The sequence below is a fragment of the Chelmon rostratus genome, chromosome 2, assembly GCF_017976325.1.
Source record: "Chelmon rostratus isolate fCheRos1 chromosome 2, fCheRos1.pri, whole genome shotgun sequence".
Lineage (NCBI taxonomy): Eukaryota > Metazoa > Chordata > Actinopteri > Chaetodontiformes > Chaetodontidae > Chelmon > Chelmon rostratus.
In genome coordinates, this window is record NC_055659.1 from 12,660,766 (window position 1) to 12,926,529 (window position 265,764).

Here is a 265,764-nt window from a genome sequence, read left to right on the forward strand (position 1 = left end):
AACCCAGTGCTCTCCAACTCAGTCGGGTTGTTAATGGGCTTGTGTCTCTCAAGAAACGTCATGTGCTTGACACCATTTTCTGAAGAGCACTACCCACACAACCGACAAAAAGCATAACGCCACATCAGATGTATGCCTGTTCACGGCGGAAGAGAGAACCAAAAAGAGAGAAATGAACTGTTCAGTGCCACGAATGTGAAAGCTGCTCGTTTGAGATTCAGCCACAGTCGTCGCCGTGGGAACAGTGTGAAATCTACCATCACAAGTGATTCACATGTGTTTGCTTTCATGAAAGGTTACAGCACCACCTCAGAGCGAGATGCAAGGGTTGGAGCGTACCGTATTATTTACTCAATGTGACACACATGTAGAGATGTGACGAGACAAAAATGGCCGTGTCTTTGAAGTCTCACAGAGCTTCAGTCTGATGGTTACTAATAGCTCCAATCAGTTTAAGTGGAAACAACATTTCAACTTTTCCCCACCTTGAGTGTCCAAGCAGCGTTGTCGCAAAGACAACCAGATCCCTTTCTGTTTTCCTCAGAGCCCAGAAACTACCAACAGCACAGGACACACTGCGTTTGTTCCAAACTTCCAAGAAGAAACGATCAACACCGCTTGGGCAATAAGAGAGAAGAACGATGCATGTTCACTGAAGAGATAAAGTGAAAGCATCATAATTTTCTGTGGAAAAATAACAGAGTTTGAGTATTGCTTTGTGCAGACAACTACAGCGGGCAGAAATTGTTTAGCACGTGTTGAGGAAAGCAAACTGGGTTTGGTACTATGTTGTTTTATGATTTTACAAAATGAAAGACACAACAAAGACAATGATAACATTTTCTGTCTGTGGATTTTCAAATGAGCAAGTAGATTGATTCAGTCAGTTTGTGTCCTAAACGGGGGCCTTCATTTTCCCAGGAGATCGTACCCTGGCAGACAGCATTACATAGTGACAGGAAGGCTTATAGGGAACCAATCTAAACACATTATTACATCATATGTTAAAGCAAAAAACTTGTCCATTGCCAGTTTAAGAATAAGATCATAAATAAAATGATAGTTCATGTTAAACCAATTTTTCTGTCTATATAGGAAACAATTCTACTCCTAAATTTTCAAATCTAGAAAAATTACACGAAGAACATTTTAGCATTATGATTAACTATAACTGCTTAGTTCAATACTCATTACTTCAAGATTAGTGATGTTTCCATTGCAACAGTGCTAAAGCTTCCAGTGCGCTCTGTCAGCACTGCTTGTTGGATGGACAAATATCTTCAGAAACCCCCTCCCTGACACCTTTCCGACGTCAGAATTGAAGGCGCTGTGTCCAGCCATCGACCGCTGCCGACCATTTGTTACATCGCTATTTGTTGCACCTTTTGTTTGTAAGACCCATTGCAGCACAATGAACGCTTTCCAAGGGGGAGGCTGTCTCAGAATATGCGCTGCTGTCTTCACATTTACAGTTACCTCACTAAGACAATCGGCTTTTCACTTCGCCTTTCAGCATCACCATTCAGGAAAACTATAAACACTTTTGATCTCTGACGTGATTGGGCAACACGTGTTACGACCTAGTTCTGTTCGTGCGTAGGCCGACCCCATACAACCGTGCTGTCGCCTCTATGAGGCTGCACTACCGTGCTAACACGCTCACAGTGACAGCGCAAACATGCTGATGTTTAGTAGGTATACATTTTCATCATGTTCACTCTCCTAGTTTAGTGTGTTGGCATGCTAATATTTGCTAATTAGCATTAAACACAAAGCACCCTACATCTGATGATGATGAGAATGGCATTTGTTTTGCAGGTATTTGTTCATAAACCAAATTAAATCTTGACCTTGTACTTCAATAAATAAATCCTCCATGGTGCAACGATTCATTGCTCAAGAGTGCAACATCCAACCAAGGATGCATCATATGTCAACACACCCCTTCTCTCTCTCCCTCTCTCTGTCTCGCTCTCTCTCCCCCTAATGCTGCTTATGCAAAGAGGAAGAAATCTGATGTCATGCCTGCCTGCCCTCGGCTGTCAAGCCCTCTGACACACACAAACACACACACATACACAGACAAACGTTATTTACAGTATAATTACTTCCATGACAGTTCAGATGCAAGGCCATCACTCAGTATTATCAAACTATTGAGGCGTGTAACAGTCCATATATAATACAGAAGGAAAAATCTGAGTGCTATTACAGATCCACGCACACCAGCGACGACATGAAATTATTTCTGCAGTCGTATCAGAAAAAAAATGTCTGATCTCATAAAACGACTTTCAATAACACAAACACACCCTTGGAAGCAAGAGCAGATTTTTTTCCTCATCATATCCATTACCGTTCAAATTAAGGCTAGTGTGCAGTATTTGGCAGGAAATAGCAGGCTAGGGATATTTGTGTGGCTTTCTAAAGGCTACAGTTCCGATGCAAATCCAGCGTAGATGACTGAGTGATTGCACAGACTCTCTCCCATCCTGCTGCTCTCTCTCTCCCATTCCAACCTGAGCCACCGGAGCAGAACATGCACTTGTCTTTGCTTCATGCCTCAATTTTAACGTCGCCGAGGGGCGTGCTGAGAAAAATCAGATGCAATTAGGCGGATGTTTGAGAGGCAGTTGGATATTAACATGGGTTTCACCTCTCGACATGGTGTTGAATGGCAGGCGCGCATCTCCTGCAGTCACTTTGTGCTTGCAGACAGATGTTCTTTAAGGCCCCCCTGCCCCATCATGAAACTGTGGGCTGAAAGCATTAATTGTGCACATGTATGATGGAGATAATGTGGCTTGAAAAGAAGTCTGAGTAAAGCTTTTGTCCTGCTGTTTCTTGCTTTGGGGGAAGCTTGATCATAACACCATGGAAGGCAGAGAACTGCAAATTCATGAGCTGCATGTCCAACCTGGTCTCCTACAAATTATGTTTATAAACTGCTAAATTATTTTCCCCAAATACATTTTGAAGGAGGCATAATTGCTGCCTCAATTGTGTTCACAGGCAACGTTTTTCCAGTCAAGGAGGTGCTAGGTCATTGTAGCATTCAAGCCCCCTGAGGATGAATTGTAACGCCATACAAATAATGCTGTCCTGCTGGTCGGGGCGTCAGATCAGACACTATTTTTCTGTGTTTGTTCTATAGCGCATGGATAAAAACGTATTTCCTCCTTTAATCTGAAGGGACGTTTTGTTGAGAACATCATGCTTTAGGTCATGCATGCAAAAGTAATTTAGGAAGCATTAAGTTTCTCTTAAAATTTATTCATTTTTGAAAATTGGTGAATGAATAAATTAACAAATGCTACACCCCAGTCAACCAAGAGACTATCAGTAGTAAATAATAAACTTAAATCCTTAAAACCTTAACTTTATTTACAAGAATTGCATCTGATCTTTAAATTATGGGACTGTTTGTTTGTTATTGCAGACATGGTTGACAGCAATAATGTGTGCCAAGTATTGCAATCAAGAGAAAAATTGGATTAAAGTTGTTTATAGTTATATAACTCATCACGCCTGAGACCACACTGTGTATCTGATCGCAACAGATTTATGACTCATTTATGTCAGCTCAACAGTTAATTATTTCTTTTGGACTTACTTGGAGTTACTTGGTTAAAATATTTTCTGCTCCTTCATTGCTTGTGCTACTTCAACATAACCTCGCCGAGCCTCAGCGGAGCACTGCGGTTACTGGTAGCAGTGCAACTGCGAAGAACACAAGACTGACATAAAGAAAAACCCTGAATAGGACATGCTTCGAAGAAAAATGGCAGAGACAGATTACAGATTAAGCGTGCCACATCCAGCTCTCTAACTCTCCTCTCTGTCTCCTTTCTCATGGTAAATGCTTCCCTTTTCTCCGTTTGGAGAAAGTAGTGGGAAACAGTGAGTCAGGCTGGAGTGCTGAGAGCTGGACTGGACTGTTAATGCTGCCTGATGAATTAAGAGTCGGTTCTGCTGGTTTACCATTTGAATGACTGGGAGGCTTGGGAAGGTAGCGGGCTCTGCGCACAAAGAGATGCTTCACAGCCCGAATGCACTTTGCTTCACATCTACATGTCTAAATATTTGCTTCTAGGGACACAGCATGTTCTGTGTAAGTGGAAAGACATTACACTGTACAGCAACACATGCTGTTGTTGTTACATGTCTAATTTGGATTTTCAAGTGGCTTAATCAGCATAGTTGTAATTTCTTTTTATTTGTAATTATGTGGGCAAACTTGCATTTTTGTCTACTTCCTGCAATATTTTAAAAGTCCCAAACCAGACAAATGCTAACAAATTTTACTGATTAATTCACATATGCAAAATAACACACTGCTATGGCACCAGGTCAAAAAGAACGAAACATTTAAGTCATCAGCTTCATTATAAATGCACTTATGCCTATGAGACGTTCCCCTGAGGATGTTTCCTCAATCAGCATTTGCTTCCAAGCTATTGCCTAATTATGTATGCATGTATCCGAGCCCAGCTGCAAGGCGAGAGTCTGCCTGGTTCAGGAGGTGCAGCTGTCCATCATGTTTCTGCTGCTTCCACAGTGTTTCCACCATTTTCTCTGCACATGACACGAGTGGTGGTGCTTCACAGGGAGGAGTCCCAAAGTGATTAGCTTTTAGCTGGCAGGTTGCTGGTTTCTGGTCTGCTTGTTGTGCACAGTGCATCAGGTCAATCAGGGCAAAGCCTGTGTGAAATTGAACAGGTTGCAGGCGGAAACCTCTGGCCTTTTTGACCTTGGCACGCCTCAAGTCAGGAACTTTCTGGACACCAGATTTGGGTCTGACGGCTGTTCATATACCTAATAACTTGGTGGGATTTATGGGTCTGTCATGATTGATGTGAGTGAGTACATGAAGTTTCGACTGACTTGTGGAGCTCACTAAAGAGTCAGTCTGTGCTCATAGAACTAGGGGTACAATGTGTAACCACTTATTCTTCTTTCTGGTGACATTTTTACAGAGTGATTCTGATTGTGGGTTGTAAGTAGAAAGACGGTTGAGTGATGGGAGAATGAACAACTCGAAGCAGGTGAGCACTTTATTCCCACTAGGTGCTTTTACAAGCCTTGTCATCAGTGGGCGAGCCCAACCAAGTCCTGATTACAAAGAGAGTACTTTACTGCAGCCTTACGGGAAACCCACTGAGGACGCTATTTATAGGGGACAAACGTTCAAGACATATTTCAGAGTAAGTTTTCAAATCAAAAAAGGCAGTTTGGGATTGTGATTACTGTGACGCATCTCCGGATTAACCACAGAGGCCATATGCACTCAACAGTGTATCTGTGTGCTTTCTGAGTACAAAGTCTTCCACAGTCTTTTACACCTCTAACAGGAAAACTGCAGCACCATTACTGTGGCCAAAGACTACAGTCTGCAGGTTATATCAAATGTCCAGATACTTTCTGTGTACACTGGCAAACAAACCAGCTGATAACTGAGACTCTACATACGGATCCACTGTTCCAACTTATTTTATTTTAGTATCAAGTGATTTACTGTCTGTTTTCTTTGCGTTGCGTTTTAAGATACACAACATCAGGTTATAGGATCACAAGTACTGCTACTAACTTATCAGACACAAGGTTTTTTAACATTAGGACTGTTCAAAACTGAACGAAAAAGTAGATATGTTTACTATAATTAACCACAATAAAGTTTAATGATCCCTCCCTGAAGCTTAAGACATTATAAGAAATGTTTAAGACACAAATCACAGAAACAAAAGACGTTAAAGATCTGCGTGATCCAAATAGCTTGGCACTGGATGCATCTGCTAATGGCACAATTAATCATACAGGCCACCGCATGTGTCACATACTAGATCAACACATTCTTTTCATTTCCACATGGCATGAAATTCCCCTCTCCCACCGACCTCGCTTCCTTTTCTGTGCAGGAATATCTCCAGGCAGCCTTGCAAGACAATGGCGCACAATTACCCCGAGCAAAAGGCACTGTGGCACTGACAAATGTAGTTTTTACTGAGCAGGAGACATTATGTTCTCACATCAGAGTTAAATACCTCCTATTTATCTCAGCCAAGGCGAGGGGGAGAAAAGAGCAAAGGAGAAAAGGAAGGCAGGGAGAGAAAAGTCAAAGTGATCAAGACAGACACAGAGAGGGGGAAGTAAGCCGTGAGCCGGGGAGACATTGCGAGACGTTCCATGACAACCAAGCTGGAGGATTCTGAACCGTTTCGTCCTACGTTCCTGTTAGGAATATCACACGGTGAGAAGGTGCAGCTGTGTAATGACCTCTACCTTATTTCTCACGCGGAGGGCACAGGCTATTTTGTGAATTGTAGCTGATGTAATTAGACATTTTCATTTCATATGAGTCACAGTCAAGACCAAGGCTGAAAAGTTTCACCTTCTGACTCACTGCAGAAGTTATGTTGTTGCATGCACTTCTTTCTTTCTTTCTTTCTCTTTTTTGTAGCTATTGAGAACAGATAAAATCCCTTTTGATGCATTTTTAGACTTCTGCTAACAGGTAATGTGTTTCAAGGAAGAAGATCAACACGCCAACAAGAAAGTCACCAAATATGCCAATAAAGCAAATTCCAGCAATGTGAACTCAATAAAAATAGCAAAATACACTGAATATTTATATAGTACATATTATATTTGTAATAAAGGAGTTCAGAAAAACTGGACAAATGCAAAATACTGTATATAAATAAGGGGGATACAATATTCATACATAAGTGTCTATACTGCAAGCAAAATAATGAGGGACATAGAAATAATTACAAATCCCAAAGGCTTTGTTGCAATCTATGACCCTCACCCCCTCTGCCATGGGTATATTAACACCCACAAACACTGATTTGTGCTCATGCAAGCTCTTTTGCATGCTCAAAAAAGACACAATAAAGGGAAGAAAAGTATTTGCAGTTACTGAATTTGACATTTGCATTTTTGGAATGATTGACCAAACATTGATAAGGCCTTCATCGTAATTATTTTTCTTTTGTTTCTACATATGCAGTATTTTATTTGTAGAAATGCAGAGTCAGCATTTGCTTCGTCAGTGAGAAATAAACAGAGACATCATTTTTCTTGTAATAGAAAGCAATGCATTTTCCAAGCGAAGCTGGTTGCCTGAAGTAAACACAACTATGTGTCACGTGGGTCTCAAGGTCCTGAGAAATGTGAAACAGATAGAAGAAAGTTGAGTTTTTTACGCATTTTATGAAGAATCTTGGGTTTGAAGAAATAGGCTTTTTTATGACACTGTATGTGTACAATTGCTGTTCACTGATTTGTCTTTGTTTCATAATTGCTACAAACAAAATTCAGTCATACAAGAATTAAAAATCAACATGTTTTCCATATTCTCTCCCATCTTCATGTGCCCCAGTTTCCGACCAGGAATCCTCCTGCCGTTGCCCTTGACCAAAGCGCTGGCTTTTAGACAGGATTTAGACCCGAGGCGCTGGACTGTGGCAGCCTACTGTTCTGAAAGGGTGAGGATGGGTCAAATGCAGAGGACAAATTTCCCCACAGGGATTAATAAAGTACAGTTTAGGTTAAGCCCTGGAACAACACCTTTTTGTCACAGCTTGTCTTTTTAGCTTGTGGGTTCAGGAAAAAGCAACCTCAATATAGTTTTGAATTGTTGCTGCATGTCTGTGCGTTGGAGTGACGTTACTGCCTGCTCATACCTACTGACTCATGAATCAAGGTGTTTGTGTTGACTGCGGCCATTAGTTTGGAAAGGGGTCATTTTAAGGGTCAGGGTTGTTATTTTTCTCAAACAGCCTCCTTAGGCTCTGCCTTGCTGGCCCGTTGAATTATAGCCTCTTTTTTTTTGCTCAGATTTGGACCACTGCCCGTATTCTAAGACCATTCATTGTAAGAAGAGTGCACATAGATTCTTAATCACAAATGAAAAATGTGCAGACACTGACACGTGCATGTTCACATGCACAAATTCAGGTGAACTTAGTGGCGTCAGAGATCAGCCCCTTCAAATAAAAGGCTAAATGGTGATACGCATGATCATGTTACTGATGAAAATGAAATGAGTGGGATCTGGTGAAACGCTGAAAAGGTGGTAGGTTATTAAACTTCAGCGTGCTGTAAACACATGAACAACCTGAACACCAGCCTGAAATATCGCTACATGGTTCCCTGGCTCACTAGCGTGCTGCATTATATTTATGACGATATTTGATTCCGAGAAAACTAAATGCATCTTCCAAACAGGTGACATCAAATTGAATGTCACACTGTAAGGCGTGACAGGATTCCTGGAGCAACCAATTTCACAGTGTCGCCCGGACTGCCCGTCTCTGTGGTCTATCATTTGTGAAGGTTATTCAAACAAGACAGAGACGCTTCGTAGACATGCCTAGTCTTTGAGCGTTTGGTCACTCTCAAGCTTCCTTTCTCGTCTTCCCTGTACTGGTGGAGCTCAGTTGGGATCGTGCAAGTCTGGCCGCGGTAAATTAGTGAAGGTCATCGCAGGTTCAAGGTCGGTCAGAGCTCAGAGCGTGGTCGTCTGGAGGAGGTGCAGCTCCGTCTCCGCCTCACCCAGCCCCCACTGCAGGAGCAGCCACTGTGATTGCAGGTAATTACCTCTGTAATGTGCGATGTTCCGGGGCGTCTGCTGTGTTTGTGTGTCTTCGTCCCCTGGCTTATTTCTCACCAACATTCTCAGTACTTGCCCCTGTTGCTCTTTTTTTCTATTTCATTGTTAAACTATATATTTATATTATTTTCCAATCAGTTAAATACTTACCATTATTGTCTTTTGGCTGCAATCTCAATACAATCATCGCACAGACTTCTGCCACTGTGAAAGTTTGGAAATAACTAATCACAAGCAGATAACTGAAATTTCCTCTATTCAAATGTAATTTTTCCTGCAGCACGATCTTATCTCGCCTTGGGTTAATTTTGTGTTGTTGTTTTTGCTATTTTCCATTTTGTTTATCCATTTTCTTTGTTACTTCTTTGCAAATACAGCTGTATTTCAAGCAGCAGCTATATTGGCTACTGCATAAAAAAAGCCCACAGGTATATACTGAACATACAGAACATACAGACCAAGAAAAACTGACATTTGGACAATGTCAAGTCTTTTACACAATGATCATCTTCAGTACAGGAGCGGGTCTTTTATAGTCTCTGTGTCACTGTGTCACAGTTTGAAAGGCTCTGAGGGCTCTCTGTGAGCTGAGGCATAACGCAAGAGGAGCTGAGGGCGATGGGTATTCGAAGAGAAAGCTCTCATAGTATTCAGTCTTTAGCATTTAGTGCATTTCATAGTGCAGTGGGTACCGGGGGGCTGGAGGAATTAATCCATGGCCCCTTTCATAAAGTTAGTGAATGCCCTGAGTGGCGCTAGGAGAAAAGCACAAGGCCCAGCAGCGTTGAGAACTGATGATCCATGATGCCTTTATGCTATGCTGGTCTGCATCACTATGCTATCTTCTTCTCCCTCTTCATCTGCTGTAGCTGCATCTGCTGAGGGAGAAAACTTGACTGCACTTCATGAATACAGAGACGCTGTCTTGGTTACTTCTAGAAAGCATCTGCTCAAAGCTCTCATAGCTGAAAGTTCTTTGTCTTCCTTCCTGTCTGGCGTCCAGCTCAGTAAAGCACGGCGGTGTGATTGGGAAAGTGTGAAAACAATATTAGAAGACAAATTCAATCATATAAGTGGTTAAGAAAACGGAAAAGATGAGATATCGGAACAAATAGTTACCAAACGTATTGTGAAAATAAATTGGTGTGTTAACAAGGCGACTGGATTCACAAACTTGAGGTCATCATAGGTGCTACACAGTAATTCATCTAGTACACAAACACACTGAGACTGTGAAATCACTCCATCATTCACTACTAGACAGTAAATAGCTGAAGTAGTCAGCAGCAAATTCAGATTTCGGACACTTACTAACATTAATCATCATTTTGCATCATTGCTGCCAGCTGTACAGAAACACAACAGCAATATTTGCATCTAGAACAGAACACTGCAATGAAGGATTGTTAGCAGGGACACATTCATTAATCAGGATTTGGAAAAATTTAAATATTGTGCACTTTGCAGGTAACAAGGAGTGACACAGGAGTGAAAATAAAAAGAGTAAGCTAACATCCTAACAGTAGATTAACAGTTACTAATGTTGCATAATCAACACATCATCTTCAGACAGCCAGTATAATGGCTCGCTGTGTTAGACCACAAGAAAACGAATGCCTGATGTACACAAGAGGATTTTCAAATCTTAACTGATTTCAAAATGTGGGAGATCGCTGACATAACGACAGATTTAACTCGATTTAATATTCGAACACAGCAGCCGACTTGCCGTTCATGCTTAACAGTTTCAGAGTGCTGATTCCAGAGACTGAGGATCTCACATAAACTCACATGATCAAACGTGATAGCAGAGAATGGCAGGGGCTATCGGGCTCATTCCAACAGAGCAGCCCCCAGCTCAGGCATGGATCTCAGTCCATGACCCAGACCAAACGTGGCCCTCAGCGCTGTCCTCTGTGATGCGCTGTAATGTGCTGTGAGATAAGTAAGCCACACGACAGCTATATGGCCACTGCCCCTCTCTAAACTGAAAGTGCGGGAAGAAATCCATCACGGTGTCAGCTGGTTGTGACTGCGTGTGCAGTGTTTTGCACCAGAAAACAAAAAACAAGAAAAAAAAAAACTTTGATGAAGTCATGAGAAGATGGAATCAGCATGGCTTATACATTATGCAGCGCAGCAGGAGTCTAGTTGGTGATGCATCCCACTCAGCTTCCTGACATTGCTGTTCCTTTCACCCTACAGGATTTAAACCTTTAATATCAAACATGTTTGATATAGATCAGATCATTTGGGCAGATAATCTGTTGTTAATCAATAATCAGTTGTTGGGAGGGCCCAACCAGACCCAAAATCTGGGATGCTGTGCAGCCAAAACAGCTACTGTAAAACTAATACACACTAATAATGCTCCCCCACTTTAACTCTTGTCCCCCATAGCTTTTCCGATTTCTCTGTATTTCCTTCTGGCTTGCCATGTCTAGTTGCTTTATCTTTTTCTGTTTCTTTTTCTTTCTCTCTCTGGATCTCTTGAGCTTGAGCATGTGTACTTGGTAGCTCGGTGTGCTGCCCTAAACAGAAACACCTCCTCTGAATTTCTCCATTTTTAGACCCACTGACCCATCGTTGCTGGATTCAGAAAATCCACCAAGGCCAACAACCTTTTCCAAGCTGAAAGGCTACAGTTACAGGATGCAACGCAGTCCACTTGCAGTTATAACCTCCATCACAAAATGCACAAACACAAAATACTTCCTCTTACCGTTCATGCCCATGTGGATCATTTAGATGATATTTGATAACAGTTCTTCGTGCCGTGTTAGGCTCTGTGTAACTAAAGTCTATACCAGTCAACAGTGCTTCACTCAAGAAGGATGCACTTATTTTCTAATCCACAGAACACGATTTGAGTTTGAAGGAATTGTTAGCTGACATAAGCCATTTCCTTCATTTCAAAGGGTTTCTAAAGGCTGCAAAGCCCCCAGATCCTCAAATGACCTAAATGTGGCAATGTGGGAAAATGTCATAGCAGTTGTTCAAATCGTGGTTCTGTAATTTTTGTCATCATGTCAGACAACCTTACAAAGTATGGATAAAATACATTTTGGATGCTGATGCTGGCAACAGTCTTACCAATGTGGGACTCATTAGATACAATACTCGCTTCATGCAAATGTGCAAGAGCAAAGGCAGTTTTCTTCAAAAAATAATTTGATCTAGCTGGAGGACGAATCATTTAAAAGCCTGTTATGTTCAAACAGCACATCAGTAAACCCCAGTCTATTTTTCTCAATAACTTTGCCCCCATGGGGTAAAAACTACTGGATAATTGTTACATTTTTCCATTATCACAAAGTAATATCAAAATTGACAATTACATTTTTCTATTATGCAATGCATAGACATAATCATGAAATCATCAAACATGGCCTCCCAATGCCTGAGGCACAGCTAGTGAGATAGCAGCACTGTTCATTTTAATGATCTCATGCTGCACTTAACTAATTTGTTTGCAGGCTGCTGTATTTTCCAGGCTCATGGGACCTTTGCTGTGGGCCAGTGTGCAGAATCTACAATAGTTGGGAGTTAATATACAGTGTGATATGGAGTGGATTTGTCACATATTGTAAAGTACATATCTCCAGTTGAAAACCTGACCTTTGCTGGTTAGACATTATCCCAGACATGATGATGACATGTTGTGAGTCACCAAAGACTCTCACTGGTCTCTGAGCAGACAATCTCTTTAAATCAGCGCAGCCTGGATCTAAATTAAATTAAATTAAAAGTTTCTTTTGGAGTGACATACGGGTCATATGTGTAATCATGCAACAAGTGGCTAATCAGTTCTGACTCAACAGCAGACCGCGCTCTCTTCACTGGTAATTATGGGAGGAGAGGTGTTGGTGAGGCACAAAAATATGAGCCACGTCTGACAGATTTTGAAATGACATTTAAAACAGAAATCATGTCGCGGCCTCAGAGGTCTATTCTTAGTCCACTTCATTAGCGCTGTGCCTGTCATACACATCCCTACTACAAGTCATAGCCAGAATGCCAACATGTCACCTCAGCCCTGAGTAGTAAGTCATGTCAGACAAAAACATCTGACTTGGTGATAGAGGTACTACAGACCATACTGATCTGATCTAAATAGCGAAGAAACAAATGCTTTCACATCCAATAGGTTAACAGATTTGCACCAAAAAAAGTAATGAATTTATACACTTAACTCGCTCATTTAATCCACAGAGAGTCTGCACCAATACTTAATTCAGGATGAGCTTGTAAAGTTCTAAAGACATGGAGAGAGGAGGTGAAGGTGAACGCAGCCTCGGTGGGTTAGTTCATGTGGACAAAATGAGGAAGACAAGAAGAAGATCAAGGGGTGTGTGGCAGGGCCAATGTGTCAGGCAGCTTTCCCTCTGAAAACTGTTAATTGATATTGATATAGTATATTAAAGAGAATCTAAGTTCCATATAATTCTCATGCCTGTATTACAATTTTGCCTGAATGTTAGGTTGATGAGAGTTGTTGACCAGCCCCCATTCCAAAGTCCTCATTAAACTGGGTCCCTCCAGAAAGGCCAGAAATACATTGCCCTCAACTCACACCGATTCCCGTACCAGCTCTTGACTCGCTCATCCAGACCCTGAGACACAAACAACATGGGTCATTTAGGTCATATAGGTCATTATTATCCAGGATATGGCCAAACCATACTCCCTACTCCATCCACTTTGCTGCTGTACTTGGCTTACACGTGAGACGGTTCAGCATGTTTGATGAAGTTTGATGCACTTGGAGGATTTTTGCACTTTTTGGGTTACGTCCACATGGTTGAATGCACGTATTGTAAATGACTTTGCATAAAAAGTGTCAGCGAAATAAATGTAATGAATATTTGTGAATCAACTACGTGTCCGCCTGTACTGTACTGACCTGCACTTCTACATGAAATCTGCTGGAACTGATTCAGTCTCCAGTGGACCAGAGGATCCAGACTAGCCTGACTGCCTCTGACTCATGAAGAGAGAGAGAGGGAGAATGGAGAATATGACCTCAAGTCTCCCCTCCATCCATCCCTCACCATTCATCCATCCGTTCTTAATGGGATACTCTAACCTGGCTGTTTAACACACATTAGCATCAGAGCTCCCCTCAGCTGGAAATCTGGCTTTGGAAACTTTTGGCTCGTTGGCCATTATCATATATGTTGGTATGTTATTTTGTTGATTTGAAACAGATATAAAATGTGTGGTAGTGATATTAATTCATTAATATTTGTATACTGCATGTACATATGTAATGCATGGTCTTACTCAATCATTTTCTAGCCTTATATTCACATCCTTCACAACAGGATTTATACAGATGCAATAAAATTAGTAACGGCTGTATTTTATTTACATAGGCCTTTGACAGGGCTGTAATATTGTTTATGCTGGCTTGAGACTCGTATTTAATTTGTTCAAGTGGCTAAAACATCCTATTTATGTTACAAGAAGGTCAGAATGAATTGTTGGGTCAACAAAGCATGTGAATATATATATATATTCCTTTTCTATAGCTGCTGTATTACTGGAGGGTCTATATGACACATTACAGCCTGTGTGTACAACTGTTTAGAAATATACAACCACCTTTCTCAGTGTAGCAATAACTGACAATAACCCAACCATCAATGAATAAAGAGCTGATGCAACAAGTGTGACAGTTCTTCAAATGAGAATCCTAAACTGCGAGGCCCGGTCCATGTGCAACCATGCCCCTGACTCCCCTCCACTGAACATATGCATGAAGAGGGTCAGCCGAGTGCCGAGCGGTGCCTCTCTGGATGTGGAGCTCTGCCCTGCTGCAGCCACAGCAAAACCAGCGCCTTCTTCTTTGCTGCAGCTGCTGATTTGCCTCTTCAAATTTATTCCATTGTCGCACAGAATATGACTTTTTTTATTTGACTTTTGTTTGTTATGTTTGGACATCAAAATGCATGCAAGTACAATGACTTGAAATAAGTAAAACTGTACGTTTTATAAAAATACTAAAAAAGGTGCATAAAGAAAAAACACTGTTGTTACAGTGTGGAATAGAAATGTAATTTGTTACTTCACCTTGTTGTAGTTCTGCTCATGCATGCATCACAGCTCTATCTGGTTAAGGAACAGAACAGATAATAATAAGACATACAGCTCCCAAGGACAAGCAACAGCTCCAAGAAGATGAATAAGACTGCTGTTGTGTTTCATAACTTCTAACACTGGGTGTTCTATGTCTTTGTGCTGTTTTGTACAGAATCTAAAAGTTACATTTCTATGGTTAAAAAAGTGTCATGCTTGCCATGTTGCATAACAGTGAAGCGCTAGAAACCATTTAACATTCCCATAAAAAACACTACAGCTCCGTGCAAGCAATGAGGTAAGACAAGTTCCCATGTTTGTTTATCTATTAATGATGAATATACATTCACTGAGGGCAAAGTGAAATGAAGTGCTGCTTGACACTGAGTTCATTAATCTGTAACAAGAAACAGTGGGAGAGTGGTTATTGAGAACACAGCTCCCCGCTGTTAAGCTGTTCTGGTTGGCAGGCGTAATGATGTTAGTTTTACATTAACTTGATAATATTCTGTCCCAAAGGCACCAGAAAATATGCTTCCATCAGGGAAGACTGTGATGACATGAATTCTGAAGTGCTGTTGACGCTCATTCACAGTAGATTTTCTTCTGCTTCTTCTTCATCTTCTTCTGCCTTCTTCGAAATTTTGTTTTATTGGCATTTTGCCACTCAGATGCAGACTGACTTTACTGGTATGAGGAATTACAAACAACAACTAACAACAACAAGCTATTTTTTTCCCTACTGTTAGCTTGTTAACATTTTTAAACATTCAAATGACAAAAATATGTCATGATTCCCTTTTCTGTTTCGTCAACAGTTTATCTTAATTACACACAAAACATATGTACATAGTAAGCTACTAAGCAATTGCAGCAGTAAAAGTGGTGGTTAATGCTAAGAAAAGTGATATTTGCTCATGTGAATGAATTTTTTCAAGCTGATTGCAAACCACTGTGTCTTTTAATGTAATTTCACAAGCACGTGAAGCTGCACTTTGAGCTAAAAGCAAACATACAGTGACGAGTCTGACACGTTTAGCAGGTTTACTGTGTTGACCGTCTTAAGGTCCAGACATGCATTCACTAATCCACGTCCACTGACAATACCAAGACTCTTTAAATGTAACTTCTCATCTAGAGCACCAGCATGGATGTCTTCAAACTTATCCAACAGGATGGATAATGGAGGATGTGTTTGGACAGTAACATGAAATGTGATGCAAACTAATCGCTTTTTCCCTAAAAAATGTGTGTATACTTAGAATAACAAGATCCAGCTTCAATGAAAATATGTGTTGTGACTTGTTTTAGATAGCTGCATTTCCTCAGCTGTGAGTCCTATCTTGGTGAAAACAAAACAAGAATAAACTGCAAACTAAAAAGTAAAGAACAATGTCCAGAACCAACCGTAAACCGAAGTATTGCACAAACAATTACCTGATGATGACACACCGGCCAATGCAGTGCCTTCTTATACTTGTAATATATTAGCACAACCTGTGCAGACAGGGAAATACTGCTCATCCTATGAAGGATCTGTTCCACTCAGGACAGAATCTCATGGCAGTCCCATCCAACATTTGTTAACAGTGGATCTTTCATAAGCATTGGTGGTTCAGTGGTAATTCTCACCTGCCATGCGAGAGGCCTGGCTTTGATTCCTGGCCAATGCAATGCTGTCTTAAGCTTTGCCACATATTAGTACAACCAGTGCAGGGAAGTGCTGCTCATCTGATGAAGATGCTCCCATCAATACAGAAACAAAGTTGTACTCTACATGACATGCATTTCCAAAACTCATCACAACCCCATTCCTGATACTGTGTGCACACAACAGAATGTACAACAGTAACAGGGTCCAATTTCAATCAAACTGTCTTCCAACCAACTCCCTTCAACCTGACAGCAACACATTTGGCCAATCAACCATCAACAAGAAGTTAACAATATACTTATTGGTTTGGAACTTGGCAACCAAAACCGAGCATACCAGAATATGCTGCAAATTGTAATTTTGACACAATGATGATGCTGGACTTAAAATTTGACGATCACCACATATTCATGACATTCCCAAAACTCTTCACAACCCCTTTGCCTGAAACGGTGTGCGTAGTTACTGTAACAGGGTCAAATTTCAACCAAAGTTTCCTTTGTCAGAAGTGGGTTTTCAAAAGAAAGCATTGGTGGTTCAGTGGGAGACATGGATTCAATTCCTGGGCAATGCAGTGCCATCTTACACTTCGTTATATATTAGTAGCACAACTTACCCAGACAGGGAAATACTGCTCATGCTATGAAGACATCTGGCAACTCTGAACAGAAAGTAAGTTGTACTCTTCCTGGAACTGTGCCCACAGTTAAAATAACATTAACCTTAATGCAACCATCTTGCAGGCTGTCCCAAAGCTCATATTTCTGCTCCGAGGAGCGAGGAGGGATCTCGGAGCAGCCATGAGCGAGGATACATGAGTTATCCTGCAATGAATGGCTGTAATTCAGACGTGCCTAACAACAATAATACAAGAATATAGGGATCCGTCACGTTTCAATGACATTTATTTCACTGGCAACCTGTTCTGTTAACTAACAGCAGCCTCCGAGCATGTGTGTAACATATTTGATCATATAGACTAGAGCACTCTGTTATTTATGAAACTTCAACATGCTTTTGTGAATCTAACGGTAAGTGCCGGCCCTTTTATGCAGCAGATCCAGCAATGCCACCGTCATCAGAAAGAGACGTCTCTTCATGTGACACTTCAGAGGACAAGACGTCTCGATTCTCTTAAAACATGTTTCATCGTTTATTCTCTCCTTGCGTGGTTTCCTTGCGTCTTTCCATGCATCCTCGGTAGGAGGGACTAAGACAGAAGGAGAAGACGCAAGTGAGGTAACGTACCCAAGAAGTTAACAAAAAAATGTATTTCACTCACTACTTTTACGAAGCATCCTAGACCAGTGGGTTAATAGATGTTTTTTTTTTAACTCTAAAGTCACGCTGATGAAATGAAAATACATTTTCATGAGCTCACACCGCTCTCGTGTTGTCTTGAACTTAGTTCTTACAGTCGTTTTTGTCTACATCGCCTTTCTCAGCTCATGTTTGATTAATTTGACTCTTTGACTTCCGCCACCCATGGGTACAGATCCCAGTGTGTTCAGAGTTGAGCAGAAACCAGCAATTAATCTGTCACTTTCAAAACAAGTCCTTTGAGTATCAAAAGGGCCAGCGGGCTACCACAACGCGCCCGCGATCCACACACTCAAATCCCTCTGCACTTCAGCGAGGTTACCTTCTACAACCCCAGCGTTTAGTAATGTGTGTTATTGTTCCAGAGAGAGACGGGGGCTCCCCTGGTGCCCTCGCCTGAATGGCCTCCTTTGGGCTTTAGCAGGTTGCAGCTCTCCTCTCAGGCTGTATGATTAATGGTTTACCACCATAAATGTAGGTCACCAGTGACAGCGTTATTATAACCAAATGTGAATATATTGTCACTATTTATTTCAGGGAAATGAGTTGTCTGTCTGGGAATATTGAGCATGTGGGTAGTGGACCAATCATGGAATTGTCAGATTAGCACAATGGCTCTTTCAGTAATGGTAAATAATACCATATTTTACAAGAAGGACAAAAACAAAGGGGGGTAGGCACTTTGTCTGTAAGCCATTCATCTCACTATTCGTGTGGCATCACATTCTTTTTAGCGTTGTTCAGTGCCGGCATCCTGAGCTTGGAATTTAAAAATGCTAAATTAATGCACCAATCATCACAAAAACGTTATTTTAATCTCCTTCTCTCACAGTCCATGCAGGTCCTTCCTAACAGGAATAAATGAATCGGCCATCCATTCATCACTTAGCATTTCTTGGTGTCTATTTGACCTGAAAATTTTCAAATCTTTAAGTAATCTGTTTTCTAGTGAATATTTCATTTTATCTCATAACATGTATACAAAAACATTGATCAGTTGCTTTTAATGTAATTCAGCCACTGTGATAGTACATGGTGGGTTTTATTTTATGATACATACTACACATGTAAAAAAGCATGTTTTATTTTACATGTAGCTGAATACCATAGTTAAAATAACAAAATGTTGCTGTAAATATGCATAATGGCATAAAACTAATTACAGTGAATTCTGAATTTTCATTTACACAGTATTTTCTGACAGCTCGGTTTAGAAGAGAAAAAACAAAACCCTTCTGAGGTAAGGCTAGCCTTGTTTCCAGAGTTAAATTATGTTATATTTTATATAACGTTCTTTTCTTTACATGGTTAGTCTGAGGATGTATTTGAAGAAAAAGGGGTGAAATCTTCAAACAAGAAAACGTAAACTTTCGGTATTTACGTATAGCAGCTGGATCAATATGGATTCAAAATAAACACGCTGCGCATACTGCATGCTGCGGTTTGCAGACTGAGGGGTCTCAGCTTTGCTCACCAGACGGATGATTGAAGTCTTCTGTTATATATTGGGTTAGCTAACCAGTGCACGTACCAGGTCATTAAAATGAAAAAAAGCAGTGTACGCAGTGGAAATGGTATTCAATCATGTGCCATTGAGGCTCAAGCATCTGCTAGTTTCCATTCCAGCCAACACTATAGCCGCTGATTTCACTGATTACATTTTAAAACTAAGTCACAGAGCAGGAGGGCTTCCAGTGTGTGCATTTCATAGCATCTTGAAAATAGAATTCCAATGAGTTATTTTTAACTGTAAAAGCTCTGTGACATTTAGGATACATTTTCAATGTCTGAGTTCTGCTCTGTTGCAGGTGTAACAATAAAGAGATGTCATCAGCAAATAGTGTGTGATTTTGTGCACATGTGAGGTTTCTGAAGTTATTTCATCGCACTGTTCAGCAAATAACAATAGAACGAGGCAGATAATTTGTTGGTGTATGCTGAAACAACACACTGACAGGTGGGAATTTGGTAATTAAAAAGCTATAGGTTTGGGAAACATGGACAGCATGTAAAGGAAACACACTGAAACAAATGGAGAAGGCAGGCTTTCTTCTTTCAAGACACAACAGTCTCAAAAATATCTTGTTCAAGTTAAAAGTTAAGAAGTGTTAAATGTACAAATGTATATAAAGTATGCAGAAAAAAGACGCCTGTCAGAATTACTTTATTCTATTTTAAATTACTATATTACTTTTACTTAAAAACTGCAATATTTGTCCCCTGAAGCATAATGACATAGAAGTATAAAGTACCCTAAACTAGAAATACTCAAGTAAATTATGCTTTTGTAAGTACTTGAGTAAATGTGTGAGGACTTTTTCACTGTTCTCTACTTACCTGTTTTCTCAGATGTTCACATGACTCTCATTTGTTTCTATTTTATTTGACTTTCATTCACGTGGTGAGGTTTTTTCTCTTGGCGTTAGTGATTAGTGGCTCTCTGTTCTCACTCATTTTTCATGTTAAACGCATGCTGTTCACTTTCATGTCAAAATAGGTCACAGGTCTTATTCTAAACGACGAGCTATACCCTGCAGTCTCCACTCACACATTTTACCCTCTTTTCAGCAGTATGCCGCTGTATCAACCTTTGTTTTGTACAGTAACCGTGCATCAAGGTTCAGTATCGATATCTTCAATATCTCACACAGCAGCAAAATATTAAACAGCTTCACCCTCAAACCGTCTTGATATTTTCTTTTTCTTGTTAACACAAGGTCAAAATCACATTTGGATAATCTCAAATCCGTCACCCACCTCATTGTTATGATAAACAGTCAACATAAAATATGCTGAGTGCTGTACTGAATAGCACAGGGGCGCCAATTCAGGACGACAGCACCATTGTTGATGTGGAATAAAGCCATAAAAGGTAATAATTGAGTGGTTCCTTCTTTTCTCGCAGCCAAGATCTGGGCTCAAACTGCCGCACAACAAAACACTATAAATCAAACTGTCAATCTGTAGAACAAAGATGAATTTGATTGCACACAGCAAGGATCACTGACTCTGAGTGTGTGACGGGAAGAGAGCAAGTGCATGGAAAGATGGATATGCGTATGTTTGTGTGAGAATGGGAGGGGGTCATGTGATGTGTTTTGATCTGTAGATGTATGTGTGTGACGGTGGGTCCTCTCTGTATGTGTTGGTGTGTTTGTTTGGATGGGGTTGAGCTTGGCGCTCTACGCAGAACAGTCAGGTTCATCCTCCAGCACTCTCATATTTAAACAGCAAAGCACTTAGTCGGAAGCCAAAGCGTGTAATAGCCATTATCCGCTGTATCAGTCTCACGTTTGGCCTCACGTAGGCTTGAAAAGAACACACTCTTAGTGGGTGGTCAAGTTAGCAGTAATACATAAGCAATGTCTGAGTAGACCTTCAAAATAAAGCTTGCAGGGAAACATTTCAGGTGACGGCCACAGTTTGGTTAGGTTTAGGCACCAAAACAGTTTGATTAGGTTTAAGAATGATCATGGTTTGGCTTAAAATAACTACTTCCTTAAAACAAATTCATGCTAACTATTGGTTTCAAATGGGATTCGAACCCAGTTCACCTATGTGAAAGTCCTCCATCATTATCGCCCCCTGCTGGTACTGCACCTTCATACGCATGTACTTTTCAAGCCAAGGCAAGGAAGAACATGACACTGACGTGCGATCCTTTGGTGTATTGACGGGTCTATTAAACTGTTTTGCATGAGGCTGGGCTGTGGATGCAAGCTATTTTCTAAAATTTCATTGTATGTTGTAGCATTAAGATCTCCCTTAGTTGAAATGAAGGGCTTTATAGCATGAACCACAAGAGAAAAACAATCTTAGATCGAAAGTAAACAACAGGATGTGGATAGAGTGTCCACATACTTTTGGCCACATAGTGTATGCGCTTAGTATTTCACGTATAAAGATATCATGTACTCTAAACTATAGAAAAACATAATGATACAATCACACCAGGAGGTTCATTCAGTAGCTTTTCAGGAACTTTCTATCGTATCATGAGAGCTTCTTCAGCAGATAGAGTTTGCCCAGTTGTCGTGGAATTGAAAGCTTCACAACTGCTACTAAATGGACCTTGTGGGTGGGGGGGCTGTTTACTCAGCCGCTGTTCTCAAGGTCAAGAATGAATTTATATACTTTAACTCCTATATATGCAAGAACAGCCCTTCTGACATATTTAAGAACATAGTACAGTATTTAAGTTGCAAAGCTGCACAGTAAGCGAGCATCACTTCATATGACGGAGAGCTGTTGGTTCCAGCAGGAGGAAAAATAACTCTTACTACTTCAATCCTGCCACCCTGTTTGGATTATTGACGTCTCATGTCATCTTTTCAGCATGAAAGTATTTGTTGTGAATTTTTAGTCAATAACTCTGATGCGCTTGATGAGTAAATTCAGTTATATGTTAATTATAGTTCATGGTCTCAAATGGAAAGAAAAGAGAAATTGAACGGAGAGGCAGAAAAACAGACAGAAGAATGGGATATTCCTCAATAAATGCACCAACAATAGTCGCTTCCTCTTTGCGTAGACACAGACACACACAGACAAAGGAAATGCACCATTTCTCAGCCCTTTCTCCAGAAAGTCTTCGAACATCAATGAAACGTGTTGCTTCCGTCTGTCATTTTACAATATTTGTCACAGTGCTTCGGCAAAATGGTATTTTTTGCAAATGCAAAGAAAAAAAGACAAATCTGTTTTGTTTTTTTTCCTTCCTTTTCCCCCCTCCTTCTCAAACGTTACTGTAATGAATTGGCATGAATGACAAGAAGGCAGTGTAGTGAGAAGCCTTTTCCTTGTCTCCATTAGCGGGTCCTGTGTTTCCAGAGAGGCATCAAAGAAAGAGGAGCAGGAGAACGCAGGGGGGGAGGCAGGCTGTAAGCTTCAAGCTGCACACAGAGATAAAGACCAGACATATCTGTGTGTGTGTGTGTGTGTGTGTGTGTGTGTGTGTGTGGGATTAGGCTGACTTTGACTGGCTCTGCTCCATTGTGACAGCAGCTCCTAAGAAGCTGCACACTGCCACATGATGGACAGGGCTTGGAATTGCACAGATAACGTCTCTCTCTCTCTCTCCCTCTTCCCCCCCCCCCCCACCCCCCCTCTCTCTCTCTCTCTCTCTCTGTAGTGTCTGTATGATGTCTCTTAGCCGTGGGACTCCTGAGCTTTGTGTGCCTGGGAAAACATGCAGCATGAGCTCTGAAGGTCATTGGCTCTTATGACATTATATACATTTCATCCTGTATTTGTGGAAGTGCTTGACAAAGACAGTGTGTAAGAGCGAGTGGGCAGGACAGAGATCATGCATTCATTAGCATTGTCTTACTTAGCAATGTGTTTTTGCGAAGATGCTGATCTCCGCTGACATCTTGCATCAAAGACGGCTCTTGGGCACATGTGAAGAAAGTTGTCTGATAAGGTGCCTCGAATGATGTCACTAGAGTCAGCAAACTCCTCAGCTCTGCCTGAGACTCAAGGTTTAAGGCTACATTAGCTGCTATTAGCATAACACTGAGCTGAATCTCCTTAACCGGAATGCTGAGTTGCATTGTGGGTGACATAGTTTGCCAAGATTTGACAATGAAAATAACAGTATTTCTCATATTGCTGCATCAGATTTGCTCCTTTTCTCAAACTGTCCATTGTGAGTCAACAGTGTTATTTAGTACAATGCTAAATTTGTGGAATACTCTGTGGAGTAAAAAATGTGTGAAAGATTATAAGAAATACAAGAAATAGAAGTATACAGACAGAAAAGACTGACAGGGACAAATTAAAGAAAGCTGGAGGGAGAAGAGCGACAGTTTGAGGTGGAAACGAATCAAACAAAAGCTGATGATGCTTCAGACGTCCATAGGTGAAACCAGCCTAAATAAAGCCCCATCTTCTTCTTCTTCTTCTTCTTCTTCTTCTTCTTCTCTCAGCACAACTGCATTAGTACATCACTGTACAACCCGCTTTAGGAGTTTCCTTCTGTGCTTCAGTTGGAGTGACATAAGCTTGTTTCACCGGTCGGAGTTTTTAATGTTTGACTAAAAACCCTCTGCTAAGTCCTGCCACGCCTGACCCTCCCCATTACCTTCATCATTAAATGAAATCAGCAGTGACACAGACTCTAATCATTCTGCAGTGTCACCATGCAGCTGCCAGGAGGAACTGGTGCTTCTTTGCCTTTATTCCACTCAGGAGCACTTATATGTAATAAAAGGGGAGATTTTCTTAACGCAACAGGCTCAAGAGGTTACTATTCAACAAATGTCTTGTTCTTTTGAAGGGTAATCAAAAGTAGTCTTTATTTCTCAAACTGCACCTTGACTCAAATAAACCACCCGTCAGTGATCTGGGATATTCAGTGTCTCAGTCTCCAAACTGAAACCTCAGTTGGGCAAATCAGAAACTCTCCTCCCTCTTCATGGCAAACCTCGCTGCCTGCTTTATTTGCAATGTTTTGCTATAGAGAAAAGGAAACAAAAGGTGCCTGGAAGAAATATTAAAACTGTTTAATGATTTTTCCAAACCGCTGCCACTGCATCCAGCAATAACTCACTTCAACTTGTGCTTTCTTTATTTGATGTAAATGTTGATCCCACATCTCACAAAATTGCACATTTCTTGTTTCATATGTTTGGGATCAAAAAAGAAAAAAATAATACCACTAAATAATCATTTGTAATATAGTGCAGGTTTTCATGCCGTAGCAGCTGATGCTGGTTGAAAATCATTAACTCCCAGTGTCATTTCATCATATATGGCTTTATCAGGGGTGTTTGACATGAGGCGTACCACTGAGCTGCAGACTCTCCGCTTGAAAAGACATTTCAGCCTGCCAGCAACTGCGTGACAGCGAACGAGAGCTGTAGGCAGGCGAGAGCCATCAACACCACCAAATCAAGAAGTCTCTCTGCTCAGATGTGGACATGCTCAGAATACACATTTTAGCCACTGGAGACTTGATAAGCAAACTGTTCTTCGTAATATCTTGTTGCTTTTGTTCAAATGTTTAGACTGATTGAAAAGTAATCTTTGTAGATCTCTGAAGGACACTGAAAGCATTTTTTAGAAATCCTCAGCAGCAAATATATCAACTGAACGAATTAGAGATGTCAATCATCAGCTGGCTCATGGTGGATTTAAGGGTGATGTTCCTTTAAAACAGAATCATGTGTACGTATAAAAACACAACAACAAGATCTGCAAACCCAGTGCAATTCAGGCAATGAATGGTACTGGGTTTGCAGATGAAAATGAAAAATAACATTAAGAAAAACATTTTTTTTGACTAATTTAATGTTTATTTCATTTTTTATGGGATCCATCAGCAGCCAACTGCACCCCAGCTATGTTTTATCTTATCTCACATGTGGACAGGATTTCAAAAACATGAAACAAGCATGGCACTCAACAGATCTGTTTGTATTATGCTTTGTGTATATTCTGTGTATATGTGTGTGTGTGTGTGTGTGTGTGTGAAGGCTGTGTGTGAGCTAAAGCCCAGAAACTGTTAATGGGGCCTGCAGGCTCAGTCCTGGGCATATGTTGTATAGGTGCATGTGTGTCTGTGAGCAATGCAATGCCGTGTGTACTAATAAGTATGCATGTTTGTCACGTGTGTGTGTGTGTGTGTGTGTGTGTGTGTGTGTGTGTGTGTGTGAGGGCAAGGCCTTTGTCTGTGTCCTGTGCACCGCAATATTCTTCATTAGAAACAGATGAGTGAGTCTGTCTATTCCAGGACTGCCCCTGGGTTCAAGTCAATCCACCACCCAGGCACCCACACAAAGACGCACATGCAGTGCAGTGCATGCACACACGCGCTCGCACATACACACACACACACACACACACACACACATTCACATTGTGCACAGTATCTGTCTTACAAGAACTGAGTCAGATGCCCAGTAGAAATTAGCATTTTGGAGCTGTATCTCAGCCAGCATAGCAGATTCATCTTTGTGTATGAATACACACAGAACGTGGAAAAATCATCAGCGTGAACTCCTTTTGCATCCTTTTTTGTTTTTTGATCGTATTTAAGGTATAATTTCAACATCCTCTTTAGATTTGGTCTATTAATTGGTCTTAATGGCAAATTATCTCCAATGAACATATGTTTTTGGCAACAAAATATAAAAGGAAAACACAATTTGTAGACTTTTGCATTTACTTACTCATTTATTTACAATTCAGAATACCACATATACAGATATCCATGTATCACTTATTCGGGAGCTCATGTGATAAAACACCTCAAGTCCCCAATCAGCCAGTTCTCATTCAGACCTTCATTCTGAGGTATAACTGGAGGAATATAAATTGAATTTCAGGATGGATAGACTTGCATGAAGAGCCTCTCTTCTATCTTTAACAGGGATTTGACTGAATATTGCCTACCTCCACATTGCCGGCTGTTTGCTGGGATGGAATTACCCAATATGCTAACACCTCACTATTTCTGCTTACTCAGGCCGGATTAAGCTTTTGGTTTTGTTTGCCCCCCCCCCCCACAACATTGAGAAATTTTTCATCTGCAAAAATTAATTTCCAGCTCATCAGCGTTCAGCACAATATCTTACACCAGGATAAAAGGAAATGAGACTGCATGTGTCTGCAATTCTTCAAAAAAATATATAATCATTTTAATTATTGAAGTCATTTCTTTTAAAAATCACATCGCTGCTGCATATATGAAGAAAAAACTGTGAAAGATAACACCTCTTTACTTTGACAGACAGGAAAACGACACAATCAGTCGACATGCGGCTGTCATTCACAATAGGATTCTTCCACATAAAGACAAGAAGGGAATTTGGCTCCACGTCATTGTTAAATTAGCACCAGTGAAGAGAGAAAGACAGACAGACAGGAAAAGAGACTGTATGGAGAGCGCAGATTACATAAGTCCTTCACCTCACATGCCTGACTATGTGACTGCAAAATGCCCAAGAGACTGAGGGATGGAGGAAGGCAGCGAGAGGAGAGGAGGTGGGGGAAGCGGAGTAAATTGGAGAAAATTAAGTGGAAGAGGGGAGAGAAGAGGGATTTGAGAGAAAGGTGGGGTGGGGGGGGGCGAGTTGGAGAGCGAGTGAGAGAGAGAGAGGGGGAGGCTGATGAGAGCTTTATAAAAAGGAAAGTGAAAATGATGTGGAGGGCGTATGAAGTGGGCCTCTGTCATCCTAGTTAATGCCAGTCGGCTCGCCTCAACGGTGGCGAAAAGACTGCCGCTGAAGAGGGCTCTGATATGCAGCCTGACAAAAGCACTTATCAGATGCAGCACGGCTGGAAAAATGCTGACACGCCGACAAAATGTTGAAATCAAGTCAACTGGAAGGCAGATTGATGACCTTATTCAAATTGTCTGGCTGACGCAACATGTCAGAGAAGATGTTTTGCAATCTTTTTTTTTTGTTTTTACTCCTTTTGGAAATCACTGCGCTCATCCTGCACATTTTAATAAGAAAAGAAACAATTTGACTGATGTGACGAAATACAGTTTCTGATGAAAGAAAAAAGCTTGTTCCTTTTTACGGTCTGAAGTGGTTTCATGCTGGAGATAAATGTGTCATCAAGCTAACATGACTAAGTGCTGAAATTACATGTTAACGCTGTTCTCTGTTTGAAGAGATTTGGTTCGTGCGGCACAGCAGACACGTTACAAATCCAAATCACTGGAGCTGCTGAGGATTAAGTGTTTTGCTCAAGGACACTTCAGAAGGACAGATGCTTTTTTTTTTTTAATTCCTCTGCTTGAAAGGCAAGCTCACTACTGACTAATCCAGTCTACTGGTGGAATGTAACTCAGTACATTTACTCAAGTACTTTACTTAAATACAGATTTGAGGCACCTGTACCTTACATGAGCACTTTCATGTCATGCCACTTAAACTCGTACACTGCACGTCAGAGGCAAATATTATACCTTTAACTCCACTATAATTATTTGTCACCTATAATTACTACTTACTTTACTAAGTACAATTTGACATGCAATTATACAATATGGAGAGGTCATAAAAAATGATGCCTTATTATAGATTTGACTACCTAAATGAATATGAAATTAGAGCTGAAACGATTGATCTGCAACTATTTTGAATGTAATTTTTAATGTGAAAATGTCAAACATTCTCTGATTTTAACGTCTCAGATGTAAGTATTTGAGGTTTGTCCTCATCGAAAATCACAGTAAATTGAAGAGTGTGGAGGTTTGCATTGTTGTTTGGACAAGAAAAGCAATTTGGAAATGTCACTGTGGGCTCTGGTTAATTGTGACTCTCATTTTTGGACGGATTGCAAACCAAACAATTAATCAAGCAGTTGAATCCATAATAAATACAATCAAAGGTTACGTTAAGTATAAAATAGTTTTAAAACTTGCTCCATCTCAACTGATCACAGCAGAAAACTGCTGCTAACACATGCTTGCATGAATAATAACAGACTAATGATATAATTACAGTCAAAGGGGCCATTTTTCTCCATTGAGTACATATTCTCAATGACACTTTTACTTAAGCACCATTTTCAATGCAGGACTCCTGATCTGAACTCCTCCTCCATCGCTGTCTGACTCTGCTGTGTCAGTATTACAGGATCAACCTGACGCGTGTGACACAGTCAGGAGTTAGGAGTCTCAGAAAATGTGCGAAGAATAGCCTAAACTTTATGACAGAATCGGACAGGTTGGAACAGCTTCAGCGAAAGAAGTCAGGAGATGACGGAACTGGCAAGAGAATAGAGAGACGGGAGAGAGCTGGGAGGAAGAACATATGAGGAGGAGTAAAGGACGGGGGAAACGTGGGAACGAGGAGGAACAGGAGGATGGAAGAAATGAGCATCATCTCCACTTTCTGCAGTATATATTATAAACGAAAGAGGAAACTGTCTCGATGAGATGATTAGCGGCCTGGAGTCCACTTCAGTGCTGGCTTTAAGGTTCGCCTTTCTTTTCACCACAAAGAGTTGACAAGTGATGGGTTTGTTTACAGAGGCTGATCAGAGTGTTACAAAGTCAACTCCAAGTGTGAACAGGAGGTTAAATCCCGCATGTGAGGGGAGATTAGCTGCACATCTTCTCCTCTTATTATTTTCAGAGACTCTGATCTATTGGCGGGCACGATTGATGCTGGAGATTATCTGGTCTTGAGTTCACAAAGGATTTACTGAGGGTTATGATGATGCCAAGTCATAAGGGCAGCTTTGATTTGATTTATGAAAAGGCAGATGCCCCACACATTGCCACATACAGTAGAAAGTGATTACTACACTGCCAGACCTCTCTTGAGGAATATTTCAGCAGGTACAGGCCTGACCAGCAGGTGTCACTGTTGGCCCACAAAACTCAGACATGCGTGCATGGTTTTTCAAGTGTTGCTATGGCAAGGAACGACAGAAGAGAAGTGAAGAATTGCTTTTTGTCAGATAGAAAAAAATTTTTGATGTGCACAATAAATGTTTAACATCAAAAAGGGACATAGACACTCAGTTTAGGCTAATAATTTATGGAAATCAGTATCATAAATAATACAAGTGATGTCTGTGAGCAGTGACTTCTATTAGAAGCATCTTAATTTGAAAGATCATCATCCTCAAGCCTCATCCCACACAACAATGCACACTAACTGGCCTGTTTCTTTCCCTACACTCAGTAATGATGGGCTATTATTGGCTCCTGTAAAGATTGACCTTAATGATATTAGGAAGACCTCTGGACTCATTCACACGCACAAATTTGAATACACACATTCTCACGTCAACCGTGCATGCACAGACAGTACAAACAGGAACAGCACACACAGCACTCAACACACAAAGAAATCAGATTACTCACACACAGCTGTGTGGCAGATACAGAAACCTTGCCACGGCTGCACATTCACATCACAGTCTGCCAGTTTAGATCTTTGTTTATGTACAGTTTGGATGATGGTGACGACATTTTACACCGACTTTGTATGAATTATAGAATAGAGATATTGATTAACCCACAAAAAGTCCCAGGTGGCTCATTTATGTCACAGCTACCCCGCCGTGCCTCTCCTCATATGAACTAGCACATTTTTATCCTCGTCCACAGGAGGCGAACTAAGCATTGAGGCTGTTTGTAAACAATAACTGGCTTCCTGTTGTCATGAACGCGTTCACACGGCTTTCTGGCCACAGAGCAGCTCTGCTACCTTCATGGTATTTGTTGAAAGAGGGATTTTTGAAAGGAGGCCCAGGAGTTCAATACCCGCGGATTTTGTGGTCACTTCTCTCATCATCTACTGTTCCTTTCTTCATATTTTTCCGATTCAGGTTACCACATCCTTCTCGTCCTACCCTGTCCTCAAGCCACAGACACACACATCCACACAAACTCCAACCCCTTTCTTTGAACCTTCCTTCCTCTTTTCATCTCATCCTTCTTTTCTCCCTCTCACCCTCCCCTCCCTGCCTTCCTTCCTTCCTTTCTTTTCATCACCTCTTCACCCACAGCTTTTCCTGTAGGGATGGTAGGAACACAGATTCAATGATTTTGTTGCTGCGTCCAGTGTTTTGCATAGCAGTATAAGCATGGAGAACTCATTGTTAGGACTTGAGAAGGAGCAGGTGTAAGACAAAATATCTGGTGAAAGGTGTTTTCTGCTACACCTTGTCATCACCAGACATCTTTCAACTGTGATTTTCACTCATACACCATTTTCCATTTTACACAGTCAATTCAGCGGTCTACACCTGCTGTGTAGCAGCTCATGCTTCACACACACCCCATGCACATAACAGACCCAGAGCCTCTTTCTACAGTTCAAGTATGCAGTTGTCTGCCGGCACCCTCACAGCTGCCACTGTTGTGCTGGTGACGTGTTGTTCTCGCGGCGCAGCCCGCGTGTAAAAAGGCGTAATGACTTGGACGTATTCTCAGGCTGAAGTTGGGCAGAGTGATGTTAAGGGTTTGTTATTGTCGCCAAACTCCAGATTCCAGGAGGGGTCATTTGTCTCACGCCAACAGGTGCGACAAAACAAACAGGAGAGTGAGGATGGAGACGTGCCCACCCAGTCCCTGAGGAGAGGTCCGCCCTGCCTGAGATAAATGAAAGCACCTGCACCCTTGGCCTGATGTGAAATATATCTGTTAAAACAGTGAAACAATAAAACACACAGCATTCAAAAATGGGACGACATGAAGCAGCTGAGAATAATAATAAAAAAAAAAGCTTAGAGGAGTACGTTTTTGTGTGCAACAGGCAAATTAGGACAATGCAAGCAATTAATACACAACAATTAGCGCAAGCAGTTAAAACACGCCACCATAAGATATCAGCAAAACTAATGAACTGAGCATTGAAATTCAAAACCTTTGGAGATGTGTGCAACAGAATCATGGCTCAAATGTTCACTTACTGGCATTTTGGTGCTTTCAGCCTCATCTCACTGTCTTCTTCAGCCAGTGGAAGGTGTCAAGCGTGCAACATCAGTCACATGATAACAGGCGGTTAAAAACAGCAATCACGTGTTGCTCATTTGAAAATTAGCTTACTTACACTTTAAATTAGCGAGAGGGCATTTTCACTGCGTCATCTGTTACCAGGACCAATCAGCTCATGGATATTTTGGCAACATCTATACGTATGTATGTTCAAACAGTGTGTATGTAGTATTTCATATTTCTTTACATGATGTTCAGTGTTTTCAAGTATTCTCCGTTTACATGATGTTTCCAACACTGAGTGTGGAGTCAGCTGCCTGACTGAGAGACATAACGAGTGTCAGAAAATCCAGCAAGCACACTCACATTCCCGAGAGGGGAGAATCTATTGACTTTAGTGTCTGTGACCTTTCCTTTAATGCCACCATTTGGCCAAAGTTTTTATTTTCTATGTCTGTATTTCTTGACCTGTTGCTTGCATACAGAAGAACACTGACTCAGAGTTCAGCTGGAGGACACGCTGCCCTCTCCGACACTATCAGGCTCAACTTTAACTTGCATCTCCAGACGCCTCATCATAAATATACGCTTGTTTAAATATACGCTTGTTGTTTGTATAATACTGGCACTTGTGTTTTCTGACCTCATGAACTTTCCCCCACAGTTGCCTCACTGCCAGCAGGTCACACGCATCAGAACCCCCTTTGGCCGAGTAGCCGTTTCACAACGGGTCGGAGCCCAAGATGAATCCCAGGCTAATTCTCAGAATCAGCACATCAGCAGGGTCATTAGGAGCCTCATCGCCTCGCTGCTGTGAGATGTGCTGAATGCTTGATGTTTCGTTATCTCCGCGCTGCCTTTGAGAGCACACACCGTCCCAACAGAAAATCAGAATTCACATCAGCTCATGCTGAGTTCTTGTTGACCGTATAAGCAACAGCTAACACTGGACACTATTAACCCCAGAAAGATGAGTGTGTTTTTATTGTTTGAGGAGCAAGCTGAGAGTTTGCATTTCTTGAAGTACTTTGTGTGATGTTTGACCTTCATTCAAACATCACACAAAGTGTTGATCTTCATTGATTTTTGTATGTGTGATTTTTTAAACAAGTTGTCACAGGAGCAACAAACATCTGGAAAAGTCGTGGAATGCTCCAAAACACCTGTTTGGATCATTCCACAGGTAAACAGGTTGATTGGTAACAGGTGATAGTATCATGATTGGGTTTTAAAGGAGCATCCTGGAAAGGCTCAGTCGTTCACAAGCGAGGATGGAGCGAGGTTCACCACTTTGTGAATACATGATTGTATAAAGGATGTTACTACATGGGCTCAGGAACACTTCGTAAAACTGTTGTCAGGAGACACAATTAATTTACCACAAAATAAATGCTGTCGTTTACATTAACACTGGGTAATGATGAAACAGCTTCTTTCAGTAAATAAGAGATTGTAAGCAAAACTATTAAAAAAAAAGTACCCACAACTAAATATGACTTTCTAGATCAGGTGTACTAAAACTAGTGGCAACACAAATGTTGCAGCAAGGCCATTTGTATTGGTTCAATTCTGCCACTCTGACACTTAAATGACTATTTTTACTCCTCAGATAGGATGTGTTGATTTTTGCTGTAGGCTACCTCCTTGGACTCTTCCCAAAGGAAATGCATCATGATTCACACCTCGCAAATCCACATTTTTCTAAAGCAGAGACACAGCTGTCGGCATAACCTCCGAGATAAACCAGTCCTCTTTGTGTCCCACACCAGCCCACGTTGGCAGTGCTCAGACACACATTGCTGTGGGCAGACATGCTGTCCTGAGACAGCTGGTGAGCCAGATAGCCGGAGCAGGTGGCCCTTCAGGTGAGGAACAAAGCGAAAAGATTCCTGAAACCCCCAAACTCACTCAACCTGTTCACACCCGGTCAGCGCTGCTGGAGTCCAGCTGTGCGTTTTTGGAAAACAGTTGACACTGCTTGGCGCGATGGATGCTGAATTTCATCATTCAAGCGTGTTCAACCATCTCCCACCCTCACCCTTCACCCATGCAGGCTTTCCATCCAATGTCCCAGCTGTGAATGAAAGTTAAGAGATTTAAACAGATGTTTTGCAATGATGTAGAAGTTAAACGTCCGACTTTACCTCCTACAGCTTTCTCATTCCACTAATGTCCAGATTCCACTGGAGGAGGTTACCCCCCCCCCCCACTGCTCACAGTGTGTGTGTGTGTAATTAACACTACAGTGAATCATACAGTGAATCATGGCACTGGATCACAATGCGCCACCTCCACCAGGTGAAAACCCCTCCCAGTCACAAGGCTGAATTTATGGCTCAAACTGTTCTGTGGTGGATCACATGAACTCCAAAGTCTGCCTTCAGTCCAGATCTGTGGGAGAGAGAGAGAGAGAGAGAGACAGAGAGAGAGAGAGACAGAGACAGAGAGAGAGTGTGTGTGTTTTTCTTTGCAACTCCAGCCTCTGTCCTTCACTCGTTTTCTGACCCGGACTGCAGGCTGGGATTCATGCACAACCCCGGTGAGTCTGAAACTCTCACTCTGATGCTCAAACTTAAAAGATCAACTTTTATTATTTTATCATTATTATTGCAGTGTCTGCGCATCTGCTGAAAGTTTTTTCGTGTGAGATGAAGCCGCGGCTCAACAGGTGGCTCCTGCGCACCGAGAGCCATCGTTCATTCTGATGGATGGTCTTTCAGGACCCAGCAGGACGAACGATAACACGGCTGATCTGTGTCCCCGCTCTTTTGTAATGAGATCAGAGAGGCAGCGGTCATTTGCTGATCATCATGAACAATCAGCTGGATAGTGCCGGATGAACATCCCGCTCCTCCGTGGAGAGGGTGCCGCTCACACGCAGCAAACGCGCGGCGGCTCTCTGTTTAGCTTCATATTCTTTGCGATTTCGGTGAGTAATACGGTTCTTAAATATTTGTGCTGCGGAGGCAGTTCATGTGTAAACACAGAGGCTATAAACAGAGCGAGGAAAATGTTCACAACCGCAGATCTCAGATGCACATAAAGCCAAAGAGTTTTGAGGAAGGCACAACAAACAGGTGTCTGTTAACTGAGTGGCATCAATTAACGGGGCTTATGTGAGGCTCCAAATCTTTTACTTTATTGAAGCACCTTGCTAGAACCGGGCTGGACCGTCTCATGCCTTCAGAGCTGCCGCAGGTCTTCCTGGAGCAGAATGAAGGTGCTGGAAACACTTCCCAGAGACGCTGGTCCATCGTGGCTGCAGGTCTGTCGGCTGCGCACCCCACGATGCCAGTCTCCCGGTCCACCACACTCCACTGCTGCTCTGCCGGGCTCAGGTCTGGTGGCTGCGGAGGCCATCTGAGCACAGTAAACGTATCATTGTCATGCCCAAGAAACCAGTTTGACGTGATTTGAGCTGTACTGTGACACGGCGCGTTGTGCTGCTGGGAGCAGCCGTCAGAGGATGGGCACACTGTGCGCACAGAGGGGTGGACACACGGTCAGCACTAATTCACTAATTCTGACCCGCAGCGGAAATCAAGACTCCTCAGACCAGGAAAAGCTCTTTAGGGGAGGCTGTAGCGGTCTGTGCCTCAGTTTCCTGTCAGCTGACACAGGGGGTCTTTAGCCTGTGGTCTCCTGCTGCTTTCTGCATGCTGCAGCTGTAACGACTGGTTCTATGAGTTACTGTTGCCCAGTGGTGGAATGTAACTAAGTACATATACTCAAATACTGTACTTACTGTAAATACACATTTGTGGTACTTGTACTTTGCTGGCGCTTTATACTTCTACTGCACTACATTTCATACTTTTTACTCCACTACCATTTTTGGTTATGAGCAACTTTACAAATTATGTTTTCTGCAAACAAAACAAACGTAGAGCTCGTCAAATGTATTTTGCTATCAGTTAACCAGCATATACAAATACAGGTGACATGATTTGTCCATTAATTCATTTGCTGATTGACAGGAAATGTAACTGTTTTGATATTTGTTTAAAACATTTCATGTTTTCAGCTTCCTGTTAAGATTTTCTCCCAATTTGCTTTCCTATTTTCAGTCATTTTCCGTTTTGGACTGTTGGTTGGACAAACCAAACATTGTGAGGGTGGACTGAGAGCAGTTCTCACTATTTATCTGAATTTGTACAAACCAAGTAATCAATTGATTAATGCAGAAAATATTCAGCAGATTAATCCACAGTAAAAATAATGCTCAGTTGCGGTCTTATACAAACTAGCTCAAAATGTACACATCAACCAAATGCAACAGCAAAACCCTATTTTACAATAATGCATGAGTAATAATAATATAATATATAACAGCATAACAGTCACAGAGGGCATCTTTATGCATTGAGTACTTTTATTTTTCATACTTTTCCTGATTACATTAAAAAAACTTTCACTTCAATAACATTTTCAATGCAGGACTTTTACTTTCACAGTGTCGTATTAGTACTTTTTGTTAAGTAAATAACCTTAATACTTCTGTTGCCTTTCCATCAGCTAGAACCATTCTGGCGGTTCTCCTGACCTTTGCCATCAACAAAGCAATTTTACCCAGAAAATCCTCACACTCACTGGAAATGCTCTCTTTTATTCTCCGTAAACCTTAGAGATTGTTGCTGTGCGTGAAAATCCAAGTAAGTCAGCAGTTTGTGAAATACTTAAACCTGCCTGCCAACAACAACCACGCCACGTTCAAAGTCACTCAAATCACCTTTCTTCTCCATTCTGACATTTAGTTTGATGTTCAGCAGATTGTCTTGCTCCTGTCAGTGTCTCTAGATGGGGTCTTCTGATACGTTCAGCCTCTCTTTTGTTGAGTTGGCGGGGGACTAACACGAGGGGTGACGAAAGGAAACAAATCTTTAATTTTCCAACATTTCTCAATTTTAAAATCAAAACCACGACGACATTTAAATGTGAGTCAGTCGCTGACGATGCTCTGCTAGAAACCCTCACAGCCCCCGCTGCTGTTGAGCGTTTTTTATCTCCCACTAATCATTAAATCTTTGTGAGCTTGGTACATTTTTTTCTCCCTCCTCCTGAGCGTGTGTGTCATCAGTGAGTAAGCAGACACAGATACACACACACACACACACACACAAAAAGGATAGATCGATTGATAGGCAGGATTTGATTTAACAGTTTCCTTCCTCCCTCTCTCTGTCTTTAATGATTTAGATTTCACATATATTTACATTTAAGTATGGATTTTTGTTCTTTTTAACAAACCTCACGTGTCCAGTTTGAATCATTTTGTTCATTTGGCTATTTAGCTGGTTGGCTTTTGTTTTGATTTATACATGTGCACTAGCGTCACTGATTCCAGCACTTTGAATTCCAGCATCTCTCCAGTTTTTTTTTTTTTTTGTGGAGAGGAGTTAGTCGACATGCGTGGGATGTGATGGTCTTACTGGCCAAGCAACACACAAGATGATTCTCTTTTGCTGAAGGAAAAAAAAAAGTGTCTACGTAATGTTTTACACTTGTGAATCTGAAGCTCTTAAAAAGGCCGGGTGACTTATTCCAATTCACAGATTAACCACGGAACAAGAAGTCTGCACAAGCTATGTACAGAAACGCCCACCTGCCTCCATGGCAACGGTTTATTTCAGTCTACTCTCTTAAAAGTCGATACCCGAAACAGTGGAGATAAGTGCTTTTCCTGCAGAATATTGGATGTTTGAGCATGAGGCGTCTTGCTGTGCTATGCAGACTCGTCTGATCATACATGGTGTAGTAGAGGATTTGACATAGATTCCATCATACAACGCCGGCAGCACGTCAGCGCCTCCTCTCCTCCAATCACACAGTTTGTTGATTGCTGTGTGGCTGATGGCATTTGCCACTTTCCCCTTAAGTGAGTGTTGAGGAAAGCCAGCTGGACAGTGAAAAAGAAAGAGCAAGAGACAGTTTAGCCTATTAATACCATAGATCCAAACCAGGAAAGCAAAAAAGAGTGCAGTGTGGAGCTGTATTTAAGTTTCTTTATATGGGCATTTGTTTCTGAAGCCTCTAGACATTTTTTAAGACTTTGAACAGCAGGTTGTTTCCGATATGGTTGATCCACAGAACAAGTTTACATAATTACTCAGAAGTGGGAATTAACCAATTACAGTCACTTAAGTACTGTGTTTCAGTACAATTTTGTACTTTACTTGAGTATTTGCATTCAATGTTATTTATACTTCTTCCCCCCTAACTCCACTACATTTTATCTTATCTTTATCATAGATAAGACAAGATAAAGCTTTATTGATCCCACATGGACGTGAGGGAAATGTTGTTGTGGCAGACAGCAAGAATAAAAAGGAGATGCATAACAGGAACAAATAGACAATAAAAAAGAATAAGGATAAAATCAACTACATATATGTACATTATGTACAAAAGAAGTCTAAAAATAATATTGCCTTGTGGAGGATGGCACAGTTTCACAATGGAAGATTTTGATTTGAGTTGCAGTAAGATATTGATAATAAATACAGTGTTTTTGTACTAATACTAACTAGTTACTTCTCAGACAAAGATTTTACCTACATACAAATGATAAGTTGACTCAACCCCATCTTGCAGTTCCTTTCCAATAAGTGTCTAGTCGGGGTCCCTCATCACATTTCAGGTGTGAGTTGTGAGCAGCTCCTCCAGTGACACATCACCTGACACTTTCATTAAAAAAAAAGCTTGAGATGCAAATATTAAACATAAAAGTAAAGAAAAAAGCTGATTAATCCCTTAGATTTATGTTGTGACCGACCCCTAGGTTGGGAACCACTGGACTAAACTGCCTAACTGTATGTAAGGTGGTTAAATAGCTGCATCTCGAGCGGCTTCAACAGTAAAATCCTACTTAGACACTGACGCAGCAGAATTTAATAACATATCAGCCACTGGGGACATTTTTCTGCATAATTAGTACTTTTGATACTGTAAGTACATTTTGCTTACAATACTTCTGCACTTTTGCTTAACTAGTATTAAAGGAGTATTTTAAATGTATGTATTGGTACTTTTACTTAATAAAAGATTTGAATATTTCCTCCACTCTTGCTTCCTTGCTAAAAAATCTAGAATCTGAATGTGCAAATATTCTTCATTTCAAAACTTAAATTGCTGGATGCAAGATGTCTCCTGCTTCACTTAAGAATCCAGTCCCAGTGTATAGGTGCACTGGAGGCTTCTACATCATACTTGTGTTAGTGGCATATTGGACGATGATTGGCTTCCAAATGAGTTATTATGCCAGAAACTCACCCTCAGACATGCACGTCTTAAACTTAAACCCGTAGCACAGAGAAACCTTTTCTCCTGCTGCAGATGAATAGGTATGTCTCCCTGTCTTCAACTCTGCACATACATCATTCTGCACTGTGAAGGTCAAACATTCAAGAGAAGTAAGTGAAAAACACTGATGAGTCAACTGCAACTCAACTGAGTGTTTTTCCTTTATGTTTTCCAGGTGTCAACAGTCTGGATTTATATGACAAACGCTGTAACAAAACAACAGTCTAGCGCCTTTTCCAGCATTTAAAGGATTATTTTTTAACATAAAGGCCCAGTGGACGTCATGCGGTCAGCGTTTGATCCAAACTGAGTAAATACACCCTCCTCACCTGTTCCACATGTTTTGGCTGATGCTGAAGGACACACTGGTCCGCAGTTTTCCACCATGTGACTGGGTCTAGAGGTGACCATCTCACCTACCATGATGGAATCTGGTCTGTCTCTTTCCACAGACCCTCCTCACCTCAGCAGCTACATCAATAACAGCAACAACAGCTGGAGCAGCGTTCTAATCGATGGTGACTCGCTGAGGAGCAACAACACCCTGACCCTCCATGACCGCCTCCACAATGCCCTGCTGGGGGTCTCTCTGGGACTCCTTTCCCTCCTCACGGTCATGATGAACCTGCTCGTTCTCTACGCCGTGAAGAAAGAGAAGAGCCTCCACACCGTCGGGAACCTCTACATCGTCAGCCTGTCTGTGGCAGATCTCATCGTGGGGACGACAGTTATGCCGCTGAACCTGGTGTATTTGTTGGAGGACGAATGGAAGCTGGGGCGGGCTGTCTGCCAGTTTTGGCTCATCATGGACTACGTGGCGAGCACAGCCTCGATTTTTAGCCTGTTCATCCTGTGCTTGGATCGGTACCGCTCTGTCAGACAGCCGCTTAAGTACATGAAATATCGAACGCGGGGAAAAGCCAGCGTGATGATTTCCGGAGCCTGGCTGCTGTCGATAATGTGGATTATTCCAATTTTAGGATGGAGGTCTTTCACTCATGTGGACCTCAAACCTGAGGAGGAGAACAAATGTGACACAGATTTCCGCTTTGTCACATGGTTTAAGGTTATCACTGCCGTCTTCAACTTCTATGTACCCTCAATTTTGATGCTGTGGTTTTACACGCACATCTACTTGGCAGTGAGGCAACATCTCAGGGACAGAGAGAGAATCATTCATCCGACTGATTCGTTCGGCGAAAATCAGAATGGACAAAATGTTCAAACACCTGCGAGAAGTGACTCCAAATCACCCAAGAGGGAATGTGAGGTTCCACTGAAACTTTCTAAAAAACAACGCCTGCTGGACCAGAACACTCTAGATCAGGCATATTCCCTCGAGGATGCTGACAAAACTAAAACTGCCTCGTCCAGATCTCATAGAAAAATCGGCGTGAAGTGCCAGCAGACTTCATTTCTCGCCATCACAACGAAACGACTCAGAATGGCACAAAAGGTCAAACGGTGCTCCTTGTCTCCAGAGGAGAAGCAGTCGACCGTTGAGACTTCTCTGAGTCGACCCACGGTGCCGCAGGAGGTCGTGTGCTCAGAGGGGAATAACGAGAACAAACTTCAGGCGTCTTTAAATGAATGTCACCTCACAGTGCCGAACTCAGTGAGCGGCGTCTGTGACATCAGTCAGGTGTCAGACATGCAGAGATACACCTCTGTGCTCTACAACAACTACGACGCCAGTCGCGCTCCACCCTGGACTGAGGAAGGGGTCGAAGATGCCAAATTGGACCCGGCTAATTCAGCGACCCTGAGAAAGACGTGGCAAAGGTTTATTGACCAATCACGCCAGCGTATCCAAAGCCTGAGGATCCACAAAGAGCACAAGGCTGCCAAGCAGCTGGGCTTCATAATCGCGGCGTTCATGTTGTGCTGGATACCGTACTTCATAGTTTTCATGGTCACGGCGTTCTGCAGAGAGTGCGTGCACCATGACCTCCACATGTTTACCATATGGCTAGGTTACATCAACTCCACTCTCAACCCTTTTATATACCCGCTCTGCAACGGGAACTTTAAACGAGTCTTCAAAAACATTCTGAAGATTCGTTTATGACAGGCAAAGAGTTAGAACAAAAGCATTGGCGTCTACATGCTGCTGATATTCACAGATAAGAAGGGAACGACTGTTGCGTCAGTTAAATGTCTGATACACCTTTGCATGGGTGAGCTTTTTAAGTGGAGCTTAAGCTGTAAATGTATTTTGAGTGTAAGTTATTTCTGTTTGCTCTTATTGTTGTGACTTGCTGCCCTCCGGTTCAGACTCATGGCAGCAGTTGAGGATAATGTCTGAACTGAATGTTATTTATTTTGTCTATGATCTGCTAATGATAATAAAGTCTGTATTAGACCAGAGACCTTTAAACTCAAAAGAATTTGATCTCTCGCCTTCAGAAAGAGGAGCATGAATCTAGTGTCTTGGCTCTGGTCCAGAATGGAGAAAAACTACGTCCAACATGTGCGTTTAAAGAAAATCGTTGTAATTCATTTCTTTTTGTGCACTATCAATAGACAGAAGCAGAGAGGTGACAATGAAAACATGAAATGTTTAACGTTTTACAAGCTCTGCCATGCATTTGTGAGTGTTTGTCACTTTGTTTTCTCATCATTAAAACAGGATATGGGACATTAGTTGTGCTCTCTAATGTCATTCCAGGAAAAACACAAATGTTGCCAAGCGTCTGCTGAGCTGTTACCCCTGGGAAGGCTGATCTGGGATCTGTTGCTCTTTCATTTCAGCCATCTTTTTCAGAGTTTTTAAGCTTGCAAGCTTTAAATGACTTCATTGAGTTTTAACACATTAATATAACCATCTTAACAATAATAATCTATAGAAATGTCTGGTCTAGTGTCACTCGCTTGTGCTTTGTCAAGTGTTTGTGGTCGAGTAGAATAGATGAGTGTATCATCAAAGATTCAATATGGAGAAAAACTATTAACAGAACAAATAACTAATTAATTTATATCTACATATAGGTGATGTGTCAGTATAGCATCCACTTAAATCCTTCTGTCAAACGAGAGAAAGATTTTGTTTTTCTTCTAACTAAAACAGCCCTTTCACACTATTTACACTTTTCTGCTCTACAATGTGATGTAGCACCTCTTTTCATGCCATTAGCCAAAGAGCATCAAATATTACTCCACAATCCTGTGGAAAAGCAACCATACGTTTGTGACTCACGTGTTTGTATTCATTAAAAATTTGGAACAAACACACAAAATGCATCCATCAGGCTCTAGAGACAAAGCATTACAGCACAATTATGTCTCCCATCAGAAAAGGTTACGCCAGCCTGAAGTTAAATGGGGTTATAATTTACATTTCACCACTCCCACAATATCCATTCAAATGGTGTGTTCAGATCTTCAAAAACAGTTTGTCATGTTCAATAAATTACATTTTTCTGATGTCAGAGGCCTCTTACTGTATTTCAGTATTTTGAATATGTGACTCATACCGCATAGTGTATGAATGGACGGGGCTGTGATGTGTCAAACTGCCATGACTCCAACGAAATCTAGATGAAGAAACCCATAATGGGTCTTGTGTCCAGTAAACACAGACGGGTTGGTGAGTCACTACTTAGCCAAATCAAACAAATCAGAGGGGGGTGGAAGTGAGCTGGAAGAGGTGATGATGTGAACAGATGAGCATGTGTGTATGATTGCACTCTCATCTCTACTGCACATCTCTGTCAACAAGATGGAGCCGGTGTGAGGCTGGCACACATGAACAAAACAATGATGTTTTAGATGCTGTTTTTAAATTTGTTCACAGATCAAAGCCATCACGCTCTGCCAGCAGATGCAAAAAAAACAAAAAATTGTGTAAATCTCATGGACACTTCTGCAAGAATGGATTTTCACACTTTTCACAATCAGTACTAGCTGTCTGGCCTCACTGAAGTCCGAACACAGAAAGCAAAGGTCTCAGTCTAGCATTTAATTTAATGTTGTTTTCAGCTATGCTCCTTGCTATGTATACTGGAACTCGCCTATCATTTGAGTGATAGTACAAACAGGGTGTGTGTTTGAATATACAATATGATGTACATGAAGCGTATGCTACATACAAGGCTGGATTAACCTGTCTGGGGGTCCCTTGGGATAACATTTGATGTTGAGCCCCTGCTGCAGCCAAGGCTCCATCTGGTTCAGTGCACACATCACACTTCAGATGGCAGCTTCATTGATTTTTTTTTCTTTGTTTTGTATTTTCTGCTCAGAGGTGCAGAAACCTACAGCTCACTACCTGGCTTTAGGTTTTCTTTAGGTTAGTTACTTTGTGTTCATTTGATTAGTTGCATGAATAGGCACAATGTGAACATTAAAATACAATATATATATAATTTTGACGCAGGGCCCCACATGCAAATAGGACTAAATGATTATGTTACAATGCAGGACTCAGCTGATTGTTATATTTCAGTGTTGCAAATTCCAAAACAAATCTGAAAATAATTATATCACCAAAAAACAACTAACATGTAGTAAACCTGGGGCTTTGGGGGATCTTGAAGGTCTGAGGCCCCTGGGGTAGTTTGCCCTGTTGGTACCTTTATACTACTAAATCTACAATCCTGCACTCCATAAATACATTGCAGTCAAGTCAATTTTACAATATGTATGTAGCCCAAAATCTTAAATTTTGGCTCAAAGTACTTTACAATCTCTACAACACACAACAGCGTCTAAATCACAAGTTTAATTGAGTGTGGTCTCTCCACACAAAACAATAAGTGGCACAATACTGTGTTTTCGTAGCTGAAGGAAGACCACCAACAGCAAAACTGCCTAATGCAGGTTGTAACTGTGGAAACAGTAAAAACATTACCAGCACAATGACAGTTGACTCTGATAAATCTAATACTTCTCTGTAGGTCAGAAAGGAAGCTAAGCACTCTGTTAGTTGTACAAATAGAGCATGCACGCACAGATTTGCCAAAACCAACACGAATAGTAATAAAACATGTGGAAACCAGAAATACAGGCTACACGCCCAGTTGAAACAAGACCTATTGTAAAAATAATTTAATTTGGTAAGCATAAAAGTGGTTACGTTTTTAGGCCATCTGTACCTCAATGTCAAGTCCAGCATGTCGTAGCACATTACTTGGTGGAGGAATTAAATATCTTTGGCTTATTCTTCATGTTATGGTGAAGAAACCACAGGCTGGCACTGAAATGTTTTTACACCATACAACCCTGATTACTTTAACTATACTCATCATAGCACGGGCATGCAGAACATAGTGTTCCTAGGGGCTCAAGCTTTTCCGCTGAAATGTGCCCTTGACCAAACAAACAGAATTATAACTCATGCTATTGTTACTGTTATTGTAAGAAAGCTTGCCAAGCTCCAATCCAATGAGAGATAACATCATCACCTCCAGCATCAGCTTTTATTTCTTTCAATGACTGAATCAGGCAGGACCTCTGCACATTATCGCTCTTCATCTTTCTTTCTCTTTAAACAGGATGAAAGTAGTCAGTATTTTGAGGTTAATTTATAGCGATGATTCATAGTTGTTTTTCATGATTGCCTAAAACGGAGGCACAAATTAATAAGACAGTTGTACAGCATGCCAAACTGAGACTGTTTAAGGTGTTTGGCTAAATGGTCAGTGTTAAGAGGGCAGTTTTTATTCGTCCATGGCCCCTCAAAATGTCTCTATGTGTGGCAATGGTCTGTTTCATGGATTTCTGAGGTGTGTCGTGATTGTGGTATACTGCATGTACAGTAGCTTGATCTCACATGACATTTGTACTTATTTGTAAAATAATGAAAAACATGGACGTATAAATCAATCTGAAGGGGTCTCATTTTATTCTAGTGAAGTCTACTGTGATTTGTGTAAGTCTGTCTTGAAGAATGCACCTTGAATTGATCATGCAAAATGAAGAGGAGGTATCCTACTGGCAGTGAAAATGAAGAGGAATTGCAGGACAATGGTAAGTGTGAAACAGAGACTGTCAATCAACTGTTTGATGTGCCAAGGGAAATGTTACATTATTCAAATTATGTCTATTTATTTCATTTATATGGCTTTGAGGGGCCCAACTTCCTTTACTGAATAGAGTAGCATTTTTCAGACTGTATAATTGCTCTGACCAGGGTGAATTACAGCTAAGTAAAACCATTCTGAAAATCTTACCCTTGCACTAACCAAAGTAATTTACCTATAATGATTTCACCCCTTTTGCACCTAAAAACACATCTGTAAAGCTACAGAGAATAACTCATTTTTGTCTGGCAGTTGAGTCAACTTAAATCAAGCATTTTAAAAATTGCATAAGAGGAGCAACACAACACAAGTTTGACCGGAAGGTCACAGTGTCCGCCTTCACAAAGCTCTCTGTCAGGATTTGTTGCCTTGTTTCACTCAACAAGTTAATATGACTCACAGAATGTCACTGCACTTAAAGTGTCCCAGCTGAGTTTAGGTCCAAGAAGGTCACGGCTCACTCATAACCTGAGTGATAAATCAACTCTTAAGTGTTTTATTCCATCATTTCACAGCAACAGTCCATAGTTCCACCTACCACTTGAATGTAATGAAATGCTTTAGTTGTAAGATGCAAAGTTCAATCATTTATGGCACTTCAGTTAAATATTTGCTAGCTTTAGCGAAGAGCCAAATATTCTATGCTATTGAAAGTGGTTACATTAGGATTGTATCACCAATTCCCATCCTGTGACTTAAAAAGCTGTTTAAAAGAATTCCCCAAAAGACCAAAAGTATTTTTTTATCACCATATATATTTGTATTTAAATACTTTTAAGGTAACAAAAGAAAATAATAATAAAAAAAATGCACATCATATTTTCGAGATTTCATGCCCTCCTTTGCCCCTAGTCCTAGTTTCTTTTTGTACCCTCAGCTATATATGGCTTGCCTAATTGTTAAATGAGAAACAAATCAACTGCCTAGAAAAGCCGGAATAAAAGCTGCAGAGGTGTTTGTGCACATCTGAACGTGAACTCAATGCCGTGCGTTCTTTCCCAGCAGTGTAGTTTGGAGACGCTCCCTAACTACTTGCCGCACAGTCCCGTGTCCAGATGGAGCTAATATAGCATTTCCCGGTGACCACCGTAGTGAAAATGAGCTCGTAGCTCTTTTCCTTCATGTCCGGAATTAGGAACATCTTCCTGTTTAAATACTTAAACGTTTCGTTTGTGGGTTCACTTGCATGAACCTGGTACGGTTATAACAAACTATAACGTTACGTCTCGGTGGCTTACACCCTTAACAACCGTTCATATCTGTTCAGTCCGACATGAAAAGAAACGGCGCGTACAAGTTTTTATCAGTTTTCTCCTGCTTCATCGTTTGCGCGTTTTTGTTTGTATTTTGGTTCTTTATATTTTACTCCATGGTACATGCACCATAAGGCACAGAGTTAGACTTCTGTAGCAGCTAAGCTAGCTGGCTGGCTACTTACCCACAGTGCATTGTATTATTGACAAGTCCCGTGATCACATGATCAACTTGACCAGGAAGTAAGGATTTCTGGTAAGTGTAAAAGACTCATCTTGTTGCTTTTTGTTAAACCAACGTATGTCTGGCGCGTTTAACGTCACCTCAGTTTATATGGATTGAAATGCAGTTACGTTGTGTTATTGTGATTTTTGTTCCATGGAAATTGTCGTTTTGTGTCAATAAACGTTAGAGCAGTTTAGACTGTGAAAGCTTCTGCTTCCACTGTGTGGTCTCTGTTATGTTACTGCACAGGATCTGAAAGGTGTGAAAGTCTTTAAAAAATGAGGAATAATAATAATGATGAGGAATTTGAACATACATTAGTGTCCTTAAAAATACTAAAGAAGTGCTTTAAAGTGTGAAGGCTTAGAGGTCTTGGTGCTATTTTTTTTGCTAGTAGGGAATAATCCAAATAGCCCAAGGCTCCTTACATATCTAGTTATATAAACAGCAGAATTGTATCAAAATGTTGACATCGGTTGTGTTAGATGTTGTCAAAGGCATAGCAATTGTATGTTCAGATTGTATCCATTGTAGGATAATCTATATATCACTTTTGTGATTAAGTGATTAGTAATTTATTCTGAAATGTGTCAGATCTGATGACATATGGTTGTGTTAAATCACTACAGGGACCAAAAAGTATGTTTATTTCGTTTGCCAATACTTAGAATCTAAAGTTTTCATTGATGAATTTCTCTCCATGGATCAACAATGTATTGTGTTACATATCTTTTCTTATCAATCTTATGGGATAATATTTTATTGATGATATGAAAAAGCAAGGCACTGCTCATGTTTGTATGTATGAATGACTAAGGCATTTATTTGATTGTCAAAATTAAACTGATTTATATGCGGTCAGTCGATTCCACACAGTGCATAGCCATAGATCACACATTTGCTGCAAAAGGCTTTACAATCTGTACAACACACGACACCCTGTGTGCCTGTGAATATTCTCATTCATCCAGGTCATTGTAAGCGTCAGGGCATTCAATCGTTCGCATCGCAGTTTGTCTTGGAAGACGTTTCGCCTCTCATCCGAGCAGGCTTCATCAATTCATGCGCACCAGACTAGATAGGATAGCTCTAGTCCAATGGAATGGTGTTAGGAGCCTCCCAATGACAAGAATGGGACACTAACGAGGCAGACGACTGTCATTGACACCCAAGGGTTGCACCCTACCCCACCCCGGGGATCGTTTGCCTCACAATAGAGTGATACCATCCTTGGTTTTAGGGGTTGGCCTCACTCAGAAGATAAATACTTGAACCTAACACCATTGCATTGGACTAGAGCTGTCCTATCTAGTCTGGTGCGCATTAACTGATAAAGCCTGCTTGGATGTGAGGCGAAACGTCTTCCAAGACAAACTGACGAGGTCCAGTTGCGAACGATTGAACGCCCGGACACCCTGTATCTTTTTGTAAATGTTCAACACATTTAATTTTTTTGTAACAGACGATTGCATGGTTAGAGATGTTCGCCATATGTAGGCTCACCTTTCAGTATCCAGTGCACTGATTGATCGACTTCTTATTTGTGTTGTGTTGTACTTTACCATTTGACTGATTAGAAAACTGTAAGTTAATTTGCTCATTTCACTGAATACGTGTATACCATTACTGTTAACTATATTAGTTTGTGTATTCAGAGTACTCAGCAGTAGGGTTATGACGGTATGAGATTTTCACGGTACAATAACGTCTCAGACACAGTGTGTTAAGAAGTGTAAAGTTTTCTTTCTGAAATAAATTTTCTATTGCTCACTAAATTGGCAGTGACATTGAATGTGCCATGTGGCTGGAGATCATTCACAGCGAGCTTGTCCCCACATGAATGTGGTTTACATCATTGACATCATTGTCATGGCAACAGCTAGAGAAAGTGTTGTGTGTTGTTGCTGCCGAGTTCACACATAAATGTTAGTGTCACATTAGCTCCTGAAGATACAGAACATTAATATTATTATTAGTAGTAGAAGTAGAAGTGGGATCATTGTAACTGATTGTTATATTGCTACTCAAAAGTGGCAATATAATCAAAACAGAAGGGCTTTTTTGGTTGAACAGATGCTTTATTATAGTTTCACAAAATATTTTCCTGACAGGCATGAAACTTTTTATATGAATTTGAAATATATATATATTTTTATTAACACTAGTACAGTAGAATTCGATACTATAGGTAAGCAAATGCCTATGGTATGATAACCACTGCAACCCTGCTCACAGCAGGTAGTAAATTATTGTAATATTTATTGTGTGTTTATGTTAGCCTGTTAGTTACAGCATGAATGTGAGTGTAACCTTCATACTGTGAGTGTGTCTTAGTCAAGACAGATTACAGAGCCTGCCACTGTTTTGTAACCCACAACTCTTTCATTTCACAGCTTGTAGTACTTGGCTGCGCGGCCAGTTAGTGGAGTTGTGATGGCATCTGACACCAGTGAAGCAGCATCGTCCACTGCAGACCTCAAGCTGCAGTTTGCTCCCTTCAGCAGCGCCCTGGAAGCAGGCTTCTGGCACCAGCTGACTCAGAAGAAGCTTGATGACTACAGATTGGACGAGAGCCCTAAATGTATCAAAGGATATTACTACAATGGTGAGTGGTCAAACAGTATAATTACAACAATGGCTGTTCAGTAGCTGTTTTTTCTCTTTTTTGATAATTCTAGAGAGACAACATGCATATTGTAAAAAATAAAAAAAGGTTGATCCAGATCTGTATATCTTATATAGCAACTTTGAAAAATTCTTATGTATTTGATTCACATTTGTCCTGTAGGTGACCCTCTTGGATTGCCCACTCGCTTGACCTTGGAGTTCAGTGCGTTTGAAGTGTAAGTATGATGTGTATGTTTCCTTCATAAATTATGTCCTAACCGTATGTCAATGGCTGAACTTCCTTTAGAGGTTACCAGCCAGGTCGGTTTAGGGTTGAAGTCATTAATAAAGCAACTTTGTTTACATTTACAAAATGTAGCATGTTGCACACAAAGCAGTACAGTGAGTGCATATGGATTTCAGTCCTACACATTAATGCAAAGGTATGATGTGTTTTGCTGTTAGGGATGGTCCAACACCAGCCCGCTGCTGTCCAGCTATCGGAACACTGTATAACACCAACACACTCGATGCCTTTAAGACCACCGATAAGAAGGCTCTGCTGGAGAAAGAGGCCAGAGAGGTAGAGGACATCCAATGTGAATTTCCTCAGTCGCACACATGTTCACATAACGACACCTAGTGGGGAATTTCTGTGTCAGAAATGCCCACTAAGTTGTGCAATTAAATGCTTTAATAAATGCATTTTTCCATCTTCCGTTGGTTTATAGATATGGGATGCTATACAGTCTGGGGCTGCGTTGAAGGACCCGTCCATCCTCTGCAGATTCATTCTGCTGACCTTCGCGGTGGGTATAAACAGTATCTTATAAATGTGTTGGCTCTACAGCCCTGATTCCAAAGAAGTTGGGATGATGTGTAACATGTAGGGAACGACTTTCAAATCCCTTTCGACCTCCATTCAGCTGAATGCAGTAGAAAGACAAGATATTTGATGTTCAAAACAATAAGCTTGTTTTTTTGTTTTTTTTTTAAATATACACTTACCCTAATTCTTTGATTCCTGCAACATATTCCAAAAAGAAAATTGGGACAGGGGCATGTTTACCACTGTGAATCATCACCTTTTCTTTTAACAACACTCAGCAAGCATTTGGGAACTGAGGACACTAACTGCTGAAGTTTTGAAAGTCAAATTCAATTCAAGTTGCTCTGTAGCCCATGGTCTCTGTTGTATTTTGTCCTTCACAATGCACCACACATTTATAACGGGGAAAGGCAGGCCAGTCTACTACCTAAAGCCATGCTGTCATAACTCACGCACAATGTGGTTTGGCATTGTCTTTCTGAAATAAGCAGAGACATCCCTGAAAACGACGTCTTGATGGCAGCATGTGTTGCTCCAAAACTTGTATATACCTTTCAGCATTAATGGTGTCTTCACGGATGTGCAAGTTGCCCACGGACACTACCACACACCCCCATACTGTTGCAGATGCTGACTTGCCATCTTTTTTTCAGGATTTGAAGAAGTACCATTTCTACTACTGGTTCTGCTTCCCTGCACTATGTTTCCCAGAGGGAATAAAGATTGTCCAACAGCCTTCTGTCATCGACCAAGTTTTCTCAGCAAAACAGGTTTGTTTTTCAGAGATTATTATACAACCACTGGCATGAATATCTTAGCCAGTGCACTTTGACATCATAGGTGCCTCACCTCTTTTCTTTGCCTAAATTAGGAGTTTTAAACTTTTAGTCATAAAACTATTAAAACTGCATAAACTACTGCATGATGTTCAGTGTACATACTTGTGACACGTTTGTGCCACCGCAGGTCTCTAGACACAGATAACACTCAACTTTCACGGTGATTTCCAAGCTTTTTATTTCTCAGTCAACAAAAACAAAACAAATCAAAATCTTCTCCAGCTCGTGGCTTGGCTGGTCTGGAGAGTTTTCATTGTCTTGCTGCCATGTGCAGCTCTTTTCCATCAGAGTCTCAGGGCCACAGGCCCAGCACGCTACTGCTTAAGAGAGAGAGAGAGAAAAGGTAATCAGAAGAGTGAAAACACCTGACAAGCTCTGGCACTCCCTGAGCCATCCCCCCCCCCTCCCTCCCTCCTGCAGCTCAGTCTAAACCACGCCCCTCCTCCACATATCCCCACCGCCTGACTGAGGCCGGAGAGCCATCCGGCCGAGCCTACCCCCCCCCCTCCCCTCGCGGGCGAGAGAGGAAGTCAGCCACCGCCATCTGCATCCCCGGCCTATGGACCACTTCGAACTTAAAAGGCTGTAAAGCCAGATACCACCGCGTGATCCGGGCGTTGGTGTCTTTCATGCGGTGGAGCCACTGGAGCGGAGCATGGTCCGAACAGAGGGTGAAGGCGCGTCCCAGCAGGTAGTAACGAAGTGCACCGACCGCCCACCGGATAGCCAGGCACTCCTTCTCCACAGTACTATATCGTGACTCCCTCTCAGAGAGTTTTCGGCTGATGTAAAGGACTGGGCGGTCGATCCCACGCACCCGCTGGAACAGCACCGCCCCCACACCCCTGTCCGAAGCATCGGTCTGCAGGATGAAAGGGAGAGAAAAATTAGGTGTGTAGAGAAGCGGCTCTCTACAGAGGGCCCGTTTTACTTGCTCAAATGCCACTTGGCACTGCTCCGTCCACTGGACTGGATCTGAGGCACCCTTTCGGGTCAGGTCAGTCAGGGGGCTGGCCAGGTCCGCAAAGCCGGGAATGAACCGCCGGTAGTAGCCTGCCAGCCCCAAGAACTGCCTCACCTCTTTTTTGGACTTGGGCCTTGGGCAGGCTGCAATTACTGCTGTCTTATCTACCTGTGGACGCACCTGCCCGCCGCCCAAGAGGTGCCCCAGATACCGCACCTCCCTCCGTCCAACCACACACTTCCTTGGGTTGGCAGTGAGCCCCGCCTGCCTCAGTGACTCGAGCACAGCGGCCACCTGCCGCACATGCTCTGCCCAGCTGCCACTACAGATGATAACATCATCCAAGTAAGCAGCAGCATATGCAGCATGTGGGCGCAGCACCCGGTCCATGAGGCGCTGGAATGTGGCTGGGGCACCGAACAGCCCGAATGGAAGCGTGACGAATTGGTACAACCCATACGGAGTGGGGAAGGCCGTTTTCTCTCTGGACTCTAAAGACAAGGGAATCTGCCAGTAGCCCTTAGTCAAATCCAGTGTTGTGAAAAAGCGAGCAGTGCCCAGTCGGTCCAGGAGTTCGTCGACCTGGGGCATTGGGTAGGCATCAAACCGTGACACTTCGTTTACCTTGCGATAGTCCACACAGAACCTTACTGTCCCATCCTTCTTGATAACGAGAACAATGGGACTACACCAGGCACTGTTGGACTCTTCTATTACTCCCATCTCCAACATAGCCTGTAATTCCCGCTGAACGACTTTTCTTTTGTGTTCAGGTAGCCGGTAAGGACGTGAACGCACCGTCACACCAGGGCGGGTCTCAATATGGTGCTCTATGAGACTTGTGCGTCCCGGTAGGGGAGAGAACACATCAGCAAACTGCTGTTGCAATAAGGCAATGTCTGCTCTCTGGGATGACAAGAGGTGGTCATCACAAGGGAGCAAGGCTGGATCGGCTGAATTTGGAACCTCAGGCCCCAACTCATCTCTCTCTTGTACCGTCGTCACCAGGGCGACGGACTCCGCCTCTCTCCATGCTTTAAGGAGGTTGAGGTGGTAAATCTGTGTTGCCCCTCCCCTATCAGAACGCACCACCTCATAGTCAACATCCCCAATTCGCCGTGTGACCACAAACGGCCCTTGCCACTTTGCGAGTAACTTTGAGCTGGAAGAAGGGAGTAATACAAGCACTTTATCTCCCGGTGAAAATTGTCTCAGCTTGGCCCCTCTGTTGTACAGGCGCTGTTGACGCTCCTGGGCCTTTAGCAAATTCTCTCGTGATAACTGACCGAGTGTATGGAGTTTTGCTCTCAGGTCTAGGACATACTGAACTTCACTTTTGCTGGGGCTTGGACCTTCCTCCCAGTTTTCCTTAACCAGGTCCAAGACCCCGCGAGGTTTTCTGCCAAACAGTAGCTCAAAGGGGGAAAATCCCGTGGAGGCCTGGGGCACCTCCCGCACTGCAAACAACAGAGGGTCAAGCCATTTATCCCAATTACGACTATCATTGTGAATGAACTTATGGATCATGGACTTAAGAGTTTTATTCAGACGTTCGACAAGTCCATCGGTTTGTGGGTGGTACACACTCGTCCGAATAGACTTGATGCCTAGTAATCTGTACAGTTCCCGCAATGTTCGTGACATAAATGATGTACCCTCTTTGCAGAGATGGTGCGCAATGGCACTGCTTCGGGATATCGTGTTGCATAGTCCATCAGGACTAGCACAAAGCGATATCCCCGTACACTCCGAGAAAAAGGCCCGATGAGGTCCATGCCAACCCGTTCAAATGGGACCTCAAGGCAACGGGCACAAAGGTGCCTTAGGGATGGCCGGATGGTTAACCAACTGGCATTCAGGGCAAGAGGCACACCAACGACGTACGTCACCCCAAATGCCCGGCCAATAGAAACGTGTCATTATCCGGTTAAGTGTTTTGTCATACCCCTTGTGGCCAGCCATGGGATTGTAATGCGCCGCCTGAAAAACTGTTTCCCGATGGCTTTTTGGCACCAACAACTGGGAGTTAACCTCACCTGTCTGAGTGTCACGACTTACTCTGTACAACCTATCCCTAATCAATGAAAAATGTGGATACGCTTGTGCTGCGTCAGGGCGCACCATGTGACCATCAACCCTTATCACTTGGTCGAAGGCAGAGCGCAGAGTGTCATCACGAGACTGTTCCAGTGGAAAGTCTTCCATGGAGTGTAACTCGGGAGCCCGTGGGGCCTCAGTGGGAGGCCTCACCGATTCCCCCTCCCCTCCAGCAGTGTCGGCCAGCCTCGCGTCACCACTGAGCACCGCACACATATGACATGCCCTATCCTGTCGTGAGTGCACCCCTACTAGCTTATGAAAACCCGGCCAATCAGTCCCCAGAATCATGGGGTGAGCAAGGCGGGAACTGACCGCGGCCTTAACAGTACACATTTTGCCCCTGTGTTTAATTTGCACTGGCACAATAGGGTACCTGTGAACATCGCCGTGCACACACCTAATATCCACCCAGGATGCCTCTACCAAAGCCCCGGGACGAACCAGGTTCTGATGGATTATTGACTGCTGACAGCCTGAATCCACCATTGCCTGGTGTACACCCCCCCTGATCCTTACCGGAATGCTGTATGTCCCTCCTGGACCGGGGGAGGGCGTTGGAGAGCCGGCGACCCGGATCACCTGACCAACCTCCATGAGTGGACACTCATTGCGGAAGTGCCCACACCTCCAACACTCCTGCCCTGACGTTTGAGCGGCCCCCCGAGGGTGGGAGACAGCACCTGTAGCGGCTGGGACCTGGGGAGCAGAAGCAGAGGGTGTGTTAATGTGGTGAGCGGAAAGAGAAGGTGCATGGTGAGATGGGGGCTTTTTGCGGGGGGCCGGGGTCGGGCGGGTGGGTGCCAGGGTCCGTTCCTCAGTCACCAGGACCCCTGGATGGACAGCCAGATGATCCTCAGCAAGTATGATGGCTGCTTCGAGGTTCTTGGGGCGGTGACATTTAACCCACTTGGATGTCCTGGCCGGGAGCCCCTCCACAAACTGTTCCATCACGACCTGCTCCAACATGCGTCCCTCCCCCGAGGAATCCCCTGGCTGCAGCCACCGGGATGCTGCGTCCTTTAATTGCTGGGCATATACAAAGGGGCGGTCAGCTGGCCCCAGCTTGAGGTTGCGGAACCGGCGGCGGTGGTCCTCAGGGGAATGGCCCATCCTATCCAGGATAGCCCTCCGCACATCCGGGAAGCTTCCCCTTGTAGAGGCCGGCAGGCTGAGTGCTGCCGTCTGGGCTTCTCCTGTTAGCAGAGGGAGCAGTCGCACAGCCCACTCCGCTGCCGGCCAGCTGCACGCCTCTGCTGTCGCCTCAAACATCTCCAGAAATGTCTGGGGATCATCTTCAGGGCCCATCTTGTGGAGGGAGATGCTGGTGAGGGGGAGGGGCACAGAAGGAGCTGGTGTTGGGCTGGACTGAGCCAGCCGTTTTTCCAACACTTTGGTCTGCCTCTCTGCTTGGGCATGGAGGGCCTCTAGCTGCTGCCTGTTTACGGCCGTCTGCTCTTGGTGCATTGCTGCCAGCTCCCCCAACATCTGCGCCAGGGCGGCCACTGGCTGGATGGGCTGCATTTCGGTCATGTTCCTGATCTGTGTCTAGCCCCACATTGGGCGCCAGTGTGACACGTTTGTGCCACCGCAGGTCTCTAGACACAGATAACACTCAACTTTCACGGTGATTTCCAAGCTTTTTATTTCTCATTTAACAAAAACAAAACTCAAAATCTTCTCCAGCTCGTGGCTTGGCTGGTCTGGAGAGTTTTCATTGTCTTGCTGCCATGTGCAGCTCTTTTCCATCAGAGTCTCAGGGCCACAGGCCCAGCACGCTACTGCTTAAGAGAGAGAGAGAGAAAAGGTAATCAGAAGAGTGAAAACACCTGACAAGCTCTGGCACTGACTCCCTGAGCCATTCCCCCCCTCCCTCCCTCCTGCAGCTCAGTCTAAACCACGCCCCTCCTCCACAATACTGTTCTCCATTGGTTTTCCATGGCATGCGTTGGCCCAGAAATGCGAATATTACTCCTATTTCCTCTTTCCTAACACTGTCCCAAAATTCCTAACCTCGTTCCTAAGAAAATGAAATGGTTGCAGCCCTTGATGCAGCTCCTGACCATATTCTTTAAATCTGCCTGTCCTTCCAATGCTGAGCAGGTTATTGAAAAGTTTTTTTAACTCTCAGGTTTGAAAGAGTGAAAAAGGCCTCATTACGAATGAGCCAGGATGACTGACGAACAGCGTGATGCCAGCTGCTGCAGGCCACAGCAATTTCTCAATCTTCTCCGTTTCCCTTTCTGTTCTCTTTCCACTTCAACTTGAATTATCAGTGTTATTTAACACCTAGTGAGTCCATAACAGTGATTCATGAGCTTTGAGCTTTTATAAATGCTTGTACGACCTCAGCAGATATAAGCAGAGGCAACTGTCTATAAAAGACCTTCCGTATATATTTGAGGCTGATTATAACTTGCAAAACATACAGAAATTACACATAATCTGTCAATTAGAAGTGATTTTAATGACAGTATCTTGTGAATGTTTATGAGTAGTTGCTGAGGTTGTCTGACAAGCAGTACGAATTAATAGACACACTAGACAATTACAGTATATTTCGTCTTTCGTATATCTTTGTAATGAGTGCCATGATACCTTTCTTTTTTGATAGTAAGTCGTATTTACAGTACAATATGTCAGAATTATCCTATCTGAGCAGATGGTGGGCTCACAGGACCACAGCTCTGACTGAAAGAATGAGACTGCGGATACAAGCGGTTGAAGTGAATGTCCTCCATAGGGTGGAGCTCAGATATCTTGGTTGAGCTCAGAGTACAGCCGCTGCTGCCACACTACAGAGGTTTCTATAATTATTGCTGACATCTAATTATTTCTGTCTCAGATCACAGCCCTGCAGGAGGCCTATGATGGTCTGTGTATCAAAAGAGGGACCACTGCAGTTCCTTACTTCCTAATGAAGTACACAGGTGACGCTGTTCAGATGGCTCCATTCGGGGACTGGGATACATTCTTTGCTGATGCTAAGAAGGTACGACTTCAGCTTGTTTTAGTTATTTTTGAATTTTCTCATCTTTTAAAGCAAAACAGAAAAAGATTTTGTGAGATTACTGTGTTAACATTTGTATGTTCAAAGATTCAAGTACCGTAGGATTGTGAGTATTAAAAGTTGCTTTTTGTGCCTCATCCCAACCATCAGATTAAATTTAGCTGTATTGCTCTCCCTCACACACACTCACACTTTAGTAATGTAAACACACCTTGTTTGGTTGGTTTTTCTAGGTCACTGTGGGTGTCTATGATCCGTGCACTCTGTCTCAACATCCGGGCTGGCCTCTCAGAAATCTGCTGGTCCTCATCGCTAACCGATGGTAAGCCCTTCTTCTGTGTGTGTGTGTGTGTGTGTGTGTGTGTGTGTGTGTGTGTGTGTGTGTGTGCGTGCGTGTGCGTGTGTGCGTGTGCGTGTGCGTGCGCTGGGAAAAGATGAGGAAGTTCTTTAGAGAACTTGTTCTATGTCCTCACTGTGCATTGCAAAACACACGTTTGTGGACACACACCATGGCTGTTTTCCATTTTACACTGTTACACTAATTTAGGCACAAAGCCACAAAGTAAAAGACAGGAAATCTGTGCTTAACCGATTTCCTGCCTCCCAAGTGTAAGCAGCAGGTCAGAATTAACAGCGTTGCATGAATAGTTTCGTATCGTTATCAGAAGTCTAAAATTAAAGGTTTTCTGTGACACTCAGACTGGAAAAACTGGGAGAACTGTCTGGCTGTTGCTTGGCCACTGTGTTGTCGTAAGAGTTGAGCCAGGTTGAGATAAACTTGATGAATTGCACTTCTTCCGAGATGGCAGCACTGGTTTGCAGAACATGACTGTTGCTGTTAGGATTACGCGTCTTGTTTACAAAGCTGTACATTTTCTTGATAAACACGGGTTCATTTTGTTCAGCATCATGTTTCTCACAGACTTTCCATCCGTGTGTCGATGTAGTCATCCCTGCCTGGAGACATTTCACTGAGGACTTCATTGCAAGCTGCCACCTCAAGTTTTCCAATATTACCCTAAAATTCCTCAAAAAGAGACGTTTTTCTGCAACATTACAGCACAGACATGTGTGCATGCAGAATATGTGTGAGTCTGTGCTCCTGATTGTTGCAGCGCTTCCAATCCATGCTTGTTATCTTTTGTCAAATAGACCATGCAGTGTCTCACTCTGGGTGAACTACAATGACTGGTTTATTAACTCATGCCAGACCCATCTGTGACACACACACACTCACACACACACTCACACACACCAGCTGCTGTCTGTAAACACACAAACTTGGCATGCAGTGTATTTGCAGCATCTTGAAACTCCTGAATCTTGTTAAGTTTTTAGCTTGCCATGGAGTGCTGTATTTCTTACCATGTGTTTGTGTTTTGAAAAGCAGGAGCAGGCTCTGTTCTGCCAGTCAAAAGTTAAGAATGATAAGAAAGATAATAGAAATGCAGCTCGAAGTGTTTCTTTGCAATAAAGAAAACATGCTCTAAGTGCTTCATGTAGAAAAGACAGAATAAACATAAGACCAGGGATAGAAAATGTATGTAGAATAAAACCTACTTGAGAATAGTAGTAAAAATAAGATGAAAATGAAGACGATGCATAACATAAGAGGGAAAATAAAACCTCTGGTTAATAGTGATTGTTGAAGGAGAGGTCTGGTAGCAGGGCCGTGGGAGGGAGTATTTACACAGGAAATATTTCAGCACCAGTGGAGTTGGTGTTAGTTAGGTTTTTTTATTATTACTCAACATTTAATTCAAGAATCAAGGTCCGAGTATATTCAAATATGTACACAAAGTGACATAAACAGCAGCTGTTCGACATTTTAATCCCACATCTGCACAGCTTGAAGTATCTTTCTTGTTTTTGTGATGCAGTTGTTTCATTAAAACGTCCAGTTCAGCTGAAGTCTGCTGGTAGATGGAAGAAATAAGGACAATGGGTCAACCCGTGTTCTGAGATTGTGGGAAGCAGTTTCGAAAGACTGGTATAATATTATGGCTATGGAGGTAATTATTAGGGCTTCCAAGTGGGTCGTAGGTGGAGAGAGACGGCAGAATGGAATGCGTCTTCCACCAATTAGGGCTTATATGGATGATATGACACTGCTAACTTCAACAGTGCCATGTACAAGGAGGTTGCTAGATAAAGTCAATCAGAATCTCAAGTGGGCTAGTATGAAGATTAAGCCTAGTAAGTCAAGGAGTATTTCAATATACAGAGGGAAAGTAAGTGATAGAAAGTTTGCGATAGATGGTGAGGAAATCCCAACAATTAGGGAGAAATCAGTTAAGAGTCTAGGACGGTGGTACAATGTGGACCTGAATGATGCTGAACAGGTTGTGCAATTTAGAAAGGATGTTGCAGAAGGGCTGGAGAGAATAGATAAATCAGGGCTCCCAGGAAAACTGAGGTTGTGGTGCTTGCAGTTTGGCTTGTATCCTAGGTTAATGTGGCCAATGTCAGTATATGAAGTCCCATTATCTGTAGCAGAGAGAATGGAAAGGCTAGTTAGCTCTTATATTAGAAAATGGTTGGGTGCTCCCAGGTGCTTAAGCAATGTAGCTTTGTATGGGAAAGGAATGCTTCAGCTGCCAGTATCCAGTCTAACAGAGGAGTTTAAATGCACTAAGGTTAGAACAGAACTTTTATTATCTGGGAGTAAGGACATGTTAGTTAGCAATGTGGTTCCGAATCCTTCTGGGGGGAGGAAATGGAACCCAAGGGCAGCAGTGCAGGAGGCAGAGGCAGCTCTTAGGCATGCAGAAATAGTAGGAAATGTTCAATTTGGCCGGGGAGGCTTGGGGCTTGGCCCAGGCAAACCAGTGTGGAATAAAGCAGGTCTAAAGGAGAAAAGAAAGCTTGTAGTGGAACAGGTGCGTAGGCAGGAGGAGTTGTTAAGAGGGGCAAAAGCAGTTGGTCAAGCCAAACAGGGACAATGGTTGAATTGGGAAGGTGTTGAGAAGAGGAAACTTAGTTGGAGGGACCTGTGGAATATGGAGGAAGGCCGTATTAAATTTCTGATAGGGGCGACATACGATGTGTTGCCAACCCCGCAGAACCTAAGTCTCTGGGTACAGGGCGATCAATCGTGCCCACTCTGCTCAGGTACAGCAAGTTTAAAGCACATTTTGTCAGGTTGTAGAATTAGCTTATCACAAGGCCGGTATACATGGCGGCATAATCAGGTGCTGAGAAGCTTAGCCGCAGGCATTGAAGAGAGAAGGAAGCAGGTGAATTCTGGAAGTTTTAGAAAGGAGAGGTTAGATGTGCAGTTTATTCGAGAGGGGGAGAAAAATAGAGCTGCTAAGTCAGGGAGAAAGCAGGTAGGTGGCTGCCTGGTAGGGGCTGATGATTGGCAAATGCAGGTCGACTTGGGAGGAAAGCTAGTTGTGCCCCAGGAAATAGTTTATAGTAATCTGAGGCCGGACATTGTCTTATGGTCCATGAGTAAAAAGACTGTGTATTTTATTGAGTTAACAGTCCCTTGGGAAAATTCAGTGGAGGCAGCTTATGAAAGGAAGAAGACTAAGTATGCAGATTTAAAGACAGAATCTGAGCAGAGGGGATGGAAGACCAGGGTCTGTCCGGTTGAAGTGGGGTGTAGAGGTTTTGTTGCAGGGTCAGCTGTTTCACTGTTGAGGGAGCTGGGAGTGCATGGGCAAAATCTAAGAAAGACAGTGAGGGAGATGTCAGATGAGGCTGCTAGGTCTAGTCAGTGGATATGGATCAGGAGAAATAATAGTAGTTGGGGGGTGAAATAGGGACAGTGGGGGAGGGGGGGGGCAGAGGACATGCATGCCTAACCCGGCAGGAGAAGAGGTTAAAGTCTGAACAAGACACCTCTCCTCTGCTCTGCTTTCCCCGCCCCATCTTCTCGCTCTTCCAATAGGAAGAGAACCAGGAAGAGGAAGTTTAGATAAGGTGGGGGTGTGGCCAGCTAGAGTCTCTCTTTGGGACCATGCGGCCTGTTCAGGTGAGTGTGCGTGGTAAGATACAGAGTTGGCTTGTTTTTTGATCTTTTTGGTTGTTTTCCTGTTTTGTTCGCTTCTTGAAGGAAATGTTAGGGTTTGTTTTCCTGCTCTGTTTGCTTTTTGAAGGAAATGGTAGGGTTTGCTGCTTCTTGAAGGAAATGTTAGAAGAGGCTGTTAAATCTAGTCGGTGGTTTAGGCCTCCACCTGCAGCACCCTCTAAATTTTCCACCCCCTACCCGAACAAGGGTCTGTATCCAATCCCTACTTTCATCTTTTGACTCTACCTCTTTATTTTCTATCCCCTACCCGAACCAGGGTTTGTATTCCCACCCCGCTTTTTCTTGGTGCAGTTGGTGAGAGGCAGGGGTAGATGATGGCAGTGTGGCAATCGGCAGTTACATGTGGCATCTAGGCCTGTGGTAGCATTGTAGCAGCTAACAATAGCTAAAGCGGTGAGAGTATGATAGTATCTTAGCAGTTAGTATTGGTAGCTAGCAATTAACATTAACAGTATAGGGGAATCTAGCTTTATTGTCTTCTTCTGTTCCTCTTAGCAGGTAGCGGTTAGCACGTAACATTAGCTAAATGGTAGCATCGGAACTGTATTGTCTTCTTCTGTTCTTCCTAGCGGTTAGCATTAGCATTAGCAATAGTTAAATGGTAGCATCGGTACTGGCCACTACCTGGAGCATCTCTGGGTCAGTTGAACGTGGCGGTGCTGTTTGGATTGTGTAGGAGCAGTGTGAACTCGCACTAGGGGGGTGACTCTGGGACGCTGGAGTTCACTGCCTAACCTCCTGGAGGTGTAGTGGGACTAAGTAGGCGAAACACTGTTGAAGGGAGGTTTCCACCTGATGACCCCCAGAGACGTGTTAGGAATCACTGCTCTTTGGCAGGTATAGAGGCAGATTAGAGCTCCAAGGTTCTTCACTGAGAATGAATCCTCTTTTTGAGCACAAGTATCTTGTGTTTAAATTAACTATAATACATGATGGACCAACTTGGTTATCTGCAGTGCTTAAAATAGCTTTCTGTTTGCATCAAATTTAGCAGACAGCAGGCTTAAAGATAAACTTTATTCTTGATGTTAAACAAGGCTGCGCTTCAAGAGTTTATTACCTTCCACAACCTGTGTTATCATTTTAGGAAGCTCCTTCTCTTGATGCAACCCAGATTAGGGGATGTTTCCCTGGAACACACAACCAGGAAGTCTTTTTTTCAGCTACTGTTTCGCCATAATGGTATTTTTGTTTTTTACGTTGATGCAAAATCAGTTATACTTCATGAAATGTGTTTTACAGATGTTGTTTATTTTCATTAAGTTTATTCGTAGACTGCAGTCTCGTGGTTTAATGTGCTTTACAGAGTGATGAAACAATTAAAAAGTTCAAACATACACACAGACAGACAACACGCATAAATACACACACCAAGGACGAGGAAAAGCTAAACTAAGCACGTTTGTTTCAAGTTTATTCTCAAGAAAATAGATCCTCAAATGAGCAGGAAGGCTGTTCTGTACTCCAGGAATGTAAACAGTGAAACCAGATTTTAAATGATGAAAAGATGAAGCAGGAAGTGCGAATTGATTCACCACAGACCAGTAACATGGTTTTGATGATAACCGTGATGGATGACTAATCTTAAACGAGCAAGCAACAACTAATCTCTCCAAATTGATCGTAATAACGCCCGAAAAGATATGAAAAGCATTTTCCCGTCACATGATCAGACCGCGTCATCATCCGTGGATGCTAGAATTAAAGCGATCACGGCATTAGGTGCTGAAGGTTTCACTGCTGCTCGGATAGTTTGGAAGGGCTCTTAAGTATACATCAAGTTCACTCATTTTTGGTCTCGCTCAGTCTTTCCTGGCACTTGCTCTGCTGTTTCAAAAACATTTTTATTGCATAATCATTTTTCATTTAAACAAGGAACTCCCACCGAGGCCAGTTTAGCAATCCCGTCCTGAGATACCAGTGGCTTATCAGCAGCAAATACCTTCAGAGAGTTGAGCTTTCACGCTCTGTAGTCAGAGGCAATTTTTATCCAATACAAACCTCATCAATCTTGTGTTTGACTACACTCTCTCTCAGTGTTAAACATAAACTGTTGATACTGGCTTAGATGGGTGAAGATAGAATTGCAACGTTGCCACGATGTCTCGCTTATTCAGTTGTTTCACTGGATTGATTGTATAATCTGACTGTGGTTATTTAGTACCATATATGGGGAGACGTGTTAGCATGTGTTGATTATATTGTTGTGACTGCTCATTTGTGTGTTATTTGAGATTGTAATGTTTTTTTCTTTAATTTCTAGCATGCACTTTATAGCTGCTAATCTGTACTCGGTGCATGATGTGTGTGTTATTTTCTTTGTTTGACTTTTGCATCTGCTTTATTTGTGTGTGTGTCAGGGGCTCTAAGATGGACACGGTGGACGTGCTGTGTTTCAGGGACCGAACGCTGCAGGGAAGCCGCTCCATTCAGCACAGTCTCATCTTCCAGATCAAACTGCCTGAGCTTCCCCTCAACTCAGGTAACCTCCATTCCCACATTGTGGGGCTAAATCTGTTTACATCATTGCAATGTGGGGACTTGTCTTCCTTATGAGGACAAACTGCAAGTCCCCATAACACAAATCATTGATTATAGGTTAGGTTTAGGGTTAGGGTTAGGCAAGTAATGGTTACAGTTATGGTAAGTCTCCAGGAAATTAATGTAAATCTATGTAATGTCCCCAAAAGTGAGCAACTGTGTGCATGCACACTCACATAACAGTATGTAACATGTGTGTGTGTTGGTATGTCGCGCTGTATGTCTTTGTCTGTGCATGCCTTTGTTCTTGTAACTGATATGAACCCTGAGTCTTAGTTTACTTTCCACTGAGAGCCGCACTAATCTCACACAGCTTCTGCATTATTCCGTTATCTGTTGAATAAGGGATGAAAGTAATTTAAATAGTAATAGCAGGTGTTAGAGGGGGGAGCTCTGTGAACTGTGGAGGTTTTTGTTGAGTTCAGATGAGGTGTCTTTGTTTACCTCGGTCTACCTCTTCAGCACATTTTGAGTTTTAATTAACTCACAGGGCGTGTATTCATGCAACAAAAATTGATTTAGCTATTCTGTTTCGTTTTGCTTGGACACATTTGGTATTGTTTGAAAACGGATTAATCATCCAACCTCAGCCCAACGTTTCAGAAACACCAGGCTCCGTTCTCACCACAAAGCAAAGCTGACTAGTGAAGAGTGAACGAGGAGCGCTGAACCACTGTCCATCTTTGCATCAAAATTGTGTGAGGAATAGAGGGATGAGTGGACATGAGAGGGAAAAAAGTAAAAGTAAATCATTTTTAATATTTGTAGTACAGCTCTGCACCAATATGTAGCTGCTCGCTTTTCGCTAACTAAGGCCCGATTCAAACCTGGCATTAACATGCGTCTTGGGGGATCTCACGCACATCATTTCTGTTTCACCTCCCATGCCTAGTGTGCTGAAAAATTAAAAGAAGAAGGTTGCAAAGTTTAGCTGCATCTCTACCATGAATATTACAATATTGTTAAGCGGGAATCTGAAGCAAAATCATGGAGAAATAAACAACATTGGCAATCAAGATTAAAGATTTCCCTGATGTTCTCCTTATACTGCTGTTTATATACCTCTGTCACATGATGCTTGCTTAGTATTTTATGCGTTAACTCTCTAAACACTGGGTTGCACTCTCTGTGTGCTCCTCAAAGAGTAACTGGTTCTGGCCACAACAGTCTAACTGCTACAGTAGCTTATTGCAATTGAACTTATCTGAATGTATATTAATTGATAGAATTGGTTTCTATCAGTCAGGAGTTTGGTGGAATCTCTAATTCATGTGAACAAATTAGCATAAAAAAAAACCAGTCTCCATATTAAATGCAACTGGGAAGATAAAATGAATCGTGAGCAAGTGGCTAATGGTTGGTGATGATTTTGTGTCTTGTGTTTTTTGTCTGTCACAGCACTGAACAGTGTATGTTTGAATAAAATAAAACATGTGTTTTCTCATCTGTCCTGCTGTCAACGCTTTTCATGGGTTCCACAGAGGAAGTAGTCACAATGAAAACTGTTGGCAATGAGGTCTGTGCATAACCCAGAATAACAGGGACGCTGTTCCTGAGAAGGCACAGTGCTGTTGCATTTTCTAAAAGTGCGTTCAGTTCTGTGAAAATCAATTTGCCTCTATTGTATTGGTGTGGAGGCAGAAATTCGAAACATGGGTGTATTAAACTTGAGCAAATAAAGCCAACATCCCTGCACAGCTAGATAACACTAGGGAGAAAGTGTGTTTTTCTAATTTTGGTAAATCATCACTTTAACTGTTTTAACGTTTTGCTGTTTTTCCCACATCTCTCACTTTGTATTATGACATTTTATACTTATTTTACACTGTTAATGTGTTTTCTTTTCCCAGCATGTCCTAAGAGTGTGGGCTGGGAAAAGAACCCTAAGGGGGCCATGGGACCCAGGATGGTCAACCTCAGTGAATGCATGGACCCTAAAAGGTAATAAACAGTACAAGTGTGTTTATGTGTAACTGAGCTGAATCAGTCCCCCATTCAAGCAACATTTTAGCGATTAATGAGTATTCAGATGAAATTAGTAAGATATTTTAGTTTAACAATATTTATTGGAGTAGATAATCTTTATCTTGATTGCTTTATGATAAATGGCTGGTTTGGGTTCTTTCAGAATTTCCATTACACATCCACAAATAAGACAATTACAATTGTTCTCAGCCATACTGCATCCATGCATGCTGTGTCATTTGTTGCTGTAGACAGTCTAAGACTTTGTTTGTTTTATTTGGCACTTATTGAACAAATGAGTCTTCAGTTGTCTCCACTGGCTGTTTGCAGGCTTGCAGAGTCATCTGTGGACCTAAACTTGAAGCTAATGAGATGGAGGCTGGTTCCTTCCCTGGACCTGGACAAGGTGGTCAGCACAAAGTGTCTGCTACTGGGAGCTGGGACTCTGGGCTGCAATGTAGCCAGGACTCTCATGGTAAGGGAGAAAGGATATAGATATGTATATAAATATAAATAAATAGAAAGAAGGACACTGTGCTTTAGGGCTTAGCAAACTGTGTAATATTGCACAAGCACAAGTTAGTGAAAAAGAGTCAGTAACACTGGAGAAATATTCTCTTACAGTGAGCTGTCTCCTCATAACACAGCAGAATTTAAATGGATAACTTAATTCTGACTGACGCATAATAACATAAATCTGTAAAACTGAACGAGCAGTGTCTCGATTTAAGCGAGAGCTCAACTTGTTGGAATAATCTTGGTGCAAAACCTAAAGATAAGATCAAAACTGCACTCCAATATTTACAAATGTAGTTCAGCCAACTTCTGTTATGGACATTTCGAGGAGAGCTAAAGGTGTAAATGACACAGATCAACACCTGCATTACATCTGGAGGTTTAAACCATTAATAAAGCTCTGTGAATTGGTATATCAGTGCAGATTTCAAACAGCTCCGATAGATTGAAGAAGAGGGTTAACACGGTTAAAAAGCATCTTTCAAAAATGATCCCATGTGCGCCGGTCTGTGACATTAAAGAAGAAAATGCCACGTGTTGTACATGTTAAATCGCCATATTATTGTGCATGTGGGTTCAATTGACATTTGCAGAGAGAAATCTATAAGTATTAAGTCAGGATTTCAATGAACTTCTCCTTCTTTGTCATGGGAAATAGAAGCTCAGTTGATTATTATTGACCAGTGAAGCACCACCGACTGTAATCAACAATCATCAATGTTCTACAGACTTTCACAGTGCTGTTCACTGTTCTGCAAAATGTGCAGATGTACAAGAATCACCTTCATTGATAACTGTTATCTGTGCTGAGAATGTGAGCAGCGTCTTTTCATGACAGATGGGACAGGTGGCCTCCAACCAAACTGATCTGCATTCAAACCACTTTCTTAGAATCTGGTCTTCTCCTTGCCATGAAATATGCTTTATATTGTAAATAAATGGAAGAAACACAAATGTATCTCTCATGGTTTTTCTACTGTAATTCTCTCCTGTAACCTCGTCAGGAAATTTAAGTTCTGATAACTTGATGAGCTGCTGATGAGAGACCTGATAAAAAGATTCTGTTTTCTCATTAATTTTTGTTTAGCTTTAGAAAAGCGTAATTCAGGATCCTATGATTTTATCCACAGATTTTGCATGAAGCTTATCGAATAACACTCAGAATAAAATAATGCCTGCTGTCCTCTGAGCTTACTGTTCCCCCAGCATCAAATGAATATACTGTGTTCAGTGACCAGAACCGAAAGGCTGGTACCCTGTAGGTTTTTAACACATTACTACCTGCTAGGTATAAAGTCAAGTATTTATTTTCTTTTTCAAAAATGAATTCAGACTTTCAGCTTCAGATACGTTTTATGTAGCTCTATTTATTTTAATATAGTAACATGCATAACCTAGAATACAGTGAATACAATGTTTTGGACGTTTTGTTTGATCGTATGATACAGAGGAACTTAAACTAAATGACCACACTGCAGAACTGTCGCTCTATAGCTGACTGCAGTTACAATGTTCATTTTAATGCTCGTCTGTTCTTCTTTTTGAGGCCACGTTAGGCGATCTGTTAGTCAGCATAGACATTAAAAAATTCCCTGGTGTAATGTAATTGATAATGTGGCGAGACTTAGTGTTAACAGAGAGTGATATTAATGAAAAACAGCTAGAACGGCTTAAGCTTGTACCGCCTGCACACTAATGCATCCATTATTTCAAAATGAACACTTAGTAATGTTGAAATACACACTGGACACACAACCTTCTGCTCATTGCCGCCGACGCTGCTTGCAAAGTGCTCTTAATGTTCATGTCAGTAAGAAATAGTGGTTAAGTATTTCAAAATAATGTGATTTAGAAATATGAACGATGTTTCTCCTTTGTTCTCCAGGGATGGGGAGTCAGACACATCACATTTGTAGACAATGCAAAGATCTCATACTCCAACCCAGTTCGGCAGCCGCTCTATGAGTTTGAGGACTGTCTTGGAGGAGGGAAGTCCAAAGCGATGGCAGCTGTTGACCGACTCACCAAAATCTTTCCTGGTGTGGTGAGTAGTCAAAGCCAAATAATAATGCTCAGGCTGTGGACCAGGATTTCTCTCTCTCGTGAAGTGAGGATCAAATCATTGCTCGGCTCTCTGGAAATCTGAGGCTGTATCGTCTTGGAAACCTTTGTGCAAAATGTCACCTCTGTGTAGCTGCACTGACATCGCAGCTCTGTGAATTTTGTTTATGCTAGGTGTATAATCGTATTCCCGTTTGATTGGTCGTGTCTGAGATGTGATGGCCAATCCATGCAGGAAATGAAGAGTCTTGTTAGTTGCATATTATGCTGGGGGTCTCATTAGTTTGTTGATTAATGAGTGGGTTCTCTGGGGGGAGATATTTTGCTATATTACTAAATGAAACATTAGCCAAACACTCACAGCAGGGCTCTGTTTTGCTGTGAAAGAGCACACCCATCTTTGATTAAGCCACTTGGAAACATATAGACTGAAATGCATATGCATAATGTGAATCATGCATTCACCTGTTTACAGATACATGCATGTTCAGTTCTGCAAGAGAGCATAAGCAGTTATAACTGGATGATTCCCGTTATTCAGTTACTTTTCCTAGGAGGTAAAGAGTCTGCAGTTTTACAGACCTAGATCTTGTGAATCACGCTGAAGTACCATGAACCTATAATTGTTTCTCAGCTCTCGGATATTACTTTTCAAGTGCACATACATAGTCCTATATCAGAAAAGTAGAGCACAGTCTATGTAATGTTTTTCCCCTCTGGGCTTTGAGGCAGCAGACTCACACACTGTCTGACTGGTAAGCTGTGTTGACATTTGCCTTGAACTCCGTAAATTTGAAGCATCATTTTAAGCTCTTCTTCTTTTCAAATTATTGACCCCACAAAGCTTGCAATCACGGCTCAGTAATAGGTTGTTCCTGAAACGAGATACAATGCACGCAATTATAGTGTCAAAGACAAGAAGACCCGTAATGTCCCCACTAAATGCACACATACACACAGACACACTGTGTGTCCAAACACGTTATATGTTTCCCTCCTATATACCCTTCAGCCATACCTGCCGTCCTATTTTTATCAGTGTGGATGTGTACCTGCTGCTCTCTCGTCCCTGCTTGTTTTCAAACAAACACAGGGGCATCAGGTGCCAGCTTCAAAGATGGAAAGAAATATGAAGACAGAGAGCACAGAAGCGAGAGGAGCTGGTTCATACAAGGTCACAATGTTGAAAAGAACATGAGCAGATTTCGTATTTTTTCTGTGGACAAATACTTACCTGACATTTACTGCATTCAGTGCAGTGCATTGTTTGTAGTATTATCACCAACTTCTTTTTTTCTGTTGAAATTTTGTCAACAGTCAGGTCTGAGGTGAATCAGAGTTGAAAATATCAACACTGGCATTGTTGAGTTGTCATGAAATGCTTTTTCTCTCTCATTTTTTTTTTGTCTTTCCTCGCTGCAAGTTCAAGTTGTTTACAGTTGAAATTGGAATATATTAGCATCTCTGCAGCCTGAAATCACCCCCTGAATGCTTAGCAACACTTGCGTCAAAGTGAAATGTAAATTCAAGACTTGGTGAACAGCTCCTGCTCTTGAAATGTTGAGAGCGAAGGAAGTCGATCCACTGATTCTGTAAAAGTGGCATTTCGGCTTGTTAAGATCTCCCATCTCGACTTTGCCCTTTTCTGTTCTACTCTTGACTATGAAATTACTCCTGACATTTCCAACAAAGCTGCAATCACTAGAGATAGCCACAGTGACACAAGTTAAAATTGGAAGTGGCGATTCTAGGTTTCATACTCTACTATTGATTTATACCAGTGAGCCAAACCCACACTGGCCTCAGGTCAGCTGTGTTGATGACGTGATTACACATTCCACAGAGGGACTGTTTAATGACTGCATCTACTCTGCCCTCACTTATTGGTCTAGACTAGTATGTCAGCCAGCAGCAAGCTTGCCAAAAGACATATTTGGCCCAAGTTTTGTTACGGTTTCAGCTTCTTGCTTCTCACACAGCAGCTGATCAGATCATGAAGTTCAAGAAATTGATTTTCTGCAGCCCATAAAGATTTTTCTGTAAAAAGCCCTATGAGACATAAACAACACCGAAGCACATTTCATTCAACCTTTTATATACTGCTTGAAATATAGTACTTAATGGTTTGATTTAGACTGTGTTGCATGAAGTGAGTCTTGCATATGCCCATGATGCATCTGCAAGGAAGTTAAAGCAGCAGCAGTCAGAGATGCTAAGATAAGACAGTACTTTGTTTATCCGGAGGGAAAATATTGTGCAGCAGTTGCAGGATGAAGGATGATAGAGTGCAAATATACAAAATACAAGTAATAATGAAATGATAATTAGATTATCAGTAAAATGCCATAACCAAATGCATGCAATGCCAGAAAGTATCATGAATGTAATTAGAAACAGTTAACAGGGAGGTGCAAATCCTAATATACACATGTCAAAATATAACAGGTTAACAGTAAGGAGTACAGATATGTAAAGTATGTACATTATCAAATCTGAAGTGCAGGTAAGTGTATGTGGTTCATTTAAAAAGTTCATTGACTGTGTCACTATCTGCAGGCCAGGCAAATGAAGGCTTTTTGAAACTTCCGTCACCTTCAGGCCATGAGGTGTATGGATTTTGTTTGTCGATAGAACTGACATTCCCTGCATACCCAAACTTAAAAATTTGTTCCCCCAAGAACAGCAATATTAAGCTGAAATCCCTCAGTCGAGCTGAAAGTTACATTTTTACTTTGTGTGCTTAATTAAGATTCAGAAATGACATTTCCATGTTGGCGAATACAGTAGACATTGCAAAATTCAAACCAAAATGAAAACATCTTTTTCCATAAAGAAGAAGGGCTGAATGTGAACTGAACTTGCTTTTTACTGCACATGTGGACTCAGCTTAGTTTTTACTCTCTGTCTGTTTTGTCTCTCTCTCCTCCTGCAGAATGCAGAGGGTTACAACATGAGCATCCCCATGCCCGGCCACCCGGTGAACTTCTCTCAGGCCACTCTCTCCCAGGCCCAGAGGGATGTCGAGCAGCTGGAGAAGCTCATTTCAGAACATGATGTGGTCTTTTTACTAATGGATACAAGGGAGAGCCGCTGGCTGCCTACGGTAATAGCAGCCAGCAAGAGGAAGGTAGGAAGGAACAGTGCAGTATGTACGATGAACAGAATAGCCATTATGTCACCAACCAGCAGGGCTGACGTCAGACGTTGAAGGGGGTCATTAAAACTGCGCTTATACCTTCAAAGTAAACAATCAACCAAATTCCATTGATTAACACACAGAGAATTATCACTTAGCTCTGCATGTCTGTGGAGCATTTTAGCCGCTTTTAGCACCTGGTTTGCACGTTTACTGTATGGTAAAAAAAAAAAAAAATGGCAAAGAGGCAAAGTTAGCAACGAGCTGGTGAACAGCGTCAGCATATATAGAGTCTTAATATTCAATTTGCACTCATCAGGTATCCAGAAACATGGTGTCAGATGAATACTTATGATTTTCCATGTTCGCTGGCTGTTTAAGTGGCTCATTTTAAATTTAAACTGCAGTGCTAGCCAGAAGAACTTTATGAGGCACTTCTTCTCCAAAAAAGCTAAAGATACAATTCCAGAACGAAGAGCTCACCATCTTGTTGTGCTTGTCTTCTCTTCCAGGAAATTTAAATTGCTCAATAACATTTTCTATTTCCGTCAAATTTTCTTTCTCTTTTCTTTCTTTGCCGCTCAGAATTATATTTGTTGCAGGGCAACGTTAGATAATTGAGCACTCTTACAAGGCCTCCAGTGGTTGCACTGATGCAGCTCCTGTGTTGCTGTATTAGCAGCAGTGTTTCTTGGCCTGCTTATTAGGTTTTCTTCATGGCTGGCTCAGCTGAGAGGTCGTTTGGCCATTTGTGCTGTGAGGCTGCGTCAGACTTCGCCGCAAATTGGCTTTACAATTTATTTCCATTGCTTCTCTGAAAGCCTAGATGCTTTCAGCATTGTAAAGTGCCTATTAATGTTTTGTGTCATTGCTTTTTGAAATGATTCAACATATTGTGTAAAACAAGCCATTTAGTTATTGGATTTGGTTGAAATGGGCTGTGCTCTGTAAAAACCTTTTATGACCACGATTCCCCATAATTGTTGTCTTTCGCGTTGCAGCTTGTGGTGAATGCCGCTCTGGGCTTTGACACATTTGTCGTGATGCGCCACGGCCTGAAGAAACCCCTGACCAGTCAGAGTGTTTCTACAGGGCTAGACTCCTCTCCCTCCTGTTCCTCTGCTTCGTCCTCGTCCTCCACACCGGCCGGCTCTGCGCCCTCTGTCCCGGGATCCTCTCTGTTCTCCAACATCCCAGGACACAAGCTGGGCTGCTACTTCTGCAACGATGTTGTGGCACCAGGAGATGTGAGGAAGCACACACAGATGACAAGCATACGCTCAACTCATTAAGATTTTGGTATAAACGCAAAGCAGGAACGATTCTTTGAAATGTTGAAAAATTGAAACTAATCAACTTTTTGTATTAATAATTGGTCAAATGACTAATATGTGGAAGGTGTGACCCTACAGAGACTTTAAACCCAACTCTGTAGCTCCCCTCACTGCTGTGGAGCCTTTTTGTTTGGATCTCTGTTTTGGCTTTTTGTCTCTCTCAGCAACATTGTTTGCAGTCACAGCATGCAGCCATTTTCAGCAAATGCTAATTCCGCTGTTCACCACCTGACCAGCAACAAATGGTTTACAGACACAGTTGGCGACTAGCTGGTGATCATAGTGGAGCGTTTCTGGAGACCAAAACAGAGCTCAGAAGAGGGTGAATATTGGACAGTCGCCCAGGAACACAACTCCAAATGAATGCTAATGTTGCCATGTGCTGACACTTCCACTGTATCAACTTTGTAACGTGATAATACGTTAGGATTTTTCTCATGAGCACTGTGGCACTCTGCAGTTTTTTTTTGTAGGTGGGGTTCCCTGACTCTTCACAACCTCTCTGCTTGTGAGAATCACATTTTTCTTGCCAGCCACATTCTGTCTGTACCCTTTCTTTTGAACCTGTGATACTCTTTCTTTCTTTTTTTGGTCTTTTTCTCCCTTGTGACCTTTTGATATGAGTAATTTATGTAAGCAGTTCATCAGCTATTGAAGGCCACAGCTCCGGCTTCTCCTATAAATGCCATATGGCACCAGCACGCTGTCACAGATTGTAGTAATCTCAACATTTGAATTAGAGGCTCAGCCTGCGCTCTCTCCATTCTTAATGGAATATGGAATTGAATTTGCTGAATGAATGAACAGAAAGTTGTAAATAAAGTAATGAGGCTACGAATGGCTTTTGCGTTGTTTTCCCGTGCCTTGTCTGTGCATTGAAGCTAAATGATGCAACAGATTGTCGAACATGTCGTCTGTATCTGCGAGTGATCAGCTGTTATAACAACGTGGAACATGCCAAGCATGGGAAATTAAGCTCTAACGTACTTTTTAAGCAGCTTTTTGTTTTTTTGTTTTACTATAATTGGTGACATTTCATTGGGATATTTCCATCTGTCGGTTTGTTGATCCAGAGTGTTTCATCCAGACATCTATTAGTTGAAGCACCGTGCTCTTTGTGCAAACGTTGATGGCCCAATTTTTGATAATGGTAATGATATAATTAAAAGGCTGCTTAACTGAAAGGACTCCAATACCAGCCATTGTGCTGCAAGCAGTCTACAATCAAGACATCTAGACATTTATCTAGCTAACCCAACCTAAGTCACTTTGGGTGAGATTACCAACATGACCAGAAAAATCAGAAATGGAAATATCTTCTGCCTTCCAGAACAGTGATTGGGGTTAACCTAATTGCCCAAACTCCTCATCTCCTCTCTCCTGCTTATTTCAGAAGAAACTCAGATGTCATTGTTGTGCTTACTGTATACTGCCAGCTGTTTGCTTGATGTTTGCTTTTTTCTGTAAACAGTCAACCAGGGATCGGACTCTGGATCAGCAGTGCACAGTCAGCAGACCGGGCCTGGCCATGATTGCTGGAGCCCTGGCTGTTGAGATGATGGTGTCCATTCTGCAGCACAGTGAAGGGTAAGTGGATACAGTGGGCTTTAAAAAGTTATGTGGGCTAAGTATTATTATTATTATTAGTTTCCAAAAAAGTTGGGACACTGTGTAAAATAAATAGAAACAGAATGTGATGATTTGCAAAACACTGAAGCACCATATTTAATTGAAAATAGCACAAAGACAACATATCAAATTTCATTGTTATTTTTTTAAAAAGACATCCTCATTTAGAATTTGATGCCAACAACAAGTTTCAAAAAACATGGGTCATGTTTGGCACTCTGCTGCATCACCTCCACTTTGAAGAACACTCTGTAAGCATTTGTGAACTGAGGAGACCAACTGTTGTCATTTTGAAAGTGGAGTGTTCCTCCATTCTTGCTTGATGTAAGATTTCAGCTGCTCGACAGTTCAGGGTCTCCTTTGTCATAATGCACCAAACATTTTCAACGGGTGACAAGTTGGGACTGCAGGCAGGTCAGTTTAGCAGCCGACTCTTTTACTGCAGAGCCCTGCTGTCGAAATACGTGCAGAATGTGGTTTGTCATCGTCTTGCTGAATAAACAAAGCCTTCCCTGAAAAAGACGTTGTCTACTTTGCAGCATGTGTTGCTCCAAAACCTATATGGTTCAGCATTAATGGTGCCTTCACAGATGTGCAGGTTATGTGTGCCATGTGCACTAATGCCCCCCCCCAAACCATCACAGACGCTGGCTTTTGAACTGTGCGCTGATAACAAGCTGGGGGGTCCCTCTCCTCTGTAGCCCGGAGGACGCGGCGGCTGTGACTTCCAGTAAGAATTTCCTTGTCCCTTTTGCACAGAGATTTCTTCAGATTCTCTGAATCTTTTAATGACATTATGTTCTGTAGACAAGAAATCCCAATTTTTTTTTGCAATTTTACGCAATTTTTATACCCAATCATGTTACTGCTGTTGCCAGTTAACCTAATTAACTGTGAGGTGTTCCACCAGGTGTTAACTTTTTTTAAAGCATGTTGCTGGCATCAAATTCTAAATGAGGATAGGGGTATGGGGATATGGGGTTTCAATGTTTTTTAAATCATCACATTCTGTTTTTAAATACATTTTGCACTGCATCCCAGAAGCAGGGTTGTAATAATAGTGGCAGTGGTCTGGCCACACATTCATAGTATAGAGTTTTTTTTTGCTTTGACAGGTAAGAAAGGGGAATCATAGATTGTTAAAACAAATGAAAGAAATGCTGTCTTATACTTTACAAAGATCTAAATCTAAGTGTAAAGATACACAGAGACATAATTTATCATGCCCATTTTGCTTGTATGCAAGTGGTGTGCTTTGATTTTTCCCTAATTGAACATCTTCGCTGGAAGTTCCATTTTGAATGTTAATATCACGCAAAATGCACATATTCAATTTTATGCTTTTAAGAAAACATGAAAACAATACTGATCATTTATTGAGCGTCAGCCTGGCTTCTTCTGTGACTGCCAGGAGTGACCTCCTGCTCTGATGCTCTGTGGTTGACAGCAGCAGATCCTCCTGCCTCTGACCTGTTGGCATGCTCCCTCAGAGCCGCTTGAGTTCAGCTGTGCACCATAGCAACCGGGGATATACTCCTCTCAGGATGGTGCCGAAAAAACGCCTGCTCCTTTGTAGAAATATTGGACATTTGTGTTTGACCAGGACCTCCATCAGATGTTACGTCTTTTTCCTCTTGATTTTTTTCCCAACTGATTGCACATTAACATCAGAGTCCAAAAAAGATCACTCAGACACTCTTATACCTACCACCTACCAGCAGGCCTGATCACAGGCATCGCCATGACGTCGTCTCATCAGAGCGTTATGCTGGTGTCTTTGAGGTTGTGACTCTGAAAGTTTAAGTAAGCTTTACTGGCTTACTTTTACTTTCTGATGGAGCTGCACTGCCGCTTAGGTCTTACTGCACTGCAGGTAGTATCCGTAATTTGGTTGTAGCACAGCTCCCTGAATTTACTTAAGCCCAAAAACTTGTGTTCAGTGTAGAAGCTTTGTTGCAATTTCTAATCCTTCTCAAACTTGTATGCTTCAAAAGCTCCAAAACTGCAATTCAGTCAGCTCTCAAGTACTAGCAATCTGTACTAGCTCGATATTTTGAATTCTTACAAATGTTTTTTCATTTGCAAAAACTGATGGGGATGTTGTCGTCCCTATTAAGTGTGTGTTCATGTGCACGGGTGTGCCTTTGTGTTGAAGTAATTGTGTGTGCCTGTTTTGGTGAGTCATACTAAAGTGGCCGCTTGCTGGGCCAGATAAGACAGCCATTTTGTCTCTGAGTGTTTTGAGATGTTATAAGCCGTTACAGAACTGCTCTGCCTTTCCTGGATAAAAAGCTTAGAAAGCAAAGAAGAGAAGGAGAGTTTTCATGTCCTCTCTGTACCTCTATGGTTGTGTAACTCCTTCCTTTACAACAAAATCTCCTTCTCTTGCATCTGCCCTCTCTGTGTCCTTGTTTTTCGCTTTATAGCTGTGTATATTCCCTCCATCTCTTTATCCCCTTTGAGGCCCTTACACTAGCATTCATATGAGCAACCACGGGCTTTAGAAAATGATCAAGTAAGGATTAATGTTGCGACAGTTGACTGACATTTCTTACTTTGCAGAACCACTCTGAGCTCAACGTGAGACTGGGTATTTCTGTTATTGTTACCCATATGAAGTCCCATCTTTTAAACCTGGCTAGCTTTACTTGTAAGCAGGAGCTCTCAGAGCTCGTGGAAAATGTGAAACTTTTAAACGTTGAAACAAATGAGACCTCTCAGTTCTCAGTATAGGCAACCAAATTCATATTATTCATTATTATATATATTGGGTTGTTTGTTTTTCTATTTGGGCTTACATAAGTGTGGTGCTGTAGTATGTTTAATGAGATTTAGTGCATTAAAGTGACATTTTAAAAGGCTACCTTTGCATGGTTCAGAATGTTACCCAAACTCCCCAAAACAAAACCTTTAATGGGGGTAAAAATGGAAGACGCCTCAGGAAGAGCAGCAGAGGAGGGATCTCTCTTCCCCGACAGACAGACATGCAACAGATATGTGTAGAGAACAGACCAAAACAGCAAAATTACAATATGGAAAATCAGGGATGACAAAGTCCGAGATAGATTGTGAACACGTGTGAAGATGCAGGATGACGTCAAACTTCCAATAGCTGCCAAAGAGGCTACCTTTGCATGGTTCAGAATGTTACCCAAGTTGTGGTTACAGTGATCCACAAAAAGGCAAATGGGGAAAAAAGTGTCAAGCCTATAATTTTCTCTTTCTTTCTCTATCCTCAGAGGCTACGCAGTCGCCAGCAGCAGCGATGACAGAATGAATGAACCTCCCACCTCTTTGGGTCTAGTGCCACATCAGGTCAGACACACACACACACATTCAAATTCACTCACATGCATACACATGTTTAACAACCCTGATTGTAAAACCCATGTAGTAATATCCTTTGCAATCATTTTTTTTCAATTCACAAAGTGGTGAACCTCGTTCCACCTGTCCTCAATCAACCTGTTTACCTCTGAAATGTTGCAAAAAAGGGGTTTCTGGAGCCTTCCCAGTCTTTTGTTGCTCCTGTCCCAACTTGTTTGAAAGGTTTTGCCGCATTAAATTCAGAACAAGCAGATATTTACAAAAATCAATTATGTTGATGAAACATTAAATATATTGTCTTTGTACTGTTTGCAATTGAGCATATGTCCAAAAAGGATCAGCAAGTTATCACATTCTGTTTTATTTATGTTTTATGCAGCATCCTCCCAATTAAACTGAACACTATTATCTGTATTATCACCCAGTTATTATTAGTTATGGTCGAGCTGTTGTACTGGATTGCATTAGATTTTTGCAGGTGAACCTAATAAAGTGGCCACTGAGTGTTTGATTGACGTATTGTATTTACTCATTTCACGAAGTAGTCGTCAAAGTCCTTAACAAACAAACACATGAGAACAATGGCCAGTAACTACAACAAATACAATAAATTGCACTGTTTAACTAATAAGGATAAAAAAGTCATTCTAAACAATAAAATGCATGCTACAGCCCAAGTAAATGAATACATAGAGCAAGTAGTTGCTTGTAATTTCATGGAACACAAGAACACAGGTAAAATCTATGTAATCTAGAAGGTTAGCATCTCTGATGGATACGGGTACTGAGGAAAATGCTGCTGCTTGTTGCTTTTTTAAAGAACTGTACATCCTGACACGGTGAAACCCTCAATGACACCTGAAAGGGCGGCAAGTGGTGACAAGGTACATATTACAAGCCCACAAAGTATTCAACCAGATCTTGCTGAAGGAGACTACAGTGTGGTGACATTCATACAATTCATACAATACATGTTGATAAGGTCATTGAACAGCAGTAATCAAGTCTAGATGAAAGGTAATTGCATGGAGTAGCGTCTCAGAATTTGGCACATAATGAATAGATTGTGTCTTTACGTTATGTTCTGCAGCTTCTTTATTATTACCCAGAAAGATCCACCTGTGTAATGTGGAGCTGCTCTGCCATAAATACCTTAGGGTCTACTTAAAATGTTTGTTTGTTGTGATCTGTTGTCTGTGTGACAACACAAATCACTGTCATGCCAGCCTCATGCTGATTGGCTACCGTACATGTTAAGTACCAGTTCGGAGGTTACAAAGTCAGTAACGTGATCCAACTTGGCCTGTCCAACAAAGGGAGTTGTTAAATGGCCTATTATGATGAACTTCACCTTCCAAGCCGAATCAGCACCTGTCTGACAGTATCGACAACAATTTATAAGTAAAAGGATTCACAAAAGTTGTATTAATTTCACGGCTGTTGTTGTGTATTATATTGCAATGCCAGAGGTTTCCATTTTGGTCATTTTAATGATCAGTTGATGCATTTAAAATGAAAGATCAGACGTAGAAATAACACACGGTTCTTAATTAAGACACTTCACGTATCGTAAAAACCATCATAATTACGAAAAGATAAGTCTTTGCATTGTCTGACCAGAAAAATGAATCCCATTCACTGTGAGGAAGAAATTTCAAGACGCAAACTTTGGCTGCAGATATGCACGTCTTTGTATATTATCTGTTGAAATAAATCTTATTCTGTCCTTTATGACTGAGGATGCTCGAAATTAGAAATGAGACGAGGATGTAGCCCTGTGGCTCGCCACAATAGGCCATAACTAGATCTGACACGCAGCTGCTGTTGTGGGAAATGAAATTAATTCAGTGTCATAGATGGAGGTCGAGTTCGGATCAGAATTCGCTGGAAGCATTGGGTCACTCAAGTCTTTAGTGAGGGAAGCTCAGAGTTCAATACATAAACGTAATACATGATCATAATCAGTGAGTTGGCTAGTTCATACTCCCCAAAGAATCGGGCAAGGGAAGGGAACTTCATTGGTGTGTGTCTTGTCTTGATGTATGCCTTTGTGTAGCCATTTTTGAATCACCTGTGCTTCCCCACCATTCTTGTGTGGAACTGTATTTGTGAATGGTTTGTTAGAGTGATGTAGGGCACGGACTGTTCATTATCTAGGAATTATAAAGGAACAAGAACACAAAGGCAACAGTTATGATTATAAAAAGTAGTTGACCTGAAGGGCAGCCCTGGTGAAGACGCAGGTAAATGGTACCAAGGAAAAAACATGTATTAATTTAATATTTTTCCAAGAATGCTTTGCTATATACAAAATCTTTTCAAAGCATAACAAGCATGATTGAAATAATAATTATGTACTTTGGACTGGAGGGTCACCAAATAGTAGAGGACAGCAGCATCCTTCAGCTTACTCACAGACTCAAGTATCTCACCACCTCCATTTGCATCATCATCAGCATTCATCGCCCTGAGAATCTGAATTTTTGCCATTTGCTTGACACCTCTGCAGCTCGTGGCATTTCAACCAAATAATCAAAAAAATGGCATGCAAATGGATTGTCCTGTGTGTGTTAATATGCATGAGGGTATGTGTGTGTGTTTGCGTGCGCGTGTGTGTGTGCGAGCGTGTGCATGTCAGTTTTCATATACATTATGCCTGGCAGGCCTTTTCCTGCAGCAGTCTATCGCTAATACGCCACACTGCAGTGAATGCTTGAGGCTGCAGGCTATCTTTTCTGTGGTGCCACAGTGACAACTTGTGGTGGTTTACAGAAACTACACTTTTGGGTGCTGTAACCCTTATTTTTTTGGTAAATATGTGATCCACTTTCAGCCTTTGACCCTGAAATTTGTTGAGTAGTCTTGACACTTTTCAAACTGCTTCCCCACATCTCTAAAAGCAGTGTTTTCCCTGACCTTCGCTGCAATTAATAGAAATACTCTGTGTTTGTCTTGGTGTAAATGTGTGTGTCGGGACAACATAAGTCTTTTATTGGTCAAAGATAATAGCTGATTAAACAGCATACTTCAAGTCAAGTCAGTTTTATGGATTAGCCCAATATCACAAATCCCTCAAAGGGCTTTACACTCTGCACAGCATACGACACCACATACTGCATCTTTAGACACTTTGGTTCAGATAAAGACAAACTCCCCAAAACAAAACCTTTAATGGGGGTAAAAATGGAAGACGCCTCAGGAAGAGCAGCAGAGGAGGGATCTCTCTTCCCCGACAGACAGACATGCAACAGATATGTGTAGAGAACAGACCAAAACAGCAAAATTACATTATGGAAAATCAGGGATGACAAAGTCCGAGATAGATTGTGAACACGTGTGAAGATGCAGGATGACGTCAAACTTCCAATAGCTGCCAAAGAGGTACTTATACGATATACAGTGCTTTGACTGTGAAAATAAGGGTCTTTATTCCAGTGCTGTAAATTTGCATGTAAACTAAGGCAGCAGTCAGTTGATTTTAAAATCAGATACTCCATAAAGCAGTGACTGATTTATGCCATTGTAAATGTCACTGACAAGCAGTGCTTCTTATTAATTTCCATGCATTATTATATAATGTAAAAAAAAACAACTATTCCCATGGATGACAAGCACAATAGCTGGAAACACTGTTTATTTATCCTCACTACATACATACCTGGACTCTTTTATGCTCTCTATAGAGGCAGATTTATGTAGAGCTGCTAGTCTGTTCCAAGTCCATCACACTTGCCCACGCTCACCCTTTGGTCTGACTGACTCATCGACTCACCCCTACATTTGTCCATTCATCCACTGGACATGCTCACTTGCATTTGTGTCATCACTGTATACTTCTTCTCACTGCAGTTTATCTGTCTATCTCTCCGTCCCATTTTTATCCCACTCTTTGTATGTCCTTGAACATACCATCTTCATAGAAATGATCAGCATACAGATGGAAGGATATGAAAGACAAGAGGGAATGAATGAAATGAGCTGCCGGCTGAGGCTGTTGTGCAGTGTGGTTAAATGGAAATGTTTTGTGAGAGTGCTGCGCCACATTATACATGATCATCAGTCACACAGTGTGAGATGTACAGTACATCTAAACCCAATAGCCCTAGGTTCTTACACAGCCTGGACTGGGCTTGTGCACATTTGGCCCCATAAAGAGTTTTTCAAATTGGGCTGTGTGAAAATGTCATGTTTGCACCCAAGTCTCCCAGCCAAGAACTGAAAGCTTTTAATTTCCACCCGTGTTCACTTGCTGTGCATTATGCAGTAATTGGTCACAAATGTTCAATATATTTGACAGTTTCACCACTGGATAATTATAGTGAGGAAGTCATTTCATGCTCTGGTCTACGTGCGTCACCAGAAAACATAATGGGTTGAGCTTTTATTAAAAAACAGGAGGATGTGGGTACAAGAGAGGAGGTGGGAAGCGATGAAAGGAATATGTTGGTGATGAATGATGTTTCAACATGTGCCCCTAAAGAGTTGTTGGTTTGTTTGTGTGTGTGTGTGTTTAGAAGGGATTCTTTAGACAGTAATCAAGGTAATTAGCCATAATTACATCAGCCATAAATAAAAGTGACGGCTTTCAGCAGGGAGAGATGTGCGGAAAATGTTTCACTGAAAGCGGCTGTGGCCTCTGAGGCACCAGAGGGCGCTCTCAGAACACTTTTATAAACTGTTTCCAAATTTTCAAGCCCCACATTAGACGCTTACTACTTCACTACTGTTTTAAATTTGTTAACAAGCATATAAAGAATACTTTCCTTATCTTCAAACTGAATACTTTTAGTCCAGGAGGCACTCATTTAACATTCAATAAACTCATGTGCTGCTTATTTTTCTCCTGGGTTTACTTGTGTCTTCATCAGCTTGTGTCTCTTTATGTTTAGAGAACTTTGCTGTGTTCACATAATTTAAATTTGCGATGTTTATAAATGATGCAAAGGTGGTTTTGAGTGCTGTTCCGCTATTTTGCTCCTCTGTTTCATGTCACGTTTTTGACACGCTGACTCCTCTTCCACAGATCCGAGGCTTTCTTTCGAGGTTTGACAATGTCCTGCCTGCCAGCCTGGCATTCGACAAATGCACTGCCTGCTCACCCATTGTAAGTAGCAAATAAAAAATTCAAAATATCTCATTTCAGATGCACTTTGCTAACAAGACAGCATTTTGACAGTAAATCCAGTTTGCTAGAAAGACTGAAGCATGGAAACAGATAGGGAGGTTCTGATTTACTTATCAGGTTCTGTTACTATGGAACAACATTGTTTTGAAATACAAATTGCAGCCTTAGCAGAAATAGGGGGATTCCCATCTCTCCCAACTCTACATTGTTCCGTCAGTGGAGCTGTGTTGAAATGTTGTTCCTTGAGGAATACTGAAGACACACACACACACACACGCACATGCACACACAGAAAAGCTGGTAAAACCATATGGTAACAATCAGGCAGCAGTTGCTCATTGATGTCAGTGACTGTCGTATGAGTGGAATTAGCTCCCACCACTGCTGTGTGTGTGTGCGTGTGCGTGTGTGTGTGAGCGTGTGTGTGCGTGTGTACGTGCGCTCATGCAAAGATGGGTTGTCGAAGGGCCCGCATACCCCAAATCAGCCAAGTGGGGTGGGAGAGATTGGCTTTTCACTGCATTGTCATTGGTCCACAGCCAACTGGCCAATCATTGCCCCAGGTGGCCCAGTGGTTTGCCGCGTCCAGCGATGTGATTGGACACATTAATGTAAGACTGGAGCCAGGGGGAGCACAATTTTGAGAGGGAGAAAGTAAAAAAAAGAAAAAGAAAGAAAGAAAAAGCAAGATGTGGGAGGGTGGGGAGGGTAAAGTGAGGAAGTGCAGGACTGAAGAAAGGGTGTTGTGATGAGTGGAGGGCTGGTTCACTCTCTCTTTCTCCCCTGATCTCAATGCAGTCTTTGTGTCTATAAAGAGGTCATAAAGCCCCAGATCTATCACTTTCATGTGAAGACAGAGCGAGAGAGATACACAGAGGGAGAAACCAGAGGCCTGAGGGGGCGGGGGTGCTGGCTAGCTTGTGCTTTGAAACTTTAAAGTTTTCTTCACCTACGCTGCTTCTGAAAAAAAAAAAAACAAGTATTAAGTTCCACCCCATCTTAAGGTGTCATGTTTCTGCCTGTGTGACTGATGAGATTATTCAGTCTGCACGGAGGGTTCACAAGGATTGACAAGGATTGGGTAAAGCCTGTGTAGTCAGGAACAATGAACAACGCGGGTTAGGAAAGACGATCCTATGCTGAGACAGGGAATAAGGTTATGTAGTGAAATTGGTGAATATGTTTTGATTCTGTTAATCCCACCCACACACATTTTCCCTCTGTGTTCTGCACTCTCTTATCTGGCTTTCACTCTTTTTCTTTTCTACCAGCCTGCTCCTATTTCACTTCTCCTTATTTTCCTCTCCTCGGCCTTACCTCCTCTCCCTGCCTGCTCTCCCTCCCCCATTCCTCTCGTCCCTTTGTGTGTCCCTCTGTCCATCTATCAGTCCGTTCACTGTAATGTGTGTGCGTGTGTCTGTCTTTGTGCTGTGTATGCGTGTGTTAGTGAGTGCATGTCTGTCTGTGTGTATTCCTGCCGCAGTCAGCTGTGTGCTGCCAGGTCACTATGGAAACAAAACAATTCAGCCCCTGTCTGGGCTGGAGCAGTTCCTGTAGAGTTGGGGCTTTTCACAGTGTGTGTGTGTGTGTGTGTGTGTGTGTGAGTGTGTGAGTGTGTGTGTGTTTGCGCGTGCATGCATTTCCTAACTCTTTCTGGGGCTGCATGCCAATAAAACTACACGCCAGAGAGTAAATCAGAGCTGACGTGGCTTTGTCTTAAACTGTGCCAGGCACCTCTTACTACAACTACTTGTACTAATACTACCAAATATGCTATCACTATTAATAGCAAAAGCATTTGCAAAGTCTTGAGAAGAGACTGAACCGCTCACCAACAAGGCTCAAGGTGTGTCGTAAGGTTTTCCTTCCCTCTGAGCCTTTGATAGCTGGAGCTGTTTTACTCTGAAAATCGCCCTCATGTCACTGTTTATGAAGATTAAACACCTGATGTCAGTCTGCAGGTACCAGCTTTTATGGATGTAAAAACCCTTTGCCAAAGATTAAAAACCCCTCAAAACATTTGTGATAGAGTTACAGGATTTGTATGACTACACTGAAAACATGACTCAAATGTATGTCTGTTTAACTGGCACAAGTAAAGTGGTATTAGAATAAATACAATGGCCTTCTAATTTTGATTAATTATACATTTTAAAGGTGAAATAATTAGTCATTTGATTGATTAGTTGATGGACACATAGTTGGTAAGCCCTAGTTGCAGCATATGTTTCGCAATTTTGTCAGCTTTTAAGGGTAGCCTCATGATGGGATGCTCATGTCAGGAATGCTTTATGTCAATTTTGTAAATATTTGTCTTTCAGGAATCGCTCAATATTTTAAAGACAACAGATTATTCTGTGCTGTTTTGTGTGTGACAGCCTTAAGGCAGCTGTAATAGTAACCTGTTTAAATGTAAAGGTCTTTACATTTAAACCAGAAATTATTTTCGCATAACGTGCAATTTGTGCAAATGTCACATCTCACTGTAGTATAAATAACACGCAATATTTTCTATCCTACATGCTGTTTTGAAGTATACGGTAAACACGTTTATGTTGTACAGAAACCACCCAGCGTTTACTACACATTCTTTATGAGCTGTACTTCCTGTGAGTTGTGCGGATTGTCTGAAATACCGTAAGGCCTGGCAGTTGCTTAATGAGTCAGTATGGAGTTTGTGCGTTTTCAAGGCAAGTGTCTTACCTGGAGGTTTGACCATACATGTTAACAGAGGAAGTCAGCGCCTCTGACTCACCAGGAACTGTTTACTCATGATACGGTGCACAGGTCACAGCACAGCCAAACCACTGAACAAGAGCCTCTAAGCATTTCATTGGTAGCTGTGCATCAGTCAAAAGACATTTACCAGTGTTATATCAAACCAGTGTTGTAATCAGAAATCCCCCCTTACATCCTAATACTACTACCAGTAATACTACTGTACTTCTGCTAATACTCAAGTAGTTCCAAGACGATCTCAGTTTGTTGACAACTGATATATTTGGGATATAGTTTGATTGTATCATTGCAAACAGTCAGCGATGTTCTCAAATGAAAGCCCCTCTAAGCCACCAGGACCACCCAATGTACAGTATGTTTAATAGGGTTAAGGACACCCACAGCCCACAGTGTGGATGCTACCTAATATCCACAGTATGGATCCGCAAACAACTTCAAAAAGACGCACCGTCAAATAAAGCTAGAGGGTAGAGATTTATGTGGCTTAATGAGGAAGGAAGCTTCAGGACAAGTGCACATGTGTGTATACATACTGTATGTGTCGCACACCATGTAATCCAGATGTTGCTGACTCCGTGTGTTTATAGCTTGGCTTCGCTGGTGCAATCCATCAACAGCATGCAGTCACTACTGGAACCCATCAGCGCCCGATACACAGTGCAAAGATCCTAAAACTGTCAGGTCTTTTCTGTTCTATGTGTGTACACATGTTCATGTCTTTATCGCATATTTCCTACAGTGCTTTTGGCACAGTGGTGAAATTGTCGCACCTGACTTCGAATTAATTAATGTTTTAGATGCTTCTTACCCAGTTAAGACATTTTTTAATGTCATTTTTATTTAATGATTTTCTAAATATGTACAGCATTTTATGCAGGTACAAACTTCTGGTCATAATTCACAACCCTGTCTGATTTTAGTTAACTAATATTTTCTTTTTTCTTTTATTTATTACTGAAACTCTCAAAACTAAAACTGTGCCATAGGACTGGGTATTGCAGAAGTCACTGGTCATGATCCTGTATGCTGATATGGACATAAGTAAATGATGTCCTTCTATTTTGCATGTCTCTAACTGTGTGTCCGTGTGCATCGCATGGAGTGGCTATATTGACGTTATCACAGAATCAGCACAGTTATCATGTTGCTTTCTGTGTCAGAGCAGCCGTATTTCAACAAAGTGGATTTTGGCCGTTGGCGTCTCATGTAACGGATCCCATGGATGGAAGTGGAGAATGAAAGAAATAAAAGAAAAGGAAGGAAGGAATGAAAAGAGAGGTTGAAAAGATGAACGAGAGACACGTCAGTGTGTATTGTGTGCGGTGCGTCTGGCTCCAAGACCAGACGCCAGGTCGGTCTGCAAACACACACACACACACACACACACACACACACACACACATGTGCAGGCATTGATTCACACAGTGTGTTGATGTCTGAGGCTGAGGTAACCCTACACCTGCAGAGGAGGGTCTGTGGGCGTCCATGAAAGGCTTGGCCAAGCCTAGGAAGGTAGTCAAGAGGGCAGAGGATCTGTGTGTGCGTCTGTATGTGTGTGTGTGTTTTGGAAAGAAGGTGTGGGTTTTTGAAGTCAGTACTGGTAGGAGATCAAGGTAAACATTTCAGCATGATAGAGACACGTCATACTCTGAAAACCACGCCCACCAGAGGGAAAAACAAGCAGCGCCACAGTATGCAACCAGGGGCTGCAATGCTAACAAAATACCTGCAGGAAGATAAAAACATTAGATTTCAGCGTGCCAAAGGATTATTTTCGTACCCTATGTCCTCCAGAGGGGAAAAGGTTTATTAACAAACGCAGTACTGTCAGTCTATCTCAGTGTCGACTCTCCTTACCTTGCTTTTCGGAGAAATGATCCCAGTGAATGGTCAGAAGTGAAATGCTTTGATTTTTACTAACTATTTTATTTATTTAGGCCAACTATTTTGGCCTAATCCTCGTATGAGATAATCAGTTAACGCAGCAAAGATGAAAAGCAGACCTTGCATAGCTTTCTTAGCTTTAGCCTCTACAGTCTGTCTGGTCAAATTAGTGCCTGTACCTTATTTCATTATAATCAAGGCACATTCCACAATGACATAAGCTGCATTATGTCAAAATGCTTTAACTTAACTTACAGAAGTACAGTGAGCGTTAAACTGGCATCTGGCTGTTTGACTCACCTGTGACAAAATGCTGCTGCACACGTACTGTAGGTGCAGTTTACATAGGTTGTACCGCTGGAGCACAGCGACAAGGGTGCGTTTTTTTTTCTTATACCATTAAAAGATTGTTATTACTTTCCGTCGCCATCTCATATGTTTTAGATTTAAGTGGACACCACTTCACAAGCCTTGATGCATTAGCATGACTCAGCCCTCCGCTCCTAGTGTACCCAGTGTCAGATTCAGAAAAGAATGAAAGCATGTGATGTTTGGTGAAGAAAAAACAGTTATAGAAATGTCTTGGACAAGATGAAATATTTTACTTTAAAATGCAGTAAAAGGCAAAGAGGTGCATTTATGTGAGGGAACCTTTTCCACGCTGTGGCGTGAATCAAACCTTTGCCTTTTCAACTCCTGAGCAAATTAAAAGTGGTTCAAAGATGGTCATAATATTTCTTTCCAGAACAGGCTGTGGCATTTACTCTTTCAGGTTACTTAAGAAAAAATAGTCAAAATTATTTTTAGCTTCTTGCATCCTACTTTTAAGTCTCGACTGTAGAGCAGGTAGTACACAAAGGACCTCCATAAACACAGCTACTTATCTTTCTCTCTTTTTGTCAATATTGTCAGTTACTCTGTAGGTTTTAAATCATTAAAACATGCTAATTATATGGGTCAACTTTAGCTGTTTACGCACTGAATTCAATTAAAGTAGAAATGGAAAACATTGTCTCCGCAGTATTATACCCTGTATACACTTACAATACAGTGATATAACTGCCTGTAGTGTAAATGCTTCAGTCAGAATGGGATGTGTTTTTACACAAGAAATACAAACTACCTTTCCTGTTACGTCACCTCAAATTGTTTTTTGCTGGTATTGTTTATTTTTTCCAGGTCCTGGACCACTATGAGAGGGAGGGTTTCAACTTCCTGTCCAAGGTTTTTAATTCTTCCCACTCATTCCTGGAGGACCTGACAGGGTTGACACTGTTGCACCAGGAGACACAGGCTGCAGAGGTAAATGGCACTCTCATACACACCTGCACAAACAGGACACACACACAACCTGCTGCACTAAGAGACGCAGCACGGAATGTCAACATGATGTCACACTCAAAGCACACACAGCACAGTTTGATTTCTCAGCCCAGTTTAACGAGAGAAAATCAAATTCATGTTTCTGTATTGCAACTTCATATATTTCATGGTCAGTTGTTTGGTGTTTTGAGCAAAGAGTTTCCTTTTCCCTCAATATGGAGGCCCGAGCCCCCACCCTGGAGCCAGTCTTTGGGGGGAGCTTGCAGACACGTAAAGATGGGATACAAAGCTTGCGTTCGGTGTGCCCACCACTTACAACATCAGAAAAAGGGGTCTGCAAATCAGGCAGCCGCAAGATTGTCAGTGCCCACCACAGCAGCAGTCCCAAGGTACTGCTGGTGAACATCAGTGGTGAAGGAAGTCATCAAGAGATCATTAATCTCTAAAACTCAGATGGTCTGAGCTGCAACGTCTCAACGTGACCAACATTCCCTTTGTGGAGGAGACAGAGGAGTCGGGAAGCCTTGCACATTTCTCTGGCAGAGGTCACTATTAAACATATAAAGCACTGCAGAGGCAAGGCACTAAGATGCTGGAGGTGCTCTGGATATTTTTGAATGTTATGGATTGTCAGTTCCCATTTTTAAAAATGGAGCAAAGGCTGTGCTCCAGTTATCGTAACACACTGCTGTGCCTTCCTGGGAAATCTTTATGCTGGAAATGAGGTTTTTGAGCTGATTGGGGAGCCTCAGATTCAACAGGAGTACTTTAGATTCAGTCCTGGTTGTGGAATATTAGACCAGCTCTTCACTTCTGGAAGGATCCTGAAGGATCACCAAGATGGTACCTTGACACCAATTCTGTTTTTGATTTTTAATGGACAAAATCTTTAGGCACGGCTGAGGATTAGAGAATGTCCACTTTGGTCATCTCAGGATTGCATCTCTGCTTTTTGCAGCTGATGTAGGGATGGTATGAACCCAAGTAGATGAGTCATATTCAGAAAGAGGTGGAGAGAATTGTGGAACCCCTTCACTTTGACTAGCAGCTTGAGGGGCTGCAGGGAGAAAGTTGCAAGCATCTGGGATTTGTTCACAGGTGAGGGTAAGACAAAGTGCAACATGGTGAAGTGGTGCAGCAATGGAGATATGCAAGACATTTGTAGTGAAGAGGGAGCTGAGCCTTAATGTGAAGCTTTGATTTACCTGCCGCTTCAGGGTAGTAACTGAAGAAACACCATTGGGGACAGAGTGAAGACCATTCATAAGGATCTTAGAATCAGTGGTCCTTCACAATTAAAGGAGCCTTTTGAGATAGTTCGGCCTTCTTGACGCATCCCATAGTACGTTAGAGGAATTAGACATCCCACCTGGCCTGGGAATGCCTCAGGAGAAGTCGGATATCAAGTCCGGGGAGAGGGACTTCTGTGCTTAGCCTGCTGGAACCATGACTTGGACCTGAATACAGGGCAGGAAATGGATGGCTAGATAGAGCTTACCATGGTCCCTCAGGAGCAGAGCAAGTTTTATGACCCTGGGAAATCCATACAGAATTCTTCATACAGAAACCTTTTGTAGGAATTTAATTAGTACCGTTTCTCAAGTTCAAGATTTGATAGCATACACTGTTTTAATTCAAAGGCAGTGGTATTTTTGTCCTGTAACCTTCTTGTAATTATTCCGTCGCCATAGCAGCACACAGTTGATGTCTGTGGAACAACGAGCAGCATAAAGTTCCAACAAACATCCAGAATACTTGGTGGTGGAGCAGGGGTGGTTTTCCTCAAGACTCCCCTCTGACATGAGACAGAGGGAGTGGAGGGAGAGACAGAAAACGAGTGGGTGCGGGGTTGGGTCTGGTCCTGCCGAGCTGTGGGAAAATCCCACGTACTTTCTCCCCAACTCCTACTCATAACACACAGATGGAGGAGGGGAGGAGAGGAAAGCGAGGCAGCAAGAGGGATATGAGGGAAAAAAAGGAGGGTGGACAAGAGAAACAGTGGAGGAGAAGAAAGAACGGAGAAAGAAGAGAAAGAGTTGTAAAAGGGAGGGAAAGCAGAAGCTAGTGAGGAAGAAAATAGTTTCTTTTTCCATCTTTCCCCACCTTGTCTCCTACACACTAGCTCCCTCTCTTGAGCTGCCTTCTTTTTCTCTCACTCTTTATTCATCCCCTCTCCGGCTTGCAATCTTTACCTCCTTCCCTATCGTTCTCTCTATCTCTTTCTTCCCTCTCTTCTCTCCCCCCTGTCCCTGATGAAGTGCATTGGAGAGTCTGGCGTGGGTCCCTTTCTCTTCAATCAGAAGATGGAGAGATTGTTTTGATTGCTCAGCCCACTAGCGCCAGAAGTCTTAGCGCCTGTTTCCTGTACACAGATTAGCTATTCTGAAAACTACTGCCACTTGGAGGACGTCCCTTAAAGGTTTTTTTTTTTTTTCTCAATTCCAGGAAGGGACAGAAGTTCTTCTCCCGCTTGTGAAAGCATATTATTACTTATTTCATGCGGGAACCCACTAGAAACAGGCCTGTGGCTCGTTTCGAGTCTACATGCCATATTTTAAGAAGCACTGGCTCGAAATAATGACAATTCTAAATCTAACAATTAGGGGTTTAAAGGGTCCCTCAAAGGTCCTTCCTGAGTCATCACTGCATGATGATTATCACTTCCAGCAGCTTATTAAATGACTCCTTTCTTAAAGAAGGTTTCAGTTTACCTAAGTCGTGTTAAGAGAGCCCTTCATCATCACTGACAATATTTGCCTTTTCCTTGTGTCCTTTGTTTAGAAGTGAAACGTACTCTAGGTCTGTGATTTTTAACCTGTATGTCAGCCAAATTGCTGATTAGGAACACAATAGAACTGGTCACATATAACTGAATGTTTGGCCATTGATTGCAGTGGGCTTAAATTACTTTATTTGCATAAGTTGTTATTTTTGCAATGTTATCTTATTTCCCCAAAAGCACGGTACTGAATTTGTTGCAGACTGTGTGTGTCTGTGTGTGTCTGTGTGTGTCTGTGTGTGTTTTTGTGCGTGCAAGTGCATGTAACCATTCTAAACTATAATCTACGTCACCAGATAGCAGTACTATGTACTTATGGCCTATTTTGGGCGAGTTTGTAACCTGAGAAGTACTTTTTATGCGGTCACCACTGGGTTTTGGGGGAGTTCAAGTTCGGTAAAAGTTTAGACTGACTGAAAGCTGTGTGTGTGTGTGTGTTCTGGTGAGCACATGTGTGCTTTTGTGTGTGTGGGTGTGTGTGAGCGTGCACAAATCAGCGTGAATGGCTTCTTTGTGAGATCAGACCTATTGGGATTTCATTCTCTGGTAGGAGCATGGCAGGGTGGAAAAAGCACTATAAATCTGGCGTCTGGCAAATTAGTCACATGCTTTTGAAAGTTTGTTGAACATTTGTTTGAGTGTGCAACATGCTGTATCTTTAGCCTCATGAGACCATTCATTTTTGTGGCAAGGAAAATCAAACATGACAAACCATTTTTAAATATTTATGACATGATCTGTACAAGTACTACATATTTCCCCCCTTTCACTCTACAATTTGGTATGGCCGGTTTCCCTTGTATGCTGCAGGCCCTGTAACGCTTCCCTCCTCTGTCCCTTCCCAGAGTGTAAGACCTCAGCTTACCTCAAATGAAGTGCTTGTTAGATGGACTAACAGTGTCTGAGGCGTCCTTACCAGCGGCAAAATATTGTGGAACTTTCCGAAACAGACAATCCGACGTCTCCCAAGAAACATGTCCTAAAACAACAAATGTTTACGCTCAAGTGACAGAGCCCTCTAATGGCTGTAATAATTATGGCTCTTGAATGATTTGTAACAGTTTTTGGAGGGAAGAGGCTAATTATATCTTCCTGTCGATAGGGGCAGCAGAATAGAAAATATATGTGTGCCGCTCTAAAGGGCAGTTACAAACAACATGTTTAGCTTGTTTGAAGTCTATTTTGGCCTTTAGGCTGCCACATGTTTCGGCTGATTTCTTTCCTTCCTGCTAAGCATTCAAACGAATGTTAAACCAGGTAACTTCGTCTCTGCGCAGATATGGGTTAGCATGTCAGAAGAGGGCATTGTGTTAGCCGATCAGCCTTCCTGAGTGTAACCTCACTGCAGAGGGCCGGGTCGGACAAATCGACGCACACACAAACACTCGAAGAGCCTGAAAGGAAATGAGTGTCTGCACAGGATGTGGTACCTCTCCTCTGATGCCCACCCAATGTCTTTGGCATGGCTGATTGAGTTATATAATAACTGTATATGTTCATCCACAGAGGCACATACAGGGGTCAGGCTAATCCGTATTATGTAAGAGGACACGGGACTAAATAGATGGATTTTCTCCACACAAAATTTTATCAGCACAATATGAAAGGGCTACAAGTAATAATAATGTTGTTATGTTGTCCAGAACACAGCCCTAGTGGGTCAGTTTAATAAGGTGACTGCAATGGAATCATATAGTAAGTGGGGGAAATGGAAAATCTTTTAGAAATAGTTTTCACATTTTTTAAGGTGGAATGTTGTTTGGTGGCTCTGCAGCTTCTCACATTAAACTATAAGCTAAGTAGTTAAATTGGGTTTTGCATTTGTTGTTCCCAGTTCTTTCAGGGAGAAACAAAAAAAAAAAAAAACTGTTAAAATCCACCTGTGAGATTTCAGCCTTAAGAAAATCCCCCACGACTGTTATTTAGGAAATACATTGCCATGCTATTAAATCTCTATGAGCAGATGTCTGCATATGAACGCAGAATCTGCTGGCAAGGACTAGATTTTGGTATCGGAATCAGTCCGGTTACCGTTTATAGTTCGCTGGTAGCGCGAGTAGGGTTATTGAGCAGTCATGTTTTAGCGGGCTGTGGTTGCATGCAGGTGAACAGCATGTGTGGAGAGCTAGAGGCGAAATGCATTGGCTGAAAGGCAAAGCCAAAACCCCTCAGCCATCGTCTGATAACGGTTCATCTTTTTACTTGCTTCTTTAAAATTGATTTGTATTCATATGCAGATATCTGTTCACAGAGAGTAGCTGAAATGTCATCTTCGCGTCTAGAGTTGCAGATCGGACTGTAAATAATGACCAGCACACAGAGGAAGCCTTGGCTCTGATATGGATTTGCCATTATCTGGCTGCACTAGAAGCCCCGCAACATGGCTGTTGCCTCATCTGCAATTGGCTATAAAGCGACTTGGATTAAGCATCTTAATACATCAGATAATTAAAACACGATGTGTGGTTACTGTATGTTTCCAGTGCTGCCATACTTGCTTTGACATGTGATGTCAAAGGAAGCCCGTGATCATTGCTCATTCTTCACGTTGAAAATGCCAGTCGTCATTTTCAGTAAGCGATGCCATTCGCTTGCATGTATGCGTGTGTTCCCGCACACATGAATCCGTCCAAATGTGAACGCCCCATACAGAGGATGTGTGACGCTCTCAGTACAAAGGGTCTTTCTGCAGGGCTCCCTTCCACCTACTCCAACCGGCGCTGCCAGTAAGTCACAAGATAAAGACATTAACGCTGAACTTTTGTGTCAAAGAATGTGTCACTTGTTACACTTTTTTCCTTCTTTTTGTGGTTTGATCTTGTGACATGATTTTTTTATGAGTCTCATTTGAATAAAGTGACAGCTACTCCTACATAGTACATAGTGTTAATCTCTACAAAGCAATTTATTATTTAGGATTTTCCAAACAATTTTATGACAAGAACTGCACATGTGGTAGACACATATGGAGCAAAAGATCTGCCCTCGGTATGATTGTGTCCCATAGAAGTTAGTATAGAACTGGGTAACATAGAGCCGGTTTATATTGTGGATTTAGTTATGCAATAACACTGTGAGGGTGTAACCTGTGTTTGTACAACATCATCCTTTCACTGTCGTATTTTGAAATTAAATCATTGTAAAATTACCTCAATCCCTACTTCATAATGTGCGGCCTTCCTGGAAGTTTCCACATCCTGGACTCCATGGGGTCTGGGGGCCCCAATCTGTTATTTAGCTGATGCTCCAGATATTCAGGGCAACTTATCGTGAGTTCAGTGTCTTGCTCAAGAATAGTTCAACAAGACACAGTTACATTTAGAGCATCGAACTAATGATAATTACTTGTTTTTTTTGCCTTCAGTTTGAACCATACTTGACTTCCAACATGTTTAAGATCACCTTCGTTCTGGGTCTTCTCCTTGACACACCTCTTTTTGTCCTGATTCCAGTACACAGAGGCACTGTTCAGTATAATAAAGACACCTGTGCTGCTCCATATGTGTGTGTTTAGCTGTTTGATAACAGTCTGTGTGCCATCAGATGCCACAAATCATCACCTTGAGTCATGCCAATGCCCCGAAGGAGCAGAGGTTACCCAACCACCCACGCTCGGCCCTGCTCTGGCCTGTACTTCTCTACGTAAAACAGTGCGCTGGCGATAAAGTTGATTTAGTTATGTTGGCTCATCACCCAGCTGCTTGGAAAACGCACAAGCGCAAGCATGTTGCACACGCACACACACACACACACACACACACACACACACACAGTGACACGCAGTAACACAGACTCTCTCCTCTCACCCCCACAAACACACATACACACACTTGAACGTCAGAGGGGCCCATGTATGTCAGAGCTTTATCCAAACACAGCTACGGTTGCTACATGCTACAATTATTACCAGATGGACTCAGGGAAAACATATTACAGTAAGTCCGCTTTTTCATTAGCGCTCTGCGCACCCTCCTATGAGGGAGGGAGAGAGAGCGGGAGATGGGAAAGGAGGGTAAGAGAGACATTTCAAAACGTGTAAATTTAGAATTTAAAGGAGAGTACGATTTACCCTTGTTGACAATTATGGTTTAATATTTCCATTTCCATTTTTTTCCATTTATTTCAAGGTCCCATGAAATCCTTTTTTTTTTTTTTTGTTGCTATGTTTTCAAAACATCCAGTTTTATGTCTGTATATCAAAGTCCCACCCTCTTCTTCTTTCTAATCTTACACTCAGGGGAGCATAAAGACAATGTATTCAATGAAATATGATTACACAATGTGATTCTGCCCCCGACCCCCCAGACTTTACCTTCGTCACTAGAGCTAGTGACGGTCATATGATATGTATATATTCATATTCCATGTTTGACCCAAGCATTAGTTGGATTAAATATGGAAATGTCACTTTGGGCTTATAAATCTATAATGAAAATATTTAATAGCCTAAATTGGAAGTATCATTTTTCCAATGTTTTCCCCCATCCTCAGCAGTTCAAACATCACACATGCATGAGATGTAAACACGGCCCCTTGGAATCCTCTCCTCTGTAAATGATGACGTTGATGTCGATGGCGAGCTGCCCTCAGAGGCAAAGTGAAGGCTAATGTCGTCCCTCTAAGTGCTGCTGTCCTGACCTGATGTCTCATTTCCAGCAGAAAGCTGTCAAACCACAGACAGAGTTACAATCTCAACACCAGGAGTTTTCATAACACTTAAGTGCGTATAAATGCCTTATTCTGCATGACCAGATTCTACAACGCCTAGGTCATTAGCCAAGAGCTTTCCCTCAATAACCTCCTAATTACTACTTATTGATAGTAAGTAAGTTGTGCATTGAATTACAGTCTTCATCGTGTAAACCTTTATAACAGTGACCTCCAGAATAAGGAATTAATAAGTGCTTTAGAACGACTAATAAAGAGCCATATTTTAGTGTCTTCATGCATCACTGGTGCTAAGCATGTGTGTATTTATGTCCTGACGTATGCTGGCTATGCCTGCTTGACATCGAGTACTCTGCTAATTATAACTGTGTGCTCTGCTTGCAGAGATGTATGTTAGCTATGTGCAGGCACATCACACCTCCTATACTTCCTTTCTGTACATAGTTTTTTTGTGTCCCCCCCTCACACACACACACACACATGCACATACACATCCAGCACTAAACATAGTTAGTCTAAAGCTCCCTGGGTTCTTTACAGACTAAATTCAGAAGCTTTGTGTCAGTCAGTGGCTTGACTTATAACCTCACTTGCTAACCTCCCCAACCCTCTCCTGAGAGTTTGGAGGTTTTTCTCCGCTGTGGATTTGTGTATATTTGGTAGCACAGATTCCTGGGTAGCTATATTTGTGAATAATTCTTTACCTGACAGCTGTCCAGACTCCATGGTGTCCTCCTGGACTACAAAAATGTTTGTCTTTCTCTGGTTACAGAGGACTATTGCTGGAAAACTCCCAAGGTTTGCATGTGTGTGATTCTGTGTTTACTACGCAGCGCATAACAGTGGTCATAGCAGATAATCATTTTTTATCCCTCTTTTTTGTCTTTTCATGCCTCTTTTTCGACATTTGTCAGCGATCTGTCTTAGTAGCTGCAGTCAGGGTCTGGCCAGAGTCATACACTTGGACTGCATGTACACAAACCCTGTCCTGGTGAGGGCTGACTAACACAAACAAAACATTAGAAATAAAAGTAGTGTGACAAATATGGCAAACAAGATAAAAACATGGAAGAACCTGTAGGAAAGGGCCCCGGGTTTATCCTATATAATACCTCTCATATACTTTATGTTAAAAAAGTGGTTTATCATCTTGTGAGAGAACATGAGTGTCATTTCACATAGGCAAAGTATGACTTACTTACATAATTTATCATTTGTAGTTCAAAATTGTAATTAACCTAGATCTTGAAATGACAAAGCGGAGACACTAGAGTTTTCATAAGCAGCTATTTTTCCATTAAAGTTCAGAACAGGCATATTTTCCTCCACTTGTTCACCATGTTATAAGTGTCTGTATTGCTCCTGGACAACAGAGGGGAAAAAGCCATCTGTTAAATAACACACATTCTGTGTCAGGGCAGATGCTCATCCAGGACTTTGGTCAGGTGGGCCAACTATGTCATCATTCCTTAAACCCCCCCAACCCAACCGGTCTGTTTCTGTTGATGAGGTAATTTGATTCTCAGAGCTAGCCTAGCCGTTCAGTGTGTCCCTTATTACACGGTGCTATCTTCAGCTAAATACCAGTGGAATATAAATACACAGGATAGATACACTACATTAAAAAAAACACTATTATTTAAATATCAAGTCAGTGATGTATCCCGTTCTTTTGTCTCATTTTGTCACCATAGGAAGCAAAAATAGTTCTATTTTTCACAGTGCTTCTCCCTGAATTTGATGAGGAGGGTAGTGTGAAGAATAGCAGGTGATAAGATCTGAATGTCTTTAGCGAGCACATTACTCCACTTCACAGGGATTCTACTTTGGTGGGCTGTGTATTATTAATACACTCGTGCACAGGGCTGGAGCCGGTGAAGAGGTGGACTGTAGGTGGGGGGCAAAGGGGACGCATTGGCACCCGAGACAGCTGCCTCACGTCTTGGGCCCAAAGAGGCTTCATTCAGAGGTACCAGTCATCAGTCATAGGGGAGTTATTTTCATAAGTCATAAATAGGTTTTCCCAACTTTTCCCTCACTACGTGGGAAAACCTACAGCAGCCCTGCTCCTATACATGGCCTCTCCTCCCCGGCGCCAGTCAGTCCAGAGCGATGCCTTCTTCTGGCCTGGCAGCTGGCTGTATGCATGGATAGACGTTAAGACAGACAGATGACTGGGTTGCGACAGAGTAGTAGTCTAGTCGTCCCTGTTTAGCTCCTACTCTTCTTCCTCTTCGGTAGCTTTTAATGACTATTTCTGTATCTGTGTCAGCGTTGCACTTTTAGAAAGGACTTTCACCTCCGAAGCCTCCACTCACACATCACGGGGATCGTTTTGCTGCAGAGGCTTATCATCCAAAGTATGCAGCTCAATATGAAAATGCAGTCTTTAACATGGACATTAGATATAAAAAATAAAAAGATTGTTTTTTTTAGAATCAGCATTTTATATTCTGTATATTTCTTCATCTTTAATTTGAGGCATTTTTGTCCATTACTTTCCTGTTTTAATGATGCCTTCAAATGGGGTCATGGTAACCTTGTTTACACAAAGGGCCTTTTTGCAAACAACTTTATTGATATTGTGACATATGGTCGTGGTTTTACAAAAATTCAGTGCCCATGGGCGTTAATTATTATTTTTTGTCTCCCATTTTCTTGCTGTTAGAAGGACATTGAAATGCAAAAAAAACAAAAAAAACAAAGTCATTCACTGTTTTTGAAAAGGGAACATAAGACATCCATTTTTATGTTCAATTGCCTAGCAACCCAGTTATCATCAGCTGTAACAGCCTTGTGTTAAATAAAATGAAAGGCTCCGTTGATGACACCATGTTGTTTCAGTTACACGTGTGAAATGTGTTCCAGGAAGCCTGGTTTGAGAAATGGATGATTTTGGCACATAAAACTCTGGACAACAATTTATAAAACTAGTTTTTATTCTCCTTTGCAATGATTTCCAGATAAATGGTAGAAATGCTGCGTTCATTTGACAAAATAATCTACCCAAAATGTGCACTTTAACTAATTTAATTAGCCAGTGTAGCAACATGATGACATCCCATTGAGGCAAAAGTTGAGCCAGTTTCAGCTTTTTTGTCTTGCCCCCTTTATATTAAGTTTGAAGATGCTGAATGATGAATTTGAAGGATGTTTACCTGACTGGCTTTATCGTTAAGGTCAAGTGTGCCACCTGTATCCCTACACTGTTGGGGAGTTGATAAATCATTTCATTGAAATCCCAGGAAGTGAGTGTTATCAGTACGAGAGGCACACATTACATCCTGCTAATGCTCTATTGTTTCAGACACTCGGCAAACGAACGTTCACTCGCTGTATTTCAGACTGTCAGCTGAGCACAGGGCGAAGTTACTTAACAAGTCCTGCTTTCCTGTTTGTGTTAATGCTTACACACAATGTCTTGTGTATGCAAACTTAAATACTGATTACATTTGGATAAGTATGTTCAGCTACTGTGCTGTATGTGCAAAAAAAAAAAAAAACCTTCCACTTAGTTTAAGTATTTTCATGGATCCCACGCAGGACAGTTTACTCCCCTGTTCCTTGGATAATAGTTTCTTTGGATAATTTTTGATACAGGAAAATGCTCCAGCTGCATCAAAGACAGAGATAAGAGCTGGTCTGTGTGTGCGTGCGTGCGTGTGTGCGTGCATGTTTGTGTGTGCATGACTGTGCCTGCATGTGCATGTCTGTATCTTATATAGCCTGATTCTAGCCTGCCTGGCTGGTCACAGGTAATCTGCCCTGGAGCCTCTGGCCTAAAAAGACACACACACACACACATACATATTGGCCACAGTGCCTGTTCTTATCTTTTTCCCCTGATGCTGTTCTGTTCAGCACATGGAAGACAGTGATAGCATCAAGCCTCTGGTTCAGATAATTACTCCCTCCCTCTCTCTCACACACACACACACACACAGAAATTATGCATGTATATACGTATATGCACACATTTTGCATGTTTGTTCCCCCATTTCTCTGACTAACACTTTTGCTCACGTACACACGCACACGTCTGTGACTGGCATCATTTGCTCTGACCTATTTTTCACGTGAAAACAAAATCACTTTAATGTCGTTAAGATAGAAATTAGAAAGACAGATTATTATATACTCCAGTGTCTAAAAATATCGTGACACTTATTATTAAACCACGGGAAAATGTAAGACAACCAGTGTAACTGTTTAGTATTCAGGAACATCTGTGTGTGGCCTATCTATCCTCATGGTTCCCAGTATGGCCAGTATGAAGTCCAAAAGCTACACAAGTGTTGACAGTAGCTTTGGTTTGCTTGATGAACTGATTTTCCGAAATGATCTGTCACAGTTACCGTCTCTTCTGCAAAGACGATGTTGTTGTCAGTGATTGATTCACAAAGTGAACGAGTCTTGATGTAAGACTGTAACTGTCTGCTGGTGTTCTTAGCATCAGATCAAAAGATTGCCTTGACTGCGGTTTACTAGGCACTGTGCCTTCTTTTCTCTTGTGCGTGCGTGCGTGCGTGTGTCAGGGCTTGTTGCTTCATAAAGATCGGTTAGTTTGAATGTTTGCTCTCAGTCCCTTTGAGAACCAACATATTTGAAAAAGAGAGAAAATGTTTTCATTTCGTAATTTTTATTCTCTTGAACGGTATTTGTCACATATGCGTGTGTGAGACACTGTGTGTGTCTGTGTCTGTGTCTGTGTCACTCGTGCATGCGTACATCATGTGCATGAGTTTGTGCACGTGCCCAGGGGGCCCTGCTAGTGTTTGATTGCTCCTCTGACCACACGTCAGTTGGCTTTGACTCACAGTTCTAATTAGACCTAGGGCAGGTCTGAACTGGCAACACACACACTCACACACACACACACACACACACACACACACACACACACACACAGCCTCTGAAGTTTATCTGTTATTGCCATTTGGTTAGTTGCACACTGAAAATGGTTCATTAGATAGAGTTTATACTGGTTGCACACACGCACGCTAATTCCTCACCAGAAGCGACAGCAACTGAACTAAATTGAAGCTTCAAGCTGTAAAGGACTTTTATTTTTTATAGCATTGTAAACTATGTTTATGTTTGTAAGCTATGTTTCAGTATGTAGTATTGAAGTATGAGAAGCTTGTGTGTTATGAAACACTTGTATGAGTCAGAAAATGTGTTGATAACCTTCTCTAGTATACAGGAAATGTGTTAGAGGGAAATGTGGACCAGGGGGAGATGAAGAGGGAAGGGAAGGGGGAGATGGGGACTGACAGATTAAGTGCGCGAAAGGCCTGAAAAGCAGAGCCAGGCCAATGGAGCAAGAATCTAAACTTTTAAGAGAGGATGTGTCAGCTGTTCCTTAAGAGCAGTACCTCGAAACTGAGGGATTCACTGGGAAATCAGTGGTCAGTTCAGAGAAAGGCAGATAAGAGTTGTGGCTGGAAGTGACAGCAATCCTGAGAATGTGAGAGCAAAGAGGGTCAATATTTAAGAAAAAGTCGAGAACGCGGAGGGAGATCTGTCCTGAAAAAGAGGGCGAGCAGTCAGCCGGTGTCTCAGGAGAAACAACAGGACCCAGCTGTTGCTCCGCAGGCCACCACACCCAGCCGAGAGAGACTCCATTTGTTGTTGTAGCTGGCTTTTATGACTCTGAGAGAAAAGAGGGAGAAAGGGGGAGTTGGCGGCGGTGGCGGCAGTCGAGTTTGACCGACTTAGAGTCAAGGAAAGAAAATGGGAAAGAGGAGCGAGCGTCCGCCCTTTATTAGAAAATGGGACGAGCAGGGGAAAAGGCGGACGCCGCATCAGTTCCTGGTTTGTCGTTTCTCTGTTGTGAGGTTTGCTATCTGGGCCGCTGCTTTGTTTGATTACCCCAAGACTCAAGAGTTTATGAAAACACAGCCAGGGGACGTGACCTCAGCTGGGACCTACATACTATCTGTGTTCCCACCAAAGCTCCTCAACACCGCCTCTCTCCTCTGTTAGCCAGGGTCAAAGCACTTTCACTCCCGGCCATGTCACACTTCGCTTGCCCTCTGATGTCCCTCTTCTACGCCTGTTTTCAACCTTTTACCCGTCTCAGGCTTCATCTCCTCTGTCAATCACCCTTTCCCTTATCTCACTCTCTTACCTGCGCTCTGCCTCCTAATTTTAAAAGTGTCAACACACCCATAGAAAGACCCAAACCAACGGTAAACTGATCTTTCTAGCAAGTCTTGTCTGTGCAGCCAAAGCGTGCTATTGCTTATACATCCGTGCCACAGAGCTCTATTGTTTCAATGAAAAACACATAAATTAGCCACTGTTGCTCTGGGTGACATGTTCCTTCATTGCAATCAGCATTGGCACTGTAGTATAAATGTGTATTAATCCGCACCTGAAAATAGTCCCCCAAAATGTACTATTTACTCATATTTGAGTAATATTTGCTAAAAGCTAAAGTGCCCAGCTCTTTCCGAATATTAATGAGCCCTTTTTAAAAATCAAACTATATATTTGCAACCTGTTCTTACTGAGAGACACAGACGAGGTTGGGACGTGGGAAAGTACTGAGGGACTGACGTATGCGGTTTTGGTTTTGTTTTTTCATGAAATTTGTTTACGATAACAAAAAATGCAGAGTAACCCCAGCCTTATTCTTTAAAATTTTAATGGCCTTTTCAGAGTCTTACGTCTGTACTGCATTAGCATTTCTGGCCTTGCGGAGCCAGTATCCTCCAGCGGGATGACAGAATGGCTTCTGAAACCTCCCTTGAGACCTTTCCCACATCGGATTAGGGGAGGATGTGTTCGACCGCTTCTGTAAATCTAAAACCCACGATCCAGCATTCACACCGACTTCTCGCCATGATTGGCCAGCTGCGTGGAGGTGAGAGAGGAGCCAGCTTCTCTCTCTAGCATGTCTTTTTCTTTCTTGATGCAACTCATTTCATGTGAGTGCAACTGTATGAATGTCCTCCAGGAGAAACTGTCTGCGCTCTCACGGCTCAGTGTGTGTGCGTAGCAGTTTGGACTAACTATAGACGCTGGATTTCTGACGCCATGATCAAATGCGTCTCCGCTTTGTGTCTGCAGCCTGTATCTACCATACAGCACATTACTGTCACATCATGAAACCAAAAGCAGCCAGTGAATCACATTTTCTACGCTGGCAGCACTTTATTCAACAGTACAATCAGTGCTTAGTACTGTCTGTGGTGGGTAGTTAGGAAGAAGGTTTTAATAAGAAAGAGCTGATGGTTAATCATAGCTCATTATAGCTGTGGGACAAACTAAACAGGTGTGTATGATGTGGAATCCAGCACAGGGGTATGTAGTGCCGTAATGTGTGATCAGAGACTATTCATGCTGACTATAAAGCCGTGGCTTTAGTATTAAATGTGGGTGTATGGGTCAGTTCCATGTCTAACCCACTGAGAGGGCAGGTTAGGTTAGTAGGTGCTCCTCCTCTTCCTGTCTCCACCCATCTCCTCTTCCTCTTCCTGTCTCCAGTCTCAGTGGATAGGAAGTCTACCCATGCAAAGACACACACAAACAGTTGCACACATACACAGACTTATCCAGCCTGTTCACTGTGTTCCCCCCTGAGAGCTGCAGGCCTGGAACAATGAGGACACCAGAGAGAACACAGACGATCGCTGCAGGAAATAAGAGAGCACAAAATGATCATTTAAAACACGGGCCAGGGGGGAGCTATCTAAATCTGTGTGATCTCAGTCCAGACATGCGGCACTATGAGGGAAACGTTCGATGTGGGAACAGTTTGGATTTGGCTCGCTAGGTTTTCCTCAACATAAGGAATAGCTAGTGTGGTACCACGTGACGGGCCGCTATGCGATGTGGAGGTCTGAGTTATTGAGGCCTTGAGTTGTTGAACAGGGTTGTCAGTGTTTTTGGGCAGGAAATGGAACATAAAGACAATTTCAGGCTCTACAGGTTCACCCGTATAGTAGTTTGAGTGCAGAGACAATAGAGACACTGCCCTTCAGGCGCGGACACGTTACGATGACTGAACCAATAATGAAGTAGATGGATTGAGGCTGTTCCTGTCTGGGCTCATTTATAGGAGTACTTCCCACGTTGCTGTAACATCATCTTGTGGTTCAGACAAGAATTATTGTCCTCGGTGGATCTGAGTTGTTGCAGAGACGTGATCGTAGTCTGTTGTCCTTCAGTAGCTGTTGTGTGCGGTAGGTTTACACGTTGTAGGTTTAAACAATCTTCAGGTCTGTTCCCAGTTTTAGGTGAGTCCCTCTACGTCCAGATCAGACACACCTACAGCTTTGAATCTAGTTCACACAGTCCCTACATGTATCCACTGAGGCATCTGGAACCACTTTATCAAATGAGTGTTTTTACTGCCAAGCAATATTAGCCAAAGCTCTGCTTATTGTGTGGAATTGTATATGCTGCCTGCAGACATTACTTTATTAAACAGAAGGCATTAGAGGCTTTAGAGTCCTTCAGTAGTATGTTTTTACTGTTGGGTTGCTTTGGATAGCCTGAAGTGGTAATGAGTAGAAAATGAGTGCTGCATACAGAGAACATGATGGCCCTCCTCACACGGGCTGTCATCTAAAGGGTTTAACAGTGGGAATATTTTACAGATTAGTCAGATTGGAGGCAATTTTTGGATTAGAGAATAAATCTTTGCGCACAGCGTGTTTTGCAGATCAAAAGATTGCTGGCAACTGTAAGATGAGATGAAATAAACCACAAGTGTTTGTTTTAAGCACAGCGGTTGTGGTAGTCTTACAACATGAGTTGTAAGTCAAATCTTGGGTGGGATTTTAAAAAACAAAGGAAAAAAGTGCTGGTCATTCGTGATGGACCGTAGCTCCTGGGTGTCTGGCTGCCCTGGCAGACTGGATGCGGCTGACTTTCCACATCAGTCTTTTGACTGAAAAATTGTACTTGTAATGTATCCTGTACATAGTATCACGCCGTCAGAGTGCAGAGGTCATCATACTTTTAGACTGTACATTTTAAGAATGCTCAGTGCTTATCTCTGGATCATAAAAACAGACAAGTGACAAAGGGAAAACCAAAGTAAATGGGTGGAGAAACAACAAACATAGATGTTTCCAGACAGGGGTCACTGAATGAACCAGTTGAAAAGCTATTGGTGATTTTAGACTGACATGTTAGACAGTGTTCTCCACCATCTTCATCAAAACATTAAATCAGGGAATATCTTATTTGGAAGAAGGAGAAAAGGTTTTGAAGAAGATGTGCATCGTAGCTGCTCTAGGGGCTTGTGGTGGAGGAACACCTGTTAATTTTTCCTTCAGTGTTTATGGCACAATTGAATACTGACCACTCATTCCCAGGATTTGTTTTAGCCTTTTTAATCTCTCTTGCTGTGTCCGACTTTGTTCCTCTCTCACACTTTCACTACGAGGTGCTCGTAGATCTGAGACTCAGGTCGCAGCCTCTCGTTTCTTCCTGACTTTACAAGGGATTTGACCTTTTACCTTTTCACCCTACTTTAAACCGCCTCTGAAAGTACCACACTGCAGATTCCCGCCACATTGTGCAGGAATGTCTGAGGCGAAGTCAGGAATGTAGTTGGGAATGCAGCGTGCTGCAGCAGCAGTTGGAGTTACGTTGGGCCGCATGAGGTCATTTTCTCTGCAGAAAGTGAACATGCACTCATCAGCAGTGTTTGTGTGTATTTGATGCACGTGATTGTACGTGTTTGTGAGTGTGTTTGTGTGTCTCTGATCATTGAAGTGTGTTACTGGAAGAGGAGACTCAGACAAAATACAGTTAACGCTTTTAATTCTAGTCAATCTTTTTTACGGGAACATGACACATTGTCTTCCCAGAGCAAGATTCAAGTCTTGACATTTACTTAACAAGCTGCATTTCCAGCAGCATTTTCCTATAAATTGTGCAAGAGCCATAATAGATCAGAAGTGTTAGACTCCTGAATAATTAGGGACATTAAATATTGTGCAACCCACAAAGACAAGAAGTCGTTTTAGGACCCAGATTGTTAAAAGTCTCTATTTTCTATCATCTGAAGAGTTTGATGGCTGGTTGTCTTCCCATGTTTTTGTACCGTGTTGAACATCCTGATACAGATATTGTCTTCAGCTCTGTGTCTGTTTTAATTCATGCACCCACACTGTCAGCAACCCTTTAAACACATGGATGCTTATTGGACACAAATCCGCTGTGTATTCTCTTCATCTAACCACCAGACTGCTGCACAGACATGTTGCACTTTAGGTGATGAATAGAGGAATCTACACGCTGTATTAATAATAACCAAAATACCATCTCATAGGTGGAATTGGCAGTGATGGCAGCACCAGGGCACAAGTAGGATGCCAAGACATTATGTAAATGAGTAAATCTGCTGAGCTTGGAGGCCCAACACAGCTAATGTTTGCACACGTACTGGGATAGAAATGGACCACGGAGGTCTGCAAACAGTTGCCCTGACAGGCCTCCCACACTACTCCAGATAAATGCAGCCCTTCCACAAAGGCGACAGGTGCTGCTTCAGCTGCACAGGGTGATGCAGGATAGGTTAGATCTCAGGCAGCTCTGTCCTGATGGCTGGCAGAACAACATAACTATAATGTTTCGGTTGCAAATGGAATAGCTGCCATCAAGTACAGTCAAACAGAGACAGAGAGTCTACAGCCATGCTGGCAGCAGTGTGAGGTTGTACTTAAATCTAGCAATGCTTTGAGCTAAATGTTAACATCAGCATGCTAGCATGTTGATATTTAGCAGGTATAATGTGCACCATTGTAGTTAAGTTTGTTAACATGGTAACTATATTAGCTAGCACTGAATGCAAAGTACAACTGAGGCTGAATGTTATTTGTTTTGCACGTATTTGGCATGAATCAAAGTATTGGATGGACAGAAATGACCTGATGGTGGTACTAGATGAGAAGTTGGGATCAGTTTTTCTACAAATTATCCTCTGGGGACCATGATTTTCTGTACCAAATTTTATGGCAATCAGTCCAATAGTTGTCGAGATATTTCAGTAAAAAACAAAGATATCAACCACATGAGGATCATCAAAGTTATCAGGATACATTGTCAAGGAACTATGAATGTCTGACTAAACTATGAAATTTATTGCATATCCATCAAGTAGATGTTGAGATATTTTACTGAATATATGAAAGGCTTGACCTGCTGGTGGCGCCAGAGGAGAGGTCAGAGGATCACAAAAGTCATCAGAGTTTGTCCTCTAGGAACCTTGAATATCTGTTGCAAATTCTGTAGCAATCTATCCAGATACTCTGAACCACAAATGTCAACCATATGGTGGCACTACAGGAAAAATGGAAATGCGGATTCATCCTCTTGTTCATGCAAAAGGAGTCCTATCAAGAAAAAGATTTTGCATGTATTTACATGTCCAGCTCAATCTGTGTGCCATTAAAAGTGCTCACTATAGAGGGACAGCGCCTCAGCGGGAAACATAAAAAAGGGAAACATTGTCTGCCACATGAAAATGACAGAGTTGGTAAGAGTCTCAATAAATCCAATTTCAAGTCGAGGGACAGCTGTAATCCTCAGAGCTCACATCGAGAAGATAAAACTCAAGCACTCGCCTTTTTTATCTCCCTTATTTTCACACGCCATTACGTAGTTTGAATTGAGCCCAAAGTTAAGACTGAAAACAACGCTCGAAGTTTGCCTTTTCTTCTTTCTCCCAGATAAAGGCTCAGGTTCCAGCTGAACCAGATAAAGGCTGTTCCCTCAGCCGTCCCTCAGGTGATTGTAGACCTTATCACGTCTTTTGTACTTCAAAGTGCTGCCGTTTCACAGCTGACTGCACCTCCATACCGGAAACTGAATCCTCAGAAAGGCTACACCCAAACTGCATTATTTATGTACATTAACCACCCTGAACCCACGGTGTGTGTGTGTGTGTGTGTGTGTGTGTGTGTGTGTGTGTGTAGGTGTGCGTGTGAGATTCCTGTGTATTGTCAGTGTGGTTTGTGAGTGCTTCTGCACATGTGGATGAGTGGACATGTCATCCAGGGTTTCAAAACTATTTTAGCATTACGACGTCCACACACACACACACACACACACACACACACACACACACACCTGCTACTGTTTTTGTTGTTTAGCTAAATTTCCAGTCAGTTCGGTGTGTTTTCTAGGTATTGTGTCTCCATGATGAGTGGATTGCGGTTTGAGGGAAAGAACGAAAAAGAGATTAGAGGGAAGAGAGAGAAGCAAAACAAGCTGTGGAAGAGAAAAATAGATAGAGGAAGAAACAATTTTTTTTCTCCAAACTTGTTTGGTCAGTGATGTGAATGGATGTGAGTCGTGAAGTGTGAAAGGATTTGGCAGCCATCAAACTGCTCTGAGCAGAAGGCTCTTCAGTGCTAGTGTATTTACTTCATCTATTGACTTCCCAACAAGTTCATCTCTCTTTGATTGTGGCTGTGTGGGGCTTCCTCCCTCCGTCTGGATGTAAAACCTGCCCTCAGGGGGCCTTATGAGAGGGGATGAAAGGGGGAACACCCCCCCCCACACACACACACATTAACATAAATCATCAAACGCATCCCCCTGGCCAACAGATGTTAGATCATTTGTTAGAGGAAACAAGAATTTCCATGGCCGACACCCCTTTGTGAAGTCTGAGCTAATTGCCCAGCGCGGATGTTCCTACAGGCTGATAGATTCATCAGGTTTGATTTTATAGATCGGAAAGAAAGAATTAACACAGCTGGGGCCTCTCTGAAGACAATAATCAAGGATTTTTTTCAAGGCCCTACTGTGAAACTTATTGCTACAATGCCTGCTGCATTATTTAAAAACTGTTATATTTTCATAAATTTAAATCGTAATCCGTTGTCAGCCATGATTTGCATTATTTCTTGAGTCTTGCACACTAACATTACATTATCAGCACAATGTTCTGATGTTATGTCAAAGATGTTTATGTATTGTCGTATCTTGATCTGGTTCTGTTGTATGCAGTGTAAACACCAACAGTCCCATGGTTTTCAGTCTCAAGCTGCATTTCCATTGCCCCTAGAAATGCGCAAATCCTAAATATCGCAATAAAAAAAACGGTAATGGAAACACCTAAATTTCGAAAATCCTCTCAAATATCGCAAAAACATTTTTACGCTCTCATGAGGTGGTTTTTCAGAAGTGTCGATATTTAGGTGTATCGCAAAAGTGTAATGGAAACACTTTTTTCGAATTTACACGTCTCCAAGGTCAGCGGACTCCCCGTTTCGGGACGGCCGCATGCAGTCAGATATAACGTCTTGTCAATTTTGTAGTGTTTGTATGTTTTCTGGATCTCAATAAGTAGCAGACAAAAACACTCCAGCTGTTCCAGCTGTCATGCTGGCTGATCTGTTAAAGACAATCCGACAGCTGTGATCTCGTCCTGTGCGCACTTTGCAAAATCTAATCATTCCGTTTTCATTAATCGTGAGATGAACTTGTGATGAGTGTGTGCACTTCAGCTATGTGGGAGACACGCGTGCACGCCATTAACTTTAATATTTACACATAATTGCTGACAGAAAATATGTTCAAAGGACACTCCAGTAATTCACAGTCCTGTATTCTGCTGCTGCTCCGCCGGCGCGAGCTGACGCTGTCAGAGCGAGCTGACGCTGTCAGAGCGAGCCTCGCGTAATAACAGAGTGGTAAATAATAGGCCATTAAAATCAGTGATCACTCTAAGTCAACAGATAATTTCTTTATTTCACCTTCAGCATGTGCTTTTTAATTACAGGGGTTTGTGTTAAGTTTTACCGACGCACAGCACGCACACACATCTCGCGGGATGTCCGAGAACTTGCGAGAATTTGGGCTGGTTCGCAAAACACTATTCAATGGAAACACCTGCAAATCGCATTCGAACTTTGCCGAAATTTCAGAAATATCGCTTTTATTTTGCGAACAACTGTAATGGAAACGCAGCTTCAGTTAGGTCCAATCAAATCAGCTAATAGGGCCGCTTGCTCCATGGCTAACTGAGCTAACTAGCTAACGGCAGCTAGTACCTACAGCCAGTGATAGTGACTGCAAAGAGGACAGTGAGCAGCAGTTAGCAGTTACTCTGGTGATGTGATGACCTTTGACAGCGGTCACTTCTTAAACATTATACCTTTGAGTTCTTCTTATGGAAGTGTTTTTTTCGTTATTTTTTACCTTTGCTGAGCCAAAGGACAAAAACAACCCTGATACACACACAGCAGCAGTTAGAGTGACACTCCCTCCCTGTAGTCTCTATATTAATTCATAGAAACTGAATGGATGAATGAATATCCAGCAACACAGTTAACATACAGCATAAAAGCCAATCTGAATTAAATCAGGTCATTCTGGGCTGGTGCACTGTTGGATTTTATAAAACACTGTGGATGAAATGATATGAAAATGTATGAGGAGATTCGCTGTAAAATGAGTGTCCTTTGGGCTACAAAACCATATTTGAATGATAAAAAGGCATCACTTTAACAAACAGCCAGCAACGTTGTGTTTCCTCGTCTGAAAAGGGCTCCGGTTGCACCATCCTCACACCGTCCGTAATGACAGATATCAGTCACAGTCCACATAGTCTCTTAAGCTTTGTAAAAGCTCACATAAACTACCCAAGATCTCAGGGATGAAAGAGAGATTTCGTAAGACTGGATTTCTTACTTTTCTTCCTCAACCAGCGGCGCTCAGTCACTGTTGCATTCAGCAGCCATAAACCACGTCACTCTGTGTGGTCCGCTAATTGCATATCAGATGGAGCCAGTCTCCATGATGAAAGCTTGACTTTGCGCTTTGTGCTTTGGTGTCAGTTCTAATATGTAAAGCAGATGTGTGTTTAATATCAAAGCACATGAGCGGTTGTGTAGCGCTGCCTGGTGAAATGGCTTTAGAGGTTGGATTCCCACTGGGGCCACCCGCACTTAGGACGTATTCCTGTAAGCAGGCTCAGTGTTTTGAATCCGCTCACGTTAAGAGAAAGCAATCCTGAGCCATCTGCCTGAAAGTGGTAATATTTAAGAAAGTTGCTTCTTGATAAACTGTGAATATATTGCTGTTGAGGTGTTTCCAGAAGCGGTGCTCGTGGTAAATATCGCTAAAATCCCTCATGCTGATGCTTGTGTTGTATTTGTGTGGGAACAATAATCAGCGGCAGCAGAGAGTTGGCTGCAACTGCGCCGGCCTCGGCTCTCAGCTAAAACCTCCTCTATCTGATCAGATCCCAGCCTTGTTTCAACAACTAGCCTGGATTATAGTTGTCATATCAGCCGGAGCCCAACTGATTACAAACACAAACACATTCACACAATGATTACATGCAGCTTACTGTCGGACTTTATGAAACATCCAGAAATCCTTTTTTAACCCGCAGTCACTCAAGGTCCCGAAGCGATAAGGCTGCTTCAAAGTGAAAGATGTCGTCGATTGTGTTGCTGCCAATCCCTTTGAGGTGCTGTCATGGTGGGTGTGTAGTGTGTGTGTGTAGTGTGGGGGTCAACCAGTTAGGACAGATAGAATTCAAGCAAGAGCTGCAACTAACCAGTAGTTTCATTGTGGCTTAATTTGGTGATAAGTTTTCTAAATGTCTGAAATAGTGAAAAATACCAATCATAATATCCCAGATCCAATTCAAATTGACATTTCTCTAAACTCTGCCCCCTTCCTCACTGCTGCTGTGTCTTTTCAAGCTTTACGTTATAGCACGTGTGCAGTCGACAGTGATAACATTGGCAAATTTACCTAGATTTAACAAACTAAAAGAAAAAAAAAGTCATTCATTTCATACAGAGGTAGAAAAAAGCAGGCCTCTTTCTCCTAGCTGTCGATTTTGCTGGCTCCGAATCAGTATCAGAATCAAATTACTTTATTGAGGCCAGAGGGGAAAGTGGGTCAGTTGCAGTTGCTCCCATTGCAGAACAGTAATGAAATAGAAAAGGGAAATAACAAGTATCTTAGAATATGTAAAAATGTGTACACTATAAATCAGCCACCAATAATAAACAATATGAAATATGTTAATGTAATTATGTAAACTTTTTGTATTATGCTACAATAAATAGGAACCATGTATATAGAAATATATCTGTTGTGCAACATTCTCCATTAATTAACAAAAATAATAGAATACTAGAGTACTACTACTGCTAATGCTAATTCTATAATAATAACAACAATAAAACTGATACATATGAACATATATAGTAATAGGAATATATAGTTCTAGTAATAATAATATAATAACACTAGTAGACTAGTAGTAGTGAAAATGCAGCTTTAAAATGATTTTTCAGCAGCACCTCCGTAGCCGAATGGTGACAGCGGTCACATTTTAAAAATGTCAAAAAAAAATTTTAAGCTGAATATAATCAGCATATAGATAAAGGCTACAAGAAAAGGGGCTCTCAGAGTGATGGAACACAATCTCGGCTAACGTTAATAGCTGCTGGAGTGTAAACTTCCCCAAATCCAATAAAAAAACAGGACAGAGCCGCTAACGCCCCCCATATCACAAAAAATAAAATGCTCCTCGGCTGAGTAGCTACTGTTTTAGCCTATTTAGCTGCACATGCTAATGTCAACACAGTGTTGTGGTGTTTTTGGAAAAAGAGACAACACACTCTGAACACTTCATATATGGAGTATTACATGTGGAGAAATCCAAAGCTTGACAGGCCTTCGGTGGCTGGTTGCTAAGCCATGATTGGACGATCGCTGTTCGGGGGAGGGGTTTAGTGAATATTAGTGTTAGTGTTAGAGACGTCAGTTTTGGTTAATGTAGCTTTTGATAGCCTGACAGCCATTAATCAGTAACTAACCGGTTAATGTTGAGCTGAGGAGCACACTGGACTGACAGGCAACTGCCCGGAATGACCCGCCCCACTCTGCCTCTGATTGGCTGACCCTGATCTTCTTACCCTAACCCTAACCAATCATCACTCTGCACACTTTAACCTAACCAACCCCACCAACAAAGGCTACTGGCCAATCACCCTCGATCCCAATCTGATCGGGCTCAATCATTCGCCACACCAACTGGTAAAGAGAATTTTCTTCCTTTTTTTCTCAACAAATTGCCAAATCGAATTTATCGAAATTGTTGTGTTCATTGTTAACTTGAGGTTACAGATTCCAATGAGCTCCCTGATTGGACCGAACTGAGAAGTGATTATATTTTGATCCCGGCTTTGCAGAAATCTGCTTATGCATTGCAGCAGCCGAGGTGACCGTTGAGAAACATCCCAAATACTCAGCCCTGCTTGAAAGAGTGTAGTAAAGTTGTTGGCTTCAGTTTGCCGGAGCTATTCAAGTTACATAAGGTCTCTCCCCCCCTCAGATTGCCTCTTTTCTCCACCCCCCACCCCCATCCCCCCTTTCATTTCACACAAAAGATTTCTCAAAACACACACACACACACACACACACAGAGACACACACAATCACACACGCCATCAGTGCGGCATGGCAGGCGTCCAGAGAGGGGCTCCAGTGTCGCTGCGTTTCAAAGAGCTCTTTGCTTGCTGTCCTTTTGATGCTCGCTTTCCAGCAGCAGTGGAGCAGAAATGCTGAACGTCCAGCTTTGATATGAATTTGTCCCTCATTCTCCACACTGTCCTGCAGCTCTCCGGCTACACACCGCAAAAGGCCGCCTGACGTTACGCTAATGAAATCAGTGGGAATGTGACACAAAACAGCGCCCAGGTTTAGCCTGCACACAGCAGATGGCGGCTCAGGTCAACAGGCTGCAGAGCAGGTTAGGCAACTTTTTAAAAGGTTCCCTCTCAGGCTGAAAAACAGGCCACATGACTGCCTCTGCAGGGATCAATAAAATCTTATTTTGGATATAAAGCATGCATCCCTTAAAACAAAACATCAGCATTTTGAGAAATCTTATTTGCTTTTCCTATTAGAGAACATTAATAGCACCCTCTTGTCTTAAGTATGGTAGAGGCAGGACATGATTAGCCTAGCTTAGCATAAAGGCTGGAAGCAGTGGTAAACAGCTACCCAGCCTCTGTCCAGAGTACAGAAATATTTTAAAAAAGGCATAAATGACCCTGTGTTTTTTGGGGCAAATCCTGCACAGTGACTGTGCACAGCAGCTTTGGTACCATCATGCCTGCACAGATGCCTAACATGCTAAAGCGTGTGCTTACCAGCTGGATCTTCAAACCGATGCTGCACAGAAGTTTCGGGTGGATGAATGAACTATTGTTCCAGAAATAGTCACAGCACGCAACTCCACCTAAAACCACATGGCGTCTTTTTTAAATAACGGTTTGTATACCGATTAAACAAAGGAGACACACAGCTTTAGCAGCGTTAGAAGGTTTATTTTTGAGGGCTAATCACCTCCCGGCCCTGTAGTTAACATGCAAATCCTTTCACTGTTATTCCTGAAACCAAATGTTGAACCTTAAAGTTCAGCTGAAAAGGAAATTTTCATTATCTCAAAATGTGTGTCTCCAAACATGTATATTTTAAAAACACAAACACATATCACACTACAGTCGAGGATTAAAGCCACGTGCAGTTCAGCTGCTGGTTCAGAGTCCCGTCTGGGCTCAGCTGAGATGCATCAGCGACGAGTTTAGCCTTTGTAGCCTTTTCTGTCGAAGATGTTTCGTCCTGATGCGTCATCCCAGCATTGACGTAATACGCTGATTGTCTCACACGAACCTGCCAAATCTGGACCCGGAGTATAAACGATTGAGAGCTCTTGATGTGTGCTGTGGAGGGCCTGTACTGTTCTCTGAGCAGAGGTGGCAGAGTCATTACTGGCCCCGCAGTACTGAGCGTAGTGAGTGCCGGTCTCCTCCATGTTCTGTTCCCGTCGCACTGAACAGCGCTTCCTGTAATGATGTGTGTAAATATAGTCTCTTTTCTCTGCAGCCTCGCCTCTCTTCACACACACGACACAGAAGCGTTAAGTGGTAGAAAAACACGTCGGCATTTAGGAAGAGCGACACAGGCTAATGTTTCATTTTACAGGGCTGTTATTTGCTGATGATTTCCCAGGAAGTTTCCCGGAAAAAAGATGGGATTTGGTGCTAGTTTCAGAGATTTTCCCTGAAAGAACGAGTCCATGGAAACCTGGAAATATTCACTCGTTATTTGTTGATTATCAGAAGCGCTCTTTTTCCACATGTGTTGGAATTCACATTTTTGCATGTTCAGCTGACGCACACTGACCAGGAAATGAATCTTATTGAAATGACGAGGGAAGAATTTGGGAAAACACACACCCAAAAAGTAAAATATTACCAAAATTAATTGAACTTCTTTTCGTTTTGGACTGTCGGCCTCTGGAAAACTGTGATGCGCTTTTTCACTCTTTTCTGACATTTAATCATCCAAATGATTACTCAGTTAAGCCTGTAAATAATCTGCATGTTAACCGATGATGAACGTAATGGTCAGTTGCAGCTGTACATTTTTTCTAAGGATGTCAGATTTTCTCCATTAAGACTTGTAAAGTTTAACACTTTTTCACACTTTCTTTTAGATATAGCTTTTCTTAAGGCTCCTAATAGTACATTGGGTCTGCGTGTGTGTGTGCTAATATACTTCTATGTTGCAGGCAGTACTGCCTGCTGGTATGTGCTGCACAAAAAGAAAAATATCGTAGCTGAAAGTTCATTATGTTTCTTTTAGTTGTCACTGGGTTTCATTTGTTGCTCTGGAATTCATTTGGAGCGACACATTCAAAGGAATGCAGCGAGTATGTGTCAAAACTGTGTGTGTGTGTGTGTGCGTGTACACACTCAGAGCCATGTGTGTGTAACATTCCAGACAGTGTTAGAGGTATGTGAATTACGTCTTACAGAGAGAGAATGTGAAGAATCTGCTGCCATGAGAAGGCCGCTGTTGTTTACTGACACAGTAGTGAAAAGGAGGTTCCTGTGTGTGTGTGTGTGTGTGTGCGTGTGTGTGTGTGTGTGTGTGTGTGTGTGAGAGAGGGGGGGGGGGGTCACATGCTGCTGTCACTTCCTGGCAAGAAACCTTTTCGCTGTGATTGTGAGTAATTGTTTTCAAAGCTACTTGCGCATGTGGCCAAGAAAAGGCGAGCTGCCGGCTCCCCGTACGTTCTCTAAAGTGCATTTTGTTGTGACTTACGGGTCACTTGTTTAGACGGAAATACGCCTGTTTATCCTGTTTATCCGTCTCCTCCTGTTCTTAAAATTGCATCCGACATTCATGGCCGTTAGTAGAAGCGTATTGAATGAGTGTCGCCTCCACGGTTCAAACACTTGGAGCTAAATCGGTGGCGAACCACAATCATAGCCCTTATTGCTCTGGGTTGGATTGTATTACAGCGTTCTGGGGTTTGCACTGTGAAATTCTGGTTACTCTGTGTGTGTTTACTACTTTTAAACAGCTAAATGGAGCTTTAATTCATATGTCGATGAAACCTTGTGACTAGTTACTGTACATGCTGTACATAGACACGAGTGCTCTACATATCAGACAAAGGCATTAAGCATGATTTTATGTTCATTCTTTTAAATAGTAGTTTAACTAAATGTCTTAAACACACCCTGTGGATTCTAGAGTTGGTCTCCACTTTGTTTGCATTGCGCACGAAGACGCACTCGCTCCTTCCTGGCGCCAGTTTCGCTCCATTCCACTGATTGGCTGTTGGCGGCGGTAACGTGCAAAGAAGCGCTGCGGTGTAGCTTGAAGGGAATGAGCAACACTGAGCGTAAACACAACTTTTGTTTGTTTGCAATAGAAATCCACAGGGCACCTTTAATGTCCGCTGCTCAACCACATCTCACTGAGCGAACTCCACCGAAGGCTGTGACATGCAGCTAAAAACACTAGGAATCAGACATGGAGCTAAGTTTTCTGGACATCATAGTGACTTCCTGGTGAAATGTTTATTCCAGTCTTTAATATCTTCTTCTTTTGTGTCTCCTTCTCATCAGATTTGGGACATGAGCGACGATGAGAGCATCTGAAGGACTGGAGGAACAAACCCTGAGACGGACACTCCAGTCCATGTTTCTGTCTGTTTCAGTTGAAGGAATCTCACATTTACAAAGGACAAGGTGACAAAGGCTTTGAGGACAAGAGTAGACACGGTGCTCAAATGTACGCAAACAAAACCAAGCACATTACAAAAACGTCAGCAGAAAACGTCTCAGAAAGGCTTAAAAATTCACGTTCTTCTGAATTTGGATTCAAGATCAACCAAAGAGTTGAACCTTTAGAATAGAGGAGCACAATGGTACGAAAAAAATAAGAATTAATGTCAAAACGTTCATCCAAGTCTGTTTTTCACTGTTATATTAGAAACAGGATCAAAACAACTTAGTTTTCCCACATCGTGTGTTATAATTGAGCGAGAATGTACCTGTTCCTGTCACTCTGTGGTGTGCGATCAGTCACAGCTGCTCAGTATTTGGAGCCAGTTCAATTCCCTGAACAACAACACAGCAAAACACTGTATTTGTATCGATGAATGTTCTTATTTTTGTCCGAAACGCTTTAAAAAGCCTCGCTGAATGGTCGCAGGTTCAGCCGCTCCATCGACACGTTTAATGGGTTTGTTGAAGAGTCCTTTGGCAAGACGTTGACATGCTACATCTGCTCGCTCATTCAGGTTGGACGGGAGCCTCAGATAAATTGAGAAAATACAAAAACACGTGTGACAACTCAGCAAATCCATCCGTCAGCCCGTCTGTTTACTGGAGACTGTGAGACATGCAGTGCAGTTAATGCGAAAACCAGCTTTGTTGCTTTGAAAGTAGGAAACCTGCACACAGATGTTACTGTACAGCGACTGGCCTCTGACGTGGAAACGATTTACCGTCACCGTAGGACAACCTGAAAGCTACAACTGCAGGGTAGAATCTGAGGAGCAGCTGAAGGTCTCTGTGGTTTGTTCGTGTTGATGCATGTCTGTGTTTGTCTGTGCAGTTTATGTTGCTTTTCTTACTCTGCCGGGTCCCATTTGTCTGAACTGCTAACACGTATGATATTTGAACTGTCATGAAATGTTAATTTCAACAGCCACTTGCATATTTATGGAAGAGCGGGGTGAAAAAAAAAACGGGATTCAGTTCAGAATTTGAGATCGACATTAAAAAGTTATGTTGGAACTGCAAGAAAAATTCCAAAATAAACTCCAGAATTCAGACTTTTCCCGCAGATTGTATCATTAAACTCAAGATTCGGACTTTGCTCTCTTAATTCCACCTTTTCTCTTCTGTATTTCACCAAAAACTGGAATAAAATGTCTGTTATTTCTGCGCTGTAAGTGTGAGCTTTATATTGCTGTGAAAACAGCAGTTTATTCAGGTGTGCCTCCACTCCGCTACGCTACATCCTTCCACCCATTTCCCCCTTTTCTAGCATCTCTGTCTTAACCATTACACAACCACAAGCACACCAAAACAGTTACAAACAGAGGCCCACACAGTCAGACAGTGGTTTAAAAGCATTTTATTGTTCATCAAGGCTACTTTACGTACAAAAAAGGTGGCCTGCCAAAACCTTTTTAGTAGGAGGAGACACAGAGCCACAAATTGACTGTTGTTTTCTTGATACAAATGTTTTTTTCTTTACAGTTCAGAGTATTACTACCACTAAGTACATGCTACTTCCACTTCAAAAAGGACCTGGAAAATGTGGTACAGTCAGAGTAAAGACCAACTCCTCTTTGATTTATCTGCACAATTTTCATGTTGTTTACTTGATTACAGATGCAAAATGTCCTCCACAGATGGGAACAGCAACATCAAATACAAGGGTGACATCCTCAAAGCTCATTCGCTGCTCAGATCATCTCAGCCTCACTGACTGAAGCAGATGAGTTGGAGCGATAAAACATTCTTTCAGGTTTTCATCAATTGAGCCTTTCTGGTTCAGTAAAGTTGATCTGATTTGACAAGTATTCTCAAATGGACTGATGGTTTTACTTGTCGCTCAGATCCCATCTGCAGACCAAAAACAGTCATCAAAACAAGCTATTTCTATTACTTATATGCACTGATGGTGATTTTACGTGCCTGCTAGCCCATAACTAATGAGGATTTTTATTTTATGTTTAATAATTCATTGATTTGGAAATAGTCGGCAAAAACCTCCAACAGGACGATATCTTTTTTTCACTCTTTTGTTCGGGTGTGTCAGAAGTCGAAATGATCGAACACACGTTACATGACTGCAGGACATCAGGGACCAATGGAAGTAGCGATTGTCACGTCACACAGTGGCTTGTTGTGGTTTCATACGTTTACTGTGTTCCTGCACTTGAACCTTTACTCTAACAAGACAAACTCTAGAAACGAAAAAGATCAACTTTTTTCACAAAAAAAAAAAAGAAAATGCAATGATTACAATATAAGGACAGGGAAAACCAACAATTAAATAGCTACATATCATTAACAAATTAATTGTTCCTCAAAAAATACCTACGATTTTTTTCTCTGTACATTCGTTACGCACAGCGTAATGATGGTCTTATAGTTACCTATTATAAAAAAAGTATTTTTTTAATTAAGTGATTTTCCTACGGTGTGTAGGGAGTGTGTGCCGAAGCAGAAAGAGAGCCTCCTACCTACAGGGTGGTAGTGAAATGATAATGAGAAAGAATAATAATAGAAAAACAAAATCCTCTGGACACTGAGCCCTTTTCCCTCGTGTTTTCTAGCACGTTCCACATCCAATCTTAATCGGGGTCGACTACATCTGAGAGGAGGGGGAGGCATCGCTGCGAGACCTTCAAAAGACTTTCAGTGGCGGCTGAATGTCTCCTGGCACGCAGGTCGTGCTCACAGGAGCTCAGCTCCTGAAGCTCTGCCACCTCCCAAAACCTGCCTGCAGCAAACCACCACCCCAACCACTCTGAACCCGTCACAGAAAGCACATTTAAATCAGGAAGTACTGCTTTGTTAAGCAAATTAAATCGCTGGCTGGTGGCGCTCTGATTATTGAAAATTCAAGCACTTTTGCCATCAGTTGTGGTTCACATCTGTTCAGATAGCTGAGGATGGAATGTGTGGACATTCAACAACACTGAGAAAGCGTTGCATTTCGAGAACTCTGTAAAGGATGTACTCATCATGCTGGATTTGGAAAAAAAAAGACCTAAAGCAAACACATGTCAGAGACATGAAATGATGCTGCAAGTTTGCTACTTCGTCCACTGTTCTGACCCCAGTTCTCTGAATTCTTTGCTCTGAATGTCCTCAGAAATGCTTGTTTGTTCCTTTATCACACTGTGTGCATTCATGGCCGATTTGCTCGATGCAAAAAAAGAAAAAAAAAGAAAAAAGAAGGCAATAGTGGACACCACCTTGTAATTCCGGTAAAGACGCATGAAAACTCTGGGACAGTTGGCTGGTTATTAGCGATACTGAGGCCTGTACAAAGTTCCCTACAGGAGGAATGTATGCCACCTTGGCGCAGGCTCTTTTACAGAGTGAATTTTCTCAGACTGCAGCAGTCTAGCTTACCTGCAGCAACAATACAATGTTGTTCGGAAAAGAAAGCATTGAAATACAACAAAAAAGTCTGGACACCAAAGTCTGGACACAAAAGGTCAACTGATGACGGTTGAAATAGCTGTGACATCACACCATAGAGTCCGATAACCGGCAATTATCAGCCAGGTGTTTCGCTGCGTTTGCCACCACTTCTCTGCGAGGTTTCCCATCGCAGGCTCCTAGCATCAACAACGCCTTGTTTCCCAAGAGCATCACGGCATGCTAGCCTGTGCTGATCAATGAACTTTTCAAACTGCTGCAAGAACATGGGTAGCGGCGAGTAGATAGGTGGTGATTTTAAGATGACACACTCATTTTATCTCAGACTGAGGTGCCCTTTAGGAAAACAAGGCCCCGCTGGCTAACGTGTGCCAATTTGGTGTCTCAGCTCAGTCACGCTGAAGCTTGTAGCATCCTGTACCACCGATGGATCAACATCTTAAGAAAACCTTTACGTGCTGCGCATCCCAAAGCCGAACGACACCAGAACCGTCGCCGTGGGAACGAGCTCATGGATGACCGTGCCGAGACGGATTTGAGAAACGCAGCTCTCATCGTTAAACAGAGCCTGTCCGGAGGCTGTCCCGCTATAGATGTTTGTTACCATACTGATATTAATGGAACACAAAAATACAAAATTGTAATAACAACAATAACAATAATAATATGGAGTACAACTGACCCAGCAGTGAGTGTATAGTGTCTATGTCTGTTACTGACAATGAAAGAAGTAACAACTAACGTCCAAATGAAAAGGCTAATAGTAGTTAGGATTGAAATGCTTAAAAACATTAATAGATACCAGCTATTAAAAACAACAACAACAAAAAAACATGCATCTGTAAAAGCATTAGTTTACCCTTCAAACCTTGTAGAAATCTATCAAACCACAGTGTGTAGGAGAGGGAGGGATAGCAGGGTGTAAGCCAAATCTAATTACAACACCTGTGTTCAAAGAGTTACTAAAACAAAGGCGTGTTTGAAGAGATCAGAATAATCTTCTCTCCCCCGGTCTAGAAACCAGACTTTTTTTTTGTTATTGTTGTTGTTTTTCGACCACAAAGTGACACGCAGCGTCATCTCTCCCCTCATCATGTCAGCGGCGAAGCCTGTGAAGCACATCAAAGCACATTGTTCTGCAGAGCACAGCCGTCAACACGCTGCAGGTTGTCGGTCCTGATCTCCTCTCGCGGCGGCTGCGACGTCCATCGACGCCGCAGTCGGCTGACTCAATAACCTGACTGTGCTTGTACAATGAAATTAAACAGCTTGGCACCATGTAAGCTTGTAGTTTTGCTTTCGTTGGGTCGACAATGTGTTTATCAATACTGATACCAATCAACACCACTTAATTAAACTGGGTGTAGAGCAGGCATGTGGGGCTGGGCGGAATGATGCATTTACTATCCCACTGTATTTTGAATGCTGAAGATACACATCATGTTATATGAATTTTCCTCGCTTAAATTCAACTGAATTCACATTTACATGATGAAAAAGGCAGGCGAGGAGATGAATTCTGGAACCTATATTCTGTCTTGCTTCTTCCCAAATATTTGCACTTACACAAAAAAACGTTGCATCTTCCCTGCACTTTTCATGGTAGTGTGGCCAGTTCCTCCCACAGTTTACCTGTTTATTTATATCCTCACCTAAAAAGGTGCTTCATCGATAGTTTGGACGTGGCTTGGTTTGAGATGGTCAGGCCTGTTAGCGGCTGCAAGAGGTGGCAAAACAAGCAACCTACTCTTACCATGCATGTATGCGTTTGCACTAATCAACATGCATACATGAACACATGGTCTCCAAATCCATATTGCTTAGCATATCTCCAACACCGCCCAGCCCCACTGGTTTGTATTTCCCATTTTTCAGAAATGGTTTCAACAAATAATGCACAATAATATGGTTTATACTTTTCTGTCTGGAGCAGGATGAAATAATCCCCAGGTAGATTTAAAAAAAAAAAACCTTAATGGGAGATCAAACAGAGGTTCCAACAAAAGATGGATTACGCCTAAATCAGTCATCATCAGTCCCAGTGTGCAGTGCCAGATTACAGTATTGACATGCTACTCTTTACCCTCTACGGCAGTAGTGCAAATCAGACCGAGTCGATCACCAAGTACACACATACAGTAACAAAACCACCTGAACACATACACAGGACAGCGAGGGTGAGAGAGTGAGAACACGCAGGAGAGGAGACGACAGGATGGCTTTCTGTTGCTTTGTTTCCAGGTGGCTGTTGATAAGCATCAGTGTCGGAGGTTTCTTTGGTAGCACAGTCAGGTGGTTCGCGATTATTTTCTCACTTATCTTTTCTTTCCAATGTCGGGCATCTCATAACGCAAAAGCAGTACACAAAACTACTGTTAAACAAAAACAAACAAAACAAAGAAGAAAATTAATAATTAAACACCGCCTTTCCTCTCGCTCTTTATGTACATATAACTACAGACGCTCGCTCAGCTCCAAGCTTGACATGCAGGGATGATGAATGATTGGAAGGAGCAGCTTGATGCTCCAGTCAAGTCCCAAAGTCGAACCCTCGCCGCTCGTGACTGATTATCGTCTGGCATTACCGCAGCAGAGCACAGAAGGATAGAAAGACCATGTTGTTATTGCTTGGTTGATCCTCTATGAGTGCATAGGAAGAGGGAGCGGGCTTCAGGGCTGTGGATGTGTTTAGCAGACCAGCAGGCAGGCATTCCCTCAGGGATGCTGGTGACGGACCAAAGTGACGGGGGCATGGGTGTTGGAGCTGGGGTGGTTGGCAGGGCTGGGAGAGCAGGGGGCAATTCCCTCATAAACGCCTCCTCCTTCAGGAGACCACAGAAGGGGAGTGGTTGTGATTGACCATGTGACTGTCGGGGGAGGAGTTTGGGCTGCTGCCGGACGACGAGGGGCTGCCCTTGTTTTTAATCTGCAGCCAGGTCTCGCCCAGCGCCTTGGCGAAGTGGTCGTCCACCGAGCCGGTGATGGACACCGAGTTGGTGGCGGTGGGCTCGGGCTCCTTGTAGTTCTTCCCGAGACTGCGGCGGAAATGCTCCTCGATCACCGGGTCGCAGGCTGTGTTGGCTAAATCAGGGAGGACGGGAGACAGCAAGAGAAAGAGACTTTTTAGATCCCACGATGAAAAGGAAAACATCTCTAAAACTCACTTGTATAAAGTTCAATGGGCAATTCATTGTCTCGCATCAGTTTAAACGTTGGTCATGTGCATTTTAGGTCAATGGAAAAATACTAACTCCGGCATCTACTTCACTTTTTCATTGCATTTCTTTTAACATTAAATCACCATTTTAAATTTCACTGTTAACCACAATGAGATCACTGGATTTCACTGGGACCATAAAAACGGCCACAGTTATCAACCCACAGAAAACATGAGTGACACACACAGGACGAATAAAACAGACGCGCGTTTGGCTGAGGCCTCGTGTGACTTTCTCAGCGCAGAGATAACAGACAAGGTAGTAAATAAAGCAAGTTGAGGCCTCGTCACAACAACTGATGTGTTACAGGCTCGCAGACAGACGACTGGGATGATTTATTTTAGAATCGCTGGTTAGATAAGTCATTGTGAATGTGGAGAGCAGCATCAGTATGTTTCCTCTGGTGGGTGATTCTCCCACAAACTGCTCCGTGTGGGAATTCAGTTTGGCTCCACAATTATATCCACATCCACAAAAGCATCCACAAATATAGGTCACTTTGTAATAACCAGTACTAATTAATTAGTGAGATATCATGTTCACTCATCACTGCTCCTTCAACCATAAACCCAAGTACTGAAAAAAATGTATTTAGTAGAATATAGACAACTCAGATGTGTGTGTGTGTGTGTGTGTGTGTGTGGCTGCGCTTGCATGAGTGCACTCACTGTTGATTCTCCTGTAGTTGTTGGTGAGGCTTGAGCAGCCGTTGTGGGAGACTGGACAGTGAGACAGGTTGCAGTTGCGGTTGTTGGCCGGGGCGCATGTGATCACTGAGGGACGATTCTGAGACACAAAGACAGAGTCAACGTTGAAGGATCACTGAGAACAACATAAATGATTGTCTCGAGAGTGGGTGCAGGAGGAGTAAATCAAAAGAGAGAAGACAGACCAAAGGGAGGTTTGAAGCTTGAGTGAGAGAGAATGATTCAGTGACCGCCAGAGTGGTCACTGAAAACATTTCTGGGTAACAAGCCAAATAGGAAATTTCTGCTCTCCACCATCCAAGGAGTCCCGCTAATGAAAGCACATTTGTCACATCATGTGGGGAACCTACTGGAGTTGAGGTTTTACCTAACAATTTGCCAGAGACGTAGTCAATACTAGAGGCAAACACACAGGATGTGCAGCTTACCTGCTGGCGCTCCACAGCGCTGACTGTGTGCGGCACTGTGGCCATGGCTGCGGTGCTGCTGCGTGCAGACTCCACCATGCTGTTTTTGGTGAGTGCCAGAGGCTGGTCCATGCCGGCTAAGCTGGCCAGGTGGTGGTGGTGGTGGTGGTGGGCATGGCTGTACAGGTGGTTGCCGTGGACTCCCAGGGCGCTGGGCACCACCACACGCTCGATGGGGCTACGGCTGCGGTCCTTGGAAACAGGAGAGCTGCGATAGTCTCCGTTAGGTTTCCTGGGGAACAGAGACAGCGAGAGAGAGGCTCAGTAATTTACTCTGCGCATTGGGGTGTGTATTGCATGTATATTTATTTTAGAGTTGGGGTCTGATGGAAACTACAGTATACAGACTCTGAATCCAGCAACAAGAACGAACTAAACTAAAGGTTTTGCCAGATAGGTGACATATTTTCTATTTGATATGACATGTGGAGCTTGAAAAAAAATCTGTATCTTACCAACATGACCCCTAATCCAAAGTTATGGAAACAGATGAGCTCAAAATAAAACGAGATGAGAAAAGACCGAGCAGACGGAGTGTCGAGGTAGAAAATGGACAGAAAAGACATGCGAAGCAGAGAGACGAATAAAGACAGAGAGGTAAACAGGAGCTTTGAGACAGAGAGAGAGAGAGAGAGAGAGAGAAAATGGGATGGGGAGAACAGAGGGGAGATAAACAAAAGAACTATTGTAAATGGGGCTCTGTGTCAAACACTGCAGGACCAGCAGAAGCTATTAATACTGACCTCACACACACACACTCATACTTCTCAGATAGCTGGAGGCTTTTGTACAAGCGTGTGCACACAAACACACACACTCACACACTCTCTCTCTATCTCTTTGCTGTTAAGTCTAGGAAGGAACACTCTCCTAACTTTATCAAACATGGAAGAACTCCAAATGTCCCCCTGCACAGGGGGGCAAACAGGCACAAAGTTCAAAGCTCCAAAGTGGTTTCCTCTGCACAGCAAATCAACTGTATCTCTCCAGTGAACCTGAAGCCAGCTGCACTCGCTGCCGTCACATGAAAAGTCCTGCAGTGCTAATGCAGCATAGGCTGGCATGTCTCCTCTCATGTTTTTACTCTTCCTTTTCCCTGACTTCTAGTCCATAACACGCTGTCCACACTCACAGCCATGTGCTGAATACTCAAGGTGAAAGAAGGTGGGCCGGCCACACACTTTCCATATGAAAGAGAATTACTTCCCGCCGCAAAGAAATCCGGTCGTTCTCGCCAAACTGTGAGCTCACATTTTAATCATTGAGAAAGCAGAGATAAGGATAAGGGACTCAAGTAACGACAGTTTAACAAAACACAGATTTCAGCCTCTCTTTATTCCGGCTCCGAGCTCTGACGATAATGACTTTGATATGTAGCGAAGTGGTGGTGCCTGATACCGTGCAAACTTGCTTGCGCCTAAACAGGTAGTTATTATTTTGCTAAGTGCGTCAAATGTGGTTTGTGTTTTCTGTGTGTTTGTGTGTGTGTTCAGCTGTGTATTGCACCCTCACTGCAGCTCCACTCCCCTCCTACAATTTGAGGCCCAGTTACAGGGAGCAGGATCTACTGAACTGGCCTCTCGCTATCTCTTCTTTTCTCTCCAACTCTATACCCACGCATCCATTCACGCTGACCTCTTCCTCTGTACACTTACATATACATTATACATACACACTGTAGCCTCAATTGGGGAACATCACTTAAATTTACAATAAATAGGCATCCCTTCTTTATTCTCCAGATAACATATAGAGGGATTTTCCCCACCCATGTGAAAAAAAGGCCTGAATGAAAGCCCACAACAGACTCCGGAGTGAAAAAGCTGCAGCGGCCCTTTAAGGTTTGTTTGGATGCAAAACAACAAGTTCAGGCAAACAGTTGTAGCTCCATGTGACCAGGCAACCTGACTGCTGGGTCAAGCATCTGGAGCCCACAGCACCGTGCTCCACAAATAAATAGTCTCCACAGAATACAGAGAGGGAGAGAGGAAGAGCCTGGGAGGGGGGGGAGCTGCGTGTGAATGGTCCGGACCTCTACTATAAGAAAGAGCGAGGTCGGTAGTTTCCTTCGTTTGTGCCGAGAGCTTACATTAGCATGGACCCCCCCCTCCTTTTTTTTCTCTCTCTCTCTTTGTCTTTCATTCTTTTTTTTCCTCCTCACAATCGGCAGCAAACTTCCTGGGGGTTAAAGAGGGAGAGACTTGGCAGCGGTTTTGTAAACCCTGGCCGACAGTTCACCAACAAGTTTCTATGTTTTCCCATAGTGGCATCAATTTGCAGTTTCATTCTTTATCAAATAGCCAAAAAAATAACTGCATTGTGGGGTAAATCAAACACAAATTAGGCCCCTATAGTCACCCAAGTGTGCTAAAGTGGATTCATTGTGCAAATGACTTCTACAGGAAACATCAACCTTTAATCAAATGCTACAAACCAAAATCCTGTTGTATAAATCTGTTATCTTCAAATATAAATAATCGCTTGATTTGCTTAGAGTCAAGCAGATAATACAGCTCTCTCGCTCTCTCACCCCCTCCCGGCAGCTGGGTCTTGAGTTAGGTTGTGGAAGTTGTTCCAAACTTTAATCATTGCCAAAGAGCAAGCATGCCCACATCCTCACACAAGAGGGGCCGTTGCAGGAGCCAGTGAACGGGATCAACAAATCCGACCAATGAATGGCGTAGCTGTCGAATTCACCGCCGCCCCCGCCTTCCCCTCGCCTGATTGCCCACCAAACCCCGGCCGCATTTAATGCCAGGGATCAGCAATTCAAAACCCACCCTGTGTCTTTGTCTCTCTTACTCACCTCTCAATTATCCTTAGGGTCGCAGCTGGGGAGAGAGGGAGAGGAGGCAAAGGGCGGACGGCGAGGGCTACACGTGAGACATGGGGATGGGGGTGGTAACAAGGGCTAGAGCTGAAGAGAGAGGGTTGCCAGGTCTGGGACGAGAGGAGAGGATGAGAGCAAGAAGTAGGAGAGAGTAAAGAACTTGGCAAGTACAGTGGGTAGGGGGAGACGAACTGAATAAAACAAGAGGCAAGAGGAGCGGACTGCGGAAAAAAAATACAGGGGAAGAGGTTGGGGACGCAGCTTAATCTTATTTCACAATAAATGTTCACTGGGTTACTAATCGCTCTTGGATCAAGCATCAATATGGAGTAAACATGCGAAGGCTCGCACTGTGGTGGGGCAGAAAGGGAGGGAGAGGCTCAGGCCTAATAATATATGTATACAACAATCAAGTGAGCTCTTAGTACCAGAACGTTGACTGCAGGGTTCTCGTTAATAGCAAGAAACTGCCTGCCGAAGTGACAGATCTTTCCAGCGGTAGCTAAATAACAAGGGGAGGTCAGTCCCACCCTCGCCCTCAAACTGGCTGAACATCGGCGAGTCGTTTGCAGGTCAAATCAATGAAGTGTTCGATCAGGCTGAACTATTCAAACAAACAAACAAAAAGCAATGCATAGCAGGAAGAGGATGCACCTTGCTCCTATGAACAGTTAGCCTTCAGAAAAGCGTCATTGTGTAGCATATTTATTCATGACGCAGTTAACAATAAAACAGCTGGAACTGCTTGTTTGGAGAGATTTGATGAGTCTATTTCCAAATGATCCGGATGATTGTGACATGTTTTACCTGTCGACAGCTTGCTAGGTAGCTAGTAGTTGAGTGTCAATGACTTGTAAACCGGAGTCAGAATCTCTCAGATAACTGCTGTGTCCAAAATCACTCCCTCGTTCACTCATTCATTACTCTCTTGCGGGGACACTAAACAGTTAACTCAACAGTGAGCAGTACAAAGCGACTGCGAACACATTTTTGCATCTGGAAAACACGGAGCATTGCAGTGTGGGATTGTTCGCAGGAAACAGTGTACATGCCACGGGCTTCCTTCGTTCCACTGTGGAATTTTCTAAGGCACCGTATAGTGGGGACATTTACACACTCAGAATGGCAGATGGTAAAAAACACTGCAGCCTCAAACATTAATCAAAAACATCTGTGTTGACTCTTGATGGATTTTAGGGTGTAGGACGGATTGAAATTCATAACATGTAAACACTTCGGAGTGTGAGGTTCGACTACAGGTGATTACTACGTGTGAGCAGCCAAACATGCTTAAGTTTGATGCAATATTTATTCATGTTGCATTTTGTTACCCTTACGCCATTCTAGATTGATTTCAGACACAATGCGCATCAACACATGGGAAAACACAATTTGACATCTCACAATTTGATCTTAAAATCTTAAACAAAACACTTTTGAGCTTTTCATGGAGCACCTCTATGTTGTTCAGGCTGACTTTTTTTCTTTTTTGGTCGACTTGTGAAAATGAGAATCGTGTGACTGACATCAGAATGGACGGCTTGACACAATGAAATAAAGAGCAGATATCTATTTGTTTCTATTTTACTAGAGTCTGGGATATGTGTAGCCTGGCATTAGTGGTCGTCACTGTGGTGGGCACTCACTGACAGATCCCTTAATTTAAAACCCAGAGAGTCCAACCCTCGATACATAAATGATATAGTCATATATCTTGAACAATATTACAACACTCAGATCTGTCATTAAGTACAGCCTTTTAAGTAACCATTCATATGACACCCTGTCTTCAAGTTAACCTCAAGTTAAAGATCAGGACCGTGACCATGTGTCTGAATGACTGAGAGGAAAAAAAAAACTGCTGTAGGCCTGTATTCCTGTAAAAATCTGAAAACTTGTAATTTGTTCTTGTGGGCTTTACAAGCAGCTTTCTATGACCTAACTTGCCTAATCGTCACAATGGAAAACTAAATAAAACAAATATAAACATATGAACCTAAGACTTTAAAAATATGGTTTAGTTTTCAAACGTGTGCCAGGTTTAGCTCTATAGTAGCCTGCCAATTTGGTGTGTTAGCTATATTTTACTTTGAGGCAAAGATACAGGAGCTATAAAAGTTCTACACTTTTTCTCACAATTGTGCTCGAAAGTCTTCAGAGAAAACCTCACTGCAAATCTTTGGATGGGCAGAGAGAGAGAGAGCGAGAGAGAGAGAGACAGAGAGAGAGAGAGAGATACACACAGGAAACATCTGGGAAGAATCAGGGCGTTAGAGAGGAGTAGATGACAAAAAAGAAAAAAAGCAGAGGAGGATGAGGACTCAACCACAGGTTACAACCAGGCCCAAGCTCTGCGAGGTCTGCACAAACCCACAAAATGGACACACACATGCACGCACGCACACGCACACGCGCGCACACGCACACACACACACACACACACACAGGCTATGTATATAAAGCATACAAACATCTCGACACAGTTTACTCTGCTGAGTCCAGGTTTTAGTAGCAGGACTGAGCGGAAGTTAGCAATAATATTTGTGTCCTTGAAAATAGAATAGTAAAAACTCAGAGGAAACACACCAGAGTTGACAGTGCTACAGTATTGCAATGCTACAGGCAATATAAAGCTTTTCATGTAAACGCTGTTAAATCAAATATTACGGTTTATATCTAAAGCAAGTAAGACAAACTTTTGCTCCATTTCCAAACAGCTCAACACGGCTGTTTAAAATTTCAGATTTTCACTCATGCAGAAATACTGATAGAAATCAAGCACATATCTGACAGCTCACTGACTGCAGAGAAAGAAAACTCAAGAAAATCCTTTGTTATTAAAGCTGGGATAGATCGGATATGGGAACTACCACAACAAGAAGGCTAAGAAAACAACATGTGAACACACACAGAGACACACACTGAGAAAACACACACACACACAAAAAAAAAAAACACCCACATGCTCTCCCCTCCTTTCCTCACATACTACATAAATAGTCCTGTGTAAAACAAGAGGGTAACAATGACTTCACCAGGCTTGGCCAAGCTCACACACACACACACACACACACACACACACACACACACAGACTCTTCCTCCCTTATTTTCTCCCCCAATTGGCCTATGGAGAAACTTCCATGAGAACAACTCGCTGCTGAAGTTCCCAGTAGAACGCAGCTGCGGTTACTGTATGCTACAGTACTTACTGCAGCAAACTGACTAACTTGGAGTTGGTTTTAGCTCCTGTAGCTACAGCATCACCTTTCAGAGGAACGTCGCATGCATGCGAAAGAAAGCTTGCACACTACTGTGAAAAGCATATCAGGCAATAATCTAACCCCATATGTCCGAATTTGTTAGAGAAAAAGAACAAGAAAAACATGAAAAAGGATCATGTGCTCCAAGCTGTGACTACCAGACATTGTTTCCTGAAAACATCACATCAACTCATCAGGTTCATTACAATCTGACATGACAATTACGTGTTATTGGTAATTTACAGAACAAAACAACTCACAGTTTTTTGAAAAACACACATTATGGTTATTGCACATATGAGGAAATCAACAAACTTAACACCCAGTGAGGCACAAGTAACCTGGCCGCTGTAAATACACTTTCCTGTAGTTCTACTGCCCAATTAAAAGTCTTCACAAAACCTTGCTCTGTGCGTGGCTCTAATGCTTAAGGAGGGATGAAACAGCTGAGCAAGAGGACTTTTATACTGGCGGGTCTACAACTGCAGAGTGGCAGGCAGGCGAGCATGCAGCAGCAAGCTTCCAGCCCGCAGGCTCCACTGGACAGGATAAGGCTTCTTTGTTCAAGACTCCACCTCCTCCTCCTCAGAGAAAATGAGAAAGTAGCCCCTGCTGCCTGACAAGGAGCCCACACACACACACACACACAGATGATCACAGATTGGCAAGCACACATGCATGTACGGACAGCACACACACGACACATGTGCATAACTGCACACACGCATGCAGACTCACACATCACGTCCACATATCAGCCTGCTACTACGACTGCCAATATTTTCAATCAGACTTTTATATGAAGAATTTACCATGCCATAAAGTTTTCTGTGAGTGTGTGTGTGTTTTCTGTGTGGCTTCACAGTGAAAACTGAAAGAGACACTATTAAAACACCAAGTCTGCTGAGAAAAATACACTCACAACCACATTGTTAAATAAACAGGCTGTGGACAAAAGCAAAATCCATTCATTTATCATGCCTGTTAATGCTTTCCCTCATTAAAAAAAAGCTTCAGTTGGTTCAGAAAGTTCTTTCTCTCACCCCATCCTGTGCCTCTCCCTAACCTCAGCCTGTTGTGATTGGACAACAAAGGAAACCTAAGCTTCCTCCTTCAATGCCTTGCCTCAAGTCTGAGGTGTCAGGTGTCTGTGTCAACACTCACCGAAAACACGACTGAGCTAACAGACAATAGAGAGCCAACTACAAGCAGACTGACAAAAACGCACCTTATTCAGCAACTGTCATAGTCAGCACACAGGAAAACTACCATTCAAGCAAAAGAGAGAAAAAGTTAAAAGAACAAAAAAAAAAACAACAAGTGAATGAACACAAAAGCTTCTCAACATGCAGGAACAGTCAACACAGAGCAGAGCAATCAGTGCAGACAAAAAAACAAAACAAGCTACACAGACTGAAGCAGCCAGCAAAACCCAACAGCTAGAATGGTGTCAGATAACCATCTCTGACATTTGAACTGTGTGTGTGTGCGTGCACATGTGTGGTGGGGGTTCATTTTCTGGTTTTCTGTCCCCCCGCCACCCCCCACCCAAGAAGTCCATTGTTTTCAAATTAAACCTAATCACTGTTCCTACAATTGACAGATGAGTTAAATGAAGCAGAAAGCTCATTTCTGTCAGATGAAGGCAGGTTGACTGAAGTACCCCACTGTGTTTTCTATACAGGCTGTTTTTACCTTCTATTTTTAGCTTAACTTTTTCTGTAACGACAACCCATCATTCTGCACTTCAGTGTAATCACCGTTCTATGGACAGGCACAACAGTTCAAACGAGGAGGGAAACTTTTCAGAGGCTGACTCTGACTGCAGGTTTCAACAAGTCACTCAGCAGGTACCTCTGCCAGAGAAAGAAAGCCCTCTGAGAAACCTCAAATTAAATGACTAAAAATAAGACATATTTAGGATGGGCCTGAGGCAAATAGGTTTCCAGGATGAAAAATATCTGGATGAGCCTTTGTAGAGAGGCCTGAACTTAACTTCAAGTTGCAGCAAGTCAACTAGCAATTGACTTTTGTTGGGTAGAGATTAACCTACAGCTCCTAGAGTCAAGTGACTTCAAGGTCATAATTAAAATGAAGCTTAAAGAAAGGGATTATGGCTTATCGCAGGTTACTTCTAGGAAATAATCATGGTACAACGAGCAGTTTGAAAAGTCTTATATCATCGCAGTTTTTGAGTTTCACTTTCGCAGAACCTAATTTTAACTACACAAAACGGTTGCCTTTAGAAGCTGTGGCGGGGAGTTGCGACACCAACTGAAAACTGATATGACAATAACTCCCATTGTACTGTGGCAGGCCGACTTACAAAATAAAATCCAACTCGTGATACGCGAGTAGGAGCATTTGGTTATCAATGTATGCAGCAGTAAACCGCAACGTGCATGAAAACGATCTCACAGAGTGAAAAACAACTGAGACAACAGAATAAAACACCAAGGGGGGAGATGGATTTACTGCCTGGTTTCTCTGAGGAGTACAACGGTAATTCTGCCACCACGGACACATACATAACAGAAAACAAGATGACTCTGCACAAATGTCAAGACACACAAGCTAATCCGTTGTTATGTGGGCCCAAATGGTCACAAGATGAAGGAACAAGGACCATCCCCCCTCCCCCGACATCTACTTCATTAGAGAGTCATAGATTCCTACCTGGAAGAGAAGCCGGGCAAAAATATCTCTGCCCTACCCAAGCGAACATGTATTACTTTTGTCGTGGTGAAAGCCCTGAACCAATTCTGGAAACGACGGAGCTACATTGTGAAGTGTTTGGAACATACTGACTGTTCTGATTATTATGACAGAAGACTGGAGTGATTTTGATAAGTTTGCATTCGCTGTGGCTCTGGTTCGGCGTCGCAGTTCATTGTAATTGCTTTGAAAACAAGCTGAGTGCAGCTGCAAACCTTCCAGTAAAGTTACCTTTAAAGTCTAAAGGTGTTTGTGCCAGTGTACACAAATGACTGTGTACTGCATGTGCATCCACATATGTGTTTGCACATGCTTAACCACATAAATGCACTGCCAGCAACAGTGCTTTACTCTTAATCCAGGGCTTCCAGGACACCAAGCGCAACTAGGTGCACCGTGTTCCATTGTGTCACCTCATAGCCATGTTCACTGACAAACAGATGACCGTGATGAAACAAGTGGCATAAAAACATCTATCATCAATTCATAACATTACTCCTATTTTGAGAAGCAGGACATATTGCTAAGAATTAGCATGCATGCAAAACTGTGCAGCTCTACCTAAGACCTCCTTAACTGTCTCTGCAATAAATAGCGATGGCTGGAGTCCCATGACTGACTCAGTCGAGCTGAGAAAGAAAGAGAGAGAGGGAGAGAGAGCGAGATTTGACTCCACTGCCCCCGGCCCCAGCAGTCCTTCACAACTAATCAGCGCTCCAGAATCTCTGGAATCTCTGGAAGTGGGAATGTGGGAACATTGGAGATGTGAGTAATCTTTCTGTTGTGCAGTCCCTGTTTCCAAGCTTCCAGAGATCTGCGGCTATAAGGAGAACACTGTGGAGGCAGCTAAACCTGGCGTAGCACCCTGGAGTCCAAACTGGGACTTCTGAGAAAGGCTGCCTGTGCGTGGCTTCGCCGAGCGAGGAGCCCGCAAACATATGGCCAACAGTAACAGTTGTCAAGTCAAAAATGTCTCCTTTTAAATCCAGCGAGTTTTGTGTGTGCATACATGCAGTAGCTTCTAGGCAACAAGAGAGGCAGAAAAGAGAAAGATAAACAGACTGAAAGAGAAAGGTACGCTATTAAAAATAGGAGATATTCTTCAGTAACACCTCAGGAAATGAGCATCTACCAAATAACTTCATTTCAAGGTCATCATTGTGGTTTTTATTTGAAAGCGCCTGTTCACCCATGCAACAACAAACGAGCGTTCCTCAGTACGTATACTCACAGCTGTGCAGCAAACAGTCGGCTCATCTTCGCCACGTGCTCGTTGTCGTCCATGTCGCTGTCCCCCTGGTCCCCGCTCAGCTTCCTCTTGGTGGGGCTGATGGGAGGAGGACCTGTCCTGTGGCTGGAGATGGAGGAGATGGAAGATGATGAGGATGACGACGAAGAGGAGGACGAGGAGGAGGAAGAGGAGGAGGAAGACGAGGACAGGGACAGGGACTGGAGTCTGGGGTCCCCCCTCAAAGCTGCTTCACCTGAAAAGGACAGCGAGGGAGACAAAAAGGTAGAGGCAGTCATTAGTGATGCAAAGTTTGAGAATTTAAACATCAACGTGCACCTTTACACAAACTATGAAAGAGGAAAAGATAAAACCAGCACCTGCACAACAAAACAAAGGACTGTGTTATTATACAATCTGAATATTCATTAAGTTTTCAAAACGGTTTACTATACTTCTGGTTATTTCAAACACAAACTGACACTGCAACGCTGACGCTGTCAACTCACACGCTTACACTTCCAACTCGGCGCTCAGCCATGGATGTGAATTATGGTAATTAGTCAAAATGACGGTATTTTCAAGTAGAAGGCAACTGTTTTATTGCCACTTTAAACAAGCTGACCACAAAAACTACTTCATGACAGTGTTCCTGTACAGGCTGTGTTCCAGCTCAAACTTTGGATTTTGTTGATTTATACCGTTTGCTGAGTGAGGCACAAACCTCTGGCATAAGCAGAGGAGTATCTGGTTGGGAATGTTTTGGAAGAAATAGTTGTGGATGGGTTGTGCATTTACGTGTGTGTGTGTGTGTGTGTGGTGTGAACTATTTCTCTCTGTGTGTCTGACTCGCTCTGCTTTCCTGCAGTCTTGTCCTGGTACAGAAGGCCTACAGAGCTGTCAGTGAGTGGGAGTAAGCGCAGAAGAGAATCAGGAAAACTACCACTGGCTCTGTCTCAGCACGGGGACTTTCCACTGCTTCGGCCTCATGTATCTGTCTGACTTTTCCCAAACAAAACATAAAGCCTAAACGCCCATTCCAACTCTCAGCTCCCTGCAGAACTGCTCCTGCACTCAACACAACACCAATTAGCTGCTCCTGATTCATTTCAAATACATTTATATAACAAACAGGATTTAAGTGCAGCGTTGATTACATTTTTCTGGCATTGGTGTTGCAGGATGAAATATAAACTCAAATCAGTGCTGATTAGCAGCACAGTAGATTTAATCATTCAAACTGTCTTGTATGCTATGTTTGTGCTAATTCTGCTATGCTTCCAAATTGCATTACTTACAATTTAGACATGCAGTCATAAATAAGCCAAAGGCACAGCGTAGCAATTAATCTGCTGGACATTGCTAATTTTTTAAATTGACATTAACTCTGGGGATTTAAATGAACAGTTTATTATAATACAAGAGTTTATTTGCAATATTAAGTCAAAAGTGTTTTTTGAAGGTGGAAAAACAATTAATTTTGGATGCATGAAGTCAAAAAATCTGTAAACCAGTTCAAAGTGATCTGAAATAAAATGATATCATTAAGCCATTCACAGGGCACGCACGCACACGCACACACACAGGTTTTGTAATGTAATAAAATGCCTGCTCTATTCCTCCACTGCTCTCTATGTGTACTTTTAGCATGGCCTCCCAAACACAGTAGCACCAGCTCCTCTCCTCTCTCTGGCATGTTCCTGCTCGCCCCACTGTGTACCATGGCAACAAGGGTGACATCATTGTTTTTGGCAGGACAGAGGGGTGGCAATAAAAGAAGAGAGACTGTGACACCACACCGTCCAATCAGGATCCAGGACACATAATAGCTTATCAGAGGTTCAGGAATGAAGCGCTCGACAGGGGGGGAATCTTTGACTGTTTCCCCTGCAAACAGCAAATAAGACACTTGGCCGTATTTTAGGCCGAGTCAAACACTGCTGATCTAACTGCTGCTGAACAATGAACCTTAGGGATATTTCATCTATTTAAAATTAATGCAGCCCTGCGAGACAACCCACATTCGTGAGGGATATGACGTTCAGTTTTTGTTCTCTGTGGTTTAAAGAGATGATGATTCAACTTCAGTCATTTTGGAGGAAGTGGTCTGTGGTGCAGTTTCATCAAAAACTGAACACTGAGTTACACTGCATTAGTTAGTTAGGTATACTTAAACTGGCAAGTGGGTGTATAGGTTGATTTCTTAAAATAAGCTGTGCGAGGTATGCCTCTTTCACCATGGCAGACTCTTAATAGTAAAATGTGCATATTGATGGTCCTGAAGTAGAGAAAATTTAACAGAATGATAACTGCAGAGCAGCAGGCAAAATGAATTAGAAATAAGCAGAAGCAAATAATTACAATGCTTGAGAGGACCCTCAGTTTTGCTATCCTCATCTGTCTTTTGTGCAGTTTACCTTCAAATCAAAATACAGATGGGAACAAGGAACAAAGCCAAGTACTGATGCAATCGCAAAGTAGGCATGCAGCATGTGAGCAAATCAGCTGCAGCTTATACTGTATGGATTCAAAGTGCTGCTGTTTATAGCCATGTATATTCTACATTTGTTCAGAACATATAGAACAGTGCAATATTACAAAAAAATTTATTATTTAGTTCAAACAGCAGACAATCAGTGGAAGTAGGACTGTCTCATTGAAGTAAAACTCCTCTCTCCTCTCTCAGTTCATTAGGTCCACATGATCAAAGCCTATTTCTCTTGACAGAACTTCAAACAGCTTGGAATCAGGATGAGATTGGATTACAAATGGAGGCGAACCTCTCTATATCTCCATTTCCCTCTCGCTTTCTCCCCTCTTCTTTTCCCCATCAGATACTTAAAAAAGATGAGTCCAAGCATGTCCTCTTCTGTCTCTGTGAAGCAGCAAAGTGATTATTTTTGGCTGAGTTTCTCAGTAACCTGAACTTGCCCCTCTTGGTTGCCTTTATTTTTTAAGCCCATAGAGGTTTTAGGCTTTAAATACTTGAAAGGACATACAAAAAAGCCTTTCCACAGAAGTTCTCGTCTGTGTGAGCTGAACTTTTAAACCGGATGTTAGATTGGTTTGATCTCTGGCAGAAAGAGGAAGGGAGAGCAAGACAGACAAAGCGGGAGTGAAGTTGACAAAAGTGCATGGCTCTGAGGAGGTTTTCAACCTTGTTTATTTTCTCCTGCTCAGCAGCAAAAAGGGACAGTCAGCATTCCTCTGCACCCCTCAATGCCAGGCCTACAACTGATAGCAGCTTTACAGAAAGAGAAAGGGAGAGCTGGAGAGAGAGGCAGACACATGGACAGATACACAGAAAGAGAGCCTGAGAAAAAAATCAATGCCTCAACTCACAAAAAAAAAAAAAAAAAAAAAAAAATCCAAAAATATAATCAACACCACAGTTCAATACAGCTGGGAAACAAAATGATTTGAAATGAAATGGGAGCAGTTGGGTTGGTGTGGTCTCCCAGGAGATTGGTGACTACAGTTACAACTTGGTGTTGCTGATTAGAAAGTCCACTGACTTCGTTCATCAGTTACCGTAACAACAATGTTAATGTAATAATGTCATAAACGACATATGGGGCACACACGGAGAGGTGGAGATTCACCGGGTTGTTCTACTCTTCAGCAATGATAACATGGTTCGACTGCAGTCCTCCTTTCCTGCCATGCTACCTGGCATCATGAGCACTGACTGCCATAAGACTTAATTACGGCTGATTAAAAACTGAAATCTGCCATGCATGCATAGGTTTGTGATTAAGCATGAATTCCCAGAAGTGGTTCTCATTCGATACCGATTTCCAATTTGCAAACCTGTTCCATCCATAACCTTCTGCCTAGGGTAGGAATCTTACAAATCAATTCCGATACAGAAACAATTCTCAATATTCAAAACCGATTCTTGATTGGTTGAAAAGAAAAGGGGGCACTATTTTCAGTGTGTTGCTCCAGTATACTGCGTGCCAAACCATTCACTTGTGTTCTTAGTCCACTGAAGTACAATATGAAAAATAACTGGCAATTAAGACAAATGATGCACAGCCTTTTCCTTTTAAAAAGTTAACAGCATTAATGAATGAATCTGAAAGCATCTTACAGTCTCCTCCCTGTATGTGAATAACATAATGAAGGGGAGGCTGCTGCTCCAGCCGTGGAGAGCAGCCTCTCTGCGGCACCAGTGTCTCTCGGGAAAGCCACAGTGAGACGTGAGCAGGCGCATGTTTTTTTTGGGTGAAACAAACTGAGCACAAAGTTATTTTCTCAACCTCAGTTGGTTGAAGTTGTCAAACATTGTACTGTGTGTTTGTCAGCCAGTCTCATTTGTTACTGCTGATTGCTGCTCCATGAGTTTCACATTGTGTTCCATTAACATCACGTTATTAACTTACATTTAGAAACATTTGGATTTGGAAATCGAATCCGAATCATAGGAGATAAGAATCGAGATTCTTTTGTGAATCTTTTTCACCCATCGTACTTCTGACACATCCACCCAAACCTTGGCAGTCAAATTAAGGTCAAAATTGGTGTTGCCACAACCCAACTAAAACACCCACAATTACTATACTTTGAATAGACTAAAGCACATAAACACCTAGGTCTGAGTCTTTTTGTCGTTCTGTTATTGTCACAGTGAAAGTCACAGAGAGAACTGAATGAAGATCAATGTCTTACACATAGTTCATGCATCAGCCCAGAAAGAATAGATAAACGAAACGGTTCCATTTATCTCGTTTCTTGATTTTTTTATGGCTTGGACAAGATGTGTGCTGTATTCCACTTCACATCCTTCCCAAAATCAACCTGATCCTCAAAACATTAAACCTCAGATAACTGGGTAGGTCCATGTAGTGGAAACTTGCAAATGATACCAAACCCAACTATTCCATTAATATGGTAATTCAAAGGTGTCAGACTGTGTAGTGTATATTTTTGATTATGTTATGATGTATATAAAAGCCAGGCATTTTCTTAAATAGGACACATGCTGTACTAACACATCTAACACTGTAAAGGGTACTGGTACACATGTGAGATGATAAGTGTCATGTCTGCATGTACCACACTAAGGCTCTTGGGACAATGTGCCAGTATGTATGTGCGTATTTGAATGTATTTGAGTATGTGTGCTCGTGCATACAAGTGAGAACACCCGCAGTATCACAAAGCTCTTCCAACCCCTTCTTGGCTCAACATGTTTGAACATGAAGTTCTTTCCTTTCACTCTTTTCACTGATTGGCTCTTTCATCTTTGTTTTCTTATCATGAGACAAATGATGGAGTCAGATTTTAGCTCAGTCAGCTAAAAACAACTCACACACACAAAAAAAACACCCAGAAAAACAAATAGATGGGCCTGCAAAGATGTTCCAGAGATAGAAATAAAGCTTTATGTCTAAACCCGTCACACAAAAGAGACACCCAGGGGATATACAAGTATAAAAATACCACTAAAAAGTAGTCCTCTACCATCTTTACTCCTGTAATTTTCTTTACTGGGACAGATTGGATGAAACCTGAGAAAGATGAAGCTTTGCAGTGACACAGAAAACACTTCTGATTGGCTAATATCCCAGGCCAGTGGGGGTCTTATCTGCTATACCACTGAAGACTGAGTCACGGAAATTTCACCAAGACGGCATGTGTGTCCAAACTCCTGAGCAAAACTTGAAAAGTCACATGCCTAAAAGCAAAATTTTTATCTGCAGTTCGTCAAACAGGAATTACAGCAAGCAACACAACACTTTTTCTTTCCTGCTAAGCATTAGAAACACAAAAGTAAAGTGCTGAAAGACATCTTAACCAGATGCTTAACCAATAAAAAAGAAAAAAGAAAACACTGTTTTCTACCTGCTCCTATAAAATGGTACCTGGCCACTTGACGAACAACCTCTCTGACCCTCCCTGCAAAATGGTTTTCAGTCGCACAGTCTTAACAAGAAAGCTATGGCAAGTTCATTATATGCTACATGTAGAGAAGAGGTGCTAACTGCAGCACAGTAGCAGCAGGAGAAAAACAGGCACAAGCAAAGCACAGAAAAATTGAAAAGAAAAGCCTTCTGATCAGTTTCTCATGAAAATGTTTTCCTGTGTTGCTGCAGCGTTTGTATTTTTATTGAAATCAGGTTCGGATTGAGATTAATTAGTCACCACATTCAACAAATCTTTACTGTTTTTGATCCTGACATTTATTCTACTAGGCCTCCTGCAGAACAGGACTGAGTTGCATACTTGCAATTCATGTAAAAATCTTACAATTTTAAGTGGGCTTCAGCTGGGACAGATGCAGATCTGCTTGCGAACTGAAACAAGGATTTATTTGCTTTCAGTGCTGGAGTTGATTCTGCATGTTGCAGCAGCAATCAAGGGCAGAGGGACAGAGGAAGGCACTTGTACTTAGCCCCCAGAAAGACTGGATGATATTACAGCCCCTGACATGTGAGCACTAACTGCCGAGCAGAGCACAGGGGCTGCATTACTCCAAAGTCAGTCACTTTGCGAAGACATGGAAGCTCCTGCTCCGTGCCTTCATGACATAACATGAAATCCTATGCTGCTCATGTTAGAATTCACTTTTAGATCACACTGCACAGATCCCAGACCTCAAAATTCAGCTTATTCCGATGTGTTCAAATCACTAAACAACAACAACCTGTGTCAATCCGCGACAGCTCATTTCAACTAAGGGCAGAAATTTTCCCACAAATATGACAAAGACAGGAATGCAAGAGGTTGGCATGAATAATAGAGAGCCGAAAGTTAGAATAACTGGACAACTAGTAATAGAGTGAGTAAACCATAGGAGGAGAGCCATGAAACCACACATGCCTTAGCGTTGCAGTGTGTCATTCAGGCTTTGATCTAAAACATTAGTCAGGTATTCCTTCTGAGGAATCACAGCAATGATAAGACGGGCTTATAAACACACTCCCAGTGTGTCAGACAACGAGCAAAAAAACAGCGTTAGCATATCTATACGTGAAAAGTAAAGCTAACGTGAACTACGTTGCTTAAGGTTACAACTACGCTCCACGGAAAAAATAACGTACGCTGGAGTTCAACACGTCGAAAAGTTAAAACCGCTTTTAGTCGGTGTTTACAAGTCGTGTAGAAATTCGCGTACGAGTATAAACAACTTTCCCCCTGTGAGACTTGTGGAAGTGAACAGCTAGCGTTAGCATCAGTAACTTCAGTGAAAACTTCGACTGACAACGTCGCTAACGTTAAGTCAGCGTAACGGCAGCGGCCACTTCGAGGTTTTAAAAACAAGCGTAGCAACACCCACAAGCAGCACAAACCCTTCGCTTTTACCTTCGTAGCACAGAATGCCAATGTTGTTGTTCATCTTGTCCAGGTACTGGTAGTTCAACAGGTCCATTTTCGTTAGTAGCATTTATCGAGTTTTTACGAGAAAAAAAAAAGAAAAAAAAGACCAGCTTTTTTTCTCTTCTCTCAAGCGACGATCAAAAAGCTAAAGGCCCAGCCTCCAACTTTACTTTGTCTAGAAACCCCCTTAATAAAATAAAACCCCGCAAAGAGGACAGACAAGGGATTTCCGCAGTTATTCTGAACAGTTTGACAAACTTTTTTTGATTACGCTTAAACGTATCGCGGCGATAAAGGGCAAAAAAAGAGAGTAGCGTCAGTTGTCCTCACAGCCAGCTGTAAGTCGACTGCACTGACACGCAGGCTATGCTTGGTATGACTCCTGCGCTGCACCAGTGGTTTCCTCTGCCGCGGAGAGGGGCGCACTGGGCATGCTCGCTAAATCCCTGGAGCGCCTCAAATATCAGGGATGTTTTACGCGCAAGATCAGCCCCTCCAAACACATGCAGAGAGAGAAAGAGAGGGAGGAGAGAGAGAGACCCACAGAGCCGCAGTAATGCCCGAACTGAATTTTAAAAGTATCACAACTACCGGCGTTGAAGTTTTGCCACAGGATATTAAACATCACTGACATTGTTGAGGTACAACAGACGCCCAAGAAGTGTCTCTTTAACCTTATCACAAGGTGCGACTCCCTGCAGGAATATTATGGCAATAGTGTAGTGATAGCACAGAGGATGTGGAGCTTGACAAGTCACTCTAAATTGACTGTTTGCAGATGTGGAGGAAGGGAGTTGAGAAACAGACACAGACTGCGGAAAGGAGAGATTTTTTACAAATAAAAAAAAACAATACATGAACAAATACAAAAAAAATGCCTTTTTTATGGGGTTTCTGCTTATAAACCTTTTTTTTTCCTGCAAAGATGGTGGTTTGCCCCCAATCTACATTGTTTGGGTGTGTGAGAGACAGAGAGTGTGTGGCTCCTTAGAACAGAAAAGAAAAGAAAAAATAGAAAAAGGGTTTTCTTTATACCACAATGTTCCCTCAAGTAGGTTTATCAGCAGAGTTACTAATGTAAAAGGAAAAATAGAATAGATAATATAACCGTATCCTATGTGCAATATGGAAAACAAATATGTATAAATTGCCTATATTGTCGTATAAATGGAGGGAAAACAAACTTCACTTCTTTTTCAATGTACATGAAAAGTTACCAAGGCTCAGTCAAGTCTCAGAATGGTTCTCTCCTGCCCCCTGGTGTTAACATGGGCACTACCCAGGTTTTATCCTCAATAAAAAAGGGACTGATGTGGAAAGTGCAGGAGGCAAATGGGATGAAAAGAGGAAACAGATGAATAGAATGTGAATATGAGTGTCATCAGATTACACAGTTTGTGTGGAAAGAGCAGAGAAGAGTTTCCTCCTGGGTATTTGACTGAGAACATAATGGGCAGGGTGTGGCTGCGCTTTAGAGCGTGAGTTTACAAAGACACACGCATTTGACATGTGTGTGTTTTCGTGCGACGCATACTCACAAAGTGAGAGGTGTCAAGAAAAGCTAAACGCAAAACGCTATATCTGCTAAACAAATACTAAATACGTCTTTCTTTCTATTTTTCTACTTGCTATGTTCGTTGTTGAGCACCAAAACACCACGGCTAAATTCCTCGCATGTGAAAACCTACTTGGCAACAAACCGATTCTGATTCTGATACCTGCAAACTCAACGGATTAGATTTCTGAGTCAAAATTAAATGTACAAAATTCTCAACGCAAGAGAGATGGCACACAAAGAAATTAAATGTGAGAGGAATAAAAAATGGCATCCAAAATGAAAAGAAATCAATGACCAATTCTACAAACAGACAAACCATTCAGTGTTGCATTCCAGCTCCTGGCCTCGTTAAGCCTGCTTTAACCAAACACAAATAAAGCAGAGCACGGAACAAGGAAAACCAGCGGGAAACTAAATTATGAGAAACCAAGAGGAAGAGATAAAGCTTTCAGGCAGGTGGATTTATTTTTCTACCCTGAGCTTCAGGCAGGTTAAAAACACTGTAAAGGTATCAGGCAGCATTTGGCTGCCGGGCTGCTTTCCTGACCTCTGTCTTACCAAAACAGGCCTCTCCCAACTTCTAACGCAGCTCAAAACTGGATTAACAGACAAATTATTCAGAGAGTTTGTTTACCCCCTCTCCCTCACCCATTCTCTCATGCACACTCACACACACAAGCCACGACTACAAAACAAACACAAACACAGTGTGCATGCATCCACACAGACACACTCGTACATCTACACTTCACAAACACACACCATTCCACATCTTTCCAAACACCTTCCCCCTTTCTTTCTCATACACACACGCACACACACGCACACACACGCACACACACGCACACACACGCACACACACACACAAAAGGCCTCCCCCTCCTCCCTCGTGGCCTGCCCCTCTAACGGTGAACTAAGGAACGTGGTTCTTGTCTCATTGGACAGCCATTGTTTCCAGTTTCACACACAACACGGCTGAGTTCAGACAGAGGGTTCATTCAGTGCTGCCGCAGGTTACAACTGACTCGGAGGCTCAAACATCTAAAAGGCCTGAAACCCAAATTTGTTGTCTATTGCTCAGCTCATAATGTATCAAGTGTGTGACAACAACCAAAAAAAGTTGCTGGAGGAAGTAAACATTTCTAAAGTCTCTTTATGAAGTCCCAGGTTGATCAGTGTTAGACCTCAGCTGGTTCAGGTGGCATTTTCACACATTTTCTGTCAGAGGAGACAGGAACAGTAGATTTCTGTGTTATTTAGACAAAGCAGCGCAATTAAGAGTCATTTTTCCACAGAAAAAAGTGAAGGCATGTTACATTTATAATCCTACAAGTTATATACATTTATTTGAAGTCACTACTAATGACTATGAAGGAGTTTTTTAACCTTAATCAGGTTAAGTCCCACTGAGTGTAGAGACTTCTTTTAAAACATAACAGGCCAATGCAACTGTTTAAGTTACCAAGAAAAGCAGATGGGATTCAAAATCTAAATTTGTAGAATAAATCCAAGAGGTATCTTCAATACAAATGAAGAAATAAGCCTGAAATTATCCAGAGGGGTGACATTTTTAACAGAGGATTGACATAGGATGATCCTTTCAAACAGCATTAGTTAGTAGAGCAGCTAAATCTGAAGCAACTTACAGGGAAAAAGGGATCTGAAAAACTGACGGGTTGCCTTGCCTACTGTATCCAGGCCTCACGTACCTCAGGGACAGAAAATGGTTTGAATCTAAAAGCCTGATCAGCATCCACAGGTGGCTATAGCTCACTCTAGAGCCAGACTGAAACAGAGCAAAAGGATACAACGTTTGACCAGTCAGACACTGTCACCGAGTCGCAGACAGTTCAACGAGCTCAGTGGAGCTTCCACAGGCAGATAACGACGTAATTGCTCATAATCGACATAATCTCTTAGGACTGTCAAAGAAAGCTAAAGTGTACCATCTAGATGGAGAATTGTTGACTACCTGTGCTTTGGCTCCTCAATTGCCTAAAATGGACTTTGGCTCAGACTTTGTCTCTTGTGCAGTAAATTAGACGACTGAGTGAACCAAGGACCCGTTCCTCGATATTTCCAACAAAGGGCATGCTTATAAAAACATTAATAATGCCATCATGAGCGAAAAAGTGTCACATTATCAATTAAAGTCAACATTTCCTGATCAAATTAAAACAAATCGCATTAAAAATATCTTGTACTACAAACTACTTTGTATCGCATTTAACAATCGAGGGATGCTTCGTTTTGGGAACATCTGCACATCAGTGTAGTTCAGTATTACTGCTGGTTATTAGATTCACTGTGTGTTTCCCTTCTGGCTGCTGCTGCATTTGTCTTTCAATTATCACAAACACTTGACTTAAAACTGACTTAAAAAGGGAACCACAGTCTCCAACACAGTGTCTTTGTTCTGGCTTGGCACGGCGTAACACTGAATAAGTATACTAAGGAGATTAATGGTTACACAACAATTCGACGAAATTCCCCCTCTTTCCTTTATAGGGACAAGTTGTTACACATATCTTAGCCTGGTGTGGTAATAACCTTCGCTCCTCACCGTTTCCCCAGCGTGACTCAGGATCGAAGAGCTCGCTGTGACCTATAGTGATGTCAGCTATAGGAAAAGGCAGGCTGTGGCAATGCTGCTGTTAAAAAAAATGCATGGACCACGTCAAACTAACTTCTGTGGAAAAGCATCACTGCATGAACATGAAACGTCATTTTACCAATGAATAATTCAACTACTACAGAGCTGATTGAGCTGAGCTGGTTTGTAGTATCCTCTTGCCTTATAAAATGCGTTCTGCTTCAAGCTGGACCTCGGTAATCCGGTTTGATCTCAACTTTCAGAGCAATTTAGCTTAGTTTCAAAATGAAATGGGTACAGGATCTATCAGCGCTCACGTTTATTCGCCCATCATTCAGCGGTGTGGGTACACAACTGCCTTCATCTCAGCTTGCCTGTTGCCTGCTTTCCTCTCATTACCCGCTTTACTTACTTCCTGCCTGTCTATTTATTTTTCTAATCTTTCAGGACAAGGCAAAACCGCACCTACTTAATGTCCCGTGGTGTTGAATGTCTTTCTCAACAGGTCTGGGCTTCTCCCGGGAGTGGGTGTGTCTGGATAACAACACGCTGCACAGGCCAGGTGGTGATTCATCTTAATTCCTCATTAACGCACTGTTGTGACACAAACACTGGCAGAATAAAAGAGCGCAGGATGACGGTAGAGAGTGGAGAAAAGAAGCTTGACTTGCTTCTGCCTCTCTCACGTGGCATTCAGTCTTTCCATTTATTTATGAAATGACCTTTACGTCTTGTCGAGGATGGATAAAGGAAGAGTGACTTCCTCTAAACTTGATTATTGACATGAGCTTTAATAAGCTAGGGTGGAGGAACAACTGGCAGAGATCACAGGTCAAATAATTGATTACTTTATGGCACCCTCTGTTGAAATACCAAGACACCATTACAATGTTTACATGGTGACATAATGGATTGAAGACGCTCTAAAATGTGTTGTCTCAGCTCCTGGCATCCAGGTAGTTACTTCACTGTGACTTTTCCACAAACCTGGAGGCTGCAGAAGGTTAGATTACACATATAATGTCGACAAACACCAGAGCGGGACAGCCCTGCAGTAGAAGTTACGATACTGTGCGTTTGTAATCCACAATATTTTCTAGAAGTTCAACATGGAGGAATCCAAATGTCCAGATTGCACCCATCAATGTTCCCGTTTCACAAAAGCACAAACAGAAGCTTTCTGTGAATACATTTACATCATCTCGCCGAGCGTTCAGAGGCAAAATCACACAGCTGCAACAAGACACCGTCGCAAAAGGTTCCTGGGAGTGTTCCTGGGAAATATCAGGTTGCTACACGGAAACAATGATAACAACAGGTGATTGTGCGGAAGTGAAACTGTTCAGTCATTTCCCACCTTTGTGTTTGTGTGTGTGTGTACTTGCACAGCTGTGTTTGTGACAACCAATTTGAGTTTTAGGCACATGGGAGTGAAGACATATTTGGAGTACATTTTGGCTGTTCCTCACTTTCAGACAGACCTTCAAAGGGCCGTTCTGGGGTCAAGACTTGGTTTTAAGTGTTAAAGTTAGAATCAGGTTTAGTTAGGTTAGGCTAGGATTGATTTAGGCATGTAGTTGTGATGGTTAAGGTTAGGGTAAGAGGCTGGAGAACACATTAGGTCAGTGAGTGTCCTCACAAGGATAGAAGTAAAACCGTGTGTGTGTGGCCACATATTACTCATGTTGTGGGGACATAAATCTGTTTACACAGTCACATTGCGGCCTTACTTGTGGGGACAAAATGCAAGTCCCCATAATGTAACTCATTAAATTTTAGGGTGAGGACTTGGGTTAAGGCGAGGTTTTAGGTTATGGTTAGGCAAGTAGCAGTTATGGGTATGGTTAGGGTATGTCTCCGGGAAATGAATGTATGTCTATGTAATGTCCGCCAGTTTTGTGTGTGTGTGTGTGTGTGTGTGTGTGTGTGTGTGTGTGTACAGACATTAACAAATCCAAGGTTTTGTTTATCATTAAACACCAGCCCAGCATTCACTTGTTGCGGGTATGTTCGATTTCAGCCATTATATTGCACTGTATATTATTTTTCCTTTAAATCAAGTTGCAGATTTAAATGAACTGGCACGGTCAATTACTAACATATAACACACCTTTCTAAAACATTTATTTATTCATCAAAAACATGCAGGGAAGGTAGTTTCTGGCCCGACACTTAACTAGCCACTAACGACAGGCACAAGATAATCCAAATGTACAATAAAAATGTATTGCTTTTTATGCTACGTCCCACCAAATATCAAGAATACTGTTGTTTTTAGATGGCAAATACGCTTTACATCACACTGTGGTACTTGATAGGACCACCACACCAACTGAGCACTTGTATCAACAGTCATTATGGTTTCTCAGTGTGGTTAAATAATCTGCAGTGACAGAAACAAGATAAACCATCTGAGGATGTGCAAAGTGCTCTCTAGCAGCCATGACATCTAAATCTATACTGCTATTCTTCCTTTAAGCCAATCTGTCCTGCTTCTCTTTTGCCATTTGAACAAACCATCTCACTGTTCTCTCAAACTGACCTGCTGTCTATCTGTCCCCTCTTCCTTCCTCCAAATCTTTTCCGTCTCTCTGTCTCCGGTCAAGAGTGGCCTCCCTCCTCCCCTGAAGCCGCCAAATTTCGTTCACAGCATGAAGAAAACAAACCCGAGGCAGGCACTGGATGCACTCTCACACTCCGTCGATGCAAGGTTAGATATCCACTGTATGTTATTACAGGTATGCAACTGCCCGGAACACAGCTCAGATCTGATTGCGAGATCTTTTCTGAGCAGTAAGCTGAGACTCGGCTGTCTCACATGGGAGCAGGAAAGGTGCGAAGGATAGCATGTGCAGAGCAGTGACATCTCTTTCCAAGAGGACATTCACTCTTTCAACTTTCAGATGAACATTTTGAGGCTGGTCAATGTTTGTTTTGTTGCTAATATCAAGGAAGATGACCCATTTCAAACATATAACACCACACGTATCTTATTTCTGGTAATGGAAAACGGTCGGTGTTGACCGGTGGGACATATTACAACATTCTTGCCATGCTAACAGTTAGCTGGTAACCAACCAACCCCAGGGGCTTATCATTTATTGGCTAAGACTGCTCCTACGTGGGACAGCAGGCTCTGTGCCATCACCACTCTGCATCTGTGCCTGGATTTACAGCCGTGGCACGCTCAGATGTTGTCAACACAACTTTATCACTGGATGCCGGTGCTACAAATACTATACATACTTTTCTGAGAGGAGTGTGTTCACAGACTATCAGGTATTACCATGTGCCACCATACCTGTATTCTTCAAAACAAAACAACAAAACCTTGAAAATCCCCTTTGCAAATTTAAATTAGCATTCAAATTAAAGGAAAGAGAAAGGCAATAAATGCATAATGATTATTGTTTCAACATAAACCCAAAAGAGGTTTAAATGCAATAAATGCTCTAAATCTGTTGTAATTTTCTCTTGTGTGCTCGCTCAACTCTTGAATCATTCACCAAGTCAAGTGACTTCACTAATCACAAAGAAAACTCAGTGTGCCTCAGCAGTAATACTTTTTTAGCTACTGCAAAGGTTAACTTCATCTTTGTGAGAGCCTTTGCAATCCTGTTTCATTCCACTCTGAGTAACTATGGCGAGCGCTATCAAAAAGGGAAGAATGTAAAGTATGTGTGGTCAGCACGGCCCTGAGAAAAAGCTCCCTCGCTAAGACAGCAGCGCTGGTATGGGCCCAGCGAGCGTGGCATTTACTGAGAGCGAACGCGGGACACGAGTTCTGAGAAGCAGCCACAGCCTCAGATTTATGCAGCCACTGTTATCAGGTGAGGACCCATTAAAACCGGAGCATTTGACTACCACTTGACTCAGCTGCTTCGGAAATTTTGATGCACAGGTGGGAGTGAGAGCCTTCAATCTATCAAACAACTTTGCCTTTTCAGCGAGGTGGATGACTCTTCATACAACTTTGTTCTGAAAGATCTCTACCAGAGGAGACGTGTGGCGATCGACATCCTCCCCAGGCCACTAAAGCAGTTTGCAGTGAACCAGGAAATCACTGCACGGGAATTTAGCATATATCAAATTTGGGAGAAAAGATGCTCTTCTAAACAGATGGCACAGCAAAACAGCTGTAAATTACTGAAATCACATCTTTTCTAACTTAGCTACACACAACTATTTTAGAAATGAGACAACTGTCTTTCCACAAGTAAAAAACATGTTGTCTTGTTTAGGATGAAACGCAGTCAACAATTCAAAATGATTACTGGTATGTAAATGTAGAACAAAAGTGCAAAACAGAAATGCAGCGTGTAAAGAATAAAGGTCGGTTGTATTTAACCTAGTGACTTGCAACTGTGACCCTTCCGACACTTGACCTTTGGCCTTGTGACCATGGCGGCCCCTTGCCCCTCTATCCTTAATGGCCGCCGGCTGAACTACAACACTTAACAAAGCAGTGACGATGACGTAAGTCACTGTGTGTGTGTGTGTGTGTGTGTGTGTGTGTGTGTGTGTGTGTGTGTGCAGCTGTCAACAGACTAGTAAGTTAAACTGAGGAGTGAAGTGTATCTAAGGGCATAGAAGGGAGAAGGGAGGGAGGAGGGTAAGACACCAAGAGATGGACTGATGGTAAGGAGCAGTGACTGGGAAGCTTGTTCATCTTGAAGCACTGAATGTATGTATTTACACACAGTTTACATTTAAACCAAGCCCTCAGCAGTATGATTGTGCGATGAGCAGCACAGCAAACCCACCTCAAGAATGACCCGTGCAAGGAACGAGCCTTTCTAAACTCTAAAATCAAAATAAATGATGTTACAGTTGTACCAGTTCTCCCATGAACCCACTGTGCCTGAGTGCTCCATAACAACTGCTTTCTGAAAGACGTTTGAGCAGCTACCCCAGAGGATTATTGGTACCTGTGAATGTGGATTCTGATGTGGAGTCTACAATTGATTTGATCATCACTGACTTTTACTTCAATCAACTGGATGTTAAGATACATGGCATTTATTCAGCCAAGGCCAAATGCCCTATGTCGCAATGTTAACGTAAGTGAAAAATAGTCTGTGTAACCAGCTTGTGATTCGGATCCTTTTCAAAATTTAGAGGGTTCCTCTGCCCATGCTTTACCCTTCCGCCAAGTTTCATGAAAATCGGGCCAGTAGTTTTTCTGTAATCCTGCTAACAATTAGACAAAACCAACCAACAAAAAAAACAAAGCAAAAACATAACCTCCCCAGTGGAGGTACAAAATACACGCTTGACGTAGTGGTTCAGTTTGTTAAAGCAATACCTCGACATCTTGAGGATGCACTTATTCACTTTCTTGACAAGCGTGAGATGAGTAGATACCACACCCATGTTAGCCCCTTAGCTTAGCATAGCACAAAAACTGTAAACAAGGCTATCCTGGCTCTGTTCAGCAGTAATGAACTCTTCCTAGCAGCACCTCTAAAACACACGACACACATAGCAATTAATTTAATTTAAAAACCAAAGTGTTTCATGGACCAGCACAATGACTTCCTGAAGTCCTGTTGTCACAGGAAGGTTGCCAGACAACCAGCACAGACTCCAGGAAGGAGCCACGCTAGCTGTTCCCTCCTGTTTCCAGCTGTTGTGCTAAGCTAAGCTAATCGGCTGCTGGCTCCAGCTTCATTTTGAACGGACAGATGTGAGAGTGGCATCAGTTTTTCATCTAACTCCCTGCAAGAAAGTTAATAAGCTCAGTTACTAAATTATTAATTAAAATTAAAACCAACACTCTATGACAGAATAGTCCACAGGAAAGGGAGTGGATTCAAAAATCAAGAGACACTGATTTGTTAAAGCAAAAAAGGTTTGACCCTGTGGAAGATAACAAAATGGTCTTGCTGTTATGCAGCCATGATAATAAAAATCCTTGGCATATTACACATTTATTTTTGGGGGAAAAGACCACTCCTGGTCTTGTGCATGGTATCATGCCTATCCATGCATCAGGAGTAGATGCTCGGTGTTTCATGTGCCTATGACAGACTTTTGTCAACTCTGTCCATCACAGTGCTGGACCCCTGTTGTATTTTGGCATTTGACCCACCCCAACTATTTGGGAGCAGCGGGCAGACCAACACGCACCAAACTTCTGTTTTCAGGCCAGCGCTTTCGTCAAGAGCAATGGCAGGATTCCTACTGGGATATCTCACATACTGTAAATGTCTTTTATGATGAGAAACAATAAGATAAAACAGGTGTGAGAGAAGAAAAACAGGAGTGTGGCAATAATGTCAGTGGTAAAGCGTTACCCCATGCATCACCTATACATCACTTTGACTTAGTCATCCATTAGATTGTTACAGCACTCATAAAAACTGCTGATAACCGAGGTTTATCAACTGCAGACTCCTTGACCCACACATACGCCGACAGCAGGCAATAGCTCAAACACTAAGAGTTAATGACATCACCGTGCCCCATTAATCAATAACAAGGCAACAGACACTGACTGGGGAACTGACAGAAACACGGGCAATAAAACACGGCTGGTGTTCGAGACAATAGAGCAGACATTTAATGCGTACTTCAAATTTTATTGCACACAAATTTGAGCTCACAAACAAAAACTACAGCATGCATACGCAACCACACGAGATGCCTGTGTGCTCCACATTGTCCCCTGCTGTTTGGTTTATGACTGTTATGTTTGCTGCAGACTTCTGCCTTGAACTCATAAATTATGGCGACTCGCTCACACACTTAGTAGGCAGATCGGTGCACGTCCAATTGTTTAATCAGTGGTGGCAGCCGGGCCTTGTCTGCTGAGAAAAAATTAAGTTCATCTGTGATACTCTGTGAACACGAAACCACCAAATACAGATCCGAGAACAGAATAAAAAGACTGAGCCTGTGTGTAGGCTGCAGATGCAGAGAGACGTGCTGCTGACAATCATTACAATGTGCTATCCATTCATCAACAGGTGCAAAGGATTCTCGATTTTATTAAGGAAGAAACTGAGAGTGAAAGTTTAAAAAGTACAGCACAGTAAATTTTACTGCATGTGAAGAGTCAACACCGACAAGACCATCACCAGCACTTCTCACACTCAGGGCCAAGGCAAGTGATATTATGTCTGAATGAATCACTCGGCTTTAAGTATTTGTTTAATGTCACAGTTTTAAAGGTTTAGGTGCTGCACTATTTCTCGGCTGGAAACAGTGACTTCCTGTTGTCTTGCTGTCAGTCTGAGGTCGCCGATCAAGAGCAGAGCAAATAGCAAACTACTTCTTTAACGCTGTTAAACAGATGCAGACTAAATAAACAACAGGCATGTGTAGCATGTGCCACAGGGAATTCCTGAACTTGGAAAAGAGTGCTCACACATTATTGGCTACCTAAATTGCTCTAAGCCTCACCTTCTTTATGTTGAGACTGTCTGGGTTACTAAAACATCACAGGACAACTTCATGTGTTAAAGTTTACGTTCTCTTAATCCCAAAACACCTCAACAAGCCGTGCAGGGAAGATGAGTTACAGAGGTGTTGTCATGCTGCTCACCACGCATGCTTATACTATCATGCCTAACACCTGTGTCGTGTTGAACCGGCAGCATTGAGAAATATCTGTCATAAATATGGACAGGCTGGAGGGCAAACCCACTCCTTGCTGAAAAAGCTCTACACGCCCATAACACACAACCCATCCCACTCGCGGGCATGAACCCTCAGTCAAATTACCTCCCACCTGGAAAACTGTTTGCCTCCAGCACAGTTTAGACAACGCGCCATGAGGCAAGTTCTCCGACTTCACTTTCAGAGTTGATCTGACTATAAACAACTCAGTATCGACAAGCTCTGACTAGTCTTGACTGCTCTCTTACTGAGAGGACTATCAGCCCTTAAAAAGTTTGAACCTGCGAAGTCTAGTTCACCAAGCTTGCAGGAGTTCATTCATATACAATTTAAGTGAAGACACCCAAGATTAGGACTACAATAGGATCTGCTGGTCTGGTCCACCTCAGTGTGGACCTGCAGTACATGATCACATTACCTGAGACATAAGACCGAGTTACAGAGAATCTGATTTCAAAAAGTACATAGATATAAAAACCATAAACAGTGTCTGTCCATATTTTGCCCCAAGTAGGTTATCCAACAAATTTTGATGAAAGGATCCGTTCCGATCAGGTCAAGTTTTGTGTGTCTGCTCAGGACCTGTCGCATGTTTTAAATGTGTGTTCTTATCAACACACGTCTCAGTCTACAGCCATGCAGCTCTGTGAGGCTGGACTTAAGCACCGCGGTACTTTGAGCTGAATGCTAACGTTGGCATGCTCACAATGACAAAGCTAACAAGCTGATGTTTAGCAGGCACAATGTTCACCAGGTACACAATGTTAGTTTAGCGTGTTAGCGTGCTAATTATGTTATTCATTTGCAGCTATTTGTTCATAACGTATTGGGACAAAAAAAAAAACAGTGTAACGATGCAACTGGATTAAAATCAGGGGATCAACAAAGTCAACAGGATTTATCCTCTGAGGAGCACGAATGTCCGAAAAACATTTCATGGAAATCCATCCAATAGTTGCTGAGTCTGAACCAAAGCTGTGGACCGACTGCCAGGCCGACACCGCCATCCGTGAAGCCAAGCATGGCTAAAACATTAAATCAAGGCTCGGTGGGCCATGACTAAAACAGCACCTCTGCCTCCTTTAGAGCCCAGAAACATCATGTTAGTGTGTGAACACAGTTTAAATCAGATTACACATCTGTCTAATGGAGGGAGGCATCATTCTAACAAAGCTGACCAACTCCATTTCACCACGGTGCTCTGCCAGTGGAGATCAAATATCAAGATATACTTATACCCAGGATAGAATATTCATGCTAGGGATGGACAAAATAACAGAAACAACTGGCAAAATCGCATAATCCAGTCCAGCCTTGCAATACATATGTCAATTTTAGCTCAGAAAGTTCCGTCTTTTTGTATTTTAGTATGAGAATGTATTATATTGAAAGGTGTTGCTATTATTCTGTCCACAACCTACCGTATCTACCAACCACTTGTATTGATATTCAGTGCAAGAGTAGAAGAGTCTGCTAAGACACTACTTCCTTCACCAAGAGCTAGGAAAAGACTGGTGGTGTTTGAACAAACCATGGAAACTATAACAATGAAAGGGGGATTCTGCAAGTGTGTGTGTATGTTTGTGTGTGTGTGTGTGTGTGTGTGATTGTGTGTGTTTTCTCTGAACAAACAAGCGGAATTTCAGTGTACAGCATGTGTATTTCAGCGTGTGCAGAAGTAGAGCAGAGGGCAGAGCACAGATCTCAGCCAACCACCTTCTCTTGGCACCAGTTCTTCTTTTGTTGTGGTTCCTGTCAGAAACAAAAGGTCCATATTCCATCTCTTCAGTAGGGCCCTAAACCGCCGGCCCTCTTTGGAATGACTGCCTTTGATCTAACATCCAAGACCCAACAAGCAGAGTCGCAGCATGCTGACAGGCAATGTCTCTGCATTCGCACTAAAACCAAAGAAATTACTCTAAAAATGTACTCAGAACTGCTAGAATTTAGAAAACACTGAGTTCCAAACAAAAATATTTTTGATCTGTTCTTGGAACTGAAATCCAGACAGTTTAAGGTTGATTTCAAATACAGGTTTGCTTTCAGGAAGGGTGGAGCACACTGCAAGATCTTCCAAGTAGTCACCAAAATTGCTATGGAGGGGTGATGGCAAGCATTAAGTATTTCCCCGCATTCACCATTAAATACAAGGCGCAGATTACCTCACTGCTTTTCTAGTAAGTAATTACTGTATATTCAAGGTCAGGACGATTTGACTTAAGACCTGTGAATAGAGTTGTTTACAGACGGCCTGTCCTCCAACCAGAAGGTGGGAATTCAAGCTCACTGACAGCAAGGATCAGCCCTGCTGAAGTGTGTGCATGTATGGCATGTGTGTGCAAGTACTGGTTTCAGACATGGAGGAGACTTTACTTATTTATACACATGCATATCAAAAATTTTGTAATGTTTTCTATAATAAAGGTTTTAAACAGAAAGTGTGCAAATTGCTGCATCATCAATACACTACACAAGGGTTGGGCGATTGGATGAATATGTTGAATATAAATATACTCTTACTCTAGGAGTAAGTCAGGGCAGCCTGGCCTCTGAGGCACAACCCGGGGCAAAAAAAAGAGCTCTCTTGTGCTGTACTTGTACTCTAGCGAGTACATTGAACTGACCTGCAAAAGTAAGTGGAAATGACATCCTTGTGTGTGAAAGGAATGGAAATTGCACGGGCAAGTGCATCCTTCTCCTGGAATCAGTACAGTATCAAAACACATTCCAGTAGTGTATTTAAATACATTGACCTGCAAGGCAGGATAGAAATGTACATCTCAAGTTGTGATATTTCAAATTGTAACAAATGTGGGCTGATGCCTTCTGCTCTGTGAAAAAAGCTGTTGCTGCTATCAACCCATCCCAAGTAACACCAAGTACCAAAAGGTTTAACAACGTCGAAATTTTAAGCAAACTAACGTAGCGTAGACAGAGTTTTAATTTTAGATAAGCACCCACATTCAAGCAGCCTTAATTAATCTGGGCCAATGCCAACAATCTATTTTGGGATATTATGGGAGTATATTTTCCACTTTAGAGCCAAGCAGCGCGACCTCGGACCAATGCATTATTCATGAACTGTAATTTCATTTCCCTTAAGACAGCATTTGTGTAATAACCCAAGAAATCCATTTCCAACTACAGTAAGATGGGTTATCTGCAGGAGTGTGGTTTAAAATATTGAACAATGCTTTCCATCTCAAGGTCTAAATGTTGGGAACGGAAAAATTGGCTCTCACAAGTCCCACTTGGTCCTCCTGAGCTACAGTGGCCGCTGTGATGGCCGAGCCTCACCCTGTTCTGTGGCAAGTGCTCCGGTGTTGGGTGCAGCGCAGGCATTACGAAGGCTCGGCATACATGCAAACAAGTAGGCAGAGGTTATTGACTCAACAGCCTGTTAGCCTGGTTGGTCGGCTGCCTGTTGGCCTGGTTGGTCGGCTGACTCGTAGCTAGTTTGGCAGACTAGCTGGTTGGTTAACTGGCTTTGTGGGCTGGCTGGATCGCTGGCTCGCCCATTTCTCCTGCACTATTGTGGAAACAGGTCGAGTGCATTGTCTTTGGACAAAGAGCCCATGCACGACCCACAACAAAAAGTGACATCAGTGCAGGGAAAAAAACAAAAACACTGCAGGGGAGCGAGGGAGCAGAGGAGGAGGGGAGGAGAGCTCCCATGCCATTTTACTCCGAAGTGCAAGGAGGCTGATATTCAGCTTATCTAAGACAAAGCATTATGGGAACAAACTGGTGACATGGGAGACTTTATACAGGCGAAGCTCCTTCTAAATATCCCTGGTCTCTGAATACACCTGCGAACACATGTGATGACCTAAAATTTTACTGTATGTATTCAACAAATTCTAAGTTGATCAATCGATCGATTGATCAGCATCCATCTCTGAAAAAGCCTTTAAATAAGGAACTTTCTCACTATGAAATGGTTATAACAGGAGCTTGCTTGCACTTCTACCAAATTAAAATATTCATGTGTCATAATGGAATTCAGTACATCATTTGGCTTTTAAGAACTGAAATTGTAGAGCTCCCTGAAGCTTGTGGAGCTTCAAATTCCTTCTCAACGTAAACAGATTCATTAAAAAAAATCACAAATCCACCAGCTTCTTTAAATGCCCCCTCTACAACAGCGATTCAGGTTTAAATCCTGCGCAGCCAGAAAGCAATTATTAAATGCATGTCACACAGTCTGCAAAGCTGCAGAGGAGATCCCCAAAAAACACCAAAATACACCTCTAAACATTGCAGATCAAGTATCACTGCTGGCCACTCAGTGTTAAGTGTTCTTGTAAGATTCACTCAGCTCAGGGGCCTGCTGGCTGTGGAGAGGCCTGCTGACAAGGATTGGCCATTTCTCCTTAATCTCGGAAGGAATTTTTGTTTTTTTCAAATGCCAGAAGTCCTCAGACATGATTAGGAGAGGAGAAAACAAAAGACAGAAGAAGACAGTAGGCAGGGAGACCGAGAAGAGAGGGAAAGAGGGAAGAAGATGGACATAGATCAACAGGACAGTAACACAGACAGCCGGGGAAGACGCTGAAATAGAGGGAGAAGCGGATGACACAGAGAACCACCCCACCCTGATTCCAGTGAAAGCAGGTTAATACAAGCAAGCAGCAGGTTAAAAAGCAGTGCTGATGGCGGTTGAGTGCGGTTGGTCTTATTTGCCTGCGTATCTGCAACTGCAAGCTCGCGCAGCACAAAGATGCCTATTGTCTTATGGCCGAAAACGGGGCCAAGGCTTATGGCTGAACATAATGTTGCACTTCATGGACATGTAGCGCACAGTGCGCCTTCTGACGCCGCAACAGTCCGGACAGAAAAAAAAGACATGAGTCTGAACTCAACACAAGACACAAGAGGAACTGAGCAGTCTGATCAAACTTACTCTCTTCTTCATTCGCATGAACAAATGATGCTGCTCTTGACAGAACATCCAGTGGCGTCTCCATGCTTGGATGCCTGTGGGACAGAGGGGAGGGCACTGTGCTGAAAATGTTAAGAGACTCAGACGTGTGTGGCTTCCATCTCTGAGTAGCATTTTAAATACTGAATAAATAACAGTTCATATTTGATAGATGAGAAGTCATTAGGAGCTCCAAAACTGTACTTAAAATGACAAATAACATCACTACTACCAATAGTATCATTTAAAATTCTTCAACGCTAACATGATGCTGAGTTCTGGCACAGAAACCAAAATGAGACTTTTTTTTTTTTTTAGTAGCAGTTTAGTAGTAGTTTTTTATATAAATTTTTTATATAAATGCGCTTTTAACTCAAGCAGCTGAACTTTGCCTGAGCAGCAAACAGCCTTCCCTGATTCACAACTGCAAATATCATGTGCCATTAGGGCTGCAACTAACGCCGTTTCCGTTCATCCATTATTTTCTCAATTGATTAATCATTTGGTCGAAAAATGTCCATCGCAAGTACCCCCACCCCCCACCCCGAGTTCAAGCTGGAAAAAGGCTGGAAGCAGTAAAATTTTAGGCAGTTTTGCTAAAAAGATGACTTGAATTGATTCATTTTCTGCCTGCAGCCTGATTGGCTAATTGACAAATCACTGCTGTTCAAATACAGAGCATATGATAAGATGCTAGAGAGGCCATCCTGCAGGACTACTTTTGATACCTACAGTAATTAAACTGTGCAGATAATACTTTAGTTTCAAATGCAGGATTTTTACTTGTGTTGTAGTACGGCTCCCTTTAAAGGACATGAATGCTTTTGTCCTATAGTTTATGACATTATTTAGGCCCTTCTTGTGAGGTTAAAGCATCTCTTTTGGATTTTTGTCCCACAGTGTTCAGTCTTTAGTCTGCGCTATGAAAGGTATTTCTGAATTTTTTAAAAAAAGCGCTCCAGCGTGTTTCTCTTCCCTCTTTCTGCATTCCTGAGATACCTTTCCCTCGTTTCTCCAGGAAAACGGCGTTTTGAGGGAAATCCTAATTAAGCTTCACGCTAAACTGCAAAACATGTCGGGTTAATGGTCCTCTAATTGTCTAAGTGGTGCGACTAAAGACACGCGAGAAAGTTTCGATGCGACCTGAAAGCGATTAGTGGGACATTAACAGCAAGTGCGTCCACTTTTATTCCCACCAGCCATTTATTTATACCAGCCTGACTCACCGCCTCCTTATCGGGCCCTTAAGTTGTGTCCAGGAAGGCAAGATGAAAGGAAAATCACGGCTTTAACCTGAAGTTGACACCATCGCAGAAATGTATCGACGACTTGATTTTGCGATCGGGTTTCACTCATTTCCACTTCGGTCAGCGCAACACGGGGACGAGTACATGTCCCCACAACCCGGCAGGAAGTCGGACGCCCGATGAGCTTTCTTGACATGAGAAAGTTTGGGAACCCGCCAGTGTCGCCGCACGTCGTGAATGAAATTTCACCTCCGTAAAAGCAGGCGGATTTCATCCCGGCCCTGCGGTAAAACCCGCTCCCGGCGCAGTCTTCACGAACATGCTGAATATTTGACGTAAAACCGAGCGCGTCTGCACCGTGTGACTGAACAAGAAAAAAAAAGAGCGCACACTCATCCCGCAAACCCGAAACAATGTCAGACACAACTTCACGTTTCGCAGCACGTACCTCCTTCAAGCGCCACTTTGCTGTCTTCCAGTATGATAGGCTCCACACGGGGGAATAAACAACAACAAGACGCAGGGGCAGATAAATGTCCCACACACTCCAAACAAAAGCCGCCGCGCTCGGACGAGGAAAGACAATAGTAGCAGTAGCTGTCTGTCGGGACAAACTTGGTTGTAGGCTAAACGAGGAAGAGGAGGAGGAGGAGGAGGAGACGGGAGGGAGGGAGGGAGGGAGGGCAGGAATGCCTGGAATGATGGAATTCAGTTCCTAGCAGGTGGTGAAAGTGAAGCGCGCTGATTGGTGGAGCGCCGCAGCGATGATATCAGCATATATTATGATAATAAGAGCATTGCATCACATCCTCTGAAGGTCTGGCCGCTGTCACCGTGTTTATTGCTCCAGCAGGCTGAGGTGCTGACACATTTAGCGGGTGATTTAGGAGTGCCTTTGAGCAAGGAAGTAAACCCTCAACCTCTCAGTTCAATGTTTATTTGAATCACTGGTTGCTGCTCTTCCTGTGTTTCTTATTAAAACATATAGTATTTAAATTTCCACCACACACATTAAGATAAACGGTACCACTTTACATTAAGTCCCCCTTCTTACCATTTACAAGCGGCATGTATACATCTAATAAATGAGTAATAACACATTATCACGACTGGAGCTAAAAGGTGATTAATAAGTGTTTTATATATTTATAATACTCTTTATTTGTTTACAACTACATTAAAGTGTGTTATAAACCATGCAGTAAATGTTTATATACTGCTCTTAAAGTGCAGCCTAAAGCATTCACAATTTCTTCATTACAGCCATCCCAATAAAATGACATCCAAGCATTAAACTCACAGTAAAACATCAAAATAAGAATAAATCTCAATGCACCTCTGCGCTGAAAACCCATCATGTTTATTTAAGTTGTGAGCCTAACTTCAAAAATAATGCATTTTCTTATTTTATGCCACTTTATACTACATTTCAGGGGAAATGCTGTACTATTTAAGCTGATGTATTTATTTATATAAATTTTACTTTGCCAGTTGAGATTTTTAATAAAAAATCTAATCATTTTTTTTATTCATTGTGCAGAATGATTTATGTGCAGTTTGACTCTGAGAATGTTTTCACAATCCTTTGCTAAAGGAGGGAAGTTTCTCTGCGGTCACCTGAAATTTGAGTTTGAGATAGGACTTTTCAGTGAAGTAGGAGACATCGTGTGTCCAGCAGGTAAACTTTTAAAATGAAAATATGTGCATATCAATATATTCTGGACTTTCTGGAGTACGTAGTTTCAAGAAATCTTCAACACTGCAATTATATTGTAATTGGGGTTTTTTTCTTTAAAAAACACACATTTTAAAGCGAAGTATTCTTATATGTCTTGAAACATGTCTAAAGGGGATCTTTAAAAATTTTTCTACACTGCAGTATTACTACTTCTACTGAAGTAAAAGATCTGAGCACTTCTTCCACTACTGAGAAAAAGTATTTAATGCAAGTCAGATGACTCTTGTTGGTGTTCAACTGTACTGTTATTAGTGATGTATCACTGTGTGTGCAGTATTTCATGCTGTATCTGGTTTAATTAAAGCAATTTTTTTCCTATGTTAGGTTTTTTAATCTACGCCAATACATAATATTTAATAAAATGATCATCCAGAAAAAAAAAATCCTTTTGAAATATAGTGCAGTAGAAGTGAAACGCATGAAATGGAAATGCCTCAAAATAGTATTTGATCACAGTACTTGAGTAAATATACTTCCATCACTAACAGCAGGCTGGTTGTTGGTGGACTATGCGTGGAATTGCTGAAATGTTGACCCACAGACGACATGTGCAGTCAGCAAACTGTCCCAAAGTATACAGTGAAAGAGAAGAGCAAACAAAAAAAAAATCGTACGAGTTAATGTGAGTCCACTTTAAGATGATTCATGTGTCCATCGCAGAAGTTATTTTAAACCATGACTCATGATGTAGTGGTGAATAAAAAGGTGACCGTACCAGGAAGTGTCTGACTGCACTATGATGGAATGAAGTGACATTTATCACAGCACCAACTTCACTTGAGTGCTTTATTTGTGATGATTTCTTGTTCTTTCAAAGATGTCTTTCATTACAAGAAGGAAAATGACAGCAAAAAACATTTATTTAGCTCTATCTTGTGTTTGTTGTACTTGTCTGTTGTACATGTTTGTACCCCATGACTAAGGTGTATTTAATTATATAGAATCTGTAGTATTTAATAATAATAATTTCCAGTGGGAAACATGCTGTCTTCACTTAGAGACTGTTTTTAGTCTCAGAGGACTGATAGAGAGCTTCATCACATGGTGCAACAACAGTTACTAGAAGCTCAATATCAGCATGTGGTGGACTATGATGCATCAAATATGGATGCTGCTGCAAAGAAGCTACAAATTGTAAAATGTGGATGCTTCACGCATGTCTTCAACCTAGCAGCACATAAGACCTATAGATTTGACACAGTTTCAAGTTAGAGACCCAAGATTAGTGTCACCAAATCAGTATCTGACCAAATGTGAAATATAGAAAAGAAGAGTTCTTGCAGAACAGTATGATGCCACAGTGAAGCTGACCTTTGATCTTTCGGATATTAAATGTCATCACCTCATAATTTTATCTTATGAGACATTTGTGTGAAACTTTGTCTTAATTAACATGTGAATTCTTGAGTTAACAGCCCAAAAAGTGTTATGTGACATCACAGTGACCTTTGACCACAAACATTTAACCAGTTCATCCAGTCCAAGTGAATGTTTGTGAGATTCCCTCCAGGTGTTCCTGAAAGAATGGGACATACGTATGACCAACCCAGAAACGTCATTCCTCCGGCCACAGCTGTCACCAGCACAGAGGCATAAAAACCGCCCAAATAAAGTAAGGAAAATGATGCAAAAAGACAACAAGAGTATCCTTTTGTATTGCAACAATTAGCAGCTTTGCAATGACTAAACTCTCAGATATAACCTCAGGTGGTGATGATGTTTAAAAACAGACTAGGGGCATATGATGATGTTCAAAAATGGACCCACAAAACTTTTCTAATGATTCCTTAAATGAGGTTAAAAAAATCCTGCCACTGAAAACAGAATAACCATAGTTAGTTTTATCAAAAGGTTTATTAAACCCATTTCTTGTAACTGAATTGCAGCATGTATGTGAAGAACCAGTTAATGCATTTTCCCATCAAAGACCTCCATCTGTCAGTATGATGAGCTCATAACAATAAGTTGGCAGACATGTAAACAGATGTTAACAACGAGGAACATTTGTCTCATAAAATAAATGTGATCCTATTTTCTTTTTTATGAATACTGGCATCAATATGGTACAATTAGAAACGGTAAAAATGAGAAATTTCATGAGATTTGAGATCTTTGGCAATGTGACAGCAGGATGGGAAGTGTGTGTGCATAACACCAGTCCACATCTGAAGAGCTCAATAAAGCCCTCTCTCAGTACAAAGACAAGAATGTAGAAATATCATTCTCAATTGCTGCACTGTTTCAGCATCTTAGCTGCGCATCAGCTCTCATCTGGGCAGCAGCACTCACACAGAAAATGCACAGATATACTCCTATTATTCAAAAGAAAGATGACACACAGGCCTTTTCTTCATTATGTGGAGAACATGTGTAAGATGTACCACGTCTAACACATGTGGTACTTTTGGCATGCTGTGCTCACACTCGTCGTGTGCTGTGGCTCTAGACTTAGCCGGTCACTGTAGTCATTATCCACAAAGGTTTGGTCTGTACTACCATTAAATGTCAGCCATAATTCAGTCAGGCTCGTGAAATGTCATCCTCTTTTCTACAACTTTTATGAACTGCACGATAAAGGGCAGTTGTAAAGACAGTTCTACACTATTCAAACACAGGCTTACACCTGGTGAGTAATGCCCGTTCACAGAGGCTATGCAGTGATAGAACCGGAGGTGAGTGCCTGATTGTTCCGGCCACAGTTTGTTTCAGGGTAAAACCAAAGGATGGACGTCGATTGTCTGGCTGACAGGGATAGAGGAAGACAGGCTCCTGTCCAGACAGACAAGATCAGGACATCTGGGAGACAGACGGCTTCCTCCTCCAACCCCTCCACATCTTCACCAGTTTCTTGGAGCTGTATGACACAGTCTTCCACAAGCCTGGAGAAAAGCAGGAGACACAGCGTACTCAACATTAACAAGGAACATCAAGTCTACATTAAAACAGTTCTCAACACACACATAAAGGTTTAAGAACACACATTCAAGATTACCAGTTAGTACAAAATGACATGTTTATTAGGGGTGTGCCATAATGTATTGTTCATGACATCAGTATAGTTATTAATATATATTTTTTTTAAAGATTACATGATTATGGCAATATTTCGACTCCACAAAGCTCAACAGATATGGTGAGCCCTAAACCCAGCACACAAACTAAATTGGCTCAACACAGAACTGCAGAACATCGTTATCCCAGAAACACCCTAAAATATTGTGATATTATTCTAGGGCCATATTGCCCACCCCTAATTTCCATTTCCTAACAGTGGACATTTTTCTAATTAATGGTAAGAGGCACATGTTGCTTGAATGACTACATTTATGATATTTGGAAGCCAATCTGAAAGTAATATTAAATTAAAAATCTCTAACATTGAAATAGGAAGGGTTTGGGAGACCAAATTTCTGGGGTTGTGATCGATCATAAACTAAACTGGAAAAAACATGTTGAGTATGTAAAGGGGAAAATCTCAAAATCAATTGCAATCATGTACAAAACCAAAGACATGCTAAATTATAAAAGTTTATATTTAATTTACTGTTCTCTGATACTTTCTTATTTAACTTTAATTGTGTGGAATTATGGGGGATCTACGTTTAAAAGCACAACTGAAAAAATTGTGTTACAACAAAAACGAGCAATACGCATCATAAACAAAGCTGGTTATTATGACCATACAAATACGTTATTTTTAAATTCTCATGTATTGAAGTTTAGAGACTTGGTTTATTATAGAACAATGCAAATTATGTTTAAAGTAAAAAATAGAACACTACCAGACAGTGAGCGTAAGTTTTTCAGAGTGTCTGAGAGTAAATATGAGTTGAGAGATGGAAGCAAATTTTTGTTACCAAAAGCTAAAAAAGAGGTTAAAAGAAGATGTATTTCTTTTAAAGGGGTTCAGCTGTGGAATAGTGCTGATCTCAAACTTAAGCAATGTACTTCTTTTGTTATGTTCAAAAAAATCATTATGTGGATTTATATTTAGGAGTTATGGCTGTAATTGAAAAAAGGGGAAAAGAGATATGTATGTGTATGTATGTATGTATAGTAGGCGGGCATTAATAAGCTTTGCTTCTGCCTGAGCCTTTTTCAGTCAAAATTGTTTTTTTTTGTGGTTCTTTTTTTCTTTTGATGCTTTGAAGTGTATATATGACTGAAATAAACTAACTAACTAACTAACTAACTTAACAGTCACATGTAAGGAACAGTCTAAAATTTTGTGAAATACACTGATTTGTTTTGTTGCTGAGAGTTAGATGAGAAGACCGATACCACTCTCATATCTGTGCAGGAAATATGAAACTATGACTAGTTGGCAAATCTTAGCACAAAGACTGGAAAATGAGGGGATGGGACAACTAGCCTGACTCTCTTTAAAGGTAACAAAATCCACCTTCCAGCACCAAACACTCCACAAAACCATAAATTGTCAGCCTATACTAACACAGCCTGACAAGATATAGTGTAGGATTTTGCCAAAATATCAAACACAGAAGAAAAGAGTACCTACCAGCTGTAGCAATGCCTTTGACACTCTGTGTTATACTGGAGGTTTTCACAATGGACGAAATACCTGGAGGAGGAAGGAAAACATGTAATAATAATAAAAATGGATATTAGTGCAATATGATGTTGTGACTGCTACTTACAGGTAGAGGCACAGTTTTACTTTATAGTTACACACAAACTGTCCTTCAATCAATCTAACGAGGGTGTTATAGATGTGTGTCAAATTTGATTATTCAGGTGCCATAATGTATCTCAGACAGCACTACGACAATCTGGGATACATTTGGAAGAATGATGCGTTTCAGCATTGTGCTTCAGCAATTAAAAAGTATATTTACTGGCCTAAAATGTGAAAATACAAGGACCCTATCTGCTACACTACAGGGTTAATTTTGATGAAGCCAGGAGTGATGACGACATGTTTATTTGACTACTTGTCTATAATCTTGTTAGTCTGTTGGTGCATTGGATTCCACATGTTATTCATTTCTAACATAATCCCACCTTATTTAATATTCACCACACATGATAACGGCTTTGATCTGTACATGCGCTCTAGCTTAGATGAGTGAATTTTAATGATAGATCTGGAAGAGATGACTTTCTCCTTCCATTTATCTTTCTCATGCATCATCTCCAGAGAACATGTTCTACAGCAGAATGTCTTTTCCTCTGTTCTACATCCCCCCACTCCTTCTTTAGTCCGAACCTTGCTGTACGACAGCTCCACAGTCTGGGTCCTGAGCGACCTGCAGCAGGATCTCCTCCACGTCTCGGTTTTTCCCCGGGGGGTCGACCAGCTTTGTGATCTTTTGCTGCAGGGTCCGAGGCAACGCCATCAGCTGGATAAACTGGCCTTCTGGGCTTTTGTCAACCTGCAGGCACACGAACACAAGACAATATAGAGCAATAAACAGAGTACAGTGTTATAAGGAATGAACTGTGTAAAAGCATTTCAACATAACAACACCACAATATTTTGTGTATTGAACCTTTTAATCAGCCACACAGTAAAGACACTACAATGTATTGTATTTTAAACTCAGCAGGAATCTCTGCAAGTATTAATCTCTATAAAATTCTGAACATTTTGAACCCAGATCATATACAAATGTAGTCAAATAATTGTAGTTAATTAAAACAGACCACAATTCATATCATATAGAGCCTGTTGCTGATGTCATGTCATCAGACACTGGCTCATAATCCATTTTGGGTTCACATTATAGCCCAACCGCTACTGGATTTTCACAAGCCCTGGATTATCATAGTGTTTGTATCTATTGATAGGATATCAATATTTGAGATTTAAACATCCTGATAACAATATATTGGCCAGTGTTCATTTTTTAACATAAATACAAAATCGTTCTGTGAGGAGAATACCTTTTTTTAAAGAATTTTTGTACCTGACTGGGACATTAACAGTTGAAAAATAAACTTGTCAGTGCTCTCTGATGAACAAACTAAATCACCTCGAACATAGCTGTGCCATTTCTGTACTGCAGCTTCTTGTTATTTATCAGCCAACACACACCTAGCCAATTTATCGGTCTAGCTCTAGATACTGATCCTAAATAATGTACATTGAAGAACACAGTCAGAAAACATAATAAGAATTGTAAGAGTGAGTATAGTGGACTTTGCTTTGTTTTTGTGAAGAGCATAGCATTTATTTTCCTACTGTTTCCCAAGTTTTTTTTGTTCAAAATTTTAAGTGGAACTGAAATCTGCTTCCTGGGCTAACTGCAATAAACAGGACATAAATCCAACCTGCCTAAGTGGCACTACAACTAAAAAGTATGACATTGTATTATACTGCATGTACTCAGGTAACAGCCTTGCAATGTAGTGAATGACTGCAGAAAACATCTCCTCTCCTGAACTGAATCAGTCTGAAGCTGGTTCAGGCACGTGTGACCTGCTCAACTGCCTCATGACGTGGGAGGACACAGGGGCATGCCCAAAAAACTCTTCACTGCTAAATATGCTACTCACAAATACACAAATGACACTCTTAACCACTTATAAACATGTTATTCCTGAGCGGTGAGGTGCATACCCTCTCTGTGGTATGACAGGCAGCGCTGTTAACAAATAATAATAAAGGGAAAATGAGACCATACACCAAGAAAAACAGAGAGGCGTATGTATTCATGCCATTCAGGGTGTAAACAGACATACACACACACACGTTTTCCATGTTGTACTTGTTAATACTGTGTGAAAAGCAAGGAACACGGCAGAGTGCCAAGTCAGTCACACCCCATTTAAAGTTTACTACCGAGGCTGTGAGGACACCCTGTACTATTCAGGCTGTCTTTGTCTGTGCCGCAGAAAAAAAAGCAATGACACAGGGAGATGTTTTTAAAGGGAGTACACTTGAAGGTAATTATGGCTTCTCCATATTTAGTTGGAAATATTTCTATAACAACTTTTGTGGAAGAACTTCAAGGTATCAGATTCAACGTTTAAGGGGGGATTGGTCAAGGTAGTAGAGCCGCTGTTTATACAGCAGACGCCTTCTCATCCACAACCATTTACGGGTGACAAGTTAACAGAGTCAAATCTGTAGCTACAGCATCCAATGTACTGCTGTGTCGCCCACATATCAAGTGAGATAAGGAAAGTAGGTGTGTGTTCTGTTCACTTGTGCGTGTTCCATATTTTACCTCCAGTTTTCCTTGTTGAGGTTTGTAGACCACTTGAGGGCAGTCGCGCAGGATGTTGCTGTACAGAATCTGGAAGTGCTGAATGTTGTCTTTGACGATATTGGAAACCTTGGATTTATCTTCTCCAATCACCATTCGAAAATCCCCTTAAGAGACACAGACAAAATGTGTTCCCTTTAGTGTAATACATCTGCAAAGATATCTACCTTTCAGTCTTTAGCATGTTGGATCACACTGTTGGATCAGAATTCAAAGCTTTTGAACCAAACAGGCAAAGAAATCCACTATCTTTGAGATCATTCACTCTGCTGTCTTTGAATAATAACAACAAGAAATGTGAGTGTGAGTGTGTGTGTGTGTGAGAGAGAGAAAGACCCAAAGAGGAAATATTTTCATATCTACATCTGCGTGAATGTTACGTGTGGGCTAGTTACCAGCATAAGATAGACCGGCAATCTGCAGGAAGAGGTCTTCCTCAGTGAAGCTCTCTGGCAGCATGAGGAAGGAGGCTGTCACAGCACTCTTCAGGTTGGCCACCAAAGCAGCACAGAGCTTTCCATTCTCACTCTGCACCAGCATCTTCACCTGTATGGGAACACATAAATGCACGCACATGAACATGGATGCAAACACTTGTGCTAATACACTTTGACTGAGTAGGTAATAATTTCAAATCAAATCTACAACAACTACAAGACTGAAAAACACATACCACTGCTTTACACAATGTTTAAATAACTTTGTGAAAGGCTTGGAAAACAATATATTAAATAATTAAATAATCAGTTTTATACAGCTCAGTTTTTCTGATTGACACTGACTGGTTTGTGAAGGCGTCCAGCAACATACATGGTCTTCCAGTGCATCAGGTCATCTATCAGAGACTCTGTACTAATAACACCATATTTGATTATCTGAAAAGAAGAGGGAAAGGTTAAGGTTAATAAAGTCTAGCCAGATAAAAAGAATAAAACAAGTTTAAATAAAGTTTCCTTGTAGCCACAGACTAAACAGCAATCTTACATTACTTCTTCCAATCGCAATTATTGTTGGTCAAAACAAAAACTAAAATCAGATCAATTACAAAAGTGAATACCTGTGAGAAGCAGTGTGAGAAACTATGACTGCTCAAGAAATACATGAGATTTCAGTATAAAGTGAGAACTGGACAACTTCATTCAAGAAAAAAAAATAGTGGACTCAGATGGTTGGTGTGGAAAAAGATGCCGAAACGTAAAACTCTGTTTACCCTCCCATCCACAGGCACCAGTGTGTTGTAGTACACCGAAGCCCCGTGTTCATTTTGTATGGAGCTGATCATTGTGGGCCCCAGCAGCTTGAGGATGGAGTAGTGTTTGCGATTCTGCAGCAGATTCATGGTGTGCCAGGTCACTGGGTCGTCCACCGCAATCACAAAGTCCAGCATGTTCTTCTGTGTATAAATTAGAGGTAAACACAACAGTTGAATTAGGATATAGGTTCAAATTCTAACATGTAGTGAGCGAGGCAATAATTCAATATTATTTCTTATCAATAGTGTGATGATATGATGACATCATGTTAATCTTGACTTCAACCATTGCCTGCCACTTCATGTACGCATACTGAGCCTAACATAATACGATTTTCACTGTTAGTGTGTGAGGCGGAAAAATTACAAACTCCTGTAATATTGTGCACTGAAAAACTAACAAAGAAAAACTAGAAAAGTCAAGGGTCAGGACAAACAGCATGATACACGCTTTCCTTCTTGAAAAAAACTTTATTTAAACGAGCGTGTGCAGTTAAGAACATTGCAATGTCAGTGCAACGGTGTTGTACAGTTGACTTAAAGTTTAAGGTCATGAGCGGAGTTTGGAAACTGGTAGGACAGGTAACACTAACCTCCATTTGACCTTGGTTGGTCCCGTGTTGTTTGAAAACGCCAGATCCATAGGCAAAAGCTAAACTGATGTCCTGGGGAAACTGCGACAAAATTCGCCTGTAAAGCACACCGGTGTTGTGCAAAACTGGAAGAGTCATTTTGAACTAGCTAGGATAGCTTTCCAGGAGCAGCACGGGCTAGTTTATTAGCAGGTTAACCAACTAAATAACATATAAAACGACGTTACGGACCCATAAAGTAAGAGATGCATTTCAGACTGAGTGTCTCGATGCCACTAAACACGATAACAGCCTCCAAATAGCACCAAATTAGTCAGTTTTAACGTTTATCTACGTCCATCAGGTCAGTTTGTGTCAGCTGTGTGCTTGACAGTCGATTAAAATATACGTCATGCAGTGTGCTGCTGGAGGATCACGGGAAATGAAGTCAGAGAAGGAGGGCGAGCGAAGTCAACCGTTAAACTGTCAAAATGCTAAATAAGGACGTGTGCGGGAGGAAAATTACACGTAGCTACGTATATGACTGAATGCAGACGTGAAATGTAAGTTGAGCAACACAATGCTGCATTTTAACACTTAGGGGAAAAAAACTCGAGGACAATTTTAACAGCTCTAAGTTTAGCCAGCAGAGGGTGGTTTTCGACCAAGTTTAGCTAGGTAGCGGAGAGGTGGTCGTGATTTGGTATGGATAGGTCTGTGTGTGACGCTATATACGCTATATAACTATATGAACTTAACATGAAGACACAAAGACCTTTGAATTAATTTAAAATCCCTATAAATTTCCTTAATTCTGAAATGAAAACATGTATTTCCATCTCTTTTCACTTAATGCATTCACTTGTTTTAAGTGATAGCTGTGAAAGTATTTGAATACATGCTGACATTTTTAGCTGACATTTGATGCATGATTCATAAAGCTGCATGCAAAGTGCAAAACTGAACAATCATAAAAACATTTTTGTTTATTTTGTTTTGTGACAATGGAATAGATTCAATAAAAAGTCAGGGCTGATCATTCAGTTTGATTAGTTTAATTTTTGTATTGCAGTACAGTCCATGAGAATTTAATCATTCTGGGTCCAGACGGGATCCAGACCTTCGGCTTTGGCAGCAGTGTTTTGGGCTTGAACAGCACCTGTGAGAGCAAAGCAAATACTGCATTTAAACCTGGCGTGAAAAGAAAGACCACATTGTCCTGTTTTGGACAGCTATATAAGATTCTGCAGCAATAAAAGCCAAAAAAAAAGCTTTTGAGGCCATCATCAGTCTTCACCCCTGCATTAGTCACTAGTCTCATTTGCTCCATGCTCACATCTATTTGAATGGATTAATATTGAATGTTGATTCATGACAATTAGCAATATGTCTGCTCCTCATTATGGGATTGTCAAGAGTGGGACAAATATTATCTTCTCTGTAATTGCCGTGAGCCATCTTTTCAGCCAGATGAATATTGATAAGGTCACTAAATCCTGACTAACAAGCTCACTCTCTCTGTGCTTTAATTCACGGATAGTGAAGCACCAGTTGGAGTAAGAAGGTATTTTTCTACTTGTTCATCCTATACTACATAATATACTCATTTAATTAATGCTTGTGATCATGGCCCTAGAGTATATACCTTCTGCCAGCCTCCAGCTTTTCCACTGGCATTTCTTTCTGCTTGTTTTATTATTATTAGTGTTGTTTCCTTTGAAATCTTTAAAATCATACTCGTAGGATTCATTCTGTTATGTGTTTCCATGGTAAAAACAGTTCTTATTCAGCTATAATTTAAGAGCAGGTTCGGTGGGTTTTCATGGAGTAACCTGTTGAAGGTGAACCAAAAGGCAAAGTAAATCCACGTTAACTGAGTTTTGTTTATGGATACTTGGGGGAAGCACAACAAACGATAAACACAACGCTGAAATATCATGTTATTAATTTGATACAGTGAACGTGTTTGCAAACAGTTAGCACGAATTAGGAGTTACAGAGTACCAAGGTACTGTAGGTCCAATATACTTTTCTGTTAGCTCTGATTTGGTCTCCACCAACTCCTGAGGGAAATATCTGGCTCTTTATTATCTAAATGCTCCACTATGTTCACCAGCTAGTCTCTAGCCATGTCTGTCTGCTGTTTAGTGCTGAGCAGTATGTGTACACTATGTTTTTGTCACTGAAGAGACATAAGAGTATCGATTATAGCCACATTAAGGAGACTACTCAATATAGACAACTGTACGTGAAAATTAAGGACTGAAATATTAGTGTTCAGTGTTGCTAGTGTGCTTTAGGCACAGGGGGTAGTTGGCTTAACACATTAAGTGAGGCAAAGAACAAGAAGAAAATTATTAATTACACAGCTTTCCTAAAAGCAGAGTCCACCACTCATCTACCTTTGTAGAGCTTGTGAAGAGACAATAAACTGGTTTCAAGGAAGCAGACAGGGAAAAAAGGAACAAAGGAACAAACCAGAGCGAGAATCCTTCCATCACACCTCAATCTTTCCTCACTGTGTCTGTGTGGGCCAGTGTGAAAATGGCTGAAGTGATTAAAAAGAAAGCGAAGGCTGTCTTTGGAACTTTTTGTCTGGAACAAGAACAACTAATTAAACTGAATCAATGCTTGTGGTGATTGCACATTGATTTTCCAATTTGAATTGATCCGAGCAATGTTTCTATCCTGTGTATTAGTCTGAAAGTGGCACATGATTTACAGCTTACAGTGCCGCTCCTTGAGTTTGAGTGGCCGCCCGCAGGAACAATTAATTTGAACATCTACAGCTGTGATAGGTTGACTGGCAAAGACCCAGGCTGCAGTTCAGCCTGGAGTTAAGTGTTGCTGTTGAAATCTTAATATCTGTCAGTCTCTTATTTCACGAGGATTGCAGCAGGCATATTTTAATAAAACTACAAGAAGAGGAATACAGATCATAGCAACAGCTCACCTGCTAGTAATATCAGGCTTGCACACACACACGCACACACACACACACACACACATCCTGCATGTGTGAGTACAAGCACAGATACAAACATGCACACACACATGCACTAACTAGGAGAATCTTTTCAGCTTTTGCACGCCTGTTGCCATGGAGATTGCCATTGCTGCCCATGCCTAGTGAAGGAACATCAAAAGAAAATGCACCATTAACCACACAAACACACTCTCTTCTGTAGATGCACAGCTGCTCCACACACACACAAGGAGAGACAAACAGATGCAGCCACTTCAACCTTACTCTACTGAAGGGTGACAGTGTCACAGAGCAGGGAATAAGTTCATCATTTTCACAATATGGGAGTCAGAGGCAAGTGAAAGCTGAACTACATTGAACATTTGAGATGAAAAGAGACACTGAGTTGCAGTGTTAATATTAACAGGACACTTCAGTGTCCTAACAGTTTTGATACCAGTTTGAAATAGTTTCACTTGATTTGTAGCACAAATGCCTAAATGTTTATGCAGATTATGGATAAAAACATAACGTAGGTAAACAGTGTATGTTTTAGTGAAAGAGTGATGAGGACACTGGATTCAGGCTGGATTGTTCCTGGTACATTAGTTCATTAGTTGTTTTTAGAACACACAAACACACACATATGCACACACACCCGTTGTTGCCGCATTGCTTTGACTTCCATTCACAGTGGACAGCCTAACCCAAGCCATAACCTTAAATAGGACGTCAGAAATAGTCAACAAGGATTATCCAATTATCACATTCTGTTATATTTATGTTTTAAACAGCATCCCAGCTTCCTTCGGAATGAGGCTGTAGTACTGCCCACTGTGGTGTCAGATGTAAAAGGTGTTGTAATGGAGGGTTAGAAATGTAATCTTATGTGGGCTGCTATTACAAATTGTTGGTTAAAATTCTCTGTACTTGATACTGTACTTGAAGTTATCTGTAAACCACGTTGTTTTCCATATGTGCCGTTCTCTGAAATAAGTTAATTTATTCATCGTTGACTGGAGAGCAGTCAGGGCACAAGTTTTTTTAATTGTATGGAAATGCGTTGGTGGCTTTTTAAAGCACATGGTGATAAATCTGTTGAATGGTGGGTGGGTGAGTAAATGTTATTACATATGGTTAACGTGTGTAATACTTAAGTGTTCATATGTTTTTTGTCATGTTGTCCATCCAACAAACCCTTTGCAATATGCTGTTATATTTAGGCCTTCCATGGTCTGCTCGCTCTCTTGCCTGCTGAAAGCTGTGCTGCAACTGCTGCTGTTCACACACTATTTCATTAGCTTCACCTCCACCCCAGAGTGCTCAAAAGTGTGACCCACTGACCTTTTCTATCATTGGTGTGAGTGACAAGGTCAGAGAATCGACACCAAATATCAACAGTAGATATTCTGCAGTCATATAAAATTGTTTAATGTTATGTTAGATGGTAATAATGCATGGAGATGTTGCTAAATTGCTGCATCTACCTTACTTTGCTTGTGTTATGAACTGCTCATCAGCACATCATTACTGTAGTGCTTTTATTGTTGTGCTTCCCAAGCCAACTTCTGTTCTACTTGTTGCCATGGCAGTTTTGAATCTTGAATTTTCCATTCTGCCTAAAAATATACAGTACGACTGGGCCCTATCGCAAAAATATCAGCGTCAGTCTCTTCAGCAAGTAAGCTTTCCTGTGTGTGTGCATGTGTGTGTGTGTGTGTGTGTGTGTGGTGCGCACAGACCTGGTTAAATGGTGTTTTGGGGGATTTGCTGCAGATATCTGAGTTGTGTGTGGGTGTTTTAATCTTGTTGCTCCATCCATCCACACAGCGCTGTTAAAGTTCATTCAGACACCTATCGTTTATAATAGCTGCACTGAATCTACACTATTCCCTCAAAGTTGTTTCAAAGGCTCGGATAGACATTTTAATCTATGCTTTTTCTTGTTTTTTTTCTGATGTTTCTGAGTCATGACATCAAGACTCATGTCTAATGCGGGAGGTGCAGTGAAGTGACTCCTATGAAGGTCTACCATTGCAAGATCTTGTGTAAAGACTGGACATCTTTATGACAGCATAGCCCTGTAATAACCCTCTAGTTTCCTGGGTTGAGACCCCTGTGTTTTCAATTAACCTGCCAGTGCATGTGACATTGCTTCCTGCAAGGCAAACCTCTACTCATTCACTTTAATGCTTCAGGCTTCACTATCCCATTACATCTAATTGCTAAAAATATATATAATAATTAATGTTGGAATTTGCAATTATATGCATGCCCTTCTGGAGTTGTAGCATGTCTTACGTCATTTCATGAGCACCTACCATCGATGCCAGATGTTCACAGAGCTCAATGGTTCAGATTTTTCATGGATTATTGAATCGAGCCAGTGAAGCCACAGGAGGTTTCACTCTCGCATATTCACCCACACACGTTCGGATATCTGCAGCAAATCCCCGAAAGCAGCATTTAACTATGACCGTGCACACCTCACAGACACAAGCAGACACACACACACACACGCACGCACGCACACACACACACATACACGCACACAGGAACATCGACATCCCTCCAATGAAAATAGTGTTTTATATTCTAAAATTCATCATCTCGTGATGTAGAAGGATTACATTAATATTTTTATTAGTGAATGAATGATCAATTTCATTCATTGGGGCAAAATAATGAATAAAACTGCCCACACTTTCATTCAAATTTTGTGTGTATGCATACATACTGGCCTTAACAGTGATGACAGAGAGAGGGCTGGATGCAGCAGCGCTGGCTGTGTTTGTATATCAGCATCTGTGTTTTTGTGTACATGCCAGAGTGTGTGCGCGTATGTGTGTGTATGCACATGTGTATTTGAGTCTCTGCTTGTAGTGTATGTGCACGAATGCGTGTGTTGATAGATGAATGATGCTCCCGGCATTGTGGATCTGCTGTTTGCGTATCCTTACTGTGTTTCCTCCAACGCAGCAGCACGGGGCAGATCATATCACATCATACTCTCCTCTCTAAGCTATAGCAACAGCAACAACACGCACTCACATGAAACGCAAAGAAGGTTGGGGCGCCGTAATCCTTTTCAGTCAGAGTACCTATTTTTTTCAAAGGACAGGATGGTTAACACAAATTACTTCGTCTTTAAAATGGTAGTGCGAAGAAAAAACACACTTGTGCCTCCTTCTAATGCGCAAATTTCCACTGTTTAATCCTTGACTCCGTCGCCTGCATAATTTCATGCACACACGTATTATATAATGGCTGCTGGAAAATGTGTATGTGTGTCATGAAACATGTAGGCCAGGATGAGCTTAGGATGTCGCTACAGTTCACACTGCAGCTCTGTGACTCACTCCAGCTCTCTTCTGGTCGACTGAACACAGCCCCCCCCCCACTGGACTTGACTCATCGTGACTTGCTACAAATGTGCACCCTGCATGTTATGCAAAACACTCTCTTTTGAGGACTTATCACAGGTCGATTTATTCATTATTTTTACAACACTGTATTTGCCTTGACCACAGTGCTGCTTGAATCCAAAGAGCAGTTTGTGTGCTGACATTCCTCTGCTGGACATGCCGCTTTTTTAATGGCGGGTAGAGTGGGTTCACTGTTCTTCTGTCATCAGCGGATTTTCTGACACGCTGCACATCATATAAATTTAGGTGCACCCTAAAGGCATTGATCTTTATAGATTTAAAAACACAGTACAATGCGCAACTGTGAAATCCAAAAGGGTGAATAAAAGGTCAGAGCTGGTGGCTGAATATGGTGTGATATTGAGCAGTAATCTATACGGTACTGGCTCATTGTCAGCAAATTGCAACAATTTCTCTAGTGTGTAAAAAAAAAGTCACTCAAAAATAGCTGAGGTTCAAAAGAGATAGGCCATATGAGTGGTGTCGCGCAAAGCTGAAAAGCAGGCCGTCAATGGCATGAAGGTGAGGGAATACCTTTCCATTAATTTAGATAGCATCAGTGCAAACCAAATGTGTACTGAAAGATGTTTATTCCCAGAAATCTCAATGCTTGATGTTGAATGAACACTCAAATCTGATAACTTGGCAACCTTTAAGGAATAAATGCCTGTTGTAAAAAAAAAAGTAAAGATGGAAGAACCGTAGGTCTCTATTTTCTTCTACCGCAGTCTTCGATCGCAGAGCCCTTCTCCTCAGTGTGGTTCAGACGAGTGTGGGATTTTCTTCCCGCTTGAATAATCTTCTCTCTCCCTCTTTGTCCTGTCATCTTCTGGCTGTTTTTGAAGTAAAGCAAAGAGCGGCGAACAGTGCAGACGCAGCCTGTTTCTGCTGATGGCATTTAGGAATCGTGCTCTTCTCATGCCCTGAAATAGTGAATGCATAATGAAGCCAGGCATCCTGTAGAGAGGAGATGTTTGTTCAGGAATAAGGTGTATTTACTCTGTAAATGAAAGGAGAATATGTATTCTTAGAGTTATTCTTTTTGAATGCTCTGCTAGGAAATCAAGGCTTGCCAAAACTATTGATTTGCTGGCTATACAGAGGCAGTTTACATGCTGATGCTACAATGCCCTCTTCAGAACCTATTACAGATTATTAAAGGATGATAAAAATGCATCTAATGTCATACTGACACAGGGTCTCCATGTGCCGCTTTCTCAGCCTGCAGAACAGGACACATTACTGAAGAGCAACATGTACCAGCAGAGGGAATCATTCAAGAGAGTAATGCATCTCTGCTCCTGCTGACCTCTACCTGGGCTCCTCCACTGTTGTGAGTTAGATTACAAATCAGGAGTCCCATGCTTTTAATGTCAAAATATTGGCACATTCAGCTCTACGAGAATGAATCCACTAGAAAATGTGTCAGCACTGTCACATGCATGAGCCCGCAGTGGAGGGATGAAGGCAAGGCAGGTCGAGGAGGAGGGTAGAAAAGATGGATGGATGGATGGATGGATGGATGGAAGGATGACGGGAGACGGAGGTGGGGCTTGCAGAGCAGGGTGGATGGTGTTTCCATCTCTGAACTCCACCTTATGCACGCTCGCAGGAAACCCCTTCCAGTGGTTGCACACGGCACGCAGCGCTACAAGGCTGCAGCACGACACACACACGTAGCCTGTGATGTAGGAGGATGATGACAGGAGAGAGGAGGAGGAGGAGGAGGCGGGGGGAGGGGAGGGGGAGACAGCGTGCCGAGTGAGAGAGTGAGCGTGCGAGCGAGAGGAAAAGGGAGGGAGCGTGAGCGAGTGAAAGGGTGAGATAAGCTGAGGGAGCAGCATCTCTTGAGCACATTCGGCTTGCAGCAGCTCGGGAGGCAGGAAGGCAGAGTAGAGGGGGGAGAGCACCAGCACCTCACCAAAGGGGGCGACACCACACCTCTCTCTCTCAGACACACACGCTCACACAGCACACACGCGCATTTGTGAGGAGGTGTGAGGCTCAGGAGGAGGACCACCACATACACACACGCGCTGTTTTGCTGGCTTCGCTGCGCTTTGGAGAGCTGTCTCTTGAAGACTGGACCAGAGCTGTATCCATCGCTTCATCCATCCTTTCCTTCCTTCCTGCTTTCCATTCTTTCAACACAGGAGCAGCTCTCCTTCACCCACCTCCTCGATCTGTTGGACTGATCTGCTCTCTGTCATTCATCTAACCTCTGATCTCTCTGTACCCATCTCTGCCGTCTCTGCTTTTGCTCCATTCACAGCCAAGAAATCCAGAGAAACAGCCAACCGACCGACTGAGAGACCGACCTTTCAACGGCAATCATGAACTTCCTCCGGCGCCGTCTCTCGGACAGCAGCTTCATGTCCAACCTGCCCAACGGCTACATGACAGACCTCCAGAGGCCTGACCCACCTGCTCCCCCCACCGCCTCCTCCCCTTCCCAGCAGGGCGCAGCCCCTGCCACGGCGCCCGCCCCTGCCCAGTCCCCGACCAAAGCTCCAGCACCGGCCCAGGTGCCAGCCAGCTCCCCCGCAGCTCAGGAGCGGCGTCCAAACCAGCTGCCTCAGCAGCCTCAGCAGGCCCAGTCCTCCTCCTCCTCTGCTGGTGGCTCCTCTGGCTTCTTCAGCTCCTTCAGCTCCATCACCAACGCGGTCAAACAGACGGCTGCGTCCGCCGCCGGGTTTGTGGAGCAGTCGGCTCCCTCTCCCTCCTTCTCCAAGAAGTTCAAGATCCTGTTGATCATCGATGAGCCGCAGCACGAGTGGTAAGTGTTCAGATCCAAGTGACTTTAATGATTGGTTGAGTTTTGTCCAACTGACTGGTGGGAAGTTGATGGTAGTGCTAACTGGCATGCTATTTCCGAGTTCTTGGGATACTGTCCAGATTTGGTGTAAAAAATGTTTGGTTTATAGTCAGCCAGAAGGAACACGATTTACTGTTTATTTGAAATATATTTGGCCTAATGCTGACTGACTGGTTTAATTACCACTGATTTTAATCTTACATCCTTATGCCTATCCTGTGTTTTTTGTTTGTGTTCCAAGGCTTTGTATTAAACTGTCTTCTCCTCTCTCATTGAGGCTGCTCCCAAAATAGAAACAGTCCTATTAATCTAAACAGACAGGAAAGCTTTTCTCTGGGCTTTGGATTCACACATCCCACCACCCAGGACGGTCACCTGCTTCTGCTTTTGTGTGTTTATATGAGCCTTTATGGTGTTGTGTGGTATGTGTGTGTGTGTGTGTGTGTGTGTGTGTGTGTGTGTGTGCTAGAGAAGTACTAGTGTTTCCATTCCTTGACAGCACAAGTTGGCTAACAGGATATTATTGTTACGAGATAAACTCATACATCATACACTGCCATACAAGAGCATGTAGCCCTGAATAAAACATCACCTTCTACAAGTGAAATTTAAGCCCTTGGCTGTGTATTAATGTTGCTATCCCACTCACTGCTTTCTGGTCCCGCAAATCACATTTTCAGACTATAAAGGTTTTCTATGTGGATGTTGATGATGGATTTTACAGCCATTCATTGCTGTTATTATCTTGATGTAGTTTTATCTTGTCAGCCTTGGATAGGATGGCTATGTGATAAAGTGGCGGCCGATGGTGACGCTTCTGACCTTTTCAATTTAATGGTCGCCCTGGAGTGTCATCAGATGGCAATTATTGTGTGGTGTCCCACATAAAGCTGAGTGCGTTTACTGTTGCAGACAAAAACCCTATGCTATGGTCAAAAGTGTAGCAGAACAAGTGAGTAAGTGGACCTTGAGTTGAGATTGTTGCTGTTTCCAAGGTCAAGAATGATGTGGCAAGCTTTTAAGCCAGCAAGGATGAGAATACCTAAAAGGGCTCAGACTCTAGACTCTGGTGTCTGAGCCCCATTGGCACTACTCCAGAGTCTAGAGGTCAGTGACAACTGAACAAATTCCACCTGCTGATGATGACAGTGTGATATGGTCAAAAGCTCCAGAACAAGAGAATAAGTGGGCCCTGAGTTGTGAATGGTTTTGTCAACTTTAGAATTGCAAAGACAGATCAGAAAAATACATTTCCAATCCTAGTTCAGTAAATATTTGATATATAAATATATTTAAACATTCTTTATTGCCCAAGTGTGTGAATGCATCTTTCTTTGGAATCTTGCCATCGTTGGTGTCTGATCCTGAGATTTAAGTGTCTGCAAAATGTAAAATGCAAATGCAACTAAATGCATTGTCACTATTACCCATTTTGGCACAGATTCCAGTTCTCTCTAAATTGGTATTGCGCAGTATTTCAGTCCATAGTAAGGTGTATCCATAACACTATGTGTATGACTGGCATCTGTTTTGAAATAAATCCGTGCCAGCATTGATTCAGTAATGTCTGAGTTACAGACACTGGAGAATAAAATGGACTGAATTGTTTTCACTGTTTCGTGCAGTGGACATGATTTCCAATGCAGTCAGCACAGGATTATCTCTAAAACCATGTATTATGCATGTGTGGATGGATGCATGAGTGCTAAGGTTCCACTATACTGTACTGACTGAATGTGAATGGCGGCTCTACATTATGGTAATCCTGAATCTCTCGCTGTGAGCGTTTTTGGGTGGCTTATGATTGAATGGTGATGTGGCGATGTCTGAACGTGAGACACTGCAACCTACATTCAGAAAAGAGGCACTTGAATGCATGGCTTTACTTAACGCAGTTCTGCTTTCACAAAGTATGTAATGAACCACACACCAGAATTACATCAACGTCTGGATATATTATGCTTTTCCAGACTGATCATTTGAATTGTAACCTGCCAAATCTGAATGAAAATAGCTTAAGAGAGGTTTGGGTTTTCTGCCTCTTTGCACCTGCTGAATAAATGCAAGTGCCAACTACTGTACGTATCCAGAAAATATATTTGAGAGTTAAATCCCACCTGCCTTTCACAGCCATATTGTTGCCCTTAAAAATCACTGCAGCCTGCTGTTGTTGAAAGCTCCTGTGGCCCTGTGACAATCATTTTAAGTGATTTGTAACCATCACTAACAATGTGGTTTGCCTTGCATGATGCACTGTGGTTTTGCAAAGAGGGGATATGATTACATTACATTTGTGACAGCATGCATGAGAAAGATAGTGAGAGTTTGGGGTGACTGCAGTGAATGCTGTAAAATGTAATATATAGATGTACAGTGGTGGAGGAAGTACTAATACCACCAAATAATTTCCCAATTTTTTACCAAATAATTCAAAGGAAATGCAGCAAATCATCACATTCAAGAAGCTGGAACCATGAAATGAAAAAACAAAAAACAAAACGTACAAGCCTTTAATTGATTAAAATAAAAATAAATAGCTAATATATAGTTAATTTTCTGTTATCTGACTGATCGTGAAGATTGTACTTGTATATACCTTTGGGTAATTGATATAAACTCCTCATATATTTTATATGCAAAAATATTAATTTAAGTAACAAGTCACTAAAGCGGTCAGATAGATAAAGTGGGGGGGGATTATAAAGTTTCCCACTGAATTGTAATTTGTACTTAAGGACAGTACTTGATTAAATGTACTTAGTTACGTTTCACCACTGTAGATGTCGCCAATGTGGAAATACGTTTTTGGGTTCTTGTAAAATGTTTTTTCCGTCTGGTGGTCTGCAAGTTTGTTGCAGGGCGAGGGCAACTTCTGTGATGCCAGGTAAGTGATTTAATTGAACATTCAAGAAATGTGAGTGAATTTGCAACTTCACTATTTTGAATTTTGTTTGGGAACAATATTTCATCCAAATACCCAGCATAAATATTAATGTTGTTTCTTTGGGACAAAGCAGACAAAGCTTCCCTTAAAGCATCTGGGCCAGAGAGGCATTCCACTAAATGTTATTGATTTTCCACTCAGCGAAAAGCAGGACGAGAGGCTCTCAGTGATAATAACTCTAAAAACAAAAAGTCACCCTGGAAATTCTCCGTCTGTATGAGCTTCACTATTTTCTGATTGATCCGAAATGAAAGGATATACTCGACACACAAAAATAGATTTTAAAAGTTTTTGATGGATAGCATCGTCTTGAAGCCAGACTTCAGATGAAGCTTTTAGCCCTCATTTTACTTTGAAGGAGATCACAAAGCTCATGCAAAATGAGCACACATTTTCTAAGATTTCTAAGATTTAAGATGTGATTGGAGGCAGTTGCTAGAACCACTAGTGTATAGCATGTTACATTCATTTGGCAGACACTTTTGTCCAGTAAGTGCATTCAATCTCTTTGCAGTCGGACTTCAATTGGGAGTCAATTCCAAAGCTGTTGGGCAAACTGCTACTCTAACTTCCTCAAAAACTCTTAACAGCTCCTCATGAAATGTATGTTTATTTTTAAACCTTGAAAGCACATTTGGTGGCTAAGAAGTTTCTATGAATCGATTCCAGTTTGCGGTAATACCACTGAGTACCAGAATGCTTGTTATCTAAGAATCTAATGCAAACAGGGCGGTTTTACACACACGCTAATGAATTACACGCAAACTCTGATGAACAGATTGATGGAGAGGCTAAAAGGGATGGGCATGCAATTAGTATTGGTCAATTCCACCTGTCAAATATGATGACCTAAAACACCCTAATAAATATTCCTCACAGTGTTTTTGTTGTTAGGTTCAGAGTGGATGATAGTGGTGAAAAGCATTTTCGCTCTGTCTTCGTTAAGTCCTTTGTACCTTCATTCACATTTTGCCCAAATTATACTTCTTCTATTCCTTCATCTGAACTTCGCATCTTTAAAACGGTGTTGAGGATAATTCTTTACAAAGTAACTTTGTAGTTGGAGTACTCAGATTATTATTAACATGTTAACTTGGCAATTCAAGTAATCAGTTATCTAGTTACATTTTCAAATAAGCAAACCATAACTGTTAAACTTTTACTGCATTCCCTTGTTCCTTTTGTTGCCACCCAAATCAAACAACAAAAACCCCTGATACACTCGCGCTGTTTCTGTTTCTACTTCCTGGGCGTAGCTGCGTACTAGTGGAAGGTATCCAATCCTACGGTTGTGTCAGTGCTCACCTGTGTCTCAGGTAGCGAGATGGCGGAGAGGAAAGCCTTTACGTCTTGAAAGTATTCACATTATTTTGAATTTATGCGCGAAAGGGACAAGACAGTCACAGTGAACTACAACTTGTGCCTCGGTGATGAGAGTCAGCTGCAAAGAGCTCTACTTCATATTTGAAGAAGCAGCTGCAAGCGAAGCGCAGCTCCACAACACTTTTATTTTCAGATAATTCAGCTTTTTAAGATATTGTATTAAGCCCTCTTGATTTTATGTTTACTTGTAATCAAACATCATTGTCACAGAAGAGGTTTAAAGGGGATATTGCGTCTGTTATTCCTGTTATTAGCCTGCAGAGTTCCAGATTATGGGCTATAGATTAGACTATGCAATGACAGTTTGACGGTCTACACGTCCAAAGGTAGACATACAGCTGTGGATAATATAACCAACATGTGCAAAGGGGTTTTTCATTTTTGGCATCACAACTATTCTCTAATGAGCGTAATCTAGCAAATGACAAAACCAGCAAATGTAAATGTGCATTAGGCATGCTTTGCTAATGCAGCGAAACTAGACATGCAGTTACAAACATGCTGTAACGCTGGCATCTCCTTCTAAAATAGCTGCCAGTTCATAAGCAACCACAGGTATCATGACTCGCTCTTCGTCTCACAGCTTGTTCTCTGAGCTCACAAATGTCGACCGTCGTACTATCATGGCTTTCTTTGACTGTGCCACAAAACAAGACCACAATGGGAGTCCGGCAGTAAAGCTGCGAGATGAAAGAGTGAATGTTTTCTGCAGGCAGTTCAGAATAGGAGTGTGTGTGTGTGTGTGTTTGATGTAGTCCTTATGTAACAGACCCGAGCCCATTGAGGTGGGTGAGGGGAGAGGCAGTGTCCTCCAGGGCCTTTCAAGGTGAGGCTGGCACAGAGGGGAGGATCGAGGAAGATAGAGGAACAAGATCAGGGATTCTCCCTTCGTCGCCGCCTCTTGTCTGTTTGTCTCAGCCTCGCTCTGTGTGTTTTCCCCCCGTCTCTCTCCTCTGTGCTGCCTCTCCCTGCCTTTCATCATGACCGTCTCTCTGCGCGTGGCTCCAGAGAAAGTGCTCCGGGTTCACGATGTGATGAAGTAATGAGAAGAGACGTGGTGATTCAGCAGTTTCAGCCCAAAGGCCGCATCTGCTCTCTTTCCTTTGCTCTCTATATCTGTCTCCATCTCCGCCGCTCTCCCATTCTTTATCTCTCTATCTGTTGAGGATGCACTCTGCAGCTTCTGCCTGAGCACCAGTGAGCGTCTTTACCACCAGTTTTGCATAAATACCCATCAGAGGAGAATCTTTTGGACTGTTGACTTTTTGATATGACTCAGAGTGGAGGGTTTTGTTGGCTTGCCTGCAGGTTGACGCACAGCTCTCTGACGAGCAGGGGCTGATGGTGAATGTCACCCAGTTGCCTTGCAGTCAAATCTCGAGCTTTAAACTGCAGCTTTAACTGGTTGGTATTTCAAAGCATAGCTGATTAGCCAACAAGTACCAACATTTGAAGCTGCTTCACAGAAGCGGCGGGGGTATAAACATTATTTTAGTTAGTAATTCTTGCTGCATCAGCTCAGTCCTTTTTCCAACAAAAAAAGCGCCATATGTCTGTTGGGGCTGTTTGGTATCCTGTGGTTGCACAGCAGAGAGCGCGCTGTTTTTATTGACACATTTCTCGCATGATGACAAGAACTTGAAGTGAATGTGAACAAAAGTGTTAAGTTTGTGTACGTCTGTTTGCTTGCATTCCTGCACGCGTTAAAAAAAGAAAAAAAGCCTCTCTTGCCAGTGGAGAGAGGAGTACACAGTGAGAGCAGGTGGGGGGGTGGAGCCTTGCAGATCTCCGTCAACATCTCACACATACACGCACACACACGTTTACAAGCACATGCATTCTGTGTGTCTATATTCTGTTGTCTAATTATACACAAAGGGGGGGAAGTGTTACAGTACTGCTGCGCTCATATCTGCTGACTGAGTTTACAGTATAACTGTGATTTGGCTGTTCATTGTTAAAGGTTATTAAAAAAAAAAAAAACCCTGCCTGCAAACAGCACACAGGTCAGATCATTGTAAAGAGTGCTCATGATTTCTGCTGGAGATTTGACTTGTGATTAGGAATTATTTGTGGCATTATGGTTCTCAGCTGCAGGTCACATTTCCACGTACACTGGCTGAGATCTGACCTTATTACAGCCGGCGGCAGTGTCATGTTGACTTTATAAGGTCCTCCTGGTTTCAGCGTCCTGATGTCTTGTACCTCTCAGCTGCTGCCACGCCAGACCAATGGCATTTTCAGCCCAAGAGGGATGATACAGCAACAACTCCAAGGTAAAATGTGTAACCTTGTAACTTCCAAAACAGGACGGTATAGTTTTACAAGTTCAAACTGTGTTAAAAGTATGTTTTTAAATTGGTTTTGGGGCTCAAACGCAACTGAAGCATTTATCATTTCTTCATATATTTTTTTCTAACGAGGGCTGCATGCTCTCCTTGATCTTAAGTAGTTCTGTCTACTTTTTAATCACAACCAGAGCTGAAGCAATTAGTTGATCAATTAGTTGATACAGAAAATTAATCAACATTAATTTAGAACAGACATGTTTCTCTATTTTTCATGTACTAGTTGATTAATTAAAAAAAAACCCATATACCTAGATTAATCTACTGTGCAACTCTAATCACAATTGTTTCCAAACCTTAACCAACTATTCTGTTTTTGTAATAAAAAACAGATCATTTCCAAACTTTGTCTAACCTAACTGAACCTTAACTGTAACAGGGGCAGATCAGGAAGCCATCACAATTTTTTGAACGTATGCAACTGCTTTGGAAGGCATTGAGAAGAGATGTCTTCCTGTCAATAGATGCATCCGATCAGGAAAACAAAGCTGCTTTGCAGTGAAATACACTGTACGTTATTTAGTTTAGAGAATTTGTTTGTTTCAACTTTTTGGGGGGCTTGCCTGTGCAGGCCATGTCTCTGTAGAGAAACAAACAGCTCTTACTGCGGATGGTAAAGTCTGACCACATTCATTGTCATCATAAATTGAGACCTGATGACCAAGTTATTGTTCTTTAAAAACATGAAATATGTGATTAAGCTGTCTGTTAAATCACTTCTTTGTTGTTGTCTTGACAATCTTTGATCATCACATATAGTCCCATTTGACTGAATGGCAGAATTATACACCGGTTTTACTGTGCAGTTTTCATGATAATTTTTTTTAATATGCTTAATATTCCACCATATCTGTGAGGAGTCCCTTAGTAAACACCGGGCTTGTGCCTGTTCCCAGGAGATCAGACTATTAGTGAATGCAGACTTGTGGCAGTGGATATGTCAATACTGGCTGAGTAATAACCTGCCTTAAGAAGAGCTTCTGTCCCTGAGGCCTGGTAGGGATAAAGATCAGCCATTAAATTCATGTCAAGAGAAACAGTTAGCGTTTTAGCTAATTTGAATGGGGCAGGAAGGAAAATATCCCCTAGCTCTGTATTGGTAAGTAGGCATGTTTCCCTTTAGTTTTTCATGACTTTGCTTTTTGGCAGACTGTGGCAGACATTTTGTAAATACAATTAGATAAGCACAGCACTTACTGCCTGTTCTGTCTCCATGAATTTACACCCCAACAGGCTGTTAAGCTAAGAGAGCTTGGGGGGCTTTATTAAAAAAATAAATAAATTAAAATAAATAAATAAATAAAATAAAGAATTTATACAAGAAGGCACAAGCAGCAGAATAGACTGAATGAATGATCAAGACAATGATGCAGTAACAAAGCTGCGGTGATCTCTTTCCCCAACAAAAAAGGAGCTAAGTCTTGACATTTTTTGAAAACAATGTACACGTATAAATAAAATTGCATTTGTATTTAACTCCATTTAATGAAATTATATTAATATGTGAGGCAGGTTTATCAAGAAGGATTAGCAGAGAGAGGCTAACCAAGACGGCGTAGCCTACTAGCTAGTTGTGTTAGCTAACATATTAGCTGTTGCAGTCCTCATGTCCCAAGCTAACTATTTATCGTCACGTTATCTCTACAGATTTTTAGTGAAATGTCTGCTCTTCATCAAAGAATATTTAACACACCAGAAAGCCTGAACAATAACTGATGGAGGCTGGGAGCAGCACTGTGAACAATAGCTAACACGGTACGTTTGCTACATAGCTGTTAGCTTAAAGCTCTTTTTGTCCATTTAGAGTTAGCCTTATGAAAACGTGGTTGTGAGTTTTAGTTTAACTCATTATACCCCATAATACTAATCTTTTCAAGCATCGTTTTGTTTTTTGTTTTTGTTTGCTTTTTTTTTTCTTAGATATATGGAATAGAGAGACATGTTCCATCTAGGCCTATGCTTTTAAATGATATGTGCTGTATGTGTCTAATGTATGAGGCTTATATAGTATTGATTAATGAAAAATATTAAAGAAAATTCATTTGAAAATAGAAGCATCTGGACTAGTCTAGCCGATCAATCATGTGTCAATAAATTACAGAAGCGTTCAAGTCCAAAAAAAAATTACACGGGTTGGCTCAGCTTAGGAAATGATTCGTTCTTCAAATGTAATCGAAATATGTCTGTTACATGCTTTTAAACTATTTAAGACAGCAGTCAGGAATTTTTTAGTTAGTGCTGCATTAACATTTAAGTGCTGCATTTCAAAGGGCATTTATTTTCTACACATTAGTAATAGCTAATGATGTAAAAATCTATTTATCTCCAAAGAAAAGGGCTTCAGGTGAAAGATCAATGCCTCAGCCGACATGCAGCTATTTCAATTCTACCTTCCATTGTGACCTTCAGTCTGATTGTAGCATGCACATGTTGTACAAACAGACCTCTTCAGTCCTCTTCATTTAAATGGCCTCCTCAGCAGGATGAGGACGCACAACCTAACGAGCAGCCTATTACGAAGTCAATCCCATAAAGATGCATCGTTGTTAGCTACAGCACAAAAGCTATCAATCTTTTCTACTCATAATATAGGATATTTGCATTGAATCTATAGTTCAGTTTTAGGAGATACAAGTGAAGAAGAGTTTATTAGAACTCAGGACTTCTCTCCGAGGAAACGCTGTGCTTTATCAATCAAGAGAAACTAGAGGTTGCTGCGTGTGCTGCAATGGGCTGACTGACCACCAGAATGATCTTTACAATCTGCTGTTTGCAACTAAAGTCACATATGGCAACTGGCAAAAATGTGGATAATAGTACAAAGAAAGGTTGTGTTGGGTGCCACGCTGAGTCCTCTGCAGTATTCCAGAGATAAACCTGTTACTATGCATGAGGCATACAGATACCTGGGGGGGGGGGGGGGATCAATGAGACCAATCAGCATCACAACCTCTGGTGAAATAGTCCACTGTTGCTATGGCAACAGGTAATCCCTTTCAGTCATCTTGAAAATTCATGGTGATTTTACAACAAAGAACTGTTTACAGTTTACAGTTTTTCCACATGAGTTGCACAAATGAAAACAAAGTGCAACAAGTGAAAGTATTAACAAATTCAGTTAGGAGCCAAGACAAAATGCAAGTGGTTTATCATTCAATTAATTGATAAGCTCATGCATTTACAGCACACATGCATCCCTTGCTTCAAAGGTTTTTCAGCAGATGACGTCCGACCAGCTCCCCGGAAAGGTGAATGGAAAAAAAATAATTCACTGACACAGCTGTTTGATGCTTTTTAATTGTTACTGGCCCAAATGGCTCACATTGGGATAAAAGGCCCGCCATCATGGAGGGGCAGGAGATGTGATAAGCGTTTAATAAGTGTTATCACGTCTCCCCCGTCAGAGCAGATCCTCAGACAGCCTCTCCTGGAAGGAGAAGAAGAGAGAGGAAAGAGGGCTTACGGGAGTTCAAACCCTGCCAACTTTCACACCTGCACACACCTGGCCTATGGCTGTGTGAAGTGGGTGTGAATGTTGATTTCAGACAGTTACTGAAATTGCTGGATGCAGTCCCCCAATTCCGACGTTGGAAAGGTGGGGGAGGGCAGAGTTTCTGTAACCATCTGACACGCACTCGTGGTGAAGCATACTGCCGTCAGCAGCGTTGCTGATCTGCGAGGTGATTTTGGCGTAGCAGCCACAATCACAATCCTGTTTCTAGTCACATGATCCACTTTTTCTGAGCATCACGAACACTCTAAAGCAACTCTATTGGACTGTACCGTGAATTCGAGCCATTATTTCCACCGAAAATGAAGAATGAATGAACAAGAGCTGGAACAGCAGATCATTTAATCATTCGTGCGTGCAGTGAGTCAGCAGGAAGTCACCTGGTTCAGCCATAGAGTGAGGCCACATGCTTAATGGACGCAAATGCTGAATCCTGACATTTTTTAGCATGTGTACCAGATGAGCAACTTTCACTTGAACAAGATTTGTCTTTAATCTTCCTGTCTGCACAGGAAGTGGGAATGTGTTGCATTGTGCAGTTGATATTTGCACCTTGCACCAATATTTTAGCCAACGTCTGACCATTTTTACAATGTAACATACAGTGTGAAGGACTGCAGGAGCTGAAGGAAATGAGTCTTTCCTCTCCAGCAGTCTGACAAACATAACTGTTGTTTACATACTGTAGGGGTGCTAATGAATACATCAGTTCTCCCACACAGTGCTGGGATCAGCTGGTCATGTTGCTGTTGTTATATTCTTGGTAACTGACCAAAATGTGTTGGTATTTGTGCATTATATGTGTTCATAACATTATGATATCATAACAGAGGTTGTCTGAGTGGCTGTTCAAAACGTGTGCTAATATAATATTTCTTAATCCAAACACAGGGTCACAGTGGAGCCTCATTTGTTTTAGTCACAATATGACACAGTGCAGTTGCAGGAAAATGCAAATAATGCTTATGACTTAATAACCTGCATCAGCTCACTGATAAGTGAAGCATCAGAGCTCTTGACAGTCAAGTAACTGCTGCTACACACAGTGAGCTAGTTGAGCTACTAGTAAACATGACTTTGCACCAAAGGTCGTTTTTGTCTGTTTTCTGTGTTGGATGTGGGTGTTGCCGTCAGGTTTGTTCCCAACTTTGGGGACGCAGCCTTGTAGTCTACTACCAACCAAAAGCTATGAGACAAAACAGGAAATGGAACAAACAAGCGAGCCTCATAAAACCAATAGAGAGAAGAGCAGCAGCAGATTGTGAGATTAATTATGATTTAACCTTTGAAATTTTGAAGCACTGACATTTGGTTTTCTAAAGGTTTTTACATTATTTACTCTTTTTGGATGAAGACACAAAACATTCCCCTTATTTGGAGAAATGTATGTATGAAAGTCAAATTGTCAAATTCTGGACATTTTCTCTTGAGTGTTTTGAATTGCCATCTATGTACTTTTGATTTTTCTTATGTAGACTTTTGCAAAGCAAGTAATGGGAGCTGGAAGTTCAGCAGGCTGTAGGTTCTTGAATTAGTTGAGCTGTTAGCTGTCAAGCAGCTTGTCTTTGCACCCATTGTTACAGAGAACATTGCTATGAATCAGTCAAAATGCGTTTTTCTCTGCTGTCTCAAATTGTAGTGTATCAGACAAGTTTTTGCTTGAGTCTCATGCAACAGATATCCTCTAAGTTTCATTTACGCAGCTGTCTGCACCGGCTCCATGCAGGCTCGTCTCTCAGCAGCGTCCCATGGGCTTACCATGACCTGAAATATTCACAATTTCAGTCTGTTTCTCTGACAACACACACATAAACGTGTGGCTGCCCAATAAAAAGGCACTGAATAAATATGTTTGGCATTTCGGCATTGAGCTTATTGGTTATGGCAACCTTCTTCTGTCTCCTGTTTAGAGCTTGCACTGTCCATGACACACAAAATCGGAAAATTAAAAAAATGATTTAACAGCAGGCTTCCTAAACTGCAGACTACTGCAACAAACATGGACATGGTAACCTACATATAGTTTTTATAAATTGCTTTTGTAAACAGTAGCTACGGCTATATAATGTAGGTAAGAATATGAAAATAGCCTACTTCGCCGACTTAAATGTCAATCAATGTTAATGGAAAAAGAGATCAGTAACTTTGCTGCTTGATGCTTTAAAATGCAGGGACAACACAGAACTGGTGCAGACATATAGTTGCTTTAGTGTTGCGCTAACACTGTCGTCACCTGAGTGTGACACTGACATGCGTCCGGTCTGCACACGGGGTTTCTGCTGCTGAAAATGACATTTTTTTTAACAAAAGGAAGACGACTTCTCAGTTCCTGAATACGGAAATTGACCAGATAACTTTTTAACCAGTATTATGTAGCATTAAAAGCCAACTGGAATTGTAACTTCAGTGAATAAGAAAGATCTATGACTTGTGGATCTTCCGTTATATTCTATTACACATTTACTACCCTGTGTACTTTTTTTTAAACTAGTATAGGAGATATGTAATCTCAAAATAATAATCCTTTAGCTTCTGAATAAGGAGATGTGTCTGTGTGTGTATTTAATTTTTTTTTTTTTCTGAGAGAACTTGTGAGAGAGCAGTGTTGGCACTTGCTGTGATAATATCAGCAGCACAGGAGAATGAGTTATTATGAAAACACAAATATTTAACTAATACCTTGACTCTAATTACAGCTGAGTAAAGTAGCCAGCAATCACATCCAGTGTGTTTTTAATAATAGTGGGCTACATGCATAGAACTGGTAGTATTGACCCTATAAATTCTTGTGAATGGTAAAACCATTGAGCGGAAGCTGAACCACTGTACTGTAGGTTGCCTAATTAATCACATTCTTGGGATATGGAATTTGTTTCTTACTTTAGTTTTTTCAAGATAAAAAGCTCATGGCTGATGGCTCATGGGCGATTAAATGACTTCTATCAGCACAGACAAATAGTCAAACACAGGAAATACTGGCACATAAACACCGGTAGTCAGCCCATTTTTTGTGCTGTACCGATTCCATATTGACACATGTTAATGATTTATTTCCGTCTAATTGGATTTGAAAGATGGATGATTTGCTGTAAAACTGTCCCCAGGTTTACAGGCTTGGCTTTATTTTCTCATTAATCACACACTTTGGACTCATTTCTCTGGCAAAAAAAAACATTAGAGGAGGCGTAGTTAATGGCACAGACAGGGCATGATATTATTACTATCCATATGAACAAATATCAAGAAGTTATTATCTGGACAGTTCTGGTCACAAGATTTGACCTCATTCTTAGGCCTTTTAATTTGACCAAATTGAGCACAAATCACAAGGGGCTGCATCTTGATTACAGCAGCTAGTCAGTGGTGTTTTTCACTCACACTCACAAATATAAAAAAAAAAAAGAAAAAAAAAAAAGAGACTTGACAGCAGTGGTTTTACACTGCTTTCATAACTTCCTGTTGTCTAAATTCTATTTATCTCGGCTCTAACAGCAACACAAAGACACACATGGTCTATCTCTTCTATCCTAGTTGCCATGGGAACATACTAATTAGATTGTTTTGCATGGAGGCAGGCATACAATATCTGCTGTATTGTTGACATCACTGACATCATTATTGTACAGTTTTATTAGTATTTATTATTAAAAAAAAAAAACAGTCAACTCAAGTCGACAGGCTGTTGGTACCAGGTGCTTTTCTGCATGCCCCCTCGGCATAGGCGATTCTTAACTGGTTGTCGTAGCAACACCAGGTGAAACTGCCGTGATCATCCTCAACATGACATAAACATGCAGGAACAGTAGAGGCTGTCCTTTGATTTAGAAAACAAACAGAGGGAGTTCTGCGCTTCATCAGGTAATCATGGCGTGGTTTGGTGAGCTGCCACTTTTTGGGTGAGTGAAAAGCGCAGGACGTCTGTGTCGTGAAAACTGACAATTTTAGTGACAATTAAAATATGTAATTATTTAATTATATATTTGACAATAGACGTGCTTAACGGAGTCAGACTCCGTTAAGCCACTGTAGAAACATAACTGCAAATAACTCGACCACTTCGCTTTCATTTGCATCCAACAGAAAATGTGAAGTATAAGAAAATTGGTGACTGCCACAAATTCTCTTAAAGCACATGGCCACTTATGAACAAATGTGTTCATACAAGTGGTGTTTGCATGACGCTCAGTGTCCTTTGTGGCTAGCAGCTTATGCCATTAAGTAATTTTGTAATTGTGTTGAAAGTCCACATAATTTGATCAGCTCTGCAGTAGTGCAATGCATTAAGCTGACTGGGCAAGGATTTTTCCCTCGAGCCAGCCCTGTACGTATTCAGAGCTGCACAGACCTTTGCAACGAAGCAGCTACCTAACTCCGCTGTGTGATTAAACACAGGGCTGAGGGCTTCCCAAATTAATTCTGAGGTTTCGTGGATTCCCTCTGGCAGAATTTAGGTGGAGCGTCGTGTCTGCTCAGTGTATCCTGTTTGTCTGCGAGCTGCGAGAAGAGTGGGTTCAGCCCGCCTTTGTTTGTCCACCATTAAGCTACGGTCGATGTGAAGCACAGTTAGACTTGGAGTCAGCAGGGAATCGGGAGGGGTGATCTGACAGATAGAGGAAATAAGGAGTAAAGGGGAAAAATAGAGAGAACAGAGAAGCCAGATAGCAGAACGGGGGTAATGACAGCGAGAGCTGGTCGTAAAGGGGCAGACAAAAATAAAAGAGAGAAGATGGAGGGAAAGTGAGCTCAGCAGAGGGAAAGATTGTCCATCCATAACCATTAGCTACTTATGGTGTCTAACAAGAAGCTGTATCAAATAGGGCTGTAGGCTTTTCTCCCCTGGCAACTATCTTCTCAGTGTCTGTTGCTCTCTCTCCTCTTCTTGCTTTCTCTCCCTGTCTCAGTTCAATCCATATAATGAGAGGCTCCTATCCATCAAAGGATCAGATAGGCCTAAAGCTAGTCTGAGCCACTGGCTGCTCGGCTCGCTCCTGACTCTCCTGGTGTTACCTACGCTTTGGTTGCTAAGCAGGACCTTGTTTTACAACAAGAAGTCAGATACGTTGCAGAGCAATTTCCGTGCTGAGAATTTATTTAGGTATTTGACCCAAGGAGTGTCATGAAGTAGATACTCTCTTTCACCAGAGACAGCTGGCCACAATGGCAGCACGGAATATTCAACGAAAACACACAATTCAGCTGCAGCGTTCAGAAGCGTAACCACAATAAAACTGGCCCAGAGGGGCAAGAGAGAACATAATCATTAAAAGTTTCACATTCCTCTGGAAAATGTGGTATTTTAATGTCCGACATGAAAGCAGTGTTGTCAAATTAAGTTCATATTGTGCATTATTCCCTGCCCTGGGGACAGTGGAGATTATCCTTCTCAATTATCTAGTATGACATCTGTTATATGCAAGAGAAAAAAAGGTTTTATCCTATAAGATCTAGTCTTTAACCTTTAATTGTTGATAATTGAGGAAGATGTTTTGAATAAACTTTTCTGCCACAGTATGTTTAGTTTTAAACTATTATAGAGATATACTGCATATTGATTATGACAGTTTTCTAGAAGACTGAGTTATTGAACTTAACAAAATGAGAATGTCTGCTTTCGGCTAATCCAAATTGAGGGACCTTATCATATTGATGCAAAAATCCAATATTGTCATAAAATCTCTGCGGGCTTTCGCCCAAACCTCACTGACATCAGGAGCAGGAAATGATAAGCTTTGCCAGTGTGAGGTTCTACAGGGGCAACTGGTACACTGTGATATTAATCTGATAAAGTGTTTTGTGAAAGATGAAGTGGTTTAGATAATGAGACAGCTCTGACCTTCGTTTTGCAGTGTTTTGTCATCACTTTCTGTGAGATGCATAGCATCAACAGAGAGGACATGTGCCTCACAGCAACAGGAAAATGCAGACCCTCCACATATAGTGGCATACAATACAGAAGCTGTCCCTGCATTGAGCCACCATTAGTTCTGCACCGTCGGCCAAATGTAGTGTCTGCTGAAACCTCTTCCTCTCTCAATTGTTGTAATAGCCAAACTGAAATGCCACGCATTGAAGAAGCTGTTTCTCTAAAGTGAGCAGACATTAAAAGAAAGTGTGATTTTTACAGTAATCGCTCTGTGGTACAACAGCATTCCACTCCACGGCGAGTGGAGAGAGGGACTAGCTAGTTGTGGCTTTAAATTCAGTGAGGCCTGATTGGCTTGCCAGGCTTTTAGGGTTTCAGCCAGCTGCATCACAGCGTCAAATAGCAGTTCTCTGAGGTCGTAAATGGCTCAGTTGGCCATATGGTGTAAGGTGCAATAGTGCAATTTGGCAGGAAATACAGTACCTTTAACACACATACACACACTTATTCGCACCGCTACTCGTGTGAGGTCCTTTAAAATAATGCATACCATATAGCACCAAATCATAATCTTAACCTCTGTGGCAACATGTCTTATCATAACCTTTGCTCCTTTGCCCTCACCATGAGTGTAGGTGTGCAGCTATATGCAAATATACAAATCAGAAACAGGTTTATTGCTAAGTAGACTTTCACATGCAGTGCAAGGAATTTACCTCGCTATAATGGTGCATAACGGTCACAGGAAACATAGTAATGGAAACAGACTCGGAAAAAACACTAATCAGGCTGTACATGAAGCATGTGACATAAACGTTCACTGACGAGGTGACTGAATCGTTCCTTGACTTAATACATGAAACAAACATAAATATTATATTTCCATGATGTTTTCCACATTGTTTTCCACTGTGTGAGGTTTGACTGGCACTGTTTTAATTTATCCCTCTTCTTCTGCAATGGTTCGCTGGCATCCAGCATTAGAATTAGCACACCAACTGTTTATTTCAATGCTTCCAACTCCTGGTAGTGGATAGAAACACGCATTAATGTGCATTTTCTTCATTCACTTGCACTGCATTTGGATGGGAACCCGGCCATTGAGTTTGTACCGGAACATGGACTGGACTGAATTCTCAAAACTGTAAAATGGTCACATTGTCTCTCATGCCAGCAAAAAAACAAAGTATTCATTGATTTAATCCCACAGATGTGCCATTATAAATACCGGTATCAAGCCCTGAACCATCGGGCGGTTGAGGAAGAGAACTAGCTAAGATATCCTCGCTTTCACACAATCTGCTGACTTTTTAAAACGGCGAATTGGGCCTCAACAGCACTCAACACCGACTAAACCTCTTTTATTTACTGTGTCTCTGCCTCCCTCACATACATACACACACCACACATGGTGCATAGCTTGCTCATGACGTGCAGCATGTAGTAGGTGTAAGTGCCAAACTGTCAATATGGAGACACTGCAAGCTGCAAAGGCCAAGTGGGAGATCGCTCACTGTTGACTCTCTGTATACAAACAGAACACACACTACGCAGGACACACAACAAACACTGAAACACTGCTGTCGTATGATGATACGGGATGTTGTATCAGCCGTTTAGCTGTTAAGTCAAACCAGCCTGCCTTCAGATAAATCAAGAGGCAATCCAACTTTGTGTTCTCAATTAGTTCCAATCAAAACTAATGTCTTTGGGGGTTTTACAATTCACAGACGCACAGATGGGCTGAGAGGCAAACAAAAGACAGAATAGAACGATTAAATGTGATGAAAAAAGTATGAAATATAAAATTAAAACAGTGATTGAGGCAAGTGAGAAAGTGACATTGAAAAGACTATATAATTTAAGTGAAAAGTATATACGTAGGTATGCATGTTAATAATAAGTGCAATATACATAATAATATTAATGATAATCATCATCAGTCAGTGATTTGTTCATTTTTAATGCACATTTTGTTTTTATTGAAAAATGAAACATTAAAGTAGGTTAGATGGATACTGAAATTGGTACGAGATCTATCAGTAATAAACATCCATAAATACTCCCAAATATAGACTGGGACCAACCAAATGAAATAACACACACGCACACACACACACACACACACACACACACACACACACCACAGTAGTATCTGTTTAGCTCATAATCCATCTCTTCTCTCAGACTCCCGAAGATCAGCGGTGAGCCTAAAATAGACAGTTTTGCAGAGACTTGGAACTTTTTGTTCGGGATTTCAAAAATAACCTGCAGGATGTTAGTCCACCTGCCTTTAAGTGCTGGACATGCGCAAAGTACATGTAGGATAGAAGCGCCATTCTGTTCCCACCTCCAGCAACAGTCTACTGGTATAATTCTCCACTTGTGTAGTTGCATTGTAGTGTTTTCAGTTGGGTTGCCCTGTTGCCTGTATCATTTTACATTATACTGATACTACTCAAACACGATTTCCAATCCTCTGGAAATGCGTTCACAGCCATGCCTCTTGTCCGTTGTTTTGTGACCTTGATGAAAGAGTCACCCAGTTCTTTCTGTAGTGGGATGCGTTCATTTTTAACAGGGGGAATGACCCAAACCCTAACCCAACTTCATACTAACCCTAACCCGAAGCCTATAGTCACGTCTCACCTAAAATATTTTGTTGCTGCGGTGGCTTGGTCTCGGGGTGTATTTTCAGCAGCACAGGCACCATTACAAAGCTGTTTGCTCCTTTAGCACCACACACAGCGCCATTATCAATACACAAGTTACTACTGATATATTTGACTCTAACTGGCAGGTTAGAAGGTTAACAAGGTTAATTTTATATGAACTGATTTTGTGATTTTTAATGTTGTTTTCAGATATTTTGCCCGGGACATCACAACTCAACCCAATTTGTCTTCCTGCTTCTTTTCAGTCATTTTTCTAATTGACAGGTATTGTTTCAGTGTCTGCCTGTGACTCATGCTTATTTATTCTGTCTGCAAACAGAGGCCCTATAAATCAATGGATAAGTAATTGAACTACTGTATATAGTAGCCTGGAGCGGATGTTGCTTCCTCTAAACTATCCTCTAAAGGAATAATTACCACTACACCGAAGAGATTAGAATAAGAAGGAGAGCGAGTCAAAGATGCTTTTTTTTAACCTGAAAACTAATTGTGGGGCCTGCTTTCTGTTCTCTGTAGATAAGTATGTGTGTTTCCATATGTGCGTGCACTGTAGGCGTGGGCTTGTGTTTGCGTGTGTGTGTGTATGAATTTACAGGGACTGACTGTGTGTGCCGTCATGCTGAAGACTGCCTTCTGCATGTAGATTCACCAATCACATGTTTGCATTTCACCCCCCTTAAGGGGAAGTCACATGACATGTCTAAGCAAGCACGTCTCTAAAATGGCTTGAATAATTCTGGCAGGAAAACGCCAACATTTAGCTAAACGTGTGTGTGTGTGTGTGTGTGTGTGTGGCCATGTAATACTCATGTTATGGGGACATAAATCTGTTTACACAGTCACATTGTGGGGATTCACCTTCCTTATGGGGACAATACACAAGTCCCTATGATGTAAATCATTACATTTTAAGGTGGAGACTTAAAGTTAAGGGATAGGTTTAGGTTTAGGTTAAGGTTAAGGTTAAGGCAAGTAGTAGTTATGGTTAGGGTAGGTCTCCAGGAAATTAACGTAAGTCTATGTAATGTGCCCAGAAATGATGGAAACACGACTGTGTGTGTGTGTGTGTGTGTGTGTGTGTGTGTGCGTGCGCGTGCGTTCGCATATGCAGTGTGTGCTGCCTTTGAGTCGTGACCAGAAAAGATCCTCCCTCCTGAGCACATCTCAAACACCCACATTGAGGTATTGCTGCTGCCGACAGGGCAGAGCTGCAGTATGTACTGTGCTGTGCGTGCATTTGCTTTTCTCACTGTATGATGTAGCAAGAGCAAAGGGCAGAGAAGAGGCTATGATGAAATAGTGGCTAACTCTCTCCGATGCTGCAAAAAAACTTCAAACATCGTTTTCCAGCTGGCAGTACTCCAACTCTTTAGACAGTAGTGATGAGGCTTGATTGGCCACATCATCTCTTTCCAGCTTCCTCCTCAGCTGCAGTGGAGGTTGAGTTTAAACAATATGAATACCTCTATAGTAGAGTAGTTTTACTGTTTTAAAAGCCAAAAAAAAAAAAAAATGCTCAGTCTGTTTGGACACAAAGGAAATCACTGGTCCAGCAGCTTCTGTAAGCAGCTGTCTGGCCAGCTTTGAGCTGAGGCAGCGGTCCACAGCAGGACTGAGATCATATTGCTCTACTGAAGGCCTTTCCAAACTGGTCCACATCAAGTCTTCAGTTGTGGACACTCCAAGGAAGCTTCTTGTTGAATTCGTGAAGTGGTTTTGGGCAGAAACCCCTCTTTCAGACTAGAAAACTGAAATGGAGTACTGAATAAATAAGTGAACTTTAGTTGTAAAGTGCCCTTCAATAACCAGAGTTAGTTAGGGGACACGGCCATTCAGAAATATAAAGTGGGGGCAGCCCATGAATTCTGTGGGTAGCCACCGTAGATTGGCCAACACCGCTCTAATGTATGACCTATGTCATGTATTAGTTTATTTTAGTTAATATTATTTCTCATTTAAATATCATTTGATCACCAATCTATCAGTTGTGCCAAATAAAACAACATGTTTTTTCTTATTGCTATCAGTCATATTCAACAAATAAGCATTTCTTGCCTCTATCACTTTCTTATTAAAATAAAATGAACCTCCAGTTCTGCCTTACCAGGATTTTGCCATTGTCACTCATCCTGGATTGCAGCTATATTGCACTATGCTCTCAAGAATAACACAGAGCAACTGAGTTTCCACATATGCAATAAGTGTCTCAAATGGCAATGCAATGTCTTGTCAAATATATTTTTACTCGTTAGAGGCTTCTCACCAGGTCTGCCAAGCTGTCATATCTGAAGATGAGTAGATTGGTTGCTTTTCTGGCACAAAGAATCCAGTGCTGTCTCAACGGCCCGTCCTTCACCAAACCACCAATCCTTCGATAGCATCCACCCCGGTGTTGATGGTAACCTCCATCTGCTGCTTCAGCTGTGGATGTGTGAGGCCTGTGACGTTCCACTTCATTGTAATTCCCTTTACAAGACACACACACATGTACACACTTCATCACACCTCAGCTGTATTTCCCTCATCCTCAAACCCTTCTGCTGTGCATCTAATACACAGATTCTGAAGGTGCCCCTCGTAATCCTTGCGATGATCAATTTCTCTTAAATCCTACGCTCTGACTTATCCAAAACACAGCTGGAATCTTATCTTATCACCCCGCTGCTGAACAAATGAGGTCTGGATCTTCTCAAGCAGGCCACCTGGCTTTGGCTTTATCTTTTCTAAGCTCTGAGGTGTTCGGGTGAGGATCAAATTGTTCCTCTGTATTCTGAGGCTAAGGGAGGCTAGTATTTTAAACAGGTCATAAAGAAAGTGGCAAAATACTTTTAATAGTCTACTCTCCATTTCCATCTTTATCTGCTGAGTAGTGTGTAAATAAGTACAAGAAAAATGTTGTTGAAAATATATTCCTGAGCCATCTGTTAATTATTTGATTATGAAAGTTATGTTTGACTCTTGAACCTATTCTTCTAAACCACTTAAACTTTATGAAGTTATTTTATCAACCACTTGTGGTATGTTGAAAAAGTGCTGAGTATTGTTCAGGGTGACGGGCGAGGTCCTTGTCCTGTTTGTCTCACAGGATTACCTTCAAAGCTCTGTATATTTGGGGAATCCATCGAGTTCCTTTGACACTGCCGGGACTGCATATGTCCACTCCTGGTCCTTGTCCGAGAGCATAGAACACTGGTTTGACTTCGCCTCTGAAGTAGAGCAGAGATCAGCAGCAGATCGTACACTACCAATACCTTCGGTTGTCTTTTGCAGGGTCTGTATTGCAAGTTCCAATCTGTGCAAGAAGCAAACATTTCCCAGGAAGGTATCTTCCAACACAATACACTCTCATTCACGCACACACGGACTGTGTTGACCAACATTGTTTTAATAATTTGATGAAAGAAGCATTATAACTAGTTGCGATTACAAATCATCTTGTCCCACTCTGCAGGTGGGCAGTCACACTCACATGGGTGCCCGTGTTAACAGAGGCCCCATCTGCAGTGAACACATTTTCCCATCCACCCTCCATCATCCCCTGGCTAAACTGCATCAAATGTGGCCTTGGTGGCATACAAGAGAAGTGACTGCGTCTTTGTCATTGTTGTGTTATCAACCTTTTTGTTGAAAACAAGTATTGGCTGCTTGGGCTGAATTCTGCAGTGCTTTTCATACACGGACGTGCTCCTAAACACATTTTATAGTTCATGCTGATCTATTTTTAATCGCAAAGGCAAGTGAAACACTCGCACTGTCGATCCCTGGTTAACCCTGTAGAGGGCAATAGCGAGCAGGTTATCATCGACAGGATGGGTGCGAAATGATCCTCGGGGTCAGACCAAGGTCCTTTACTTTTGGCCCCAAGACAAGACCCGGATGCTGTCCCTTATTTATCACCTCTCTCATCTGCTCCTTACTCAGCCTGGTTTGTTTGTCCTTTTCTAATCATCAAACTCATCCTAATCCCTATCAACCCAGTACCACCCATTGCTACACCATGCAGTCTCCTGAGACAAACCACTGTAATAAAAGAGAGAGGAGGCAGCCCAGAGGAGATCATCTTCATCTTCAAATCATCTCAAAGCTAAATGACCTCGGTGGGCCAGTGTGCTTGTTTTCTCAAAACCTTATTGTGGTGTACCATTAGAAAAGGCAAATTTGGAACGCTAAGTCATTTTTGGTTACCTTATTTCTTTTTTTGGTGTAATGGACTGTTTTTGGAACAGGATGTGCAGATGGAAGACAAACCATTCACATTCACCTCCACATCTCTACCCCTTCTTTTTGTCAGTACTTTTTGCCATTAACAGGTCTGGTTCTAAATATTCTTCTTCATATTATGAGCTGTAACTGTTGCACAGAAACAAGGATTAGTTGATTAATTGACTGATCTTTAAATGGCAACTGATTTGATAATCAAGATTATTGTCATGTTTTGAGCAAAAGTGTCAAAAATTGACTCAAATGTGAATATTTGTTGGTTTTCTGTGTCTTGGTCTATGATAGGGGGGCCCAAACCTTTTCCCTAAGAGGGCCACAATTGAAACTTAATGGTGGACCAGAGGCCAAAAGCAACTCCTATTGTATTGTATTATATTGCATTGCATTGTATTGTATTGTATAGTTAAGATGCAAAATGATACTAGGATCCCAAGTTCCCTTAACTGACTAACTTATTACACAAAGTGTCACTCACAAGTGTCTGCTGTGCTCTGATTATGAAAAATAATTAATGATCTTGTGTCCTCCTTTGTTAAAGGGCATTTTTACGTCAGAAAAATAAAACAATATGTGATATGTGAACAGCGATTTATAAATATACATATATATATTAATATATGGCCTGGTCTGTGATATTAAACTATACATTTTGGGTCTCGGACTGTTGGTTGGAGAAAAAAAGCTAATTTTTTTTGTACTATTTTCTAACATTTTATGGACCAAACAATTAACTGAGAAAATAATTTCATGTCACCAGCAAGATTTTTTCACTTATTTATTCATTATTATTTCACTGTGACTCCAACCTCTGGCTTGGACCTCAGATTCAGTGAGTAATTTGGGTTTTGCAGCCAGTCATATTCAACAGCCTCTGAGAAAATGTCAGATTTGATATCGAAATGAGCAAACCGGAGCTCGAGCAGAAGTTTTGTTGTTTTTTGCTTTTTTCCAGAAAAGAAATTAAGATTGAATGAATGAAAGAAAAATCTTTCTCGTTTAGCTCCAGAATTCATAAACCTGTTTGAGGTTCTCAGACTTCATTAAGTGATGATTAACATGGCAATTAAACGAGCTACAAGTCCAACAGACATCGGAGGTCAGGGCTAATTAATCTTGTTTGGTCCCCTGGGACACTTACATGATTTTGTTTTATTAGTGTTCATTTAGCAGAGGTTAGTGGAATCCCTCTGCAACATATTATACTATTAATAGACAGATGTCTCCACTCAAGAGGCTGAAATTTTCCTACTGACTGATCGTGTGCATAATGTGTATTTATCTTCCAGTGATTCTTAGAAATGCACACTAATAAAGTTCATCAAATGTCTTACCCTTCAAATAAAATCCATACTTACAAGCCTCCCAACTGACAGCTGACAAGCTAGCATGTATCAAAATAGTCTTAATGTTTCAAAAGGTTATTAAAGAAGTTGTGTTCCCAGCAGTTTCATACATGAAAAGCACCATGAAAATAGATATGTTACGATTTCTACTCAGATTTTCTTGTGGAAAAAATGTACAAAAGGCAGTCCTTGGTCTGTGAAAAATGTACCGTGAAAAAATAATGTGAAAAATGACACCATCAGAGGTGTCTGGAGTCATTTTTGTCCTATATTGGCCTAATTCAAATCATAACACACAAAGGTGTCATTTTTGACAACGCTGTATTTAGAGTCTATTCTGTGAAGTCTTCAAATTAAAGTGTTTTGGCATGAGATGGATATAATTCTCTGCTTTGTCATTGTAAGATGATTCCTCATAAAGGTAAAACAACATCCTGAGGAAACAGACGCACAGAATATTTAGCATCACTGCGCGGCCTTGTGTTGTGGCCAATATGCAAGAGAATAATAACATTTCAGGAGAGAGGGCGAAAGAGAGGATGACCAGTGTGCAAAGGCCAGGAGTAAAAAAAACAGTTAGAAGACACACCTGCCTGTAATGTCACGAGGTGTTAGTAAAATGGGAGGAGAGGATGATTGAAAGTGAATAGTGGACATTATAACGGAGGATTAGGGTGGAGAATTGAGGTGTTTGAGGAAAAAAACAAAAACAACATGAGCTGAGAACGGTGGAGTGTGACAGAAAGATAGAGATAAATGAAAGGAGACGGGGCAAAAAAAGATGCTGCGAAAGCAATAAAAAGCATTTAAAAAGGGCTCCGAAGGACATAAAGGATAAATGAATGGAGGGGGATTTAGTGTGTGTGTGTGTGTGTGTAAGACACAGAGACAGAGAGAGAGAGAGAGAGAGAGAGACAGGTTCGCGCTGAATGGTAACCAGAAAGATCTGCGACACGTGTCTCCGCCGTCCGACTGAGCGCCATGGCGCATGACTGCCCCAGGCCCGCTGCACTCAGCCATGTCATGGTTCAACGATCTCACACTCACATACACAGCAGGAGAGACTGGCAGGAGGATGAGAGGGTGATCGCAGGGGAGGGAGAGAGAGAGAGAGGGAGAGGTTATAGGACGGAGGAAAGGGTGATTGAGGTGTGGAACGATGTCAAGTGAAGGAGCGCGATAAGGTGGGGGAGGAGGGGCGGGGAGTGGAAGCAAGAGTGTCACGACAGCGAGGCCGCGACGCCTTCAGATACAGAGACAGACGCACAAACGGGGCAGGAAAATATTTCCAAACGCTGCAGCTAGTGTTAAGCTGTTCCCTCGACTCAGTTATTATTTGTGCGCAGGTGAGCAGGAATGTTCTGGTAAATTAAAGCTCAAATAATCATTAAATAGACTGTGACTGGAGAGGCTGAGGAAGGAAAATACAGCAGATATCTAACAGGACGCAAGGCACAACACAGCAAGGCCATTGAGTCTCAGTGGGAAAGAAGCTGCTGCCTGTGGCTTGTTCAGCTACAAACCTCCATGATTCTTTATGTGTTTGATATCTTTAGTACGGTGGCTGTGAATGGCGAAGCCTGACGTGGAGCTTCAGAGAAGACTACGTTAGTGTAATTGCTGATGCTCATACTGCAAAACTGGTGGCCCCGTGGTCATCATAGCCATGCTCTAACTGTGCACTGAGGTCCTTGTAGAAATTTCTGTTTGCTTTCATGCATATTTTGCATAATGGACACATTTTCTTTTTCAGATAGAAAATGTACAAAATATGCATCCTCTATGGGCTTAAGTTCTTTCTTTAAGACAGTAATTACCAATATGACTAATAATGCCGTTAGTGCTCATAAATTAAACCCTGCAAATGAATGTGTGAACTAGAATCTGAAATTGCTTGAATTTCTTCTTTTCTCTGCACACGGCTTCAGAACAGCCGATAACCACTCTTGTGCAAAGATGTTTATGCTCCCAGAGTTTTAGAAGTGGACACAGTTAAATTTAGCCAGATGTTATTACATTTACTGGAACAGAAGTCATTAAAATGAGTGATTTAGTAAACTTGGTCTTGCAGCAGTATCTCTTTAAGCCTATTGGACTGGGGTGCCCTTTAGTGAGTCATTGTGACGGCTAGATTATATTTGAGTCGTGATGAGAGGCATTTGCTGTATTTCGCTCGTCACCCTTATCTGGTCTTCATTGCACTGGCTGCCAGTCTCTTTCAGAATTCATTTTAAACTGTTGCTAATCACCTAAAAGGCCTTGCATGGAGTACGTAACTGATCTTCTGACCGCTCATTGTCCCACGAGGACCCACAGGTCCCTCTGGTCAGCCAATTTAAATTTCAGCTGTTCCCAAGTTCAGGTTATAAGATATGGTGTTCAAGTTAAAGGCATTTTCAAGCTTTTCTGTACTGGTTTCTTGGCTCTGGAGCAGCTTTCCACTGAGCAGATCTTAAAGGTGCCCTGTGGAGTTTACTTGTAAACAAACAAAACTTATGTTTACATTCAGTGTTACTGAGCAAAACACATTGTGTGTATACTTGAGGTCTAATATGTCCTGAGTGCACTCCACTCTTAAAGAGACATTTGCAAAGGCAATTTGTGAGCATTGTTTACGCCCCTGTTTACGAGCTGTATGGCACATCCGTGTATTTGTGGTGCACTGCAGCATATCTTGGCTCGTTACCGCCACCAGCTGATAAGTGGTGTTGTGTGAAACGATTAGCAGGACTGTGATGCTTCACCTGCATGCGTGCATGTGCTTGTGTGCGTTCGTGAGATAAACAAAACAGGGACCCGCTCACAGAAAAGCAACTCTTCTGCAGCGTGTAGCCTTTTGTTTTCAGCTATCAATACCGCTTTGCCTCACAATCTGACCAAATGGTTATAATAGCCACCTGGTATTTATGTGTAGTGTATGTACGTGAATGAATGAAAGACTGTTTGCTTTTGCCGTTGTGGACAGGAACGATGAATCAAAAAAAGTAGAGCAAAAGAAAACCCGCGCTCCATTCTGCCAACTGTCATCGCCTCCCTAACCTGCGTCCTGTTTTCTAACCTGCACACACGGCTATGTAACTTACCTTAGAGGTACCCTGATAACCGTGCAAGGCATGTGCACGCTTTGTGATTCCATGTGACAATCCAAATGCCCTAAAACTCTCTTTAATCACAGGCTACAAGCCTTGAAGTGAACACTTTAAAGCGCTCTGTGTCGTAATTCTCTACAAACAGATTTTCAGAGCGAGGAGGGGGAGACACAAGCAACAGCTCATTGACATTCTGTACATTCGGTTCGGTTTTCCTATTTATATCACACACACACACACACACCAACAACAACAACAATCCTGGTTGCAAAGTGCAATTAATAAGTTGCTCTGAACCATAAAGAAGCAGAGGCCCCTGGTATTGTTGTTATGTCGCAAGCTATTATACAGAACAATGAAAGAAGGAAGCCACTTAAAGGGACTTTGTGTGTTTAGACATGCTCTATATGTTCATGCTGAACACCCCCATCTAGTCTTTGGCCATGGATCTCAGCTCTGAAGCTGATGTCCAACAGCCTGTGTGTGTCACTAACTGTCAGTTTTATTGAGCTGAGTGTTCTCCATGCCCTTGCGCGATGGATCAGGAGGACCCTGGACGGTTTCTGATGTTTCCTTGTGGTGAGAACACCTGCATGATGTGACTTCAAGACGACTATATTTACTTTGTTTTGTGTCAGGGTGCCAAAACCTCATCTTTTTGTGACATTTAAACTTTTCCCCCATGCATATTCGACATTTTTAGGGTGATCTAACAAGCTAGTAGCTACAGGCCTTAAAGCAGTAGTTTTGGGAAATGCTCTTACTTGCTTTCTTGCCGAGAGGATCAATATCACTCTCACATCTGTACAGCAGATATGAAGCTCGAGCCAGCAGCTGGTTAAAATTTACGTTGAAAATTACTTTATAAGGAGTTGTGCAGGAATGGTAACCTGCGACGACAAGATGCCTTTTCTGATCTGCCACCACTGTGGTGACGGTTTGGTTATGGTGAAGCAAATTTAACTGTTGGTAGGAGATGGGATGTAAACGTTCTCTAGTGTAAAAGTCAGAGATTTCAGAAATGCTGCCCCCCCCTTATATTAGTATGTTACTTACATACGTTAAGTTATGTATGTTTCTTATGTACAAAAGAAATAATCCTTCACTTTTGGTTTCACACAAGCTCTGGACTCCAGGGTGAAAGTCCTGTGCTCGAGTGGACGGTCTATAGAAGTCTATCAGACTGCGCTGCACCTGGCACTAAAGGGGTACCCAGTGCCTCAAAAGGGACATTGAAGGGTCCTGACCAAGTGCCCGTATGAGACGAGCTGGGAGTAATAACGGATTGTTTTATCAGTAAAATTGATGCAGATTTCCCTGCTGTGGGATAATAAAAGATTAGAAAGGATTATGTTATCAGCACATGTGTGGAGGTCGATGCTGTACCCTCAGCCCACTCCGTCCAGGCACCTGACAAACTAGCTAGGAGTTACTACTTGAGCGAGAAGTCTTCCCACCCACGGACAATGCCAGGTGCATTCAATCGAGCCGAACCAGATTAAGTGAGAAATCATTAATCGGTCCGTCTGTGTGGTGCAGTATTGTAAACACACAAACCGGCACATTTATCATTACTGAAAGGGTTCTGTGGACTCTGCTAACGGGGGAGATGCTGATTAGCTGTGTGTTGTGGCCTCTCAAGTCTCACCTGCGTCAGTGTGTGTAAACTTCCACATTTCTGGCTTTAACAAGAGCGTCTATTTCAGTTTGAAATGAAGAATGTCCCTTCTATTTTTTGCACATTGTCTTGCACGGATCTAGTGGAAGGATCAAAAGCATCTGAGTATAAGCCTCCTTAGAATGTATGTGCCTATTCATGTGTGTGTTAATGTGTGTGTGGGTGTAGTTTTTTAATTATCTCTGCAGTGATAGATGGGAACTCACAGTTCAGGTTTAATCTCTATTAACCCCAACGCAAGCTACTTCCATCTCTTGGCGGTTCAACAGACTAAAGTGATTAATCCATTTGAAACTGTAAAAGGGCTCGTTCATGGTTTCTTGTCATGTAGCTCTCTCCCTGTTAATCTGTCCCCTCTGCCTCTTGTTGTCTTTGTCCTCCACTCTCACTCTCTGCTGGAGAGAAAACGTGAACTTAGAGCAAACTGGTCAAGGAAGTTGACCAGTTTGGACTTGGAGGCTATATAAGCCATACAGCCTGTCTGATACAGAATGAATTGCTGCAGATGCCCTTTGGTGCTGTTTTGAAAATACAGTAGCTGCTGTCACGCACACACGACCTGCAGTGCATTCACATTCACACTACATCAAAGGCCTTCCTGCTACATATAAGTGAGACGGCGCTAACTTCTCTTCCTACATTTGACAACATAAAAATCCACAAAAAAACGGAGATGTTACATTGACAAACCAGCAGGAAAAATGCTTTGGTATTTCTGTCATTTAGCCCAATCTCACTGATATAAACGGTGTGGACAAAATAAAAGAGACACCTGTCAGTATAACAGGATTCAGTTTAACAGCACCACAAACTACATCCCTTCAAAATGATCACACAGTTACATCAAACTGAATATTATAACCTTCATTATAGCCTGTTGCTATTATCCTCATATTTGCACTGAACTAAATCAGTGGTGATTTCTGTGTTTTTAATAATAATAATAATAATAATAATAACTGATCCAGATGAAAGAGCACCATTCCACCTCATTCTTATGCATTCTAAAATGCAGTACATGGTTGAACTGGGTGAGGAGGTGTTCTCTGCAGAAATAAATATAAAAATCATTTGAGGGAGACATTTACACCTGGATTATACAGTCTTTTTAGAATCTTTTTCTATCTTTTTAGACAGGATTATTGTACCATCAGGAGATTGAGGAGATATCTTTAGCCCTAAGGAATAATTCATCAGTACATTTTATTCTGACACTTGCAGGACAGACTGCTTAGCCATGCAAATTGCATTTGGGAATACATTATCAGCAGGTTGCCACATTAACTAAGCACAGACACTACCTGAGCTCCAGAACATTCACATTAACTCTGGACGCAGTAGCAATTACTGTGCAGTATACAAAGTAATACAACACTAATGATAGTCGAGGGTGTGTTTTGTTTTGGGTCATATGCTGAGTGGTACTGAAGTAGCCCCAGCTTCTTCCTTAGAGACTGCTCTGATGCTAATATTGTTAACTCCAACAGAAGGGCTCTTAAATTACTCACATTTGAGAACCACACTGCTAATTCACACCGCTATGAATCCACGTGTCACTAACACTTATTAATCCCAGAGTCTCAGCAGTACAGCAGCCAGTTTCCCTTTTCCTTATACATACATCAGTTACTGTCAGTTTAAGTATGGATGTAATATATAATACAATCATTTCATGTGGCTTATTGTTTGATTTTTTACAGTATGTAACCATTAATGAGAGTTCACAAGCAGACATTTGTTTGTTTTGAGGTGTCTCAGAGGTACCTCGTCCTCCAGTGTTCATTTCTTACGTCAAATTGCATGAACAAATAACTTAAATAGAATCAATACAGAAAGACTAAGAGTAGCCCAGCAGCCTGTACTATGGTGTTGTTTTCTTTTTTTTTTTTTTTGGAGCAGGATTTTAGGATTCATTCAAGTATCTAATCTTGGTATTGTATTACCAAACACAGCCACTGGATATATTTCCTAATTTCATGCCAAACGTTAGGTAAGATGACTATATTTCTCAGGAGTGTCACAGGTTAACAGAATATGGGCAGATTCATAAATCAAAAAAATTGCACCAAAAAAAGTCTCCTGCCTGCAGCTGATTAATGTCACAGGCCTTCCAGCTTTATCACTTACTACGCTTCCACCACATAAACACTTTTTAATTAAACTTGTATAATTTGCATAAAATGTTATGCTAATGTGTGCATGCTTTGAAAGCCTTTTTCCAACACGGCATCCATACTGAAGCTGAAAATGTACCAGTGTATCTTGTTTTGGGTCTAAATAAACAGTAATTTAAGAGACCCGTCTGGCTGGGGCGGTTTTGGATGAGGTGTTCACTCACATTTTAACAGGCTGCAGTGTAACCCCTCGAAAACAGTAACTGTGGTATTGACTGGAAAATGAACAGCCTAGTTCAAGGCCTGGCCTACTGCCAGTACTCGTAGGATTGATACCATTCTGTGCAACGGAGCAGTAAATTGCCAAAGCTTTCATCACTATATTTTCTTTTAGTATCCGTGGCACTGGAGTATGTCCATGTCTTTTACTTTAACAACAGCATAATGTTGGGCTAAGCAGCACAGGATATTTGTGTTTTTGTTTTGTTCGTTTTGGATGCAGTGATTCTGTGCGATATGAGAGTGAGAGATGGGGACAGGACAGGAAGATAAGCCAGGTAATAACTTTAAATTGCAACACCACAGGTGCAGTGGGCACCACTTTTGTGCAGGTGCAAAGCTGGTGATGCAAATGAATGAGCAATGTCACTTTTCAGCCTGGTAATTGCACCGTAGCTCCAAACAAACTTGCTTGTGCCAAGTTAAGTGTAGTGCGAGTTTTGGCACCCAAATGAGGTGAAATTGTGCTTGTGTGTCCGCTGCATCAAACCACGTCTGTGAAATCGCATTGAGCAATCTTTGTGGAGGTGGAGAAGCACACACGGACGGTCACTTTGCTGTGTGTTATGTTCTTAACATGTTCATGTTAAAATATGATTGAGGAAGAGTGTGTACTGATTCTCTGTGTACTATCATGTCCTGTATACAACCATGGAAACAGCTTGAGAAAACCTATTTCTTTTGACCTATAGTACATATTTTCAGTTGTGGCATTATTGTGTTCATGTAAATGTACCCAAATATGCTAAACTTATTTGCTGTAGTCAACTGAAGAACATGAAACAGGCATACATTATGGAAGCACATTTTATTTTGTTGTAGGTTACTGTATTGTAATAGTCACCTGACTGCTCATGTACCAATGTCTTTTAAAATAAACGTGTCAACAGGATCCTCAGTATCACCTGAAACATCTCAATCATAAAGGAAAAGCGTCTGTCCTTGGACTCGTGTTTGGAGCGCAGTGTGTATTTGTGCTTTGGGACTGTGAACCTTCTTCATTGAAACAGTTTTCTCTGAGGCAAAGCCAACTGGACTCCCCACACGGCCCATTATGAAACTGTCTGCTGCTTCTAAAGATGGAGCTGATGTCATCAGGTGTTGTTGGATGCCTGTCCCAGCTCCACCTGCTGATAATGTATTCCCTCCTACTGACAATGTAAAGTACTCATCCTGCTCGAGCCACTTCTTCTGATTGCACTGTACTGTGCCAGCAATGCTCGCATGTCCATGATCAGCAAAACTGACCCCATAACTAACTAACTAACCCTGTAACTTTGACTTTTTAATACTATTAAATGTCTGCATCAATACTACAATGATTGCGCACATAACTGTGCATTTCATTTTATCGCTGTTGTTGCTCGGCGTGGTACAAGAGAACTGTCAAATTTTATGAATCATTGTAGCTGTTACCACTATACTAATAGGAGTTATCAATCCTCCAGACCACCAGAGGGCAGTAAAGACTAATGTTCCTACCTGAAGCTGCACTTGTATTGTTTTGTTGAGACAGTAGGATTTGGTAAAAGACCTAAGCAATTCTGGATGCACATGTTAGCCAAGTTTTATTATAGTAGGATAAATAATTATATTTAATGAATGCACTTTTCTTCAGGTTATATTAGAAACATCATAATCACTATGATGAAAAACAAGCTCACATTGCCTGAACTGTCTTGCGCCACTTTAAGGTCAGGTGATATGAGATCATACACCGGAAGACTCAGCTAACAAGGATTTACATTTCAGTAACTCTAATTGTATTGTTTAATTTCAAAAATCAGTTTGTTACATTTTTAGTTACTTTGTGACCCCCAACACTGCTCCCGAGGGTCTCTTTAGCTGCTAAAGGCTTCACTGTGTGAACCGGTTAGTCACTAATGTATCAGCTGCCTGTAACAGCTGGAGTTGTTGAGAGCAGTGAGACTGAAAGAAAACAGGAAAATTGTGGCGCGTGAAACCAAAGCAGTGAGCTGAAAGATGAAGCCATCAGTGGCGCTGAAGGGAACGGCAGAATCAAGTGATAATTACCTGTTGGTTGGTGACTACAAACGCCCCTTTCACATTACACCCATTTGAGTAATTGTTCATGAATATATGAACAATGCAGCTTTAAATATTGCCTGTTTAATTCATAGTCATGACTGTCAAAATAAACATAAAGTCGTATTAGTTTAACCTTAAAGATAGATGATGTTCAGCTATACGTCATTCAAACAAAGTTAATGTGCCTCTCAGTGTCTGAGAACATGTACTCTTGTCATATCATTGCAAAAGGCACTTGCTGTAATGCTTTACGGAGTGAAGGTTACCTCTTAAATGCATCATTCCCTGTATATCTCCACTGCGCTGCCTTTTCATCCAGCTGGCCCTGGTAACCTGGAACCTTTTGTTTGTGACTCTTCCTGTTAGGCAAAATGCCAACAGGTGTATCAGCGGACTCCGTGTCCTCTCTGCTTCTCTGTCTGCATCACTCTATATCTCCCTCTAAAATTAAACACTGTGCTCCAAGCATTGTCACGACAAATAGGCGGTGTGGGCGATGGACGAACAGGCGCGCGCACGCAGCAGTGCATCGGACACGTTCTCAACAAAGCAGAACAACAAGTGAAGTGATGATGGCTTTCCAAACAGTTAGATTGTGGCAATTAAATAGTGATGAGTGTGTGGGGAGCTGTTTGTAGGTGTGTGCTGTATTAATTTGAATTTGTTAACATCTATCTGAGTGAGGGGGGGGGGGGGCGCTTCACCCTACAATGTAGTTGTATAAGCTTTTATTAAGCTATTATCCCTTCAGTTTTTAATAGTTGTAGAGTCATTGTAACTCGAGTAACAGCAAGTGCAGTTCATTTGTTTATTTGTTTATTTGTTTAGGTCTTAGATGAACTAGTTGAGCAGCTAGTTGGTCATAAATACAACACAGGAGCCTCTGGCGTGTCTGTTTGCAGTGCAGCCAAACAAATTCATACTGTTTTAATAAAGAAGTCGGCTGTTTCCGTCATGTCTCGAGCAACAACAATCTGTCTCCTTGCAGCACGGTGCAGGTTGTTTTTTTACACAACTGCGTTGCAAACTAAAAGGAGATGGAGTATCAAGAAATGCCAGAAGTTATTGATTTGTTTTGTTGACACAAAAAAATCAAATCGTTTGACCAAATGTTTGTGACAAATTCGTTTGATTTCCTGTGACTGTTTCACAATAAAAGCCACCCTGCCAGTTGAATACTTATAATGTGAACTAGCACCTTTTGGAAATGTTCAGTTTGCGTTAGCGGCAACACATTACAGGTCTGATGTGGCTGTGGAAGAGTGAAGAGAAAACAACATCAGTGAGATGCATGATAGTACTTTTACAAACAGTAACGGTAGCTATTTTAATCCCACGCAGGAATAACGGACCCCTCCACAAGTGATGAATGCTACATACTACATTTGATTAAATGAGAGTCTTGTTATCCTGCTATGCAGATAGTTTCAATTCAAGACTTTGAGATATTTGTTAGTAAAACACTTAAGATAACACTTAGTAATGAAACTGAATGGCATGTAGCTTTGGCACTCAAAGCATCCAGAAATTCCAATTCCTCTTTATGCAGAATAATCCAGACACCTTCAGCGACAACTGGTTGCTTTAAGCAGTATTTTCTACTGAAATATGACTGCCAACTGTCTGTCTGTCTGTGCAGGAAGACATGTCCCACTGCTCCTCCTACACCGCCTGAGCGTGCCCCCGCAGGGCCTGGTTAATCTAATCATCTCAACTGAGAAATGACATTAAATATGAAACCTGACCAGCGACTGAAATCCTGTTTTTTTTATTCAAGGGTTGCTTGCTCAAGTGCTCCACAATGAGCTGAATGCAGTTATAAACCTGAACTTGTCATCAAGTGACAAACTCCTGTGCTGCTTCACTAACACCACTCTTTCAAAACCTCACTCGACCTTGAAATAGTCCTCTCGACTGTTTCTGTGGCTAGACTGTGTGGGTGCGTACGCAGGCCTTCTTGTGTGTGCATTTAAAACAGTCTGCGTTCGCAGGTGTGGCCAAAAAAAAAAAAAAGACAATCGCTCGACGGACATCTGGATAAAGTGCACATAAAGTCTCCTTTGTGCCAAGCCTCGACAGGGTTGTCTGCAATGATTTATCTGCTCTCCATCTTGCTGCAGACAAACACTTTGTCTCAATCCACCATTACACAGGAAGAGTGCTCACCTCAGTTTCACCTCACTGAGTGATGATTCAGGGTGTGGCAGTCATTTCAAGACTGGTCATTTATTGCCAAGATCAGAGGCAACTTTCCATACTTATAACTTACACATGTCCCTCAGTGGGATCAAATTGTCCTCCCAGTACAGTTGTGGAGGAATATAATTGTGCCTGGTACGTGCAAGATACTTGTTCAGATTTCACTCTCATGACTCCGGACTGTACTTCAGTCACAGGAGGACCTGATTCGACTGATGCACTGCTTCTCCAACACAAATGAGTTGTGGAGAACCCTTTTTTTTATATAATTTAAGCCACTGTCTCCTCAACTCTGAATCCATCTCAGCCTTTCAGTTAATAAATAAAACATTCAGCAGGAGTGGAGAGCCCGATCTTTAAAACCAAGAACACAACTCTCTCAATAGTAAAAGCCTGCAGTGACTGGAGGGCATGGATCCTGGCAGGGCATGCCATGTCTCACTTTTGTAGAGAAACAGATAAAAAGCAGACTTCGAGTTGAATTCAAGTTTAGCCTGTGAACTCTTAACTAGTTGTATTCAAGCTTCCTCTTGAGCGCGTCCTGCTGTGCTTGAGCACTCCTGTCAAATCCTTCGTCTTACTGTTTCTCTGATGATCAAAACAAACTCTGAATACACATCGAGAGAGAATTAACAGGAACGTCGGACAAAGAATGTGATGCAAACAGACAGAAACTGAGCTTTGTAAGGCAGAAACATCGACATGTGGTGAAGTAATTGTTGAATCACTGGTATACAACCACTCAAAAGCCCCTTAAAGTGATATACGTTGTTAAAATGTGCTCTGAGACAGTATTGCACCAGCATATCTTCTTTCGTGCGTGTGTGCTTTACTAAACATGAATATGCTCTAGAGCCGAAACAATTAATCCACCAACAGAAAATACATTTCCCAACTGTTTTGATAATTGATTAATCGTTTCAGTGATTTCTTAGCTCTATAGACAATGGCGATCAGTCCGCCATCATTGGATTCTCATACAGTTCTGGTTCTCTGATGATGTATCCTAATAGTTTCTTCAAGTGTCACCATGAGGTTGACATTTGTGTTTTTGAGTAAAATATCTTTCCAAATAACTATTTGGATGAACTGTATTAACTTTTGTGATCCCTTAATTGTCCTTTTCCTTTTCATATATGATGGAAATTTGAGTGTGTTCAGGTTTTGGATGATTGGTCGGATAAAACAAGTAATTAGAAAATACCACTTTTGAATTTTTCATTTTCTGACATTTTTACAGACAGCAAGATTAAGCTTTTAATCAGGAATCAAATTGACAGTTTAGTCGATAATGACAATTCTCATTAGTTGCAGTCATAACCTGCTGTGTGTGCTTTTCTAAAAGTCCATTAGAAATTCAGTGAGAACAGTTCCTGCCATATATTGTTTTTTTTTTCCTTTGGAGGTTTCCATTACAAGACATGAGAAATACAACACGCCAGATCACACTGTTCTACCGCAGTAATAGTGAGGTTTCTTCAGCCTGTATATCCTCATTTTAAAATGAGCAATCATGCCCCCTATTTGCCAGCAACTGTTTGGCTTTGTCACTCCCACTTATTAGTGAGCTCCAAACCAAATACCATTGCGTTCAGTCTGAATGAAAACAATGCCGGCTAATTGTTAGTACAGGTCACGCTTTGATGGAGCGATGAGAGCAGCATGTTGATACTGTGGCAGCAAGCAGAGAACAAACGCATAGAAAACAGGTGAGAAGGTTTTTAATGCTGTTATGAGTCACCTTAATAGACTTGTTAGTTCCAGTGTGTTTTAAATCTATTTCCAAAATCCGACAGGTGTACATTCTGGCTTTTCATCTTATAATAACATCGATAAATATTTCCTTAATTGCCGTCCCGGCTCTCAGTGGAGCGCTCACTTTGTCAGTTTCTCTTCCTCCATGCGCATTTACATATTGATATTAATATGAATGACTGAAAGCCAAGAACGGGCTGACACTGCTGATCAATTTACAATCTCTCCCCTGCCTGCTGCCCGAGTGTTGTGAACAAACTTTTTGTCTAGTCATTGTAATTACAATTCACTCAGAAATGCAGCAGAGCTTTTTCGTGTGCCTGGAGTGTTTTCAGAACCGGTCTTCTGTGAAGGTGAAATTAGAGATTGTTTCTACCCAAGCTGTCATGTTTTGCCAGTTTGAAAAGCATGGATAGATTCATTTCTGGTGACAGGCTGCTGCAGTCAGCTGACGTACAGAAGTTGAGTGTGAAAACTGCTTTCAGAGAATTATAGTCTATTATAGTCTTGTTGTAAAGGTGGTGGCGTTATAAGTAAAAGTGTAGCAATACCACAGTGTCAAAATACTCCTGTACTGCATTTAAAACTGTACTGAAGTAAAAGTATGCCATTCATTGTGTTAATATTCAGTTTGAGTAAGCAGCATTTTAATATTGAGAAGGTGGAGCTAATTTTAACAACACTCTAGACGAGTAGGTAGTTAACCTGTATCAAAGGATCATATTTCATAAAATGATGTTTGCGTAAATACGACCTTAATCTGAAAATAAACTGGAAAGCACTGCTATTAAATCTATAAAATACAGTAACACACACATTTTAAGGTACACGTATTTGCCATTATCTAGTTGCCTATTAGCGTGCATATTAGTAGCACACTGGCTCCTTATTAGTCATTATAAAGCACTTATTAATGCCTTCTTCTGCATGAACATATTCTACAAATACTTGGCCTTTAACTAAGAGTTTTCCCTCAATAACCTCTGAATTACTGCGTATTAATAGTAAGTAAGGAAGTTGTTTTGCGTGAATTACGATCTTAATAACCCAAACCTGAGAATAAGGCATTAATAAGTGCTTTCTAATGACTCATTAATAGCCAATATGCTACTAATACACATACAAGCAGGGCAGCTAGTTAATGTGAATATGTGTGCCTTAACTTCAAGTGTAAACCAAGAGTACAAAATTTCCCTCTGAAATTGTTGTGCCTGTAAGTATAAAGTAGCATAAAATGGAAATACCAATGTGAAGCAACGGTACTTAGTTTCTTTCCACCGCTGTGTAAAGGCATGAAGGAGCCGTAAAACATCAATGAGTATAACAGTCTGCACGTTGTTGCTTCATACTGTTAACTGACTAGAATTATAAGCTCATTTTACCTGCAGATGGGATTCAACTAGTAAACCTCACAGCAATTTCTCTCTCTGCCAAAAATGTCCATCTGCTCTGAGGAATGTGTAAAAAGATGAGAAGGTGAATGCTAATGATGGAGAAGCTGTGAGGGCGGGCAAGGAACAAGAGAAGGTAGAGAGGACAGAGAGGCAAAGAAAGCTTCAGCGGGAAGTAAAAACAAAGCTGTCAAATTACAGGGACAAGATAGAAAAGATTGTCACTCCTGCGTGCTTTCCAAGGACAAGAGGCACAATAACTGCGCTCTCATAAACACTCACACGGACACAAAACCAGCCCACGCTCAGCGCGCACATAACAAATCCCCCGGTATCTGCAGGCAGGACTCGGCGAAACCTCAAGAAAACAGTCAGCCTTTTTCAGTTCAGCAGATGTTCTGCCGTTCACATGCAAGCGTTTAGCATGTCTGCCGCATGAGAGCACAGCCTGTCCTGTAGGTCATCGCTTATCACAGTAATGTAATAAAGCCACGTTAAGGCTGCGATTCGTCCACCCCCACAACCTGGCAACCTGAAGATCAACGTCTCATGTATCTCTATCATGTTTAAGTGTACAGCAAGATTTTTTTGTTGTTAATCACCTGGACTTAAATATAAGACATCCTTTTTCAAGATGAGCAAGCAAAGATACGGCATGTTTTTTTTTTTACAATGATTAGAAATGTGCTAAAATGATGATTCCAGATTTTTATACCACTTACAAGAAGGACACTCTATTTAAAGCATTGTTGTACTATTAATGGTTGATCAATCATTTACTGGTGCTTTATATACCAATAATAATCCATTAATGAGAGCACCGTTTGGGTTGCCAGGTGTGGCTGTAGTTCATCCTCCTCCCACATGACTTGTTTTGTCAATGGTTTTTTACCAGTTACCTTTTAGAAAACAGCACCAGTGCATCAGGATGATACATGATATATTGAATAACAAACTATTAATACTGCAAAGTCAATGGATTATTGAAAAAAACATTATTAGATTATTAATCATTATTCAATATAATTATTTAATTACCATTTTTCACCATTTACTTGAAAAATGTGTAATCTAATCTACTCATTACACATTGTTTATAGAAAAAGTAGTTGCATTATTTCACTAATTACCCAACAGCAAAGGCAATTACATTATTTTGAGTCTAACCATCTCAAAATGTTGTTAAATTAAGTTAGCAATAGCATCACAGGTTAAACAACAGTCAAAGCAGTTTTTCTAAACCTGGCAACCCAAAAGTTGTTCTTATAACTGGTCTCTGAAGCAAAGTGAAGCCAGTAGTTGCTAACAAGGTTTTTAAGCTAATATGTTTTAGCACATATGCTCATCCAGATTTGATTTGATTTGATTCAGACAGCTTGTAAAGTTGCATAGCAATCGCCAAAATGTGCATGTGTGTGACGCACACTCACACACATGCACACACACATACACTTTCACAAGAGAAGGAAGATAATGGCAGGAGGAGGTGTTACAGCCTCCTGTGCTGCAGCTGAATAATTCAAGTGACTTTACCTCAGGGCAGAATCCGTGAGCCAGTACCACTGACTTAAGGCTTTGTATGCTGTGCATGTTCAGCCAATCAGAGCTCTGGGTCTGATTTTTGTGTCACATATAAAGTGCACAGAGGCACATTCACAGACACTGAGAAACTACTGTCAGGCCGAACACTAATCCTGAGCTTGGAGAGAAAAAGCTAAAGATGGGAAAATGATTTTTCTGTCTGTTTATGTTTGTTTGAGCATTCAGTGTCTGCGTGTCTGATGAGTCTCTAACTGCTTTGTATCATCAGATGGCGGCTTTGTCTTGACACAGTGTCAGGACAAGCTTGAAAGCATTATGAGACTGTAACGAACACCAAACAGAGCAGACTAAATCAATAAAGCCAGCTCAAGTAAAGTTTGTGTTTAGATGATTACATTATTAGATAACAAGTAGACAACTCACTAAGTACATAAATATTCCATGTAGAGAAAAACACATTTCCCAGTTTTGTTCCTATTGATTGTTAACTACTGTATTTACAAATCTGGACCCAAACTGAATATTATCTTTTTTCTTTGCTGCAGAATAGCTTCTTTCTCATCTCATGTCTTCTCAGCCTTTCCTTCTTCGGTCCAGCGTGAGTGAAGAGCTTCTTCACTGAGCCTGCGCTGTGCTGCTGCATCAGTTGATCATGTACAATATTAATGTTGCTGGGTAAAATGCAGCCTGCCTTCTTCAGTATGCAGCGCGCTGTTTCCTTACTCCAATCTTTCCTCCCCCCGTCTTCTCCCTGAGTGGTATTTAGAGGGCGTTTTAGCCGCAATTTATCACATAATTTGGTCGAAACGTTCAATTTCTGGCCACATCCCGACCAGTGATTTCAGAGAAGATGTCGTCTACCTGTTATCAATAGTAAAACATGTCTTTACATCACTTCTTGGGGTGTGTCCAGGAGAGCAACTGCTCTCTGCCTTATGACCAGTGGTGGAGGTAACTCATTACATTTACTGAAGTACTTTACTTAAGTACAGTTTGGAGGGAAATGCAGTACTTTTTACTCCACAGCATTTATCTGATCAATTTAGTTAATACTCGCTTTACAGATTAAGACTATTAATCCAATAATGCTTGATTGTATAATGATTGATTATTGTAATGCATACAATAATCAATCAATGACTAGAATCCAATAATATACATTATTCTGACATACACCGTTCTGCATAACCAATGCTTTGGTAGTTTAACAAGTTTTTTATTTAGATACTTTTGGCTTTTCCTTAAAGGTCCAGCGTGTAGCATTTAGTGGCATCTAGTGGTGAGGTTGCAGACTGCAGCTGACTGAATACTCCTTGCCTCACCCTCCGTTATCAAGCATGTAGGAGAACCTAAGGTGGCCGTGAAACTTGTGGAAAACACAAAAGGCTAGAGTGCACAACTTTTACTTGTAATAGAGTATTTCAACTCTGCAGTATTGCTACTTTTACTGAAGTAAATGATTCTGCCGCTGCCTGTGACAGTCAATAACAAGGATGCCTTGAAAAACATGCAGTGCGTAGCAGCATGCAGTCAAAAAGCTTCCACAGAGACTGAAAATGAATTCTTGGTCTGCAGCCAGCAGAGCCCCCCTGTGTTATTCCTTCCACTCATTTTCATGCCCTTACACACTGTCATACAGTATGCCAGCTAGCCAAATAATTGCACTCCGGCTTTCTCCCACCAACACTCTATGTGCCTTTTCACCTCAGTAGTCATTTTCTTATTTTACTCCCCTTGTGGATCGAGTGGTGAGAAGGCCAAGGCGTGTGTAGTCTTGTAGTGCCAGAGCCATTGTGCTTTGCCAGAAAAGGAGGATGGTTATTTTTTGTCTAGGTTTTAGAAAAAGGTATTCTGGCTTTTGTGAATTTCTTAACCTAATCAGAATCATCAAGGCTCCAACTCAGCTCAACTGTGCTCAACTCGCTGTTTGAGTTGAATCCTGCCGTTGATTCTGTCCGCTGGTAGACAGTTATGTCAGCATGTTCTACATTTTCAAACACCATAGCAACACAATCTGCCCTTACACAGTCTCACTAAACTCAGTAAACTGCAGTTTCTTATCATTCATGCTTCATTTGTATGCATCTTAATGTGTCTTCGTATCGAATCGATCATGATCACCACAAAGGGGATAGAAAAACAGATGGGTGAAGGAGAAGGAGAGTGCAAATTAACTATGGCTGTGATAGGACAGAGAGGGACAAGGAGCATCACCTGTCGTAATGAGATATGTGTTGATACAGGACTTAAATCCATGTATTGTATTGCTCAGTCTCCATAATTTGCAATTCCCACGCCACTCATTATTTCTGTGAAAACATTAATAAAAACAGAATTGAATCAGTTAAAAATGAATAATAATAATAAACAAATTGTGTTTACTGACAATGGTTTTATAAAGTGTTCCTGAATCCATGTATTGATTTCCTTTGTACAATCCAATGTTCACAAAGTGGTGAACCTCGCTCCATCCTTGCTTGTGAACTACTGAGCCTCTCCAGGATGAGCCTTTCCTTTCACACCCGATCATGATACTATCACCTGTTGCCAATCAACCTGTTTACCTGTGGAATGATCAAACAGGTGTTTTTGGAGCGTTCCACAACTTTCCCAGTCTTTAGTTGCTCCTGTCACAACTTGTTTTAAACGTGTTGCTGCATCAAATTCAGAATAAGCAGATATTTACAAAAATCAATGAAGCTGATGAGGTCAAACATTAAATGTATTGTCGTTGTACTCTTTTCAATTGAGCATATGTCAAAAAGGATCAGGATTCTGTTTTATTTATGTTTTCCACAGCGTCCCAACTTTTCTGGAATCGGGGTTGTATTTCTCTCTTCTATTCTCACTCTCTGTCGTCTTTTCCTCTCCATCACTACCTTGCATTGATTTTAAAGGCTTCATTTCTACAGGACTGTGTGGCTGTCTCAGACTCTTGGACTCCACAGATCGATAATGAAAGTGAGGTGGCATCAAATGGCCCTGAAACACAAATGGAGTCAGCAGAGCTCAGCTGTTGAATTTAACCCAGCAGAGAGCCTTCATATTGTTTTCAGCAGCGTTCTCGTTCGCTCCACAGATCTGCATCAGAACTGTTACTGAGCTGTTATTAACTTACGGTCTATGTGCTGCTATAAAGGCTGACAGAATGACATGGAAACATGGTGCTCACATGTCAAAATCTGTCCCAGTTGCTCGACACCAGAACAATTAGTAATTCCTCAGGTGTAGTCTAGATGTATCTGCTTGAGCTGCTGGCCTCATGAATTAAAGAGATTTAAATTCATCTCTGTCTCTCAGTCCTGAGGACAGGGCTTGCTGCCCTGTCCTCAGCTGCGTCTGGATAATAGCTGGAGCGAGGTCTAAATCTTAATATCACCCACACATTGCCCGAGTGAGTCCATAGAGCTGCAGCGGTTATAGAAACTTAACTGGTGTCCACTATGTACCAAAATGCAATGGCAATTTAGGATTGCAAAAAGATTAAATTGCCTCCAGCCTCTCCTTTAAAGTTTTCATCACACGGTTTGCGAGTGGTGGTGCCAACAAAATGTAATCGGCTCCATCTTAAAATCACACTACATGAATTTATGCGAGCATGAGCACTTTATTTTCAGTCCCTAACACCTACAGTGGCAATATAAGCCATTTATTTTCCACAGCGAAAACATTTCTTTAAGATGCCGACCTCTGCTCCAGCTTGCCTCAGCGGTGTGTGCTCTTTCATTTCCCATGCATCAAATAGAACAAAGCATGTGGGTGTCTGTCTCTGAGGATGTGTCAACTCTCTCCTTGTTAAAGTAGTTATGTTTGCTTACCACTTGCCTTAATGAAAGAAAAATGTGAGAAAAATCTAATTATGCACAATTGTTGAAGATAGCAAGTCTCATCCTGATCAGATCATGTGCTGAAGCTGTCGTGAGTGAAGGAAGCATTGCCGACTTGCATTCCTTGAAGTTTTTTTTAAGTGTCATTATAAGACACAGCTGGGGCTGGAAACTGGACACAGTAAACTGTAGGGATGACCTGTCACAGATGATATATTGCTTGCAGTGTCATACGTGGCATCCTGTAACCTAACAGGACTGAAATCTGTAGCGATGTTAGCTGACCGGTCAGGCTGTAATACTCGTTACACACCAGAAGGTGAAACTGATGGATGGATGAGAGAAGAAAGAGAGAGAAAACATTTCAATTCTCCTAAACATCAGGTGGAGTGAAAGTTTGGCCTGATGGGGAAAGCAATTGTAAATTTGTGTTGGCGCTTGGCAGAGCTTGTAGCCGTGGTGTTACTTTTTCGATTCAGAGCCAAGTTTGGTATGCAGACTTTTAGTGTGAACTCTTAAAAAGTTTAAACATTGCTCCTCTATCGTCTGAAGTGGATTCTATAGACCAAACCAGATTGTTTGTGTCTTAGATGGTTTGAACACTGAGCTGGATGGTTGAATTGACGGTCGGAGGTAACAGACCACTGGGCTCCATGTTATAGGTGACAGCTGACAGGTGGAGCACTGTGGCTGGTGCAATGCACTTGAACTTTCTGTTGAAGCTGCAATAATCAATATTTTCATATTAAAAATGGAGCAGAGTGGAAGTGGAGTGGAAAGGGTCACTCGTAGAGACAAACGCTGAGAATTATCAACCAACCCTGCAGTTAACCTCAGCTCCACCCACTGTTCAGCATCTTTCACTTAATTGCTCTGGTTTCCTGGCTCCCAGAATCTTCTCTCATCAGTCCTTATTCTGGGTTTTACCAGGCAGCTGTTTTAAGTGGAAGAAATCTGATAAACCCACCGTATGCTACCTGCCAGGCACAAAACAGCAGACAGGCAAAGCTAGCCTGCTAGAATGTTAAAGTTGTTCTGTGTCTGCACCGTGTTCAAATATTGAGCATTCACATAAATATTAGCATAAAATTTGGGGATTTATTTATTTATGGTAGAATGCACTTACTGTAAGTCACCTTGGATAAAAGAGTCAGCTATATAAATGCAATGTAATTAAAATTGGTTAATTCTTAATTTTGAACTTCATATGATGATAATATGTCAGAGTTGTGTTTACAGCTTGTTCTGCTGCCCCCAAGTGGCCAACCAAATGCAGCCCTAAGCATAAAAGCATTAAGCAGACAAGCTTTTGTTTGAGCCCCCCCCCCCCCTTAAAATTGAATATTAAGATTTTTTTCTTTTTGTGACGAGCATGTCTGTCCGGTAAAAGACGTCTCTCAGACAGTCACTCACAGCTCTGCTAGAAGGAGTCATATTTGCACATGGGATTTGCTGTGTGGCAGCTACATTACGCTGTTTGATGGAATTAAATGAGGAAGCTACATCAGCAGCCTCGCTGTAGAACACTGTAATTGCCCATTACTGTGTTGGCTTGACATCCCGTGTCTGTATTGTTTTGCATTGTGCACCGCAGACACTGAACACATGCTGAATGTGGAGCCTCTTTAGACTCATTCACAGGGGGTGGGATTGATTTTGAAAATATGAGCCTCTGAGAAACTGTAAAGGGAATGACGACAATTTTCAGTTGTGAATATGGTGAATGTTTCCTGTGTTCTCTTTGTTTTTAATGATCATGGAGAGGTTTGAACATTGCAGTGTGTTAAGCAGCTGCCCGTGCTCAAAACCCCCTGCACACCCTTACAGAACTGCACTTTCTAGCGGGACTGAAAATGATATATTGCTGTAATTCTAAGGTCACAAATTTTGCTGGCCTGGTTATTGATTGTCGAAAGTTATGGCATCCTACCCTCAGAGTGTTTCTCTCACAGATGGCCTGATCCTAATGAACCAAACTAACAAGCCAGATGCCTCTGTGCTGCACTACACCAGGTCCTGTGAGGTTATATGGAAGAGCTCTTACATACATTTTTAATTCAGCTGGCACAGAGAGGAACCATGAGTGCACATAAGATTTGATTCAACATCATATTATGGTACAAAAGCCATTTGAATGGTTGATTCAAGGCGGACCTGTTGACAGGAATGAAGTGAAACAATACACTTATAAAACAAAACAAAATATTCTATATTGTGCCTGATGCATGAACAAAAACATGAAGATAATCAAGGGAGAAAAGATGATCAGACTTCTGGAAGGGTAGACATTATGAAGTAATCTCTGTCTGTGCTCCTTGTTATTGCTTTGTTTAGCATCAGTGTATGGGTTTTTGATGGATGCGGCGTAAACCATCTGCGATCCATTTACAATGCTGTGTAAAATGAGACGTCCAGATGCATTTTGTCTGTCTGTGTGTTGGCTGGCAGCCCATGTCTCCGTGCTTGTCTCCGTCAGCCTGTCTTTGTCTGTCCTCTCTCCATCTGTCTGCCTGTGTGTGTTTACTTGCAATCAATCTCTACATTGTTCTTGAGCAAGTGGCAGTCAAGATATTGAGAAGTCAACATTAAACCACCATGATGTTGCAGCCATTCATCACAAACTGCAAGACGGTTAACCAGGATTTAATGTTACCACCCACTGAGATGACACTAATTGCAGTTTTGGTATGGCCACACTGATCTGCTGTGTCTTTTGAAGCTGTTCAAAAAGCTCATTTAAACACACGTTCTCCTACAGCTGAAAAAGTTTGTCCATTAGAAATGCACAATCTGGCATCCATTTTCTGTTTCTTCTCTGCTCCACAGGGAGTGTGATGTCCAGTAGAGGGCAGCATAGACAAGTGAGAGTGGAAAAATGGCTAACTCAGTCTCCTCTCCTCTCTCTTCCAGGGCCAAAGTGTTTCGAGGAAAGAAGGTCCTTGGGGACTACGACATCAAAGTGGAGCAGGTATCATATTGAGACCTACGATGCTGCAGAATCATATATTAAAGGTTGAGTGGGATCAGAACAGAGATGAAAGTGAGATGAAACTGACACCATATTCATGTTTGATATGGAAATGCATAGGTTTCCTCTGACAAGCTGAGGCATGGTATCCTGGCACATTTTCAATAAAAGTAAAAGACGGATTCAGATAAGCTCTGCTTGTCTGTGGCTTTATACAACAGGTTGTAAGTTCCTAGAAACTAAAGTGCAAAGAAAGTAAAAGGTGTTCCTCGAGGAAAGTGTGAACAGCATGTGAACTAGCTTTGTTTACATGCCATCCTGTTAAGTAAGTGTCTCTGCCTGTGTGTGCCAGTGCAACAAGTTCTCCAGGGCCAAACAGGACCGATGTTGTTGGAAGGTTTTCACTTAATCAGTGAAATATCTCCACGTCTACGGGATGGCACAAACATTTGTACAGACAAACTGGTCCCCGGAGGATGGATCTTAATAAGCCCCTGGTGTTTCCTCTAGCACATTTTTGACTTGGAGGTATCTTAACAACTGCTGGATTGATTGTCATGAAATTTGCTACAGATTATCGAGGTCTCTAGATACCTAGAATAATGTTGAAAAGTCTGTCTCTTCTTGCACCATCAGCTCAGGTCAATGTTTGCCTCATACTTAGGTTTATGAACAAATTCCAGCAAAACTAGTGACATTCCCATTGATCTCAGCTGAACTTAGTACTAATTACCAAATGTTAGCATGCTAAGAGGCTAAACTTAAATGGTGACCCTAGAAAACAATGCCTGCTAAACATCAACATGCTGGCATTGTCATTGCGAGCATATTAGCATACTAATGCTAGCATCTGGCTGAAAGCACCTCAGAGCTGCTAGCATGGCTGTAGACTAACACAGGAGTCTTGTATTATTTGCAAAAATGTCATTTCAGTCAGTCAGCCCTGTCTGCCAAATAGAGACTGCAAAGTCATTTCCTCAACATTTTGCATTTATCATCCTCAGCAAAAATGACTTTTGTCTTGTGTGTATTTAACTACATGCACTATAAATGTATAACCACACAGGACCACCAGTGCCTCAAGAGTAAAACTAAACCGGAATCTTGACATCATACTGTAGTCCCTGCACATAGTTAAGTTATATATTAACAGCATGTGACATTTTGGTTTCATATTGGTTGAACGACCCAAACCAGCAAACCATTTTGCAATACTTGGTTACAGCATTCGAAATGACTGTTCTGTGGGGTTTCTCGCCGAACAGTTTCACACCTAATAGATGTTGACAGTTAAATTACAACCTCAAGGCTCACCACAGAAACGAAAATAGACACCAGAGGAGACAGGAGTCGGCAGCTATGAGTCACAGAGAAATCCTCACTATGATTGCAACCACACCAAAGACTAGCATACATGCATTATTTTCCCAGAATGACTGTGAGGTTTATGTACACAATGATGTGCATTTGTTTATATTACATATGTATATATTGTCATCTCCTTTCACTGCTTCTGCGAAGGAAGTTTGTTAAAAGAGAAAGTAATTCAGTATTTATTTACAGTTTGTTTTGCACCCAGTACAAGCTGTCAATTCAAATAATAGAAAAGAATGATGTGCCAGTGTGCCAATAACTGTAATTATGAAATATTAGCACTTATCTTTCACAATAAGTTTGACTGTTTAGAACATAATGGTCTGGTATTCTGCTTCTTGTATATGAGATTGTGCAGTTGCTCATTTAAAGCACGAGGAACCAGTCATAGAATTGCTGTGTATGACTCTGCAACAGTTACCATTTGATGAGATTCATCTGTATTTCATCATCTGTGCATGAAGCCTTAATGTGCGTAACTGATGAAACTGTCTCGTGTCCTCTTTGCATCCTCGTAGGCTGAGTTCTCAGAGGTCAACCTCGTCTCACATTCAAATGGCACCTGTAACGTGGACATGCAGGTCATCAGGGGTGGGACCAAAGTGGTCAGGTCAGCACAGACACACACACACACACACATACACACACACACACTGGTTCTTCTGTGATTCAGTCACAGTCCTTCTTCCCAAACCCTAAATCTTAATTTTATACCATTCTTTAACCTTAACCTTTGACAGTAAGACTAGCCACACAATACAAACCTAATCTCACCTGCTAACCTATCAGATGAACCTCATCCCCTGACACTAAACCGAAGGAGGAATAACTGTCTGTCCTCGCATGTGTCCCAGCTGGAGATGAATTTGACTCTTTTTGCAAGGAAAAAAGGTACAAGAGCAGCATGCTGTCGATGGTGCAAACCTCAACTGTTCCAAAACCATAATACAACCAAAAAATACTCAACAAGTGATCAACTTGCTGGACCCATTTCCTTGACTGCAAAAATCAAACCCACCTTAGAAGACTTATTTGCACTTTTTTTGACATAATGTGACATCATGGCATTTAATATGTTGTTGGTCACTGCCATTAACACTTACATATTTTCTTGCAGCTCCAATTCCAAAAAGTTGGGACGCTGTGTAAAACATGAATAAAATAGAATTTAATAATTAGCTAATCCTTTTTGAGAAATTCTCAATTGAAAACAATACAAAGACAATGTATTTAATGTTTGAACTCATCAACTTCATTGATTTTTGTAAATATTTGCTTATTCTGAATCTGATGGCAGCAACACATTTCAAACAATTTGGGACAGGAGCAACAAAAGACTGGGCAACCGTTAATCTGACCCTCAATCTGAAGCCTACACCTGAATAAATAACCAAGAGTCCTCACGAAGATGTCCCACTCTGGAGAACATCTGGCCCTCGCAAAGAAGCACAACAACAGATAGCAGATGCATCAATCTTCAAACCCCAGTATAGTGCTGCTGCACCATGCTTGTGCATCAATTAATGATAATCCAAATACTTTTCTGCCGGATCAGACAGAATAACCTCACTCTGCACTTCTTGAAAATAATAAATAAGATTGTTTACTGCAAATTCTGATCAGTGGAAAAAAGGGCAGAGGCGTATGACCACAACCATTACCCACAGACTGGCGCAGCAGATCTGCGTACAAACATGCGAACATACTGTAAACCAGACAGTCACACAGACCCACTCACACACCACAGACCACACTGACACAGACACCAGTGTCCCAGCTGAACACTGCCAGTAATTAAGCAAGACAGTGACTCCCACTGCCCACCAACCGGCTAAGCCAACAGGAAATGAAGAAGGCAGCCTCAGTCTGACAATCAGCATCTCTGCCCTGTAATTAAGCTTTATGAGGGGTTGGTCTGCACATGCTCAAACACAAACACACAGCTGACCATTGCCTGAGATAGCCTGGATTCAGGGAAACTTTGCACGATACGGAATGATTCACATTTACCTGCCCTGACAGTGTTTTGTCTACAGGAAGTATTATTCTTTTACGACGTGTCTCTTACGAGCTCCTTTTAAACCTCCAAATTTGCATCATCTCCGCAGTCATGCCCAAACATTAACGTCCTGTGGAGAAAATTAATGAGTTCCCAACATAATTCTCAGTCTGTCTTGTTGTCTGAGTTCATTGGAGGCTTTTCAGACTTGGATGATTTTAACTATGGACATTTGTCTCTGTAATTGCACTGTGTCCATCGATTTCAAGTCAAAGCAGTGATTTTACCAACTGCTCAGAGTCTGAATGTGGATAAGTACCCCTCAGCTGGAAGATGATGTGATCTTTTCCAGACTGAGCATGTCACTATGTGATCCTCAGCTCCTCTTAATCTCTATTTTTGTATTTTATCTTGTTTCCTGTAGTTAACAAATCCCATGAAAAGATGCAAAAGAAATCTGTCTCAATACTTTATGACTTACCCACCCTGTCCCTACCCTGTCTGGTCCCTGTCCCTACCCTGTCCCTACCCTGTCTCTACTCTGTCCCTACCCAGATGTGGTAGGCAGCAGAAATGTCCATTTTGCAGAAAAATTGCTGTCTTTATTACGTCCTTTTTAATCCTTATTCAACTGGGAAAATGATGGTAAATGATGATAAAAACAAAAATCAGCCACGGTTGTACTTTGTGTTTAGTGCTAATTAGCAAATGTTCACATGCTAACATGCCAAACTAAGATGATAAACACATTAAACCAATTTGCTAGCATGTTAGCATTGCCATTTTTAACATGTCAGCTAGCTGGCATTTAGCTAACATGGCTAAGACTCTTAGCCTTTGCTCACATTTGTTTCAGGGAATCAGATTAAAAATGCACAGTGAATCCACAGTGAAAGCTAGTTAGGCTGATCGTGGTGCTGCTGGCAACACTGATTCCGGGTATTAAACTGAGCCACGACCATGCTGATCTTTACAGCCTACTGTCAGTAAATGAAGAGATTACAGTCCCATTAATTGCTGCGTCCTCTCTGCCAGAGTCTTTTTTAGCTTCTTGGAGTGTCTGATTAGTATTCTCTGTGCATGATGAGCTGGTGCTGGTCACACTGTGCCAGAGTTTTCTCTCTTTCTGTCTCATTTCTCTCATTCCTCTCTACATCTCTTTTACTCTGTGTTTTTTCTCTCTGTCTCTTTTCTCACACCTCTCTCCTCTCTCTCTCTCTGCTTTTCCTCACATTCCCTCTCTCATACACACATTCAGAGACAAAAGGGAAAAATAATAGGAGTCATGCCCTATCACCATCACCCTTTCACTGAGCTGAACTGCACAGAATATTGTTTTTGCCCTTAACCCACTGGTTACTAATTGCTCCTGTGAGCTGGTTTTGAGTGCTCTGCTATAGTCCTGACAATTTTAAAGTAAAACATGTAAAAAAAAATCATAAAAATCCTACAAAATTGTAATAGATCATAAAACCCCACACTTGGAATTCTCCATTTTCTGTTGAGGTTTGAATGCCAGATTCAGTAGAATTTGTCATCACTGACAGTAATAAACATGTGGTTAAGGTTATGGACTGAGCGTGGTCGTGCTTATAAAAAAAAACAGCATTGACTGAAAATTAATGAATGCAAAATGAACAACTGTCTCCTGTGTTTTGTTGACCCGTCCACCCTGACTTCCGCTTTTGATGCCATCATGGGTGCACTGGCTTTGAAACAACAACAACAATGCTTTGACACTGCTGAGGGGTCTTTAATCTATTTTTAGGTTAAAGAAACAACAAAATTCTGCATGAAAAGAGACAGTTGTTTATTAAATGTCCTTTATGAATTAGACAATTCATGTCATTCTGTAGACAGATTAGCCACTGGTACAGTGATACTTGTATGTAATGAAGGCATACGAGTAGTTGTGACATTTTAATTACAGATAATGTGAAAATAAGTGCATCATCCATAACACACTGTAAGCTTCATTTAACATCAGATTTACTTATGTGTTTAGTATTCCAGGAAAATTGATTTAGCAATCCAAAACAGAGTGCTTAGTAAGAATCCTTCGCAGATGATGATCTATTCTAAGACGAGACCAGTCCATCGTCTTTTCTGCTCAGTCCAATTTCGGTGTTGTATTTGGCCATACAGGCGTTTTCTCTTACTGCCATAGGATCCTCAGTGGAAAAGACAAATATACTATCTTTCATTTGTGGCTTTGTGGGTTTTTCTTCCAATGCAATTCCATGCAGGTCAGTGTCACCGGCTATCCAAAGATGTTTGACCTTTTTGCCTGACGCTGTGAAATGACTCAGAATGCCTAACTTCACATTGTCACAAAATGAATTATTATCATTTTTTTTGTAACAGTTCAAGCTGTATGGGGAAATAATGATCGATACAATGATGCGGTACAGTAAAACTAGACATGTAAATGTATTCTTATTTCAGCCTTCATTATTTCTTCTTTATTCCCTGTGCTGCTCTCAAACCAGGTCTTTCAGGCCCGACTTTGTCTTGGTGCGCCAGCACGCCTTCAGCATGGCCCAGAACGAGGACTTTAGGAACTTGATCATCGGTCTGCAGTATGCAGGCATCCCCTCAGTCAACTCGCTGGACTCCATCTACAACCTGTGCGATAAACCTTGGGCTGTAAGTATTTTATTCACTATACTGTATAATACTCATTACATATGTATATGTGCATATGCATGCATATGTTTTAATTGAGCCTCCAGCTCTTAATTAAATTTTTATTCAAGATCATCTGGAGGGTTATTTGTCATTCTTGTTTGACTTTCTATGGCTTCAGGCCCATAGTGTTTAAAAACACTGTGATATTGGTTGTTTAATATGAATAATATGACTGCTGTTATAATGCAGCACGTTGTACCCTACATGTGCTGACCTCATGTTCAAATTGAGGTTGACACTGTCACTGTCTTGCTGTTTTTCTCTCTTTTTTCTCATCCTTTCCACAGTTTTCCCAGCTGATCAGTAATCGGAAGAGGCTGGGTTCAGATAAGTTCCCTCTGATTGATCAGACTTTCTACCCCAACTACAAAGACATGGTAAGATGTTCTTTTTAATGTTTACACCTCAGTTAGTTACCTCGCAGTAAATTCACACCTCCAAAACACCAGCCTCAACAAAGTGTCTGAAGGCATTAGATGTTGTCTGCCAAAAACTACAGATTTCAGGAAATCACTGGTAAAATAAAAGGTCATATTTTATGTTAACATACATAAAATAAGTTGAAATTTCATTTTAAAAATAATGTATTAATGTATATTACAGTCAAAGGTGAACTTGCTTATTGCTTTATGCATTTTACTTTCTTTATTCACTAGACTAGAGCATTTATAAGGTTGTGTATATAAAGTATAAGACACATGTAGTATCCTCTGTAGGCACCACAGTGCTTTTCCATTCAGAAATGCACTTAAACTTCTTCTATCCTGTAGCAGCAGAAAGCCTTTGTTAGCTCAGAAAAATCCTCATTAAATCGTTTCATTTTCTCAGCGTTAATGTCACCCCAGGGATCTCACTGGAGTACTGTAAAGAGTCTTATTTTCTAACCTGTTGGTCACTGAAGAGAAGAAAAAAAGAGGCAGAGTCACACTTTTCCATTGAGACATTTTATATACAATCTTTTTTGGTACATGGAAATAGAAAACTCTATTTAGACAGAAACAGAGACATAAATACAAACCCAAACAATTCTTTCAGTATAAAACAAACATGAAATTGTTTGATAATGCTTCACTAAAGCCATACAGTTATTTTGCATTATTATCATATCAGTCATAAATGTTTTCTGTGAATTTAACTATTCACATATTTCAAACATGTCAAATTACTGCATGGTGCAGCTAAATTTCAATATTTTGTTGTTGAATGTGGCCCTAATAGGATTTTTACATAGTGGCCCACGCATGAAGATAGCAAGTGATAATGCATTTTAATCTGTATGCCTTCAGTGAAGAAGTCCAGTAACAAGACAGGGGTCAATTCAGAATTGTGACTTTGAATTAATGTTGAGTCATTCTATCAAATATTGCCTATAAAACAACAATTAAATCACTAATTATAGCTTGTTCATGAACATCAGTTATTTTTCTTTTTGTTGGTTAACGTCTTGTGCCAAAGTTTTTACTATTTTTTCTTGAATTTAGATGTTGAAGAGAATCCACTTCCTGTTTTTTAGGAGTTAAAAAAAGGGGGGAATTGAACCTTGTCCTGTTACATCATTTCCTCTAAGGAGAGGTGGCTTGGCGTCTACAGGTGGCAGTGCTGTTGTTAAAGCGCTGGATTAGATTTTTGGCACAGGAAATAGTACAGAGTTCAACCAAGGAAGCTAAACACACAAAACCACAAGAGAGCAACGTCTATGCTATAAGACAAGATCCGGTTAGCCTTTAAAATGTTAATTCTCACTGAAGTACAATATTTACATTCTCAGCAATTTGAGAGTATAAACTGTGATGTTTTAGATGTACAAGAAATACGGTTATATATGTTTAATTTGTCAAAATACTATTAATTGGGGTCTGGTGTTGCTTTGTCCAATGTATATACAGTGCATTTTCATTCGTATGGGACAGTTATTTGATAATATATAAAGGTAAAAATTCAACACCAGAATGTGTGGGGGAAAGATGGCAGTGTTTCGAGTATGGAAAGTATGCTTTATTGTGAAAGAAGTTAGCAGCTTTTCCCTACTGCTTTCCTCCTATTGTTTTACAATAAAAGTCCAACTTCTTTTAGTGAATGCATAACCTAAATGATTACATAACCGATTGTAAGTTATGCATAAACAAATATGAGGTCACCAGTATTTGTCAAGGTTATGCATTTACCATTAGGCCATCAGAAATGAAGAAAAGATTCACTCTGGGGTGAATAATTTGCAGTGGATGGTCTGCTGCTATTCCAATTCTGTGGAAGACAGCAAGTGGAGTGGAATGTGCGAGAGCGAGGGAATGAGTCGGAGGAATGTTGAAGGCCCCTGCACTTTGTGAAAATGTTCCTAGCATTCCTGTAGCAACCACCTCGCCTCTGCGAACAAAAGCTCAACGTTGGGTTAAGCTCCCTCGAATGTAAAAATCAGTCAATTTTTCAGTGAAGTCTGTTGCAACTGTGCACGCCAATTTTGAGCTACAGAAGCGAAAGCAGGGAGTGTTTGACTTTGCAGGAGTGAAATGGAGTGAACTGAATGTCAGAATTACAGGTCAAGGGTCAGTCATGTCCAGGAAGTCTTTCTCAGGTGGAGGTCCACCCCGGTACCAGCTACAGGTTGTGTCAGATCGGCGGATGCAGGCGTACTGCCGAGCCTGCTCCCCATTTAGGCTGTTATCCAGCAGCCAGTCAGTCCACAAGCACTCGTTTTCTCCTGTAGATGCACACGGCACTGTGTAACAAGTGTTGATCTGAGGAGAGAAGAGTTTGGAGTTCATTTGTTTACTCACTCACTCAATTTCATTTGTTCCTGAAGTTAGTCTCCCCTGTGTTATGAGTAATGTGAGTTTTTGGGTGAAGGATGGAAGAAGCGTCTCTATAGACAGAGATTACAACATGCTTGAAAATCTTTTGCGCCGAAATGGGAAGAATGTTTGAGCAAAAGTGAGAGATGAGAGGCGTGACCTTTTCGCAATGAGTTGGACAAAAGATAAATATGTATGAATAGAGAATAAACAGTCCTTACTCACTCTGCATTCACAGCCCATCTGGTATCTGTAGTTGAGATTCTTCTTCTGCGACAGTGACAAGTTGTCCCAGGACTCTACTAGGTCACACTGGCCAATAGAAATCCTCCCATCACTCCACATACTTCCTGTTTAGTGACATCACAACGCGGCCATTGAAAACTGTGTCTTGCATTCAGGAAATCAAGTTATGTTGCGGTAGTTAGTAGCATTTGGGACTATGATGATTATCTTAATATTATTTAGCAAAGTAATAAAACTTCATAGCAAACATTAAGCTAATAGAATGTGAGTTTAGTAGTTTAGTAATAGTTTGACATTTTCAGAAATAAGCATATTTTCTTTCTTGCCAAGAGTTACACAGTTAGCATAGCTTAGCACAAAAAACTTGAATAAGGGGAAGCAGCTAGCCTATTTTATTTTCTTTTTTGGTATGGATCAAACAAATGAAATATGATATTCATTGGTCAGCTCTAGAGGTGATGATATGCAGATTTTTTTATACCTCGGGACAGAGACAGGCTAGCTGCCTTGCCAGTCTGTATGCTAAGCTAACTGGCTGTTGGATCCAACTAAATATTAAGCATACAAAGCATCAAACTGTTCCTTTAAAAGAATAAAGAAATCTCACCACTATCACTCTGCTGTATATTCCTACTGAAAACAACACTGACATACCAATGAGACAGTATTTTTTGTGGCCCACCTTTTGTTTGAATCTCCTTTTTCTTACTGAAAGTACAAAGTAAAAACTGGCGACTGCATGCTGTACCTGAGAGCAGATACCCTGCTTTATTGTTGGAGTCCAGTTTGACGCCACACAGTGAGGAGAAGACTGGAGTGTACACATACTGGATATCCTTGGCCTTGTCAAAACCTTTGAACATCTGGCCACAGAGACACACAGGTAGACGAGAGTGGAGAGGTTGTAGTTTCAATAAAAGGGCAAAATATAAGGCTGCTCTAATATAAATTAAATACAGCATACATATATGTGGCAGCAGTGTAAGCAGGAATAATAACAGGACTGGAATGTCCACAAATTATAGCATACTGGATGTTAATGCCTCAGTCATCAAACAGATGTCAACTCCAAAATGTAGAAACATTCTGATCCAGAGTAGCTTATAGTCCTGCTCAGTGTTCATTATGAACGCCATAAGCCTTGTGCACACGCCATGTGTAGACTGTTAACTAGACTTTTTCTTGTGTTGGAATACTGTCAACCATAGACACATTGCAGACATTAAAAGTAACTGTCACTGCAGCAAATCTGAATTTGTTTACTTTTCCTGACAGATTAGCCTATACCCACATAAACCAAACAGCAATTCACGTCAACATAAACCATAAAAAATAATGTAGGTCTGCACCAGCAGCAGCTGTTACTGCTGTCCGGAGATCTCACCTTGATCATTTTGATTTCATATTGGATCATCTTCATGTAAGGTGAGGAGCTGTTGCTAGGCGACACAATCTTCTCTCCAGAGATTTTTGCCCTTATCACTGTCCACAAAAAAAAATAAACAGAGAAAGGTGGATTCAGATTAATTGAAATGCCAAATAAATACAAGAAGCAAGATGAGAATGTGATTTACATGCCAGAGACAATGGGAAACATTGTGAATTGTGTATGTTTGTGAGCAATAAATCAGAAGCTTTTTCCTTCTTTCTGGTTCTTAAACTGTCATCTGAATAGATAGATAGATAGATAGATAGATAGATAGATAGATAGATAGATAGATAGATAGATATGTTGTTTTCATTCTATCCCTCCTCCCTCCTTTTCTATAATTTCGCTTGTCACTCGTCTCTCTCTCTCTGTCTCCACACACAGACAGTGCAGCAGTCCCTCTCAGTAGTGATACCGGATGTGTCTCTCCTCTCCTCTGGGAGGGAAATCAAAACCCACATGGAATAACAAGTAGCCCTTTGCTTGCACACTCCCATTTACCGTCTCCACACACACACACATTTATGTATACATTATATACCACACCACACGCACACCACACACACATTTACTCAAGCCAAACCATGTCTGGCACGGAAGGGACCTCACATTATTTCATCCCATACTATAAATCAAGTAGAGGGGCAAAGAAGCAGGATAATTGTGCTGTGGCTCTTAACAGGAAGGTAACAGTGAAGTCGTTTTACAACCTTTCATTCAGAGACAAAACACTCATTACACTTAAAATATTATTAATGACATACCTTTTACTCACACACACCACAGTATGCAGCTCACACTGTGCCAAATCTAACTGTTATTACAGACTTCATTGCTACAGAACTGCTTTTTTCCTTCCATCAAATCGATGGAATCACTTTTAGACACGTGAATTACTCATTATCTTAAATGACAAATTAATTTCACTGCGAAACATTTCCTTTAAACTAATGAGACTGCTGCCCAAGCAAAAATTATTAAGTTTCTTATATTGCTTTCTCTCAGGTTAACTGCTTGCAGTGTCCTTGACAGTGACTTTGAACATACGAGACAGCTGCATTAACTATGAAGCCAATATAAAAGCAGTGGCACCACAGCAGAGCAATGCATATGGTAACAGAAAATGCCATGTATGTATATATATATATATATATATATATATATAGTCATTCCAAAATCAAAAATACAAGAGTAAAAGTGACAGAAGTGGATTAAGCGATGTGTTTGTCTGCTCTAACGTAAGATGTAAGTGTTAGCATATCCGGTTAACTAGCTTACGACCGAAAAAAAAGCAGTAATGTTGTGTAATGTTCAAGAACTTTTATATTTTATGTACATTATTTTGTTGGGGTAACATGACCAAAGAAAAGTCCTGTTCACAACTAGCACATCCACAATGGTAGCCAGGTAGCTACAGTTTAGGGTAATATTAGCAGCTCTGTCCTGCTTATTGAATTTGGAAAAGTTTACACGCTAGCAAATCCAGGCAAAGTTCTGAAATAGGGCTACGTTCATTATTCAACCTAAAAGCCTTTTCTCGTATGATGTTAAAATTGAAACATACTGTCAGAAAATATGACATAACTCTGATCTGTGTCTTGCTTGTTCAAGTAACGCTAAGTAAGCTAAACAACTTTAACGTGACATGTTAGAGTGAAATAGGCTTACTTGTACCACTAGGTCTACGTAACTAGCTCTAGACTTCCATGTCTTCTAAACGGATTATTAACAGGTGAGGATGCTAACTTTTTGCCATGTAGGTTTAGCCTCAGTCTTCGTTGATGTCGTACATATAGCCTTGAAGTGCATGTTTAGGACACATTTACAGGGTTCTCATTTCAAAAGGCGTCATTGGGAAACATTGAAATGTCATCCTAAGACAGCATTTTTAAACTCATGAGGCCAACATTTGCTCATTGGCTAGCTATCTATAACTAATAAATTCTGCTAGCGACAGTTGCTATTTCACCTGACAAAATCGAATGCCACTGACTAAAAATGAAACGTCTTCTTTTGTCTGCCTCTGTCTGACACCAAGGACCCATAGTTTCAAGGGTTAGTACAAATTTCAAGGTTAAACCTGCCTCAGTCATGATAAACTGCATTATGTGCAGCGTGACAAGGTAAAGCTTGACAGAGAAACAGTAACCACAGCTTCCAGCGAAGACGAGAAACTACAGTATAAGAGGAGAGAAAGTATCACCCCGCACCCCTCCTAACCCTCAGCTCTCACACAGCTATGCGAACCACCCCCTTGTTTTTGCATTTTTCGCTCATCACATAAATACACCACGGTTTTGTGTGCTGCTAAGAAGAGGAGCAGCTCAGTGTGTCGTGTGTAATTGGTTCACAAGAAAAAGAGTCTTTTCTGTCAGCCAACACACAAAAAGACAGGCAGGCACACTAACAAATAGAGACGGACAGAAAGTTAATGCGAACTAGTGTGAAGTGTTATAGTTTAATCAGAGTGCACTGCATCGCCTACAGCGAGACAGCTGGTCCAGGACGTTCGTATTATAGAAAATGTCAGAGAGTGCAAGATGCCTGCTCGGTATAACTTTGATATACTCCATTACTATACTGAATTATTTATAACCTGAGGCTCAAATAGAGCGCGGCAGTACATCTGAAAACATTACACCTGCATCCACCAGCAAGTGTTGTAGCTCATAAGGAGATCAAAATGAAGTAGAAATCATCTTGAGGTTGTTCAAAAATCAGGAGGGTGGGAGGACAGGATAGGCCCGTGCTACAACAGGTATATGTACCAAGCTCTTACATTATACTGCACTGAAATACTCAACACGACACATCACAGTGTCTGACCTCACAAGGACGCACCTGCCTGTAAACCCACCTGCACACATGCAGCTGTGACCTAAAAAATAGATGCAAAGAACTAGAGCTTAGTTTGATTCATTGGCTGGCACATCAGAGTGTCATGGATAAATTTCAAATGAAGTCTTCATTGAGTTCACTTCATTTGGTATTGGCATAGCTGGAGCAACACAAGTGCAATTTTGAGGTGCTTGTACTTAAATTGTGTATTTCCATTTTGTGCAACTTTATACTTCTACCATACTACTTTGGAATGAAATGTCGTATTTTTTTACACCTTAACTTAACAGCAACAGTTTCAAGGTACTGGGCTGATTGAGTATTTGCATGCTAAACACGTCCAGTTTGCTGCCTAATGTACGAATCTGATATAATAGGGTGTAGTGGTACAGCAGTTTGATGTAACACCAAACTTCTATACTATACATTAAAAAGTATCAATCAGATAAGATAAGATAAGACTTTATTAATCCCCAGCTGGGGAAATTTGGGTATTGCAGGCAGCAGTATAATCAATTATAATTTTGAATGCAGGACTGTTACATCTGATTAGACATTCTGTCTAAATGACCTCAAACATATCTCTGGCGCTTGAACTTCAAAACTTTTGTCACTTACCCTGGTACCCCCTGTACCCATGATTCATCACTCTAGCTGTACTTACATTTTTACATTGTGGTATTTTTACTTTTACTTAAGTAAAAAAGTCGGAATACTTCTTGCACTGCAGGTTAATGGTACCCAAAAATTTCAGCAAGTATTGTTTTTATAGGCCAATGTCAAAACTGCTATTGGACACTGAAACCTCAGTACACCCACCTCCTCTACTATGATTATACCACTGAATATGGCTGTCATGCTCGCTACACAGAAATACACTGTACTTCTGATGACTGTCATATTATTGCCCTTCTCTTTGGTTCAGCTCTTTGATCTGCGTCCTTCAGCATGAAAAAATGTACTGTATCTGAAAGCAGATGAAGTGCTTTGGCAAATTAGCTGCCCCACTTAAATCTTCCCTTCTGAGCAGAATAATAGGTCTATGCGCCCTATTAATGATAAGTAATACATCCACGCATAACCGTGCTCTGTGTAAGGATCAAATAGTTGGCAGTCTAAGCATTGGCTGCGTATCAGTGCAACATAGAGGAGGACAGAAGTTGCTACAACAAATAAACCAAGAATACAGTCATTTTTTACTCCAGCAGATCATTGGTTTTAGTCATTCATTGGGAAACTGTCTGCCCATTCCAGATGAAACATAAAAAACCTGGGTTGGATCACCTTCTAGACGTCACAGCGTTTGAACAATAACTGACGTTGTAATGACATTCAAGGTAGAAATTGCATGTAATAACAGAAGGGCAAAACTCATTTTATTTTATTAGTTGCGTCTTCCTCAAATGATCCTCTTGGCCCAGATTCTCTGAAATGTTTACCCCCCACCTAGACATCTTTGAACTGCGCACACTCAATTCAGTTGCTGCAGCTGTGTTATGAACAGGAATAAGGACAGGCACGCCTGCAGAGTGAAAGTGGCTGTGCATCTGCCTCACAGCTACATAACCAAAGAGAAATATTGCAAACTTGTACCATGAGAACTGATGTAGTAAGTAACTTCCCCCCTCCTTGATGAATCGGCACCCTTGTCATGCTCACAAAGCTGGACTGTCAGCGGGCTTTCACACTGATATTGTTAGTATGCAGACCATTAGACCAAGCCTATAGACATGGAAATGAAGTGGGGAGAGAGAGGAAAAGAAAGAGAGATGGAGTAGGCTGTGTTGGCATGGCTTGGCCTCTGTCCAGCACACACACACTCACACTCATGCACACAATCTCAAATACACAAATGTGGCCAGGGAATCGTCCAAGGTTTGCCCAGATGGGATATTACTCAGATGTACAGCTTTATTCAAAGAGCTCATCGACTCTGACAGCACTGTCAGGTCAGCTAAAGGCCACCACCAGCCTATGCTTAGAAAACAACAGTATAATCACAGATGACACACAATTAAAAGTTTTCTTAGACACACTTAGTGTAAGTGAGGGATTTCCCTTATTTGTTATTCATGGGCCCAAAAAGTTGCATCCTACCTGAAAGGGGGCACTGATTCTTGTATCCATTCAGAGATGGACATTTAAAGCTAAACACAGGCCGAGCCCCGAGCATAGCCTGGGGAAATGGGATCCAATTTAAAAAGAGGCGGCGGTTAATTAAGTATTCGCAAAGTCCCGCCCCCCATAGTTACTGTTCCCATGCCTGTCAAGCTTCACTGATAATGGTGGCACATTTACCACTGGAAATTCTTCATAATATCTTGAAACAATGGAAACAACCCTCGATTTCACACAGAGGCTGACAAAAACAGCTTCTCAATTCGAGCTAATACCCGCAGATTTTGCACTGAGAAAATGTGGTTCAACATGAAATGTTTGCTAATGAGCTGCATTTCTTTATAACACGCTTGTTTCAAAGACTCTTACATTCAGTTTTTGAATGTTGAATGCACGATTTACATGAGAATAACATGCAGCATGCATTGCTTTTGTGCCTTATGCGTCCAATGAAAATGACAGAACAAAAGACCAATAGATGGTTATGAAACTGGACCCAATGCTATACCAGTGTGGACCAGAAAGTCTAGACTGATACCTGGTTCAGTCCATTCCAGTCTAATTCATCAGGACTTTGCGATGCCAGGCCTGTATGAAAACCTCAAAATGCTCGCAGGAAACAGAATATTCATTCTTGCAGGACCTCCATCTCACTCTTTGATGACACACTTCATATGTAAAACTCTGTCCTAAAAATATTGCCCCAAATACTCTCATTGTGTTCTCATAACCCAGATCTAATTTGGCATTATGGCGGTTCCAAAAACAGGTCTCAGCCTCCATTTCATACTGACTATTTTTTTGAGCCACACTTTCAGAGCACTTCGAAGGAGCTGACCCTCTCTAAACCTGAAGGCAGATACAGACCAATTAGAAAACAAGACTAAAATACCGTTAAAAAGCGATTTTCTTCGTCTACTGTCTCTTTCTGCCCGTCTCTCTCCTCTGCTGGAGTGTAACCTTTGACACAAGCACATACTCCAGCTTTCCACAGTCTGGAGCCAAGTACTCAAAGTCAGAGCAGAGTGTTGGTTTTGGCCTGTGCTTAGACAAGAAAGAACTGGATGATGGGGGGTGTCAGACAGACAGACAGACAGGCAGACAACCCGACAGACAGACAGACAGTCAGATAGAAAGTAGGCCGGGGGCACTTGGCGCAGGCTGTTTTTTAGGGTTTGTTTTTCTGTGAGAGCAAGAAGACTCAATTATGTAATGAGAAAAAAAACAGACAGCAGGCTGCCCTGTTTTCAGATAATATTACAAGGGCTGGTTAATCTTTGTATACTATGTAAGTGTGCATATATATGATATTAAGCAATAATCAATCCACGAACACTCCACCACACTAATATTCTATATAGCCTTCCTATATAGTGCTTTAATAACTTGGACTGTTTTCTATGCATTAAAAAGATATTTCTATTACCATAATTGGAACAAGCCACCAAAATAATCTATCAATCAATTTTTCAATTAACTACCATGAAAAACTCATTCATGAAGCTTTATTGATTAGTTCTTGTCACAGTAGGTTTATGCTGTAGATTGAAATCTTTTCCCTCTCAGGAAATCTAATATGGCAAATCATGAATCAGTTCAGAAGGAGGGCTGTTGCTTCCATTTCAATAACATACCCCCCTTTTAGGTTATTGAACTTTAAACCCCCTTTTAATAGTATGAAATGCTGCAGCTTTTGTCTTCCTAAAATTTCATCCGAGGGAACAAAAACTAAGCTGGTCTTCAGTTATTAACTTACCGATCTCAGCGCTGCAGAATAGCTGCTGTGGGTGTGCTGGGTAGCAGCTACATCCCTCCACAACTTCCTCCATGCCTGCACCAAGCAGAAGGAGCACCCAGAGCCCCAGATAGGCAATCCGCTCCTGGGACATGGCCATGATGCCTCTGACCGCTCCACCACTTGATAAACACTCGGCAGCCTCTTCTGATCCTGTTAAGTTCCGCGGGAAAGCAAATCGGGCCGGCAGTCAGCAGCGGGGGGATGGATGAGACAGTAGAGTTGAAGTAGTAAGATGAGCTCTGCTGAGCTGAAAGGCGGCTGTGGATAGAAATGTTTTCATAAGTTTAAAGTGCACCTCTGAATTCAAGCTGGAGCAAATAAGTTGAGTTGGAGGGGAGGCTGCTGCTGCTGCTCTCTCTCTCCCTCTCTGCAGACAACACACAGAGAAACTTACAATAGTTGGATCCCCTCACACTCTGGTCTTGAATGCTGAGAGGGTCGCACACAGGGAGCCTCTTATGTACTCAACAATTTAGGGACAGCCTCCTCAAACGCAGGAAAAAAAACTACCATCCTTTGCCTCCTCTTTTGATGTCCTCCCTCTTCTCCCATTGGCTGCCGTAAGTGTATTCATGCAGTCAGTCATGGAAACTATGACTGATTAAAGTATTGTTGGACAGGTTTGTGAAGCATAGATTAGAAGTGCCCTCTACCCACGCAAACAATGCTTTGAAAGTCTTTTGTACAAGTTTTTCGTAAAGTGCCAGATTAGTGTGCTTTTCAGATGCAGCTTGTGTGATCATCAGTGCAGCGTCTGAGTCATGAATGCAAATGATAATTATAAAAATGACTGTTGATTGGTGCTCAGCTGTAGAGTACAAGTACTGCTGTATGGGTGGGAAATGGAGCAGTTTCATGTCAAAACAGCACTTCATGGCTAATTTTGACTTAAAAAGACATCCGGGTGTGTGTCAGTACATCTGAAAAGAAGCAACAGTGAAGACTGAAAGAAAACTTTTATAGAATGACAAATGGAAGAATGCAGAATGCAGAATATGAAGCTACATACTCATTTTATATCACAAATAAAGTAGATTGTGTTCATTTGTGAATCTGTACCAAACAGAGCGAAGTGTCATTATGTATTATATTTCTCAATGAATGTCCTTCAGCTGTTCATGTTAAAATTAATATTAGTTTTACTCTGATCAGTGCAGCTGCTGCAGAAAACGTTCTTTATTTTGTACGTTGTTTTTTAAAGCTAATCAATATTTGATATCAGCAAGGTGTTGCTCCCGGTGATGAACCCACAGAGAATTATCACCCGACTCTTAAGTTCCCTTCAGCTCTGCGAAACGTTTTAGCAACTTTCAGCTCATTGTTTTGGTTTTATGGCCCTCAGCGTTACTGTTTTGGTTTGCTCTCATAGCGTTGCTTTGAACATGTGTTTTCATCAAAAAAGCTCTGCACACTACCTGTACAGCAACAAATGGCAGATGGACCAAGTTAGCAAGCAGCTGGTGAACATGGTGGAGCATTTAGCAGCTAAAGAGCCAAATTTGGAATGAAGCACAACTCCAAATTCATGCTAATGCTGCTTTGGTCTGCTGGATGTGTAAATAGCCACATTTAGTTTTTCATATGAACTTTGTAAGTTGAATATGTATGTGATGCATTTTTCTGTTCTTGTAGAAATAAGTTATTTAGTGAATTTAGTGAAACATGCTAAAAATATGGCAGATAAAGTAACTTCAGTGCCATCAACTCTGTATATTCAACTCTATGGAATTTGTATACTATAAAATAGAACTGCAAGAATTGAAGTTACTATGAATGATCACTTTTGTCAGTGCTAGACCTTAAAGGTGCATTTGTCTACATAGATCTGTGAAGGGTAACAACAGGGTCTTTTCAGTGTGCTTATATGTTGCAGCTGTCAGTCATTCGGTAATGCTCATTATTATTCTATTTCTTTTCAGATTACTACACCAAGTTTCCCAGTGGTGGTGAAGATTGGACATGCCCACTCTGGGATGGGAAAGGTAATGTTGCTCTTCTCATCTTACAAGGTGCCAGAAGAACAAATAAATATAAACACTCACTGGCCACTTTATTAGGTACACCTGTCCAACTGCTCGTTAACACAAATTTCTAATCAGCCAATCACATGGCAACAACTCAATGCATTTAGGCATGTAGACATGGTTAAGACGATCTGCTGCAGTTCAAACCAAGCATCAGAATGGGGAAGAAAGGTGATTTAAGTGACTTTGCACGTGGCATGGTTGTTGGTGCCAGACAGGCTGGTCTGAGTATTTCAGAAACTGCTGATCTACTGGGATTTTCACGCACAACCAGCTCTAGGGTTTACAGAGAATGGTCCGAAAAAGAGAAAATATCTAGTGAGCGGCAGTTCTGTGGGTGAAAATGCCTTGGTGATGCCAGAGGTCAGAGGAGAATGGCCAGACTGGTTCGAGCTGATAGAAAGGCAACAGTAACTCAAATAACCACTCGTTACAACCGAGGTATGCAGAAGAGCATCTCTGAACGCACAACACGTCGAACCTTGAGGCAAATGGGCTACAGCAGCAGAAGACCACACCACGTGCCACTCCTGTCAGCTAAGAACAGGAAACTGCTGCTACAATTCGCAAAGGCTCACCAAAATTGGACAATAGAAGATTGAAAAAACGTTGCCTGGTCTGATGAGTCTTGATTTCTGCTGCAACATTCAGATGGTAGGGTCAGAATTTGGCGTCAACAACATGAAAGCATGGATCCATCCTGCCTTGTATCAACGGTTCAGGCTAGTGGTGGTGGTGTAGTGGTGTGGGGAAAATTTTCTTGGCACACTTTTGGCCCCTTAGAACCAATTGAGCATTGTTTCAATGCCACTGCCTACCTTAGTATTGTTGGTGACCATGTCCATCCCTTTATGACCACAGTGTACCCGTCTTCTGATGGCTACTTCCAGCAGGATAACGCACCATTTCATAAAGCTCGAATCATCTCAAATTGGTTTCTTGAACATGACAATGAGTTCACTGTACTCAAATGGCCTCCACAGTCCCCAGATATCAATCCAATAGAGCACCTTTGGGATGTGGTGGAATGGGCAGTCGACAAATCTGCAGTAACTGCGTGATGCAATCATGTCAGTATGGACCAAACTCTCTGAGGAATGTTTCCAGTACCTTGTTGAATCTATGCCACAAAGGATTAAGGCAGTTCTGAAGGCAAAAGGGCGTCCAACCCGGTACTAGCAAGGTGTACCTAATAAAGTGGCCGGTGAGTGTATATTTATAGCCATTTTACAGTTACTTGCTTAAAATGCCAGTACAAGAAAGAAATTAGCTAACATTCAAGCCGTAGTTGTGATCAAATATGCATCAAACTCTTTTGTCCTGTTTGAACGGAAGACACATTCATGGTTGAGTAAAGTGGGGAAAATAGCTGCATGTTGGACTGAGGCCCACCCATTACCCCACTCTTGCATCATTTGACAAACTGGCATTGGGAAGAGCTTTGAAATCCCTCTGTGCGAGATAGTTGAACGGTTTGAAACAAGCACCACCACATCTAGAAGCACATAGTTAGTTCTGTTTAATGCTTTCTCTGACACACACATTACCACTTCTGTTTTTCTCTTATCCGTCTTTCCTCGTCCTTTCCTCCTTTCATGACTGCAGCATGCTTCCTTTTATGGCCTCCCTCAGTCCTTCTTTCCTCCTCTTATTGATTGACAACTGTGTTATTTTTTTTCTTGGTGAAATCAGATTGAAGTGTTTATCCTCTTTCTGCCAGTCCTCATCGATCTACCACACATCATTCCCCTGAACTGTTCAATCTGATATTGTCTTATTGTCTCTCCATCTAACTGGGCTATTATCAGCCTGTACCTTTTTAACCTTTTTAAGATGTAGCTTTTGTAGAAATCCCACTTTTAATGTCTGCTTTATTGCTACATTGTAGAATAGTGTATAAAAGAAGCAGCAATTCATGATAAGTGCTGGGAGAGAGCGCTGGTACAATACTTTCCACTTTGCTTTTTGATTAAAGTGGACCATGTCACCTCTAGGACATTGACAGTGACAGTCACAATATAATTTCACCTCCATACTGTATTTTGTCATTAATTAGGTCTTCATAACTGATTATATGACACTATTTAGCCACTACAGATGCTAAATCCTGAATCCAGCTGGTAGTTAGCTTAGTTTAGCACAAAGGTTGGGAGCAGGGCGAAACAGCTGGCCTAGCTCTGTCCGATGGTAACAAAAATTTTAAATAAAATAAAGAGACTTCTGTTATGCTTAAAGCTACAGTATAGAACTGCTTTGTTTGAAATATCCTCTAAAGCTGGAGTTAGCTTTTTGTGCAATGACCTAAAAATACCTTTGTCCTGGAAAATAAGGTATATAGCTCAGCCTTACCATAAATAAATGGTGTTTTTCTGTGTGTTATTTCTCTTTAGGTCAAAGTGGACAATGTGAGTGACTTCCAGGACATTGCAAGCGTGGTGGCCATCACTCAGACGTACTGCACTACAGAGCCATTTATAGACGCCAAGTACGACATCAGGGTCCAGAAAATCGGCGCCGACTACAAAGCGTATATGTGTGTATTGCTCTTGTTTATTAGTTGGTTTCAAGGAAGTGTTTTGTTTCATGTATGGTGTGTGTTCATGTGTATGCTGTACAAGATGCACATTTTGTGTTGTGTGTGGGAACAGTGACATACATACATTTGCTAATATATATCGTAAACCTATTAATGCACATTAATGCACAACTACATTACTATTGTTGTTGCTGTGGCACAGTGTGGGATAAGACAACTGTCATATTTTATCTATCAATGCACCCATATTCGCTATAGCGGTAGGAGTTATTCATTCTCCAGACCACCTGAGGGCACTAACAACTAGTGTTCCTACCTGCGTTCGTCTGCTATTCTCTGCAATCGCCCACTATTTTCACATAAGACACAACTGACAAGTAGCAATCCTTTACATTTCAGTAACTGTAATTGTGTCATTTAATTTGACAAAGTCATCAGTTACTTTCGTCGTTATCACCAAAAATATCTGATTCTTGTGTTTTTTCATACATTTCTCCGTACCTTGGGTCTTCAGCCTCCCAGCACACATAGAGTGCTGATTAAGCAATATATTAAAACCATATTGCTCTTTTTAGAATGTATTATTAAAAATACCAAACACACAAACTATATATTTTTGCCATTTGTGAAATTTCATTAATTGATCTTTAATTTTTTTCTTTTTATTCATCTATATATTTTAGTGTAGCAAGTTATATTTCATCTTCATGTGGGCTACAGTACTGCTAGCTTTTCACTGGCACCTATCAAACCCAAATAAGTCAGCACAGAAATCACAAACCATAGTTACTTGTCTTGCTTGTGGTTGTTGCAACATGGCTGTGTCCACTGCGTGCAGCTCTCCACTGTTCTTAGATGGACAGATGTGGCATCTCCAGCATTTTTGTGGAAGTTCCTCAGCAGACGCGGTTTCTGGAAAAAGACAAACTTTTAGAGCATCTGTCAACTGTTGGAAGTCATGGCACTTCTTTCCTTTTCTCGGCCATGGACAAAATAGCTGGAAGCCAAACTGCCTGGCTTGTGAGATCTTCTTACTTCCCAAGTTGGAAATTTGGAAAACTATTTGCATGTTTATAGCAGTAAGGTAGAGGCATCAGTCCTAACTTCTCTTGGGACCGTTACATGGACAGTATTTTGACCGTTGTGCCATTCAGAGCTTTTAGATGATCGGATTCATAAATGGCATAAAATCAAATTCATCACCATCAGCAACCTCGGGAACATCTTCATTTCCAGAGCTGCCATCGTCAGAACCCTCCAAAATCAAAGAAAATGCTGCTCTGCGCCGTTATTTGACATCCAGATGCTGCATCATCATGTTACAGTGTGACAGTGAGCGAATAGAAACAACCTCTTCATCACTGCGTCCGTACTTCTTCACTCACGCAACAGACACCCTGCACACATCACCTACATTCAGCAAACCTTGAAAATACAAAGAGACACTTTTTCACACCTCATGTCTCCAGTGGTGTATAAACTTCATAGAGAAAAACATTAGAAAAACACTGCTTTTTATCATTTTTGAGACTTTGACACCAGGATTTTGTCGCTGTATGTACTTAATTGAATGAATTAGACAGGCTGCATAGTCCCAGGTGTTTGTCCTTCGTTGTAGTTATGTGTAAACCTTTGCATCTGCTGTAAAAGGATGCTAGTCAACCTGACAACGTGCAGCTGTAGCCTGCATACACCTTGTGCTGTAACCACATCCCCCCCAGCTTCAAGGATGTCTAAATCCCTCTTGCCTGCGTTTTTCATTTCTACAAGCAAAGGTTGGTGTCTGCGGTAATTTAACACACAATTTCCTCTTCTTTTCCAGGCGGACATCCATCTCTGGTAACTGGAAGAGCAACACTGGATCTGCCATGTTGGAACAAGTAGCCATGACTGACAAGTGAGCACCGCTTCCACATTAGTGATGCTCAGCCACCGGGGTGTCGCAGATGTCGCTCTTGTGTTATGTCACTTTTGGTCACAAGTGCTCACACAGCAGATTCATTCAGCTTTACACGTGGCTGAACACACGTTTTTTACTGGACTGTTGCTGCACTGTGTATTCATTTTGTAAGGTGCATTGTGTCTTTGTACACAAATCTGCAGGAAGAGCACAGGTAATTAATAACATTGATAATGCATGCTTCCTCATCAGGGTGACTTAAAGAGAGACCAAAAGTGAACAGAGCTGTCATTAAAGAAGAATACAGCTCAGAGACTTAAGCCTCACAAAGGAATAGAACAGCTGAATACTGGCCCTGGTACAGTAGAATTATCCCTCTGGTCATTATTGATGTCTCAGCTTTTGCTCAAGTTTGACTGCATTCAGTTTTCAAGGCAGCAAGTCAATAGAGCTCTTTATGAATGCAACCCAAGGCAGCGACACCTTTATGGTCTGTAATCAGCCAAGGGCTAGAAAGGTTCTGCCACAGGTTTATGTCCCAAAGAGCAACATTTGCACAGACATGCTGTGTTGAAGTGACACATAAGTCAATATTATTGAGAATGTAGTGTGCAAGAATAAAACTTTGTTTTTTTACTAAGCTAAGCCAAATAGTGAAAAGTTCTCATTCCCAGTTGTGTTTGATACAAAAAAGTCAAATACCTGCAACTGCTCTTGACCCATTTTAAGTGCCAACTTTGCAACGCAGCAAAACAGTTATTATGCATACTGTACAGTAGTGGTAGCCAGTGTGTTTTTTTTCTTTTGAGTTTCCTGTAAAGAGATTTTGACTCTCTGTTGACCTAATCCAGATTCCCTCTGTAACAGGTATAAACTGTGGGTTGATACCTGCGCAGAGATCTTCGGAGGGCTGGATATCTGTGCCGTCAAAGCCATCTGTGGCAAGGATGGTAATGACTACATAACTGAGGTGAGAAAAACACAGAGGGATTATCTGTGCATCACTGTTTTTGTTGACCCCTGCCTTTTGTTTGCAAACTTTTGACAGCAGCCTGTGGGAGTTATGTTTCATAAGAGTATTAATAAAGGCTTTGAGTCTTAAATTTAGCATGTCTGGCCTAATTTACACTGATGCGGCCTTAGATTGTCTGGCTGAGAATAAACTGATTTAGCCTAAACTGAATACACATATTATGAGTTCGATAACTAACATCTGGTGATATTTCAAGGTTAGGTATTCTCTATGGCCCCTCTTTTCCAGTATTTGTTCTATTTGTCTGTTTATTTGTCTTCCTCAACAAACTGCTCTGTGGATGTCTGCCTCTCTTTTTCCCCTCTTGTCTTTCACTCTCTTTCTTTCCACTAAATTTTCAGCATTTTGGTTTCATGTTTCATAGTCTTTAGTCTTTAGTCTGAAGTCATGACTACAACAGTTGTGAATAGACACATTACTGAAGGAATATGCTTTGCTGTAATATTCCTTTCCTAGGAGTCAAGTGGATATGGCTCAGTATGGAAAAATGCTAAATACTCTGATCCAAATAGTTTACAAAGGCAAGTGGGAGATTACACACAGCATATGATGATTTTTAGACACAAAACATTCCACTGTTCAGGGGGTCAGCTTCTACCCACCTATTACAGCTCTGGCTCGAGGAGATCCTTCACAGTGAAGCAGCCAGAAGGACTGTTCAGGTGGGCAGAGCTGTGGAGGCTCGGGAAGTCTGGCCTTGGTTACACAGTTTCAGGCAGGCTACAGGTTTAGACCGAAAGACATGTTCGCACTTAGACAGCGAGACAGGCTCATTCTTGGACAAAGACACAGATTTCGACTCAATTAGGCTTTGAGTTCAGGCTCAGACAGAGATTCAGGTTCATGCTCAGGGGAGGGTCCCGGCTCAGATTCAGATAGAATGTCAGACCTTAACAAAGAAAATAGCTCTGGTCTAGACAGAGAGACATGTTCAGGTTCAGAGGAAGGGAAAAACTCAGGCTCAGAGAGAGAGAGACAGGTTCAAGTTAAGGCTTAGATAGAGAGACACTATCAGGCTCAGAAGAAAAGACAGAGGAGAGAAGAAAGAGGATATAAGGAATAGGGACCTTGAACTTAATGGATTCCTGGCTAACTGCGGGGGTGGATGACAGCAGAGTCTCAGGAGCACTGGGCAGTGAAATGTCTTGAGAATGGTCCACAAGAACCGATGGAAATACACTTCTACCCAGGGACTACAAATGATCCTTGCTGGGACTAAGGGTGACTCACCACTGCGACACCAGGGATCAAGCCTGCAGGCTGAGAGGAAATAAGCAGGATGTCTTCCAGAAGAGCAGGCAGAGAGCTATCCAAAGAGAAGCAAAGCAGGTAGAAGGCTAACCAACAAGGAAGTGAGCAGTGAGCTGGTCAAAAGGGAAGCTCTAGAAGTAACTGGACAGGAACTGAAAGGTACTTGAGATGAACTAGGAGAGTTAGGATCTGCAGCAGGGACTAATTTGGCCACAGGATGAAACTGTTGAGTGGCCAAGATTTCTGCCAGCTCAGGGAGCAACTTGACAAGCCTGGGTTTGTAGGACACAAGCTGGAGTGCTACAGCGAGAGCTGCTTCTCTCTGGATGCATTTTGGCAGTAGGTACAGAGCCACTTAGTGGTGTAGGTCAACACAGACTCCCATCCATGGTAAAAGCTGGGTCAGCTGGGTCCATTTTTGTCAAAATTCTGGCAGCTACCCAGTGCCTGGACCAAAATGTAGACAGTGACACTGCACATATGGTTAGACAGTTTGGTATGTTTGAAAGTCAGTAAACAAGTTTACAGTTGGTCATGGACTGGCAGTCGAAACAATCAAACAAATCCAGGAACAGCAGGTATGCAGACAGGTAAATGTTTCAAAACACAAATAATGACTCGCAGGCAAGAATGACTCAAAAGCTATGGCAGAACTGGCTGTAGAAGAAGTGAACTGAGGTTTATATAGAGTAAACAGGTAAGCCAGGTGGCTGAGGAGATCAGATGACTGGCACGAGCTGGACACTCAAAGAGGGACTTTGAGTGGAGAGGTGGTGTGTGACAAAGTTTGGATAATTATGATTTCAAAGCCCAGTGAGAGAGTCTGAGGCTGAAGAGGGAGATGATACAGGAGCCACAATGACACCAACACCCTGCCACTGCGGTCTGAGTAAAGCTTCTAAACATCCCACTTACACTTCCAAAGAGCCTGACTGTCAGAATGAAACAGTCCGCAGTTTGGTGGAAGGTGGGTTAGATGCTGAAGTGGGAACGATGTGAAAAACATCTCCCCATGAGTCACCTCCACTGGAAAACTGTTTTGGTTTCTGTAATGCTGCAGTAATCTTGTTGGGTGGATATCCATTTACATAGATGATGATTGCTCCTTAAAATGATAAAACCTTTTGGTTCCTGCAAATCAGGATGAGTCCCACATTTTACACAGAAACATTGTGTGTGTGTGTGTGTGTGTGTGTGTGTGTGTGTGTGTGTGTGTGTGTGTGTGTGTGTGTGTTTATACTTTAGTTTTTTCCTCCTTCTAAACCAATTATCATGTTTATTATTGCATTGTGCTGTATTGTGGCGTCACAAATTGCATCAAACATACACATGCCATAATAAAGTACCATATGTTTTATAGGTTTGAAAACCTTCCTAAGAGTCTCTATAAAAAGCCTGGCCATACGTATAAACCAAAAGCCACCACTCCGACCATAAAAAACATGAAATCTAAGCAAACTACACACATTTTCTGTGTGGGAGAAGTTACAGTAACACTAGAGAGCTCTTACCAGACATGAAGTGCTGACCAATGTGCAGTTTAACCTTCTTTGTTTGTCCAAACCCGTTCTCACTCCCTGTTTGTCAAATACAGAAGACGGTTCGGCACACCACACGGCGTCACATACAGGTTAAAGACTGGTTAGTTTTAGGTCTAAAACTTCTTGAGAAAAAAAGATCATGGTTTGGATTTAAATGAGTACGTTTACATATGTGACACAAGTTAAGTATGTTATGAAGGTCACTTGTATGTAAGCTAAAACAAGTCAACCTTGAATTTTGGTTTCCAATGGGACAAGACTCATGTCTCCTGTGTGAAAGTCCTGTGTTACATGGACTTTTTCACTCTTCATGTTAGCTTGCTCTGAGCATCTGATATTGCCAGGGATGGCTTTGCATTGTTGAAAACCTGAGGCATCTCAAAACGATGCTAGACGATACCTCATGCATCTGACGGTGAGGGACGTGGCATAGCGTCGCTATTGATGCCCTGAAATAAGTCCAGTCTGGTTTCTCTGTCCTGACATCATCATCCAGTCTGCATCAACAACATATCAGTCCCGTAACCTTTTCAGTACAAATTCCCACATTTCCTAACAAATTCTCTGTCCCTTTGTCCAGGTTGTGGGTTCATCTATGCAGTTGATCGGCGATCACCAGGCAGAAGACCGCCAGCTCATCTCAGAGGTGGTGCTGGCTAAAATGAGCCAAGCACTGGTTGCCAGGTCATCAAGTGTTTCCCGCTCACCTGCTCGCTCCCCTCAAGGCCAGAAGACAACTACAGTGCAGCCCCAACAGGTAGAGGCTGTGTGAATTAAGTGCATACCCCACAGAAGCTATGTATTTGAAATGGATGGCAAATCCAGGAAAATCCTTTTTTTGTGGCCCTTCATAGTTCACTGCTGAGTCTGTGTCACAACCTGCTTAACCATGTTTGCCTTTCTTCCCCTCTCTTTGCTGCTCTGTCTTTCTCCTGCCCGCTCACTCTTTCCCAGAGTGCTGCCCCTAAGGAAGGACTGGCAGACCCGAACAGGACCTCAGGCCAGCGCCCTCAACCCCAAGGTTGTCTGAACACTGTTGTCCATTGTAATACAAGTGCTGCCACTGTTGGGCCAAAGCATGTCTAAGAAACACTCTCTGAATCAGTCTTGGGACAGTTCACTCTCCAACATCCGAAGGGATTTTTCTGAAATGAAGGGTGTCCACAAATTTAACACCCTCTGTCAAAATCAGTACTACCATCAGAGGCAAACTCACTAGTTAACTAGAAAAATGTGTTCAAAGTGAAAAGGGAAACAAAACAACCAAGATATAGCCTGTTAATTAGTGAGCTTTGGAGATGCTAGATCGTGGATTTTGTTACCTTTGACAGAGCCAGGCTAGCTGTTCCCCCTGTTTCAAGCCTTTGTGCTAAGCTAACCGGCTGCACAGACAGCATATAGATGGCACCAATCCGCTCTTCTAATTCTTGGCAAGAAGATTGTTTCCCAAAACTTTCCTTTTCCTTGAAGGTAACACTGTCTATCATCAATGCCTTAAACTAATGTACTTGTATCATAACTTCAGTTGGATGTTGACAGTGACGATGTGGGTGCAAGAAAAGAAAAATACCTCTTTTGTCTTTATGAGCTTCAACCTTTTCTCTCTGGATCCTCCGACTTTTATCACTTGATTTAACAAGCAAATGTACAAGACAGTGCATTTAGCCAGCCTGTGGAGGTTATTCGGAGCCATAGTGTCTGTGTTGGTGTGATATTTGTGCTCAGGGCTGATGTGTTAAAACTAAATGTGCCTACTAAAAGTACTGGTGAAATAGCGTACAACATGGTCAATTAACAAAGCCATTACTGGGGTTGTACTGTTTGTGTGTGTGTGTTTGCATGTTTGTTCATTATCTCAAGTTCCCTTTTTGTTATTTTGCATGGATGTGCTGGTACTCCATGTCGTGTATAGTATATCTGTGCTGGTTGTTTCAGGAATGCCAGCATTTCATGGTTACAGGAATTGTTAGAGTTTAACATGTGCCTACAGTGTAGAGATGTGCAGTTAGCAGTGATTGATACTTTGCTTTTGAATACTTGTTATGGTCTTTAACTCTGTACACTGTTGTGGTGCAAATCGGTTTATGGTTTTGTGTATATCTGCTTGGTGTCGTCTTTGGTTGTAAATTAACTTTAATTGTTCTGTGTTATGATACCTGAGACAAGACAAAGTGGCTTTATACGGTACACAATGCATATTTTTCTTGGCAATTATACAACCTGGTTATATGATTAATGACACGTTTAAAAGAAAGCAAGCATCTTTTTCTTTCTCTGCATGATCATTCCCAATTTGCTTGGACCACTGAACCACTGAATTACTGAAATTTGATCTTCATACAGCATCTTTTTGATCTTTCCTGATCGATCCAAAGAGATTTAGTTCAATGCAACTGCTCTAAGGCTTTACCAGTTGACTTGCATGGGAGAACTGCCTCCGCAGACACCCAAATAAAATATTCCAATCCAATATAATCATCAAGTGTATCTAAACAAACAACTATGTAAGTATGAGTAATTCAGGGTTTGAATCCAAGTAAATTCTTGTTGTGTCACCCTTTATAAATTGTGTTTGTATTTTCTTTGGTTTTTATGTGGTGTGAGTCCCAAGCAACCATTGGGATGCTTTATGACAAACTGATAAAACGTAAGACTCACAGCCATTTAGCTGCTTTACAGTAATGTCTGGGATGAATTTTCATGGAGGTGTTGTAGTGGTCGTGTCATGTGATCGAGTGTCATCATGTAAGTAACAATCCATGAACTCTGAATATGAATGTGCACATAAATTAGTATACACTTTCCAAGCTGCCTTCACAGAAACTGTTCAAGAGGCTTTAATGTGTAATTTACATAGCCAACTATAATTCGGCGTCCTGTAATGTGCATTATCAGCCACTGGAAACTCATCCCTGCCCAGTTTCTTCTCCCTCAGCATGTGTGATCACTTGTCTCTTTTGTGCTGCATGAGGGGTTGCTTTGCTGCCTCTTTTTGAGTTGTTTGACACTTGTATTCTTTCTTGCTGGTATCACCTCCCTTTTTGTCGTAGGCTTTCTTTCATTCTCTTTCCTCTCGCCGTCTCTTTTTATCACCACACTTCCTTCTGTCACGAGTTGCTGTGCATAAAGGCAACTAACACTTGGCATGAGAGGCGAGTCACCATACCTTCTCTTAACCGTTGATCTGCTGCCCCCTGCTGGTCATTGCAGTCCAAACATTCAGAGCTCTGCTTTGCTCCAGTCTGTTATTGACTGATGAGTTGGTTAGGATGTCTATGAATGTGAGAGCTCATTATGTGAATGGGCATGTCGCGACTCAAGTCTGTATCATGTTCTGCTTTGGTTTTTGGTGAGTGTTTTCTAACTGCTGCACTGAAACAACAGGTGCTAGATCTAAGAAATAATAATGCTTATTTGTTTACTTCTTTTGCTTTTTTGCTTTTCTTGCCTCTCCGTGTTATACAGCCGTGTAACTGTAATCTAATATAACTTTCTCATCTCAATGTTTTAGGTGCACCAGTGAAATCACAGAGTGTAGAGCCATCGTCAGAGTCAGCTAAGAAAGCATCTGAACCAGTACCAAAGCCCAGCCAGGCCCAGAAACCTGGTCCAGCTCAGGCTCAGAAGCCAAGCTCAGTCCAGAGGGCCGCCTCGGTCACAAAGCCTCCAGTGCCGAGGCCTCCCCCTATGACCAGAGCCCCATCCGTCACAAAGTCGGCCCCAGGTTCTGCTTCCACCCCAGCCCCAGCCAAAGCCTCACCATCATCCCCAGCTAAAGCAGCAGCAGCAGCCGCAGCAGCTCCAGGCTCTCCCACAACCAAAGCAGCGGCAGCAGCAGCCACAGCTCCAGGCTCCCCTCCAGCTTCAGCTCCAGCCCCAGCCTCTCCTGCAACCACAGCTCCTACCACAGAGCAGCCCAAGCCCCAGCCTCAGGGCTCCCCGTCCCCAGCTCCGGGCAAACCAAAAGAGCTGCCCCCCAAACCCACACCACCTGCAAAGCCCATCCCTCCTGTGCGCAGGAATTCGAAGCCGCAGCTCCAGCCAAAGCCGCAAACCCCGCCTCCTCCCAAAGCTTCACCTAAACCCCAGCCTGCCGCCCAAGCCCCAGCACCCACTCAGGCCTCAGATACTGCCTCAGCCCCTGCCCCAGCACAGGCTCAGTCCCCAGCCAAAGCCAGCCAGTCCCCGTCCACTGCCCAGTCTCCAGCCAAGGCTCAGCTTCAGGCCAAGCCAGCCTCTCCTTCCCCAAACCCTGAGCCCATCCCAGATGAAGCAGCCGCAGCCCCCGATGAGGCCCAGGCCCCTGTGGAAGAACAGCCAGCATCCCAGCAAAAGACCCATCCTCTGCTGAAGTAAGAGCAGTATTATCAACACACTGTTGATAATGCAAAGACACGCATTTCAATGGGCCATACTTTGTTTTGGGATACAAAATTGAATATCAAATCTGTCCATCTATAGAAAGCGAATATACTTATACAGAATTTGTGTTTCTTTTAGTGCGTCAGTCCAGCTGGTAACCTGCTGAAATTATTACCCATTTGGTCACACTTTATGAACCCTCCCGCTGATAAGCAATATATAAACATTTAATACATGATTTTTAACACACTATATTGTAGTTGTAAGTAGATATGAGGTCTTTTGAATGTTTATTGGTGTACTTGTGGACAATTGTAACTTGTCCTGTGAAGCATCCATAACTGGACATTGGTATATACTGTAAACAGGTAATAACTGACAATATAATCTAACACAGTCGTAATATAGAATATGTCTTCAAAGGAAGTTGTAAATCTGGAAAATACTGTAAATTAATAAACACTTAAAAATGTCCATATAGGTGCTTATAACTACATTATAGTGTGTTATAAACTATTTATTATATGTTCATATGCTACTTATGTATGATAAATAGAGAGGTCAAAGTAGAGTATTAATATTTTGGAGTATTTTTTCAGAGATTGTACAAATATTGTGTTTGTGACTTTTTGGCCCTCTTACACATTTCCCTGTTTGTCTTCCCTCCTTACTTCTCCCTCTAACTCCCTCTAATTGACATTCGCATAATCCTCTTCTAACTTCCCTCATTCCTGCCTGCATCCCATCCTTCCTTCCTTCCTACCTTCCTTCCCTCCTTGCCCCCTTGTTCTCCTCCCCCTCTTTTTCCTCCTCGTCCCTTCCCAGTAAGTCCCAGTCCCTGACCAATGCCTTCAACGCCTTCAGCGACTCCTCTTTCTTCCGCGGGGTCTCTAGCTCCGGAGGTGACGGCCAAGACGAGGCGAAGGCCGAGACCATCCGCAACCTCCGAAAGTCCTTCGCCAGCCTTTTTTCTGACTAGACACAGCCGAACCGTAGTGAGCCCCATAATGATTCTGGCCCCCCTTTTACTGTTGGCCAGTGGTGACTTGATTGACATTAAATGTGAAGCAGTCTGAGATTAAACTTTGTGTGTTAATTGTACTGTATTCCCTCCGTCCTGGTCCCTCTTCTCCTCCCTTTTCAGCTTCTCTGTGTGAGTGACAGTGAGGCCTGCTGGGTAGGATATTCAGCGAATGATGCTGTGCCAGAGTGATTGGCCTGAAGGAGTTACGTCATTGATATAGAACAGGATGAAACAGAGGAGTATAGAATAGAAAAGAATAGAGTATAATAACAAAATGTTTATTTTTCCCAGAGCACACTGTAAGGAATGCTTTCTGAAGTATATGAAAAGTATAATATTCAACACTACAGATGGAATGTACATACAGTATATATACATATTATATATACAGTATATAAATATAAGCATATATAACTATAAAGGGAGATAAGCCAATAATATTTTTAAAAAATCTAGTAGCTCTTTTCAATTAGCTTTTGTCAGTGACATAACTCTTTCATTCAGTGGCTGGATTCATACACATTAAAAAAATAAAAATTGATATTTGACATTAGATGGTGTGCCCCACAGTGAATCAATTTTGGTCAGTAAGTGAACTTGTGAGTAAAAAAAATAAAACAAACAACATTTAAAAAAAAAAAAAAAAAACGACTTCTTTAATGATTTGTTCCTGTGTAAATCCAGCCGTTGTGTCTCTGTTCCTGGGCTATGGACTACTGGGCTCATCACTGCTGCCCCTTTTTTTTTTGTCTACAAGCCTTGAAGTTCATTGTCGTGTGAGGGAGTTGGAAATATGTGTATGTTCATCTGTGTTCAATTGTTATGCATGGCTCCTCCAAGTGGTTCGGTGTGACTTTTGGAGCAGAAGGGAGCTCTATCAGTGTTGAGTTTTCCCTCCGTTCGCCTCTCTCTCTCTAGATGTTGTAGCCTTATTGTGAACATGTTTTCAATTCACAGCTACATTTGTTAGCTGTGCAGACCTGCGTCGATTACAACTCGAAATTCATTCATTTACTTCACCTATTTGAATTCTATGGGGGGCAAGACTGATTGCAATTGTTGTTTTGGGAGTGTTGGGATTGGACCTGGAGAACCAGACTGTATCAATCAATCCTAGAAAGTAACTGAATGCATTTCAAAGAGTAAAAAGACTCACGTCTGTAGCTGTGACTGGTGATCTCTTGTTTCACCTCTATGTAGATCTATCAACAGTATTGTAATTTGTTGATTATTCTCATGAAAAGACATTGAGACAGTAGTGCAATAACACCTCGACATGACTGTTGAGCGCTGTCACCCTATTATAAATATAAATATGATCATATATACAGGACCTGTGTATCTGTTAAATACCTTATTCTTACATTCCCTTTAAGGTTCCTTTCAGTGGTGACTTTCCAGGTTGCTTTGTACTGCAGTGAGACGCTGGGTTTCAGATTAACAGACATATTAAACTGTTGGTTTGTCTGATTAATCCTGTTTGTATTGTGGGACTGAATTTAAGGCAGCCTGGAATGAACCCAGTACCTTGACTGGTCATTGTCAAATGAGTTGCCGCATTTCAAGTTCATATGAGTTAAAAAAATACAAAAAACAAAACAAAAAAAACACTTCAGAACCGCATATCAACCTGTCTGCTTATCCATTTCCAGTACTATGTTGCAAGTAAATTATAACATTAACATCGTATTTGTATGTATGTATGTATGTGCCATCTCAGGAGTTTATTTTTTGTAATATATTGATCGATTGATTTATTTTTTGAGGCTCCATATTTATGGTACAGTGTATATTGTTTGTTTTGTATTGTGTTTTTATTTGTAACGCAATACTGCTTTGCATGATCTGGTGACTGATGTTTTTTTTTTTCTGTACAGATAAAAGTTAATAAAGACGTGGTTCCATCATTCCACTGATTCGCTAAGTAAGATTCATGCTGTTGGCCGTGCCTTTTGTTTGTGGGGCAATGTTTTCTTTAGAGAGGCACTGCATCAGATTCACGCATAAAGGTCGGTGTCTTCGTCATTAGGGCTTCTACGCCTGTGGGAGCAGCTGCATGGTGTGGCTGCAGATGAGCGTTATCATATGATTATGTGATGTCAACATAGGACTGCAAACTTTTACCAGAAAGCCTGTGTTACAAACTGGGTGCATGGAAAGACGTGGGTACTTACCAAACAGGTAAGATCTCATGAAAAGATGATTCTGAGTTGCATTGTGAGAAATGTAGGATTCAGTGTTTTTGGAGCTTGAGCTACACTAGTAACAAAAAGTCAGGGTACATCGGCCTCTGCTGCTTCAGTTTAGACCATTATTTTCTGATTCCCCCAATTCCTCTATTTAATTGAAGTCCATTCATTTATATAGCAAATACATGCAGCTGCTACTGATGCTAAAAGCTATGAAGACAATCAATTCAGAGATAGTGGACCTTTTACAGGAACTACTAAAAAGTTTTACAAAGTCACAAAAATAATAATTCAACTATGAATGCTAAGCTAAGCTAAGAATTCAGTGAAATGCAGGACCACAGTCCTGAGAGTAAAAGGATCAGGAAAAGACATACAGTGTCTCAGAGGTATGTCTGGTGTGTTTTATGTAGCTGGACAGTGAAGTGCTGTCATAAATTTGAATGAGGCTTAAAGACCTTTCACACCTTCTGAAAAGTGATACACCAGCCTGCTGGTAAGTGATGGTACCAGCCCATTCTATGATCTTCATTGGTGGAATGCAAACCACTCCGGAGAAACAGATTATCACTGGGTTTAATGTAAATATGGCAGTATTCCACCAACTGCTTTTTAAGCTGCACAGAGATAGACAAGTTGTATTGATGCCAGGTAAGTCTATACCCTTGTAATTACACATGGCTGTCAGACATAATTTAAATAAAGGATCCATGACTAATAGCAGAGGGTGCCAAATGCTGTACAGAGGGTGAATCTCTCTGAGGCAAACTTCTGATTTTGCGCCTTACAAAGTTGGCCTCATCATCAGCCCTGACCTTGTTAAAAACTGCAAACTACTGTGAGTGAAGACTGATTCATGGCTGAAAAACACGACCTATGCCCCAAATGAAGTCATCACATTTTTTATCTGACAACAACAAAGGCATAATGTAATGCTTTGGTGAGAGTTCAGAGTGCAAGGTTAATGTCAACTCTGTTTGCTCCGTGTTCTTGCTCAAGGACACATGAGCGACGCAGGTGGACGACGCATGAACAAGACCTTGAAGATGTTTCCACCAGCTGAAAAACACTCTATGCAACTACAAAGGCATCCATGACTCAGTATGGTCTTGAAGAGATTAGTGATTGTTATACTCTCTCCCATTTGGCTGCCATGCCATTGTCACAGTTTTAACTCACTATATTATAACTTATCAAATTGTAAGTATGTTTCATAAACATTACAGAAGGAAAAAGGAGGACATTATAACTTACAAAGCATACCACTAAAAAAATCATGCAAAAGTATCTCAGACCTTTAGTCTTGTGCTCCTTAATGAAGCAGAAATTAGTTGAACTATCTGTGCTCAGCCAGCAGATGGCACTATATACACGCGGAAATTTTGTATCGTATATTTCTGCTCTGCAAAGTGCTCTATTCGTGCTTAAAGCTGCTTTGTGTTCATGGTGAACGATTTGAATAAGTGTGACAGCCCTCCAGCTCATGTGGTTCAGTCTTGTTTGCTCTTCTCTTGCAGGTCCGTGTAACTGGTATGCAGGACTGTCCAGTCAGGCTGACTGGGAGCACCTGGGTCCAGTATAAGCTGCCTCAGCAGTCCTGTGGAAGAGACTCTTTAATTTGGTTCCTTGATCATTTTTCCAACACCTGAACACCCGATTTCCCACAAATCCATTCACTGACACAACAGACTTTACTGCCTTACTGTGTCTCTCCCTTTATGTTGTGACCTTTGGAGCTGCTCATGACAATAAGACAGTTGCATTACTCTTTGAAATACCCTGAATATATGAGTCAAAAAGCCTCACTGATGTCAACATGGGCCCAATTATTTTCATTATTATAAAGCGTTAGCGGAAGTTATGAGGTGAAGATGGTAATGATAGTAATAAGTTTCTTTCTATGTCATACATCTCAGCATTGTCAGTGTCATACACAGCCCTCCTCCAACCTTCATGCATATCAACACACTTAACATCACTCTCGTGCACACAAACACACATCTATGATATCCAATCAATAACACCCGGGTTTACTCCGCACATACCAGCAATTTTCTTCTAATGCCCACGTGTATTTCTTTTTTTCTGCCGTATTTGTCATGTTTTTCCTCTCACATTCTTTCATGCCCTGTCTTTGATGTTCTGTCACATTTGAATAAAGCGGGGGGGTGAATATGTGCCACTAACAGTTTGACATCTTTACATAAATGTGCATATACCACACCATTTACATGAGGAACATGACTTTTATCTTATAAGCAGGGAAACAGGATAAGTGAATAGTGTGTTTAATTTTTACATTTAAAAGGTAAGAGATTTTATGACCTCCTGTATTCTTTTACTTGAAAATCTGATGAACCATCTTTCCTCCTACAAAGCCTGTCGTTACAGATGATGTGAACCACATATACAAATCCTGTCGCACAAACTCTTTGCATACATTGACGTACAACAAAGGCAGAGGAAACACACCGTGCCCCGGCTTCTTGGTCCAAGGGATGACCAGTCACTGGAGATCTGTGGGAACATCTCCATCGCATTGCTCATAGGGACATGGATGTGGGCGGCTAAGGCACCAAAGTGAGCCTATACTGGCCAAACCCTGTTTGTCTTGGTGCTCATCCCACCCTGCTGGAGCCAGACTGAGAGCGAGGGAGTATGGATGCAAGGCGGAAGGACTAATCATAACAGTGGTTAAATGCCATAATATCCAGATTTAGTTCTAATATCATCATATCGTCCAATGTGTTTGAGGACGGAGGAATAACTCAAGACATTTTGGCCTATTTCCTGGTTTCGAGCACCACCGCTGATCCTGATTTCGAGAGGTCAATTCTGAACCGCGTGCTCCCCTCCAAGGCCTAAAAAATGACATGTCAGCTCCACTTTATAATAATTACAGTGTCATGACAGTGTAGGAGAGTCTTGTAAAGATACAGAACACAAGCACTTTGATGATGAACATTTTCAGATACCAGAGCTCCTGTCCGCTGGGATTCCACTGTATAAATAATCAAAAAATATTGCTTTGTTTTGTTTGTGACGGCAAAACTCTCGAGGGTGTCATTTTTTTTTTAGTTCAGCACGGAGAAATTCTGCGTGGGGAGGAGTGTTCTGCATATGAGTGAGAGCGAGAAAATGTGTGTGTAGGTCTGTAAATAAGCAAAGTGTTAAAGCTGTCTGAGTTCACAGTATCGAGTTATGACAGATCAAAGGCATAACTGAACTACACTTAATGTCGCTGCTTTGAAATCAGTGATCACACAAGACTGCATGGCAACGCTCTGAACAGTGAGCACCAGCGTTTCCTGTCTTTTGTGTTTTAATGCTTTAAAAACAGGTTGAAAAGCTGCATGCAGGAGCTAATTCCTGGCCTTGATTTTTCTGACATATCATTGTCATGTGTCTGCTCACATGTTGCTTTGTTTTTGAAATGAATTCTGCTCCACGGAGTCATTTGTTTTGTATTGTGTGTTTTTGCACTGCGTGTTTGGTCTCCTTAGGATATATTAACAGTTTGAAACTTCAGGTTGTTTCAATACTTAGCAAAGATCAAAAGGTGGAGTCTGTGTTCTTGCACAGAATACACTTATGAATATCTCATTGTTGCAAATCAAAGGACACATTCACAGATAACACCAGACCAAAGAACATAATTAGAGCAATAACCTGCCTGCACCAGGAACGCAAATTATTAAGTGCAAAAATTCCAACAGAACAGTTTCTGTCCTCATCAATTAAGTCCTTTCACCCACATGCCCAGCCACCGTGCCATTTAGGAGCTGTATCACTGGAGCAGACAGAAGGTCAGAGTCTGGTCAAGTGACACACACAAAAAACAGGAACATCTATTTCTTCATGGACCGGACTTTCTGGTTAGTGGAAAAGTTTCTTCACCGGGCTGCTCCGCTGCATGTTTCAAACCAAATCTACCCACAACCTGTCAGGTTGCCAGAAGATTTAGCCAGCAGGGCTTGCGTGATGCCACGTTTCAGC

At 41.7% G+C, this 265,764-nt stretch overlaps 6 protein-coding genes across 7 annotated transcripts; 3 read left to right on the forward strand and 3 right to left on the reverse strand.

Annotated features, from left to right (window-relative positions):
- Positions 1-33,484: 33,484 nt before the first annotated feature.
- Positions 33,485-41,079, forward strand: hrh1 (histamine receptor H1). The gene is made up of 2 exons (XM_041959925.1): positions 33,485-33,613; positions 38,549-41,079. Exon 2 carries the CDS (start codon positions 38,795-38,797, stop codon positions 40,439-40,441), a length of 1,647 nt encoding a protein of 548 aa, XP_041815859.1. The 5' UTR covers positions 33,485-33,613; positions 38,549-38,794; the 3' UTR covers positions 40,442-41,079.
- Positions 41,080-45,465: 4,386 nt separating this feature from the next.
- Positions 45,466-117,525, forward strand: atg7 (ATG7 autophagy related 7 homolog (S. cerevisiae)). Its single transcript, XM_041951694.1, has 19 exons — positions 45,466-45,902; positions 48,266-48,477; positions 48,661-48,715; positions 48,945-49,062; positions 49,211-49,288; positions 49,962-50,078; positions 56,054-56,200; positions 56,452-56,540; positions 62,615-62,736; positions 64,646-64,736; positions 65,091-65,235; positions 67,162-67,320; positions 70,270-70,464; positions 71,475-71,720; positions 73,279-73,394; positions 76,676-76,751; positions 81,787-81,867; positions 87,691-87,813; positions 116,203-117,525. Exons 2-19 carry the CDS (start codon positions 48,306-48,308, stop codon positions 116,233-116,235), a joined length of 2,163 nt encoding a protein of 720 aa, XP_041807628.1. The 5' UTR covers positions 45,466-45,902; positions 48,266-48,305; the 3' UTR covers positions 116,236-117,525.
- Positions 117,526-117,705: 180 nt separating this feature from the next.
- vgll4b (vestigial-like family member 4b) lies at positions 117,706-160,066 on the reverse strand. Of its 2 annotated transcripts, XM_041957856.1 has the most exons (6): positions 159,903-160,066; positions 158,190-158,263; positions 134,196-134,448; positions 124,120-124,390; positions 123,653-123,770; positions 117,706-122,847 (listed from the first exon to the last, which is right to left on the reverse strand). In XM_041957856.1, exons 2-6 carry the CDS (start codon positions 158,251-158,253, stop codon positions 122,591-122,593), a joined length of 963 nt encoding a protein of 320 aa, XP_041813790.1. In that variant the 5' UTR covers positions 158,254-158,263; positions 159,903-160,066; the 3' UTR covers positions 117,706-122,590. The 2 variants fall into 2 exon arrangements, with proteins under 2 accessions (XP_041813790.1, XP_041813781.1); XM_041957847.1 differs by lacking the exons at positions 158,190-158,263; positions 159,903-160,066 and adding an exon at positions 141,501-141,903.
- A 2,273-nt stretch (positions 160,067-162,339) lies between these two features.
- Positions 162,340-170,632, reverse strand: tamm41 (TAM41 mitochondrial translocator assembly and maintenance homolog). The gene is made up of 8 exons (XM_041955719.1): positions 170,267-170,632; positions 169,632-169,814; positions 169,204-169,296; positions 168,817-168,967; positions 168,383-168,528; positions 166,420-166,585; positions 165,712-165,774; positions 162,340-164,071 (listed from the first exon to the last, which is right to left on the reverse strand). The coding sequence occupies exons 1-8, from the start codon at positions 170,402-170,404 to the stop codon at positions 163,980-163,982; spliced, it is 1,032 nt and encodes a 343-aa protein (XP_041811653.1). The 5' UTR covers positions 170,405-170,632; the 3' UTR covers positions 162,340-163,979.
- An 8,336-nt stretch (positions 170,633-178,968) lies between these two features.
- On the forward strand, positions 178,969-259,683 carry syn2b (synapsin IIb). The gene is made up of 13 exons (XM_041948084.1): positions 178,969-179,411; positions 226,572-226,629; positions 228,522-228,613; positions 232,492-232,648; positions 232,978-233,067; positions 245,828-245,890; positions 248,323-248,465; positions 250,291-250,365; positions 251,236-251,338; positions 254,774-254,950; positions 255,148-255,214; positions 257,705-258,545; positions 259,381-259,683. Exons 1-13 carry the CDS (start codon positions 178,969-178,971, stop codon positions 259,532-259,534), a joined length of 2,463 nt encoding a protein of 820 aa, XP_041804018.1. The 3' UTR covers positions 259,535-259,683.
- Positions 233,648-244,074, reverse strand: LOC121614276 (metalloproteinase inhibitor 4-like). The gene is made up of 5 exons (XM_041948094.1): positions 243,867-244,074; positions 237,110-237,207; positions 236,474-236,588; positions 235,705-235,829; positions 233,648-235,425 (listed from the first exon to the last, which is right to left on the reverse strand). The coding sequence occupies exons 1-5, from the start codon at positions 244,003-244,005 to the stop codon at positions 235,228-235,230; spliced, it is 675 nt and encodes a 224-aa protein (XP_041804028.1). The 5' UTR covers positions 244,006-244,074; the 3' UTR covers positions 233,648-235,227.
- Positions 259,684-265,764: the final 6,081 nt, after the last annotated feature.

Excerpts from the sequence above, each read along its gene's own strand:
- hrh1 (XM_041959925.1), top strand. The coding sequence starts at position 38,795 with ATGATGGAATCTGGTCTGTCTCTTTCCACAGACCCTCCTCACCTCAGC.
- atg7 (XM_041951694.1), top strand. The coding sequence starts at position 48,306 with ATGGCATCTGACACCAGTGAAGCAGCATCGTCCACTGCAGACCTCAAG. Across the intron at positions 65,236-67,161 it reads ATGTAGCCAGGACTCTCATG|GGATGGGGAGTCAGACACAT; the intron begins GTAAGGGAGAAA and ends TTTGTTCTCCAG. Across the intron at positions 81,868-87,690 it reads GCACTGCCTGCTCACCCATT|GTCCTGGACCACTATGAGAG; the intron begins GTAAGTAGCAAA and ends TATTTTTTCCAG.
- vgll4b (XM_041957847.1), bottom strand. The coding sequence starts at position 141,582 with ATGCTACTAACGAAAATGGACCTGTTGAACTACCAGTACCTGGACAAG. Across the intron at positions 124,391-134,195 it reads CGACTGTTTGCTGCACAGCT|GAAACCTAACGGAGACTATC; the intron begins GTGAGTATACGT and ends TCTGTTCCCCAG. Across the intron at positions 122,848-123,652 it reads CAACTACAGGAGAATCAACA|CCAACACAGCCTGCGACCCG; the intron begins GTGAGTGCACTC and ends TCCCTGATTTAG.
- tamm41 (XM_041955719.1), bottom strand. The coding sequence starts at position 170,404 with ATGACTCTTCCAGTTTTGCACAACACCGGTGTGCTTTACAGGCGAATT. Across the intron at positions 168,968-169,203 it reads CTGGACGCCTTCACAAACCA|GTGAAGATGCTGGTGCAGAG; the intron begins GTCAGTGTCAAT and ends GTTCCCATACAG. Across the intron at positions 168,529-168,816 it reads TGCCGGTCTATCTTATGCTG|GGGATTTTCGAATGGTGATT; the intron begins GTAACTAGCCCA and ends GTGTCTCTTAAG.
- syn2b (XM_041948084.1), top strand. The coding sequence starts at position 178,969 with ATGAACTTCCTCCGGCGCCGTCTCTCGGACAGCAGCTTCATGTCCAAC. Across the intron at positions 179,412-226,571 it reads GATGAGCCGCAGCACGAGTG|GGCCAAAGTGTTTCGAGGAA; the intron begins GTAAGTGTTCAG and ends TCTCTCTTCCAG. Across the intron at positions 250,366-251,235 it reads CAAGTAGCCATGACTGACAA|GTATAAACTGTGGGTTGATA; the intron begins GTGAGCACCGCT and ends CCTCTGTAACAG.
- LOC121614276 (XM_041948094.1), bottom strand. The coding sequence starts at position 244,005 with ATGGCCATGTCCCAGGAGCGGATTGCCTATCTGGGGCTCTGGGTGCTC. Across the intron at positions 237,208-243,866 it reads ATTCTGCAGCGCTGAGATCG|TGATAAGGGCAAAAATCTCT; the intron begins GTAAGTTAATAA and ends TTTTGTGGACAG. Across the intron at positions 235,426-235,704 it reads AGATGGGCTGTGAATGCAGA|ATCAACACTTGTTACACAGT; the intron begins GTGAGTAAGGAC and ends TTCTCTCCTCAG.